This window comes from Megalops cyprinoides, chromosome 16 (genome assembly GCF_013368585.1).
Source record: "Megalops cyprinoides isolate fMegCyp1 chromosome 16, fMegCyp1.pri, whole genome shotgun sequence".
In the NCBI taxonomy this organism is placed as follows: Eukaryota; Metazoa; Chordata; class Actinopteri; order Elopiformes; family Megalopidae; genus Megalops; species Megalops cyprinoides.
In genome coordinates, this window is record NC_050598.1 from 19,166,249 (window position 1) to 19,433,227 (window position 266,979).

At 38.9% G+C, this 266,979-nt stretch overlaps 4 protein-coding genes across 5 annotated transcripts; all 4 read right to left on the reverse strand.

Annotated features, from left to right (window-relative positions):
• Positions 1-77,388: 77,388 nt before the first annotated feature.
• klhl4 (kelch-like family member 4) lies at positions 77,389-179,147 on the reverse strand. Its single transcript, XM_036549135.1, has 13 exons — positions 179,114-179,147; positions 136,553-136,635; positions 131,043-131,476; positions 98,249-98,416; positions 96,841-96,977; positions 94,550-94,746; positions 91,163-91,375; positions 88,384-88,570; positions 85,707-85,931; positions 83,121-83,283; positions 80,655-80,867; positions 78,486-78,657; positions 77,389-78,202 (listed from the first exon to the last, which is right to left on the reverse strand). The coding sequence occupies exons 3-13, from the start codon at positions 131,465-131,467 to the stop codon at positions 78,143-78,145; spliced, it is 2,160 nt and encodes a 719-aa protein (XP_036405028.1). The 5' UTR covers positions 131,468-131,476; positions 136,553-136,635; positions 179,114-179,147; the 3' UTR covers positions 77,389-78,142.
• A 6,302-nt stretch (positions 179,148-185,449) lies between these two features.
• ahnak (AHNAK nucleoprotein) lies at positions 185,450-232,849 on the reverse strand. 2 transcript variants are annotated; one of them, XM_036547799.1, is made up of 7 exons: positions 232,576-232,849; positions 215,079-215,157; positions 205,613-205,681; positions 205,181-205,338; positions 204,726-204,931; positions 199,527-204,413; positions 185,450-198,812 (listed from the first exon to the last, which is right to left on the reverse strand). In XM_036547799.1, the coding sequence occupies exons 4-7, from the start codon at positions 205,335-205,337 to the stop codon at positions 187,062-187,064; spliced, it is 17,001 nt and encodes a 5,666-aa protein (XP_036403692.1). In that variant the 5' UTR covers position 205,338; positions 205,613-205,681; positions 215,079-215,157; positions 232,576-232,849; the 3' UTR covers positions 185,450-187,061. The 2 variants fall into 2 exon arrangements, with proteins under 2 accessions (XP_036403692.1, XP_036403691.1); XM_036547798.1 differs by having other exon boundaries at positions 185,450-204,413.
• Positions 232,850-250,633: 17,784 nt separating this feature from the next.
• On the reverse strand, positions 250,634-258,980 carry eef1g (eukaryotic translation elongation factor 1 gamma). The gene is made up of 10 exons (XM_036548730.1): positions 258,905-258,980; positions 257,086-257,244; positions 256,882-256,945; positions 255,807-255,949; positions 254,411-254,554; positions 253,952-254,081; positions 253,466-253,685; positions 253,035-253,207; positions 252,784-252,908; positions 250,634-250,976 (listed from the first exon to the last, which is right to left on the reverse strand). Exons 1-10 carry the CDS (start codon positions 258,914-258,916, stop codon positions 250,818-250,820), a joined length of 1,329 nt encoding a protein of 442 aa, XP_036404623.1. The 5' UTR covers positions 258,917-258,980; the 3' UTR covers positions 250,634-250,817.
• A 961-nt stretch (positions 258,981-259,941) lies between these two features.
• On the reverse strand, positions 259,942-265,275 carry polr2g (RNA polymerase II subunit G). Its single transcript, XM_036548654.1, has 8 exons — positions 265,149-265,275; positions 263,566-263,675; positions 263,258-263,417; positions 262,971-263,021; positions 262,658-262,723; positions 262,245-262,316; positions 260,996-261,029; positions 259,942-260,654 (listed from the first exon to the last, which is right to left on the reverse strand). Exons 1-8 carry the CDS (start codon positions 265,158-265,160, stop codon positions 260,641-260,643), a joined length of 519 nt encoding a protein of 172 aa, XP_036404547.1. The 5' UTR covers positions 265,161-265,275; the 3' UTR covers positions 259,942-260,640.
• Positions 265,276-266,979: the final 1,704 nt, after the last annotated feature.

The window sequence follows — 266,979 nt, forward strand, 5'->3', positions numbered from 1 at the left end:
CATCAGCCATCAGGGAATCCAAGCGGTAAATAGAAGCATGGAGACAGTTATTCTTGTCAGTTTGCTCAACATGAGGTGAATTGTTTTCATATAAAACATATCTGAAAAAAGTTACTTTAACAATGTGATGGTAACAAGATATTCCAAGAAAAGAATTAAGCTCTGACCTGGAACTACACAGCACAAAAATGTCAATATCCTGTTTATGAATTAAAATGCTAGAAAAAGTCATTAGTTTGTATGGGCTTCTGCTCTAGAAACCCCATTAAATTAATATAGGCGAAGGTAGCCCCCAAGTCAGCAAATATAATTTTTCTCTAAATAAATTCACTGCCAATACAAGTTGACCATGTCAACAAGAAAATGAGGTGTTGTAGGGTCAGGCCTTGAATCCTTGAAAAACAAGTAATGCTACTAGTCCCATAGTACGCAGAAGGTTAATATAGAGGCTAGTCACATTCATAGCAACAACAACATCTTCCTCCACCAACATTAATTCAGATGTGTGATTAATAAAATCAACTGTATTCCAAACACAGGAAGTAGATGGTAGTCATCACTAGAGGTCTGCTGTGAAAATCAGATTTGAAGAGGAGCTCAGTAAAAGAACCATGGCTGGTCACTTTAAACTTGGCTGCCCCACAGCCATCTCTCCCAGTTGCAGGCACATACAATTGCAAAAGTAGCTTTATTAAATTCATAAAGGAAGATGTTGCAGTAGCCTCCAGCTCACCAGTCCCCTTTTAACAGGTGAGTCCTTTCCTTTCCCCAGCCTCAATTCTGCCTGTGTCACACACACACTCACATTCACTGAACATTTCCCTTTACTGTTGAGGACATTTTTCCCAGCACAACATAGTACACTCCTGGCCTGTCTGGCTCCATCGGGCTGTCAAGTCTTTGCTAGCAATTTCCCCCCAAACTCCATCATCAGTTGAGCTTCGACAAGTCTTGATCCTTACCTCCACTCCAGCAACCACAAACAAATCCACAACACAAGGACAAAAACCACAGGACGGGACAGGACAGGCTCTCATCTCACATTTATACTCTTCCTCCGGCTCCTGCCATGTTGGTTACAAATGAGGTGCCCCTGTCTGCAGCCTTGCTATTGTAAAGCCTGCCTGCCCACTGACCATTGCTATAGGTTAGCTAAATTGTTAGCACCTTGCTCATGCAATTTCTTTTTGAGTATGAGTACCTTGTGTTGCTTTTTTAATTTTTTGCCACTTTGGCATCTTTATACAGCTGTAAATTGGATAAAAACAGAAAACATATGTAAAATAAGAACTCATGAAATATCATGTAGATTTATTGGAATAATTATACAGGTTACAAGACTACCTGTGTGAGGATCCTTACAGGATGAGCTATATGAGACATTTAACATTGTATTGCATATATGTCATGAATAAACCAGGCTGCTAAAGTAGAAAGCTTTGGTGGATTTAATTGGTTATAATAATTTCTAAATTTGATAATAAAATGTATATAGTTACATATCTTTAAAAACATTTTCTTAAAACATTTCTTGGTGTGCCTAATAATGTGACAAAAAATAACACAATTCAAGTACAGTCTTTTGGAGAAAATAAGAATAAACAGAATATCAGGTGAGGGATGTTTTGGCAATAAAGAACTTGCACAAAAAGATCAAAGCTTCTTAAATACACTGCCATAAAAGAGGGGTTTGTATGAATCTCCTGAGCACTTTGCTGAATAAATTAATATAAACTGAGCATAGCCTCTTGGTATAGCATTGTGGCAGCATTAAACAGATAATAACAACCATGCAGTTTTGTACTAGCATAAATTATTTATTACAACAGTTTAGTGTAGCACATGAAGATCAAAAGCATCTTGGGATATTGCAAGCAATCTCAATGCAAACGATGCGAGGCCAAGTGGGAGCTTTTTTTTATTCTTAAATGAAGAACATGCCATGCTAAATGTATTTTATTCACATGCATACACTAGTAGGCATATGTAATTACAACAAAGTGCTAAAGGTAAAAATGTTTCACAAATACACACCTCTGTAGTCACTTTGGTTTCCCTCAGGTTATTACATAATAATTGTGTTGTCTCAGCAGTGGTCAAAATAGTGGCATAATAGTGGCATAAAATAATTTCAATTGCTAAAGAAAACAAAACAAATCAAAACCAACCATTGTACAATGTTTCTTACCAGTAATTGTGGCTACAGAAGGTTGTGAGTCACATTTTTTGTTTCTCTTTTTTTTAAAGTCATATATTTCCCTTCAAGGAAAAGACACTAAAAATACAATCAGTCTACAAAATGGTCCATAAATTCCTAAGTATATACTGAACTCTTATTCAATGACTGGACACGGGAGCAATGAACATGATTTAGTTACTTTGAATATGATTTGATGTGTCCATGGATGCCACAATGGCCACAACAATCATATTCCACTGCTAATCTGACTTCCCATAATCTATCAATCTCAAGTATCAATACAGAAGTCCTTACTATTGATGGAGCAAGCCACCTACTACAAAACTGCCGAAGAATTCTCTCTAGCACACATTCCATTTTGGTGGGCTAGAATTTGAATTTACAATGGTATTAGATGACTGCCACAACTGTAGAAAAAAAATGTAAAAGATGAATACACAACTGTGAAATATACACAACAGGAAAAAGGAAGAAATAAATTATTGACAGGACCTGTACATGTTTAGCACTTTGTTAAATTTTGATACTAACAAAATTATCAGAAGTTGAGACTCGTATTTCATGATTGCAAAGTAAAAAAAAAAACAGTTGTTATGTGTAGATCTCAAAGGATTCAATGTTTTTAAATGCATAGTTTCAGTGTGCCATAAACCCTGTTAGAAGAGCCTGCTCTTCTGCATAACAAAATGCTTTGAGTGACACATGCATTATCATAAACACACAATGGGAGAAAACTGCCTACCAACCAATTAAAGCTATAATTATTCAAGAGTACACTCACTGAGTGATTTGTTCCCTGGGCGAGAATGTTAAAAGAGCCAAACCCTCATTGACCTGGGGTGGAGTTTCTCTCATTAAGGCAGTCAGTAAACGAGTAAAAAGCTTAAGTTCAGTGAATATTAGGCACCCACAGCACTCTCCTGAAAGTGCTCTCTGCACATTGTCAGTCAAACACCAGAATGTCACCTTGTTAAAATGAATTTATCAAGATATTTACTCTTCCAGACAACAAGTTATTCTAAACAGCTGCGACTCTGTCTTTTTGTCTCTATAAAGCATAAATCATGTTTTAATGACAGTAGTAATGATAAAAAAAAAACATCAAGTAGGTGGATCACCTGTAGCTAGTTTGAGTAAAGACCCAGCAGTCACCTACAAGAGATACAGGTGAGAAAGACAAATGACAATACAGGATGTCAAATAAAAATGTGTTTACTGTATTTGCAAATTAATAATGTTAACTAGCAAGACAGTAACATTCAGGGAACAGCACAAACTATATAACTAATTAGAAAAATGAATACATAACATAAAGACACAAATAGCTAATTTAGAATTGTCAAAAAAACTTTACCACATTTCAAAATGAGTATCCTTATCCTAGCTAGCCAGCAAGTTACAAATGTAAACCGTTCTAACATGAAAGCAAATGTGACAGACTTTAAAAAGATCAGCTGACAGGAAAACTGAAATCAATTGTATTGTACATATTGTAACAAATAGCAGCTAGCTGAACAGAGACTGGGACAGCAGAGTGCATTATTACCGAGAATTTAATTACAATAGTAATTATCTTGTCAGCCATAGGTACAATAAGGAAGGATAAAAGTAAAGGAAAATAGCTCTTCCGTCAAGAGGTAAATGAGGACTAAATTAAAATAAGATTTTATGCAACTGTTCAACAAAGGGACACACTCAATAATGCAGATTACCACTTGCATTTTCAGTTAAAAGTGAGTGATTCTAGTATCAACAAAGTGTAAAAATAGGAGCATAACTGGAACCCCCACCCCCTTTCAGAAGAGGACAACAGTAGTCATCAAACCTTTTTCATACCTAACCACGGTATACAGGTCAGCTCAAAACCTATCTATTATCTAACAATAACTACAATAACAACTGACAGAAGAAATCGTGAACTAAGTAGAGACAGGGATTGTTACAATATATGACATATATACCAAGGTCACTTTGCGTTTGATTAGCAAACTATATCGAATGAATCTATGTTAAAAGAACCAAACTGCCCTCAACTAGTGTACAACAAATGTGTACCACTGCATTTCCATACAAAAATATAAATGTACAATTTGCATTTGATAGATTACGCTCTACAGAAGTTATATTTATCTTCAGCTTTATTACAAATGTTATGTACCAAACCAATCTGGGAATGAATTATGTATACATTTTCTTCCTGCACTGCATAATATCAAAGATTGCTTCTTTAAAAAAAAAAAATCAATGTCCATTTTTAGAAAAGAAGCTAACAGGAAAATCAGTTGTTTCAAATAATAATGGCTACACAAAGGAGTGTGAAGACCAACATGGTGTCCCTACTGCATGCTACAACACACGCAATGTAACAACGAAAACCAATGAATATATAATGCAATATCTTCTCTTGAAATTATTTCTTCTTAAGAGGACAGAATGACTTGTTTGGAAGTCGCTGAGATTGCATAGGACTTACTTTTATTCATTCACATATTATTTTTCCCCCTTTTAACACATTTGTTGGGAATCAAGTAAGTATTTCTGTATGGAGGTAGTTTGGTTGAGTGCAGCTCTTGAGAGCAAATGGCAGGGATGAAAACCAGGATGAAAGTATGGTTTCATTTCTGTTTTCATGCATGTTTATAGATTCCACCATGTTGTGGACCTCTTGTCCTTTGTCAAAATAGTGGTCCAAAACACATCAGCAATTGTTGGTTCAATAAACACGCATGAACACAGAGACCTCCTGTCCAAAACTGTTTTCTTTTGAAAACTGCAATATTTCATATTAAATTGCAGTCAAATATATGAGACAATACATGCTGTAAAGTCACTAAAATAAAGCTTCATCTCTTCAGCTGCTAAATTTCAATAACCAGTAAAAGGCATATTATTGAAATTTTAATGTTTATAAAATCAATTACCATGGGCCCCTTGTGGGATTGTACTGGGCTAATGATTTTAAGACGACATGAGATAAAATGTGGGGCACTGCGATGACCATGGCATGGACAACACCTCTAAAGAGAAAAAGATAATCCAAAGTGCTATAAGACTCATAACTCTAAATCACATATTCGGAAATCATTTTTTGCACTCCCCTCTTATTTTGTATTAATAATTCAGATTTAATTTCCTTTGTTCAAATGGGCTTCACTGTATAATTAAAACATCCTTACGAAAGTTTCCCGACCAGTGAGGACATTACATTATGGGCTATCAAATAAAACTGGGGAAAAAAAAAACAAATAATACCTCGGACCATTCTGCTGGCTATTAAATTCACTGTTACGTATCATGGCATCCTAAATAATCACAATGCATGATATGGACAGACTGATTTCTTGAAACCACATGACCTCACTGACAGAGACCCTTGGAGTGCTTTAAACACACCAATACAAATAATTCTTTCTCAATCAATTGATATGCAGAAGATGCAGCTCTACCAGATGCTGAGGACATGAGCTGTCTGCAAAACATTCAAGCCCATCAGTTTTGCTTTTTTCATTCTCTTTTTCATGCAGTTCCTCTCACATCCCAAGACAACAGGAATGCATGCAACTGTCAACAAGATATGTTTTACATAAACATCAAGACTACCTCCTCTGTCTGTCAGAAAAACACATGAGACTCAAACATATAGTATTTGCATATCAAGGTTCTAATTATGTCAAGACAATTGCTGTTTGAAAAAAATATTATAATGCCTTTAACTCTCTTCCTGTTGTATTTATTTTTTCTTCTTTACTATAGAGACTGCCTTGATAAAAGGCATGCCTTTACACTTTAAACAAGTACCCAGTTAGACATTATTAGATGCAGTGGAAGATTTGAACAGTACTTGAATGGCATTTTTCAATGTGTAAACAAATGTCTGAAATGTAATACTTTTTGAATCTAGATACAGTATATGCACAAACACATTTCATGTTGTACACATTGTACTATATTCACAACCTTACCCACAAGTCTCTTGCAATATAGCCTGCATAGTATTATTTAGTTTGTTGCTCAATATCTTGAAAAGGTCATTTCATTTCATTCCAAAAACCCAGTGCACCTCAAACTTATTGGTGAACTGACTTCAGTTTCTTCAAAACTGACAACTGGACTTTGTCCGCGACAATAACCTGTTCAAACTTCAGCTTCAACCAAGTCTGACAACATCACCACTCAGCCAGAAACAGCAAGGTGAGAGCAATACAAGACTTTGCCCAAAAAAATCACATCCCAAAGCACCTTGCTGGTTTGAGCCATACAGAAAGGTCCATAAACTTTAAGTAATATTTCAACAGCAAGTACATGAAAAGGGCACCAAGACTACTTTAAAGTTGTCAGATTTTTTTAGGTTCTCCCATTCTCTTCCTCATCCAAGCTGAAAAAGATGAGAGAATGAGCTATATTGGTTTCCCTCTCTGAAATGGCAGACCAAACTTTCCCATATAACCATAACCTGCACAACCATCAATTGAATCAAAACATGTACTCACCTTTATGATGTATCAGAATAGGATGGCAAGATATTGCATTGTGCCATTGTGTTTGCACTGTGTCTGATATGCAAATATCCAATCATGATGTAACCGCAACTGTGTATTTGTGGTACTCAGTGGCGAAAACATTGTCAAGAGTCTATCAACTGTTGTAGTAACACAACATCAATGTAAAAATAATGCATATCAAATTGTTTCATGGTGACAAGCCAAACAAGTACGTTACAGGTTTGAATGTTCTCTTTTCATTCCAAAACAGAAGCAAAAATTTCTCATAACAGCACTGTAAATACTACATATAAAGATTGTTTATGCTGCTGTAAATATGCATTAATCCTCCTAATTTGACAGTGCTCCACAAAAGTAATATAGATATACATCAGTTTCATATTGGTTTTATAATGAAAGTATAATTTACTTATTTCACTTCAATTCTCATTTAACTCTAAGACACTAATTAGGGTGCTGGAAATGGTGTCCTATTCATGATGGGAAAATACATTTATGTTTCAAACCAATTCTAACAGGATTTGAAACGGTGCTAGTGCTGGAAGTACCCTGTTTCCTCGTCCATTCTAGCCAGAATTAAGATAAATTACACAAAGACCAGTATGATGTACATTTGGCAGTCTGCAAGTACATAACTGGGCTGTGATTAGAAAGAAGCAGAAAATTATCAGCAGAAAGAAATATTTTGGCAAGCATCTATGTACTTGGATGTAATATATGTGCAATCAGTTTGGCATCGTTAACTGATCCAAGACCTATAGAATACATGGAGAAAACTGATTTCTCCACTTCCTGCCTCAGACTTACAGTGTAAGATCAGGGCTGATTTAGTTTTAGTCACATCATTGGCAGCCAGGCAAGGGATTTGGCTCTGGGCGAACTGCAAATTAGAAGCATGGTTCTCAATCATCAAGATAATATTTTGTACATATTTAATACATATAATACAACATATCAGATTACACTTTTTTACTTCCTCCTGGAGAGCAGATTAATAATTTGACACATGAACATAAATTAGTCTTATCCTAAATTAGTCCTAACAACCTCACATGGTGATATGTTTGCATTTTCTTAAAACTGACTCATAATTGTAAAGGCCAGAATCAGTATTACCAACATGCATTTATTACTTACAGAAATTAATTAATGAAAGTGTTACATTTCTGCCTTTAATTTCACAACATTAGTTCTGCCATCACTTAAATGTATGAAAAATCAGTTGGAAATTTGTAACACCTGCTTGTGAGTTAAATCTAAATTGACCTTAGCTTGCAGTTAGTAAACAAACAGCAATAATTCTCATAATCACCCAAGAAATGATACTCTTTCTCAAAGCTTCTCCTGCAGTCATACAACATGCATTCAATGTGCTTTTTTCAGGGTTCTTAAATGACACTTTCATTGATGTGGTGCTCCTGATTTTGTTGTTGTTGTTGATTACTTAGCACAGTGATTGTTTGCATGCATCACAGGCACATTTAAGTCTCCTTGTCACCTTTGTTTTTCCATTCAATTCAATCTGTAGACTTAGTCTGAGAGTTACCACATGCCATTAATTAATCTGTGACCAAGGGAGAAAGAGAATATTACTTAGCCAGCGTGTACAACGGTGTTGAATATTTGCCAGATAGAAGATTAATATACCACAGAGTAATGTCTTGATGATACATGGCTAGTCAGCTTTGATTTTGTGCTCTTCATCTGACATTTAGTTATATAGATGGGCTTTTGGGACTGCAGTAAGGAGGGAAAAGAAAAAAAAATAACATAAAAGGCTACTTGATATTCATCTCACAAACATGCGATGATGCCTTCAACACAGGCATGCAATACATGCTGCATCTGAGAGCCTACAACATGTCCATATTCAAAACCACATCCACAGTCACAAAACCACATCTTCAGAAAAATACAGAATGAGCCTCAATATTTTACTGGATTGAGGTTTTAAGGCTTTTGCTGATGTGAAGACAAAGGGAAGGGGGTGTGTAGCTGTATTTAACTTGCCTGTGATAAAAATTAACTTTAAGAGAATCCCCTGTGTAAGCCTGACACTGTTAAACTGTGATCACCAGAGGGACATTTAAGCCTTTGAATCATATCATGTATTCTGCTGAATCATTTCCCGGTTACAGCAGCTTAGTAAGAAAATGTAATGCAGGAAATCCCAATAATATGAATTCCGGGTAAGACAAATTGGTTGAATCCCATTTGCCATGTTAAAAGATATTATATTTACAGCGTTGATGGAATTTCAAAAACACATATCTGCCAGCTAAGACACAGAAACACCTCAGGGGCATTACAGCATGCAAATGTACTGAGCTCATGGAAAGTCAGTGGAAATCTCAAACAGAATGCTGATCAATCTGACATGTGTAGAGTGGTTATCATTTTAACCCTCCCAAAAAGCTTCTAGTTCAGAGACTGGTATTCCTCCATTTTGAAAAAAAAAAGGCAAAAAATAGTAAATGAATAAATATGTGTATATACATGTATATGTATGTATATTATGACTATTGCCTCAATACAGTCACTACTTTAAATGTTATTTCAATAATATTTCATTACAATAAAACAATTAATTTTGACAGCACATGCCTCTTTAGTTGTCATTATTGGAATTTAGAAGATGTTCTTACCCAGAGTGACTTACATCAGTTACAATGTAATCCATTTATACAGCTGGATATTTACTGAGGTAATTGGGGTTAAGTACCTTGCCTAAGCGTACAACAGCAGTGCCCCAGCAAGGAATCAAACCGGCAACCTTATGGTCATGAGTCCTGCTCCTTAACCACTATGCTACACTGCCACCCTCCACTAACTAATTGTCCGCTAACCTACAGAAAAAATGTAAACTATGTCAGAGTTTACAATTGATCAGACTTGTTACATGCATTTAAATGTGCATGCATGTGTCCCTGCATCAACAACAAATGTGTTTCATGCCCATTTTTAGAAGCTTTGGGCTATAATGTTCACCCTTCTGAAATGGAATGGCATATACACAAATCCCTCTATAATTTGCAGGCTAGTTCTTGCTTTTATTCAGCCATATCTGTCAATCTACACACAAATGTATTCAAATGCTGCTGGGGGACAGTGCAAATTTGACAAGTGTCAGTTCAAGGCAATGGTATCTATTAATAATCTTCATTAATAATCAATTGAGGTGTCCAATCTGTTTCTATCATATTAAACTGTCGACATGGTGCCAAAAGCCAAAAGCTCTATTGGTAGGCTCCTAATGTGGACCTAGACTACCTCAGAAACATAATAGTATCAGGTGGGAGTTTCTATTATGACCTTACACACTACTAGTTTTAACAAGGTGGAATTAAAATGTGTTATCAGTGATCCTTAAACTGCATGATGGAAACACTGAAAATAGTGTAACAGATACAAATGCAGTAATACATTAAATATTTCATAGCGTTTCAAAAAATTCAAAATGTTAAAACTGCCTGAAGGAAGAGGGTTTTGATCATTTTTCCATGTAATCATGAAGCCAACATTCGGAGGATGTCCCTGTTTGCATGTCCCAGTAACTGGACAATGAGAGCGGCGAAAAAATTATGATTGGTTCTGTACTTTCACATAAAATGTAAATCATCTGGTTGCATAGCCAGAAGATGGACATTTATTCAGAGTTTTCAGCCCAGGTCCCAATTACATTGTCCACATGACTGAATCCTAGACCACAGCAGACTAACGCAGGGCAAGACCAGTGTTTACATTCAGTCCTTACACTTGCTTTTGTCTGTGTTTTTTAATGGAACACCATGGGCCAAATATTTGTCAGGAATTACAAGCCAAGACTCTTCTAAAATAAATGGAATTTCAATGGTAGTGCACTTCCTTCCTCATCTCAGAGCAAGTGCATAAGTATATACAGTAAACCCTGAGAGAGTATTACAAAAGAGAGGTATGTCAAGGAATCCCTGGCCAATGCCTGACTAATTTCAGTAATGGGAGCAAGGACTAGAGGATGAATCCAGCACATGGTTAATAGGCTGAAAACTTCTGAAATTAAAAATCACAATACTTCCCTGTAACTTCTGAAGCAGCGCTTGTCCTGAGTTACAGAGCCTGTTAATAAAAAAGGTATTCATTATTGGCCCTTTACAGTCCTCACCTCAGCATATCACCACCCATTTGTGAGGTTTCTGAATGGCTTAATTAACATAACAACTAACTGTAAAGATCTTACAAATACTGTACAATAGGATCAGTTTACCTATCCTTGAGATCAAAACAGGTATCTGAAAATTCTGCTTCTCCAATTCCTTTGGATTAAAGCCATCTAAAGTACTGGGAGCTATACAGTATGTCATTGTGTATGGCATGTACAGTATTTATTCTTTAATCTCATGTTAAATCATGTATTAATGGTCAGTTGCATATGCTTTTTTTCAAAACACCCCAGTGCTTCCATTATATGATTTAAGGCCCTAATTTTGTACCAGCATGAGCCAATGCTATTGTAAAGCAAGCTGCTAAATTTCTATGCTGAAAAAATGGCCCTGAGCATTAAATGCCGCGCTTCTAGCAGGTTGGTAATTTTCTTCTCCAAAATCATAGCACTTGCTCTGTGTAGAAGAAGAGGGAGGGGGTCCCTGCCAAAAACAACGGCATGTCCAGATGAAAAGTGGCATTTTTTTTGCCAGCTTGCAGATAAGGACCATTAACCAGAATTACTGTGTGCACATAAAACGTAGTCATTGGGCCATGCCTAGACCCCTCTCACAAGCTATTTGGCCTCCTCTGCTTGTGAATCTAACATGGTAAATTTGATCAAATAGTGCCTTCTCCATGTGGAAAACAGCAAAGGAGAAAATACCAGAGAGAACTGGTCATGTGTCCAGACCTCACCACACCCACAGGTGCATAATCATTTCTTGTGACCCAATCCATTTAGTAATGGCACCAGAATAATGCTAGTACCATCAAATTTCCAGATTTTAGATCCTCTGCCCCCAGCCTGTTTCACATCCACTTGTACCCAACACTTAGTCAGTGCATTAGGTTTGCCAAATTAGGGCCCTTTTATTATATTCTATTATAAGGAGACGGTGTCAGGTGTTCAGCTGAAATTTTGGAATTCTATAGGAGTGTTTCAGGGTTTGACCCTCTGAGAATATTGAGATATCTTTCTGTAGTTTAGATTAATCATCGTTCCAATGTCATGATAGTGTGAAATGTTTCCACATTTACACAGACTTCAACCTGAGCATGCCAGACATTTAAACCAACAACATCTCAACTGACATGTCACGCAATGTCAGCATCTGAGGTGACCTTTTGGCTCATAAAGTACACTCGTGGCCAGGAATAATCTGGTGGAAATGTCAAAAGATTTCACAGGTATGCATGAAAGAGAACAAAGTACATGCATAACGGACTGAATTTCATGATACAGAAAAATGGCGTGCATGTGTTCCTATGACTTTGGTTTCATAGTTCAGAAAATTTTGAGACACTTCTTATCTGCACCATGTGTTTTGTCATATAATACAGATATATATGGCATATAATTTTTATTATTAATGGCATCTATTTATGGTTTTAATATGTATATTCTGTAACACACATACATGATCACATCTCTGACATTCATTTCAATGCTGTCATACTGGAAATACCCCCCAAACTTAAAGGTTGACAAAGAGGTAGCGATTTAGCTAACTGGTTATAGTGATAAAACAGTGACATCTACGGGGCAAGTGATTATTTCCACCTTGCTAGGCGGAACTAGGTTCTACCCTGAGGGGAAGATTTTCATCACTCCTTTACCAGCTTTTAGTGGCTGCTCATAATCTTCTGGATAGAATTCCATTGTCACGGGCCATTTTGGAACCAATGACCCAGCTTCACAGTGGGTTTATGGTTCTGAGAGATAAATTTGAAGACTGAGGAAAGGTTTTGTATGCAGGACCTCAGTAACTGCAGGTGCAACAGGATGGATAGAAGAGGCCAGAAGTTGGAGCACATGGTTGAATTCATGGGCAGGTAGTATAGGTGTATACCTTATGAAGCTCAACTTCCCTTTTGGAGACTCTGTGATTCAGACAAATTATGCAAAGCAAGTTGCATCTAAACCAGTTTATGCAGTGGTGTAGTACTGTTTGCCAAGATGTAAGTAAGCACATACACAAACACAAGGGCAGATGGATTAAAATGATTCATGATGTACCTGATATACATATAAAAATTACAATATTAATTTTTCTCATGACAACAAAATCAGGACACCTGATAAAAGGCCTACACAATAAAAATCAGTACTCAACATTCACACTGAAGACTGGTGTCCAAGAATCCATTAAACTAATCTAACCAAACACAGTTACTTCTCTGTCCAAATTCAACTCCCAGACACTTATTTGTGATGCTACTGATAGGAGAAAATACATAGAAGGGGGTCTGTTTAAAATTCCTGAATCAAACTGAGTATAATTTTTGTAATTAGTTGTCCAATTGTAGGTGTTTTAGTTTTCATCAGTTGACAGGCTTATCCACATTTATACTGCACTACACAAAAAAAAAGGGGGGGGGGGGAGTACAGCACATGCATACAACAAAATATGAAGAAAATGATGGCCTATGGCAGGAAACTAAGGAATACCTTCCTTTCTTAACATATCAACACCTTTCAAACAGATTGACTTGCTTGAAAATTAAGTTGGAATTTATTTTCTGTTTATGCTATAATGAAAATAATGCAGAGGGGTTTCTACACCAAGAACCATTTTCAGTGTATCAGCTTCTCAAACCCCCTTAGAAGTCTCACGTGTGTGTGTGTGCGCGTGTGTGTATAAGTTCTACACAGAGTCATAATTTATCTTCAGGAAAATCAAGCATCTGTTTTTTTTTGGGGTTTTTTTTTCCTGCTTGGTCATTTTAATTTTTGGATGTGAATACATGGTGAAAGCTGAAGTCAAACATTAGTTTAGTTGAAATTAAAGTATTGATCACAGACACTGAAGTCTTGAGATCAATAAAGTGTTTTTGTAATACAGTAGGTAGGCTGGTGCAATTTATATCAATATTCTTCATGATACTAATTCATGGCTGTCAGTACAATTTTGTTGTGGTTTCTCAAGTCGTCATCTGAGTATGAAGACAAGACAAAAACCAAGAAAGCAGTTAATCCCAGTTTATTTATTTATTATTGTTAATATTTAGCTTGCTGATGGAATGCATTTTCAGCAGAAAACATCAATCATTTTTCCTCTGATTGTCAATGGTTATGTATCAGTATGATGTGTGGGTTGAACAACAGCCTACAAATGCATAATTATAAGGTTGCTCACCTCTCATGACCTAATTATAAAAATATGGAAACAACAAAAGTTATATGAAAACTTTGACAAATTCTTTTAGGATGTGAAATGTCAGAGGATTCCCCAAAGAAAAAATGGGCTGGAATTCTTCATAGGCTTGGTCATCAGTCCAGAAGATTAATCCCAAATTGCCTGAGATAGTTTTACTGATTAGAGGTGCACTACGCCCTGTGAAAAATAATCACATCCACTAGAATCATTAGTTATCATTTCCCCAGAGAGCAAACGCTCACGACAATGTGTGCAGTGGAAATTAATTCCTAGAACCAAATCAGAACTACACTTGGAGGAGAGGGTTTATTAAAACTTTGCCATGAAACACACACCTTCATTTCCCTCAATTTGTTTCCAAGGGTGACATTTCCCATGAAACAGACATTTTTTCAGGGAAAAACTAAAAGTAGCTGATAATGCAACTCATAGACAAGAGCAAGTCAGTTAAGCCTTCTACAGAAGTATGTTGTAATGACACAATGTTTTGTATCAGAGATAGAGCTAATAATTGGACACCAAAGTTATGGATGTCATTACATAAATGTTAATTTGCATTGCTCATAGACACATAAGTGAACTTGTGATAACTGCCCTGTAGATAACTCAGTGGGCTGTCTTTTAGTACTGTTTTAAACTAAGCCCTTAACCTCTTTTTTAATTTGTTAATGTTCTCTACTTGCCTGGTTCCCCCCAGTCAAACTAAATACTCCATATGACATTATGTGATATGACACTTGATTTAACATGTACAATACACAAGTAACTACTGTCCAAGCAAGGTAGAATGCGCAATGAGAGGAATGGAGCACTTTTAAAAACCTTGGTCTTGCCTGTACTTGTACAGTTGTCTGCGATAGCAACCAGTAAGGAGGAAGCCTATTGCTTCACATTATTTAACATGGAGACAGTTAGGAAATGATAGCTTGACTGGTGGCTATAGCTTTTTTTTTTTACCATGTTTTTGTATGTGATTAGCAGATACAGCATCAGATAACTGAAGTTATTATTCATTGAAGAAAGAAAGACAACAGACAGAGCAATATATTTTGACATCACATGCTGTTTTTCATTCTGAAAATTCTTAACTGGTTAGATGTTTGCGTTTACATTCACTGGGCCCTAATTAGACAAACTTACCAATTACTAATAGCCTACATTGTTTATTTATGAAACTCTTAGTACCAGGTATACAAGTGGTGGTCGTATTCAATGACGCATGCAAACAACTTATTTGGAATGTGACCAATACCAATACAAGGACCATCACGTGGAATACTGTGTGCACATTAAAGTAGTCACTGTTCTCTTCCCATGACCTCTCTCACGAGCAGTTCCATTTCCTCTGCTGTGAATCTAACATGGTGAATTTAGTCAAAGAGCGCATCATCCACACTGAAAATAACAAAGGGAAAAATACAAGAACTGGCCATCATGATGTCCAGCTCTCACTATACCCATAAGTGCCTAATATATAATTTCATGTGACAAAACCCATTTAGTAATATAACTGGCTTTGAACCAGGATATCACGTAGGGCTAGGATTTTTAAATTCCTTTTCCCCCAAAGTGTTTTACTCACACTAGTGCCTTGTAATTAGGCATTGTGGTAAGTTTGTCTAATTAGGGCCCAGTGAATGTAAACGCAAACATCTAACCAGTTAAGAATTTTCAGAATGAAAAACAGCATGTGATGTCAAAATATATTGCTCTGTCTGTTGTCTTTCTTTCTTCAATGAATAATAACTTCAGTTATCTGATGCTGTATCTGCTAATCACATACAAAAACATGGTAAAAAAAAAAAAAAAAAAAAAAAGCTATAGCCACCAGTCAAGCTATCATTTCCTAACTGTCGCCATGTTAAATGTCAGCAGTGACATGTATTATTGCGTCGTAGGACTACTTTTTTACTACTTTTTACGTTGAGGTTGTCAGCTTTGCTTGTGTTTCTTTTCAGGGGTATTCCCACCTGCCTTGTTTAGTTTGCTTGAAACGAACTCATGTTCGTTTCCCCCCTTGGTGCGGACCTTTTTGGCAGATGTGAATACAAGCAATCGCACTCGGGTGCGGACCAAACAAGCGTACCGAGATCGAGCTGAAGAGGTACGGTTCGTTTGAGGTGTGAAAGTGGCCCGACCTCGATCCGACCCAGTTGCAAAAAGCATAGGCCTTTTTTGGAGTTAACAGGCTCCCGTTGTCGCGCATTATGGGAAATAATTAGCTGCAGAAGCACTCACAGACGTGTTGCTACAAATGAGTCGTGGACAAACGTGGAGCTCTGAGGAGACACACTGCCTCCTTGATGTATGGCCAGACGCGCATATTACACAGCTGTTAGAGAGGACCCACAAAAATGCTGTGGTATTCTGCATGTTTAGCGAAAAAATTAAGGAGAGGGGGTTCGAGCGGTCTCCTGCCCAATGCCGCGTTAAAGTAAAAAAACTACATGAAGGTGCGGGATGCTCTTAACAAGAGCGGTAATTCTGGCGAAGAAAAGGACAAATGTCCATGGTTTGACGAACTCGACGAGATCCTTGGAACAAGACGAACAGGACCCGTGGACCTAGTCGAGACCTATAGCCCTACAGACGAGACCTCATCTAGCCGAATGACTCCATCCCCTTCGAGCAGCTACTCAGAAGTTGAGGTTGATGGAAATGGTGAGTGAATGTGAGATATAACGTTACACACATGTAATCAGTGCATGTAATCATGTATCATTGTATCATTGTATCACATGTAATTCATGTCATCATTGTGGTTGAAAGTGACATAATTATTCCATTACATTTCCCTGGATACCGCTAGGCTTTACTTTCAGTTTCAGTCACTGCCACCATTAGCTTAGCTCAGGGGTGTCCAAACCTCTCCTGGAGGGCCACTTGTCCTGCATGTTTTAGATCTCTCCCTGCTCCAACACAGCTGATTCAAATGATCAGTTTGTTATTCAGTAGCTTCAGGAGTCGTAACGAATTGAGTCATTGTGTTCTTTCTCCCCATATTTTGTCAAAGCGAACAGTTCGGTCTATAATATGAGATGTACAAATAAAATGCGGCTCTAAAGTGCGATGACATAGCTAATCTGTATTGTCTCTATATCCATAAAATTCCAATATCAGTGCTCTAGATGTATGTCTGTATCAAAGTGTTCTGTTAAGCAGGGTGTCCTTTGAAACACCTTAAAATTTCAACCTTCCTTAAACCTGAAAAATGGGGTTGTATTCACATATTTAAACAAACAGTAGCATTAATAGGTTATCATCTCATGTCCATGAGATGAAGTGCCACAGTTCCTTATTAAATAAGGGAAAATGAAAAACTGGCTGAAAATGTGTCAGTAAAGCATGTGAATCAACCTGCAATAATGAATTGCTGTATTGTAAATTTAAAAAATATGTAATTATATATTACTATTATGATGAATCAGAGGTATGAAAGTTTTCCTCCTCAGGTGGAAAATGCATGATCTCTATAATTGGAATGGTCCCTAACAAATATTTAAAATGTGTTCATTGGCTATGAACCCTAAAGAAGAGTAAATGGCAGTTCCATGCACTTCTTTCATTACCTTACCAGTTTTGTTCCTCAAGGAGACCATGTATACAGGATGAATTGTGTCAAAGGACTGAGAAGAAAAACAAAAGCCTTCTTGTCAGGAAAGGAGTAAATTAACTTTTTCTCCTTAGTTAATTAGCCTCGCTGTCCTTTGCAGATTAGCCAGTGAATTCCCTGTGACTTGAATGCTTAATTCAGTGACACAAACAAGAAAAAGGTTATGTATTTTCTCCAACCAAGAAAACCAGTTGTTGTAGTCGGTCGTCTTGGTTCTTGGGCTAATTTCATATATCCCTGTCTATTGGAATTGGGTAAGTTTTTTTTTTTTTTTTGAAAACCACCAGTCAATTGTTTATCATAATTGATTATTTACTTCTCATTCTAAATTAATATCTTTTCAAGTTCAAGCTCATTACTGAAAAGTCTTTGAAGAACCAGACAGAGCAGAAGTGGAAACCCCTGCAGAGACTAATCACCTCAAAAAGTGTTGTGCCACTTTAAATTTGGAAAACCACGTCTAATGAAACATGAATATCTGAGATGCTTTAGGCCATGTGTTCTGGGCAGCTTCTGCTGGCAGAAACTCACAGCAGTAATTTAGCTGGAGACTCAGTGAGAACTCATGAGGTATGAAACGGCATTCAGAGTCATCCAAGCTCCAGGAATTACAATCACAAGAAAGGTATCAGCCACAAATTTCAACTTGGTGCTAGGCTATACAGCACTGTAAACTATACAGATGCAAAGTTGTTTGTAATTTTGAACATGCTCTTATTAATATCTCATTGCTGCCACCGTTTCATAGTTCCAAAATTGATCAAGGAGGGATGAGCAAGGTGTAGTGTTAATGAATGAAGAGTTAGGTTATAACGGAAACAAAAGAACAAAATGAAAAGTGGAATGTAAAACAGACAAAACCTAAATGAATGGAGGCTCCTGAACAGTACATGTACAATAACTGATTTTTAAACACATCTGGCACAGATTCATCTAGGCTAACTCACAATGTGAGAATTGACTAACAGTTGGAGTTGGACCATTGTTGGAACTTTATGGATGTCTCCAAGGAGGGCCGATCCATTGGATCCACAGATTTCACAGCTCATCAACTGCTGTCAGGGAAGGTCACAGGAGGGCACGTACTGTATTGTTTCATGATCTGATAAGTGTGAGGAATCATGCCCCCGAACACACACACACACACACCATTAGCACAAGCACTAGTGTTAGTGTAAGCCATCAGGGTGGGGTGAGTGAAAGTTAAGTACAGTAGTAAAACAATGTTCAAAGATGTCTACTGATTCACTTAGCTAGTGAACAAAATACATCTAAATGCTTACCCCGATACATGTGTTTATAAATAAGATGTCAGCTATCGACACTGATAATGATCTTGTGATGAAAACATTTGACCACATTTAAACACAAGCAACACCTCTGTGAGGCACTTTTTATTTATTTATTTATTTTTATGTGTGAGCTGCCTTTACAAGCATGTTCTCTCCTTGGTACCTAGTAATTATGCAAACATTTCTGACCTGTGTAACTGATGAATATAATTCATTGCATCTGTTTTGAAAAATCATGTTGAAAGTGTATGATGGTAATGTGAGGTCCAACCCACAACGACAGCTCAGGGACTCAAAACAGAGTCAAGTTAGCGTTTGCAGGAAATTTCAAAAATATTGTGCTGTCACACTGTTCAGTTGAACAATCTCATTCATCAGGGGACAGTAGGCGTGCTGGATTGATTTTCTGGCCTGCTGAATGAGGCGAAGAGCATCGTTGTCCTGTGGATGGGAGGTGTGAAGCATAGTTCTTTGCCTCCTCTCCATTTATGTTGGAGAAGTGTTTTAACACGGCAAAATTGATTTATTGATACAGGGCTGACATTTATAGTGCAAAGGTGCTCAGATTAATCAAAAGAGCAGGGACAGTGATTTTATGTCAGGCAAATTAAGATTTGGTTCAGTGGAAAAGACACGTCCTTTATTCCTTTTTGGCAAATGATGGCCATATCCTTCGCAGCTGGAATTTCAGAAATAGTGATAAGCTTCAGAAAACGTCATTTGGTTGATCTGTACTTTGGGCATAAGACCTTTAACATGAGTAATTACACAAGCCCCTTAAGCATCTGCTCCTTATGTCTTATGAGTGTAATATAAACACAGTATAATGCCATGTCACAGGACCCCCATATGACAGCAGTGCGACCACCAGCCCCACTACAGACCACAGACATCATGTTTTGTTGTACTCTAGTTCATAAGTAAGGTAAATTCACATGTTTGTACAACAGTGTAATGCACATTTTTTTTGTTTCTGCCATTCAGAACGCTCCCTACCTTGTGTCTCATTCTGCCTCTGCTGCTCTGCTGGCTAAGTAAGGGGAAGCCAGTAAGCTGTACGCTCTTTGTACCTCAAATCTACTGTCTAACTCACCTCAACGTTTTATCCCTGAAGCTGATTGCCTGTTACTCCCCCACAACCAGTCCCAGGTACACTTGATTATGGTCAGTCATTGCTTGTCCCGCCCCTTGCTGTACTCACTCACCCTCGTCTCCACTCCCTCATTCCCAGCCTATCAACTCCTGACATTAAAAAATTGTGAATGTGTCAAAATGCCTTACAGCATTTGAATACATAATGTATTGTCTGCTTATATCTTTTGTTGTAATCAGAAAAAGGTGGTACCACAGTATTTGCTTGGCATTTCACCACATTTCAGATCTTTTGATGTCTGTCTGAAGTGAAGATCAGTCTGTCTAACCAACTAAAAACTATAGCCTCGATCATTAGTGGTGAATTATCACTGGCCCATTGTCATCAATGCCAATATAACACAGAACATCATGAACTTCGGAGTTATGAGCACCAGTGGAATTGCATTTTCAAAGAACACTGCTTCTTTGACTCAAACCTACTGCTTCCTCAAGGCAAATATAAATATCACCAACTTGCCACAGCTGTCCCACTGTCATGTTATCCTGCTTGAACAGCTACAATTCCTTCTTAGCCAGGCTGTAATAGCATCTCCCTGCAGTCTGACTCACTGTTGCATATATGTGTTGCTCAAGACATCTCCCTTCACTAGTTAACAATGGCAGCCTGCATATGTTGCATCATCCTAATACTGGCACACTGAGCCCTCAACTGCAGCACCCATTTTGCTACTTAGTTTGATTATCCTCTCCATGTATTAATGTCTGTTATCAGAATTGTAGAACTTTATGACTTTATGCATTGAGGCACCAGCCATTTGAGTCTTGAAGGTGCATGTAGGCCTACATGTCATAGATGCATGCATGTGAGCCAACAGAGGAGGTCATTTTGTTTCTTTGGAAGCAGACTACATTTTGTGCCTGCATATACCTCTGGTTGACTATTTTGTTGCTAGCACATCAGAATTTTTGATTCCCCAATTTCCTGTTAAGGCAAACCTCAGGTTCTTTCTTGCTCCTTTGGACATGCCCCCTCCAGTTGTTCTTCATTGAAATCCCTGTAGAAAATAACATAAGCAAAGAAGTCATGAAACACACAATATGATAATATTGTTCCAAAAGCTTAAAGAATATCAAGCCAAATGTTTATCATTTTTGTTTTAACCCCATCATTAAATTGATTATTTCAGAACAAACACATACAAATAATGTACAAGCAGTGTGATCTTTCAGGTGTCTGTCTCTTTATTGTTAAGAATTCAATGTAGAACTATAATCTTTTAGGTTGAGCTGCCGAAAAATATACTTCCACATTGCATTGTCTACTCCCAGGATTCTCCCAGATATGTCAAAGACTCAATAGCCTAAAACCAGATTTAAATAACAAATTTGTCACAACTGCAAATACAGAATTTAGAGAAACCTTTTAGCAGATGCTTGCTGGTACGACTCTTGTGTTCTGCCAATTTCATTCTTGCTTGCTTTCAATAATTGCTGGATTAAAGTTTTGATCTAATTTGGATCAAGATCTGCAGTGGACACTAGTTTGCCTTGCACAACGAAGATGCATCTGTAAATGACAGGGTTTGGTCTTGGGTGAAAGATTCATTGTGATCTCAACAAAGCGCTGTTCATGTATTAAAATATTGACTTCCAGTTTTTGCTGTCTTTTCAATAAGACAATATGGGGGCCATATTGCTGATTTTCCCCCTGTTATTTCATATTAACATTATCATATTTTACATAATATTATTCAGTGTCTAGTTTTATTTTGGAAGAGCTCAGTTGCAATCTATATCATTTTCTCATTTTTAATTGCCCTTACAATCATCAGAATATCAGACTTCACATCTTGATATACATTGTTTAAAACAAAATGAATAGGAACACATGTCTTTTGGTCTTTTTGAAATGGTAATACTGTATGTTTCAATCCTACAGACAATCTGAGTCCAAAGTCCAAAATCCCTGATGCAGTTTTATAAATTAAAAATAAGTAAATAAATCATCTTCACTATCATCATCCTAAAGGTAACAAATGTTTAAAAGTAACAAAATATAAGGAAACATTCTGGTGAACAATTCAATATTGCATTGCAAGGGTCAGCCGTATGACAAATTATACATTTGCAATGAAGTTATTGGAAAAGGTCAGCAAATTACAAAAAGACCAAATTGTACAAACACTCTTTATTTGGTTTGCCATCAAAGAGGTGAATAAAATGTGTTTTGGATTTCATGAAACTCACCAAAGTACATTTTCAACAAATATCATTTACTTTTGAAACCAATGGCTTCGGTCTACAATATGTTCAGGGTTTACTATGAGTCAACATTGATCAAGGCCTTCCAAGCTCGGCTTAAATTGCATTCAGCAGTTGTTTTCTTCAGGAAGTGAAGAAGAATGGTGTTTTCTGGGAGGCTTTTGACTTTCTGTTGGTGCTTCACCACATTTAACCCAGCCCTAAAGCACTTTCACCAAAAACCAGAGGTAATTTGCTTTCTCTGTCCCAGTTTTCCCATGAAAACTGTAACTGATGAATGTTTCAAAATATGCATAGTTAAGTTTGTTACATGTATGAGACTGTCTGTATTTTTGTGTTGCAGATTAATTAAAAATAGTATACTAAAGAATGAATCATATTGGATATTTTTCAAGCTTAAAATGTGTAAATGTCATATTTTAATTTGAAAATTCCATGGAGTATATTTATTTTTTTCACAAAACACAGGTGCAATTCATTAGTAGCATGCATTTTGAAGGTCAAGATCAGAGAGCTCTCCAAAAAATGTAAAAAAATGGTCACTGACCTCAACAAATTGAGGTGATTTTAAAAATTTTAATATAAAGCTTAATCTAACATTTTCTTCTATGGTCTGCATTATTAAGAAATTTTTAAGAAATTGAGAAAAGAACTAACTGCTGGTGATGCAAAAATAGAGGCAAACTTTGTGGTGCTATTACGGAGTCAGGTTTACCTTTGATCTGTACTGAATGACAATGTATCTGAACGCAATAACTTAAAAAACTAAAATGAAAATTGGTTGATAACTGCATGAATGTGGTGATAACGGTAACAAGCAACAAATTTAAAAGGGAATGTGGAAGTAAAACTTGATGAGTGGGAGTTCAGAGACGGAATGTCACAGCTGCAAGTTAAACTACAGGAGGTCAGGAAATGATAACCGTAGTTTTGACATTACCTGACAAAACGTTGACTGGAGTGGGTTTATCCATAAAGTTTGTATAAACCTAACCATCTGTTGGTTAATTAGTCTAAAAACAACTGAAGCATAGTTTAGAAAAAAGATATCAATGTACTATAAATGATGTGGATACACATCTAGTGTCATCACAAGGCTCTCTCACGCTGCCAGTATTGAATAACAATGGCATACTTTATGGATGTCTCTACAGAGGGCCAGTTCATTAGATCTGTAGAGATTGCAGTTCATCACCTGTACTTGGGGTTTCTTTGCTGGTCACACAAGAGAGCTGTGCAATGGAAGTCAGCTCTTCGGGTCAGGAGACAGGAAATATACTTTGAATCTCTCTTGAAACGGAGTGAGGCAAATGGGAAGAAGGGTTGCATCGGTATACAGGAGACAAGTTCGCAAGGAGGTAGCCTAGGGTCAGGTAACAACTCAGGAATTCTCTTGGAATATGTGAGATGAGATCACCAGGAGTTAGGGTACCTGGCAGCATCAGTAGTTTGTGGACTGCTGAGAGCAGTGTTGTCTCGGTCATTAGGTGAGGAGGTCGTAGGTTCAGCTGAAAGCCCACTTTGCAAAGCCATGTCAGGGAATTATGCACAATGTTATCACAATTTTTCAGACAAACATAGAATACATTGATAATTGTTCATTCATAGGTGTTCACACACTTTCAAATAACCCTCCTTTAGACTAATAACTACGAGTGTGAGCTAGGAAGAGCTAACTCCTTTATATCTGAGAGTACTCTCCCTTTATACCTCACATCTGAGAGTTTGTGTCCTAAATATGGAAGCACTAGGCTTCATATTGTCAAAACCATATCTAGTCATAGGTTAGTCTTTCAGACTTTGCCTTCCAGAGGCAGTGGAAGTCAAAGTGGTGAGCACGTCTCTTACGGAGGAAGCATCCCTCATGTCAGAGCCAGTTAAAGTAAAAATGTGATGGTCTTGCTCCTGATTCCGGTGCAGTGTTTTGTTCTTGCCTAGCACAACATCAAAGGTCATGTACTTCACATGGGTCACAATCCTGATCCATTATTGGATATCCTGGGTCCCTTTGACCCTACATTGACCCTACCTAGGTAATACTGAAGGTAGGGTTGTGGTGTGAGTTGTAACAATAATAACAAAAGTTGTAAGTCATAAAACATAAGTAAATATTCTAGTGAAAGGTTCAACATCTTATTATTGCAGGTGCCAGCTGTACAAAAAAAAGATAAACTTACCCCTCCCCTATACAGTCCAGTGTTCCTCTACAGGTAAGATCAGAATTTCTTTTAAGGGTATGGTATACTTTTACTGAAAGGACACAATGTAGAAGAGGATTCAGTTTTTACTTTGTAGAGTAAGTGTACAATGCAATGAAGAGTTAATTCTGAGCATAGAGAATATCCTGAAGATGTAGCTTTACCATAGGTTATCAAACACAATCCTAGAGACAAAGGGACACTGACAGTCAAACCCTCTCTCAAGTCCACGAATGGAATCAGCTGTCTATTGTGAAATGTAATAGATGCAAGGTCACTGTAATAAGGATTTTTAAATGTTTGGTCATGTTATTAAGGTAGATTGTTCAGTGTGTACCAGTTGAGAAAGACTTAGTGAAAGGAAGTGCTTTGTTTAAATTGTGGGCACAGATGGGCACAGTACATTGATTTAAACAGCGATGTGTCCCTTCAACTGGCCTATATGTGGATGCCATTCATTTCACATATTTTCCACATATTTTTTATTTTTTACATTTTTACAAGTAGTTCAGCTCTTTTCTCATGCAATGAAGGGTTAAATGTATTACACCGCTTCTGAGGGTCCTTGTTTCCCTGCGCTAACTGGAGGACAATTCCTCATGTTCTAGATTTCAAAACAGAAACAAGAAACCACATTCAACACTATCTGTCTATTGACAGACAGATATGCATATATTTTGCCTTAAAGGGTTAAAGGCTCTTGAACAAGGTCTAAAAATAAAGCTGTGGATAAAGCAATTACCACATAGAAAAGACATGAAGCAATATTCCTAAATGTAATAGTTGAGATAACCACAGCGTTATTCACTTGGGCAAATCAGTTTATTAAATATTTAAATAAATAACCACAGCAAATGTAAGTCGAGTGGAGTGTATGAATCATGTTCCTCTACAGAAATCCTCAAGTAGACAGAGCAGTGGGTGCAGAGAGCTAAGGATAATTTAATCTCACTGGAATACCGTACCATTGACCAAAGATGATTTTAGCAAGAGTTGTAAGTCATTACCTAAGAATGAAAATTAACCCCAAGGAATGCTGCCCTTAGTCTATTATTCTTTTATTTAAAAGAAGAAGAAATTGTTCTTTTCCAGTGTGAAAGTTTAGTACCTGTGTCAGTGGAAGTCATGATGGACATCTGTCAGCTACTTGAGGATGTGAATATCTTTTGTAGCTCAGGGGTAGGCTTTACATAGAATTTGAAACACAGCTGATTGCTCTGTTATCTGCCTTTGTGTTAATGAAAAGCATGTCCTGAATCTGCCAAGGGAGATTAGGTGAATGTGATTACTGTCCTATTGCAAATGTAGATTTATGCCCACTGGGATTCCTGTGCAACTATCCAGATGTGCATTACTTTTTAATTGACTGGGGGGAAAAATGCAGAAAGGCAGGACTGGTGGTGAGATGTTAAAACAGTAAGGTGTTTTCAGATGCTGCTCTGTGACTGCATTCTAAGGATTGTGGAAAAAATTTGGTAAACAGTAAAGAGCAGTGGGGAGAGACATTAAAATGCAACGCCAGTCAGTGAATATATGTGTAGGGAATATGCTGAATGTACACAGATCCCTTGTCATTTGTTCTGTTTATCTGTAGGACTAGCTGGTTAAATATTTGTTTTTTGTTAATTATTATGGCTCAGATATGCCACTATTTATGTTACTAGGCTTTTACAGTGATGGAAAATCATATTGTTGACATTACTATTGTTCATGCGTTTAGGCGAAGGAGATTGTGCATTGTAGTTTGAGATTAGGTGATGCACTTCATTATTTTGGTGTGAGAGTCTTAGCAGGGATAATTGCCACGATGGGTACAGTGCACCCTGTCCTGTGATAGATCAATCTACAGAAAGTAAAATTAGATGCAAAAAAAATACATAAATATGGGTGTAACGCACAAAACATTGCAGGAGGGAGTTCCGCCTCCATTTTTCCTGTCTTAGCAATGTAACAATTTAAGTGTTTGATTGTTCAACCTCAGTGAGCTAACTATATCATAGCAAGGGCAGTTACCTGTAATTCCATTGAAAATGGGCTAGTGATAGGTATGAAATATCTTGTTTTTCTATTGACAGTGGTCACTTGGTAACCAGGTAAATATCACAGTTCCCAGCTTAGTTTGAGCCTTGAAATCCAGCTGCAACCTTTTCCAAAGTCACTCTGGATCAGAGAATCTAATAAATAAATGTAATGAAAAGTTGTTTGTCATAGTTCAATTCTAGTTGAAATGCACTGGAATCATTCGGTCCAATGTTACTGCTGTTTGTGTCTGTGTGAGACAAACATTCAGATACAGTAAAATTCAATGTCATCTCAGAACCTTCAATTTAAAATATATGCTTCTTCGCTGTGGCTGCAATTGCATGGAGCTCTAGTTAAATTCACAAAAAGAGGTCTGCACAAACGAGCACCTTGGGATCCCCAACAAAAGGGATCCTGGGATGTCACACCAGACATTAAGTGCACAAGCATACATTTGCTCAAAGGGAGCAACCAAAGTTTCTTTTGCAAATTGGGATACCCACAACCATGTGACTTGGCATCATTTTGAGGGGAATTGCAACTGAGCAAACGTGGATTGGGATGCAGCTCAAGAGTGGCGTGATACTCTGTTGGCATCATCTTCTCTCCTCTCCAGTTGGCTGTGAGCATGAGACAGACAGACTGTAAGAGGAATCACACTCATCAGTAGATTGATGTGGCTAATACAGTCAAGCAATGAACACCAATGGTGCTGAGAATAGGATTTGGTGTTCTGAAAAAAATTGAGCCAGGAGCTACTTACCCATGGATGCCAGAAGAGTAAAACTCAAAAATCTGATTATGGTTTAATCTAAGTTATAATATCCTGTGTATAAAAATGACAACTTAAGCCTGAAGCCCTCTGTCCCTTGCCAACAGTTTGTGGGGAAAAGGGTGTTGTGCATGGGCACTTTTTGTCTTTGAAGTTGAATTTCAAAATTTGCTATATCTCTTCAGCTTCCTTTGGTTCTTATCACAGCCTGGGACTACACACATTATATTACTACTCCAAGGGCAGTTTAAGGCCATGTTGATATTTTCCTCAGGTAAATGAGTGAAGGTTGATATTATTTTCAACCTAAAATGTTTACCAAGTCTAACCGTTATTCGAGAACCCTGTAGTAAAATGACTGTACAAACTACTCTAAGCTTAGTCAAGCCACCCCCTATCCTAACATCAACCACTGTGAGCAATGAGAGCAGGCTCTGTTTTTAGAAGTTATATTGAACACGATAAAAGCATGGGCGTTCCTATTTATTCTTCAGAGAAGTCAAGACAAAAAGAGTGACTTTTCCTTCATTACATTGCAAATGCATTGGTGTAAGTGATGCTTGACTTGGTGTTAAGAAGAGACTCATGGGTCTAGGCACTGCAAGGCCAGCATTTTCACCCCCTAACCTTTTCTTCCTTCATAATTTTATATTTTGAATCAATACATAAGTGAAACATATGCACAGAGCTATAACAAATCAATAGGTCACAAGCTATTTTCTATTTGCATGCACATTTGTTAGTGTTCTCCCCCCAGACACTTTGAAATTGCCATTATCCCACCCCCCAAAAAATGAAACTGAATTTGTCTCTCTACATCTTTTTCTCTAGACTCAAAGAAAAAAATATTTGATGTGTATGTTCAATATTAAATGTCTGATGTTCCCCTCAATTTGTGGATACAATACACAAGTTATTCAACACCTTTCAAAAAACCCCAGGAAATTCATGCAAAAATATTCATACAATGAATATTTGCACATTAATGGAAAATATTACATATGCACTACTGCCTTTGAAACTATTACTACAGTAGTTTCACAGTTAGCTATCATTTATTTTGAATGCAAACATCACTGTGCAGTTATGTGAACCATTTATGTATTAAAAATTTGTAGTGTGTTACTATGAAGGTGCTGCAATGGCTTTGTTACAGTATGCAATGTAGTGAAGCTGCCTTTTGCAATGCCTCAGCTTAACCATTTCCTGCTCTGCACTACATCAGGAATTCTCCCTCCATTTTCTCTGAGTCCTCAACAAAGTGTCATAAAACTAGGACCCCTCCTCCTCCTTATACACATCACTCTCTGAAATGTCTCTATTGGTGATTGGTTGACACATGATACATACCACTCTTCTCTGACAACCTATGTCAGACATCCACCGGAGACATAAATAGATGATATGAGGTTTGGAGATCGTTTGAAGATCTCCTCCCCCTTCTACTGGTGTAGTAAGGGACCCAGTCCTCACCACATGCTGTGTGTGTTCCTTTGTCTCTTCAACAAGAAGTGAATCATGAATGAAGTAGTTAGAGTTGAAGTCTTTGTAGCTTGTGAATCATAATGTGACTGTGCTAACCTCAGTTCAGAATTCTAGCTTTAGAGAGAAACTCAAACATACAGTGTTGGTAGGCTTCACCTGAACATAAGTCCATAAAACATAGAAAAATGTGAACATGAGGAACTATCTTCAGCATTGTTTCTGCAAAATCTAAAGTATTTGACATCCCTAAATTGTTATACAATTACGAGGTTTTGTTAAATGAAATTGCTATTGTGTTTATATATGTTTACAAAAATTATGCCTGATTCCAGGTGTTTATTTTTGTTTCATGGTAACTCTGAGAATGTTTCAGTGGGATGCAGATAGACCTTTTCACCTTGCTAGAGACCACTCATTGTCCCCTGTGGTTGTCTGTGCAGGACCTGTCTGAGAGACTGGCCATTGGCCTCCCAGATGCCTCTCTACTCTTTCATTTCATGCCAACTGTGATCACAAAGATCAGAGAGATGAGAAGGAGAGTCTTGTTGGTGGCCATGGATTGGCTATATCGATATTGGATGGACGATCTGACTTGGGGGCTCCCTAATAGTGTGAGAGGGTTCGATTGGTGCCTGCCACTCAAGATCGACTTGCTGTAGGCTGTTTCAGCACAGTTGTTACATTTGTCCACAGGCAATTGTAGGGCCTTATCCTTGAGTGAGTGGTGCATAGCATGCCCTATATGGCTCTTTACACGAGAGCCTTGTATTCTGGAATGCGGGACAGGTTCTGCCATTTGTGTCATATGAAAGAACTGTATCTCGTGTCTTGCAATGTGTTGGGTATCCTCTTGCTCCTCTAGTGGTGAACCAGAGTCAAACCTGATGGGTTACTTGGCACGTATCTCAGAAGTTATGATCCGTCTGACAGCTCATAAGGAGGAGCACACTCTTTCACCAGCCTGTTCCTCTCTCTTGTCCAGAGATGAGTCTCCTCCACATTCTCATTTTTCTCAAAGCTCTCACTAAGTAGCCCTTTGGGCCATGGCCAGGCTGAACTTAAGGTTTTTCCTCTATAAAACTGACCTTGTTTTTCCTATCATACCAGATCTATGAAGTTTGTAAACAAACTTCACACTGTCTCCGTCCACTCTTATTTTTAGGTTTTGGAAAGGCAGCTGCTTGGTTTTCTGTTTCCCTGTCTCAGCTTTAGAGCCAAAGGTTTTATCCTTTATTATGTTTGAGGCCTTTCACCCACCCCCACATGCCTCTGCCGAGGCTGGAAGGTTGAACATGCTGTGCCCAGTCTGCTCTCTGAGGAGTTACATGACTCGCACAAAGGATATCAGAAATACTCAGGGTCACTTTGTATGTTATGGCGATAAGGTATGAGTCTGCGTTTTGTCAGGCGGATTGTGGACACAATTTCACTAGCTTTCAATGGTTACGAAAAGTCCCCTCCTGTGGGATCGGTCGCTCCTTCTGGATACCTGCTGGGTGTTACTCTAGGATGCCCAGAAAGAATATATATGGGGGACAGCCTGTTGGGTGTCCTCTTTGATTTCTTATACAATTCTACTGCTGAAATGTTTGCTGTCATTTTCAGTGGTCTCTTCTGCCTTGAAGCTTTGGTATGGTCCATGTACCTGTATCAGTTATCTTTCCTTGAGGCAAATAAGACTTGATGTCATGTTTCACTTCATTCAACATGCAACACCTGTGAGATTAACTAGGGGTGTGCCAACCTTGCTGTAGTCACAGTTGTGCTGTCTCTATTGTTTGTGTCATCAATTTCACATATGGCTGTATTCAGGTACACAAAATGACCTTGATTTCTAGTTGTAATTGTGAGGGGGCATTCAGCAAAGATTTTTTTCCCCCATTTTTGTTTGTCTCTTTCTTTTTTGCAATGGTTTGCCTAACTAAATTGCTGACAATTGCTTGCTCAAATTTGTTTCAGCTAGACAACCAAATCTACCTGTCATTTAGCTGTTTTATTTACCTTTTTCATTACAATATCAATGTGTCCATAACTTTGGTTATTCTCTCTGGGCTAATGACACGGACAACTGACAGCTGGAGGCATGTAGATTTCTTTCCTCAAGTTCAGTCTCTTTATTTCAGTCAGTTCAAAATGTGGCAAAAGTGCATAACATGAACAATGGGCTGCTGTATATTTTGGCTGTGTTTTTTAGCTGTAAGCCCACATGAGTGGTAGAAAACAAAAAATAATAATGTGTAGGCTACTGTGCTTTCTGTGTTGGAGACGTTATTTGACTCAGTATCCTCATAAATATGTGTGTCATTTTGCATATTGGAATATTAACAATGCTTAACTGTGCAAATATTAATTTAAGGAAGCTAGCAAGAAATAATATTTGCCAGAAATAAAACAAGGTTAGCTAACAATAGCTAAATGAAATGAGCATTTTTAAAACAAATATATTGATTGAAATATTATATTGATTTAATTTGTTTTTAATTTTAGATATGGCAAAAAATGTCAAATAAAATGTGCAGTTGGTAATGATCTTTGGTTTGCTTGACACCAAGGTTAAGAGACAGCTACATGATCAGCGGAATGATGTGTCACTGAATTGTATGTATGCATGCAAATCAATCCTTTTACAGGGCTCGTGTATTGATTGGCAGTAATCATATCCAATTAAAATGGAATTACAAATGGCTGGCTGGATTTAGCGGTTTACTATCCTTTACATCTGTTAAATCCTCAGTGATTTTTTTTCAGATTTCTATAAAAGTAGGCATATATGACAGTCATGGTCTGAAAATTGTCTTAAGTCATAAAATTCATATTTTCCACGCATCCCTACGTAACACTATAGGAAATGAGTGATCAGGGAATAGGCAATGGGTCCCACATGTGACTAAGGGGTACACATAAGCCTGTCTCACTAGATCCAACAGTCCAACCATGTGAGTCTCCCTTATTCTCCTGTACTAACAGGTGTGCAGTGTATCCAGGTACAATCCCCAGCACAACAGAAGAATGTAATCCTGCATTAATGAGTGCAGAGAAATATGGGAAGGATGCCTTTGGTGACATGGTTTCCATGTCCTTTAATCTCAAACAACAAAGAAACAACAAAGGGTAAAACGGTATAAATTGGAGAGCTGCAGTGCACACTCTTGAATGGGAACCACATGTGTAACAACTCAATTGCGGGGGAGGGCAAGCCATATTTGACTGCCACTTTCTGGTGATGGAGGCCCAACTGAAGACTCAGCTGAAGGCAACATTGGTAATATTGGTTGAGTTATACATATAATCAAGACAAGTAAAATCACCTTTTTTAGCTTTACTTACATATTGTAACCAACAATATCTAAGTGATAATCAATCAGTTTTTTCAAAAAAGTATCCTTATTTGACAGTGAAGTACACTGGAATGTTATTGTGAGATTTTATGGCTAGCTGTGTCAGTTAAACCTTAACATTTCCATTTATTATGGGTTGGATAAAGGGTTGGAAAGTTCAGTGACAGATGAACTTATTTATGTTATTAGTCTACAGTTCATGAAAGTTCATGAAAAGATGTTAAACCCTTTGGGGGATTGCTGAAAATATTTTATGTCAGGCTTTTTGAACTAAATCTATGTTTTGCCTTGCTAACCATATATTTAACAAATTCCACAATGAGAAGCAGTTCATGTAAGGTCAGATAATTAAATTGAAATTAAGTTTTGAACAGTTGACACATTTACCCGGTTATTAATGGAAATACTCATCATGCATAAGTGAGAGGACATTGTGGTTTCTTTATTGAACTTTATTGAAGTGAAGCCTGAAGTGGGTTTTAATGGAATGGAAAGATGTATGGATAAATAAATAAATAACTGAAAGGAGTAAGGACCACATTCATGTGCAAAAACGGACTGAATGATCTGCCGGATCAAAGGCTTCCCTAAGATCGATGAACATTGCGTTGATAGTTTATGTTTTATTTACACCAAAATATTTAATCAGGGATACGCACTGAGATGAAACATGCGGCTTAAAAATGGGAGCCAGGTGGAGGCATTTGATGAATAACCTGATAAAATATTCATACAAAACACTCATTAAAGCAATACTCGGTGCATAAAATTAAAGGCATAGGGGGGAAGGGGAAAAGTCAGAGGTGTCCTTTGTTCTATCCAGGCAAAGCACCGTGTTTTCCAAGGCCTTGTTAGTCTTGAGGGTAGCCTGGGAGTGTCTCTGTGATGCACAGTGTTTGGTGGAGAGGGGTAAAGTATGCTTACTTAATTAGGTTCATCTGAATAATTATTAAGCCATAATAGAATCGTGTGATTCATCTCTTCCCCTGGCATCTGCTCGTGTACAAGTGCTTCTCCGGTGCTGATTGCTCTCCCTGGTTCTGTGTCGTGGTAATGGGCTGTTCAAACGCTTGCTATGCCATCTACAGCTGGGCAGAGGAGGGGCAGGGGCAGCTGTAGCTTTGTCTGCCACCTGCTGCCTGTCAAGGAATCCTGCTAACTTCAGAGATGTCATCTAACTCTCTAGCACTATCTTGAAAAGGGAGTGCTCAACCACATCTCAAGGGCAATGTACAGGGACAACAGATGAGAGGGGTGACCTCACTGACAAAGGTCCATACTGAACTGCCAGCAGTGTAACCTTTTTTCTGAAAGACAGCCACTGGGCCATTTTGTTGCCCTGAATAGGAGTATTTGAAATAAATGAAATAGATGTGTGTGCTGTCGTCTTTTATGAAGTGTGTGACATACGGTGAAGTATGTGCACGCTCAGGTATGTTAGCATCAACAAAAAAATTACTCTGCTAACCTTGTGATTTGCGCCAAAGGAATACATACAGCTTAGTTCAAAGAGTGAACACATCAGTTCAGCCATACCACTACCCCAGAACCTGCATTGCACATCTGACCTTCCTAAATGTTGCAGAGAAAATCAATACTCTGAATATTTCAAGATACATTCACAAGGTACTTTTATGTGTAGTACTAATACACATCTATATAAAGACTGTGTGCCCTTTTTTCTTTCAGAATAGACCAGTTTTTCATTTAGTCATTGACAGTATTGTCAAAGTCAGCCCACCAGGCACCATAAAGCATCATGTACAGGCCATTGTTCTTAATGGCTGTTCCGTGAGACCTTTTGGAACATGAAGCAGGGACACAATGGTGTCAGTTTATTGGGCTTCAGAATAATTATGGACGCAGAATATCACCAGGGTGCCGATGCATGGCTTTAGCCTTGTCCATCTTTGACATTATATCTCAAATTTTAAAAATTACATGACGCACGGTTATGGAGGGAAAACAAATTAGCCAGAACCTTATTCTTTTCTCTTAAACTCTGGAAGCGTGCAGTACATTGCTCTCTAATTTCAATTCAGAGTTCCAATTAAAATTGCACGGGGCTTGCACTTCATTACCTGAGCCCCAGGCAATTTGCAGGCCATTAAGCTTCTACCTGTATCCATGGAAACATTTTAAAGGTGAGCATCTGGAGGTTATGAGGCAGAGCTTTGGATGAAATGCCCCTGGTTCTCCTAAGATCCCTATGCCCTGAGAGACCCTGAGGTGCAGAGATGTCACTTTTATGTGTTATGTGGGGATTCATGACAGTCTAACATTAGTGCACTAAAACATTACTGCTCAAATTGCAAAATCTTTAAAATGAGGCTGTAACTTGTGAAAAACAAGAGGTTTAGTGTATACAAGCGCAAGCGTCTGCTGAGGTTTGGATGTCATGTGAGCTTGGTGGGGGGAAAAATAAAATTGTCATCAGAAATATTAAATATGTTGAATGGAGAATGAACCGGTTAACATTTTCATCAGAATAATAATGGAGGCTTAAAAGGAGGTATGAAATACATTCTAAAAGATATTTGCAACTGTAAGAGGCCTTTATATACCCAAAGCATTAAAATGTGCATCCATTTTTATTTTGCATTTGCCATTTTATTACCTTCTAGTCAATGTAAAACTCCAATGGATTGTTTCAGATTTCTGTAAATTCTTATGGTCTAAAGACTTGCAAAATCTTCTGGCAGAAAAGATGTTATTGCTGTATTTATTTGCAAGTATAGCCTGCAGATAGTAGTTACTTTCCTTTAGCATTACTATGTAGAACTGTCTTAACTGATATCCTACTCCTGCACTACACTAGCCAGGAAGTATACCCCTATGAAATAAAATGTATAAGCCCAGACAGTGCAACATATGTTAATGTTATGTGTGAATTCATTCCCTACATCAGACATATTTTATCCAGGTAGCCTTTATGACTAGCTTGTTTAAAAGGCTCCTAGTGACTTGCTCTTTGCATAAAGCAGCAAGGATATTCTCAAAAAGCCTGGCTCAAGGAAGTTTCCCACAATATGATACCATGTCACCTGCAAACTCTTACTCCGCAGATACTACCATACTTTGCATTACAATTACAGGCTATATGACACTGCAGTGAATGTCAGCATAATTTGGAGGTATAGCTCAGATTCACAGAAGACAATACTGGCCAAAGCAAGTCAAAATCAAAACAAAATAATTAAACCCTTAGGCTAATATTTATCATTACAACTGTAAACCCATCAAAATGGGAAAGAAATCAAGGCCTGCAAAACAAATATTGACTGTATATTTCAAATATTGAAGAAATTAAATGTTGATTAAATGCATGAACTGTATAACATGTTAAATATTTTCTAACGTGTAGTATTTATTAACATAAATGTTTGCCACAAACTTTTGAGGCATTATGCTTAGGACAAGTTATTACACATTTTATAAAAAGTAAAAAAAAGTAAAAATAAAACATAATGCATGAAATAAAAATACCATGTTGCTTCTGATATTTGCTACATAATTTTTCAGAACTCACATTATCTGTGCACCATCTGTATATGGTGCAGCTATTAGGAGTAATAAGAATTTGAAATGTAATGTTGTAGTGATGCATTCAGCTACACAAATATTCTGTTAAACTGTTGTTTGTAAGAAGTAGTGGTTAAACAATTTAAATGAACATTCCATTAAGTTTGTAAGGAACTCATTAAGACGGGGTATATGGCTTACCACAGAAAATGCAGATATGCTGCTAGCAAATTACTGTCACTTGGCTTTAACTGGACCCACAAACACCTAGTTCATTTAACTGATTGGAATAGAAGTGCTCTTCAGTTCATGTATAGCAATGTTAAGCCTCTGACAGTGATGTAATTTCATCAGCGAGCAAATGAAAACAATCTAACCAACACCTCTGGAGAGCAGTGGTCTCATAACATTTGGAGCTGCACTTGCGTTATGATTTCTGTCCACAAAAAAAAAAAAAAAAAAACTGTGTGCAGTATTAAAGCAAACACAGCCGGGATCCATTGGAAAATACTCAAAAAGGGCACCAAACTAGATGTGACATTTGGCGAAGTGACATATAGGAAGTCCCCATTTTTCAGACACTCTCTTTTTCTTGCAAACCCCTGCAGTCCAATTTTCTCATAGACACAATGTTATTAGCTGAGGTTATGTTCCTGAACGTGGACTAGGAGTCAAATGTTTCCCAAAAAATTTGATTATGGGATTAAGGGGTGTAACAATCATCTGTCTAAAGTGTTAATTATCAACTGGAGTTTTATCCTTGTTAATTTATGAAATACCACTGTATGGACTTTTTTAAATTAATCTACCAATTACATGGAGAGCTTGATGAAGATAACAAATGGCAAGCAGGTGTGTGCTTCAGGTAGGCACTGCTGTGATCCAACTGCCTTGTTTTAGTCTCTGACAGTGAAATACATAGAAAGGGTTGTTTTTGTTTTGTTCTTTATCCTGGATGTCAAGGTTCACAAAATGTTTTGGAGAAAAAATGGATAACTTCCCTTTTCATGACAGTCCGATTCACAATACTCTACATTTATAATTTCTATAAAAATGTGACCATTTGTTTTACAACAAAAAAGCATTTACATTGAGAACAAGAGCAAAATGAAGCAAATGAAAGTGGTGAAAAGGCTTGAAAAGCAACAAAGATTTCTTCCCATTTTTATGTTGCATTTGTCTTTTTTTCATTCAGTGAACTCGTCAGGAGAGCTGAATATTTATTTAATTGATGTTTTGAGAAAGACAGCTTCCTCAATTGCCCTGTAATAAACACCAAAGTTTGTGCATCTTGCTGTTCTGTGTCATGTTGTTACAGTGTATTTATGCTGTTCTTCACATTTAATTATACCTGACCATATTTAACTATACTTGATCATACAAATGAATATACATATACAAATTAACATTGTATGAATATTTCACTTGTTTATTTAGCCTTTATTTTCGAACAGTTCCATTTCTATCCCATGCTCAGGAATGTAACCCTTGTTTATAACATTGCATCTTGTCTTTAATGATGCAGTTATTTTTAAAAGAACATCAACATCTTGAAGGCAGGGATGTTGAGCATTTCTTTCATGTAACGTAAAGTTTTATCTAAAATACTTGCAGTAGTGGTTTGTGTTGTCAACCTGCTTTCCTTAAGTCTTTTTCTTTGTTCTAAGTGAAAACAAGTTATAAAGATAGCTTTGCACACAGACATTTGGAAGTAAATTATTCCTGCAGGGCTGGGGGGGGGGGGGGGTGTCTGTAAATTAAATGCTGACGAAGAAGAAGCACATTTTTCCAAAGGATCTCCACAGAAGAACCTCCTGATCCCTCTGTCCTCTCATCATCCTGTTGTGCTTTCCTCTCTAGTCCTCCTCAGTGCTGCAGTGTCAGAAGTGTGGTATTTCTCATATTTCACTGGTAGAGAGTCAAGGCACCTGCGCTGCCTGCTGCTCTCTCTGCAATGCCAAAGGTGGAAGGCTTAGACAATACACTTCTGCACTGCAGATGGACCTATGCGGCTGTCGGACAAAAAAACACAGGGGAAAAAAAAAAAGAAGAAATGTAATGGCCCTTGTTTTTCAGAGGCGAGAACTGTGGCGAGAGCTGCATGCATCTGGTAGATTAGATGGTAATGTTTCTAGGGGAGTGAGGGCATATAAGGAAGTGTCTGGCATATTATGCTTTGAGCCATGGAAAAAGCACTCTAATAATAACATTCAGCAGACTCCCGTTATTAGATTTTTCTTTAAGATACTCTTCTGATTTTGGGGGAACCATAGCTTCAAGGGCAACATAAGTGTATTTCACTAATTCATCATTGTTTGAATTATTTAGGCTCTCGTCTATGTTATACAGTTTGTCCCTGTCTGTTGGAAATACCAGGCCTGGCTAAGTGTCAGCCTTAGGCTTACTAAAAGGAGTCTTGCTTAATCAATATTTTTAAAGCAAAGGTCCAAGCTAAATATTTCATGAATTATTAACTTAGCACTTTGAAATATCCCACCAGCACAACTGGCAGCTACAAATGTACAATTAATTAATATTTGATTAAACCTGGTTTTTAAAAACTGTGGTAAGGACTCCTTCGCTGTTCCTTGCTGCTAATGGGCCATTTAGTGCTGAACAACATGGATAAGTGCAATGTGTGTAAACAAATGTTGCTGCACACTCAACTGCTTTCAAAAAGGAGGTTTCCCTTGTAACAGACCTAAAATCTGATCTCTCTCATCTGTTCTACATGTTCTTGCCATTCAGAGACTAACAGCCACACTACTGGTACCCTAGCTTTTAGCCATTTTTGGCCTCTGCATTCCCCTTTCCTCACTTCAAAGCCTGAAATGATGAAGAGTTACTAGAATCCACTGGCTGCACAAAGACACATAACATCCTGTTTGGTACTCAGAACTATTATATCTGTTGCCAAGGAAACTGTTCCCTGGGGCAACGGATAGGACAAACATGAGAAATAGCACAAACTCATTGGCCTTTTCTCTTTATCCTCCACTTTTGAATATTTTATATATGTATTAGCAGTTACTGCTGCAAGCTGGGAGGACTGGTACAGTGGACCTGAATAGAGACTGGCATTGTAGGATGAAGGTGTGACAGAAGAGTCATTGGATTTGTTACAATAGGGCCATGGGTTGAATCCCAGACAGGATGTCGCTGTTTGTTCTAGTTAAGCAAGATGTGCAACCTGAATTCTTTTGGTGTAAATGTACAGCTATCCATGTCAATGGATAAAATACAAGTTGTTAGCTATGGAAGTTGCTCTGGATAAGGCTGTCTGCCTAGCAAACAGATAACGGAATGTTTTCCCTCTGATGATGAGACAGGCAGGTGCATTATGGGATTAGATGTGATGAGTGAAAGGTCAAACCTGGGGGCGATTTCAAAGAAGAGTAACATGAGTGTCTGTGTGTGTTGAATTTATTTATCTTTTCCTCCAACTAATGCGCAAGTCTCTCCATCAATATCAGCATGCCTTCCCCACATCTCCTCCTGGATACTTGCCCACTTGCTCAAGTTTGACCTCACGATGTCAAACGTGCTGCGTATCCCAGCTCAGCCTCCGCTGATCCAGAACACAATCACAGTTTTAAGGTATCAGCACATATTACAAAGTGACCTGCTTCAAGGTGTTGTATTACAAGACTTACCTTTGGTTATCTGTGAGAATAACAAGAATATTGTAAACAGTTTACGAAGTGTAAAAATGTAAAAAAAAAAAAAAAAACACACAAATTGAAGTAAATTCAAATTTCTAATTTGTTTTAAATACCAAAATGCATGTAACATAATATAGTTTCACAACTGCATTGGTGAAAAAATGATTCACATACTCTACTGCACAGTACAAACTCACACCTTAGGTATTGTCCTAATGGCAATACGTTCAGCACCAAAAATGAATGGATGCACCTCTCTTTATGCTTTATGCAGCCCTGTTTTTGGAATTGCCAATTGCATACCGTACTAGGCTCGTCTTGCCGCGACAACCTCTGCACTTGCATCAGGGCACTGAAGCGAGACAAATGCAATCCTCTGATACATTCACACACAGCCAAGGGCTATTTTTCTCACTGCAGGTCACACAGCACTCTAAAGCGGAGTGCGCACTCATTGGATAATAGGCACTACTCCGCTGACTTCATCTAAGCAGGTCCCTAACAAATCAAAAGATGCGTGAGAGCAGTGAAACAAAGAAACTCAGGCCAACTTACCCACCCCTGTCCCCAGTGGAATGAAGCTAATTTGTTCCAGTGCTCTGAACTCCTGGTTATCATTGGCTGATGACATGGTTAAGTTTGAATCTAGAGTTAGATTCCATGGAGGAACCATTGAGTTCATCTTGCAGTCAAGGTGACCGCCTTAACCATTGAGCTACTTGGAAGCCCAGAATGCCCTAGTAAGAGCTTTTTTTAATGCTACACAGTTCTGCTTGGGTGTTTGTGCAGGTCCAGTCTCTACCCATTGGCACATAAATATTTTTGAAAGACTGAAGTGTCAACAGCAGCTTGTGTTTTAATTGGGTATATGTGCACACACTACTGTGAACATGCATGTCCCTTGCATAGTTCAGCCATATTAGAATCAGCCCTCGAGAAAGCACGGCAGTTGCTCGTCATGTGGATAACATCCACAGAGTTCCCCAACTCCAGTGCTGTATCTTTGACCAGCAGACAGAACATTGCTCCCGCAGGACCCAAATGGCCTGGGGCAGTCTTTGTTTTATCACATCTTTAACTAGCTAGAGTGATGCAATATGATGTAATAGTAGACTGCTGGACACAATTAAGACAACCTTTTGTATTTTCAAATTCAATAATGTGCAGAAATGACTCTTTTTTGCTATCTATGGTAGGGACGTGTAATTTAGTGCACCATTAAAATAAAGAATATGTGGTACAAAACTGAGGTGACTTTACAGGGTGCACCGTGTCAGCCGAGAAAATTTCAAGATTACGCATGCCCAATCAGTTGGGAGAAGAAAAAAGGGGAGCTCTAATTCCAAATGCAAAGGGAAGAAAAGGCAACAGATGGGGGCTGTGGTCACCATACCATTTTATGCCGCAACCTGGCAGGCAAACATTGTAGAGTGTACAATTTTTCAAGTTTCAGCTCTCCAAAGCTTCACAACAATTGTCCGCGAGCTTTTCATATCACAGCTTGTCTCTAATTACTTTAATAGCTTATTGTTTACTATCATTGATTGAGGGCCATTAAAGTTGTGTTTGATTTAACTTTGGCAACAATTGATTTCATGTTGTTATGTTTCTTATTTTCATAATCAAAGTGCAATTATTACGATCATCACTGTGCACCAGCAAACTATTTTGGCACTCAGAATGTATTTCTGCCTCTCAAAAACCACTAAATTTATTCGTCTTTTATGATCTAATTATAATCATAAGTTTTATGTGGATATTAAACTGAACAAGCATAACGCTGTCAATATTGCACGCTTAGTTTAATAGTAAGTAAACATTTGTTTCAGACATTCAAGATGAGTCTTAAATACATTTAGAATGTATGTTAACATTTATTTTCTGTTTGAGTATTTATTCGATAAAAAAATTGTATCTTAGTCAATTCCTACTCTTGTTTATTTTTGGTGAATATTGTCTTCCCACAGTAGCAAATGTTAAAAATGTGTGGTTTAACGGGAGCAAAATAGTACCTATATAGAGGTGTCCTTGTATGCACCCACATAGCACTGTTCAAAGTCAAAGCCTTTTTCGGCATCACGCAGGAAAGTTATAAATAAGTAAATGAAAACACAGTGGGTTTTGCTCATAGACAGTGAGATGTGCAATTGTTACATCTGAAATATCAGACATAGATAAAGAAAATTGTGAGACAAAAAAGATCACTTCATTTACTTATCAAAAGTCCTTTATATTGATACTGAAAGCAGTGGGGACCTCAGGTGAGGAGGACAGACAGAGACTACAGGAGATTGACAACAGAGAACAATGTCTCTTGATCAATTCAAGCAGAGACGTCAGACTCAATAAATGCTGAGTCTCTTGTCTTAAATAGGTCATTAATCACATTTGGGCTTTTAAACAATTAGGTGGAAGAAGCAAACAAATAAAAACTTTCCTGTGGAAAAAAAATGAATTGATAAGTGAGAGGGGTTGTATAGTCTGAAATGGTAATCAGATTGCATTATGTTGCAAGTTTGACACCCCAGAATAAATTGGTAAGTAAAGGGACCTGTTTGGAATTGGTGACAAATAATATGAGTGTGAAATGTAATTGCAGGTTTACAGGTTTACAGGATGACAGTGATTATTTGTTATGCTTGTAGATTTTGCAGCAGTAGACTTTGGGCTGAAGCTGCTAATGTAAGCTCAAAATTAGGGAATATTCTTGTTTTGTTCACCAAAAATCTCAGTTGAATCTTGAAGATACTTTAGGACTTGATGTTCAGATTTGAAAAGAGTTTTTACATGTTGAACATCAAAGACTAGAAAAGTAGTAATTATGAGTATAATAAAATCATCCAACAATCCTCATTAGAGAGCACAGCTCCTAGATGGCCAACATGTTTTGGAACTGACATCCAGCAAGACTGAACCAGTGCTTCTTGTAGGTTTTCAAATCAATGGGAAAATGAATGCCCTCTGAAATTAAGAGTTCTCCCACAGAGCTGTGTTGGGCGGCCGCTCAGATGTGTCTGTTAACATATCATCAGGTTCAGCCCGGGGCTCTCACATAGAGGCCTGCTCCATTTTCAGTCATGCTCACACAAACCATGGGTACAGTAGGGCGCCACACGCTTGCCTGCTGCCCCAAAGAGCTTGCTGAACGCCAACAAAACCAACAGCTCTTCTCGGGCGATTACCGCAGTAAAGGTGGTTATTAGCGCAGTCTGGCCCCAAGGCTCTCCCCTGCCATGAATAGGATTGGATGGATTAATGTAAGCCAGCGTGAGGCTTCTTCATTTGAGGCAACTCCCTTGGACTGAGGCTCTCAACATTCACCTGTGTTCTGAGCTTATTCTGGGGAGGTTGTAATTGTTTGAGGACACCTGATTAATCCAGAGCATTCTGAATGTGTAGTTATTCACATGTGAAAGCTGGTTATGTGCACAGGGGTGTATTACATATATATAATATATATACATATATATAATATACACGTGTATAATATAATATAATATAATATACACGCGCACACACAGGCATATAATATACACACTACAATTACAAGGCTGTTCAATATGTTTCTGGCAGCAGACAAACTAATTCCAGCCTGTGGTCACCCCCTCTTGGCTTTGTGCATGGCTGTATAATGGTGAATGCCTTCTCCCTCAGTCTGTTTCGACCTTGACTGATGACAGGAAGCACACTGTGGAGCCTTGGCTGGAAAACGACAGAAATGCAGATTCCTGGCAGGTGGTCAGGGGAAAGAGTCCTGCATGTTGAGGAGGTAGGGACTGTGTTACCCAAGAGTGGCAGAAAAAAAGCAGTTGTTGCGCACTTCTCATTTCTTGCTTTTATTTTGAAGCAATAAAGATTTGTAGAAGCTCCTCCTTTGATGTCACGCGCTGGACTCAATCTCTTAATCAGAATGTTATCTCTGCTGGAGATTTTTGTATTCACAAGAGCAAGTTTTTAGAAGTCATGGCCCCTCTTCCTTTGCAAAATACAGAATATATTTTCAGTAACAGATTAAATTCAGTGATGTGTTAGCTCATTTTGCGCTGTGCGCATCTTTCTTTCCATCAAACACTGGGGCCGTGTGGCCATACATGGTTGAAAGACGGAAACAGTGGTTTGATGTTTGGATGACATGCCATGGTCAAGGTTACAAACAGCCTCTCAGTTTCTTTTTTTCAACAACACAGAATCTCGAGAAAAAGTGAGAGGAGAAACGGAGGGTATCCACCCGAGGGAGTCTGACCGATCAACAAACTGTTTACATCAGAATAGCGTGGGTTCCGTGGGTCAAAGAGGCACATAGGCAATCCAGAAATGTAGTCTCAGGGAGCCTGCAACTGTGCAGCATCTGCTTCACACATCAAACTGCCAAGCTGTCTTTTATCCCAGTCCTTTATACAAATTTGTAAACGTAATTCTAAGGCAGTAATTAATGGCTCAAAAATATTTTTATATCATCACAAGGACCTTAAAGAATTGTCTGACAGGGCAGTCATTTTCTCTGGAGGAATGCTTGCAGTTGGGAATAAACACTGTCATATAGACAGGAAGGAAAACTCAAGACAAAGCATGGAGAACAGAAATCAGTCCAACGTTGCTGCCATTTTAAATATCAATTATTAAATAACACGGGGAGACATTCTCTTTGAAGTAATAGACACATTGTTATATGATTCTAGAGAAACACAATTTAAAGGGATGAAGTCCTGAGACAAGTAAATCAATCTTGCGACAAACACTACATGCTTAGAAAACCAATTACAGTGCTGAAACAGGGGCTTCTGGTTTGCATAAGTCTGAATGTGAATAAAAATGAGCAATGCCTCTACCCTGGCATGTTTCACACTTCACACATATCAGATGCAGTCCTGAAGGTTTTGTTTCTCTCCTGCAGTTCTGTGATCTCCCAGGACAGGACAGACTGAGAGCACAGTAATGTATACAAGCAGGAGTCAAGACTGCAAGATGCAGTGTCTTTAATGAGTCGCTAAATGTAATTTCCAAACTTGAATACATTATGAATAAAGCATGTCACATTTGTTCACAGGTTTTTGAACAAGCTGTTAGCATTAATTAACATTTACCAGTACATTGCTCTAATTGAAGACTATCCACTTGACGGATATTGCAGACTCCGTTCAGAGAAAAGCAATTTCACAATAGAGAAGGGATAAGACACAAATCAACAGCGGTGGGAACTCATAGAGCGATGAAGAGAATACAGTCTAGTTCTCAGTAAATGCATCTATATTTAGTGTTTTTTTTTCTTCCTTGAGATTCATGAATCATTTCATCTCTTCCACTCAAAGAAAGTTCCAGCCTACCTAACCTGTATCCTTCCATAGATTGTTATTAAAGCTTGAATTCCTAAATCAGACGAGGAAAAAAGTAAGAATGCATCACTTCTTTATCCTGCATTTGCTTCTGAAAATGGGGGGGAAAAAAAAATGTCACAAAAATCCGGACAGACCACTGAAAGTTGATTCAATGTTGCCATCTTGTGGTCCTAAGAAAAGCAATACCTGGAAAGCTCCAGACATATCTGTGTGAGATATTGGTGCAGAGCAAAGGCAGCTTTAGTCAAAGCAACTGTGCCCTGTAGCAGCTGTGCAGTATGACAAGAGAGATATCTCTGAATACTTTATTGTCAGTCAAGTATCAAAGGGTAATGGAGTACCTTAAGCACAGGAAGCATGATTTACTGTATCATCTTAGAGGTGTGAAAAGATCACCAGATGCTATTATTTGTTCAATTCAAGGCTACACTGACTGGCCTCCGTTTGATCAACAACAGATAATCAAATGGTCATAATTTTCTACCATTCCAAAGATTGATTTCCAATGTGAAATGGCAATATCAGGCACTTTGTACATATCAGCGATGAATGTATCAGTGTCTGAACCATCCATAAAATTCCCAACAAAGTAATGTGATTTATTTTAACCTGAAGTATAACACACAAAGAAAAACCCCCCTTTATGTGAATCTTCATTTACAATTCCTCAGATCACAGCAAGAGTTCATAAATCATAGCTTTTTTTACTTGAAGAATATCTGGGGCCAGTGAGTGTTATTTGAGTTTCTGTGTTATATCATGTTTCTGTAATGCACATTATTGTTATTTTCCACATTGCAAGTACAATGTAGTCTATTGCCTGAGGATGGGTTTGATGCTTTTTTTACCATCTGTCAACTTTCTGTTGCTCTAATAAGTGGAGAGTTGCCGGGCAGAGCTGCTGTAGAAATTCTGCTATCGTTTTCATGGCTTTTGTGAGCACACTGCATTGGGAGTCTGTAAACCTACTCTCGGTTCTGTTATCATAGTCAAACAGGATTTAGAATCTCGCTGGAGAATTGGGTGGTACATGTTGTATTCTGGATGATATGCAGTAATCAGCCTCTTTGAGCGCCTCCTTCTAAGCTGCCGCATAACTTGATGTGTCTTTATGTTACATCATTCTCCACACGGCGTATTATTAAGCTTTGGGGATCGAGCTGGAAGAAAGCCGCGTCTTCAGATTTGTCATTCCGGAGAGCCGGCGTTGTTACAGGAGTGGATGAATCGCTTGCCTACCACACCAGAGGAAACTGGGAAAATAATTTATGTAGAGTTTTGGAGCACAGAGCACGTTCCTGGCTTTGACACAGCGCACACATCGCTGTGATGGCTACCCTTTGGGTATTTCATTAAAGGCGCTTAAAATGTGTTCTTTGTTTTACACATCAAGGAGAGGGAGTGGGGGAGGGCATGGTTTCCAAACTGAATGAAAGGAAAAGGCTTATTTTTTTCTGATTGCATCTTCTTTGCAAGTCTTACATGATGTCCATCTGAAATTCCAACGAGGTGCAGCGGTGCGGTGATGCTGTCTATCTGCATCAAAGTTCGCGGTCTGCACTGCAGCAGAACACTATTGCTTGATGCGCTGGACTAGAGACTTGCAGTGGAGGCGTTTTATGCCAGTGAATCAGTAATGCCGGCTGCACTTGCTCTGAGAGGTCAGCCCCTGATAAACCTGCTTACCAGACAAACTCTGTGAAGGGCACACTGGGGGAGGGTGTTACATCCTGAAACTCAATGATGGAAAGTTACTTAGGTCATCCAGTCAAATCAGCCCAGTAAAGGTCATGTGATGTTTTGTGAGGCACAGTGGTACAATGGCACTGTATCAAGCTATGGAAAACATGTTAACTACTACATGACACTGAAGAGCAAATTATGGAGAACATTGAGAACTGGCAATGCTAAAACACACTTTTTGTAAATTCTTCCTTGTATATAATTCATTCCAGTTGCTGGTAAATCCCTAATTTGTCTCTTTACATTTGTTTGTTTTACAACAAAAGCTGAATTAAATGACTGAAATTAAAAGTCCCAAAAGTCCCAAAAAGGATATAAGAAAATAATTCCCACTCTTTTAATTTCAATTTATTCATTTTAATCCTTTGCAGAGCTGTTGTGTGGCAATCATTTTAAAGTCATTATAATTACTAGTGTTCACTTCTTGCAGAAAATGTAAAAATTATTTCTATGTGTACAGTAAATGACTTTCAGAGTCACTCCATGGTTTAAAGATATTCTGTAGTCTGCCTTGACTGAATAATTAACACTTTCTGCAATTTAAGAAAACCTGCATTCAGATTGGTTTTGAACAAGCACATTAGATTTAGTTAAAGGCCATCTTTGGTTCTTCCCAGAAATTTTAGCGCTGTAGTTCCTTACAATCACTATGTATGATCTAATTGGTGCTCTTTCCTAAATCTATATGAGAAAATGTTCCCCAAGGAAAGGATTTATTAAGATATTCTAAATTTAAATGCATGGAACATTCATCCAAACACTTATCCTACGTTTCATTTTCATCACATAACTACCCCTTCCCTTTGCAAGCACTATATTGAAATCTAGGATATTTGTTCTTGTTTGTTCATTTTTGTTTGTTAGGCCACAGATTTCAGCCTACTAATTTGGAAGACAGTAAGCACATGCATATTTTGATTTACCTCTGCTTGCATATTGAATGGATTAGGCAGGCATTTTGAAGAGACATTCTTTATTTCAGCGGTGAGCTATTTTTTGTCTTACACTTCATTAAGTAGATATAATTTTTTTGAAATTGTCTCCCTTGTTAATGAAAATGGAAATTTGAAATGAATCTGCTCAAAAAAGCAATGCAAATAAGGAAATAAAGGAAATGGCTGGAGTAAAAAGATGCATTATCAGTTTTCAAAGTGACAGATTAATCCCAGTGTGTGTATATCACAGAGATCCTAGAACAGCAGTAGTAATAGGTAAATTTGACGGCAGCCTTTCATTAATAACATGCATTCTCTCACAGACTGTCAATGATTTAGCCCCACAGCAGGGTCAGGGAAGAATTTCACTAGGAGCATACGTGTTTCTCTCTCGTTCCTGCTCTGTGCATTTTCAGATGCTCAGGATATTGCATCCTTAGGCCCCTGTTTATTCCTTGTCTCAAAAATGGGGTTTGATGGGTTTTCAGAGATGAAGGATTAAATCAGCAAGTGCGAGTCATTACAGGGCGTTCGGCATCTCTTCCCTGAAAACAAAAGCCGTTTCTTGTTGGTGCACCCAAGGTCACTGCTTACTGTCCCCCTCAGAATGACAACGTCATGCTGATTCCCACTTTAAGTGTCGCCCGCAGCCTCTCAAGCAAATTGGCAATTATTTCCATTTACCTGCTGTCCTGGGCCATTTTACAAAATACTCTTCCAGGTCAGTTGGGACAGACTGCATTTGTCACTCTCCAGGCAAATCCTGAGATACATTATTGTAATTTCAGTAGTGATCTCATGTCCTTCATCTTTTTAAATACTGAAAAGATACTTATTTGCACAGGGCCTAATATTACAATGTATCTTAAATAATAAGATCAATGTAAAAATAAAACTGTACAATGTAAAAAATTAACTGTTGTGGATTATTATATATAAATCCATTATATCCTTTATAGTGAATACAACTGGAAAAACATGGAAGAACTGCATCAAAAGCATTTTTACTGTGTAGACAGTCAAGCAGACCCAATGAATTTATAGGCCAATTAAAGACAAAAGCCTTCACTTTTCTGCCCAGTATAGTACTTTCTCTTTATTAGCATATTTAACTCTTGCCAAAAAATATCCTCAGCTGAAATGACCGACAATTGGCTTTTGTTCTTAAATGATCTTGAGCTTGTTAAGGCGAAAAAGGAGCTGCGATGTGAACTGCAAGGCTGCATTTAAGGAGAGAAATGCCAACTGAAGCCAAAGGCAAAGCAAGGCGTCGGCCTCTGCCAGGCAGCCAGGCACTCTTGTAAAATGTAAAGTGAGATCAAATTAAACCTTCAAGTTGTTAGCCGTGGTAGGGCGGCCTGCCAGGATGAGGAAGGTTCAGCCCCTACAGCCATCAGCAGGCCTGCGGGCAGGACGTGCACATGTGTGTGTGTGTGTGTGTGTGTGTACGCACACACACACACATTTATGTGCCCATGAGAATGTGAGGGTATATGTGTGTGCATGTATGTATTTGTGCATGTGTTTAGTTTAGACTCCATCTGTGTGATGTAGTAGCCAGAGTGCAATAGAAAACTTCAATTATTGATAACATCAACCTTGTGCCCCGGTGGGCCATAACAGCTGTTTAAAATCATATCCCTAGACTGGAGCACCACCACCTTTTATAAATGCTCCACCTTTTTATTTTCTTTTAGTTTTGCTGGGACACACTGACAGGCAAAGGTGCAGGAGAATGTACATTGCCTTTATTTGCATAGTAACTCTCAGACCCAGACCTACTGGTCCGACAACCCATCATTAGAACATTTCCCATACGGGAAAAAAATTAGACAGTTACTTATTAACTCAACCATTTGTGTATGTTGTGGATTTTGGACACCTAAAAAATACACCAGTCAATTCATATTCAGGTTGTCTGCTGATCAGACATTATCAGCAGCTGAATTATACATATGGAGAATTTCTTTTCTTGATGCTTTTTCTGCAGCTTTTTTCAATACCTGCATGAGATTTGTGTGGTAAAACTTCCCCAGAAGAAGGAGAAAATAAATGTAATTCAAAAGCCTTTAAATAAACTATGATGACGTGATAAGCGCAAAACTGAGTTACTTGTACAACATTTGCCACAGAAGCATCTTCTTGATCTAAGTAAGAAGATTGTTGTACCAAAAGATGATTATGCATACTCTGTTCTCTTGTTTTTTTTTATTATTATTTAATAGGCCAGGAAAACAAAGGCGATTGGAGCTGGCACTCTAAGGTCAGATCTGAGGAATCCTCACAGGGCAGGGTTGTTGTGACGTTTTGCTCTGTGTGGTATTTACGACAATACAATGAGTCAGACTGACCGCTTCTTCAGGGACCTGTTTTATTGACTGATTTTTACAACACACCGGTGTGCACTGTGTTATTGACTCTGATTTCAAAGTGCTGCATTAGTCCTGACAGTCAGCTGTATTTCATTTAGCTTCGTAAAAACCTTCTTCCTTTTTGATTTGTCTCCATTTCTGCAAACAAATTTGGTACAAATGAAACAACAAACAGTCTGGCTTTATAGGGCTGCACTGTTGTGCATAGTTTGAAGTTGCAGATCTGCTCACGCCTACAGTGTTTCAAGCAGAGAGCACATCTATAGCAAACTTGTGGTTTCTGAAGGGATAACTCAATTTCTTATGGCTCTAGCAATTACAACTAATGCTAAATCCAGTACTGTGCAACCAAAAGAAAAGACTTGTCAGACATAATGCATGCAACTTTTTAATTGTTCCTGACCTCTGGTGGCAGCTCCCCCCGTGAGATATAGCAGTGACGTTTTACATTTGTGCGAGTTTTAATTTCATGCAGAGCCCAAAGACAATTACATGGAAGTACGAGTGCAAATTGAATACTTTATAGGTCAATTGTCCCATTAATGATCCCCTGGGAATCTGCTCACAAAATAAGTATCAAATGCAATTTGCCTAATGATCTTTCTGGTTTGTGCTGATCCAATGTTGTTCTGTATGTTTGCTTGTTTTTTTTTTTATTATTTTAATGTTCTTATTAGGACTTATTTAAACCATTTAAACTGAAAATAAAGAGGATTTCCTCTAAAGCGGCCATTACATTTGGGAGAAAAAAAGCCTCTCCTGGGTAATACCTCACTTTAACATGATACAGACCCTGACTGCAGGTGAAGAACACACTGGAGATAAAGCTTTCTTAAAATCATATCCCATTTATTCACATGTGCACATGTCACACGTTTACTGTATTTAAAGTTCATTTTTCAATATATTCAAATGCTTTGTACTTCGCTGTGAATTAGCGATGTTCATTTAGAAAACCAAAGAGCATATAAATATACTTGCACCTTAGTCCTTATTTATTGGAGGCCCTGCTGTCGAAAACATTCCAGCCAAAAACAGACAGGACTGCTAATGTCGCAAAGACTGTGAACGCAGAAAGAGTTCTCCCTCAGGCAATTTAGCATGGAAAGTAGCCTTCCTTTCAAGGCAAGGGTAATGACCTGGAACTCTAACTGTCACAGGTAGTTCCTCTTTAGTAACAATACCTGTCAAGGCTAACCTCTTCTAACAAAGCCTACCTTTTCTTTCATATAATAGTGATTAAGCTCTCTTGGGGGTGAGGCAGAAAGCACTGCTGTTGTGGAGACCGAAGACAGAAAATGCTTTGATTTAGTTCAGCTAGCTTGTTTTGAAAGGAAGAAAGCACGTTTACAGAAAAACAATATGTGAAAGACACTGTTTACATAGTAAGTGGGGGGAGAGTCTCTAACTTTGGTAATGGTGTGATCAGCCTTTTTCAATCTAACCACAGTGTGCCTTAACGTTAAGTAAGGATTTTAAAAAGCATCATTTTATTATTTGATTCTTACAGTATGGCATTGCACTGAATGCGAAGTTACAAACAATCTGAGCTACATATGACATGTTTTGATTGCGATGATTATTGTACTTTTGTGATATTGACCATTACTACGAGTTGTTATTTTACACACAAACAACTGACTTCCTTCTCACAGAATGTCTGGTTCTAATTCCCCACCACACTGAATGGACAGCCGCAGGACAAAAGGTTAATGTGTACATTGCTAAGGGTTGCAACATACATTGAATTTCAACTTGTCAATTATATAAATTAAGTCTGAATTGGAAAATGTGGAGGTATCCTGCAGGTAGGTCTAAACATAAATGAGAAAATGTGGTTACAGTGAGTCAGTTTACATGTTTTCCTTTAAATAATACAAGTGGAACGGCACAGGTGAACCAGTAGTTTCCTCTACTGGGAAGTCATTAAAAAGTGAAGCCTGACTGAGCGGATGTTTATAATGTATACGGTGATAATACTGATACGCCTGCCTTTTCCTATTTTAAACCAAAACACTTCAAGAAGATGTGGCCTCCAGTGGAAAAAAAACATTTCCCATTAAAAGAAAGTTTACAAATTCCTCCTGCCACTCCAACAGTAGACAACATGGTATTTAGAAATGTTCTCCATTGAATCCCTTCTGACACATTGTTCTCAAATCAAATACTTGAAACTGAATTCTGTTTTACTGTTTAGTATCAGACCCTACTCCTAACTGGAGAAAAACCCTCACACCCTCAAAAACACACAAAAACCATGACATGTCATTAAAATAACAAGCAAATAATTACTCATTTAGTTATTATTGTAATATTATTGTAAATATATTACAATATAATAAAATATAATATAAAAATAAAAGGGATTACAAATGTTAACCCTTGCGTCTCGTCCTCTCTGCAAAAATACCCCCCTAGCAGTTCCAAACTTCATCATCATGTGAGAGTATGCTCATAAAAAACCCTCCAATACTGTATTTGTTTTCCCTGTGTCTTTCATGGGAGATGTAGTCCAGAGGTATAAAAGTAGTCCAGCTTCAAACTGTGCACTTCACCTCCCATCAGTGCCATAAAATATTTCTCAATGTATACATGCCTTTAAAAAAAGCTGCCTCCAAGTGTTCTTGGAATCTCCAGTATGAATTTCTATCAAACCATGGAAAGTCTCATAAACAGCAAATGAATGATGAACAGGCACTTGTATTTAAAAGACAACGTAGAATCAGGTGAGCAAGCATTACAGTAAAAAAAGATAAAATAGGTCTAAACTAATAATAAGTGCATTTGCAGCTTTTTAGATATCAAAATCCCATTTCCCTTCAGCTGGAGACATAACCCCTTCAGCCAGGATAAGGGAGGAAGGAACGGCCTTAACAGACATGCACAACAAAGACAAGGAGTGAGTGATTCTCTCAATAGCTGCAGTCCAAGCTGTGCTTTGACTCAGGAAACTACAAATGCTGTTTGTGCTTGTCATTCATTCTGGGGGTGAGTGCAGCTCCCATGTGTCTGCCTCATTCAATATACACTATATGGCGTAAGTATGTGGACACCCCTCCTAATTATTAAGTTCAGGTGTTTCAGCCACACCGATTGTTAACAGGTGCATAAAATCAAGCACATAGCCATGCAATCTCCAAAGATAAACCTTGGAAGTAGAATGGGTCATACTAGAGAGCTCAGTGACTTTAAATGTGGCACTGTCATAGGATGCCATCTTTGCCACAAGTCAGTTCGGGAAATTTCTGCCCTGCTAGATCTGCCCCGGTCAACTGTAAGTGCTATTATTGTCAAGTGGAAGCGTCTAGGAGCAACAACAGCTCAGCCACAAAGCAGTAGACCACACAAACTTACAGAGCAGGGCCACTGAGTGCTGAAGCGCGTAGCACGTAAAAACTGCCTATCCGCTGTTGAATCTCTCACTACAGAGTTCCAAACTGTCTCTGGCTGCAACATCAGCACAAGAACTGTGCGTGGGGAGCTTCATGAAATGGGTTTCCATGGCCGAGCAGCTGCTAAGTGCTAAGCAATGCTAAGTGACAGCTGGAGCAGTGCAAAGCATGCCGCCACTGGACTCTGGAGCAATGGAAACGTATTCTCTGGAGTGATGAATCACACTTCACTATCTGGCAGTCTGATGGATGAATTTTGGTTTGGCGAATGCCAGGAGAGTGCTACTTTAAAGTTTGGTGGAGGAGGGATTATGGTCTGAGGCTGCTTTTCAGGGTTTGGGCTAGGCCCCTTAGTTCCAGTGAAGGGTGACATTAATGCTACAGCATACAAAGACATTTTAGACAATTGCATGCTTCCAACTTTGTGGCAACAGTTTGGGGAAGGCCCTTTCCTGTTTCAGCATGACTGTGCCCCTGTGCACAAAGCAGCATCCATAAAGACATGGTTTGACGAGTTTGGTGTGGAGGAACTCCAGTGGCCTGCACAGAGCCTGACCTCAACCCCATTGAACACCTTTGGGATGAATTAGAACGCCAGTTGCCAGTTGGGGGGGGGGGGGGGGTCTCCATATTAATGCCCATGGTTTTGGAATGGGATGTCCAATAAGCTCATATAGGTATGATGGTCAGGTGTCCACATACTTTTGGCCATATAGTGTATTTCACCTGGCTTTACATAAAACTTACTTTTTGATACAGTGAATGGGATAAATGCAGCATTGAGAAATGCATATTTCACCTGAAATAGTCCACCCCAACACAGTACATCTGTAATGCACTTCCTGTTTGGTTTAATAACATTTGAGTTGTGGGCTACAGTATGTTGTTGTGTACGTTGATGTAGTTCCTTTTCCCCAAAGGGTTACAAGTTTGGTGTGCACATAATCACTTCATTATGTTACTAATTGTCTCTATAATTTTCTGGTGTTATATAGTTTACCTGAGGGATCTCATATTAAAATATTCAAAAGAAAACAATGGCTGAAAGCATCAGTGAATATTATCAGCAGAGAACCTTGTATTCATAATAGAATGAAACAAATACTATGTAGGTGTAGCTCAGCAGTATCAGGGTTCATAGACAGGTACATGAATGTTATTTGTTCTTTACTAGCTACTTAATTGCTCACTAGGATATTTTTACATAATTTATGGATGAGAAGTTACAGATTATTACTTCTCTTATGACCTATGCTTAACAAATATTTTATTCATGACGTATTTGGGGACATGTATATGTGTACCCATGTAAGGCAATTTTATCTGTTGGACAAATAATAAATACATAGAATTGGCTGGACCAAGAACTAGCACAAATTAGTTTAAAAAATAACTACTCCTTATGTTATCTATATATTTTCGTACATCAAAGATTGTAATTTTAAATGCCACTGCCCCTTCATAAGTTTTATATTGGAAATCATTTTTTTAAAGTCTGCTTTCCTTTTTTTAGCTTCAGGCAGTTATCACAAAGGCTTGACTTATCTTTAAATTGTTGTCATCCAGGAAAATAAAATCCTGATGCAGTTAACTATAGTACAGAGTCTAATTATCAAACTATAAATGTTGGATGAAATATGCAAAGAATCATTAGGCATATCTCCCTGATGCATTCCCTAATTCCTTGAAAAACAGGCAAGGTGCTACTTAGCATAAATTCTACTGGCCAGACTCAAATATGATAGAATTGAGACAAATGATATGTAGTTATCTGTGGCGATACCCCAAGTCAAATTAGCAAGTTCTGAAACAAGCTCCTCTGACCATACCGAGGTCATCAGCATGCTTAGCGTGTGCTCACAACTAATCTAGCTAAAATACTAGTCATGTCTATTCATAAGGTGAACAATAACGGAATTAAGAAAAAATAGGCATAGAAACAAGTTGAAGGGTGCTTATATTTTCATAGTAAATCCTACCAGACAAAAGTGATTTATATTTTCAACAGGCTATGCAGGCACAGTGAAATGGCAAGTGATGACATTGCTGAGGAGTCTGTGTAGAGACTCCCAGTTCAACTTAAAAGATGAATCAGGAGACTCTGGGAGCCCGTACCGTCTCAAGAACCTGGTGGACGTTGATGAACGAACATCTTGGAGACATCTGGCAGACATAATGTGGGGAGGAGAGAGGCTGTGCCTGAAGAAGCCGGGGGTGGCTGAAGGTTTTTGAGATGGAAACCCTAGTGTCTCCTTCACAGATGTCCATTAGTGTTCGTAAGGCTTTGGTTTCTCTGGGACGGAGGCTCAAGGGAACTCCCCTCACCAGTGCAATTATCTCCTTCAGTATGGCAGGCTATTTATTGGTTTTTTTCCAAACACCTGCCTGATAAACAACTTTACCTTTGGGGAATTTCTTTTTTATAACAAGTTTTTGTTTCACTGGCTGAATGGTATTTTGTGAGTTTTATATACATATGCTGACATACACCGCCAACACTCCTCACATTGTACTGTGAAAGACTTGTGGAAAGCACCTGCATAACACAGCAAAAACTATTTACAATTTTTTTTTCCCTCAAATAAAATTGCCAGCTTGATATATTCATGAAGTTACTCTTCTCCTCAAACCCAAACATCAAGCTAAAGGATTATAACTGTGCCAAGACAAATCGACTCAGGGCCAGGGGGCACAGTGTGTCAGTGTGTAAAATTACAGAAGATAAATTCAGGTATCAGAAGAAGCGTTTACATGTACCTCCAACTGCAATTTTCCAACAGAACTGCAAGTTTGGTGGTAAAACCCCTCACTGTCTCCCAACACCCAAGAGCCACTTTTCTGTTGGTTTCCTGAACTTTAATGAATGTGTTACATCAAACCACTGATGTGTGTAACCCACTCTCCCATCCCACACACACACAAACAAGAAGAAATTATTTTGTGCAAAATTATTTACCATTTATTTACTATTTTATCATTCTGATTTTATATTTGTCCCTGTTATCTTTATCATCAAATTCATTTGTACATTCTACATAGGTTCATTTTGAGTTTACTGTACTGTATCATAATTAGTCCTAAATCAGGAAACGGAACAGAATTAATTACCACTTAATTACTGAGTTGAATTTCTAGTTGCTTTACACTAAATGTATACTTTAACGAGCAAAGATTTTACCAGTCATTGTTCTCTGTTCTTTGTCTCTTTACTATTCATCTTAACATAATAACACGTCTTGCATTTTGTCTTTTTATGTGGTGAAAACTAAATAAAATGTTTTGAACATTCAATAGACAGTCAACAGTAGTTGTAAAAAAGTAGAAAAAAAGTTTTTTTTTTTTTTTTTGTAAAGCAGCGTAATACAATACGTGGATGCCAAGCAATTAAATTAAGTTGTGACTGTAAATAGTTTCTTCATGTTGGTCTTTTTTATTATAAAGCCTCTTTGTCAGCTCAGAAAACTGCAGATTGTAAGGCAACCTTGGGCTTGCTTCAGGGGAAAGAATGGGCAAAGGCCTTATAATAAACAAGGTAAAAGCCAAGCACAGAAATTGTAGGTAAGTTCTAGACTTTTCAGTTTAGTTCTGTGTTTCCTTAGAAGCCTTTTAAGCCCTGTTTTGATCCCGCTGAAGGAGCTGCATTAGTGGTAAGCCATTACACAGGAGTAGATCATCCAACACATAGCGTCCTTTATTGATGTTCCCGACAATTCACTTGCGGCATCACATTTGAGGCTCTCACAGCATAGTGATTTTTTTTTTCCCTCCGTCTAAAGAAGCTTGGAATTTTCCATGAAATATGACTGTGATTTATAAAAGAATAACAGCCTTACACAGGTTTGTCAATAGGGTAATTGTGAGTAAAGGATGGTGTGTTCTGCACAGGAGGAATATAATGTAAAATTAGTAATACTAATAAAATCAAATCCTTCCATGTCACCAGAATGGCAACTTAATTTTTATAATTTCTCTGAAATGTGTAAGTATTTCCTTGCAATAGTCTTTGCTTTTGAAGTTTTTGAAAGGCTCCCTAAACGATAGCTAGATATATATTCACTGTCTTCATAAAGGAAGAAAGCTGCTTGGCAACATAATCTACATTATGTAAGTTTATAATAAAAATTGTCTCATGATGTTTTTTCTGCTAGAAATGATTGAAATGAGGAAAAATCTATCCCAGTGTCTGTACTGTGTATCTAATAATTTACAAATTAGCTACTGAAGTAAACTTGTTGGCATGTTTGAACTGACTTCTTAGCTACGGTACCTCTGCATTCACAGTGTTACTGCACTAAGAGGTCTGTTTTGAAGGGCTTCACTGAATTTAAATTCAGCAAGATGCCTTTATCTTCACACGGAATAAGCAACTGCCTTTGAATGGGTAAAATGCCCCCTGTGACGAGTTTCAATCAATCAAAAACGAGTGTGCTTTGAATGTGAAGGGAAAAGCAGATTCCCCATTGAATTGGCCCATTTATATGGCAAAATTCATAAACAAACTGGAATTAAAGTGAAATATCAAATGGGTAATTTCCCTGACTTTTTCAGCACAGTTATTGTAGTGTTATTATGGAATCCATATTCAGTGGTCCACAAAGAATGAGTACCAAGATATTATGGGTAAGCAGCTTGAAACAGAATGGTATTGCAGTAAAGGGTGTTAAGCATTGGCCTTTGCATAATAGATCATAAAACCTGATATTAAAAATTGTCTTTAAATGAACAGAAAGGGAAAACAACACGGGCAGTATGATACAAAGTAGTCAAAATGATAGCAGTTAGCAAGAAGTTGAACACATGAAATTTGACGCCATTGTTTACTTGTATATTATGAACTCTTCATCACAGCTTTATGTAGCATTGTGGCCTCTTTTTGTCCTTTCAAAAATGTGTGAGGAATTGCTACACTTTACTATTATGTCGGCTTGGACTGCAATTAAGACAACAAGAAAGAAGTTTAACATAAGAAATTTAATGATAAGAACTGGCCACTCAGGCTAATCATTTTGCCTATAGTCTCAAGAGTATCTAGTGCCATATCCGATCTGGTCTTGAAAACTCAAACTGTCTGTGCTTCCATCATGAGTCCAAGTAAGCTCTTCCATGCATTAATAATGCTCAGTGTGGAAAAAACACTTTCTGTCAGTTTAAAATTTACCAGCTATTGATTCTGTGGCTACAGACATAGTATAACCTCCTATGTTTTATGCTCAAAACTGTTTTTTGCACCAAACTCTTATGCTGAAGCCAATTTAGAATTCACTTTGATATATGTATATATGTGTGTGTGTGTGTGTGTGTGTGTGTGTGTGTGTGTGTGTGTGTGTGTGTGTGTGTGAGAGTGAGTGTGTGTGTGAATGTGTGCCCACACACAGCCTAGTCCGCGAATTCAATATTTAAAGGTATAACGGTCCAAAAGCAAAACATGACGGATAGTTGAGATACATTTTAAGAAAGTACTACATATCCATTAAGTTTAATGGAATCCGGTGATGACAGACCTGGTGGGTTTGGAGGATGAGTGTCTAGCATATTCAAGAGAATTGAGACACAAAGAAGCTTTTAAGGAGAGAGTGACAGAATTCTGGCCAAGGGTGTGCTGACAGAAGAATAATATTAGCCAGTAAATGACTGAAAAATGGCATATGGTATGAAAATGTGTAACTATATGGGTAAGCTGTGATTGCCTAGGATGTGTCTTGCTCTTTTGATTACTCTTTAATTAACAGACAATTTCATGGGCAGTAGTATGAAGTAGCCTTTAACATCTACATACTGTTTCAGAAAAATGGGTTTTTTCTGTGTCGGGGCTCAAACTTTTTTCTGCGTATCGGTTTATTGAACTATTGTAGGTAATACTGTAAGACATCTAAAGGTTGGTCATGATAGGTAACTAAACTTAAAACGAAGCATAAACATGTCTCTTCTGGAAAGGTGCATTAAATTAACAGAACAGACCTATTCCCTCACATTGTTTAAAACCGGACAGTTCAGTATGAGATACATTAAACATAGAGTATTGGAAGGGATATACAATGCTCCAATGGAAATGTAGGTCTTTATGTTTATGTACAAAGTTCAGCTTTTAGGGATCGAGTCAGACTTCAGATAAGCATGACCAAACCTCACTTAAGTGCTTCCGCATACGGTTGTGTGCTTCTGTTGCTTGCAAGGGCATTTTGCTCAAAATGAGAGTGTGTCTCATTATTTTCTAAGATATGCATATTCTGACTTGACACTTGGGTCTTTTTTCTGTCTGCAATATCCTTCTGCGCAGTATAAAGTCGAACAAGTCGTGCACTGCAGTAGCCATTGTGCATAAAAACAACTAGTAACGAGACAGGCAAAGTCCAGTGAAAATGAACATAAAACTGAGTTTCTATTTTACATGTATTGAATTTTACACTTCAATCAATTCACCACATTTGATAATCCTGCATAAGTAATCTACCAATGAAATGTGGAACGTTTACTTTCTTTAAAGGAGAAATAATATTGTCTCTGAGGGTGGAGTGGAGGCACCAGTCACAAGATGCACTCAATGAATTAATGAATATTTTTTAATTAACTCAACCTGTGTGATACTTTGATTTAGCTATTTAACTTGCTCAGATATGGGTGGCAGAAAAAAAGACCTAGCTCACAGAGGGCGAGAATGAATCCCCAGGTCACCATAACATTTACTATAACTGAAAAAATATATTTTTAGTTAGCTAGCTAGTTAGGCTATATTGAATACCATAGTCTACACACCTCTTAAATGATAACAGGACCATTGTGAAAATATCAATGCAAATGAAAGAAATGCCAGCCGGACGGTGACAGAGCCATGAAACACTGACACAATTCCCAAAGCAGTAGTTAAAGTACGTACACTTTCATATTGTCTATTGCTTTTGGTGTGCTAACCCATCTGCAACCAGGTCCTGAGCAAGGGGGTGTGATTTTCCAGAGCAATATACATTTATTCATAGTGCACTTTGTACTACCCTTTTTAACAGATACACATATGCATTAAGTCTGAAGGCCCAAAACTGAAAATCACATAAGTGAGGAGTGCGAACGAAATGCTCACCACCCTTCAGTCTGAATCAGCCCCCTAGGCAGTAATTTAAAGGTCAGAGGAAGAGAGATGATACGAAAGTAAATGTTTGTAATGAGTTCAGCTTTAAGGTCATTGTGGGTATTGCTAAAGAAACCCCTAAAACGGACCCAAAACATGCTGCTCTAAAGGTATGGGGTATGCTTCACCAACTCATAACTTGGCAGATGGAACACCTGCCATCTTAAATTTGGGAGTACAATTTTATATACAAGTATATTTCCAGCATGATAATAATATGAAGATGGTTTTTTTATAAGCGATAATTAAAGTAGTTAAAATTATACCTGAAATAATGTATAAAATGTTTACACATGAACACATGCCCTGAGACGTGACATTACAGTGTTTTCAGCATTATAGTCAATAGCCGTGGCAGTTATCAGTGTAAAGGAATAGTTGCATGGCCCATGTCAGACTCCTTCCAAGTTGCTCCATGTCTTTTATTATTCTGCAGTGCTGCATTGTATAGCTGGCCATGATAGAGGCTATTTCTCCTTTCAGGTTTTGGAATAAAAGAAAGGAAAAGGGAACAATAATGCAGTAGTGTAACCTGCTCCAATTCCAAACAGAAAAGAAGAGGATTTATCTTCATTAACAGACAAATGGCCTTTTTAATTAAACTCAACATTGATGTATCACAAACTCTGCCTCTCATTAAAATTGCCTTTACGTGAAAAGAAAGATGAATCACTTGCAGTAACATCAATATGGACATGCCCCTCTTCTCTGATTCTCTCTTACTTGTTCTGATATGGGGTTTGTTTGGCAGACAGGGACAGGAGGGAAGTAAGCATGACACAAATGGAAAAAAAAAAAACAAAACATTCAGCACCAATTTACTTATCAAGCTCAAAATAACAGAACTTGAGAACTGGCTACTATAGGTTACTGTAAAACACAAGGAAGATCACCTGGTCCTGAATACCCTCATTATGGTTCACTTCAGTTTTAGTTTTCTAATCTTTCTAAATTTTAGTTTTCTGTATCACATCAGCACCTTCTATCAGAGAAATACCTCCATATTTTGTTCACAGAGTGTGAGTTTGATCATGCTGTGACCACAGTGGGACCAAATATGTTTCACAGCCTTTGCTGTTTACTGATTAGTATCTTATTGCATCTCAAAAGCTTGTTCGTGTTTCAGGTACAGCTGTTCTAGGAAATCCCAGGGACGCACTGAGTATGAAGTTATATTATTTTCCAGAAAGCCTCTTGTGAAACACTGAAGAGCAGTTTATGTGGGTAATTTCACATTAGAAGTAAGGTCTGGGTAAACCAGAAGGCTTAATGACTTGGCTCGTGGGTGCACTTTTAGACATTATGACTTCGCTCTTCGATTAAAAGTTTGCCTGGGTTTACTATCCCAGAAGCAAAGGTAAAAAGAGTCCTGCCTGCTTTCTCAGAGCTAAGTGTGATATTCTATTGACTTTGGGTACATCTGCAGTTTGTTAAAATATTGAGGTGCCCAATATGCAAACACATCTTAACTTGGATAAAATTATGTAGACATCAGGTGATAAAGTTCTGAGTTAAAACAATTATGAAAAATCAATTCAAACTTATTGTATTGTCGACACACCATTATGAATATTGATTGTTCGTGTTCTTAGACTAATTTAATTGTACTATAAAGCTACTTTATGAACAGGGTAGAAAACAAATGAAAACTAATTAGGTAGAAATAATCAATACAACAGTCATAATATGACTCTAGGGGGAAGGTATTTTTTCGGCAAACCATGCCACGGACAAATGATATCAGTCTCTTTATAGCTCTGAATTGGTCATTAAGGACACATTGCGTTTCAGTGTTATACAATTTTCAACCTTAATACTGATAATGGAATGAAGAAGCCTTGGCCTCTTGAGAAATTAAGGCTAATTAACTAAAAACATTAATTCATTTATGGGTCAGCTCTCTTCTCTCTGAAATGTGTTTCCTTCTGCATTCATCAATCTTGCTGTTTATTTTTGCCTTTGGTCCTGCACTCAAATACATATACACAGACAGACACGCACATATACTCTTTTTGTTTTGACTGGAACATTTACAGAGGCCTTTTTGTCAGAAAATGGAGTGTTGATGGGATATATTATAATTTGACTTTGACACATAAAATAGAATGTAAATACTGGCAATGAATTAAGGACTCTCTGAGGGTAGCTTGGCCCATTAAAATGATAGATTGAGCGGCGTCACGGTTTATGCAGAGGGAGATTTCGCACGCACAAAGCAGTCTAATTGTATTCATGCTGGAGACAGGTCCACAAATGTTGCATTTTGGCTCTCAGGCGAGTTGTCAGCTAGCTGCTTGACAGCAGCTGACAGGCTTTGAAGGAATAGAAGGGAAAATATACATTTCGATGACTGAAAAAGCAAGTGTCCAAATCATCTGTCGGTTTGACAGGCCTGCTACGCATCATTTCAAAGGCAGGCAGAGCAAGCAATGGGCAGGCTCCTCTTTGTCCAATGGTCCTTGTTGATCCCCACTTTCATCTCATCATATCTTGTTTAAAATGTTTGGCAATCAGTCTGCAGTTTGAGTCTTTCAGATAATCAGCAGCCTTCAGATATTGTGGCACTTGGATTGTCAGAGGCCTCCAACTGAGACTCTCTGCGTTGCAGGGTCATAAGGTTTCCTTTTTCTTTTCTGAGATAAGTAAATACTGAAAATACTGTTTGCGTTGACAAACTGTATAATCAATGAATGTATGTATTTATTTGTTTATTGGTCTGTATGTGGACCAGTGTACCATCACCAAGTGCTATATATGGAAGATCATAAAAGAGTTATGGTGATAAGCTGAAAACATACATTGAGATTAAGATGTTTGTTGAAAAGGGTACTGTTTCCAGACTGCTCATGTATCATAAATCCTCCCCCTTTGTCAAATTCTAGACAAACCAAATAAGAGTGCACTTCCAAAATCAACCCAGTCAGATCACATATCATTGTATTCAGGAGATGATGTTAATGTCTGGATGTCACAATAAATCTGAATATGGGTGCAGAAATACTTTCATTCAGAAATAGAAAGAAGATGTCTATGTTCTCACTGTTGGCTTCTGTTAGGGGTCTGTGGAACCCTAGGACCCTCGGATGACATGGTTCTTGGGGTCCACAGGTTGGATCTTAGAGCAAGCTGCATCCTATAATCAGTAACTGTCATATTCCACTAGCACAGTCATGCTCAGAAATAGCCAACACTTAAATAACTTAAAGTGAAAACTCAAACGTGTACTATAGAAACACTTATTTACACACTGACTAGAATCAACAGCTTTCCTTCTGTTTTTAATTCCATACTAATGTCTCTCCCTCCACAAACCAAAGGAATGACAACAACACAATTGCACAATCAGTATTGATTAATCTATGAAAAGAAGACTGCAGTTAGAGGGATGACATTATCTGAGAAACTATAGACTCTCTTTTCAGAAGTACATCTTGAGGAAAACAATGACTATTTCATGAAATTCATGCCCACTTGCTCCTTTGAATATCCACAAGGTTTTTCATTGGCAAATGACTTGGGGCTTAGCCTTCAAAGACTGCATATTGCTAAAACAGTGAATAGAAAAAAGATGCCTGAGAGAATAGACAAAAGCAAATTGATCAGTTCCACATCCAGTAAATTACTGATGGCAAAAACACGGTGTTCAAGAACCTGCCTTAGTCATATTTCAGATTTTCCAATATAACTCCACGCAGTTTACCTAATGCACACAATCTTTATTGACTTAATAAAGCTGGCAAATGTAGCCTGTAATGTACGCTGATAAAAAATATCAAATTCCTGTATATTTCCAGAAAGTCAAACCGCATCGAGTCCGTTCCTAATTTTGCAGTCATGAGAAATGTACTGGAGAGTTATCTATCCATATAGTCATGGGCCCACTTTAGTAGATGAGTCCTACTGATCTCCATCAGCAGTGACTTATCTCTTCTATCCTCAGCTGGGATTTGGGGTCACATGCAGGAGTACAGGGGGGTCCATCTGCCATGCAGTCTGGAATCCAGATGTTGCGCATAATACCCCTCTCTCACTTTGATTTCTCTTCTTCACCTTCTTTCCTTGGCATCTTACTTTGATACTTAATCCATCCCCTTATCGTCTGATGCTATCTGTTCACTGTCAGCATCAGCCTGCATGTTTTTTTTTTCCTTTGCCCTGTCAAATAAGTTGAGAAACTCTATAGACTTCTGAAATAGTCACTCATTTCTTTGACCCCACCAGTGTTACAAACAGGGGGACCTAAGGTCATTTACCTGGATTTAAGGCACAAACTTTAAAGTGATATTGCCTGTTCTACAAAATGACTTGAGCTGTTTTTTTTTTTTATGGAATCTGTAGAATTAAACTAGGATAAGATTTATACAGGATAGATGCAGCCCCATAATGTGCAGCTGTTGAGAACACAAGTAAAAGACCCATTTGCTAACATGGTTCTTGTTGTGTCTTGGAGTCATAAATGTGAAGGCAAATCTCTGTGATGTACACCAGGCAATTTGGTCTGTAATGGTGTGTGTTAAAATCCTCTGGAAAAATAACAGTATCTCTTCAAAGCAAGTGTCTTGGTGCTGAACTCCTCTAAGGTGTTGCTGTAAAGATAATTCATTCTTAATCTTCCATGATAGTTTTTAAACACAAGCATCATACATTTTTAGACACTATAGCCAACCTATTTTCAGTTTTCTTATAAAAGCAGGGCATGTTTTATGATTTTCTTTTTCTCATAAGGCATTTTCAGGTCCCTGCAATAGAAATGTCTCAAGCAGAAGCAATGTAGCTTGGGTAAGAAAATGTCTTGTAGTTTGAGTCAATTAAATTATCTTGCTTTAATAATAATGCATGAATATTAGCACAATTAATTGCCCTTGACCTCTAAATGTGGGTTGAGTTTCACAACGAACAAGATGTTCTTCTTTCTAACAGCAATAGTTGGCCATTGTTCTTTTCTAACAACACGTGCTGTGCTTGTCCACAGTATATTCTACAATGCAACAGTACCACCTGCAGGATACATTATTTAATACTTCATAATCCACCGCAAAGACAAAGTTCCAAGTAACTCCATGTTTTTAGAATAAAATGTTTTTAGAATGAAGAATATATGTGACCAAGTCATTAACTGGGCATGATTTGGATTATTTTAGCAAAAACTAAATGATGTGTAAATGTGTAATTGTCAAAGGGGCCATTTGCTGCTCAAGCAGGCATATCATACTGTCGCTTACAGCTACAGAAAGCTCTGCACAATTGAAAGAAAATCATTTTCGTGAAACATAGCTGAATTGTATTGCAAATCAGATGTTGTATCAAAACAAACTTGTACAATTTTTTTGCTTAACTGCCAAAGATTGTCAAGGCAAATGTATATATGACAATATTTTTTGATTGTCTGATTGTGTTGTAATTATTAGTGGGAGGAATCTATCATTTCTTTCTACATATGTAGCAAGGTATAAACAGCTTGTGAAAAAATGGAGTGTATGGTGTCTAAAGAATTTTTATGAATGATTGTGTATGTGTATGTTTGTATTTAATTGAATACAATGATCAGATTTATTTTACCATTTCTTTTCTCTTCACACATTTTATGCATTTATGATAATGATGCTTCAAACTACCAGTAACGCTGTATGTCAGCCAAAGAGACACCGAAGCTAATGTATATAGGGAAGTATTATTTTTTATAACTTAAACAGCTCTTAGTTTTTTCTTGTTTTTCAAATGAAAATGTCAAAATGTAGTTCTGCCTTTGAACGTTGATTGTATTGGATGCTACTCAAATTTCGCAGGTAATTTTACATCTGCTTTGAAAGAAAATCCCTTTTTCTGTTGATTTCTTCAATTACGGCCAATTACAATTGCATCAATACAGACATGGATCACACTGCATATTTATGTTTTATGGGATGTTCCCAAGCTTCCAGAGATTTCAGATAAAGTTTTCAACATTTCATCTCAGTTGCCAATAGTCCACTACATTTAACACCAAAATAGAGCCAAGGTCACAGACAAAAACCGGAGTATTTCAGGTAGTGTGGTAGGCCTATGTTCTACAACAAAAACAGAGTCAAGGGGTGGTTCAGTGTATGCACAGCCCATAATAAAGTCTAGTAGGACTACTTGTAAATTTTCATTAGAAAAGTCATATTCTTTTTTCTAAAAATAATACCTTTGCGTTATGCAGATGTCAATGTTATGCCTTACTGTTGCTATTCTGACTCCTGTTGTATGTATGCAATATATCATGCAATTAGTCATTTATATTGCTATGGATAACAGCATTTACCAGATAGATAGCTAGATTTTTAATATGCAGCTAGGAACATGCATTGAACATGAGAGCATCAAAACACAAAAACAAGATGTGCATTATTCTTTCTATTCACATTTTCAAGAGATTTATCTGGAATTATATGCTTATTTTAACATGTACATCTTATTGCCCTATGTCTTGGGGTTAATTTAGTAGGGGGTAGATAGTGGCCTGAATGAGCAGCTTCTTTCATGTACCTGTGGGGACAAGCTCCTTTGGTGCATATTATTCTGTGAGTATCCATGGTTATCAATCAGCTTCAGAGGTCAGTTATTGAATATTGCTGATGACTGGTAAGAAATAAATTCTCTGCAAAAAGTGTCAGTAAAATGATAATAATATAAAAGAAAATACAATTTTGAAATTTGAAAAGTTTGTTTCCCATAATTGTAACAATTAAAGAACAGCCGAGACCATTAATGATGCATTTGTCTGCTTTTTTTGCAAGTGTCATTCTTCAATCAGTTGACATATACTGTACACTTGTGTCAGTGTATATATTCCAAAGTGATCAGTAGTGTGATATCAGAGATGAAAGAGATTAATTTATTTCCTTTTTAGATGCAGAAATAGTTTTTGTAGGTTGGGGTTTTCAGTCTTTTAAAGATTAATGACATTCGGGTTGCATTTTGATAGAACATTATAGTTTACTTATTCGTTCTGTTATTTTCTTTTCTTATTTGTGTGTGTGTGTGTGTGTGTGTGTGTGTGTGTGTGTGTGTGTGTGTGTGTGTCTCCTAGGAGTGTACACTATTTCCAAAATCATTGCCAAGTTTGCCACGTCACCTTTTGTGTTTGTGTCCTGGTGCATATGGTGAATCATAATCCATAGCTGGTCAGGAATCAGGTGGACATGCAGTATGTAGTATATTCTGAGGTTATTTAGTCGATACAACATAAATATCTTGCCACAGTTTTGAACATGTAACCTAGTTATGTAGCTCCTTAACCACTATGTTTACCTGCCAAACATTCCTGTCTGTTTGTGCCTATGTTGCATACATGTTTTCAGTGTTCAATGATGTGTCAGCCAGCTGTTTGTGGAGGATTTACTGCTTTTCAATAAAAGATGTGGGATGTATGAAAGCCCATGTGAGTTTTGTTCTTTACTCAGTGTAAACAAAGCTAAGCTTTTTGCTCTGACATTCTGATTGCTCTGTCCCTCCACTGTGGGATTGTGTCCAGTGCATCTCCTCCTTGGGATTTCTCAGCAAACAGAAATGGCATTTTTTATTATTAAAAAAGCTTTGTGCCTTTGATATAACCTGATTGTGTTGTATTGATTGGTGGGAGGGTTTTACAATATTATTGTTTTTTTTCTATTTAAGAAGCAAGGTAAAGATTCCTTGTGAAAAAAATGGGCATAAATCAAATGTATGCAATAGTGATGACTACAGATTTATATGAATTTGTGTGCATTTACTTGAATGCAGTAATCAGATTTATTTTACCATTTTCTGTATTTTCTCTTCACAGATTTTATACGTTTGTTAATGATGCTTCTCTGAGGAGACAATATACTGATATACTATGTGTCAGCCAAAGAGACACCAAAGCAGGCATATATAAATTAGTATTATTATCAGAACTTAAACACTTCTTGTTTTTCAAATAAAATGTCAATATGTAGTTCTGCCTTTGATTGCTGATTGTTTTGAGTGTTTTTCAAATTTAGACAATTTCATATCTGCATTGACAGAAAATCGACTTTTTTGCATGTTGATAGTTTCAGTTAAAGCTGATTATATTTATACACATGCGTCATCACAGCTATATAAAGTATGGTTAAGTATCAGCTCAAGATCACACTGCATATCTACTGTATATTATGGGATATTGCCAGGCTTCCAGGAATTTCAAATGAAGTTTTCAGCATTTCATCTCAGTTGCCAAGCTCATACATGAAAACCAGAGTGGTTCAATGCATTTATAGCCCACAATAAAGTGTAGCAGAACAATTCATTTTGTTTTAGAACAATCATACTCTTTTCTTTAAATATCGTTTCTGTGCATTATTCCGATGCCTTTTTCCCTTTTTCATCATAATTTGAATTCAAAAGAGATGCTGTGCAGAGCTAGTCTGACAAATAAACAAAGAAAATGTGTTTTTATCTTCACGGTGAATATCCTTAGGGTTTACTATGCTACGAGAAACAAACACAGAAGAACAGGCATGAAAGAGGGAAAAAGACTATCAAAAGCAGCTCTCTTTGGTTAATATTCTCAACTTCTCTGCATTCGCTGAACACTGTTTACTCTGCGCTTTGTGTGTCTTGGGCGCCTGAGGCCAGACTGGAAGAGATGTCAGGCTCCCAAGTGGGGTTCATTAATTGCACCAAAGTGAAACAGGCATAAATACACATAAAGGTGTCCTCTAACAAGAAAAAGTTAAGAGCGCTCTGAGAAAATTTCAAAGTGTTTTCTTTAGGCAGCTCAACATTGCAGATCAACAAAGAATATCTCTTCACGAAACAGGAAACCGTCCATCTATTATCAGAGAGCGGTAACCATCACGCTTGTGTGTAAAGCAACAACAATGCTGTCATCATAATTCCCACCTTAATATGAGGACTTTTTTTCTATAGGACCTGTGTGTGGTGCATTTCCGAAGTACTGATTAATTATCAATGTAGAAATATACTGTAAAATACTATCTGAGGAAGTATTCCCAAAATATACACAATGCATTGAACAAGACAGGTCAAACATTATTCATATAAATACCCCATCTTGAAAGAGAATGCATTTTTATATTAGGAAAAAAGATTCCCTCTGAAGAATTTTCCAACCACTTGCAATACGTATAGGTTAGAGTTTTATCAGCAGAAATGTACCAAATTAAAATGTATCGGATGCAGGCCTGCTACTTTGGCTTGATTTGGAGTCAACTGGGGAGAAGGTAAACACAAACTTAGGATGGCATTGTGAGGACCCCGGTGAATCTTCTGGGGCTAGTCCTGGCTGGAGGATGAGGTACCCTGTATATAACCTAGGACAGTGGTCATTAAAATGAGATAGAGGTCCCTTAGATGCTGCCTGGGAGACCTTTGTGATGGTTGAGAAGAAACAGAGACAGGGTAGGAGGCGGGGGGTACATGAACAGCTGAGACAACAGAGGAAGGTTAGCAGGTGGTGACATCCTTTTGCTAGTTTGGATTGGTTGGGGACAAGTAGCCATGGAATCATTTGTCCTACTGAACCTCAGATATTGAATTTTTATTTGTGGCATTCTCTCTTTGAACATAGTGGTCACTTTAAAACCTCCAAGCTCATTCCTGAAACACCCAAGGAGAAGAGGGTTTGTGGATGTTATATTGAACATAGCACGCAAGGACCCTAACTATGAGCCATTGTATGTGTCTATGCAGGGCTGACTCTAGGCATAGACAGATTTAGTGGATGGTTAGGGCCCTGCCTTTGGGAAAGGCCCTTCTCACAAGCTCCTCATACTGCTGTTTTCATGGTTGCATCAAGATTGTTTCCAGGTGAGACTGAAGCCTTTGCTGCACATGATCACCTCATGATCTCCTCTAAATAGTTAAATTGCATTGTTCTGATGTCAATATTATGCATGAATCATGAGTGGCTTCTGAACAGGGCCAAGTGAATGTTCTTGTGGCAATACCTGCTGAAACAACTAAGTGGCTGTTCCACAGATATGCATCAAAGGTTTAGCTTACCCAAATTTGTTGTGTTAAGTAACATAGCCTAGGACTAGTTTCAGAATAATGCAAAATCATAGCTGGGCAGACTGCAATCAAAATGCAGCTAATGTAATATCAGAAATGATTGCAAAAGATGTGTTCATAAGATGGAGGTATGCCATCCATCATGCCATTTTTGCTTACAGTTTAGCACAAGTGAATTTTGTATCTCATGTTGGGTCTTTTTTACTCCAGTAATGTATGTGCTGCAAATAATCTCATGATTGTGTACCCTAGCAAGTTGGATTGCTAGCTAGTACTTGATCTCCAGAATCTGTTGTATTTGCTAACATGTCTACTAACAGCTAACAAAATAATAGCAGTAGAAGAGGTTAAAGAGACTTAAAGAGTTAATAAGAGAACACAGATGTTAGCTAGCCAAATTAATTCATACAGTCTGTGATTTCCCAGTTGCACATTCCATTCACAATATTGATACTACCCTTTCCATCAAGTGATTAGCTAACTTTCACACAGCTTTGGAGTAGCATATAAATACTATTGCTATTGAAACAGAAAACTGAAAATTTCCATCCTAGATAAGTAAACACATTAGCCTTCTCTAATGCATCTTAATGGTGCTGTAATTATGCTTAAAACACCATATTCTGACACTGCAATACAGGCAACTAAAAATATTAACAGCACATTATCAAAAGGCCCAAATGTGTAATATTGCAGGTAGACAAATGAGGAAGGTTCTGTGAAGAGAGGTTATTTTTGCTCCTGTCTGCTCTTGCCAAGTCTCAACGGTATAAGATTTCTTTCATTTCTGTTCCTTTGAGTGTGGATAGGGAACCAAATGCCTGAATGCCAGCACCAGCCCAAATGTCATTCAGCTGACTGCTGTTCTGATTAAAATATCTGAGCACCTTTTGTATTGTGGTCATGTTCACCATGAGTAATGAGTCTCCCAGGCCAATGGCAAACATTTTACTCTTTTGTGTGTTTTGTGTTCTCTGGGAATTCTCACTGCTTCAGAATAGTTTTTAAATGCCAAATCTCTGAGGCACCCTTGGCCTGGAAAAATGACTCAAACTGGTGCACTAATTTATGGAATGTGTTCCTATCATGTGACTCCTGAAGGATGTCATTCCATGCCTGAGAAATATCATAGGTGAAAAATAACAGTGAACATTCAACAAAAAGATTTGTTGAATGTATTACTGTGCCCTCTCATGCATTAATAGACCGATTTCTGTTGTTTGCTGGAAACAGTGAATTTCAGAGTGACAGTATTTTCATGCTGGCAGCATTGCAAATATTTGGCATAAGATAAATAAGTGAATAAACAGTATAACAGTAGTACGTGATATTTTGTCAACTGTAAAATGTGTAGTTGAAACAACAGAAGACAAGAACATGAATTTTCAGCTAGTATCACTTCTGTGACATGTGTTTCCAAACCCATACATCAAATGCTGTTTTATCCATTCAGATGTACTCAAATTTGTCACTATATTTTGAAAAGCTGTTAGCAATCCACTATATTTTCTCACTAGTTACTTGCACAGAGGCCAGTTCAGACTTGAGGTGCACATAAACCCCATTTAAGTACTTCCCAGAAGAGTTGCACAGCTGTATTGCCACTATGTGAATTCAGACATGGGAACTTAAGTGGGCCATGTGGGAGATGCACATTTGGGGCTGAGTTTACCCAGAATAAAGGCGTGTCTCATTTATCACCAAGATGCATTCTGACCTGACGCTTGAGTCAGTTTTCTTTCTTTCTACAACCCTCACATATTTACCTCATTGTGTAGTATTGTCGTATTGTAGTATTAGAAACAGTACAATTATACCTCCATTCATTCAAAATCATCATATCAAGACTACTTTAATAACCTATTTGCAATATTTAAGATATCTTGCACGTATATTTGGAATTCCTAAATATCCCAGGGAAGAATGTAAGATTAGGTTGAGTGTAAGGTAAATGTCACCCAGCCCCCATCTGGGGGAACAGCCATCACAGTCCATGTTATGACTCCTGTCTGGGAATAACTTCGTAAATGTTGGACAACCAATCATGAGATCAGCTTTTGCAAGAGCTACAGTACATGTGTATGTTTGGAACTGTAGCAGTCTTAAGTGGTGGGAACATTGGTGTGGGTGTTATCTCTCTTCAAAACACAACAATGATGAATCCTCACCCACACTTTATGAATGTGTATGGTTCAGAGCACCTTGTGTTCTTTCTCTCTAATTCATTTAGTGTCCCCGATTGCCCTGTTAATGTATATTATTGCAGTCAGGTGGAATTACTCCAAAGGCACTGTACATCTATCATTAACTGCATGAACAAATTTATTGCTTCTGTATTTAATTACTGTGAGTCAGACTGTGTTTGATAGCATTCAAACATCGACCCTTGAAGGAGGATGAACAACCTCTCGGGTCTAGATGGGTATCAGGAGAAGAGGAGAGGTTAATACAAAATAGAAGAAATTCTGGATAGCTGCAAGCAACATGTCACTGTAACCAATCAGTATTGATCCTGCAATGATTGAGCGAATCAGAGTACACTCAACCAGCACTCAGCATGAATGATGAAATGCCACAACCCTCTGAAATATTCACTGAAAATCATTTGTTGAGAAGAAAAGAGAAAAGCACTTTGTGTACTTTCCCTGTGTGAATGTGACAATCCTTGTCCTCCCCCCCCACTCCCCCCCCCCCCCCCCAATCTCTCACTTGTGTTGTGAGTAATATCACCTTCATGTCTTGACATTTGGGAAAACCAACGAGTAAGAGTGGGTGAAATTTCAAAAGGTTAGGGTACAACCTGGCAGGCTCAAATATACATGCTCCCTTCTCATGGAGGAGAAAAGAATTTTCCTTTCAAGTAGCTGGAAATGAGGCTGGTTCCCTAAAACTTCACTTCTTACACTGTGTGTTGGGATGAGGGGGTGGGTTGTCTTGGGGTGAGGGGTGGCAGGTATGGGGAGGGGGTTACAGTGTAGAAGGCAGCCCAGCAGGGAGATACATCACACTCTCCTTTGCACACTGTCAATTTATTTCCTTGTGCTATTCATCATCTCAAAATAAATTGGTTGATCAAACATTATAGGACCCCTTCATTAGGTGGCCTGAATTACAAAAGCAAATTACAGACAGAAGCAAGCTCACAGCACCTCACTCCCAAGCCTGGGTTTACAGGCAAGAGGGAAACTGCGATAATAAAAGTGGCAGTAAGTTATCATCTTTATCAGCTTTATTGTTTCCCATTTAGGGCCATCTTTATAATGCCCAATGCCATTATAACACACACACAGTTTGTAACACAATCAGTTTCAATAAAATCCTAATCACAGTGCTGTCAGCAGCGCTAAAACCAACTATAAAAAACAACTGAAAAAAGAAATGAAACAACTGACACAAGTTTGCTAAATAAACACAAGGGCAAATCATCTTAATAAAGGAAACTAATAGGTATGACTGTATTCAAATGTCCATCTTTAGCTGCATTCTTAACTGCCAGGGCATTTCTCTTTGTGGTACTCATGGAAAAAAGACAGAACAATGCTAAAATGGTAACATTAAAAAGTAATGAACAAAAGAGATTACGTAAACAAAGTGTAGTGTACAAAATGTTTCTACAAATTATTGTTCACAAAATAACAACTTGAAAGTGCATTCAAAAATAGTGAAATTGATAAAAAGAGAGCAATCTAAAGCATTGTAGTCATATATTGCATTCAGATGCATATTATGTTCATTTTGGTCAAGAATATTAACTTGATTTACACAAATGGAACTTTCTAAAAAGGCTGATTAGCACAGTACTGCTCTTGCTTTCTATCTTACAGACAGTAGACCTTACAAACACAATGTACAATGTTTTTTTTCTCTCTCTCTTCCACTTAGTGACTGCATTGTGCTGCTTATTTCATTTCTATAGCCCAACTTTAAAAGTAGAAAATGAGGAAAAAAGTGATTTTTCAATGTTCATATGACAACACTGCCCTCAAGTGGATTCTCCATTGTTCAGCACATGTGCATTTTTTTTTTATTCAAGGTGAATCTTACTGTATCTCTCTGTAACGTTAGATATTAGATATGTGAATAATATATACTGTCATAACTGTCTCAGATACACTCCATCTAAAGCCCTCAGATCGTGTTCTACTGGTAAAATCATCTCTCCATTCTTCTGTTGCCAAAACATAATGTAATATGCTCTCTCATCTTTTTTGATCTCCTAGACATACCTCTTAACATTACCCTTATTTTGCTTTTGCTAACAATTTCTTTCTGTATACTTTATTCTGTTCATTTTTTCTCTGTTCTTCTCCACTAAAACATTTAATTTACTTAGCTTCTGTGCCTATCTTAATAAACCATGAAGCTGACTCGAAAATAGTTTTTTGAATTTTAACATTTTTAAAAATATAAATATGTACAATCTGACTAAAATGTGTACATATTTCATAACTCAATTCCATCCTGAACAAGGCTTCTATTAAATTAGATATTATTTTGTTGTTGCTGTTGTTGTCAAGTGTGTTAATTGTGCATTTACAACTTTAAAGTTAAACTAATGTAATGTAATTCCTTGACAAAATTTACCAAGGATTGTTGATTCAGGACAGTCACATGATATATAGATTGCCTCATTGTGGGCCAGCATTATGGATGGCACTATTGTGCTGTTGGCATTGAGCTGACACAGCTAGCATTTCAGACCTCCTTGTACCGCCCACCTGTCATTTGAGTGTGCTTTCGCATAGCAAATTGTGTAGAAGAGAAATCCATACATAACTGGTTTGACATCAGTTTTAGTCACCTTCATACCAAACTGTGCAACCAAGTGGAAGAAGGCCGACTCATGTTTTGCAGAACTAGCACTGTCCTTTTGACAAAGGTACATTTATAGTTATGGACCCCAGTTTGAGGACTATCCAGCATGGCTGTGTAGCGAAGGGCGAGAGCAGTCACCCCACCTGGCCTCGAACCCAGGTCTACGGGGTGCCAAACCTGCAGCTTGACCACAACGCCAAAGAGCCAGGCTCATTGGTACGGCAGTCAGAGCGTATACTCAACCATAGTGACAGCACTCTGTCACAGACTGTTCATATTGATATACACCATAGCAAACAACTGCAAGCATTGACTGGGGTAAGATAACTGTGTGTGAATATTCAATTAATTTCTCAAAGTGTACCTGTTTATGGTGAATCATTTATATGAATCATTTATATAGACAAAAAAAGAAGTACAGTCTTGTATTCTGATTCACATGTGCAATAGAAGTGTGTAATTGCCCTGTTTCTGCCTTGAACAGCAGTTGATGTCTTTCACAGCTTGTGGACATCTCTATAGATATAATAAGAAAACACAGAAATATAGTTCTTGCACTTTTAAACTCCTTTTCACATTGTTGTGCTCCATTCTTTATTTTCTGGGTTATAACGATTTTCAAGCAAAATCATTATTGATGAAAATGGTATCTTTCACTTACCATTTTCATCGATTCTATGCACAATGTGTAAGCATGTGGGCTGGCTAATTATGTATTTCACTCAGTCATAGTAATCAGTGCAGCGGTTGATGTGAAGTTTATTGGTTTCAGCTTCGTCACATTTCTGAATTCACTGTCAAATGAGAACTATATAATGTAAACCCACTTGGACATGCAGTTCTGTGAAAAATGTGTAATTTAGATCAGAGTTGGATGGAAGTAATGTGGCTAGCTAACTTGTGCTGCACATACTATACCAAGATAAAAAAACTTAAATGTGGCAGCAGACAATGGATCTTTAAAAAAAACACTGCTATGTTTATTGTACACCATAATAAACAATACTCTAGATTATGACATGGTTAGGTAAATGTCATTACTTAACAAGCTAGCTGACCAAAAATTGGGTGTGATGTGAGAGCTACAGTGGAGGATGAATGCACTTATCTAGTATTGCTAGTAGAGTACTCAATATTGTATATCATTCACGCTACGTACAAGGAACAATTTAAAGACATACATCTTCTGTTGACTCTTTCTTCTTCTGTATGAAATGAAGTAAGACATTTCCAAGGTATTAAAGCCAATACTGTTTTCAGTAAGTGTTCCGTAGAGCTTACATATATATATTTATATATATATATATATATTTATATATATATATATATATATATAGTGTGTCTATTTAATGATGTGTATATGTGTTTGTTTGTTTTGCATGTCCTTGCATGCAACATGCAATAATGACCACATTGGAGTGTAAGTTGAAGTACTCTCTGTTTTCTTTGCAGAGTGATACTAAAGAAGCACATAAATAGAGAACATTTTTATTTCTAGATCTGCATGCCATATAAAATACTGAAAAACAAAGTCAATGTTTTGCCTGAAGCATTTCAGCATTGCAAGTATAAATACTCTTACCCTCTTAAAAAGCAATTTCTGGTTATATACTGAACGTTCCACTCTGAAGGCTGGCATTATGCCTGAAAAAGCCACACTGCAGTTATGAAATATCTGATATTGTGACCTTAGAATCTTTCCAGATCCATATCCATAGTCTCTGTTCACGGCAGTAGATGAATTGGCACATTTTATGTTTAACACCCAGTGTACGAATACTGTATATAACATTTTTTAAGTGACAAGCAGTATCATTCAGTGAGCGGAACCATTAAAATATAACATACAAGTATAAATAAATGTAAACTCTTGTATCATGCCAAAACAAAGAAAGAAATCTTATATACACCTGTTTAGCAATGGAATTATATACATGACTGCAGTTGTTGGTGAATTTGCAAAAACTTTACAGTTATGTGAAAATATCAATATGATATATTTGTAGATTCACTATTATGTAAACTTTTATTTGCTCTGACAGACAAGACTCTTCTGACACTTACGTGCTAATGACTTTGGCATGATTCAGCTAAAGGCTTTGAAAACAGCTTCTTCTCAAAACTTGATTAAGAAGTGTCCAGTATCACTTTTCTTCTGCTAAAATAGTCTTTTTTAAAGTGTATTTTTTTTCATTTTATTTATTTTCCAGAAACAATAAATATCACATTTTCACAAACAGAAACTGTTTTCAAAAGAGATGTACGTATGTGATTTTTTTACCCATAAGGTTTCTGTAAACCTGCTCTGTGTTTTGCAGAAAGCACATAATAAAGAAAAATATATTCACAGTGTTCTTTGAGAGTGCTTTGCCTAAAAATGAGAAATACATTTTTCACAGAACGCCCATGAATGAAGCAAAAGGGTGCTTTGTTACCTTCATCTGAAATTACATTCTGTTTTCAAGTGGCGAAAAGAAAAGGAATAAAGAGACACCTCAAACACAATATGTGCTGATGTGGGACAAATCCTTTCAATCATAATGTGTTTGTCAAAGAAACCATTTAAAAGAGTCAATATTCTATTGTTTGAGTGGATATTTCATGTATTTTGTATTTATTGTCTATAGGCTGTGCACTGTTCCACTCTTACACAAAATTAATGTATTTTTATTTTTATTTTATGTAAGAGAATAATTTATTTTTGGTCTCCACTCAATTAAAGGCAATATGCTCGCTGCTTACTTTTGATTCCAATTTTTTAGCTTTTAATTTTTTAAGGACAAAGAATAGATTGTGTGATTAGATTGAGTTGAGGCCTTTGTTGGCTCAAAAATGGAAAATATTACACCATTTTTCATCATCATTATCATCACCATCCCCCCATCATCATCATCATCATCATCTAGTCCTCTGAACTAGTCAGGTTTGCTGTATAAGTTTTTTATTCAAGTGAAAAATCTTCTGGGTTGGTCTGGGTATCAGTGCATTGAAACAGCGCCTGTTGTGGAATGTGATTCATATGTTGCTCTTGACAGTGGTGTAATCAGTATATTGTTCTTGGTGGTGACATCAGAGGCCTTAAGCTGGCACAAAGGAAATCCTCTTGTTCATCAGAATGGCATCTTCAAGGCAATTTCACAACTACGACGCAGGCACCAGCTCTGCCGATGTTCAGAGGCACCTCCTATAAAACAATATAATAATATGTAACACATACTATGAAGGCTAATCGACCACGCTCAGCCAAATGCGTTCAACCACTGTATTTGCTCTACAATTTTACAATTTTAGAAACACGTGCTGTGTTTGGCTGCTGGTACTCTAAGATTATTTGGATGAAAGTCTTTGAAATTATTCTTTTTTAGTTAACGTTTTGCTGAATATGAATAAATGCTTTGCTAAGGCTCTTTTGGGAGGCATGTCTACCATGCATTAACTCCCACAGTTTGCAGTTTGCTCCGGGTTACCTCAGTCCACTCATTGTTCTGTGCGTCGTACGATTCCACGCTATTCAGGTAGGACTGGCCGTCGTATCCGCCCACAGCGTACAGTCTGTCTCCCAGGAGGCAGACCCCCACTGCATCCCGAGGGACACTGAGCGAGGACACAGTGGTCCATGTGTCCGTTTTGGGGTCATATCTGCAAGAACATAATAAGATATTAGAGCGCATACAAAAGGCAATGTCAAAGTTCTGTCAAATGTAAAATAAGTCATCATCCCCTCTTTAAGCAACCTTTAAATGGAGAAACTGGTCCTGTTGACTTCTGTACTTTTATTAAAACATGGTACATGATCATTGCTTTCCAGTCAGAGCTGGTATTTATAAAATGCTAAGCACTGAAAGGAACAGTTTGGTATGAATATTTCTTAGGGGAATTAGGAGCAATTTTGTAAGTAATACACTGAAAATAAAGTTGTGAACATTTCTAAAGATTAAGAATCGCTTTTAAGGGCTCCTGAGCAGCTCAGTCGGTAAAAGCACTCGTACTGAGCGCTATGGCCCGGGTTCAAACCCGACTGTGTCACTAGCCGACAGTGACCGGGAGCTCACGGGCGGAACACATTGGCTTCGTTCCGCCGGGGATAGGGGTGGGTACGTCGGTAGGGGCTTCAGTCCCATTAGCAAAAGTGACCCCTGCTGGTCGATCAGGCACCTGTGGTCCACGTGCCAAAGCTGCATGTGAAATGTCTTCCTCTGACTCATCTCTGTGCTAGCTTAGCTTGTGGACCGCAGTGCGAAAAGAAGCAGCGGCTGACATCACGTGTCTCGGAGGAGGGCACGTGCTTGTCCACGCTCTCCCGGATTGACAGTGGGGGTTGTGCAATGGGACTGAACATTGTTGATGACAAAATTGGACATTCCAGAATTCGGGGAATTGGCCATTCCAAATTGGGGAGAAAATGGAAAAAAAGAATCGTTTTTAAGTCAAATGCAGGAAACCCTCAGAATAGATATGCTCCTAGACAACATAATTTGTCACTGCTTACAATGTCAAAATTGGGACCCCTGCCACTAAGTGAATACAGTACCATAATTTCTCCCTGTAATTTAACGCTAAAAGCAATCATTTTTTGAACTGTAGAGCACTTTCTTGTATTAAGAAACATTTTCAGTCTCTTGAAATAAGTGCTATAAAATCATGCAAACCATTTACCATAAAGTGCAGTTTAATTTTCACAGAATTGCAGTAGCTGCTTAATGTCCCTTGTTTCAGTTCATTACCAAAGTAAAAAGTGCAATGTACTGGGCAAACAGCAAGCCACAAATTGCAAGAAAGCTTAGGGAATTCGAGAGATTTCAGGAGAAGTATGCCCCCTGTAGAATTCTTGAGTGAAAGTACCTGAAAAAACTTCCATATGCTTCTTCTGAATTGCAGTAGTACCCATTTAATTGTTCATAATTAGTTTGCTTATTCATTTTAATGAACATATTCATTCTTTTTATAAACATCCTGTGTGGGGGTGAAGAGCTTCACCTCTGCGAATTAAGCCCAAAACAACAATAAGGAATGTGTTGCTGTGTATTTTAATAAAAAAAAAAGGGTGACCTTGAGCCTGAAGACAATTTCTCTTTAATATTTAATATTGAAATTATGTTCCTCTAAAGTAGTACTGTTAAAAACATATCATATATCCACACATCTCAATTTGTTTTTTTTTTTTGATCATTTAAATCCAGTATTTTTCATTTCTGCAAATGGCATAGCTTCTGGGTGTTTCAGAGTTTAGTTCATTCCTTGGAGAAGTCCAACCTATTTATTAATTTATGTGCTGGTTTATATTTGTGACATTGATATTTTCTACAATGCCAGCAGGGGGTGTTTGAAACCAATGAATGATATTTTTTCCCTTTAGTCTAGGTAACTCTACCAGGAGAGGGCAGTCTTGATCATACAATGACTCAGAGAAAAATCATATTGTCTCCTTCAAAAGGAAAAGCCTTTTCATAAAAAACGCTTTTCAATTGATTACAGTTTGCTCATGAAGCAGCAAACAGTTGGTTGAAATGACTTACAGATAGAGTCAAAATGCACACTATAAAGCATTTAAAATATATATTCTTCTGACAGACAAGTATTTGATGGACTCCTGTTTCTATATGCTTGCATTACAGTCTGAAACCTTAAATGTTCACCTCTCCACGCAGTCTGAGAGCCTTGAACAGTGGTTGGAGGCTGGAGCATCATGGCCACCAACTGCATACAGAAAGCTGTTGTACGTAGCCACGCCCACTCCACCCCGCCTCTTGGTCATGGGGGCACACATACTCCACTTGTTGGTGTGTGGGTCAAAGCATTCCATGGACCGCAGACATGAGCTTCCATCTCGACCTCCGACCGCAAACAATCTATGAAAATAACCAGGTTAGAGGTGGCTAGTCTGTTGTTAAAGTAATCTGTATAGCTTATTATATAACTAGGCTCATGCCAGGAGAAAATACAGAGGGGTTCAAATGCAATCCACAGGGGTGCACAAAAAGTCATAAATACTATGTAGACTATAAGGAGAACTGAGGTGCACTGAGGTCCGTGTGGGGGAGCAATACACCCCTAAGCACCGCCAAAGTGCCAGGCCCGTATATAACACACAATATAACACACAATAAGTTTAAAATATATTGCATTTAATTTATAGCGATTAAACCGAGTTGATAAAGCTCTGGGAGTTTCACTGGCATATTGCAAACATATAATAATATTATAAACGATAATATAATACAATGGTATAATATACACTTTTTTACATCTTAATATGCTTTGATTCTAGTCACATGAAAACATTCCAAATAATACACTGTCTAATGTTTATGAATTTTATGACTTATGAATGTAGGCATAATAAAGCAAATTATCAATGTTCAAACATGAGATCAAAACCAAAGAACAAGACAAATGTGACTACATTACTGCAAAACATGGAGACATCGTTTTTTTAATAATGCTTGTTTTCCTACAGATTAAAGGCTATTCTAAAAAAGCACTGTTTTCCAGGCAAAGCAGAATGCTTTGAAATGCAGTCCCAATGGCTTTCAGGGGAAGCGGGCTTGGAGGAAACACCTTGCTCGTGGTCTTTTCTGACCTGGATGCAGAAAGGCTCCCAGGCCTGTCAGTCAGTGGTGATATCTTTCACAGCCCGACACCCCCACTGAAACTAAAAGCTGGGCTCTGTTCTCAGCTCCGAGACAAAACAAACAACCCTCTTCCAAGCAGCCTGTGGAACAACAATGGAGCCGAGCCTTTCAAAGTCATTCTGTGGTGAAAGACACTAGAGACGCACGGGTCTCCTGGCCCATTTCCTTTCCGGACAGGAATCCTGGAGAAAAGCAATGAATGCGGCGCTTAATTCAGAGGCTGATGTGGCGAGGGGCCGTTGGGACACAAACAATAAAGAGCAGGAGTACAGAAAGCCGTTGACTCCCGCTGTCAAAGCAGCTCACTGGCTAGTGGAAAAGACAGCACATCTGAAATGGAAAGTTCTTTCAGCCATTTTGCAGAAATATAAAGGGGTGGCAGTGTAGCATAGTGGTAAGGAGCATGGCTCGTAAATACGAAAGGTTGCTGGTTCATTTCCCTGCAGGGGCACTGCTGCTTTACCCTTGGGCAAGGTACTTAACCCAGAATTGCCTCAGTTAACAGCCAGCTGTATACATGGATAACATATAAAAATTGTAACCTGTATAAGATGCTCTGGATAAGAGTGTCTGCTAAATGCAAAAGTAACGTCAATAATGTAAATGTTGCTTGGCATCCGTTACATAAAGCCTGTGACTTTCTGACTTTTTGAAGTCTGTCAGCCTTTTTACATGTTCAATACTAGCAGTCCATAAACTAATTGCACTAACAGTCTGATTGTTCAGATCATACCATCAACTGAGGTCCAGATTCCCATAGTGCTAATAAAAAAGATCTGACTAAATTCAGTCAGACTCTGATTGGCTGATTAAATCCTTCCCTCTCCACCGCAACTGATGTGCGGAACAATGGCTGCCATGATGTATCATGTAGATGCATGCTCTGCATCAGCAGTGGATTAAGGAAGTAATTCCCTTGCTCTGCACTGCTTTGACATCGTTGGGTGACAGGCGGTTTATAAATGTGAGTTGTGAACAGCTTGGCTGGTGGTGATGAGAAAACCTGAGGACCTGCCATTTTCTGTCGCTGTCTCTCGTTTGATTGAAACAGCTGCGCAAGCTCGTCTTTTGGTATTTGCCTCATGTAATTCTGATCATCCCACAATACCCCATGGTTGAATTCCGCCCATGGAGTACAAGTTGGATTGTGGTTTTCATGACATATCAGTCTTAAATGCCTTCATGGCCTCATCAAAATCAGTTAGTTTGACTGGATGAGACCTGCCATTATCTTTAGTCTAGAAAACCTTGCAATGTAAAGAGATATACAAAAGATTCAACACTGCTGAAATTCAGGACTAGACTTAAGACTACTGTGTGAAGGAATCTGCAATGAACTCATGATGGGTCTCTATGGCAAAATACACATCGTTTGGAATTTACACATACAAATGCATTAGGGAGAAATTAATGCAAATAAACTTGGGGGGCAGAGAGGCCAAGCAAGAGAGAAATAATGCCATCGCTTACTTTCCGTTAAGTGATGTGACACCAACTGTGCTCCGGGGGGTGGACATGCTGGCCACATAATTCCACTGGCGTGCCTGTGGGTCCCACCTCTCCACTGTGTTCAGATAGCTCCATCCATCATGGCCTCCAACAGCATACATGGGTCCCTCCAGCACAGCGATCCCTGCCCAAAATAAAATGCAGAGCACCATGGTTTATGCTGGGTATCTTGGGAACCTGGCAAAATCAGTTCACAAGTCTGTGGAAGTTCAGGGTCAGGCCTGATTTGATTTTGAGGAGTTTTCTCGCATTTCTATCAGAAAGCTGCATTGAGTCATTTGTTTGTCTGTGAAAAAGCAACATTGGAATTCAAAAAGAGCAACTTCACTCCTGGATCCTACTGCAGTAAAACTTGTTTATTTGGAAAGACTCTATACAGAATAACTTACTTGAAGTATTACACATTGAGAAGACTGGCACATATGTGCAGGATACTATTTGTAAGCGAAGAGAGGGATGAATATCCCAACCAAACCATGGCAAACAGTCTGATTAGATTCAATTATGAGGCTTTTCATGAATAATACATCTTCAGAAATATTATTTGAACAGCAAAAATCAAATGTCACCCGATATGTGTTATATAAACACAAGGGCAGACTGTAACAGGATGCATGTGGAAATCAAATGATGCCTCCTGGATGAAGCCGGTCCCTAGGCCCCAAACTCGATTACGGCGAGGACTCCAAGTCGCCCAAGAATGGCCATTAAACATTCATGCTGCGTCCTTCCACCGCTCCTATTCCTGTACTGTGCAGAAGCGATCCCTTCCCTTTCTGTGCAAGCACCATAAATCTTTGGATGATGATACTTTTTGACAGACTTTCCACATTTAAATTGCTGTTTGAGAGGCTTGCGTTTGGACCCGCCCAGCAATGAGATAAAAGCAGAATGCCACCCCAGGATACAACGTGTACATAGAGGTATGCTTTCTAGCCCCGCACCAAATGACTCATCACAATCTAATGATTTTTTTTTTGTATTCTTTCCGAAAATTAATGCATTCTAAGATTGTGTCACTGGAACGAACTCATGAGCATAGAGCATAGATTTTTTTTTTTTTTTTTTTTGAACAACTCAGTTGGTAAGACTGGATTTGTGAAAAATGTTTACAAAAAATGAACGCGATACACAACTAGTGAATGACTCAAGCATATTGATAGTCAGAGTCATACAAATTGACAAGACACACCTAAGATGGACAGCATCCTTAGAGCAGTGCAAGAGTGAATCTACTGAACACTGAATGAACAACAAGAGTTGCTAGGGTTCAGACTTTATGCCCCACAGGGCAGGTTCTGTCAGTACCATCCTGCAGTTGAAAGAACAGAACACCATCCATACATCACCCACTGGCATACAGTCTCCACAGAAACAGGCCTCTTCATCACTAGGAAAACAGCACTGTGCTACACGTGATCTCTTTCACACACATGACTGCTCCATCAGTGATGCAGACCACCTCCGTCATTGCTATCAAACATGAATACACACACATACATACGCTACAAAAATCATCTTGGTAACAAAAGACAGTAAGGCTGGCAGAAACAAATTTAAGTCACATCTTTAGGCACTGTTCATCTAGTTTTAAGTCACCAACAGTGGCTCTTTCTGTAGTGAAACACAGTTACAGTAATACACACATTTTCAGTACATAACAAAAGTAAGCTGTGCTTATCTAAAGTAATTGTCTTGCAGTTGTTTACTTTCTACAATTCCATCATATATAACACCACTCCCACTTCCTCATAATGCACTTTTAATAGAACAGTAATTATTATGGGGACAATAATATTTAGGGAAAGCGCACAATGTATGTTTTGTCATCAGTGATGCCGCACACGCCCTGATTGTTGTTCAGGCACGGTGGAGATGAGTCATTTCTTTGTTATTGCGTAAACACATTCTACAAACAGGAAGACCTGGTAATGTTGTGCTATTATTGGTGCCGGGGGTCACTGTGAGGTGGCTAGTGTGTTTTTTTTCGTCATTGTCCACTCTGCAGTGCAAGCCGCCTCCCGGAGGAGGCTAACTACATATTGCTTCTTTTTTTTTTTTTTTTTCACGAGAGCCAGATTAAATTCAAGGAAAATTTGTCTTCACAGGTCCACAGTTCTCCCATTTCACACAGTTCATGGTGAAATTAATGAAAAAAATCTGACACGATGAAGTGAGTCTTACTGAAGCATATGCAGTGCCTAATCTCCTAGCAGCAGCTCGGCTTCCCTGACAGACATCTTGAGGAAAACAGATACAATGCAACCTGCTACCAAAACTGTTAACACCGCGCTGTCACATGATTCATGCATGCGCTGGTTGAAAGCCATGACTATTTTGAGTAAAGGTGTGAGATTTTTAGACTCACACACTGTGTTGTGAAAACCAGAAAATAACACCACAGTATCTCAGACTAAATACGTTTAATATCTCTAGTATCCTACTATTCAGATGATGCCATACGATGTAAGTTAGTGTGATTATTTTTCTGTGTTTTTCCTTTGTCCCCATTATATAATTCCTTAAAAAAAGCCATAAAAAGCTTACCAAGTCCATGCCTGTGGGTTGACATGGGGGGCATTGTAGACCACACTTTGGTTATTGGGTTGTAGCATTCGACCATGTTGGATGTTTTGAGACCATCCCTGCCCCCCACCACGTAAAGCTTGTTGTCGATCACAGCCACCCCAAACTGTAGCCGCCGTCCATTCATGATGCCAACCTGGATCCACCTGTTCGTGCGGAGGTCATACTTTTCAATCGTAGTAGAACCTGGGAATTAGCCAAGAAAGAGAAGCAATGGGTTTCCTCTAATCACTCTTTCTTGCCATACATTTTTTAGATGTTCATTCTGTGGGCTTACCTGACAAGAAAAAAAAATCAAATATCTTTGATTGACCATACCAATCATTTATAGATCAGTCTTGAAAGGCCCATGTAAGACCCATGTACAGGCCTTTTTCAAGTAAAGGTTAAAATGTTGTTCATAGTATTAGATAGATAGATTAATAGACAGACATACAGATAAACAGATAGAGAGATACACAGATAGATAGAGTAAATAATAGTTGTTGGTAAAATATTGATCATCAGACAGCATAACCTTCAAACACCATGTAAAATCTAAATTATTCTTGCTCACATTTGCAATGATTTTAAATGTGATCATATGATCAAAAGAAAATGTTTTACCATATACTTGATATTATACATTTTATGCTCTAAACTCAGCTCAGAGGACTGACAGCAGAACTCTAAAATGGATCAGCTTATAAGATGGACCCACCATTAAACAAGCCTTATGGATGTGCATGAGATTTCCCCTAAGGTCTCACCTTTTATGTGCCCAGATTCTTTTTCTTTCTCTCAAAGGAGCTGGAGTGGCAAAAGCCAGGAGTCTCTATTATCTCTGTACGCTTGCTCTCTTCACGAGCCGCCTTTAATTATTGTTTTATAGGCCAGGCAGCAGCTCCCGTTCAAGCGTCTGAGAGCAGAAATGTCACCGGTAGCAAGTTTTTCTCTGATTAATTGCTTGGCAAGTTGCACGTTATAATTTCTGCACATCCTAAACCGAGCCGGTAATGCCTCATGTTTCATTAATGCAGTGTTGTTCTGCTACCGGAGCGTGCACAGAGCCGTATGCAGAATAACTCAAGGGGAGGTACAACCAGGGATGGAAAATGCCTCGCCTGCAACATAATTAGCTCATTTGTATGATATTTGGAAGAAAAAGGGGGTCGGAGCTAATTGTTCAATTACGTTTGCTTCCGACCAGATGATACAAAATATTACCAAGGAGGTTGTAACACTAGCTGGCCAATGGGTGGGGCTCAATTAAAGTTTGACCTGATCTGTTAATCACAGATCTCAAAAACCCAGTATAGCAGATATACAGTACAGTATATATAGTAGAATAGTGGTTTCTTGAAAGATTTGCCATAAATCCTGCATCAGGAATGTGCTCAACAAACAGTCCAAATTAAAGCAACTAAAACCATGAGGACAGCTTCACCAAGTTATGACCATGTACTGGTAAAGTACATTAGTGTGCCACCAAGTTAGCTTTTTATTACAACTATCTGACTCATTATCAGGGTGTGAGACTCCTGTATAGTACATTACATTCATTTAGCAGATGCTCTTATCCAGAGTGACTTCCAACACAACAGAACACAGAATGAGTGTATCCATTCAAGTCGAATGAGCAACAGTGTCAGGCCAGGCTAACAACACTCCCAGACCAGTGAATGTGAGCTTAACATTATCCAAGCCCTACCCTAAGTTAACTTGTGCAAAGTGGCTAGACAGGGGAAACTACTAAAAAGAATGGGTGATACACAGGCACCATATTGAACATTCAATGCTACAAGGAAAGGCAAATTTCTTTGCACTTAAACTATCTGATTATACTTTAAGTGATAAATTGCAGGTTCAGCACAACATAACAAGCATCATTTCTCTTACAAAATAATTCTGCAGACTGCACAGCAATGGAGAACCATGATCCTAGCCACACTCCTTGAAACTGAGAAGCTACAGACAGTGGTAATGCTACCAGTTTATTAAGATATCATCAGGGACTAATGATGATGCTTTGAAAGAGGATGAGAAACTGGGGAGTCCATTTTGGATAGCTTCAGGACTTCAATGTTCAATGATATTCACCATTATGAAATATGTAAAAATTGATACAATCCTGTATCTTAAAACTGCTTTTATAAAGGCATACATAATTTTAAAAAAGATGTCACATTTCCACCACAGCACATGAGACACATTTTATGATGATCAGTTCATCTGTGTGGAGCTCTGTGAAGTGTTACTTTGTCCTTCAGGCTGGTTTAACATAACTCACCCTGTGACAAAGAGACAGCCACAGTTATGTCAATCCCTATTATTGAGAGATTGAATCCCCTCTATGGCCACAATAAATCAAAACCCATCTGCCAAAAGGAACAAGCCAAATGCAAATAGATTTATTGCGCCGGCCTTCAAACAGAAAATTTACAGGTGGTGCAAAATTTGTGGGTTGGCTGTTGTCCATTTACTTAGTGTACATCCTTGTCGAGTGTGACTGTCATGGCTTACAGTTGGGTATACAGTATTATGCATACACACAACTGAATGTTCACTGAAGAACACTGCACAGGCTATGGTGCAGTCCCAACACCTTTGCTACACAGATAAGGTTTTCGTGTGACTGGGTCCCTCGAGCTGGGCTCACCTTTGGTTGCATCCATGCCCCCTACTGCATAAAGAGCGCCCACTGTGGACTTGCGGGGTTTGGTTCTGGGGCTCTGGAGCATGGGCCGGCGCTCTGGCAGCAGATGATACTTCATGGCTTCCATGAGGAGCTTCTGACACTCCAGGTCATCAGAAAACATCTTATTATTTTCAAGGTCAGCAAGGAGCTGAAACATGAAATATAAAAAAGGGATTAGACAGCTTTAACCTATAGGATATGTTTGTCTGTGCATTTGAAGGAAAGGACTGCAGATTCTGTTGCAATTAGTCAAATTTTATATGCAATGAGAGCACAACACTGAGATGTTGTAAGAAACAGCTTATGAAAGAATAGAGAAAAGTGAACTGCTCTGGATATGCAGATTCTTGACTAACATGTACACCCATAGGTTTGAGGTTTAAACTAATACAGGCCTAATTTGGAGTGAACATGTATAAATAGCATAGCTCATGCTTATAGAATGCACCAGATATATGAGAGAAATTGATTTCATGTGTTAGAGGCAAGCTTTGATGTCATCCATCAAATGTCTGCATTTCATTAACGCCCACATTCAAGACTAGAATGACAGGGAGGCCTCAGGCAACACAATTACAGTATACTTGCAGCTTACCACAGGGTACTGCCATACACCCACAACTTAGCTACTTATCAAGCTCTTGGATTTCTATGAGTTGCAAGGGGGCTGTATGATAATGTGTCTTTTCAGATGTTTTCACAGACATGCTCAGTGTGAAATGACCCCAGACCAACTAATGGCTAAGATCAGCAGTTGGCTCTCTCCTGCTATTGCTGAATTTCATATAGCATAAATGTGTTTCTGATCGATAACCTCCATTCAATTCTGTGTGAGATGTTGCTCGTCCAACCTCATTACCTGTTAACAAATAATACAAACTGTGTCTGTTGTTATGTCATGGGATTGTTATGATACATTCAAGTGATATTCCAAAGTATTTGCTATTATCAGCACATTTATTCTGCCAACACTCAACAAAAATTGATATTTCCCACATATTCCCTCCAAAAAGGCAATATTTAAAAAGGCATATTAAAATGAATCTCTATTCATATGGTTTTTATTATTAATAGCAGCTTGGGTCTCTCTCTCTAAAAAATCTCTTCCCTGAGGGGTTGGCTTGTATAATGGCCATTGCCAGACTGTACCCTTTAATTAACAAAATATTATTTAAAAAAATAATGGATGATGGATTTTCATTTAAAACTTTAACAATCATCCTCATAGAATATTATTTGATTAAATAAAGGACATTATTCCTATTATTGGATAGAATGACAACATAAAAGAGATCTGAAGATTTCATATTGGCTCTGATCTTCTTGTTTCCTGCCCATTCTTTGGCTGCTCAGTCTTTCTGATTGAATTATGAGGGCGGTATTTGCTCTATAATGGCCAAATGGTATAGACAGTTTGCCCTGAAAAGCCATTTAGATTTGAAGCTGGCCTTTCAGAAAAGCATGAGGAATTTTCCTCCATTAATCCTGTTGTCAGTTTTCATATAAATGACAACTTTTGAGAATAAATGTAAAACATAGTGACAACTTTAGAGAATGTAAGACATATAGAATAAAGACCCAAAGCTGATCAATGATGGAATTGGCACAAGCCTTAAACAAACCGTTTGTGGAATTCACAACTGAGGGGGAAAAGGTTCTACAGTTTACAGATGGAGGATTATAGTTTAATGCCACCTTGCATGCAGTCGCTTTATAGTGAATTAAGGGAGATCAGATGCACTGGTAGAGGAACACAGGAATTGCAGAGAATGTTGCCAGCTCTTGAGTTGGCATTTGTCAGATGGCCCTCCAAAGGTTTCTTCTTGTGGCCAGAAATCAAAATGAGCGGGACTGTAGGTAACGCAGAGGGAGATTTCTTTCTTTCTTACATTGTAGGGCACTTGGGCATGACACACACATAAAGTGCTTTTGTTAGCTTTTGTTTTGCTTTTGGTGTTCTTGCATTTTGTTGTTTGGATTTTATTGTGAGCTCCATTCATAATAATTACTGATGTAATAATCACATGGAAAAACAGGGAGAATGATTCTCCCTAAAAATGGGATAGTCATTCCTACATTAACACTAGCATTGTGTAATTAGTCATAAGTGTAAGAATCAAGCAATCCAGGCTATTTGTGCTCCCTTACAACAAGTAGTATGAATCTCAGCCAAAGGCAACAGCACATACAAGTGAAATTAAATAAATAAATAACTAAACAAAATAAATTAAAATGAAAAACATGTTGAAATATATCTTGTTTAATCCCTGCTGTGGTGCTTTGCCTTGAATTCAATCAGCTGTTTTTCCAAATGGGAAGCCACATTTGCATTTGCCATTATTTTCACTCTGAAAGCATTTGATTTTGCCAACTCATTCTGAAAGTTAAATCTGATACTGAAACTTCAAAAATCATGTTCAGAACTCAATACCTCAGATAAAGGGTACATTTAATAATGTACATCTCAAATTATCTTGCCATTTCCAGAACAGCGGGCTTGTTTATTGTTGTTCATGATATGTTCACGATTTTCGAGAATAGTAACATTTTCAAGGACTTTCAAGGACCTTGGGAACTTTGTAAAAAGGATCATCGTGTCCAGGACAGATGTGATTCTTATATGCAGAGTGCACCATACTAAAAGCTAAGAAAGGGAATATTGTATACACACAAGTCACAATAAATATGACTAGATCACAAAATTGTTAAGATGGCTAGACTGATAGCCCAATCAGCCCACCTGGGGGGGCAGGAGGGGCAGGCGGATGTAGGCGAGGAGGAGGCCAAGGTCCTGCTGCCGGTGCTGGACATCGTGCCGCACCCACATCATTAGCGCCTGGAAAATGGTCTCCTCGTCCGGCACATTGATGTCGTCACTGGCCAGGAGCTTCACGATCTCAGCCGTGGGGAGCAGCAGGAATTCCTGATTCTGGATAACCTCAAGGAAGTGTTCCTACAACAGAGGTAGTGCCCTAGGATCTTAATGGATTATGAAACACCAAACAGGACGCTGTGTCCTGAATGCAGAATTGCATTCCAACTAGAACAGAAAATACATTAAATTTTGCTTCACACTGTTAGCTAATAGTTTTCTAACAGCAAGCAAATCAAGAGCTCATCAACAGACGATCAACAACAAAAAGGATTCACGGCTTAATACAAACTACGAGGCTCATATACATTCAACCCATTTTTGAACAATACGCTTCGTCCTTAAGATTGAGGAATCTTAACAACTTTTCCTTTTTTAAATACTTCATTACTAGCTTGGCAGTCACCAACATGAGAAAAAAACTTGGAATCTATGCCAGTGCCAACTTTAATAATTGAATACCCATTAAAATGTATTTATCTTATGTTTCTGTTCAGCTCCCCGAAATTGAAAGCGTTTGCTTGATTGCCTCTACAGTGATGGTCTTCCATCGAGGAACTGCTCTATAATGCTCTAAATATAGCAGCATGCTGAAGGCAGAGAAAATCCTCTGCTTGGTCCCCTTCACACATGGTTGTTCTGTTATTTATTGCACAGTAGGGATCCTTATGATGCATGCAATGTATCTGTGACCAAATGCTGGAACACAGCACCTTACAAGTAAGAAGGCTAGGCTTAGTATTGATCATTTCAATCTGTTCTAAATCACTTTGCCTCTACCAAATATCTTGGGTGCTCAGGCTTTTAGAGCTTAGCAAGAGACCTTTTAATGAAATGGGCTCCATTCATTGATCTAATAGGGTTTCACTTAATGTAGATCCATGTCCTACAACCACTGTCTGACATTGATACAGAATCATTATTGGCAATTACCATCACATGCATACCAAAGATAGCTAATTGAATTACATTAATTGCACTATGCTACACATTCATTTCAAAGAGTCATTTTGTGAGATAAACAATCTCAGTTACAGCTTACAGAGGGACTTGTTTTTGCCAGAGCTCAGCTTACTATACATATAAGCATTTCTTGGGAAAAAATGAATGTGACAAGAGATATGTATTATAGGTAAACTTTGTCAAAGAAAATCTGGAGAAAAATCCCCTGCTAAACCCATCACTTGCATGACCTATTCACCATCAGCATGTCCTTTTCGGAGAAAAATAAGATGAAAAATAGGAGTGCAAAGCTAAACTGGAAAAATACTGAAAAGGGAATATCAAGACATTGTGTTGCAGCTCACAAGCATCTATTATTAACAACATTTTTATTATTAATTCTGTTGTACATCTGTTGTCTTAACTGTGTTGTTCATCCATAATTTGCAAAGATTAGTTTTGAGTTTTCTGTTCTCTGACTGGACTCTCCATTGGAGACCAAAAACATAAATGGATAAAAATGTAAAACCAATGGGATAATATATACTTGCATTATGGCAATTAAATCGACTTCCTTCATATACCAAAAAAAAATTCTACATCTTAACTGAAGTTTTATTTTGATAGGGACAGGTGGAAATCTTTTGCCAGTTTTGTTATGGCAGGGTTATTAAAAACCTAAAGACTAGGCTTAAAGCAGCGCTGTTTAGGTAATCAGCGTGTCAACGCTTTCACAGAAAGGAACAGGATGTCACGATCACACAGTCGGGGAAAAAGGGCTTTCAAAATAGAACTGTTAATCTGAGCCCAGGAGATAGAGGGACAGGAAGCTGTGCAGCGTGCATGTTCATTATTGAAGTGATCAAACAGGAAGTTGTCCTGTTTGTGTCTTCTGGTTGGATGAACCTCTCCACTCCAGGCCGCCCAATGTAAACAGCTTGCGCAGATGTCCTTTAGGAGATAACAGCCCATCTCCTGAGTCGTTTCCGCTTTTGATCAGGCATTTCATCCGGTGAATGTGTGCTCTGGATCTAGACTGACACCCCCACCCCCACCCCCAGCTCTCCTCTTGCCTTGCTGTTCTCCTGGACATCGCTGACATGAGAACATGATGACCTGTTGGCACGGGTTTGGAAAAACTGTGCTCGTTACAAAAACCTGTCATTTTTCACGCAGGAAAGGGTCACTGTCCTCAAAATACTTCCACAAAGTTGATCAAAGGCGGATGCACAAAGACAGCTGTGACAGTGCTTTTCATTGTAAGGTCTTGAGTTGCTTTCATTCTCTTTTGAACATCGAAAGACGGGAAAGGAAACATTAAAGTGTAAAACTACAAGGAGTCTGGCATTTTTAAGTAGGGAGGCCTTATGTGACCCAACAGATAAAGCCAAGGATTACAACTAGACTTTATTATTCTTTAGTTTGTTTTTTAAAATTACCACAGGAATAAACACTAAAATGTCCCACATACAGGCCACCGCAGTGCAAACTGCATAGCACTTAGGCCTGGTTAAATGTGTGCTTTCTATAATCAATAAGCAGCTGACATACCACTATAATAGGTGGTATATTGTTATATATTTTTGTACTTTAAAACAGTACAGTGTTTACCACATGCTGTCAGAAATCATAATACGCTATAGCTGGCTTGCAATGACTTACCTTTCCCCCTGTACTGATTATGATAAGGTTTTGTGATTCTCTAGGGTGGAATGTCTTACAGGGTCAGAAATGTGAGAGCTGGGTCTTATCAGCAGCCCTGTGTGTCATCCCAGTAATCACAGGCCTAGTCTTGGTGGCTTTGCGAGGACCTGCACTGCCATCACTATGAGCCACTGCACAAACCTTATGACACCTATAACACTGGGGTGGTTCCAGCAGCACATATATCATCAGAACTGACAACCCAAAGCCAGGCCCAGTGGTCTGCAGTGCAGAGTCAGATTAATGCCCACCCTCTGGCATTGGGGGTCTCAGTTTATCATAGGTCGCCATGTAGTGGGCTCCCAACACCCATCCCCCACATAATACCTACATTACCATAATAAAAGGTTTTAAGTTGATGTGTTGTAAATGTAAATGTTGTTCTCCATAATTTACACATAAACCTTTCTTACACTGCCTGGTCCTCATTCTTTCCACAGATTAATTCATAACAGGGGGGATGAATTCACAACAGAGCTGAAAACACTGTACGTCTCTCTTTCATGAGTATTAAGATTCCTGCAGAGAGTGCCTTGCCACAAGAGGCCATCATGTTACTGGCATGTATAATTGTGCATTGTGTGCAGCAGGGAGGTGTGGTGCATTTACCATTGTGTAGCTGTGGGCCACATTGAGGAGATCCATACACCCTTGGGCGTCGGCGAAAGACCGGATTCCTAGGCAGTTTGAAGGGTGGAGCTGCTTCATGAGGAAGTTGCAGCATACCTCAATGACCTGGGAGAGCTGCAGCAGGCAGGCAGCTGCCAGCAGACTCTCAATCGTCTCCTCCTTTAGCTCCAGCACACCTGTCCATCAACCAAAGACACCACAGCTAAACAGCCACATCTCACAGAATTGGTCATAAGCAAACCACCCCCAACACAACAGAACATCTGAGCAACCATTTGCACAACCAAATGCACAGTACACCTAAACAAGGTCAAGAGACAAGAGAACACCTGTGCAGTTACCAAGATAACGTGTAACTATTACATAGACGGATGACAGGTTTCTTGCAAAATCAACCAAATACCTTTTTATTTCAGTGTAGTATTACCATATTACTTGTTAGAACAGCAAATTATGTGATTTTCACTAACCAACCCTGAAATACATATTTCATTAATAATAACTTCAGTGAGCTGTGAGCCAAATTGATTATGTCATATAAAGAAAAAAGAAAAAAAAAAATCAGTTTCCCCATTTGCTGAAAGACACAGTGTTTGTCTTGGACTGAAATACTCTTGGCTTCAATTCTAATGGAAAACAGTTGCTAACAAGACACATTCTGTGAAACAACAGCAAAGATGGGGTTGCTAGGCCTTAAAAGTGATTAATGATTGAGACTCATTTGGATACATCACACTGATGCTCTCTGAATGCAATACAGCACAGCAGCAGGCTGCTGTTGTGTATTCTAGAGATGTAGAGGTATATTCTAAATTCCTGCAACAGCCAGAGAGATTCTGTTAATCTTACAACTCAGTACAGCAGTGTGACAATATGATTATGAAAATGAACTGCAATCAAAAGTTGCAGGTTTGAGTCATGGATGTGACACGGCTGTTGCATCCTTGAGTAAGGAAATTCAAGGAACTGGGTTACTTCAGCAAATATCCAGCTGTAATCACCCTGGATAAGTGCATCACCTAATAACTAATAAATACATTAAGACTGTAGAGAATGTGAAACAACGTGACATGTCTGAGACTACATTGCAGGATCGTATTCTATGATTGCACTGTACAGTTGTTTCAGGTAAGTAGCTGAAGCAATGAATGGGCCCCCTGGCGAGTTTGCCAATGGCGAGGGAGAAGGAGGTGGAGTAATGGGTTTTTAATAACACCGTGCAGCTGCCCAAAAGAACAACTGCAATCGAAATCATTTGGGCTCAGCATGGCTTTGCTAACAAGGCCCATTGATTTGCTCCATTGATACACGGGTGAGACGATTCCCAACAGCGTAATTGAAGGCCTCATAAATCTGAACCTGTGTCATGCATTCCTGGTAGTTTTCCAGAAAAATCGCAGCTAATTGTTTTTAATGTTATTGAGCAACATTGAGATAATTCTGTAATATGTACACAAATATCAATATGCTGTGATAGGGAAAGCTTGTTTCCTCTGCCTCCTGATGAAGTAACTCAAAAGAAATCACTCAGCTATGTCACCAATTAAATTACATTGTGTGTCTCCTTCAATGACAAAACACTGTTCCTGGAACAAGATCCAAAATCTTGTGAATCCAAGATATATTTTAAATCGTATGTATACATATGCATACTCATGCTTTCAAAATGAATTTAATTAATCTCCAATAGCTCCCAATTTATCCCCCTTTAAAAATAAAAAAACAGACTTCTAGAGGTCTTATACCAGATATGACAAATCTGAATTCCCAAAGAATGTTCACAAGGAAAATGAGATTTTCATATTCATGGTCTGCACTGATGGCCTCCTCTGTGCGCCTCACAGCTTCACAGCTTAGCTTTTATGCTAAATGTGAGAGGATTTTATAGGATGCAAAACAAACTGCTCTGTCAATGTATCTTTTCTAACTCACAAAATACACTACAGCAAGCATAAAGAGGGTGGCTTTAAATTAGTATCCTTGCAAGCTCCAAAAAAATGAATTAGTGGATTGCAAGTATGAGCAAGCCAAGCCTGTTAGTGGCTGTTTTTCACAGAGCAGTGATTTAGCGCTCAAACACTCTCCCACATAAATCTGCCTTATTAGCAGTGTGAGGGCAACAAGCCCCCTCTCCACTAATAAAAGCACCAACATGTATAGCTTCTTCTAGCTCCTTAAATTACATTGGCAGATATAAACATTACTTTGCCATATTACTCAGGCTTAACTGTATGGAGGGGGTGGTCGTGTGGTTTACGAGCAGCACTTACCGGTGTACGCATAATGAACCAGCGATCTTAAAGCTTCTGGATCCACACCTTCCATCTTGATCTCCTCTTGCTTGGCCTCCCGCACGTCATTGGTGAACATTGCAGCAAAGTAGTCGGAGACAGCACTCAGCACAAGCCTGCAATCCGCGAGGAAGGCAATGATCAACCACCTCGACACCAGTCCCAAAAGTCCAACAGACGTCAACTGGCCTCATCTGAGTAATGAAGCTGAAAGCCATTCGTCTGGATTCTCAGAATGAGATCAACAGGGGAGCTCACATTTTCCTTGTTCCTTAATGGTGCTGTGTGACTACTTGAACAGGGGACCAAGATTCACAGCTCACTGTTTGTTTGAGGAGTCATTAGCGCTCAGTTTAAGTATTGCTTTTTTTCTTCCCTCTCAGACTGAGGAGACTATGATTAAGAGAGTACAACACCAAAGAGGAGCTCTCACAGAGTGTAGGCAATGGACTAATTAAGAGAGAATGACACTACAGCAGATGCATTCACAAAATCAAGGCCGAAAAATAAGCTATCCTTTACATAGACTGAAATCCTTACCTTAGACAGGCAGTTGCAGAGCAAAAGTGTGTTGTGCTTGTCAAATAGTATGTAAAAAATTATATGCAATTTAGCAGTCCAAAAGTTTCCAAAAAGCTATGATCTTTATTTATTTATTTACTTGCCTTTTTGTAAAATGGCAGAAAGCAGCAGCAGTTTGATGCTTGTGTTTGGCGGGTGTGTAGCAAAATTAGAGGCAGAGGGATCAAAGGCAAACATTGCAGGGGTAGGGAAAAGGTCAGCCATTTCTTTTAAGCGAGTAAGGCCTAGCCACAGGAGACAAGCATAGCACAAAAAAGCTCTGATATTAAATGAATGAATTCGCCTCACTCTGAGCTTTCCCCTCGTTGGGAAGAAAAAACAGAATTTTCTCCTTTCATGAAATTTTTTTTGTTTTTAGTTTTAGATACTTTCCAATAATCTTCTGAGAGGGGCTGCAAATAACTCCTTTGTGAAAGCAGCACAGTAAAGCTCACAGGTCAAATGTTAGCAATAGCCTTTGTCCTTTCACCAGCGGTGGTCAATGGCTTACAAATCGAGGAGGCAGAGAATTTAACTTTTACAATGCCAATGGTTCTGAATCTGTTTTTTGTGATCAATTTTAGCAAGGAGCACACACCCACGATCTGGTTCCTTTTTAATTAATTGCATGGTAACCTTTATGCAATTCAAAATAAACAGTTTTAATTGCTACAAAGATACCAGGTTGCATAAAATAATTCTGATTACTGCAAACTTTGAACTAACTTATTGTCTGTAATTAAAACAATATATGAAATGCAAAAAGAAAGAGGTGAAACACTTAGCTGCAATGAAGTATGTGACTGAACAATGATCCATCATTCACCTGTGAGCAGGGATCTTGTGGTCTCCAGCAATCAGTAGTACATCGCAGAGTTGCTTGTGTTGGAGATAGTTCTCCATCTTGCGGAAGGTCTGCTCTGCATGGTTCATAGCCTGGAAAAACTCATCTGAGCCATGGGAGTTCATCCTAGAGTAGGTAGTTAGAGACAACCTGCAGAAACAGAGATGAAGGAAGACATGAGACAGTGTACAAAAAAGGTTCCTCCATATGAAAGGTCAAATACTGTGGGTAAATGTGACTGCAATGTGTGATTTTGAATTACAGTTCATTTTGAGTTCCATTTACACTTAAAGTATCCACAATGTCATATCAAACAAAGGCGCATTCATCTTGATGCCCTTTGTTGTGAGCGCATATAAATTGTACTTCAGCGCTGATCAGAGGGTTTCAGCCTCAGGACTGAGAGAGCCATACGGTGCTTCAGATAGATCACCGGACCTGTGAATCAGCGAATGATCTGAACAGATAGAATTCATGCCTTTTTCCCAGTGTATCATTTATAGGTAGTCTTGAAGTCAGACATGACAGACATGAATACAGAAACAAAAAAATTCCAATGGGGGAGTAAACAGCGTGGCCAACTCCTGCCATTTAATTAAAATGCCCTGCTTTTCATGGGCATAGACGTTTCATGGGATCTGGCTTCTTCACAGCATCAGTATTGTAGCAGTGCAAATGTTGAGCCCCTCTCCCAGCAGACTGCTAGATTACACACTGTTGTACAGCATCTAAATAATCCTTCAAACTCCTGGCAAACACAGCATGCTGTATGTGTTTATGTCCTTCATGGAGAAAATCCTCTTGCTGGTTTTAAATTTCAGACCATGTAAACAGTCCAAATTGTTTGTTGAAAGTTGAGGACACAACTTACTCTTTTTTAAGATGCAAAGCACTGGGTATTTGTGCATGAAGGATGGCTTTCTTTTTCTTTTCTTTTTTGCCAGTATGCCCCTTAACTTTTTCAGTATTGAAGCAAATGGCAAATAGTATTTGAGGAATGCTGGTAAGAACCTTGTAAAAATGCAAATTTCAAGACAGATGTACAGTGATAGAAGAAAGAAAGGTTTTGAAAACAAAACCTTTCAGGGCAAGATGAGCTGAATTACTAAGAAGGGATGGCATATTAAGGCATGGTATGTTCATATTAAATAGAATTAAATAAAACTTCACCACCAATCAAATAATTGATGGTATGGTTTATTAAAGAATTTAGATAATGAACTCAATAAAACCATGGCAAAAATAAATTAAATTAAATTACTTTTTCAATTCAAGTTATGTTTAAATATGATGGCTTGCAATTCCACATGCCAATGTCAAGTTACTTTTATCAAGTTGCAATTCAATTTGAGCCTTCTTTTATTAATTTGGGTTAATGTGTGCAAATGTGTCAATCAAAAACTGAGCCTCCTGTGCATCAAATAACTCAGTATTCCATTCAGTTTTCTTTGGTCAGTCAATACAATGAGGAGAGTCTGATTTACAATGTCTTAAATACAAGTAGTTTCCACATTTTGAGAATCAGTGCCTCCTGTTCACCTCTGTGGAATTAATGTTGCACGCCACTGCTCTCCAAACAAACCTGGTTTCTCCTGGCGAATTGTCCATCACAATCACATCTGCACATTTAAAATACCTGTTCATTGCATCATTAATAAGACTACACCTCAGGCCATCCCATTCCCAATGCAAATACTTTGAGATGTGACATGTTATTATTGTTGGTATGAGAAACTGTAATCTGGTAGTCATACATTTTCATATTGCAAATATAAATAAAAGATTTGCATTTGCTGTGTTTGCTGCCAGTACACTATCCAGTGCTCCAATATGTAGTTTTATTAGAGGTTTGGTAATATATTATTGAATATTAAAGCAGTCCCCAAGTGCATAGGTGCATAAAAACTGCAATTACGGAACAGTTACACAGAAATTGAGAGTGTAATGACAGCATCATTGCATATGCATAGGCACACCTTAATGAAGTGTGACCATTAAAATGGATGTCAACCCTGCAATCACTATACACACCACCAAGTCGTCAGAGCTAATGGCCATGCAATTTACTGTACATGTTATTGTTGATGGATCTGGATTTTGTTAATGGGGTAACTGCAGGGTAGCAAGGATTATTGGTTGTCATTGTATGTTTGAAGGTCAAGTAAGTAAAATTGCCTGAGAGGCAATAGCGAAGCACCACTATAGGCAGCACTAGAGATGCAAAAACACACAAAAATGTTCAAGTATCTGTTAAGCATTAACAGAGATGTGTTCCCACAAGGATTTGTTTATTTGTAAGACCCCTGCTTCATTGAAAGCTGTATTATCTTTAAAAGGCTCAATTATATTTATCTAACATGTTAAAATGATGCCCTTAACAATGGGTGCCTCCTACCTCTAGTCGGGTGTTCACTGACTGAGTCACCATTGCAGGAGTTCCTTAGGAAAGTTGTAAACACAATCCGCAGGGTAAATTAAAAAGCCTCTAGTTAATTACATGCCCCAGCAATCAAGTTGTTATCGCTGTGTAAATCCAACATGAGAGTTGGGGTGGCAGAATCAATGGTTTCTGACTGTTCTGACACAATCTGGGAAAACAGCGCATGAAATTTCACCTAATGCTCCCAGGGGGTCCAAAGAGCAGACTAACAGGCCAAGCAGACTCTTAGTAATGAGACCTGTTTTCAGCATTCAGTTGAGAGGGTAAGTGAAAAGAAAAAGCAACTCCTTCAGTTTTGGACCAAGAAGTATCCTTGTCTCTGTGATCTCTGTCTTTTTTTTCCGCTGGGTACATCCACATTGCTTCTAAAAAAAGGAAGGCACCGGAATGGCTCTTGTGCATAGATTGTCTGCTTTTTATCCCTCCATCCGGCCCTCTGGGGTGCAGCCATCACATTAATATTTGCAACCTGGGGACAGTTTGCAAGCAGTCGCCTGCTAGCGTATCAAAGATTCGAGGGGGTTGTTCTGATGTGTTGCCATAAAGAGCAGCTCAGTTCTAATCAGCAACTGATTTGATCAAAGACGCACGCTCCATCTCCTCAGACACGAGGCAACCGATCTGATGAAAATGTTATGCTTGCTTGCATCTCCGGCTGCATTATTTTTTCTTCATTTTGCTGTAATTAGAGATGCTATTTCTCTCTTCCAACACACAGGCAAGGGGTGCAGGAGGACAAGAGAGAGTTCAGGGGGTTCACAGCGTCGCTGGGAGATCAGGGCCGGTGCTCAGGCCTCTGTGTGACTGATTCTGTCAGTACAGCCTTGCGCACTTGAGAATGCTTAGATGTGCAAAGCATCACCAGCAGCTTGGCACATCTGTGGCGCAGAGGGCAGCAGGCGGATGATGAGAAGATTGTGCATCCAAGCATATATGGCTGGGGGCAGCTAATGCAGGGCTGAGCATATAATATCAATTCTTTATCTTTATGTAAGTCATGAGTCAGTGTAGAGGACAAATCAATAACTTGATCCACATATGGCTCTCACATTTTAGTGTTGCCATTATGTTTAATATTTGAGAGAGGTCTTGAGTCTCTCCAGAAATCTACCTCCTATAATCTGTCTACATATGGAAGTGGTGGGGATGGGGTTTTTGACATGACATTTTGTTCTTGTGCTTTTACATATGTGTGATGTATCAACAATGACCCTGGCACAAAATAGTAGTCGCCTAACATAACACTACATTTCTGTCATCTTCCTTATTTCATTGGAAATTGACCAGAAACAAACTGTAGTTTGATAGCAATTACAAACTACCTGAAACACTGAGAAATTTATAGTAACTCAAATTGAGCTGAGGAATTTTATGAGAGGCCATAAAAAATGATTAACAAAGTCCCAAACTACTTGTCAACGGCCAATGAATTACATCGATCAGACACAAATCTCATCTGAAACTCATGAAACACTTGCCTCCTTGGCTTTCAATACAGATGGTACAAGCGTCTTAGTTTTTCATGATTAAAAGGATAGCATGAAGTGATGCAGTCCACTGAATTTCAGTGCTTTGATTCCAAACTTCACTGCAACCTTTGCAGGCTTTTGTGGCATGCCAAGAAGTTAACTGTCCCCCTGTCAAAAATTTAATTGCAATGTGATTGGGCTTTGATCTCTAATGGAATTAGACAAGGCTCTCAGCATCTGTGAATGCTATGGTATAGACCCACCTGAGAATCCAGAATTCATTTAGGTTCACGGCTTAGATATTACCTCCAAAGTGCAGTACTGTATTTTTAGTCTGCTCCCTGAATAACACACAGATGCCCAAAAATCAATATTTATGACAGCAGACAAAAGCTGCATCAAGAACTGCTTGTTTAAGAACTATAACAGTCATAATATAAAGTGCTAAAAAGGCACATTATTCATCATGACAGTTTATTATACAGACAAAATGCAGGGATCACTTTGATAAAGCTGCAATACAATAAGTTATAATAAAAAGACTTTTATTGTTGTTAAAACAACAGTTACAATTTTCATAATGGTCTTAAGTTGGGATCATGTATGTTTCACATTGTGATGATAATATATAAAGAACGAACATTGTATCAAATATGGTAGTCGTTGCTGTCTTATTCTGCTGTGTCACATGGGAAATTGCGTTCTACATTAAGTCGGCAGATCTATTTCAATGCTCAACATTTATTGAACCTGCACGGTAGCACCCTATTGACTGAATCAATACCTTGCAGGTGGCTGTTATTGTACTTTGAGTTCATTATGGCATAAGGAATGTGTGCTATGAACTTGTGGTTCTCCTGACATTTTCCCCCATAAACCTACTTAGCCCTGGAGCAGCATTATCCATTTTTATTGTCAATCTGAACAGAACTATGCATGGATGTCTTAGGCTTGATGTTATATATAGTAAGTACTGATTTGTTTTCTTCAATGGCTTGGGGCAAATACAACAGCTTCAGAAATGAAGAAACAAATTGTTTAGGAATTGCATGATTGAAATTCCTAGCATGGATTATAAGCATGATCTAAACAATGCAAGGAGAAGTATAGGAAAGCATTACCAGTAACCTCCCTATGCAACCCCAGTACTTTTACAGATATCATATACCGTGGCTAGACGAGGCTCATCAGCAAAAATGGTTCTCTCTCAGATTAAAGGCTAAGCGTACGTTGATCAACCCCCCTGGTTGTTGTGGGTTAAATTATGTAAGAATTGATATCTTGTCTGGGGTTCATTGTAGATTCAGTTCTATTTATGTTACATCTATCTCCCTGCCCTGTTTGCCCTTACTGAAATAAACATTTGAGGGCCACATTTCAGCTAAATATCCCCTTGTCTTGAGAAAGAATTAAAGGTTCGGAAAGGGGGGGGGGGGGTTTCAGACTAGAATAATGAGCTGCACACTCTCACATCCCCAGATAACTAACAATAAGAAAGCCTGTAATTATTCATGTGAAGCCAGGGCCTGGGTTATTTGTTAAACTGGGACTGAAAGCCCTCATGTTAAAAAAAGATCAAGGAATTAGGTTGTCACTTGCGATTGGATTGGCTCTACGCGTATTACCCCTCAAATCAGGGCCAGCTGCCAGCCAGTGCAGTGCACTCCTCTGGCAGCCAGCTGATAAACTTCTGAATGAGTTTTATCTCCAGTCAATGTTCATCCAGCTGTTTCCTCACTTCAAAGGGGGTCAGAGGCATTGTTTGAAGTGTGGTCCACCGAGTATCCATTAAGCTTGGCACTTTGTTTGTTTTGCTCTTCAGCAACCAAACACTGAGCTGGTACTCGAACGCTAAATATGAAGAGCATACACAACTCAGACTGAATTCTGTTTACCAATATTAACAAACCGGTGTAAACAATCCTAACAATGCTTTGTGGATCATCTCCCAGCACAATAGCAAGCATCGCCCTATCTTAATCTGCAGACACGTCAAACAGGATGACTGCAAGTTTGTCATTATAGGTATGCTTGGCATGATGGAGTTTCCATTCAAATTCATTTAATCAAGGTCCACACTGAATCTGAAAGTGTATATTAACAGGACTGAGTTCACTTTTGTTGCTGTATCTAAAAATCCATGATTGAGAGTGCTTGGTGTTTAGAAAGAGAAACTCGTTTAAACTGATAACTGATTAAACTGCGTTTAATTCCAACATCACCGTTTACGGAAAATAAGCGATAATGAAGCCAATATACATCCAAAAAACAGGAAGAGAAAAACTATTTGTATAGATTGCCACACAGGTGATGCACCTTATAATTTTCACAATTTCATTTCACAAGCCAACTTTGATAGCAGTAGCTGGTGTAGGCAGATCATTATGGGACCTCTCTCCACTGTAGAATTAAGCATTTCAGCAACAGTGGCCAAAATAGGTGAGATCTTTGAAGATGGAAAGGGTTCATGACTATTTTTCAAGGCAAAATGTCACTGCCTTTCAATGTATTGTAAAGCTTTCTTGAGAGGTCTGGGACTGTCAGCAGCATTCAGTGAGTAGGCTGTAGTCCCACCACTGACTGAAAACCAGGTCCCTGAGGGTAGCTCAAAACTGAATTGAGTTTTGGCTTATCTCAATACTCGCATGTGTCTGGGCCCTCAGTTCAGAGTTACTGAATCAAAGATGAATGCATGCATTCTGAACAAGAACATTATAATTAGATTCCTTTCATTTGAATATTATGCATTGTGGCATTTTTATCCCTTCAGATGATGCTGATTTTGTCTTGAAACTTATAAATGAATAGCATTGTTCTGACACATCATCACTGAAATTTAAAAGTTTGTGATTTCTTTACATTGAGGGTTGCCCTATTCCTTTTATATAACAAGTGCGATTCCACGCACCCAGGCAGTTTCTTGGTCCTTGAAGGTGGCCAAAAATAATGCACATATTAGACAGGAAAATGACTTATAATTAAAAACATGTAATCAGTGTGCAATATGCTGTGCTGCCATTTTTTAATTCAAATACTCATTTTTCCCCAGCCTCTCTAGTTTCCATTGCCACATGACTGTTCTCAGTACATTTAGAATTTAGAAATGTGCTTTATGAAGTTGTGTAATGGCTCAATATGCTGAGAAAAAAAAAACGTTTGAAGTTGAAAACCACATCATAATGCTATTTTGTTACATTTTCTTCAGATGACTCCTGACATGTAAAATAAATAATAAATAAATAAAAGTGAAAAATAACCTATACAGTAAGATCCTATCTCCTATTTAGTCTTGTATTCTTGTTTGAAACAGAATACTGAAAGGTGAATTTAGATCAACAACTCATGTGAAAACATTATTATTATTATTATTATTAGTAGTAGTAGTAGTAGTAGTAGTAGTAGCAGTAGTTGTGTTGTTGTTGCAGTTACTACTAATACTAGCCATGGTATTAATGATAACGTTATTATTCATAAACATGACTGGAGAGAAGGGTAATGTTTCAGAAAGGAGAGATTTCTATGAGGACTTGCAGTCGGCACTTTAAACAATCAGTACATTCTAGAACTGCTTTTTATGCAACTGCAGGCATCTTTCCACACACACAAAGGGCCTGTAAATCTATAGGCCTGTATACCTTCAGCAGTGACATTACATTCTGCTTTTTATGCTCTCTGTGTAGCAATAATATATACTTTTAATGGGAATCTAGCAATCCCAGTAGGTTTAGTAAATAGACATCAATCTTCTCACTATTCTTGGCAGGAAAATGGGCCGTGTTGTTCAGTACACCCCAATAGTAAATCAGCTTAGAATTACTTTGTTTAAAACGCATTAATGCAAGTGATTAAATCATTCCTCCGGGGTGTGTTACCGTAGGACAAAAATAACAAAAGTGTTTGAGAATAATTAGCCAGACGTTTGTGTGTATTGTTTGTCGCCTGAAGAAAAACCTCAAATTTAAATACAAGTAATTTACTTTGTTATAAAATGAGTGAAATGAATATATTATGCAAAATTTAAGATCGGGGAGTGGGAATATATAGATGGTATCTACTATATACATTAAGTGAATTGCCACTATAATGCCCAAGACTGAGACCATAAAATGTGTATTTTGTTGGAAAGGAGAGGAAAAGGAAGGAAAGCACAGCTCACATTTTATGCCTGTGTCTTGGCATTATAATATAACAAACACCAAATGAACAAGGTGCACATTCACAACACATGTTCTGATCTATGCTTGAGCAGTAAGGAGATACAGTATTAGTTATAAAAGATGAGTATCCATTGCAAATAAATGTAATTTGCTTTCCATTTCATAATGTGCTCATCAAAAACATTCTAAGGCATGCAGGCATGTGTGTTGATCTATGATCTATTGAAAAAACAGTGTGTATAATGTCCTTTGCAGACAATTTGTAGACTGTCTGTTGTGGATTAGAGGTTTTCAGGACAATGGCTTCCAAAGGACTCTGAGAATTCCAAGCATTGCTATTTATATAAGAACCCTTGACACACAGGCAAAATACACCCATGACAGTTATATTAAAAAAAACACAAAATTTGCACCAAAATACACATGTCCACAATGTATAATTTGTTCATTATTATTGTGTTTCCATAGTAATACTTAAAGACTGATAGCACTGGTAGATACTCTGTCTTCAACCCCATAATGTCTTCCAAATCATTTGATATTAATGCATATCTGACATAGAAAATGCATGGAACCACACACATAATGTTTTTTTTCCAAACAAAACTACAAGATACCATGTACAAAGAGTTCAGAATGCACCTAATTCCATCTCTAGAGCTGAGATGCGCCTTACCTCATATTTGTGCCCCCATATTCAAGAGGCGCATCAGGACAAAATGTGGAGAACTTATCTGGAGAACTAAATCTGTGTCTACAGTGAGATCACAAATGGAATTCTGGGTGCATGCAACAGGGATGTTATCCACTTCTCTATCCGTAGCTTTTACACTGAATTTTGATGTGCCTGACCTATTGAGGTGCAGCCCCAGGCAATTCTCAGCCACCTACCAATATAGCCCTGAGCAATTTTCTTTGGCAATGCCTTATTTTAACTTTGAATAATTATAAATTCACAGACATTTCTCAGCATAGTCTTACATCGGACGCATCTGCAAATTGATAAAGCTCAACTCGCAGCACAAAAGTAACACCGCAGTCATTTAAATTTCTACTGTGGTTGTAAGATAACTTGATTCTTGTCAGTCATTTGAAGCAGAAAAAAAGATATTGACAGTGTGTAAGACAGTGACCAAGAATTCGATCTTCACCTCACCATGGGTTTCATATTTCATGGAAAATGGGAAAAAAAAGACATGAGACAGAGCCACCAAATATAATTTTGTTCCTGTCACTATCAATCTGTCAATCTTAATGTTTACTCTCATCTCACATTTCTGTTCAGTGACTGCTCACTCCAGCTCAATGAGTAAATTCACGTTCATTTATAGTGGATTTAAGTCAACCTGGAACAAGACTGTCAGACAGCAAGACTCTTTGTCCAAGCCCTGTACAGTAAAAAAAGATACATATCTTTCTCTGACTGTAGGTTTGCAATGACAGTCTTACTCATGAACAGTGTGTAGGTACATAAAATGAAATGTCCTTTCAAAGAGCATCTGCTGAATTGACGAATATTATACCTCTGCATTATGATTTTTAACACAATTTAACACAAAATCCACATAGTATATTTTGCTGTTATTCTGGGAGCACAAGAAAATATACAGCATTTATAAAAACAGGTGTATTGGCCTTTCAGAGAACAGTCACTAAGGGACCAATTCAGACTTAAGGTCACTGAGTGTTTGTTTTTTGCATGCCTCGATTATATGGTACAAAGTTGCATGCTGTGAATAAATGTAATCTGTCCTGGAAGCCACATCTTCTCACCCAAGACCTGGTGGCCAATAGATGTTCTTACAGAGCTATTAGTCCTCACTGCAGAATGTAATGTGTGGTTTACATGATTGTATCGTATGTATAAATCTGCCCCTAAATGTCCAGAAACATGAATTCCTGGTCTCCATTCTGACAATCAATGGTAGGTAATGTTTTGCATTGCAATACTATGTGTAAATCTATTTGATTTTAATGCAAAATGTGAAAATACAGGCCTACATCCATGAAAATTAGCTGCCTATATTTATACAGTAAGCGAGGACATTTTAAACTATTATAGAAACATAGGTAGCTAACCACATTGTCAGCTAGACAGTAAGCCTAGTATGGTTTCTGGAACTGCATCAGTTGTTATGCTGAACGTCTGCCACAGTTCTATTTTGCATGTCTTCTACACTTCTATCAAACAACTGAGTCTGTGAGGTATAGGTAATGAAGGCTTTTGACTAAGAGTTCTTTTGTAATTACAATATTACATCACTAGATCTTTTCCTCTATGAATTATACAGCAACAGCACTGTAGTCATGTTTTGTTCTATTTCTTTTTTTTAGTTATTAACATTCATAAATGAAAATGACCCTGAATTGCCTGCCTTTAAAATGAACTTAGAAAACATCTGCAGACATCTCAGACAGCAGATTCTAATTTAAAGCATTAAAAATTCTGTGATGGATTGACTTAACTGTAATTACTTTCCTCATGAATAGTTTTAATTAGTCCACACATTTGTGCACTATTCCAGGACGGTGTAAGCTGTGGAGTCAATTGCCTCATAACTGAGCTCCATAAATAATTCACACCTACGCATCTCTGTTGCTCCATAGCTCAATAAAGTCAGCCTGCATTTCTGAACAGATATTAAACTTTGATTCCTATAGCATTATTATACCAGGTCTTGAGGACAGTCATCAAATGTGCAGGTATCTACACCTAATGACAAATAGAAGAAACGCTGACTCACACTGTATTTGTGGGGGATTCAGGAAAATACAAAAAAAGCTTATTGATACGGATTCATTTATGTATTAATTTATCCTTTATTAAATTATATATTTTCAAAATCAAGTATGTATAATTCCCATTTGGCTTCCATTTGCCTTCACCACATCAGTGACTTGTTTGTGTGTACAGCTACATTTCATCAAACTCCTTCGGAAACTAGTGAAATAAGTTGTATCACTTCTACTATCATCTTATGCTGTATATTTCAAACTATCTTTCTACTCTGTTCTGACAAAAAAGACAAAAGGTGGAGCATAAAGGAAAGGCAGAGGGGAGAAGCTGAACCGGAGCGCACACTCAAGATGGATTACCACAATCTTAGGCTCCAAAGGCAGTTTGTTGGTTAACAATCGTCTTAGACAGACACAGTTAGCTTGCCAAGTCTGCTTATTCCACAAGATCTGTCTGCCTCTGCCCTTAAGATCCAATGTATCGACGACTGAAGGATTCAATCACTTCTTTTCTTTTGGCCTTATCTGTATTCATGCTGGCATTGGGATTTGTGCTGAAAGCACTTTCTGAAACTTCATAGGCTAAGGCAATCAAAGGGATGGTTTGTAAGAGAGATAATGTTTTTTTTTCTATCCTCGATGTACAGAAAGACTGTCCCTAAAGGCATTATTTACTGCTCAATTGTATTAAAATATGTACATGTGCACACAGCCGCCATTCAATATATTTCTAAATGAATGAATAATGGATCAAGTTAAAAGCTTTTCAGGATGATCCAGCTCCCTCCATCTATTTTTTACTGCCACTTCAGGCATTTAAGAATTCCACTGGTATTCATCACAGAGGGGATAAAAACTAAATAAATTTAAATTTCACTTGCTGTATAATTTTGATTTACAAAGATGGACTTGTCTGTCATGTAACCTGCATATAATTCGAAACAGCACAACATTATGCATACTCATTGACTTAGCATTGAACCTTACCCATGAGTGCTGTGGATGGAGCATTCTTCGCTATCATAAAACTCATACAGGCAAAATGAATGTGGCCATTCCAGCAGTTTTCATACAACATTTTTTTATTATCATATAATATAGTTCTCATATTCAGGAAAGCTCCATTACTTTTATTTTGGCCTGTGGTAGTAACAAGGCTGCACTTCCTTCATATTCCAAGGGTTTCTGAATCTGGACTTTACTTAATATTTCCACCTTGAGAGAGAGAGAGACTCTTCCCCCTCATGTCTGCAGACACAAATGATGACTTTAATTTCCCTGATTAGCTCTGGCCCTTTGTGACAGGGCACACAGGAGAAGCGCTACTGCTAATGGAAATGAGCTATGGCCTCATACTGTCTATCCCTCTATTCATGAATCTCGCAGGTCGTAAAGCCAAGTCACATCAGCGTAATTTCAGCTCAGACCGAACTGATAATGGCGAGTACGGCCATTGAGAAATTGATCCATTTTTCGATACTAAAAACTGTCAGGAAGCAAATCCTCATTTGGCACAGAGCTGAAGACTGAACTCACCAAACTACAGATTTCCATGTTCTCACTTAATGGTAACATACTTTAATGTAGTGCCTATACTTTTACCAGCTGAAGACTTTACACTCTCACTTCATTAACAGACTGGTGGTTGCTGAAATTATCAAAAAAAAAAATTTAAGATGGAAAATCCCAGCATTTACCTCAAGTAGTTTCTCAAGGTTAAGACCAACACACAATGCAGACTGATTCTAGGCCCAGGAGTAAATGGGTCCAATACGTATTGTGGTAATCATCGTGACTGATCTCTTGGGTCTCAGAGGTTCTTCATCCCAATTTTAGATCACCCACTGAATGTAATCTGTGCTGGAAATGAGCCACATTGAGCTATAATGTAATGATTTTCATAATTTCCTTTGTTGCTCTGTTCTGCCGTTGGCCATCGTAAGGGCTACACCCCCCCACCTGACCAAGATTTAACATCCTCATTCAGAGATTATAGTGTGCTAGCAGGGGTCTAATGGCGAGGAATTTCTCAAAGGCTGAGTTTCAGGCAAAGATGCTGAGTGTGCAGCTCCTAAAAAGGCACTGCAGTCTGGCTGTTACTGGACAACTGAAACAAGCTACCACAAACGCACACATCCTTATGTTCCCTGCCTTTAAAAAAGAATGCCAGGGGTTGACATTCTAGGGTCTAGACAGCAAGGTAGCCTCCCCTCCCCCAGACTGTTTACGGTAATTCTTCGAATTATTGAAGGCAAGGTCCGGTCTCTTTCAAAGCAGAGTATACTTATTTCAGCTGTATTACAAAGAAAATAGGGTAATCAATCTAGAATTTAGAAATGGCACACAAATATCTACAATGCATAAATAATTTAACATTATAAAAACCCCCTAACCTTTATACATATGACTAGTAAAATTTATTACATTTTTACATAAAACTGAATTGACCCCAGTTTCAAACAACAGCAACGACCATGGAGATTGTGGGTACATTTGTTACCCTGGCACTTGTGGTCATTACAGCAGCCTGCTCCTTCCTCTCCTCTGTGATTATATCCTGTTTTTCAAACAAATGCTGTAGGAAAGTGCACACTTGTACAGCTGGTCAGTTCCACCCGTAATGTGCTTGTAAGCTGGCCAACACCAGAAATTATAGTGAGTTGAGCTGACATAGGTCAGCAAAACAAAATAGACCACCCGATAACTGAATCCAGTGAGCAATCCTATTTGCAGCTCTACAGTGAAAACGGGGGTAGGTAGACACTCCTGCACTCCTCAATACACTGACATATACATATAGCTTAGCGGTTATGATGTTTCCTTTGACTGCAACCTTTATGGCGCTGGCTTGACCCCAGCTGTGTCATTTGCCTACATTGACTGGGAGCCCACAGTGGCAGAACAAACTAATTTTGTCCCACCGGGGATAGGGTTGAGTAGGCCACCCGGGGTTTCCTTGTCTCACCAATCTCAGGCACCTTGAAATTCTTCAGGCACCTGAGTTACTTTGATGATGTCAGCGGAGTAACATCTGTACTCCAATGAGCGCTCACCTGGCTGTAGTGCGCCCTATGACTCATAGTGCAAAAAATAGTCATTGGCTGCTTGAATGTGTATCAAAGGACTGGATTCATCTCCCCTCAGTGTTCCAGAGGGAATGCAGTTGTAGCTGTGAGACAGTTCTAACGGCGATTCCAATATAGGGTTGCATAAAAGGGAAAAGGCAAGTCTGCATGAAGCAGACTGAGCACCACCAATACCTTTTTTTAAGAAATACTTGCTTTCATAATTATAGTGCTTAAAGCACCACACAGACCTTTTAGTTTGAACAGAACAGCTGAAAATGCTACTGACATATTTAGAGTGCCTGTGGCACCAAGAATAATTGATTAAAGTTTGATGAGATGTGGATTTGGGTAGACACAGACTGTGGTGAATGAAGTGATTTGCATATGTGCAAGAGTTCCTCTCTAGTTGTCATCCATCATGGCTCAGGAACTGAAAGTGCAAAGTAAAATACACAGCTTTAGGCCTTGTTCATGAGGACCTGAAATATGAAATGGAGTGCTTACTTCTTGTCACACTAGTCTTTCAAGGGTCTGCAGAGATTGTGTCAGATCTGCAAGTACTCCCTGTTGGCAAAACCACAAAATCTCATTCAGAATTGATGACAGGGGCTCCCAAGTGGCTCAGCCAGCAGGGCACTCATCTTGAGTGCAGGCTAAGCCCTACAGCCCAGGTTCAATCCCGGCTGGGGATAGGGGCGGGTTGGTCAGCCAGGACTTTCTCATCTCAATATTTTCAGGCACCCTGTGATTTGACAAGCCCATACAACCACCTTGGATGACATCAGTAGAGTAGCACTTTTCCTCCAATGAGTGTGCACTGTGGATCTTGGAGTGCAAAAATATAGGATGGCTGTATATGAATATATCAGAGGATTGCATTTGTCTTGTTTCAGCACTCCTGCACAACTGCCAAGATTGTCTTGGTGTGACAAGCCAAATGCACAATTTCAGATTCCAAACAGGGTTGCACAAAGGGGGAAAAAATTTCAGTGTTTTTAATGTACTCACAAGTATGATTGATTTATTTGCTCTATAATTAATACACAAGGAATCAGCCAATGAAATTTTAATTGCACTTGTACTATAGGTTGGTTGTTGTTGTTTGTTATTGTTTGGGGATGTTTGTTTTATTAATTACCCGCCATACCAAACATTCTTACAGTGATAGCAAAAGCTTACAAAGTCTAAACCATTATACAGTATATCAGGAGAAATGGAGATGTGTGCCACTGGTATCTAAGTTAGCCAGCATGAGTACTTCTGGTAAAAGGTAGGACAATGAAAATAGCTCTTAAGAGAGGAGGTCATAAAAAGATTTGAATTTCTTTACCAATTTCAGTACTATGGATGCCTATTTCTATTTGAACATTATGGCTTGAATGTTTACATACCTGATAACAGCATTATTTCAGTCAATGGCTGAAAGAACAGAAAACCACTTTGCAAATAATTTTATTGTTAATGGCATGAATTTTCATCAAACTTGCAGCATTTTCAGGACTTTGGACATTGAAAAGTTTATATGAATATTACAGAAACATGTGGAGGTGGAGTGAGAACAGTTAGTCATTTGTCCTCTGCAAAACTGACCGACAGTAGATATAGATTGATGTACTATTTTTGTAGGTCACACAGTACCTGACTCTGTAACCAAGGTTAGCTACTGTGTGTTTGAAGAGAAAAAAAAATTAAAACACTTTACCCTCACCTACCATAAAAATGCATCACTTCTTGATAAGGTCACTGAGGTTTAATTTCTTTATTTCATAGCAGAGAAATGAAGAAAAGGTCAACCTGTCTACCATGACATTGGCTTTGATTTGCATAATAAATAGAACAATATAACACTGAATGCCCCCTTTAATAATTCAACACAGCAGCTCCGTTCTTCTGTGTTGTGTGTTAGCATTCTTTCATATGCTGTTAGGCCATCCAACAGTCGCATGACAATGACATATTCAGTGAATCTTTGTGGGACCTTCCTATTTCAAGTGCTGCACAACAGGACCTGTCAAAACATAAACCAGTGTGGCAGGGTTCTACCCAGGGAAAAAAAATCCAGTGGTGAGCTACTGCGTTAATCATGGCTTCCTACACCCTCCCTGCTTTTTCACCCATTGCTAATGGCATCTGTTGATTACACCTCTGTGTTTTAGATTAACTGATATCAGGCATGACTGAGTAAAGACTAAAGAAAATCGAAACCCTTCTCAGCTGCTGTGGAATTTTCATATGAATATGACAAATGACAGAGTCTTTTTCAGTAGACTGTGCACATGTTTGTCACAATTTGGAGAGGTTAATGTATGCAACTGAAAGTGCTTTGCAGACTGCACTGTGTCATGGTTAACACATTCTATTCAAAAGCAAATGCTTGCTGATTCCTAGTAAACACTCTCAAAAAGAAGACAGTCTTCAAAGACATCCCAGCCTAAATGTCAGTCTTCCACTCTAAGCATGCAGGGTAATTAGAGAGAAAACTGAAAACATCAGTATGCTTTATCTTTTTAAAACTTTGAGTGGAAAAGGAAAAAAAATGAGTGGATGTTATCAGAGGGATTAGCTCAGAGGGGTGGTAGTTGTGTCTTAGAGCAAGAACTGGACTAGTACCCCTATATATTATATATAGTGTATAGTTTTATAGCAAGCAATGTTGAATTTTGCAGTGTTGTTTGATTTGATTTAAAGATATTTTGTCATCAAAGACTTCCTAGCACCAATTAAATGTATGGAACATGAATCATTTATCTTGTCCTTGGACGTCTAATTCCAGCATTACCCCACAGAAAAATGGCAGAATGCCCTCTAGGGCAAGTGTATTAAACAACACTGTCACCAACAGTCAAACACAGACTGAATGACCTTTGTCTGGGAGAATTCAGGGCCATAAGTATATAGATATATATACATATAAAAGATGAGCCTATGATTCAAAAGATTTGCCTGAGGGAAACCTTTATTTACACTTCCTTGCAACTCAATCAAGAGTTACAATATATGAATGAATATATCTTTTCACATGAACCATAACTGTGCCTCTGTATGAAGAACAACATTCTGCATATAACAGCCTGCATCACTCAAACTGTGCTATCCAATGCATAATCAACAATACAGAGAAATGTCATCTGAATGACAAACCCAGGACTTGAAGACCCAACAAGCCGTCTAAGAAGATTGAGCAATACTTGATAATACCCTGAAGGAACAGAAAGAACGTAAGCATTGAATTGACAGAAGGAGTCACAGAAGGCTCAGCTTTCATTGTCCATCCATAAACAGTATGAAGGTCACTCTTGAAACCAGTACTTAAAGGACAGAATGCTGAAAGAATACCTGTGTTAAGAAAGGACTACAACACTAAAAATATAACGTAACATGTAAGATAACATAAGTATGTTACCTTGGATAAGGAAAAATATCCGAAGCAAATAACATTAATCACAGTAATTTATTCTGAGACTTTCTGTAATATGTTAATCAACTATGTCAAAATATTGAAAAAGCTAAAAATGTCTTTGATAGTTTTATTATGAGTGAAATTAAATATACAAGGACATTATTTTAATATCAGGTTCTAATTCTTATTTGCAAATCTTATAGTGTTACCCACATATGACGTTACAGTGACATTTAAGCAGTCACTACTCTGATGTATCATCACAACTGTACAGCCAAACATACCTCAGTTTTATTCCAGACATCTCCATTTATTTATGTATAAAAGATTCGTCCAGAGATATCTGATATATGTGTCGCAATGCCTATGTGAGCAGGAGGTGAAACTGCTTCACTTGAAGGTTTATTTTCTTTTCAATTGTGTCACGGAACAGGGACAATGACAATCCAGCTGTCGATAGGTCAGGGGCAGCCCGATGGCTTCTTGATAAGATGAGGCTTTAAGAAAACAGCAATTGAGGCGTTGTACTTGGCAGGGCATTTACTCAGACAGTGGCACTCCTTTTTCCAAGGCAATTGAGAGGAAATTGGGGTATCATTCAAAGACTCAGCTGCTGACTCAACCTGTCTGCTGTTCTCTGCTGTGAAAGAGTCAGGAGAAGGGGATAAACACGGACAGTGCTGCCACTCACATTGCGCGTTATCCGTGATATTCACCCAAAATGATGATTTAAAATAAAATTATTTCCAGACTGGTTCCAGGCTGAAGTTTTGAAAACATTAATATTAGTTGACCTTCTTGAATGTATGTTGAATAAATAAATAAATAAAATCAACAGTAATATCAACCTTGCCACGTTATATTTTTAAAGACTTGGAAATCACAGAACCACTGCACACCTGAATAGTTTGCCTGTTTTGCACGTTAGGACGACTGCAGGTACATTACCAAAATACTAAACACAGTTTGTCTCTCAGCCACACAAACACAAAGGTTCACTGAGAGAAAAGAATGATTACTGTTCATCACAAAGTAAAGCCAAGCAGTGAGCCACAAACTGCAGCAATGCCCTTCAACAGCAAAACAGCACAAATCCATCGATTCACTGCTTTTTTGCATCTTTATCTCAGTATGGGCTTTTCTGATAACTCCATTTGCAGGGTGTTTTGTAGCAAATAGAAAAAAAAGATTCATGGACTCTGCTTATGGAGATAAGATAAAAGTCTATCTGATTAGAGGCATCCAGCACCTTCCTGATCTCCCTGTTTTGACGCTAGCCTTTCATTTAAAAAGGACAGTCACACTGTGTTTCCATACGGGAATCAAATAGTGCTCACTGGGTTTGTTGATTGTTGATTGATTCCTATACTGTGTTAGTGTAGAATTCGCAGAGCAGGACGACAAAAATAGCACCAAAATGGGCAACCATGCAGAGGGTAAGAAGTCACATGGCGACAGCCAGGGTGGAGCAGAAGACACCACTGAATACTAAGTACCTTTGACAGAACCATTACCCACACAGAAGAACAAGACCTGCAAGCTGGATTTGGGCCAAGGGTCTCCCCAGAGGTCACCCTACCAAAGCCCATTGAGTTACACCAATTATAATGACTTTACACTAGCCCAGATTCAGTTACACCCACCACATGGTCAGGGTTTTTGTCACCTTTACCCTAGCCTCCAGGTATACCGCATCCCAGGTTGAGTCCAGTCTTTCTCATTTCATATTGTTATGATATGCAATGTGGCCAAGAGTAGTAGGTGTTTTGTGACTTTTGTGGAAGTAGGAAAGAGAATGTTTTGCTTTACACTCCTCTCCCATAGAAAAAAGTGAAAATACATCATTCCATTTTAATTAAGAAAAGCAAGACAAGACTATACTACATTAGGGTTTCCGTTCATAGCTAGTATACAGAACATGTACAATATATGAAATACTGTGCTGAGCTTGCTACCGCAGAAGGCATTCAACACCAACACCAACCATTACTAGTAACTATTATGGCAATCAAACCAGGCAATTAAATGAACAGCATTTATTATGTTGGTGTTTTTGTGCTTGTGTTTGTGGTTTTTTCTTAATTCCCTTGACTTATTATTGGTACCATCTAAAGCAGGATTTCCCAAGGTTTTAGTGGCAGAGGGACTCTGGGAAAGCAGAATTGGATGCATGGCCACAAAATAAGAACAAAAACCACTCATGAAACTAAATTAAGTCCAGAACAATACATTTTTAATTACTATACATTCAGAATGCTTAATCTTATTTAGACAGAAACAAAAGGAAAAGGACACATCTCAAGGTATTATTCTGAAATTGTGAATAAGTCTGAATCCTAACTTTCCCACTTACATAATTAACAAGTGACATAGCTACACAAGCAACATCAAGCAACATCAATAACAAAAGTAGCCCAACAACAAGATCCTTCCCTACATATTAATGCCAGACATGAGAATAGGTGTGTTCCCCTCCCCCCACCACCCAAGCTTTCCTCCACTATTGTTCTTGTCGTTTCACTTGAATATTCTCCATCTGTGCTCCAACAACACAAATACACAAAGACAAACACAAACCAAGTGAGATATAATGCTGCACTTACAGTATTAAAGCCTAAGTGATTGTATATCAAATCATTCAATAAAAAAATGATTAAAAATTCAACACTACCTCAAGACTACATTTTAAAAACAACCTCCCAACATCCATTTTAAATAAGACCTTCCCGAGTTTAACCTTATGCAAAAATTTATGCCTGTTCACTGTGGCTGCATGCTAATTGATGATGTTATTTGCACAGCCCTATTGTATAAACATAACATTGCTGTGTCCACCTGAACATTATCTTCAGTTATCAGTAGCATCTTGGCTAATAGAAAACACACAAAATTGCTGTGCTTACAATTCCAATAAGCTTGGAAATGCTCATTTATTTTTAATTAAGGATAATGGGATCTCACTTTCTAGTGGGCTGAATTTATAGTTAATTATCAGACCATTGGATAGTGATATATTTTTTGTTTGACAGCAGTGCTGGGTGTTTTGTGCTGTGCCATATGCTTCAGTTGCTCTGGACCCAGGGTGTCACTGTAGCCAGCTCACTTCTGCCAGTCAGACGATCCCGCTAAACAAATGATAACGCACGCCACAGACCCTGTTTCCAAGCAAGACGACCCGCGGACACGGGAACGGCGCTGTGGAAAGCTCATTTTCAAGCCAGCTGCAACTCTTTAAAGAGAAATGTGCTGCGTGCGTATACAGCCGGAGTAAGCACTTAATCTCTGCATTGCAATGCAAAATGAAGCGATCTTGAAAATGGGGATTCAATGAGTAATGAGAGATATAACTGTGAAAGGAAATTTGCAACATTTGCCAGAAAACATGCATGAGGAACCACAGCTCAGTATTGGGTTATATAAATTAAAAAATGATGTCAACAGAAATTGACCAACGCACAGGTAGACACACAGAATACTGTCGTCACGTTAGCCTGCAGGACAGGATTTTGAGAGCGCCTGTTTACAGAGACCTACGTTGGGTGTGTGATATTGTGACAAATTAGGCATCCTTGATTTACGATGTGAAACTTAATGGGAACACCCAGCTGGCAGGAAAAATTGGTGAGGAACTCTTTGTCAGGCGCACATCTGCTCGGCAGCCGAGGGACCGCCTTTCCAGAATGCATTGCGGGCCGCCATTTCCCTGTGCAGCGACCGAGCAGAATCATTTACAAGTACAATGAAACCTGGGCTCCATTCCCAAGCATAGCAGGTTCACCCTGACCCTCTCCCCAAACCCTAGATCTCTGACTCCCAGCACTGACTCAGGAACGCACTAAAGGAAATCCACTTTTAAAAAGGGTCACTTTTTAATTGATTAAATCTGGCAAGGAGCAATGATCTGTAACAAGATAACACACCATGAATAAATTCTAGTGTCACATCAAATTGGCTTACTTCAGTCTACTACCAGGATGTGACATATAATCTTATAGATATAATTATTACTTCACATTGTATGTAAATGAGAAATAAATAGCACAAGGACAGGTTTGTATATTCATATGTATTACATAACAAACACTTTATGGTGTCAGGAATATTATAGATGGCTTCAAACCTCCAAAGCAACCCTGGAGGAATAAAAAGGAAGGCCACTCTACCACACAAAAATGTACAGGCAAACAACATGCCTAGTACACCACAAAGAGACACTAGCCCAAGCTCAATAAATGTGACATTGAGAATTCCTGGGAAAAAAAATGTGAAGAAAGCTATATTTAATAAAGTAAGGGCAGGTTTGACAGGAACATTGTCTTTCTTACTCTTAAATGAAAACAGAATTTGATATATCAAAGCCCATGAATATAGGCCTCACAATAAAATATTACTACAAGTTAAAATAAAAATAATAGAGCAATATACAGAAGTCTGAGGGTAAATATTAAAGACTTAACATGTGCGACTCTCAGTTATTTCTGACACCCTTATAAAAATTTATCCCCATGGGTGACTAACTAAAAAAATTGCTAGAACTTATCATTCATAATTCATAACATTGATACGCCACAGCTGTTGTTTCAGTTTTCAAAACAGCGTTGGCAGTTGCAGACATCCAAAACTGTATCAGCAATAAACATTGAACATGTCCAGGCAGACAGAAACATTGTGCCGTGCATGGAAGGCAGGGAGAGATTTCATTTTTGTTTTATTAACACTGGGGTGTTTTATGTGCTCTGGCTAAAAATTAGCTATAAATGCATGAAAATGACAAAATGGTAGATTATCTTTTGTTGAAAATGTGGCCAGGTGAACCACCTGGTTAACTGCTAGTGACTGGTCAGGTATTAGCTTTTTTATCTCACAAGCTGTTTGCCACTGTAACAGATGGAAATCAAAAGGGTTGACTTCTGTTATTCTTTCAGTGTATATAAAATGCATCTCAAAGATAATGTGAAGGGGACACTTTTTTTTACATTACCTACTGGGGTCATGTAGCAAATGTATGTTGTACTGAATGGAAATTAGGTTACATATATCCACTAACATTTGGAATAAATAGAGGATGTTATATGCAAATACCACAGTGCAGTGAAATGTGATTTTTAAATAATATTTTATACATGTTATATGCAGAATTTATTTTATCTTCTTTTTATTGAAAATCATTACAAACATCATCAGTTGCTGCATTCCGGAGACAAACAGCCCCACACATGAACTAATTTCAAACATTCAGGTGGTAAATGAGGTCAAGCCAGAGGCCTGTCACACCGAGCAGTAACCCAGCATCAGGCCTCAATGGTATGGAGTGGTATGGTGTAGGGCTGGTAACCTGATGGTGGCTGGCTCAGTTCTGAGATGGGCCACTGCAGTTGTCGCCTTGGACAATATGATGTCAAACTGTAGCCAAGTTACACTAACCAGTTCAGTGTTTCCATTACTATAGCCTTTAGTGGGTGGTGGTAATGCTTAACAGTGCCTAGTTGTTAGCCATGTTGTTTACACTTCATTTATGATTGTTCCCAACATGCTTTATGTTATTATTTTCACATTTAGTTTTGCATTTAGTTAGGAGTAATTATGTTCATGTGTTTTGTTTATGTGGCTTGCTACCTAATAAACTCATAAACTCAAAAATCATTTTTGCCTCATTTGACAACATAGAAAGTCACATGTTCATTTGTATGTTCAGAGTTATCAACTTCTTTTTCTATGCATACATTTTCTGTCTTACAACCACAATATAAAATGTTGTAGATATATGCTGCTTGCTGCCTGATCCCTCTCATCACCCCTCTGTCAGTATGATCATTCCCCACTCCAGTCAGCCGGGACCCCCACCCACTAACAGAATATTTCTAGAAGAGTCACTGCAGTTAGGGTGACGTTACCTCACACAAACTGCACAAACAGTATTGGAAGCAAACACACCCAATGTGTCCTAAATTCTTTCATTTAAGAATTGCAGTCCTGTCCATCTTACCATTTGCAAGAAATGCCTTTTTTGTATGGTTTTGCATCACTTCAAACACATATAGAAATGTGGCGTGCGTATGTGGTATTGTTGCAATGAAATGACTGTCATTTATAACTACTGTATGTGATATTGTTGAACTGGTAAAGGTTGTAGTGTCATAGTAGGTATAAAGGGATGAGAGCAATCCAATTTATGTCTGTTTTGGAGGGCAATTTTTCAATTATGGCATATAACATTCATAGAAAAGATGTATTGCTCTGTCACAGCTTGGCATATGACACTTTCATGTGAGAGTTTTCAAATATAGTGCACAAAAGGGGTATACATATATAGAGGTATTGCTACAATATAAGTTAAGGTTATTACTGTATAATACAGGACAGTACAGAGTGTACTTTTTCAGGAGCAATAATCTGTAATAATGGAGAAGATGTCTTGTACCCTGAGACTTCTCAGAATTTCAGACTTGAATATAACACGTAAAGACCATGCTATCTTCAGATGGTAAAATGAAAAAAACACAGGACCAAGGTATATAAAAGAAATTAGGGAAAAATTGGGTAGATTTAATTTGGAAAAGTGTTTGTCCAGTTTGTAGGTATAATCACCCAACTTGTTTACTGTAACTTGGCTTTGTTTTGATCAATACTTTAATGGCAGACCCATTTCTGAAAGTCACTGGTTACTTTTGTAAGAAACCCCAAAAAGGTCCCCAGTCTTGGTGCTGGGTATGGGATGGGTATTGAGTATGACCCATCAACCAAAAACTTGGTGGATGGCAAACTTGCCATTCTAATATTGATAAAACCAATGACAAACATCTAAGAGATAGAAGTTTGTAGCTAAGTTTGTTAGGTACACATATATTGTGGTATATTTATTATTCATTAACAAAAAACTACTTCTACATACGGGTTTAATGCTGGTAAAAGCCAAGGACAGGAAATTCATGAAATTACCTCTGTATAGTCCAATCCACTGTACAGTAATTTCATTTCATTCAAAGTGATTTTCAGTCCAGGAGTAGACGTTATTTACAAGAAAGTAACACCACACATAATTGGTCAATTTAACTCCCGCGACAGAAAGTAGCTTCTGCTTCCCTTTTAGATCAGTTGTATTGTTGGTTGCCAGTGCTGGCAGCTACATCTGGTCATTTGCTTGATACTGCAGGACCTCAGGCTGCAAAAATGATAGCATGTTGCTACCCAAACAACATTGAATCCAGTGGGGGAGTGAATTTAACATTTCTTTCATTTCAATAAAACCTACAGCCCCTACAATTATTTAGTCAGGAAAGGGCACCAGTATTGTTCATCATAAAAATTATTTTTAATTTTAAGGGTAAGCTGTTCAGTAAATTATTGGGTATTTGGGAGCAAAATGCGCACTGAAAAAAATGCCAAGTAATTTGTTTACAAAAAACTTCAGACTTTTGCAATCATGGTCATAATTTGTTACTTGTCAAGGTCAGAGTTACAGAACAAAATCACAGTAAAAATGGTGAAATGGCTGAGATATTTGATGCTGAATTTCATCAGACGGAATGCAAAGTGGGTTCAGAGTTAAACACAACACTGTTGCATTATAAGTTATTGCAGAACATTGATATTTGTTGTCTGTGTTTCTGAAATTTATAATTATTTAATAATGAAAAAGTAATCTGAATTTTCCAGTCCTGTAATCTTAGCATTCAGCTTCAGTTTAATGGGACAAAGAAACTGCATATTGACTCGTAAAAAGCAAATACCAGTCTGAAGATTATTTTGCATTTGAATGGATGTAAAGCAAAACAGATAAAAGATGAACGACACCTGAAAAAGGCAACATTTTAAATAATTTCACTGTAGTATGCCAACTAGAGTGCCCACACAGGCAAAATGCATTATATACCAAAATAAGCTGTCTGCCCATTGTGGGTCTACAGATTACCTCCACAGGCACATGGGACACCCAACAGTAAAGCTGACATGTGAGAGCTAAGGACAGATGTGTGTACGGGATTTCATTATCCACTGATTAACCAAAATGAATGCATTTCATTTATTTAAAATTGTAACTGTTATTTCAATCAAATTCTGGCTTGATATCAACTGTTTTACAGTGTATATGAAACAAAAACAACCCTATATAATAGGCCTAATACAATTACTCAGGTAGGGTGTCCATATTATGATATGCCTCATCCCATCATTTCAGCATTACTCCTTCTTACATGGTTTCTGCATTAGGCACCTGTGATGATGGCATTTTTCTAAAAATCCATTTCAGTCTATAGCCATTTGGACCAGGGCACATTGGAAAGCAACAGCATTTTGACATGCCTTTTATGTTGACCTGTGTGAGTCGATGATGTGTTTGGAAAATGGTGGACATCTGCAGGCGAATCAGTGAACACCTGAAGCGTTTAAAACATGAGGTATGTCCTAATACTGACACTACACTTGGGGATGTCATTAAATCAAGTGTCCACTTTTTATAAACATAACTGAACACTTTTGTTTATAAGGGTTGTTCTTTAATTTACTGGAATGAATGGATACATTTCCTTTCTGCCATAACACATTAAATATTGTATTATAAAAATCATGTACTCACACAGTCGTACCTATTTTAACACCACAACCACATCAAATGTCCTTTGATTGTTACTAAGTACCATTTTATTTAATGATATAGCTTCTCCCTTGAGTCAGAATGGTGCATAGGAGCATTTACAGAGAAGAAATTGGGGAGTTCTCCTTTCCAGACTAGGTTTATATCCTTACATTTATTCCAAGCAAAATTGCTAGTATATTCTTCCCTCCTTCAGTATTAACATCTATTAACCACCCCCACCCACAGCCCCACATACACACATTCTCGCAAGAAAGGAAAAATGCTGCTGAAAATGGAAACCTGGATATTTAATCAAATAATACTGCATTATGCATGAGGAGCATGTCTGAGACTGTGCAGTGATACTGTGAGAGATGAGTAGATAGATCCTAAACATAGTACTGGCACCTTTTTTTCTCCCATTGCCATGGCGACAGTGTTATTAGGCTAAATCCAAATTAATTTATTTCCAAAAATATTTTATTCATTACACAGGACAGTCGGCTTTGGCTGCTTTACGGGTTTTTAATGAACTGCCGCCACTGGGAATTCAAATCCAATTGGAAAGTTAGAGCAGGTGATCACAGCTCACACATTATGCCGCCTGCTCCTTAACACAACCCTAAAAATGGAGCGTGCGCTTGTCTAAGCAATGAACCACTCAAACCTGATGATGAATGTGATTTAACAACACTTGCCATATACCCTAGGCCAATATTCACTCTACTAGTCACCTGGAACAATGTTATTTAAATGAACAAGATAAATACAATATTACGTCAGCAGTGCATAAGCCTGTCCTCCTGATTGCTCAATGATTTCTTCCTGTCCGGCACAAAGGACATTGAGGAATGGTAGATGGAACCCTGAACTTCACCAGAAGGTTGTAGGCTTGAATCCTGTGTGAGGTGCGTAACTGCTGGTGAGCCCTCCAAAAAGCTACAGCGGTTCACCAAGATTCTTATAAAACAACTATGTAAATACATAATATATGAGACAGGTGCACAATGTTTATCGACAAGAAGGTCCATTGAGAAAAAGGAGAAGGACAAAGGCTGTAGGCCAGAATGTGATTCATCAAACCAAAACGTAATGTATTGCTTTGTATGTACCCAGTTGGTCACTGAAATACATTTTCAGTACAGCGGACAACAATGTAGTTCTATACATTAGCCAATGCAAAATGCACCATTTTTTATATTTCCTCAGGACAAAAGCAAATTTAAATTCATTGTGGCACTCATTTGCAGACTTCATTCTGATTGAATTTTAGTATAAAAAGGTGTACCTTAGTTATTCTATATACATAACACAACATTTATGCTTCTGTTGCTTATATTCACTTTCCTTGTGACTCCACTTCGTAGAATACAATTATGGTGAAATTAAAAGCCTAACACATAGGTTAGCATCGCAAAGACAAACCTGGCAGCTAATCAAGCTAAGATTCCACCTGCTTCTGTCTGGGAGAGGGCAACAAAGTTATTGTAGGAACAAATCACATTTTAGCATTCTATCTACATTCTACATATCTACATTACAGAATTCTATCTGCTTCAAAAGCAAAATTTAGCGTAGCAAAATCTAATTCATCCTGGATAAGGGACTCTACTATCCAAATAAATAATGCAAAGCAGGCTATCAAAATATTTTGTAATCTGCACAAAGCACTGAGTTTTGTCATAAAATATATTATGCCACTACATATATATTAGTCTGGCCACATCATTTGACATGTCTTTAAATTCTGATTTGTGTGATCCACACATAGGATACTATTTCAAAGCCTTGCTTTCAGCACTACACTCATCTCGTTAAATATTTTACAATATGTTCATTTAGCAAAACATCACCTCTTCTAGTAACCCTGAGCCACCTTCCTCCATGCACATATATCATAAATTTGCTATCAGTTTACGAACTAACCTCGTAAGGCAAGTAAGGAAGTTGAAAAAAGTGTTCCAGTTCAGTACTTAATGAGAGTGTCCATAAATTATTTACGCCCATGGAGGTGAACAATGAATGCCATTAGAAAAAAATAATTCCATTCATTCCATTCTCCATTTTTTGTATTAATATTTTTATGAACAGCTTGAAATTATGCAAAACATCTTGCAGTATTTATAATTTGTAAAGGTTTCATTGCACATGAGCGTAAATGCCAGTAGACATCCCTGCGAGACCCTTCTGAGCACTATTTCACCCTTCTCCTTTATTCAATTCACTGTGTCGTACAGCAGAACTGACTGAGAAAGCATGGATAGGCAGATAGTCGTCCGTGGTGACCATAAATATTTAAAACTACTTATGTAAATGAAATCAGAAAGTTCAGGCTGGACATTTGAGGGCAGTGAAACAAGGTCTTTGTGCAATAAAGCCATTTCGAACATTGGCTACTGCACATTTCACCCCACTTTAATTCATTAGCTATTTTAGTCTTTCCATTTCCTTGTGATGTCTAAACTGTTTCCTTTTTTCTTTGCCTCTGTAACAAACACTTCAGTCGCAGATCTTGTAGAGGGAAGCAAAAAAGAGTATTTCCAGCAATAACATTCATTTCGCTGTGATCATGAAAAAAATAGGTTAACTCAGGCTTCCGTGGTTAAGACTGGCTTTGTTGAGATAACACACGGATTTATCAATGTACTGTGGCTTCTTTCGTCAATTGGCTTTCAGCCTCAAAGGAAAAAAAAATGGCAAGCAGACGCCATAAAATACATTTCACTGTCAGCTTATTTCCTCATACCCCCGAATGGATTTTTTTTCTCTCCCAGATGATAAAACAGTGCATTGTGGGACCTGATGCACATGGTGTGATAAATATATCACACTGTCTGAGGAGAGGTGCAGTCTACAGCTCGACTCAGGAGACGCGTTTAAGTTCCCCGCTAGGGGGGTGATTTCAATTAAATTCTGACTCAGAGACAGCCTCAAACCATAATCTATCAGAGCAAGATTAAAAATCTCTTCAATTTGCAAAAGCCAATTTGAAAGGGGAGAGGAATACATATAAATATATTTTTTGGTCTTTCAAATGAGCCATTCAAAAATAATTCCCAATTTATGTATCTGCATTCAATAGAGACATCAGTAGAAACCAGAAAGCATCTCTTTGAGGCTGTTCCTGGTTTGCTTGCTTGATGTTAGTAATACAGTCTGATGTACTGCATTGTTCCTGACAATGAAATCGTGCAATATGAATTGATAAAATGCTGGAGAAATGTAACAGTTGTTGCTCCTAAAGGGAAAAACATACCCATTATTCAGGCCAAGCACTTTATCATCTTCTATTCCTTATCCAAGAACCCTGCTGTTTCTCTTCATCAAGTTCACAAGGCAATAACAATCAATAATGTTAATGCTGGTGGCACAACACTGACAGAGCATTGAAGCTGCTTTTGCAGATTCAGAAACTACGGTATCACATCTGTAGTCAAGAGAGTGGACTGGAACAGAGCATACTGAGTGCCAGATATGTCAGAGAAGCTTGGGGAAGGAGTCAGAGGATAAACGATGTACATAAAGGGGGATACCAAGAAGGGTTACCACAGGGTTAATGACGCAGAAGGACCTTTGCTTCATACCTACGCTTAGCAGCAGTCATTAGGCATGGGGTGATTTCTTTGCTGTTATGCATTGAATATATGTATATGTATCTGTATATACAGCATCACAAGTCAAAGTGAAACCTATTGATTGGGAAAAGAGTTTAAAAAAAAAAAACCCTGGAGGTTTTAAAGCTGAAGGACAAAGCTTACTGGTTTGCCCATATGACCCCCAACCCCCCCCCCCCCCCCCCCAACAGGACCCGAGAGCTCTGATGGTTCCCCCAGCAGACAGGGGGAACCGCTGTGCCTCAAAGAAAATGCAGGTCAAGATCCCCATGAATTATGAATATCCAGACCTCTCCTGATGGAGGTGGATGACCTTAGCGCCATTTTTACCATTTGGCGACCGAAGGAAACAATTTAATGCGTGGTGCAGATAACGGGAAAGGTCCTGGTATGACAGCACAGCAAATTTTCAAAATTCTGGTTTTAAAACTTATTAATCCACTGAATGTAGCATGGACAAACAGAACCTGACATCCTTGGTGTCTACGCTAATTATACCCTTTTAATTAGACCGAAAGGTTGTACGGTCAACTGGGCTTGACCTTCTACTTCATAACCTCTTAAAAATTACACACTGAATAAAAAGGAAATATGTGTCTTATTTATACACACTGTAGCTGCTTTTGTTGTGATTCAGTAATCAGCAACCACTTCACATATGTTCCTACTTACCACCAGTTTACTATTAATATTTTTATGTTTTGGGATGCAGAAGTAAATATTGTTGAATGGCACAAACATACGGTGCAGAAAAATCATGGCAGCAGCTCTTTGGTTACAGATGTATCTTTCAACTCTCGTGTGCTTTGTGTAGGAGTAGCAGGATGAGCAATCCGGTGGTGTAATGCAGATGGCCTAGACTGAACTCCTACATATGCTCAGAGAAGATTCGTCTTGTCACTGGTATTAGACTGTTTCCAGAATCCTAGGCCTTATGAAACACAGAAGCGAAATAAGAAGCAAAAAGCTGCCATTTTCTTGTTTCGTTGTTTCGATTAACACTTTGGACAGAATTAGTCCTTTCCAAAACAAGCCTTTTGTAAGGAACGGTAAAAGTAAACAAACAAAACCGTAGTCTTATGGAGTTTTACATATGTTGATCAAATTATCATTGCGTTTGGATGAATGGGGCGATGGTAATTTTGCCATCTGTCTGTGATTTGTGCAAGAACAAGCCTTGGCAGAAAGAACAATATAGACAGTTTTCATTCTTAGCTCTTTATGAAGCACTTCTTTAACTAATGTAGATACATTGGCAGTGCAGAAAAAGTATGAACCAATACATAAATATTCTATATCAGATACAGTATCGGCCCTTTTGCTTAAGGTATCCCTGTGATGAACAGTTAACAAGGGTATTTCTATAAGCAAAGAAAACGAAGGAGTGATTGGTTACTAGTAATAAGTACCAAGAATTGTAAGGGCTGTTGATTTGGCGGTTTTGGTTGCTGGGTCGAACTAACACTTTCCCTGGAATTGATTTTGAAATACTTGGCTTGAAAGTTTAATATCAAGCTACTTTGAGATTATTCATATTGTTTTTACAGTTCTGATAATAGCTTTAGGTGCCCTTTAGAAAATGGATTGTCCTTTAGTGCAGTTTAATTGATCCGTTGCGCATTTTGTATCCAGGAAAAGCTATATTGATTAAGTATTGATCAAGGCACAGAGTTATCTACAAGTACGACCATGAAGTAGAATGTAATTCATGGATTTTATGATGGAGTGTCTTTCAATGGTGCCGTTTTGAGTTAGCACATAATGCATCAATTTCTCAAGCTGCTTCATGTTTTTTTTTTTTTTTTTCCAAGTGTGATGTTCATGCTACCCCATGCAAGACCTTTCAATTACAAAATGCATCGAGGAAAAAATGTAATCAAATAGCTTCTTGACAGAAGTCTTATGTACTATGCTTTGGACTCCTATTATAGGTATCAATACGAAAAAATAAGATAAACCCTACACATCTGTTCAAGTATCCTGTCACACAATAAAGTTGAATGGAAGAGCTTCGGTTTCCCTGCACTTCTGCTCAGTTTAACACCCCCTTTGTGAGCAGGAAAGACAAAGAGAGAAAAAAAAAAAAACTGTGTCTTTGCGAGTCTGATGACATCATCTCTTCATACAGGTCTGTCATGGCACTCATCTCGGAGAAGAACTGTTTACTTCCTGCAGAAAATGCTGCATGACATAACCGCAAACAATGGCATACGTTGAAAAATCACAGCCTTTTAACTGCCAACAGTCTGCTATTCTGAGTCCCTTAAGAGAACCTGCTCACTGGGAGGCAAAATTGGAGCCACAATTAACGGACCAGTTTTTAATTAGCCTCATCTAATGAGAGTGGGGGTTGAGCTGGTGCTGACGAACAAATTAACATCCTTTCTTTCGCTGCAACTGTGCTTATAAATGTCAGTCCAGCAATACATAATTCATGTTTCTGACTGCCCTCCTCCATCCTTTTTTAGTGCCTGCACCAAAACTCTTCTATAGCAGTGTTCTTCCTACAACATTTATAAGTCAGTGGAATAATATATTAAGGTGCGCTAAAATCCCCCTCCCGTGAATACAGACTGGGAAATGCAGCTGGGGAAAACTGAACCAAAACGCAGTAATTAAAAGAACAGCGTACATGTCATTGGTGCACCAACACAAAGAGTTGCGTCTGCAAGTGTTTGCTGTTCTATCTGCCTGTGGTTTCAAGGAGTCTGTGGTCAGATTCGCTCACCGAATAATTTCCCTGAGGACCTGTTATGGGTCTGACTCTCTAGACCTTCTGCAGTGTGTGTGTTAAAACCACCCCCAGGTATCCTACACAGTAGTAACAAGATGACTGTAGATAAATCAGACTTAAAAATGATCGCTTCAGCAGTCTTTTAGAAGCTGGGTTAGAATACAGAAAAGATGTGTAAGGTAATTATCATATACTGTTACCCTGTCTGCTTTAATGTTTATTCATAACCAAATGAGCTTAAGTCAAGGAGCACCTTCACAAATCTTCCTGTATAAGACATTTTTTGTAGCCGAAGCCTGAAAATGATACCTGCATACTGCCCTATGTATTTGACAATACTATGATTCAGCCAATCCAAATCTCATTTAATCTACACATTATGCTCTGTCTCTTAACCAAACCACATTACCTAAATATTCAACAGCAGCTTTAAACATTTGCAAAACAGCAAACAGTCTTGTAATTAAACGCAACAGCATCCAATCCCCTTTCAGAAGATTCAAATGCTACAGCTGCAGGCAAGCCGACCTGTTTCCACAGCTTGGCTTACGTTTGCACAAGGGGTTCCCAGGCACTGTACCTTTCTCTCGCTTCCGCTTCTAAAGGGTCCTCTGGGTGGCTCTTCACATCATCCTGGCTGGTCTTGGCATCATCCTTTCTGGCGCTCTCTGGCGAGCCGGTTTTAGGCAGCTCCTCGCTGGACTGCAGGTGTGGGATGATGTTCTGCTGGTGCCATGATTGATGGCCGGGTCTGGCATAGACTGGCGTGGGTCCCGGAGTTGGCGCCAGAATGCTGTGCACGGGGCTGTTGCTCTTGCGGAGCCCGCTCCTGTCCCGCGAATGACTCTTTAACCTGTTCTGGGCCGGGTTGCCCCGGTGATCAAAGCCCTCCTGCTGGATGTAGCTCCCGCTGCCGGCCGAACTCTGGGAGGAGTGACTGAACCAGCGCCAGCGTAGCCTCAGGATCTGCTTCACGTCAAACTCCTTCTTCCCCGACACTGACATCCTCTTCTCCTTTTTTTATGAAGGCAATAAAAAGTGGAATTCCAAAAACAATAAAGAAGGCAATGAGCCTCTCTCTCGCTCTCTCTCACTCTCTCCCTCCCTCTCTAGCCCTTCCTCGTTCCCTCTCTCTGTTGTTTTTTTATGTGAAGGAGAAAAGAACAGTCTCTGCTGCTCTGGCGTGTTCCTAGGCTGCACTCGACACGATTCTCCTGCTTCTCACTCTCTCCGCTGCTCTTGGAGCTCAGTTAATGCACATGCATGATGCACTCTCTCTCTCTCTCTCTCTCACTCGCTCGCTCTCCCCTTCTCTCCTTGCTCTCTCTCTATGTGCTCACACAGGCTAAAAATGAACAGGAAGGAGCAGCGCCTCACAATCCCAGTGCTGTTTCTACTCGCTTCAGATGATGATTTTGGGCTGCTCCCAGCCCAGGAGGTGGAGGACCATACTGACAGGATGATGAGGTCAGACCTTAAACAAGTAAATCAGCTTAGCAAAGGAAGGCAGCAGCCAACAGCACTCTCTCCTCTAGGAAGCTGGGTCTTCTGTACTCTCTCTCTATCTGCCCCTTTCCTCCCTTCTCCCTCCCCTCTCTCCCTCCCCCTCCCTCTCTCTCTCTCTCTCGTTCACACACACACACGCGCTCACACACATATGTCTGCTTACAGTGCCATTCCCATCACCATCCTCACATCAGACAGAACCCCAAGGGAAGCAGAGACTCAACGCTCTCCATGCAGGGAACTATGCAGGAATATGACACCCCTCCATGCCTTAGTGACATCGAGCAAATTAATGAATCTCAAGGGAAGACTGACCACTATGACGACAACTTTTCAGGGGAATCATACTTGATTAAAATCTGCATGAAATACACCATTTATTCACTGTTCACAGGAACCTCGGTGTACTCAGAATTTCTAATTTACAGTTGAACAGAGACATAAAAAAAGAACCAGTAACCACCGATCATGCTCTTCATTTCTAATGTAATTCTGTGGAAGTTTGATCTTTCAATGACGTTCAGTTCAACTTGTTAATGGTGATGTGAAAATTGCCTAGATTACTCAGAGAGAACTGGGACAAAGGTGTCTTTATCGCTACTATTTTAGCGCTCTGGTCTTGAGCCCCACTGAGTTCCAGGGCTGATGACGAGCCTTCAAAAAGATGTTCTCACTCCAGGCGTGGTGTGTAAATGCTTCCCAATGCATCTATATCAAAGAGATTCAGCCGTCAAGCCGGTACTTCAGTCAAACTGACACGTGACACACTGCAAGAGTGGATAAGGCTGTATTGATGGACCATTTTGGTAACGATGTATTTGTGGGATTATGCACTGTGAAAATTACCCACAGCCTTCTTACAGGGCAGCTCCCCCACAGCAAAGCTACATTTCAATCCTCATGTCAGCCTCTTAAGAATGTACTGCCTTGTGACAGGTTTAATGTGAGGTGTTCAGATAATTCCGGGAAAACATATGTATACAAATGTGCAGGCTCATTGATATTCTTCTATGGCAACAGAGATGGCAGCTACTCCTTGGGGACAGTGTCAGATATAGTGATTATTCCGATAAGGCCCAGCCTTTTTTGCAAGGAGCCATTCCTGTGTGGAGATAAAAGTCCTGCAAGACTGTGCGCTGTAGGAAATTGGAATTAGAGGGGAGGGAAGAATCCTGTGTACCTATGGGGGTGGTGCAGAAACCCCGCCAGGTATACAGCAAAAGTCAAATGTGTCAGGAAACTGTATTCAAAACTGTCAAAAAAGCATAAAAATACAAAACACAGGATTTCAGCTTATGGTTCAAAGAAAGCAATGTGCACCACCTACTATGGAGCAGAGCTCCTGGTAGATATGCGGTTTAATGCAGCTTTAACACGTAGGGAGTTCTGCCGGAGATAATTTGATTTCATGCGTGCTGACAATGCTACAATGGCATGTCCATTTTCTTCCCAAGCGCCTGACCAATGCTTTAAGATCATGCAGCTCCATAGGACTTAATCATTCTGCCGTCCTTTGTACAGACTATGAAATATGACTGGTATTTTACAACGAATCATGGGCATTTGCACGTTATGCAGTCGAATGGAGCTGCCTGGGGCTTCAATCCCTGCTCTTTTTCCAGCCTGCGGTGAGCTTCCTACTCCCTCAGTCTACATCACACTGACAAGACAAACGAAAGAGGAGAGAAAGAGGAGAACATGTAAATGCTTAACTTCTCAAGAAGGAAAAAAAAATTCAGGGATCTAATAGATGAATTTAACATTATCAGTCATATTCACTAAAGACAGTGAGCTGTCGACAAAAAAAAAAAAAAATGCATGCTATACAGAGCACCATTATATTTCCATAATGCATTTATGAACATGAACCAGAAATACCACTTTATAAGCAAGCCTGTGATATATTTCATAAAGGAAGCTAAATGCATGGGGAAATCCTGAAAAAATACTGCTGGCCGTCAGTACCATGGTGCAATATCATAACGTTAGCATTCTCTGTCAGCATTGCCAAATTCAGGACCGTGACATAAAATGAATTTGTTATTGCTGCTCAACATTTAGCCAATGTTTATACACTCTGCAGTGATACAATTGCATATTAAACCACAGCTGAGAGGAAATTATTACATTAGACTGTGAAAAAGCACATCTAAATGTGCAATTTTTTCTGTTGTCTTTTGCTATATTTATGGGATTCACAGCTCAGCTACCACTGATACAGCCAATAATTTATTCATGTACTGTGCCCTCTTCTGAGTGCTCAACTGTCAGGCCTGAAAATATGAAACAGTTATACTTTTAAATCAGCCTGCTTTCTGTGTACTGTGGCTGTGGTGTGTGTGCATGGTGGGCTAAAGTATCCTGCCTTCTCTCCCAATTAGAGGGTGTGTGTGTGTGTTTGGGGGGGTGGGATGGGTTGCTGTGACCCACTGGCAAAATTCACTTTGAATTTTAATGCACCGGTAGACTGCAAAAAACTGCCATGACATCAGAAGATTTTTTTCACAGTCTCCCTTTCTTGATTATTTATTAATGATTTGCATTTTAAAAGCTTGTTTGAATTTATATATTCAGACTAATTTAATGTAATGACTTTCAAATCAAATGTTCAACAAAATCTTAAGTTGCAGTAATTTGTCTTTTGTAAAAGCCTTCAGCATCCTTACATTGAACAGAATGGCACTCTTCCCACACCTCTTCTCCTTCAAAGGGGCACTTGATTTTGCTGTAGTTTTTGACCTTTATAAATGTTCAAAACAAGGTTACAACCTTTAGTGAGGAGAACTAAAGCCATACATCCACAGATATTTAACTTTCTTTGTTTCAGTTCCTTTATGTTTAGTGCTAATACCAGCTTCTTGTGTGATTAAACTTGTAAAAATCTATTCACTGCAGTTTCCTCCATGTCTGTTGACTCTTGGCTCAAGCCTCGGTATGGGTATTTCAGTAATTTATGTGATATTTATTGTATATAATTTTAAAAGAATGATCATGTTTAGCTGCCATCAAAAGAAAATGGCAAGAAGTGTTTCACAACAGATAAACAGCTAGTGCCGACTGGAGGCTGTTGGTCATAATTTCCACGGAAAGTGGGACTTTATCTAACAGTCAGTCCTAGCCAGACTTGTGAATGAACAGAGAATAACAATGAACAGTGCACGGAAAACAGTCTATAGTCCCAAAAGAGACAAAACAATTAGGAAACAATGATTTCAAAGCACAACAGAAATCAAGTATCTTTCCACAAAGGATGCCAAAACCAACAACAATGGTTCAAGGGTGATCTGGAAGTCAGGAGCAGGTCATATCCCACCCTTGTAAAACAGCTGCTTATGAAACCTTTTTTAAAAGTTGACCGTGACGTGTCTGGGGTTCGCTGTAGCTCAAACCAAATCTCCCATGATTCAACACTTGGTGTTAATCTGTTCCACCTGCTCTATGGCCTTGTCATCTACATTCTCCAGCTGCTCGCCTTCCTCCAGTCAGTCCTTTGCATCATCAGATACTCTGATCATCATCAGAAAGTGATGAATGTTCTCATCCAAGAATAAAAAAAAACCCACAAAAAATGGAACAGAACCCTATGCTGGCATACCAAAAACAACCCTTTCAAAGCACGTCCACCTCTCTCAGAATGGTGGCCGGCATTAGAAACATGGTGCTTTTTTGTCATATTGCTACTATGAATCAAACCCAGCCAACAACACGGAGTGTAAAGTTTTATACAAACTTTTTTTCATCATCTTGCGCTTGTAGGCCAGCCAACCTACAGTAATATCTCTCTTGCAGGGCAGCCCTGTGATGTGCTGGCATCCAGTCCATGGATAGTTAGTAATCTGCGCCTGCAGCCAGCTCTCAGTATCGGCAGCCCCCCGGTGTGTGGAGGTGGAGGCAGAGAGCGAGGCTCCACACTTGTCTCAGTTCACTCTTTAATCTCAGATTGGAAAAGCCGAGGAGGAAAGCTGTCAGATATATTGTTATTTGAGGGGGAGTAAGAATAAAAGAAGCGTATGTTTGCAGCATGACCAGCTGAAACCAGTGAAACATTAGTTAGTGATAAATGAGACTGTTTCAAGATCCTCAAAAACCACAGAACTTAAAATGGAAATGTATAAATAGTATTCTAGAGAGTCCTGCCCTAATGCAGTTTTACCCATTATCATGATTGATATGGACTCTCAGTAGTACATACTCAGGCCTCTATTCATATGTAAGTGTAACATTATACATTTTACTTTTAGTATTTTGTAATTATTTATTTTGCAGTAACTCTTTTTCTCTAGGTTTACTATTTCTTTTGCAGGCATGGATAAAATGAATGCCAGTACAATTTAAAATAAGGAGCAAACAAGAATCAAACTTGTGTCATCAATTAATTATTTGCTCGTCCCCCAGAGTTCAGTGAATCAATCACATCAATGTAGCTCTGCAATTACAATGCTCCTATAATGTACATACCTGGATTAATACAGTCAAACAATCTTGCAGCTCAAGTGAACCTGAGGTATCACATCAGATGTCTGTTCTCTATACATGGGGATAGAGCTTTACCAACCCCACCCTCATATGAGTTATATGAAATACCTGCTGGTCGTAACAAACACTGCACCACCCTCGACAATAGGTGTCCTTTCGTTGCTCCCCAGTTTTGCCAGCACTGGAGAAATCTGCGAAGAAGTCAAAACATGCTTCTGTTAAACTGGTATCAGGTTTGGGGTTCCATCTAGATACATGTTAGATGTTTCTATAATAAGTGTTTCAGACAAAGCAGAAAAACTACATTACATGAATGGCTATATAAAGAGAAAACAAAAAATCTTAAAAAACTGATTTGCAATTAATGCTTGTCAGGACAAAGCAGAAGGCAGAATTGACAGTTGTTAGGGACATGCCTCCAACATCTGGTGTTATTGTTGAAAACACAATTCCACACAATATTCTGGGAAATTCCGTTCACAGACTTATCACTTCGAAAACCCAAACCCTAGCGAGAAGCACTAGGAACAGGTGAAGTTTGTTATGATGCTATCCATTCCACATAACTCTGAAGTCATTCAGGCCCTGGGGAATAGAACACTATCGAAATGTGGAAATATAGGTTATAAATATGCACTAGGAATGCACTAGGATCATCATCATTATTCTGTTTCACCCTTACTCTTTATTTATTTACTTGCCATTTTGGAGAATAAGTCCATGTCAACTGTTTAGAATTGTACAGGTTATGATGTCATGTCCATGTACAAACATGCAGAGATTTAAATGCAAGATGAATTTTTAAAAAGGATCATAAAGGTCATTCATGCCCCACCCAACCTGTCCAAGCATGTGCATTTTGAATATTCAATGAATTCTCTAAACAATACAACATCACAGATGGTTGAAATCTCTGACTTTCACATGGTTCACGTGAACTGTGCTACCAAGTGAAGCATACTAAAGGCATTGATTATGGAGTTCATACTTGTAAAGAAAGTCCTGCGTAGTCAAATGCAATAAAATGACTGCATTCACCCAAGTTCGTCAAGTTAACAGCTGCCAATTTACTTTATCAAGTGAAGTTTCTTTACCATTTCTTTAAAAGTTACAATCTGACTTTCATGTTGTGCAAAAACATGTTTGTCATAGGTAGCTAGATCCCTTGACCATCCATAGCTTTTTTCCCACCACACTCAACCAAGGTAAAATTTATGCCTGTGTTAAAATTAACTGCCACTGCACCATACAGATGATACAGATACTGTAGTACCTAGTTCTAGCTATTTCACTGGGTAACGTTAGTTACCTAACTACCCCATTTATAAATCTGAGGAAAGCATTGGTTCAAATAAAATCACCAACATGTAATCTGTGCATGGAGAGAGAGAACAATTCACATAATGTTATGGCACTCTCTTTTACTTTATTAAGCTAAAATCTTCATAGTTCCAACAAGCAAACTGCGATTATAATATCAAACATATTTAACCAATGGCGAAAAATATGAGAGCACAAGTTAATGCTACAATACTAAGACAATTTACTTCAGATGAATGAATGCGGGAGCTAGCAAGTCATTTTAACTAGTGAAGCACAGAGCTACAACAATATCTGGATGGTTAAAGTTTATTTGAATTGTGAAATTCTGTCTGATCACCTGCAGTCCCTTAATTTGGAGTTTGTGTCTGTCCTTGCTTACTTAGTTCTTGCTTCCCTGACACAAAAAAGAAAGAAAAGGGACATTCACTGAGTTTGAATTGAACATTGGCTTTAGTTTATACATGGGCTTTGGGTAACCACATTTCAGTAGGAACCAGTCTAACCACTCAGCAATTCATTTTTTGAATTTATATTTAAACCAAATCAAATGGGCAAAAAAAGACAGTTCATCAGGCCAAATGCTTCATAGAAACAAAAAGACAACATTCCCTTGACTGCATAAGGCGAACTTTCTAGGAAACAGTTAGGAGGCATTGTGTTATTCTCTAAGGCACTAGACTAAATTGCCTGGGGGGCAACAAAGCTCCTTTTCTCTTTACTTTCCCTCTTCTCTGTTTATGGTGAAGTTATTCAGTGCAGTTCTGTGAAACAGTGCACACTCTGTGTGTAACACATACTGTATTTTATCCTTTTCCTTTACACACATGCACACAGATCTCTCCATTCTTGAATTGTCTGCAGTGTGTATGGACACATGTATATGTTTAAGATTTTCAAAACGCTATTGTTTTCATCCTCCCAATTCCACCTATACATTTGAAAGAACACTAATATACATTTGGCACAACTGTAATATAAACAATTCAGCTACTCATTGCAGGGTACTGCCATTGCATTCATCCCACACTTTCTTGTCAGTCAAAAAAATTTGAACATCCACTACATACATGCTGACGACAAGAGAATTTAATTTCACGCTACATATTATGTTTACATTCATTTTCAAAATATAATGCCTAGGGGCAAACATAGACATACAGCCATTACATTTAAGCACATTCAATAAAATGCTATTAGTTTTTCAAGAAACAGGCATTTAAAAGAGATACACAAGTCGTTCACAGCATACAGCATTCATCACAGCTAAAGGTTTAAAGATAATTTATCATATAAAGTGGTTTTGTTTCATAGGTAATATTTAAGTAGAGGGTTCAGCTTCAAAATCAGGTTTCTATACAGTAACCTGTTTGGAGTAATAAGTCTGAGTACCAGTACTGTGTTAGCATTTCAACAGCTGACAGAAAAAAATGTGTTCTGTTTATTCATTTATTTTTTTACATGTATACACAATAATCAAATCATATTTCATTTAGTTTAGTAACATTCCCAATGAGATTGCAATAGAACACTCGATAATATTGGCCGTTTTCAAAATAGACTAATTTTTAAAACCTCTAATGTGGCCACAACGCAAAAGAAATCCATAACCACACTGAAGTAAAATGCATTAGTCATGAGGACGTTGATATGAAAACATTGTTTCATGGTCTCCCTCACACAGCACTGCTCGTAATGCCTTCTGTCTTCCTCCTGCTCAGATGAATACTCCACTAATAGGCAGTATTCTTGTGCACTCTGTGTACCGTATTCTTCCCTTGCCCACACTGAGCCATCACTGGATTTTTTTCTTCTTTTATTTTCCAAGAAGCTGAGAGCTGTTCGGTATCATGGGGTAATCGTGAGTTTCAAAACAGGAGGCAGGACTACAGCACAGAGAGCAGCAGAGGTGAAGAATGTGAACGAATTCACTGCAGTCAATCACACATTTTCAGTATTGTTGTCCATATTGTTGTGTGAAATATCCCTCAAAGTATCTATCCAGAAAAATGTAAGTGTGATTATTCACACCATAATATGTTTTACTCTGCATCTGGTAATAGGAATGATCTTATTACATTATTACATTACTACATTAATCGTCAAAAACATTATTGCGCCCTAGGCAAGCAGCAATAATGTAACTCTCTAAAACACAGGCACAGCTCTGGCGAGCTAATACCACAAGGGTGTGTCTGAAACAATTTGGGTATTTAAATACTGCAAACACACCACTTGGCCAGGTTTTTTTTGCATCCATTAAATACAGGCCATTACATAATTTATTTCTTTATTATTCAAAATAATATTTGCCAGATACTACTCTACATGGAAACTTACTTTTCTCATTACATCAATTTTTACAGCTGGATATTTGCTGAAACAATTCAGATGAAGCAATTTGCTCAAGGGTATGATGAAAACGGCCCTCCTGGGATATGACACTGTAACCTTTTGTATCCAAGCCCAGTTCTTGAACCATCAGGCCTCAGTCCTGCATATGGTCATTTCTCCCTTTGTCACAAATACTAAGTTTCTAGCGCGCGTCTCAGTGACTTTGCAGGGAAGTTGCTTTGACCTACTTTCGGTATTTAGAATTTACAGAGAGCACACATCAGTAGTCATACTGCAAGTGTGGGAAGGACATCCTCACTTGTATGAAAATGAAAGGTCTTTGAGGATCATGGTAGCAAATAAATAACCACTGCTCATCCATCAGCAATGTTCTGCCTCCGGTGTATTTGGTGTTGTCACTAGAGTTGTGAGAAACTCAGCAAGCTGGAGTGTCTGACAGGATTGGAGCTTTCTGATGTCACTCACAGAGCAGTGAAAAAAAAGGAGTGGTGAAAGTCTTCTAAATCACAGTCTGCTCTGGCATGAGATAAGAAGTTGCAAGAAAAAACAGCGTTTGTCCCTTGTGATCACTGGAAAGTGGTTGTTGCATGAAGGGAAACTTGGTCTCTGAATAGGCTGACAAAATCCACATTGGTACCCATATTTAGCTATTCCATAAATTCCCTGAGCTGTTTTTACACTTTCTGTGCAGCAATCCTTTTTACGGTATTGGAGTGAGACGTATTCATGATGTCTAATGTGAACACATTACTTGACTCCTAGAAGGGATTACTCATGTCCTGCAAGACTGTGGACAAGTTTTCATGCAAAAAATATTAAGCCAGTTTTGAGTCTGTGTTGGCTTCATTTCTCTGCGATATATATTTTTTCCTGACCTCAGTGCCTGTACAGCATTTAAATAGCTTACTTCACAACCAGCTAACATTGCCATTTACTCCCTGTCCACACTCATTACACAAGTACTATATTTCAACAACCTCAGCCACATCTGGGCGTCACTTTTCAAATGTTATGGCTCTGAAGTGATTGCAAAGCAATAATTTAAGCAATAATAAGGGCCACCACTGTTTGTATGATCTCAGAAAGTGCCTCAGCATTAATTATGGAACTGGAGGCTCCTGTCACGGCTCACTTAAAATTTTTGTTCACTGTATTTAACAACAGTGTTTTATTCTGCCCACCTAAGGGCATTGAGGCTGTACCTGATGTGCTTGGTACGTTTTAGATACATTATACCATTTTTTGTTACCATCTCAGAACTGTCAACTCAATGTTTATTCCTCAGACCATGGAGAAAAAATGTCTTCGCTATTGTATTTCCAAACATTTAAGTGGACTCAAGTATATTGTGATTTCCCTTATTGTGTCTATGATAACATTAATGATTGAGATATAATGGGCTTGATCTTGAAGTAGAGACTACAATGATATTGTGTCTCTTTTGTAAAGCATGGTGGGTTTTTCATGTTGTGTCCCCATATTTAAAGCAGGAACAGCAGCTGAAGACAATAAAGGCAAATGTATTGCAACTCAATTAACATCCAGCATACACTTGGTACATTATATAAGACAACTTCCTATTAAAATAATAAGCTAAATAAAATAATTTTAAAAATTAGTTACAAGAACCAGCAGGCCCTTCTTGTCCTTGATAACTATGAACAACAATCCATCTTTTTGAGAAGTAGAATAAACCAGTAGACTGAACAAAGTCCAGCCAGAATAAAGAAATACTAAAACTGTGGCCTAATCTTAACACAGCCTTATTCTCAGATTTGGATTAGTTTGGGCTTTGTCCCCTCCAGATCCCTATGGATGCTAGATGATTGAAACACTGGTGCCAAGAGCTGATGTGTCCTCTGCTGCTGCAGATGGCTGGTGGTCAATATTGTCCCTGACAGATGTTGTAAAGAGTATTGAAACGAGGGGAGCTCACCAGCATTATCAATGAAGTCACAGCTCACAAGCAGTTCTTCAAAGGCAGCACTGCATTGTTTGGTAAACATATGGTCCTTTCCTCTTATTTTGTGGTGATAGAGATCCACATCTTAGAGAGGTGGTCCCATAAGGCAGCAATTCTGAATTCATATAAGATACACATGTCCAAGAAGATGCAAAAGGCAAGTTCTTTTTTATTAGACCTTTCATCTCCCACACATTGATGACAAGCGTGTAAGTGTCAGACATTTTCATCCCTGTGTTGAAAAACAATCCTTGCCTTGATTTACCCAAGACAGTGAAAAAGCAGGTATAGGAACAGCAGTAGTAGCTGCCATGTTTGTCACCAGTGTAGGCACAGACAAGACAGCACTTCTGGTATACAACAAAATACTTATCCAATACTGTGGTGCACAACAAAACTTTTTTTTTTTTAAATTTATGTTTACAATGCAGCAATTTAGCAATGTCTATACAAAAAGCTTGATTAATCCAAATCAGAATATTATTCATTTATTTCTTGAAGAACAAGATGCTTTAATTTTGGAAACAAAACGTTCATGTGATGATTACAATAGCTGAATGTGTTATTCTCACCCTCCAGACAGAGATGAAAAACATAAACAAATTAACTGTGGACTGCTCCTCAGGACAAAACTGCCTAGCAGATTTTGAAAACTACGCTATTTGTGCTAGACTGAGCTGCAGCTTGGCAGCTGCTAACAGGAGAAGCTGTCACTAAGAATCTTCTTCCATTTGTTTTCATGCATCCTCACCCTAAGCACCACAGTGTAAATCTGGTGGCGATGGCTCCTATTCCTCTGTCAGAGCCGGCAGGGAAAGCCACAAACGAAAAAGCCGTAGGCTTCTAGTTCATTTTCTTTTTCATCGTGCTCCCAGTCACAACATTGCTCCTGACCACTGCCAGCTCTTAGGCAATCAGAAGAAATTGTGCAGGTTAAGCGATCAGTGCTCTACATCGAGATGGTATTAAATGAACACGAAATGTAAAAATGGGAACAGTTCTTGAAAGTAAATGTGGTAAAAACAGGAATAGATATTCTTTAAGTTAAATGTGACTTACTATTCTATTTTGCCCATAGGCTGGTAACAGCTGTTTTTAGGAAAGAAAGGAAAAGTAACCATAACCACAAAGTCCATGGTTTCTGTCTGGTGTTAGTTCCAATAGTAAAACGCTCTTCTGTAGTGACTACCGGTTGGTTCCACAACAGTGTCCTGCATTCAGAGATGTGCAGTAAGTATAACGTGACCAATTACTATTGTGTACCACAGACGGATTTAAAAACCTCACTCTACGCGAATGAAGGCTTTCAGCAGACACACAAGTCTGGCTGATTCTGTTGTTCAGCCTGGCAAAGACTTCAGATACATTTCAGCAAATATTGCTTAAATTTGGGTATTGTGTTTCTACCAAGGTCTCTTGTAATGATAAAATTCAGTTTGGCAAGTGTCCTTTTGAATGTTCACTGTGAGATGACAATTTGATACTGTGAATTATAATCGTTGGGTGTCATTGCTTAGTAATTTAAAGCTCCTTTACATCCACTGTCTAAGTATAAGCACATATTCTCTTCAAAACATCACTACAGTATTAGACTTCAAATTGGGAGGGTGTGTGTGAAGGAAAGCTTTATTGGAACAACAAGAGCCTTAGCATTGTTTGGTGAGGGGAGGTTTTTACGAGGCTTCAGGGGAAAAGAAGAAAGGCCAGTGGAAACAATGGGTTGCAGTTCAGACTGATCAAACTGGGTCTGATCAAAAACAAACCCGTCTCACATCTATAAGGCCCCAGTTCAAAAAGACTTTTGCAATTTGGTAACATCCCAGAGAAAGTGGGAAGTGGCTCTCTGGGACTTGTTCAGTGTTGGCCCTAGGTCATTTGCATGGGCTAGGGCTTTATAAATATTCATCGTCCTCATAACAGCCTGGAACTTATGACAATGACTTCAAATCTAATTGCTCTTGTCTGCTGGTGACAAATAAGTGAAAAAGATGCAGCATCATCAGCACACTTTCAGTGTAGACCTCATTTATCCACATATACTGGCCAAACATGTACGACCAAAATGCACAATGAAATACAAAGTACTCGCACTGTGAGCCCTCCCATGAAGTTCTTACTAGGTTTGGAGGAGACCTGCTGTGGGGCACTTCTGTCGGCTAATAAGCATCCCCTTCCACTCACTGCTAACAGAAAATCCCAGCCACATACATTATGAAGGATCCCGTTGCCTCGGTCTTACATGGTTTGTTGCGCACATACATTGCGTATCTGTCACCTTGTGTTTGCCATGCAAGTCCCCACCAGATGACAAGGGTATCATAACGTCCCGGCTAATCACCCCTGTAATTTGTCTTTGCGTGCGTGCTCTTTAGGTGTGAGCAATATTTGACTGCTGCGCTGCAGAGATAATGCAGTTAAAATGACACTTGGCAGTCTGTGAAATTTCTGATTAGAAGCTGCGTAATGAGTGGCCTGCCTCCAGTCCCTGGGCGCTGTGGAGGTTTCACAGATGTGCCGGACATCCAAGCAGTTCCCGCTAATGCCCTTGCAAAAGATAATTGTGGGTGAGTGGGGTTTGATGGTAATAGGTGTGGATGAGATTGGATTACTGCCCTCTGGTGGTGGAATTCCCCCAAAAGAATTCAAATTGTATACCAAAACAGTTCCAAATTAGTCTGTTTCTTTCATGCTGACCTGGTGGGTCAAATAAATGTACAGTAGCATTAAAAAATATTTCCAAAAGTAGAGTAAGGGTGATTTAAGATGGAATGTGGTGCTGCTGCCATTATTTTCAATGGATGGTAAGCAGCAGCCTTGCTGTTGACCCCAGCTGTGTTGGTGGTGGCTTAGAGTGTACAAAGAGCCATCAAAGTGTAGGGTTGGTCAGGTTCCATGTGTTTTGAATTTTTGCAATTGTCTGCTGTCAGTGACTTAGTAGGGAGTTGCCTTTCCAGAAACAATATGCAGTGCTTGCAACTAATACTCATTCACGGTGTGAATGCCCAGAGTTTTTTCACACAACCTTTGTGTAGTGTACTGTACATGAACATATAACTTAATAAAACTTTTGTGTGACAGAATATGAGCGCCCATGTTGACCTACTCGGTTATTTTAGCTATAGTATATGAAAGTGTGTCTTGTCAAAGCAGTAATGACATTCCTCCATGCATTAATATTAGCTGGGAGACAAGCGAGCTAACAAGTTAGCTAAAGACTCATCAACAGCACTTTCTGTACTCATGAAAGTTTGAAAGTTACAAGTTGATTTTCTTAACAAGAGAAACACAGGTGTATCTGCTATTGTGATAAATGAGATGGCTGAACTAGCCGGATTGCTAGCTGCATCTTGCCTAGAGCATTAAGTTGTAGTAGACAGAATTGGCTGGCTTAATAGCTGAAGAAAGATGAAGTACAAAGATTCCTCCACACTTGCTATACAGAAAAAGGTCACTGCCTTCCAAGACATTGAGATGCCAAAGTTATCAACAGGTAAAATAATTGAGGCTAAAATTATTACTATACTATTACTATTAGCAGTAATAGCAGCATTGTTTTAAATACTTACAATAAATAGACTGCCATAGTTGGGAAGGAGAGGTATGCTGGTAATTGTACTCCTGACACTATCATGTAGTTTTAATGGGATATGGAAATTTTGAAGAACTAGTTGGTGTGTTATGGTTCATAGTCAAGCTAGCTACTGTAGCTAAATTTACCAGCTTGCAATACTTAATACCAGGCCACAGTCCTCCCTGACTGACAGTGCTGCAGAAAGCCATTGATCCAGCCACAGACCATCTTATGCTAATCTTCACCAAAATGGACTGCATGACTACTGATCAGCCATAATGTGTGAGGGCATCTTCAATATCAGACAGTTTGTCATATTTGCACTGAGAAAAACTGACATAGGAGTGATGGCTCAGGTGTAGTCTTGTCTTTCAGAAATCATTTCTCAAATGTTTGAAACTGTGGATATGCTTCCTATGGGAATATACCACTTTCAAAAAGATGAGCTATAATTCTCATGTGTTTTGTTTTTGTTTTGTTTCTAGTTTTTGTTATTATGTTGACTATCATGCAGGTCTTCAGAATCTTTTCCTTGTGAGAATTCGACAGCTGTGCATCGGTTCTCAGATGCTTAATGAAGTTGCTTCCGATGCCTTCTGAAACCACACAGAAAAATCACAGATCACCTACCCCAGTTTCAATTCACTAAAAATATGACACCCAGTTATTTCTGAAACCCCTGATGGGATGAGATGGATGCAAAGTAAGACTAAAACACACACTATGCACAGTTTATGTAATTGACAACAAAAGCATATCTAACAAAAGAAACAATCTTGATGATAAAGCTGGTTGCTACTGTAAAATTTCCCCTAAAACACCAAGGGCCAAGACTTGCCATACTGGCTATGACCATTTATTAGCCTTAGCTTAGCCCTGCCAATCTCTACACCTGCCTGGTGGACACCTCCCCTGGAAAGTACTCTCTCAAATATGTATTTAGTACTATTCACATGAATGGTGTTAGCATTTTCTCATTATTTACTTAATGGTTTTACACGACACCTTGCATTGTATCATACCTTTGTATCAAACAATTTCTTCATCACCTGAAATGGATTTTACTTGACTATTTTCAAAAATGTTTTTGAAAATCTCCAGTACAGATAGTACATTATGATGTCAAAACAAATGTAGATGTATCTTAGTATATTTACACTACCGTAGTACGCATGGTGTGTTGCAAGCACTATTCTGTTAATAAACCTCTAAGCAATGAGGCACAATAATGTAGGCAGATGAGCATGGAAAGCTAATGCATTGGAAATGTAATAAGGAAAATTTACAATATACAATCAGTTGTTAAGTATGAACCCAACTGTCTTAAAATAGTGTAATAAGATATCTAGCCAAAGAAAATGAGATGGAGATGTTATGGAGAAGTTCTTTCTGAATAACTGAAAATGAACCTATTTGCACTATTTTGAGGAATCCAATAAAGAAGCTTGTTCCAGTACTAAATACTCCAATATTAAAATGACTCCAGTTTGGCTTCCCAGCTGAATTACTCGGTGTGAAAAGGTCTAAAGATTCCTGTTGATTTTCTCAGTAGATTTTCATGTAATGATTGTCAGTATTTGTTCTGAAACTTAAATCTTTTTCTTCAATACCTTGGTTCCTAGGAAGCAAATGTACATAATCTGGGTTACAAATACAAAACACCAAAGAGGCCTCAGCTGAACAGAGCACAAGTTCCTGTTTGAATGACATAAACAATGTGGACATTTTTTGTTTTCAATTATCCAAAATTCATTAGGCCTGAGTTGGCAACCTATCAGAGAATGTCGTTTCTTCACAGGGATAACATTTTCAAGACAATGTCTTGATGGTCAACCCACAAAATTTTATTTTGTTTGAACAGATCACACAATAAATACAGCTATTTGGTCTGATTTTTTTCTGTTATTCTGTAAATAATGTATTGACATTTCTACAAAATTTAAGTAAAGTGTTCTCCAACAACTTTCAATCACTGTGATGCTGTACACCTACCATAAAAGTTTTTTTTTTTTTTTTTTTTTTTTTTTTTTTTTTTTTTTTTGGGGGGGGGGGGGGTATCCAAGAGTTCTAACTAGTTTTTTTTTATTTTTTCAAAATTCTCAAAATCCACCTTCATGAAATATTCAATAACTATGCAACCTGAAGATTGAAAAAACAGGAAAGTAAACTCACAGAGGAAGCTAATTTACACCAGCAGTAATTGAAGGGAACCCAGAAAAGAGAGGAACTAAAATTTTAATTACTTTCTGCAAACACCAGACATTGGAATAAAAAGACCCCAATTAACCTTGCTGTGAAATGTTGAGAAGAGGGTCAGCTAGCACCTTTAAATACATTAATTGAAACAGCACTGAATTTTCCCAGAAGAGTGATGACCATATGGGTTTCCCAGAACGGAGACCCAGAAATATCATCCAAATAGCAGTGGCCTGATACTGCTGCCTGCAGTGAGATGAGCTAATACCAGTCTCCCATATAACACAACAGTCTACTTTAAACATCTGTGTTACCAGAATCTTACTACAGCCTGTGTGCATTTAAAAATTTAGGCGTATTACAAAATCTGCCAAGATTTCAACTGACTGAAGCAATCATTTCAAAAACTGCTGCTTGTTGCTCCTATTGTAGTAGTCCTCCATGAGCCAAAGACCAGGGCAATCAAAGTGAGTGCAGGATACCTGAGGGTAAATAATGAACTGTTTCACATGAAAATTGATATAGCAAGCCCAGAACTGTATTTGAGTTTATGATACTGTATCTGAGTTCATGCTTATTTCATGAATATCTTGGTGCCCTGGCATTGATGGAAAATTTCTGCAGTTTAGATAGATAATTTATACTGTGCAATTTATTATTTTGCTGCTGTTATTACATGACTGATGTCACATAATTTCTGTACATATGATCACAGTCTTGGTGTTGTTTTATTTTGCTTCCTTACCATCAGGCTAAGCAGTTCACTCATTAAAATCATATTACATGCATGATGTAATGATTTGGCATATTTTTACACGATTTTCAGGTTATTCAAGCAAGGTTGTTGAACCAGCATAAGGATGTGTTCTTTTTTCCAGTTTCCCTGGTCTCTCTTGCATTGGGTTTTCAATGCTGCATTTTACTGTAGGGCTACTTTATGTTTGACAATATTGATGATATAGCTAGTTATACTTGGAATGATTGTGGGTTTTTCTGTTGTTTTTGGTGTACTTTATTGGTTTGCCATGCAGGGAAATTATGTTAGAGCTAAACTCCAGAGTACAAAGAAGCACCATGCCCAAACAAATAAACACATTTGTAAAGAAAGGATGTGGTAACAATTACATATACAGCATGAATTCTGATTCTCATTGAGCACATACATTTCTCAGTCTTAATGTAAAGGCAAGGCTTGCCTAGGTTTGTAATGCTGCAACCAGTTTAACCATAACTAGCCATAGAGCCTCGTAAATGAATCATGCAAGCCTAGAATGATAAATCTGCCTTTGACATCAGGGAGTCTCTTACCAAATATAAACTGTATTGGAATTGAGTATGTCCTCCAAAGACTTCTTATTCAGCGAATGTCATTTTAAATATATATATATTTAAACATTTAAATATACCTTGACAATACATGACAGAGAATCCTCAAATGCCAGCTCCTGGCAACACTGACCTGATGAAAATAGACAAGCCTACAGTTCCCTACAACATGACAGACAAGATGAGAGGCCAATTAAATCATGATGTAAGACTATGTAACAGATGCTTGTCACACTGTTGCATTACAACTTCCTATGAACTTGCATGCTGTCTAATGAAATACTGATTTAAAGTTATTGTAATATTTTCAATATTTTCATATTACTTACAGTCAGACCAGACTTGTATCCCCCAGGTGAGTCCACATATTCCAGTGAACCCCTAAAATATTATAAACATTAGGATTCATGTTCTAACTATGGTCACTACAATAAGAACAGAGATGATCCCCTCTATGTTTTGAATGTGTAACTGTGTGTCAAGCAGGTTGTAAATATGATAATACATTTTAATCTGATAAAAGATCAGCCGCTAAATTATTGTAAAAACTGTGCTTGGGGTCACATGCAGACCCAACAACCTTTTGGTTCAAATAAATCCAAGTAGTGGTTGATGATTTCATATTTGCCTTATGGGAAATCGATTAATAATGTTTTGATATTATCTTTACCCTAAAGACATGGGAAATTGTGATAAAATACATTCATTCTGAATCTGTTACCATGGACCAGTGGCATTTTTGTTTTTCAGAGAATGCTTGTTCATGGTTACTATTTTTTTCTTAAGAAAGAAGGAACCTTGAAAATATATCTGATATATTGTGTGATCTGACTGAAATTGAGTGTGAAGTTTGCAGTAATGGGCACGACCTCATACCCTGCAATTGGTTTTGTGAGCTCGCCCCTCGGCTCTGCTGAATCAGAGTAGAACCGGCAATAACCTTCTGTCAGCCAGTTTCCATGGTACCTCCAAAAATTATACCTCTGGTCTTTTTCAGTTCACACCAAAGATTTTGCAAAAGAGCATACAGAGGTAAGTAATTTTTCATCAGATTGTATTTTGTGAAAATATACCAATGTGGATCTTTGGTCCTCTTTTTGTCTACAGCTGAATAGGCTTAATGAACAATTTACAGTGTACTGCACATGATTAGTTGGCATCTCTGCACTTTTATGCATTGTCAAAGTCACACGCCCTGTTCAATCAAAGTTAACCCCTCAAGCTGCAGCATTTTAAAAACAGTAAAATTGAAAAAGGAGACCTTGAATTCAAGTCGTGGTGGAAAAGATGCTGGATATGAAAATGTTTCACCTAATGTTTTTATCACGTCATCCAGTTAAACATAAAACACATCTGCTATATATTAAAACAACACGTTTGAAGACACTAAACAGTAAGGCGAAAAATGAGGGATTTTCTGCCTCAAGCTCAACTGATGACATTTCTTTCTTTTCCTCCATTTTCATCTGCTGCATCATTGCCCTTTGCATCAATGTATGATGTCCCTTTTAATGTCATTGTAAAGTTTTTTCTTTTTTCACCTTTAGCATTTAGCAAAGACACTGCTATAAAGAACAGTGAAGATTATCTAAGAATTTGATGCTGAGTGTGTGCCTGCGGCTTTCTGCATGTCTGTTGATATCTTAACTGAAAATAAGAAAATTAAGACAATTACACAAACACCACTCGTTATCTGAATAAATACATACATGCATTTATATCTGTATGTTTCATCTTATATAAATTGCTGAATAGCAACTTACCCTTAATGAATTAAAGTAGATACTTGTTTTATTGATTATTTATTAAAGAGACTCCAATCAACAGAAACAAGATCACCTCACATGTATACTACTGTAAAATCAAAGATATTTCCAACAACTCATATCTGTAACAAAAAAACGTCACAGAATTTTCACAAGCTAGCCGGTGGCAGTAATGTTAGATTAGCTTGCTAAAGAAACTAATGAAGTTCGCTGATTGCTCTCTCCCTGTCTATCACATTGAGTTAGGTAAAAAGGCTAGCTCTGCTGGCTAAAATGTAACCAATTAAACGTTAGCCAACTAGCTAGGTTAGCTCAATCAAGATTGCTATGAAGGTATGTCACCATCCTTTTAACAGAACATCTGATTCTCCAGCATCCAAGTCACATTCAGAAAGTTGGCTGCAAGTGTGAATAGTATTATTGCATTCTGTTATGAACTGGCTGGCTTGGCAGCCACTAACTTGGTTAGTTACTTTGCTAAAGTGATGTTAGTGGAGCTTTATGAAACTTACCTAACCTGGCAAAATGGCAAAATGCACGTTATGTTAATTATGAAGAATTTCATACAGAAAAGCCTAGGCTTTACAGTTGGCATATTCATTATTCTGTGGAGATTCCTTGTTTTGTTAAATAAATGCAATGGTGCTGTTGGAATGGATTTGCAAAAACAAACATTACTTTTTTTAAATAAATGCAGCTTCTTAATAATTAGCCTTCAGTTAGGCTTCTTCTGATGGAACTTGCTGTGACGAAGCATGGTGACAGAGTTTGCATTAACCTGCAAAGTGTGCAAAGAAGTTTTGAAAAAGAAAGTAGGTGAAGCAGGGTATATTGTTTGTTGTTGTTGTACTCTGTTGTTCTTGTTATTTTCTTTTATGTCACGATCTGTGTTGATTAAAGGGATTCGTGCATTTTTTAATCAGGAAAAATTCTATCAAAAGGTAAAAAAAAAAAAAACCTCCCCTTACCGTTACCACATTTCATCCTCCATTAACAACGATTAATCAATAATCTCCCTTATCAGCCATCAACTAATCGATGGTTAGAGGTGTGTCATTTACATCCCTACTAACTAGTTGGTATGCTGAATGAGAGTGAGGGCAATGTCAAGGAGTACAAAACAGCTTGCAGCTTGGGCCCTGCAGTATCAACCAAACTACTGGATATAGCAACTGGGCACAACTAAAATGGAGTGGAAGTTGAAGCTACTTCCTGTTGTAGGAGTTGAAGCAACCAATAGAGTGTACTGCAACTTCTCAACTGCCTATTGACTGTAATGGGGAAACTGATCATTTTCTGCTAAACTAACACATCCACATTAGCATTTACTAACCTGGCTGTATCCACAATAAATATACCAGTACAGCACATGCAGGTGTCTTTTGCCTTGCTCGTATGCTGACTCTGGTTCTTCACATTGATGTCCAATCAACAAGGTATCCAGTCAACTAAGACTGGTAGCTTTGCAAAAGTTAGCTGGCAAACATTTAAATCCGATCTTGGTTATGACAAAGTTTGTTACTTAACATTGTTGGTGATAAGGGACACAAGTTTCCTACGATGAGAGATGGATGACCATCTACTTTAGAGTTTCTTGTCTCTTTGCAATATGGGGTGACCCAGTTCTTTTTTTGACAGTAACATAATGATGCAGGGGGCCCACAAAACTGCACAAAGCCAATGGTTATAAAACAATAGTATCACCATTTGAGAAAGATAATTGTGTGTGTGTTTGGGGGTGGGGGGGGGGGTGTTTAGCCTTACAAGCTTTTACCCTTGCTGGGGTTTCTTTTCATTCTGAACTTAAACAACACGGAAACAAAAATAGTCAGACAGTCTGTACACAATCATATCGACTGTGATTTCAGCATTGACTCCTGCTTCTGTGTTATAGTGATTATTAAGTAGCATATCACAGAACTGTAACTCCGATTACAGATTCATAAACACTCAACACTTACTAAGCATCAAATCCAATTACCGCCATGCTATTGGCCCTTATTTTCATTCCTTCATATCTCAAGGAAGCAAAGACAGCTCCAAGCACATCTCTCCATCATTATTTCTGTTTTACGAGGGACATGAAAATGAAGCGGTAGATCTCTCCCTGGGGAATCTCCTTGTGTTTTTCTCACCATAAAAACACTGCATTTCAATGACATACAATTTCAGACCTCTAATTAACGCATACAATGGCCAAAAAAAAAAAAAAAACATCCATGCTTTGATGAGTTGTTTCGTCATTTGTACGTTCATGCTTTTTGCACATTCATGTCTTTGTGTTTATGCAAAGCATATCAGTTTTTACCTTTCTACCATATTCATCTGGAAGCAGTTTCCCCCTGTAAGTGGGAACATGGTCACCTGACAATACACTTGTACTCTGGGGATGTTTTGTGAACTGCATTGGCACACAACGGCAATAATCTGGATCCCCAATTTAGCATGCAAAGCAAAAGATTTGCCCTTGGTCTTATCCTTTTTGTGTTCAGTTTTCTGTTTGCAAACAAGAGGCTCAAAGTTTAGTCCTCACTGATGCTTTTGTCACTTGCACATGACAGTTTTCAGTTGTATAATTTTGAGCTGCTCTAGTCTCTCTGCCATGACTGTATTAACGGTCTTCACTGAACTGAGCATGTCATTTAGCCATTTATAATCACATATCCAGTACTCACTGTGAGGTGTGATATCCATCCCTTGGTAATCAGGCATTACAAGCACATGGTGTCAATGATAATGTTGTACATTACAAATACTTTTCTTGGAGAATAGATGCTTCAGGAGGTAATTGCAACTCAGATCAGTACTTGCTGTAGCCCAACCCCTCTACATCAAGTAATACATAGGCACAGAGTTATCTTACAATACTTTCAAAGCCAAAGGGTAGGCTACTCATCCCCCCCAAATAAAAACCCATACATACCACTTTCCTATCCAAACACAAGAGACAATGAAGGGATTAATCTGTAAATTAAGGAAATGTGTTCGCAAGAAGTCCTTTTCAATGAGGTATTGAGTGTAATGACCTTTCTTTCTATTGGAAAAGACACAGCTTCACAAAAAATGCCACATCAATATTGTTTCATGTCAGCTTGATGATTAAACCTGAGAGAGCATGGTTACACACAGGGGAATGGGCCAAAGTGGAGGAATGACAAACGAGGAAAAAGGTTGTATAATGCATAATATAGGGTCCCTGAGTGGTAATTTTAAGACGTGTGTGTATTGCCTTCCATAAACCATTTGTTTTAATTTTGCACTTTGACAGGGCTCAAATTGCCTTTTGATTTGCATTGGAATGAGAAGTTTTCTGTAGATTTACGGTCATGCCACTGACTCGACTGAAGGCCCAGCAATAAATTTGTCCCTTCTAAGCTCTTATTAGCTATGTATTCCGGACCGTGGAAGTTGCTTGCAGGTTCACGATTGGGTAGGCCAGTTGCGTCATTCATGGACGGGTGGGCTGGATGCAAAAAAAGGAAAAACCCAACCCACAGAAAACATTAATCTGAAGAGAAGTGAGCCTAAAGGAATGTCAATATAATTAACACCTTGGCTTTTTTTCCACGTTCAGCTGAAGGCTTTTGTTAACATTGTCACATAAAGCAAATTCGAATCGACCTGTTTTGTTGTTGCTTTCTGAGCTGCCCTTCAATCCTGACACTTTAAATGTGGCTGAAGACTCATTACCAAGTGATAGGCAGCCCTGCAATGATAAAAGTGCACACCGTGAAGGATAGCAAATTGGAAAATCTGGTCCACAGCACTCTCTGCGTACCTCAAAAATAAAACCCCATTTGATCAGTCAGACTGCTGGCTGTCTTCGGAGATGTTTGGTTATCTGTGAAGAAGATGATTGTGATTTGCACTAGATTTCTTTGTGAAGGGTTGTGTTATAAAGCATGTCATTCAAGGTGCCTCTCTCAATGTTTGGGTGGTCATTCTTTAACCATAGATGTGTACAGCAGGAGGGAGGTGTCATTCTTTACATTGCAAGCATTCTGATAATTCACATTTTTACCATACACTTCTCAAACCAATATCTATAAAATGCAAATATTCAATCTGAGGTGAAAATTTCCAACAGTCATACATCAAGTATGCAAAAAATACACCTCTCCTGATTTTGCAGTCCAATAAAATGTGTAATTTAATGTTAAACTAGTTCAGAGTTATTTAACACTCTTGTGCATTGTTCTGAATAAGCATGTCAAATAAATGTAAATGTACCACAAAAACTTGATTTTTTACATGTTTATCAGAGTGCCCCATTTAATGTTATCACTGCAGCAGTGTCGGAAGCATTATTTCAACCAAAGCCTTACCTATCAGGATGTGAGAGTAGGAAGTATTGGGGATGATTGCCTGAGTACATTAGGATCGAAAATGGATACAGTCAGGCTTAATGTGGTGCCTGTGTTGGACATCACTCTGCTCCTGATCTCTGCCTGTAATTCGAGTGCATCTGCTGGAATCAACCTACTTTCCCCCAAACAGCTCCAATGCCATTAATCATGAAGGCGCTACATGATTCCTTAATTACTCCATGTGTCTTTTGCATAAGAGGCAGCCGGACGCTAATTGATGGAGCGGGGCTGAAGTATGGAGGGCGAGATTGTCTCACTCCGGGAGATGACGGATAGCACTCTCCTTGCCGGCGTCTGGCATTAAACCTGCGGCGTGATGCATCTGTCTGTGGATTCTACCCTAAATTCAGATCTGACAGGGGCCAAGAAGTGAAAAACAGCCAGCCGTAGGTTGTACATGCTGCGAGAGGGTGAGGGGAGCTCCACAAATATTTCATATTAGGAACACATCACAGAATGTGATGGAGTCCAAAAACACATGAAATAAAGCACTGACATTTCAGTAAGTAAATACTAAAACTACATAATGTCACCTATGCCATTATTTTGCATATTTATTTTTTGGGACCTTTTTGGCATAAAACTGTGCATTGTTGTCTTGACATCACTGTGCCACATGTCTTCAAATTGCAAGAAATATCACAAATGTAATATTGCAAAGCGTGCTTTGCACTAATATTCGCATGCTTTAAAACAGTTAAACAGTTTCAGAAAGCTTGTGGACTTTGAAGACACCCTTCAAACTTCAGTCAGACCAGATCATGCAAAGGTGACTGCAAGTCAGCCACAGCCTGTGCGCCAGGCTCTTCCTCCTTATCCTCCTCTACCTCTACATGAATGTGTATGTGCATCAGTTGAGTCCAGTCTCTGGGATGAGTTGCTTGCCTCCCTTGTTTTGTGCTGTTATTCATTTATTTACATTGCAGGTGTCCTGATTGTGGATGGTGTACATAGTTAAGGTTTTACATACACTAAAGCAATTAAGGTTAAGGACCTTGCCCAAGGATGCAAGTGGTAAGAGTATATTCCAATCTGCAACCCTCTAGTAACCAGTCCTGTTTCATAATTACTTTGTGATAGTGTACATTCCACCACATCTTCACAATTTTTATATCCTAAAAGCTGATCACATTATCAAAAAGTGAGCTGCTGTCCTTCCCTAAAGCACAGGCAACTTTTGTCCCTTTCATCAACTTTTTGTAAAGAATTCAAAGTGCAACATGTGTCTGGACTGAACAAGGCCATTGCCCTAGAGCGGAGGCCTGGTTCACACGAAGGCTGCAGGAGCTACAGAAACACTGCTTATTTGATCAAGTCTCTCTGGGGGAGAAACACAGGCAGAGAGAGAAAGAGATGCCCCAGAAAGTCCCCGTTCATTATCAATGAAATCGGTTTAACTTCAAAGAGACAATGGATTCTTGTGGAGTGTAAACTGCTTAGCTGTCAGGAGGGCTGGTGAGCGGACTAATGTCATTTACCATTATGAATTGTAACAACCTATTGCATTCAATAACCTCTTCTATTCTTGCAGGAGTCAAGGACACCATCTGCCTCAACTCCCCATGAAACATGAGATGTCAGTTCACACCAGCTCTAATCGCATTATCATCCAACATCTGCCTCACCAGGGAGGGGTGTGCATGCCTCACCAGCTGCCTCCTTACCTTGCAGCGATAAAATAACACTTTGCCGATGGCAACAGGGATAAGAAAGGTGATTCTTCCCATGTTGACCACGTGCACCAACTCAGTTCGTATGATGCAAAAATTGAGACACATCAAGAGATTGGAAAGTAAAATATGATATGATTATAAAGGATTTCTGAACTGCATATTGCTGCGTGCCACCCCCAGCTTGCAAACTCGGGCCTTACTGCTTGAGTGAATGTGTCGTACCACAGTATTCTGTTGTCTTTTACCCCTTAGAATATTAAGCACTAACTTTCAGTTTCAAATGCACAGGTTAAAATTGCATTTTTGTTATTCAAAATGCCTTTATTTATCTCTGTCTTTCAGTAACTGGAAACTATCCTAGATAATCCTCATTCCGTGTTGGCTATGCTGTTGTGATAACTATAACTATCATGGCAATAGCTAGCTACTCCTCCTGGTATTGTTGTCTGCTAACCATAGAGGCAATAGCGTTGGCATTTCTATTTTGTAGCCCCAAGATGCTTGTTGAATTATATATCTGTTCCTAGTCATTAGGTTGGAGATCTCCAGTCCATTACAAATTGTCTGATTTCACATATTCCTGCAATCCAGTTATCCAGAGCCCTGCATAACTATACTGTCTACTTTCTGCTTGTGAAATCATTCATCAAAATTATTTCCACACACTGCTGCTAAATTGCCTTAGCGTGCGCTTATATCATAATTTCTGTCTTCAGACAGCTGCAAAGAGATACGCTAAATAAATAACAAGTGTAAATAAACAACCACAGAAATAAAAACAAAGTTCATTTCTAGGAGAAAGACACATACAGTTCTGCATTACCTGTACAATAAATCTGTGCCTCTGATGGCGCATGGAATTTGCATCTGACACGTAGAGGCAAAAAAAAAAAAAAAAACAATCTTCATTGAGACCATAGCTGTATTTTAATTACAACAAAACAAATTAATGAGTTAAAATAGATGAGGTTGTATCAATGCGAGACCTTGTGGCAGACAACCCTCCGTAATTCATGCTGCTAATGAGTGAGTCACATGCTGTTAATGGGACGTCAGGGGAGGTGCAGCTGCTGCTGATGGCCTCTCAGACTGGTCCCAGTACAGTAGAAGGCTTAGGGGTCAAAATATTCCCATCAGCTAAGGAGTATAAATCACCTTAAAAGGCACCTAAGGCTGTCCTCTGAGAACGTTATTAGCGGTGTACATTACAACAGGAACATCTGAATCGACCATGAAATACGCTGTCTGATTTTGGTAAACAGTCAGTTCAGTGGGAGGAAATAACTGAAGGTACTGAAGTGGTTAATGCTTCCCTTATGATAACATCTTTGGCTTGTATTCAGAGGAAGGGGTTGCACCTGGCTGTCACGATAAGGTCACTGACCCCTGATGTAGACATCAGAACAGAAAGTGCGCAGAAGAGGTAGAGATGGGGAAGAGGAGGGATGACAGAAGCAGCATACAATGCTGCTACAACATGTGGGATATTGGCACTTCAGGTTTCAGATTCAGGTTAGGACTATTACACAAGTTACCTTGTGAGTCTTCCTTTAAAATTAAGCATTTAAAGGTGAACTGCAGGGGAGGTGTTTAATTGCACATGCCAATGGCTCGTACAGTGCTGATGCATAAATGCTTGCCGTTTTCCCTGACTTTTATTTTGCCATGGAACCAAACCCAGAGAGGATTTTCTTCTAGTCTTCTAGGTGCCCAGAGACAACATATTGAGTTATTACAGGGTACAGGGTGGCCATTTGTATATGGATTGAATATTACTTATTACCTTGACAAAAAGGATACAGCACATAAAACAAAATTACTTGTTTAATATGCTTGGGTACCCTCGCAATAAAATTGTTTTCCTATGGCAATCACAGTAGGATGCTCCCATATTTTACCTTGCTGAGTGTAATCAGATATTCCTGAAATGTGATGGCAAGAAAATTTTAGAAATATAATATTATTGTCATTGTCCAATTTAAATGCATGAGAATTAGAATCAATCTGCTGATAGTAACTATGCAACAGATTTGCACACAAGCACTCCAGTCCACTTGATGGAACAGATGTTTGTCCAGTGCTGTGGAAAACAAATTGCACAATTTTGAGACATAAATGCAATCCAGCTGCTGACGGCCACCAAATTGAAACAGTACCACATGCTTTTATATAATCTGATGCCTATTTTTCCATTAGTAATTTTTAATTAGCAACAGAATGCTACAGTCAAACACCTGGCATTTAAATGGATGGAGGACAGATTTTTTTTTTTCATTTAAGCCTTGGTGTTCATTGTAATACTGTTAGTCCTTAATTTCAAAGAATTTAATTTCAGATTAACAAATTAACAGATTAACTAATATTTGTTACATTTCTTTATTTCATACACAACAGACTGACTTCAGTGACTGCTGAACTCATAAGGCTGCATAAGAAATTGAAATAACTAACACTTGCCTAAAAGGGAAGTCCATATCTTTAGGTAAGGACAGATAAAACAAATCAGCATGTTTTTCATTACTGAAACTCAAAACAATTTAGTAAAAAAAGACAGTGGAAAAAAATGGTGGGCCATTAACCTAAGGCCATAATTGCAGTTGTGCATATCAGTTAACTTTACCAAGAGTAAATAAACAAAAAAACATGCAGGTTAATTCAACATGTAAACATATCTGTAGATTGTTGTTTGCCTGTTCTTAGCTGATTTAACATGTTTTTGAACATTTCTGTTTTAAATCATATACAGTAAATAACTGACCAAGGACATTTTCAGATATACTGTACTGCTAGATAAACATTCTCTCTGCTCACCCAACTATGATAACATTGTCATGACAGATAATGGTAGGATTCCCATACCTTCTGTGTACCCTATGTTTTCTTGGGTGGGATCAAATGGTCCTATCAGGGGCCACAGTTTCAACGTCTTACAGACAGTAGAGAAGCACCAGCATGGATTGGTGGAGTGTTTAAATTCCACGCAGCCCATTACCCTAATTCCAGATGCAGAACTGACCATGGAAAAGGGGTTACGAAGGGTATATTGAAAGTGTTAGATGGTGTGTCTACCTTAGCGCCATTACTAAGGTATATGACTGTCAGACAATGCAAGGCCTAGACTGTTGTCCCTGACCATGTTATAGAAATACGATGTGGCCTTGGATGTCCGAAATGTCCACTTCCCTCAGATAGTAAACACATTCTCCTGAGGTCAAGGGTTCAAACAAGATATTATGGGAAAATGACTTGTGTATATAATCTGGCTCAGCCAGCTGATGAGGTCTTTTATTGGGGTCAATAGGCTATATTTGGTAATGTTTCAAAGACAGACAAGGAAATTGTACAGTACAATTTATGTAGTTTTATAGACTAGAGGTGTGAAGGGAAGTTCCACATTACAAAACAACTTAAAGATTACAAAAGGCTGCTCTCTTCTTATTTCACTCTACATAGAATAAAGACAGACCAGCACAGTGAAATGAAGGACAGTATTATCAACTCATTTTTCCATAGAAACAAGATAAATCCTTATATCCTTAGAAACAAGATAAATATGTAGATACTACAAGCATAAGATTGTAAATAAACACTGATGACAGAACACAAATTACAAATCATTAGAAAAAGCCAGAGGCTGAATAAATGGTTTCAGACCTCCCTTATTATTCATTGTACATAGCTAGCACAAGCAATTGAGCATCCAGCACTGAGAACACGCCACAATTATCTTCACCTGATCACATCAGGTGTGACAAAATGAATTGTATTGCCCCCAGGCATTTATTAACTATAAGATGAGTAATGCTAAGTCACACCTTGTCTATAACTCTGTCTACAGCAACACCAAATCCAGCCTGTTTCCTTTCAAGTGCCACAGTGTACCCCATTGATGTTATCCAAAAGAAAACATTCATTGGATGGTGCATTGCATGCTGCTTGTATCAAGTCATGCTTAAAAGTATTCAACTCACAATCACCGTGGATGAGCTACAGAGAAATGAAGAGTAGGAGACAGAATGAGGGCTTAATAAGGAAGAGAAAGAAGAGACATTAATGAGGAAGAGACACTAATGAGGAAGAGACACTAATGAGGAAGAGACAGAAGTAAAAACTCATTTTAATTTTGACATGTTTTGCAAACATGGGACTTGAATTAGGATGGCCATTCCAGGTCTGAGAAGCAGGGAAGACTAGTTCTAATTTAACTTCAGTTTTATATGTACGTGTTGTTGCTGGCCTTATGCACAGAGCAGTGTTGCCAATCTGCCGATTTTGTTACCATATCTAGAGACTTTTACCTCACCCTACCGATATTTACACACAGAAATCACTAGATTTTTCTTTTACCATTTAATCAAAAACAAACTTGAATTTATTGTGTTTACAAGATGAGGAAAATATGCAATATTAAACTAAATTTACCTCTGGATGACCTTGAACCCTACCCCTATTGAATGGGAATTTCTTGCTCAGAAGAGTTGGCAGTGCTACAGAAGAGCCATAAAACAAGTTCATTATTTTGTGGCTTCATAACCAATTCCACTGCAGTAAACTTGCCAGGCAGTTGGAGGTAGAGAGAAGGATATAGAAAAAAAGATTATATAGATGGCTTAAACATGGTCCAAGGGTGGGTTATGCATGTGACCGGAGAGTACAGCCTTCTGATAAGAGGAAAAAAATGAGGTAACTGTGCAAATGACAAACATCTTTCAGTGGACTAATTGAGCACTACAGCTTGACATTTTGTCTGTAAAGTACTCTCACATGCACTGGGCTATGGTGCATTAGTCAGAATTAAACCACAGTTGGGAATTTCCCATGACAGCCCACAGTCATACACCCTATTACTCACAACAGACAGCAATATGAAAGATAAAACATGGATAAACTATGCACACATAGCTGAGAAACTGCAACAGAGGGGACTCAGGTTACCAGAACAGAAGTAAAGGAGGCTGATACTTAGTGCATGCCACTGTGGTGCAGGACCTTCAGCACTAAGCTGATGAGAGAGTACTGAGTACACCCAGGAACTGTACACCAGAGCCCTCAACTGACAACGTCTGGATCACAGAACAATGTCATAATATGCAATGCACTTATACTAAAAACATTAGTATCATACCCCATAACATTAGTATCATACCCCAGGTGAGCAGGTACAGTTAATCCTAACTTAAATATCAGCAGATGAGGCTGGGGCATATGGTGAGAAGCGGTGCACTGCTTCAAGACCTTTTCAAATTCAGTCCATTCCTCAACATCAAAGACACAGCTACATGCACAAAAAGTTCAGACATAACTCAGTTTGGGCTTCTTTAAACTACAATGAACAAAGTGAAAAATTAAAAGGTCCTTCCCAGGGAAAGCCAATAAATATTTAAGTGACCTTATGGTGATGATGCTGTTCCCACAACAGAGTGAGCACTTCTGACAGCAACTGGCAATTGGTATGCAAAACCAGTGCAAGCAAGTATGGAGTCTTCTGCTTGGTCAGCTGTCACAGTCATGTCACTGGTAACAGCCTGTCACCAGGACAGACATTTGATGGGTGGTGCCAAAAAGAAAATCTCTCATACAGGAAAAAGAGAACCCTCATAAGGCATACAGGAGAAATGTTCCTGCTTCTTTGTTCATGGTACAACTCAAATTTGAGACTGCAAAATGTGACATCACTGGAGGTAAACCTTGAAATATCAGTGCAGAGCATAAATTTCAACATAATAAATATGTGATCCTAAAAGTTGTGAGGAATTCATCTTCTGATTTAAAGGTACCTACTAGAAGGTAATCCCTATGAATTTTGTTGTGATAAAATGGGATGAGGCATTCTCTCACTATTGTTACAAAAATATTCATTTTCTGTTTCACTGTATTGCATATTTCTAATTGGGAAGGATTTGCATATTTTCCAACACAAAAAGTCACAAGTCTGTGTAGTTTTCACACTTGCACCCACAGGGAACCAAGAAAGGTGTTTTACATGCCATCGTCAAGTATTATTGATGGTCTTCAGTATTATACTTAGGTTACCTAGATTATGAAGCCTTTATTGTCACTTTCTGTTATGGCATACTAGTGTAGATTATTATTCAAATATATATAGTGAGGTATGTCAGGCACAGTATATTTGTAATGTATTGATTAAAAGAGGAGACTGCAACTAGAATACATTTTTGACTTGGAACAACTTTCATATAATGTAGATTTTCAAAAAATGGTATTTAATGTTTTTGGGAGGAGATTTCTGCAACAGTCCTGTATGGCTAGTGTAGACAGGGCCAACCAGATGGTCAGCCCAGAAAGTCCACCCTGTCTGCTACGTGACTTGCTTGAGAACGCACATGATCCAAAGGCAAATTCTTTGCCAAGTAAAATTTTTGTCAACCATCAGCAAAGACCTTTTATCTGCAAAGCCTTTGCTCAACACCGAGACCAAACAGCTTATCAGCTTTCATGTTTTATTTTTTCAAGCACATTGATGTAATTAGACATACTGCAGCTTTACATTTAGCATAGTGTGCAAACACCTGGGTATTTTACTGAAGCATTCCGATGACTGGATAGGAGCCCAGCTCCCTATGCGCCTCTCTACCTTCTCTGCCATAGAATAGAGCAAGACTGCTGAAGAGAAGGGTAACAAGGTTTCTCCGCAAAACGGTGGAAAAAAACCCTTGTGTAGCCTGACATCAGACTACCCTGGGTTTAATGAAAAGCTGAAGTCTGCCCAGTCATATTTTTATTTCTTTGTAAAAGTTAAACAGAGATGTACAGATGCCAGACCTGACTCAGAATGAGACATTTTACATTTACATTTACATTTATTTATTTAGCAGACGCTTTTATCCAAAGCGACGTACAAAAGTGCATACAGTAAGTATAGCGGCAGTACGGGGACAGGATGTGTACAGTTCCACAATGAGAAAGTAGTTCTCAGCTGAGAGCAAGGTCTGTTTGAGGACACAGTACTATCTGATTTGTACAACTACAGCGTATAGGGCAACTAATACGATACACCTTCAAACTTCAGACATGCCATGAGAGGGAGGCAGACCAAATGAAATGAGGAAAACTGTCTATTTTGACATCAAGAAGCATCAAGAAGCATGACAGAGTAAATATACCAGTAGATCCTATTATATTTCTACAGAGAAACATTTCTTTTATTGACTCAGCCGATTTAGTTTATTTAGACATTACACAGTGAGAACATGCCAGACATGCTGTCGCAGACACTACTTTATACCTGAACAAGTATTATAATCATACAACATTTCATAGATGAAAAAAGAATACATTCAGTTTTATTATTTCATGCAAATTAAATCAAATGCAAAAAATATGAAGAGCCTGTTGATTGCATACAGAAGGGCTTTCAAAAAATAATTATAAATGCTTTTCATGGAGGAAAAAAGGCTTCAGTGGGGTCCATAGAACTCTTTGCTCTAAAATGAAATGAACGCAAACGAGAGCTTCAAAGCTTTGCTTTTTGCCAGCTGCCGAAGCACAGCAGGTCAACTGTGGGATGTCGGTACGCATAAAGGCTAAGAAGCCTGCGATGACATTTTAAAAACATTTCTCTTTATGGCGAGGGTTATCTCACAAAAACATTCAAGTAAGCAATGTCAAATAAGCGTATTAGGCCCATTCAGATGTGGAGGCTTCAAACAGGCCATGATCAAATGCATTTGTACTTTACATAGATAATAGTAGAGGATATGTTAGAAGCCTGGTCTGAAATCATGAAAGCAATGCTTAATTAAGTTCTTTTTAGATAAATAGTCTTTTTCTGACATTCTGTAGCAACCTTCACCATGTAATACCATGCTAGTGACATCTCACCACATCATTATCTCTGTGAAGAAAAAATAGATATGCTTTACTCTTTTGTTTTTTTTTTTTCATTTGACCTGTTTATGCCACTAACAAGAACTCTCTCTCTCTTTCTCTCTCCTCCCTCTCTCTCTCCCTCTCCCTCTCCCTCTCCTGTAAATTTGTATATTGTGTATTTAGTTTAACATTACTCATGCACATAAAGGATTACCCTGGAACACTTGGCAAGCTGTGAGTCTAAGTGAGTAATGATTGCTAAAAGTTTTCTCCACATCACAGTATCTCACTATTGCTTGCCCAGAAATTCTGCCAGCCAATTGGGTTGCATTAGCATGCAAGACACCACACCTATTAAATACCACCCTTTTCATAAACTTTGCCACTCAAGTGATTCAAATGTAACCTTTTCCAATTAATTGGTCCCATGGCTTTACAGTGGGGTGTTACGCTATTAGGCATTGCCTGAAGGAAATACATAAACCAAAAAAGAACTCCAGGAGGGAAATATGCTGCTTGGTGCTTTCTTCAGCTACATTTTTAATGAGACATTTAAAGTGAACAGATCTCCTAACCTCTTAAATATTTGATCCTATCCATGTTTGTCCAAAAACTCTTGCTTAAACATGAGTTTAATATTTTGTCACTGTCAAATAAGAGTTAAAATACATCCCCACATGTAATTTTCCATGGGGCAATTAAGGAAGTGTTGATGTGTGCTGTATATTAATGTCACGTAAATTGGCCAACTTGGAACGTAAATTTTACATCAGGGAATTCACCTTCATTTCTAGAGTCTCAGTGGGAAATGGGGGCTCATTCTGCTGTGTTAACAGTCACAGCAACCCTCCCAAGGTCACCATAGTGCACAGCTCAGCGAGGCAGGACATGCTTTCAGTTGTGGCACACAGACAGGACTGGATACAATCTGAATATGCACAACAAAGAAAATCGATCACCTGGAAAAACTGGACATGTGCCCACGAACGGCATAAGCTGTGTTTGATTTATAGAGACTGTACAGCACCCATTTGTTGGAGTGCAATTAGGGTTTAGGCATTACAAGGCATGTCTGACTCTCCAGTTTCCTCTGGCCTTTCCCCAAAACCCATCAAACAGCAGAAAACAGCTCCTACCAAGACAGATGGCAATACTGGGGCTAGCTGGAGCTGTACAAATGCCTGCCCAAAGTGAAAGAGATAAAATATGGCTTTTGCCACAGCAGAAAAAAGGGGAACTAAACTATTTGTTTACAAAACTGAATTAAAGAGACTTTCAAGCCAGGCATATCAATTGGGTTTAAACATCCTTTAATGTATTTTTTCCTGTTTGCTATTTGTTACCTACCTCCTAAACAGCTGGTGAAGCGGAGGCAATGTGATCACCCATTCCTATCTGTCTGCTTGTAAACAGGATAACTGAAATACAGGTGTATATGTTTGGATGAAACTTGGATAAATAATTTTCATTCATAAGTGTGATACTGCCGGCATATGCAGTAAATTCAAAGAATTAGCTGTGAGCCTTGTCTGCTTTGCTGGCTTTAATTCTAATTTTGTTTTAGTTGTTCTTGTTCTAAGTATTATTCCTTCCCAGAGGAGATTTTAGTTTGGAACTGCTGTGTAAAGAGTATCTTTGAGTGATTGACTGATATGCAGATAGCAATTTATTTTACATTCATTATGGAATTCAGTTCCTTCATTTGGTAATAATGTTCATGTTGTAGCAGCTGTATAACAATACAAGCAATAATGCTGTAGATAAAATTACTAATATATACCAAATGCTTGGAACTTCAAGAACTACTTTCATTTAGCAAATGTAACATGTCAAAATTTCTTGAGACATTTTAGGATCACACACCATTTCCTTTTTTGAAGTTTCTAATGCATCACAGAAACACCATGAAAAGATATTTTGTTCAGCTCTGTGAAGGGAGACATTGGCTAAATCTTGGTAATCGGGCCTATATCTAGACATACATTTGGATTCTGTTAGATATTTAATGAGCACTGCTAAAAAAAAAAAGAAAAAAAGGAAAACAACAGGATAATCTCACTCACAGCATTTTTGTGGTGGTATAATTGATAGTATGTACTCATTCATTGTGTGCCTCCTGAGGGTGGGGTTCCAACTCACAGCTGACCATCCACTTCAAGGTTTGACAGATCCACACTTGATTCAATTACTGACAGCTGCCATGCGGAGAGTGCACCTCCTCCAGATCTTATAATTTTATCCTTCCAATTAATCAAACTGACACACTGACTGCAGTGCTTAGTCTCCTCTGTCATGTGATGAAATTCCTCAATAAAAGATGCCACCTTAATTGTTAACAGCTCCCTGTTGCAGTTTTTGGGCCTGATGATTTGGCTTACAGAAACAGTGGTGTAATTGGCAATGAGGAACTGCGGAAAAATGGGCCCTTTTTAAGGGTTTTAAGGCCAGGACAGTCAGGCTGCAGCATAGAATGGACAATCCCAAAGGAAAGAGCATTAAAGTGGTGCATTGCACCAGAAAAACACAGAGCTGCTTCAATGCATATTTTTCTTCTCTTTTGCTAGCAGGAGAGTGGTGATATTGGTGATATTCATCTTTGGTCTATATCTTGAACAGTCACCAGTATGACAACATGATACCATGTACATATTACAGTTTTTCCCAATTGCTAACACACTATAACTGGTTCCCTCAGCCAGAAAACCTATAGCCTTGCCTCATTTACACTTTTCTCACAACTGTAAACACTATTGACATGTTTTCACACGTTTCAATATTCAAAACTCTTTCTGCAAAACCTTACACTAAAGTGGCCAAATAAATCATTCATTGCACTATATGTTCATTCAGCAAACACATGCTCTCAATATACTTAACTCAAGTCATCACAACCTAAACTCAAAGACCACACCTTTCTCCAAGTGCAAACACCAAGCCTCTTAACACACCAATCAGAATTGCAGGGTCAATAAATAGGGCCTAGAGGCATGTGCATGTCCTTTGGAACAATGGATCCTAACAATACTGAAGTTGCAAGACAATAGAGAGGACGAGGACGAGGACGAGGACAAGGACGACAACAACAAAGACAAGTAATCTCAGGTGAAATCCGTGCCACTCTACTTCATGATATGCTTATACATGGGAGGACTATGAGAGAAGCTGGACAGCTAGTGTAACCCAACCTAAGCCTTTACACAGTTGCATCCATTGTCCATACTTTCAGAAGGGAAAACAGGTAATTTGCCTTGTTGTTACTGTGATACATGTAATGTTGTAGTGCATATAGACTGAATCTCCACTTTGTTCTCAGTGTAGTTTTTACTATACCACAGCAATGGATGACCATAGGTCAGTAAATTTCATTTTTGCAGAACTGAGAGGTGGCCATGTATTGGAGGTAGGCGGAGACTTCTCACAGCTGAGCAGGAGGCTGCCCTGGTGAATATGGTGATTGCCAATAATGCCATCCATTTGAGGGAAATTCTGGATAGTCAGTGCTGTGAATTTACAAAGTTCCAAATAATTTCTCTGAAAACCTATTCCAAACATTTTGGTAGCAGTGTTTCAAATTAATCCCTCCAGTGTGTAACAAACTGTCATGTAGTCTGTGTTTTTGACAGCTTGTGTGTGTTGTATGAGGGTATGAGTTTTTAAAATTGTGTGTGTGAAGATTTGAAAAAATGGTGAGTTGTTCCAGGAATTGTGTCTAAGCAATTGAGAAAAACTGTAATAAACTGCAAACAATAAAGAAACAGAAACACAAATGACACAGAAGAGCAAGTTAATAATGACAACCATTCCTAATTAAATTACTTTAATTTTAGAAAAAGAGCTACCATATCTGATATACAAATTGAAAAATTGGAGAATGAGCAAAATTCTTTATTATAAAATAGGTGGGTAACTCAAGACTATAAGTAGTAATGAATTAAAGGGATATTAGCTTCCACAAGAATGTAGTTTCTAATCACTACTCCCAGACACATCACACTGAAAAACTGGCCATTAACTATAAAGGAGTGCATATTTAATTCACCACAGGATGACAACCACATGCAGTGGGGTTGACAGTCAAAACAAATAATTTGGAAGCTCTGGATTTTCCATCAAAATACATCAACAGCAACAGCTAAAAGCAGTCACACACTATCCTCGGAAGTAATGACAAACTAGGAATGGCACTGCAGTGACAGGTCTGGAAAAATGTAGCTTGTTAATGAGATGGCTGGTCAAAATTTATGTAGAGGAAATGTGCATTTTAAATGAGATTTACTCAAAAAAACAAGGGTTAATTATGATCGCCCAGCCACATGGCAAACGGCAAAATATATGTGACACCATTTTTTTCTGTTCTTGCCATTAATATTTTGATGTTGAACAGTAATTTGCACTGATGGTGAGGAAACTGTCTTATAAGCTTAAAATTATGAACGCCACTCAAATTTCAGATTTTTTTCCAAACTCTGGTCTGACAACTGATTTTGCAATGTTTGTTTTATCAATGGGGAAGAGAAATTTGTTTTGACATTATACCTGATTTGAAAGGAAACTGAAATGTAAATTTAGATCATGAAACATCTGTTCTATTCATAATTTAATGCATATAAGTTTCAAAAGATGATGATCAGGTTTATTTAGCTGAAGAAGCTGGGGGTGAATAGGTCCATAATGAAACAAAGCAATGCATTTATGCAGTAGGATCTTTAATTACCTCAGGCTGTCAAGACCTCAGTTTATCTTGTGATCCAAAAGACGGCATCTTGTACAACATAGTGTGCCCATCACTCTAATGGTTCATTGAATTTTCTTTTTTATACTTTATTCAGAAGAGACACTGCTGTAGACCCACACACAACTAGCAGCAAAACGGCCTTTATTTTTTGTTTCTTAGTCCCCAGGAGGTCTCTCATCCTAGTGCCAACAAATCCTAGCCTCACTAAGTTTCAGTAACTCAGTGGTATGGCTTCTAAAGCTTGAAGCACAACCCCCTGGATAGAATGTTAATGACAAGGTCATTACCACGGCAAAGCTCATCTCTCTTAAGCATGTACCAGTGTTTGGCAGACATAGCAGGGGATTAAATCCACAACCTTCTGAGGTCATACATTGTCACTATATAAACTATATAAAATGATTGTATATAAACAAAATGAAATTGTGTTTTTGTATGTTACAGCCATGACATTGTACAATGCAAATACACCAAGCATGCATTGAAGAATGTGCACACAAAATGAAACACAAAAATTGAGGCTATAAATTTAATGTGGTAAACTGTCTTTTTTGAGCTGAAATCTTAATCATCACCATTCACTATTCTGAGGCAGTCACAGCACTGAAAAGAATTGAAAGGTCTGCTTCCTTCCTCCTTTTCTCTGCAGTAGGTGAATTCCAAGTGCAGCAAAACATATTTTCCGAGCGAGGAAGACAGAGGGACTGGCTCTACCGTAACAATGAGTGGAGTAAAAGTCATGGCAGCATGCAAGAATGATTGTACACAAATGTGTTATAAAACCTTATATTTAATATATCTGAAATTTACTTGATAAAGATTTCACTATATACTTGGGGAGATCCCTTTTGCTACTTTTTTAAATTATTTGTGTTTTTGAAGTGTTTTAATCTCCTGTGGTGTTTCTGTAATTTGCTCTTCCAGGCTAGAATGTAAAATTTTATCCCCAGATTCATCAGTTCCAGGGAAATGGTAGAATTTATTATGACCCATATATACTGACTGTGCAAGTTCCGCTCCCTTGGGCCCAATATAGATTTTACCATATTAACAAGTTGTTCTGTAAATATGCTGACACACAGTACTAAAAATGCACATATTAAAGGAACTGCAAGGGTCTTTGCAACACTCTGCAAGGGCCTACAGTTTTTTTTTTTTATTATTCACTTGACCTTCTTGAACACATAAAGGTCTTTTTGCATTTACAAGTAAAAGAGGAAGAATACAAAGAAACAGACCAATAGGTCTTTCATCATATATTTATTAAGGTTACCAAGCAGTTTCTTCTGCACTTATGGATTTCACTGGGCTTTCTCCTAAATTCATTGGGGTGTTGATCAATGGCTTAGACTCAGTAAAAGTCCATTAATGTAAATAAATGTTGTCTTGAAAAATGAAAAATAATACTACATTGTGGCATTTATCCCTTTTTTCCCCAAAGGTCCTGAGGATGTAAGTGGTAGTTTCTCACAAACATATAATGAGCATGTATCCAGAGAGTGGCACTGAATATTTGATGACTCAGGTTAACATATCTCTATATAGCAGGAAGGAATATGGTGAGCTAGTCCAGCCAATCCTGCCAAAAAATACTATGTTTAGTTGTAGCCTCGCAAACCCAAAATGTTAGCCTTCCTTGACATTAATTATATGGAGCTGTTGACTATATGAATCCATGATAACAAGGGACACTATAGATGGTAGAAAAGTGAAATCATTTTTATTGTACGTCTATTCTGTCTCCTCTCTATTGGATGGGCAGAAAGAATGGGCATGCTGTTGGGTTTAAAGTCTTACTAGTAGTTCTTTTTTTGTTTTGTACAGTATTAGCATGTAGCTCTTTTTATTGATGATATCACTGTTTATTTTTACAATGGTAAACATATTGCTTTCAGTACACTTACAGTATATGAATATTTTTCAATGAATTATTTTAAAAGCACCAAAACTATCAAAGACTAAGGTTAAATATACATGCACATTAAAACTCCAGCAAGGTATGTTTTATATAGAACAGCTCTGGGGACTCTCTACATGATGATACAACACGTGGATCACCTGAAAGCTGAAGACTGATGATCTTGAACATCAAATTAATTTTCTGTGAATTTACAACATTTGCATCATCCCTAATCCCCCCCGGATTAAGCAGTAAGAAAGACCTCAGGAGAGGGATGCTGAAGGATTTGTACATTCTTGTGTTTACATCTTTCCACAGATTTTCATACTGTAAGAATGAAAAAAACAATCAGAGAGTGTTTACTCTTGTCACAATATGATTTCATAAGTCTTCCACCTCTGTTCAGTTTGATTCATTTTATACCACTTATTTCAATACCATTTCCATGGTAAGCATTATCCATTTTTACATACCTAAAGAAGCAATTAAGTTTAAGTGACTGCACAGGGGTACAGCTACTGTGGCCCAAACAGAATTGTACCCTACAACTTTAAGGCCAGGGCAGGTTCCAAACTACTACACAGGCTCAGACTACATTCAGGAAATGATACTAATGAAGTAATGCAATGTGAGTGGTTTATGTGCTTATATTCTTGTTGACAGGAAGGCTCAAACAGATATGCTAGTTAGCTGTTTCAGTCTGCAGAGAGGGATTTCAAAGGATCAGTAGCTGTTTCAAGGCAAATCCTCCAGACACTTCTGAGCTTTGGTAATATCAAGAAGTGTCAGGGAAAGCACAGTATTTTGCCCTATTCATGAGTTTTTGCTGCATTAATGTTTCCTTTAATTCAGCTCCTCCAGTGGCAAAGATGTCCTGCACTGATCACAAATCTTTCAGTTATTGCACACAGATAAATCATTTCAAAGGAACCCACTTGTAAGAGGTTTGCTTCAAGATTTCACAGTGAAGAATTAATGTGTAACTCATAAACTGACTGCATCCCTTTATGTTCATTATTTAGCATTTCAGTATGACAAAATTTAAATTAATATGTTTTGATCTGAAATATTAGCAAGCTTCACATTGGATAAGAGTTATGTGGAGGATGGTTAAAAAAAAACACCACATGTATCATTTTTTTCAAGACTTGTATTCAAATTTTAAAATGACTGGAACTTTGGACTAAGATAAACATTTTATTAATTGACAAAACTGCAAATAGAAGTCTGCTTCTAGCATTCATGGCAATCTCAAATTGTAAAATTACATTCCTACACTGAGAACACAATTAGGAAGGACTTCAGGGCTTTAGCCATCTTTGTGGCAATAAGCATGACTGGATATGAATTAACCTTCCCGGCACATACACTTTACAGTAACAACATGTATTATTACACATCTATCTAAAAGCCTCTACGAAATGAAGTAATACAGGTGTATTCATGTCAGTGATCACCGCACAACAATATTGAACAAGAGCACTAAATTTACTACAGTTTCTCAAAAACTATTTGTTATCCATCACACTATAAATACAATACCTATCAAACACCCTCATGTTGTAGCAGAAATGGCCCGGGAGACTTGATTTTTCAACAAAAAGTTTAGTTTGGCGTAAGTGCTGAGTTACATTATTCTTATCTTTAACACGTAATACTGGTACATGGAAAGGTGAGCATGCAGAAAAATGTAATATTCTGAGAAGAATGACTTCGGGCACTACACCCCAGGCACCCCGAGCACACTGTGGCAGTTGCTACTGTCTCCATCTCTAAATAGTGCAACATTTAAGCTGGGGTTTATCCACTCCTGCAATGACAGGAGCGGAATGATATACATTCAGCAAATAGGGCATAAAATTGCAACCAGTTCCATAATTGTGTAGTCCTTAATCTGAGACCTGTCAGTGATGTGCCGCTTACTCTGATGATCAGAGGAGCTGGTAAATACCACATTCCTTCAGGAGTAGTCTCCTTTTGAAGAGCACTGACCCTGTCATCAGTAGCGTTTGTCTTCGTCAAAAAAAAAAAAAAGAATATTCTCCGTCAATGCCAGCTTCTCAGTGGATAATGTGCAAGGCTTTAGAGGCTTCGCAGAAAGACAGGCTCACAGCCTTCTGAAGAGCGGTTATTTTTGTGTCTGAGAAATGGTCTGTGTTGTCAAGATCAAGGTCCTGCCCAAGAAGATTCTTATTTCAAGGGCATATTGCTTGTTTGCTCCAGCGTGTCAAACAGGCAAGAAGTGCAACCTCCTTCTGTAAGCTGTACGCTGGCCACCTTTGTTCACTCTGCTGCAGATGGCAGTACCTTTAGAGTGTTTCCCAGTGAAAAATGACCAACCTTCCTACAACAATGTGAACTGAGACAACGGGTGACAAATCATTAAGTGGTCTTCCACTGACTGAGCAGGGGCTTGTTACAGACCTGCTTCGGTCATCTTGTACTTGAAATCTGAAAGGCACATGTGTGCACTAACACACACACATACACACTCACATACACACACACACACTCACATACACATACACATGCATAAAAACTACCAGAGGACATAATGAATACATGAGGACTTTGTGGATCATTAAAGTTTTAGTCTGGATTTTAAACAGTTACAACCCACTCCTTCAAGTTGTGTCATCACAACTGTACATAGCCTGTGCCAGGAGCGATATGTTTCATTATGACCACACAAAAGTATAATGTTTTAGACAAGCACACTAGCAAGTGTGTTGAAGTTACTTTTATTAATACCTTAGATATTTTCGTAACAGTTATAGCAGCATCTCTTACAAATAATCAACAATACTATACTGGTTTTTTTTTTGGTTTGTTTTTGTCAAAATCAACTAACACGGAAAGACATGGAGAGGAATTTGTCACAGCTTAGGCAGCAATGTAGAGTGATGGTTTAGGGAAGTGAACTTTTAACCAGAAGTTTGCAGTCAACCCGCATTTCAAACATGTCAGCAGTGCATTCTGCACACACATTTGTTTAAGCAACCATTATTTTTAATGACATTGGATATGTTGAGTCAGCAAGAAAGAATGATATATTTAGTTTTATTAAGTCTAAGATGTGCTAAATAAATGGGTGGCAGTGTAGCATAGTGGTTAAGGAGCAGGACTCGTAACCGAAAGGTTCAATCCCCGCTGGGATACTACTGCTGTACCCTTGGGCAAGGTACTTAACCCACAGTTGCCTCAGTAAATATCCAGCTGTATAAATGGATAACATTGTAAAGAATTGTAACCTATGTAAGTCGCTTTGGATAAAAGCGTCTGCCAAATGAATAAATGTAAATGTAATAAATCTTATGTACAGGTGAACATCATGTGCTCCTGGAAAAAAGGGCCTCCAGTATGGTTTTTCACATAAGGAAAACTGAATGCAATGTATGCCATGTGTTTTTTTGGATTTGGAATCTTGGGTGGATCCCAACATGGATATGGATATGGATTGTGGCACTTGATCTTATTTTCCACAATGGTACTGCATTTGACAGATGGCACCAATGATTCAGTATTTGAATGATCCCTTTTAAACGCACCTCTTGTAAGTACTTCTGAATAAGTATAAATATAAACACAATCTTGTCTAGGGCAGTTGTTCTTTACAATGCTGGTAATCTCCCTCCTCACAGTAAATTCTGTACATCTTTATATCTGCTATAGGCAAATGTACACAGTTTCTTTGCTACTCACTGCTCACTGTTTTTCATAACCAGGATAAAGAATACTCCAGAGATCTGTTTATTTTTGCATTACAATTACATATACTACTTAGTATTTATAAAAAGAAATCATTCAAAATCATTCAAACCTGTACTACCCTAGTTTCTGCACAATAATCGTACATATAGTACTTCATTAAAAAGTCACTTCTTGTTTATTGCTTTGGGAATGCAAATATTGCACACATTTCAAGAATAATTTACAGTTTATGGTTTAATTCCAAAAATAAACAATATATTAAACATCTCCCTAATGCAATGAACTACAAGGTCATTTCCTAGAATTACCTAACTCCTCAGTATTGTGAGCTTAAAAAATTGATTACTGTAATACAACTGACTCACATTTTAAATATTCATACAGATATAAGTAACTCTGAATTATTTACAAACTGGTGTGAAAGGAGAAATAGAGTCAATAATTCAAGGCTGAAATCACTCTTGTGAAAATGATGCTGTTTGTAGGCATGTCATAAGGGAGTAATGGAAATGAAATGAGCTGCCACATTTGCTATACTTAAACTAAACTTAAGACTAGTAGTGTGTAATGTCTCCACTAAGATGTTTCTTGTGAAATTAAAAGGGTTCCTCAATTTCAGGATGTGAGCTTTATGCATTTCTAGGACTTTCCAGGTAGAAATAAAAAGTGAGAGATCATTGCATTTGTGGCATTTAGCAGATGCTCTTATTCAGAGTGACTTACATCAGCTGTAGTTTTTTTTTACTGTATAAAAAAGGTTATCATTTATACAGCTGGATATTTACTGAGGCAACTGTCAGTTAAGCACCTTGCCAAAGCAGTACCCCAGCAGGGAACTGAACTGGCAACCTGTTGGTTACAAGTCCTGCTTCTTAACCACTGTACCACACTGCAGCCCTTTATAATACACCGCGTTAGACCACTCAGCCACACTAGTGTCTTATGCTAAAATATTGTCTTAATGGGGTTAAGTGCTGTTATGGGACAGACAACATAAACCATTACCACAAATTTCCAGCCAACAGGTTTGTATCATGACATTTGTATTGCCACAACACATTTACCACTGAGCTTAGGGTTAGGGTTAGGGGTTTTATCATCAGTGTTTAAATCCAGATCCATTTTACTACTAGCTTTTTCACCATGTTAATATGAGAGCACTCAAGAGATTTGAGAGCCCAGGGGTGGTCTGAATAAGTTGCTAATAGTGTGTCTGGACCAGAATATGGACAGTGATTCCTATGTTCTGATAGTTGTGGGGAGCTCATTCCATCACTTAGGGCTAAAGGTAGAGATTGGAAGTGAACAAGATGAATGACTCTACCAGGAAGGGACTACTAGGCAACCAGAGGAATTGAAACAAAGTGGTCTGGCTGGAGTGTAGCGCGTGAATTACACTGTAAGTATGGGAGTGGAGTTTTTGTTACTGCTTGATAGAACCAGAGTTATGAATTTTATATGAGCCATATAAACAGGTACCCAGTTTAGAGAGATGTGGAGATGTGTGTGATGTGACAGTATTTTGGTTGGCTGCAGATCTGTCCTGCAGCTGCACTCTATCAGTTGAAGAGGTCTGATGACATTTATTGGGAGGCCAGCCAGAAAGAAAGTGTAGTAGTCTAGTCTAGACAGCACCATGACTTGAACCAAGAGTTTTGCTGGGTTGTTAGTAAGAAATGGGCAGATTTGGGTTATTATCCAACATGATCCCAGGTTCTTGGTGTACTTGGATGATGACACAGCCACATTGTCAAGGGATGATTTAGCTGGTATGTAGAGAAGTTTGGTTTTGAGGAGATTGAGCTTGATACTGGATCCAACTGGATACATCACTGAGGCAAGTTTTGATGAATGACATGTGAATATGCCTGCCTAACCTAAATGCACAGCAAGCTGACTGAGACTCCACAACATGCATCAGTGAATTACACCTTACCAATAACACAGTAAAACAGTAATATGATACTTTCATCATGAAAACATAATTTAACAGGGTCTCCAAAAATGTGATCCATTTTAGTTTGTGTAAAGATAAAATGTTTGCAAATTTGTACTAAATTATTATATAATAATATGTACATAATTATTATATGTAAAAGAAACCATTTTTTACTGACAAATGATTTCATGAAAGCTAGAACAACAAGAATGAAAAATTGTGGGAAATTGATGCCATTTCAAACTGTTGCCCTTGTTATGACAACTGATGAAGAATAAACAAACAACTGATAATAATATTACATATTATTATGCAATTAATAGTTTAACCGGCATACATTAGATGTTGTCATTTCTTTCATGTGCTCAGGAGATTTAAATTCCTGCAGAGCTGGCCAAACTCAACACCTTCAATATTTCAATGGACCTGAGCATATTCAGGAAACCCATTAAATGGCCACATCTTAAGGAGTATTTAAAAACCCTGTCATTAAGGATTAAACGTAACATTACTCCTCCTGAAGAACTGAAGGATGTCCTGAAGATCTGAAGGATGTTCAGAAAAAGGAAATAAAATGGAATAAAACGCTTGGACTTTCAGGCCTAAGCGTAATTTTTTAGGCTTGGAAAGGCAGGATGAGCTTGGTTAATATTTTAAAAAACTAAAATGTCTATGTTTTCCCCTCATGTCATACTGCATTATTACCATTATTACCATTTTGAGAGAAAAAAAATCTACATTCTCTCCTCAAGGATACATCAATACACTAGCACATCAAAATACAATTTAAAGAAATCCATAGTATGAATTAAACTTTTGAATGAACAGTTTTTTGTTTGTTTCCTAGAAAATGCTTTGTTGGATTCCTGCAGGAAAATCATCTTATGAGACAAATGTGGGCAGTCCATCAGTCAAACACAATATGTCTGACATAAACTTCAAAGGATAAACTCAGCAAACGCTCTATAAATAAGCAATGCAAACTCAAGTGCTCTCTCTGCTTGCCTCCTAAGACTTGCCAAACAGAAAAAAACTCATGCTGAACTGAAAGTTGGGCTGTAATCCTTGAGTTAAAATGCATGAAACCCCATCTACCACATACTGACTCCCTATGAATTTTTCTGCATCACACATTTGAAGAGAATTGATGAATATGCAGACAGAAAAAGCAACAAACAACTCCTGCTGATTTATTTTAATGCAGAATGTTTTCTACACTAACATCTGCACAGGTAATACATATGCATCAATTTCTACATGTCTCCGCACAACTGTATATAAAGTAATATAATACATAGCTGGGTTCCTCAAATTATTCTGCACTAATTTTTTGGCATGGTATTTCCCTACCATGATATCATTATTATATAATGGGATGGCCCAGAAAGCAAATCAATATGGAATGGAGGGATATTAGCTGTGTTAAAACACATGCAGTTTTAGTGGAATGGCCCAGTTAAGAGCTATTACACACCTGCATTAATGTGGAACAGGATTTACTTCTAAAGATGATAATTGTTTGATCAAAGTGTGATTAACACAATTAAATGTGAATTATCATATGTTTTAAATTATTTTAGCATTCAAGGACAAAACAGTTCAGGTGATAATGGTAGCAAACAAATAATTCTACATCATGTTCATTAATCTCAACAAGCAATTCAAACAATAATCCCATATGACAGAAATGCGGCAGTTGTTTGTTACATTGAAAAATCTAACTAAAACTGAAACTAACTAATCTCACATCTGTACTAATAAATAAATTGACATTGTACATTTATATAAAATAAATGTATAAGGATGTAAAGATAAAATAGAAAACAAATATGAAAAATTACTACAGTTCACTCACAGCCATAAAATGAAACAGCAGGAAGAATTGCACCAGCCACTTTTTTTCCTCTAGTCACATGAACAAAAACTCCTATTCCTATCCACATGAAGAAAAACGGTATTCCTTGAAAACCAAGCCTATATTATTGTGGCCTGTGCATCTTAAGAAACTGAAGCTTACCTCCTAAGATGTCTTCTATGTTATAAAAGCTCCGTCTCAATGTTCTGCATCCCTTACACTGAAGAGTTGGTGTGAACAGTGTATATGTATTTAGCCACAGAAAAATCTGTGTTACCTCAATGGACTACAATGGATTTGGCCCATTTCCTTCTTTCTCCCTCTTACCCCTGTTCTGCTGACAAATATTTGCATAGAAAAACACAAAGAAAATTCCACTTTCCTCTCTGAAAGGAAATTCCTGATAAGTGCTTTCCGCTGCACTTCCCTCAACAGCTACACTGAAACAACCAGAAGCTCAGAGATCATTTCCTGTGTTCTTGGCTTTCCACTCTTTTTCACACATGGAAAGAGCTGTTTTTTGGTTCTTACAGTTTCAGCTCCCCAACATATATCTTTTCACTGAGTTTTGGGGGCATTTTGGCAATTCAACCTTGCTTAGAGTTGCAAGAATTGTACCTTGTCCACAAATCTGACATCCAGTTTGGCTTTTATTTTATCTACTAACGGCTCATAAAATGGCTGGTTAATCATATTGTTTGTGGCTCTTGAGCATGCCTTTGAGTGTTTGTATATGTTACTTGACTGACATGCTTAACTCATCTTCAGTGGAAGCGCTCCACTTTTCAAGCAGTTGTTTTGTTTAGATGAATAAGGCTCCTGTGGTTACTGGTTCAAGCAATGCACTACCAAAAAATCTCAAACTTTTCTTACTTACTCTCTTACCAAAGTTTATGCCAGACTTACTTAGATGTTAAAATGACTGCACCCAAAATATTATATATGAAGGTATGAATAAACATAGTAAAATGTATTAGCATAAATTAAACAAACCAAAAGACAAAGAATGCAGTCTTGAGGCCCTATTCAAGCAGTGGTAGCAGAGCTGTAGTGAAAGAGACATGTCAAAACCAGTTGCACATTCAGCACCTATTCCACTTATTTCCATTTTTGTTTAGCGTCATGATTTTTTTTCCCTATTAGTTCAATTTTGATGACAAAGACCTATCCCTCACTTGAAGCTAGGTAGGCCTAGAGTAAGAGAAACTCAGTTAGATGTGATGAATGTATTTTCAAGTAAAAAAGGTACATTCTACACAGAAATAGGTTATTTTAATGCTAACAACACAATGTTATCCCTTTTTCAAAAGCATTGCACAGAACATCTGAACTTTTCTGTACTCCACACATTTCACTTAAATTTAGCTAGCTAGCTAACTGGTGCAGACCATTGCCCACCAGGTCTTTTCTGTTACTGTACTCACTTTTGTTATATTGGCATAACAGTACTAGTTTGGAGCTACATATTGTCCTGTGCTGATCGTCAGCACAGCATTTCACATCAGCACATCTTCTTCATGGAACGTTATACTAAACAAAATACATTTTATAGGCTTATGTACACTCAGGATCACAATAGGAGCTTTAGATTACAAATGAATGCCAGATAGTGCATGGCACAGCTAGAGTTGACAACTGTTTCAGAATAGTTGGAAAATATCTGGGACTACACAGCTGGCTAGCTAGAAAATGGTCCAATCTATTAACCACCTAGTTAGCCAGTAACCAGCACACAATGTTACTAGATGCTCCCCAGAGAGAAATGGTTTCAAGGTTCTCAGCAAGAATGTTGTATGAATACCAAAATTAAATACTTACATCATATACTATATATGTGAATGTAAAAGAAGTGCACTTGTGAAGACAAAATGTGAACAACTGCCTTTTTATACTTTTTCCCATCTAATTGCAACTCTGTTCTGGAACTGCCAATTGTATACTGGGCTTGTTTCACTGCTGCAACCTCTACACTCATGCAGAAGAACTGAGGTGAGACAAATGCGCTTGCACACAGCCAACAGTTATTTTTCACACTGCAAGTTACATGGCACTCTACAGTGGAGCTGGCACTCATTGGCAGATAGGTGTTACTCCGCTGACATCATCCAAGCAACTTGCAGGTGCCTGATGAATTGTAAGGTGCCTGAGAGCAGTGACGAGGAAACACTGGCCGACCTGCCCGCCCCTATCCCCAGCAGAACCAAGTCAATTTGTTCCACTGCCATAGGCTACCAGTCATCATCAGCTGATGAAGTGGATGGGATCGAACCCCAGCAATACAGGTCGGCTTTTACTCAAACCTCTGATGTACTGTGGAGCTTGTTTTACATTTTTCTGTTGGGCCATTCGTTTTTCATACAGGTGACTGTTGCTGTTAGTATATTATATTTCTGTTTAACTTACCCTCAGTGGAAGCACTCCACCTTCAAAGCAGTCATATTACTGGGGTGGTCTTGAGGGTGTGGTTGATTGTCTGATAAGAAGAGAGAACATTGACAGTACTGGAGCATCAGATCTCAAAGTGGAACATGCAATACCAAGCAAGGGCATTAGCTGAAGGTTAGTACAACATACATGCTGCATTTAAAATAATCTACCACTAAACACATGTTGACAGCTAAATTAGTCTTGCATATAAAACATATTTCATAAAATACTAGCTGATATTTTCATAAAACAGCAATTACTTCTTGTATTTTAATGAAGCTGCCAGCTTGATCATTGCTGTTTTGCATTGGCTGTCTTGTTTCCCTTCCATTAGCTGGCATCTTCTTAGCTGTGTCTGTAGTGGGTCCTACTCAATTGCTGAATGCGGCTAGCAGATGGAGCGGTATGAATGTCAGTCCATAGGACAATGCATGTTTCTACAGCATGACTTCTGAGTGCCATACTTTGTTTTGATTAAGGAGATGCAATTGGGCTAGTGGGAAAATTGAGTGTGCCAGTGTGACTTTGGTTGCTTTTGGGTCTCACCCACAAACAGCAGACAACAGTATTAGCATGTCTCACTGATACCTATATGTGTATATATATATATATACACATATAGGTATCTGATTGACCAGATTTTCACTTTTAAGAGCACTTTAATTTCCCCTACTTATGCAGTGAACCCCCTATTTAAAAAGGACATGTGCTCATGTATTCCCACATGGCATTTTCCCCATTTTCTGCCCATCAACTTGAATATCCCCCAATATTGGAGGAAGTTGGAAGAGTGTCTGGCTCTATTCTACTGAGGGAGTCCACCACATCCCCAAGCTGCCCCGAGAGAGACTGGCAGACATATCCTCATCGAAAAGCAGTACACTCAAAGAGAAGTATAATACACCAACAGAGAAACATGAATCATTCAGACCCAAAAACAAACATCCAACAGTGAAATACAATACACTGACTGTGAAATGCTATCACCTGACCAACTGCAAAAAGCACTTAAGCTCTGTATTTGCTTTCATGTACGTATTGTATTTCATATTTATGCATAGTAATCAATTAGGTACAAATAATCTACATTTTATAAAAATGTGCACTGTGGTGGATTATGGAATAGATAATCCTCTATACATTTCAAACTGTGTGGTTACCGACATGTTTAATCCATAGTTGGAATGTGACGATGCAGCTTTGTTCTGGCATCGCGCTTTAGCGCCACATTTTAATTTTATATCTCATATGGTCCGAACTGTTCACTCTCACAAAATGTGGGAGAAAGAATATAAAGGGCCCTGGAGATTTCTGTTGTGCTCCGTTTACAGCACTATTGTACATTCTAGGCGACTGTTGCCGAATGAGTGCGGACATTTCCTATATAGGCCTACCTGTGAAATGCCGGCTTTCGCGCATGATAAGGGGAAGGTGCATGTCCCTTTGCATCGCGTCGGTTTGTGCAATAGTTCGTTAGGAATGTGAATCCCGACTCGGTAATGGCTTTGGCTCTCATGTTTTATGTAGCTGGATTTAGACATTGACAGTGGAAGCAGGTAACTTACCTCGCAGTGTAATCAGTAGCGTATACGGTTACAGGTATTGGTGTGCATTTCGCTAACGAGTCGTTCTTTTCGACCTACTCTTTTCAGTACGCCGTTCGTACCGGTTCACCAGCACAACTGAGTCCTTTTTTATAATTCAGCTGCTCCCAATCAACTGCATGCAATCGGTTGGAAACCTTTGGTATCACTACGCAGCGCGCACAGCCATGGGCTAATAACAATCAACAAAGAGCAAGAAAGTGTGGACTAATGCGCCCAAAATTTAGGCATCTGCAAACCATGTATTTGCTCAGTCCAGCCATGGGAATTCATGTTCATTTTTGATTCATTATCAGGTTATGGAGTGTGCTCTGGACATGCAGCAGAAATCCTTGCTTTTTATCCTCATTGCAATGTTTATAATGCAGTGGAGTGTAGATGTATGACATGAATGAATATGCTAGCATTAAAAAGACAAAAATTTGTCAAGTTCTGACAATGTCTGTCCTTTGCATCCACATATAACACAATTATGTATATTATATATTTAATGCTATAGATGCAGTTCTTCCATTTAAAATAGACTGGGCCATCCTATGCAGCACAAATAACTAAAAAGACATGATCAAAAACATTTTTCTAAGTGGTTTGGAGAAGCATAACAGAATGACAAAAGACCTGTGTGAATATGGCCCAAATTAATTCTTCCATCCACTCAGTGGTGACAGACATTGGAAGAATGACGAACAGACAGAAGATGACTGGATATATCGCTGAGCCATGAGAGTGTGTTGTATAGCTGGTATATAGTAGCACTACATGGAGAATGGTGAGAGGTGAATACAAATTGTGTAGTTAATCCATCCATAGTAAAGACAAGTGAACATCAATGGTAGAGCTGAGACTGGTCTAGCTGCATAATGGTGTCAAGTGGAGCACCAAAGCAAAGTATCATTTAGTGCACACTGCATTTACACAATAAATTGTAGGTGATTTGTCTGTGTACAGTGGAAAACAGCACTGACTTTGCAGTAATGTAGTACTGGAGTACAGTTTTGCCCATTTTGTGCAGAAAGCGCATTAGCCACTAGGTGGCACCCACATCCTTAGCAGGTATTGAGTGAGCCCTCTTCCTGCCTGTTTGTAACCCTTTGTTGTTTTATTTCTTCTCTCTTGATTTAATATGGAATTTTGTCAAGACATCCATACTCAACACATGGCCTGTTTCAAAACGACTAAGTATCTCACTTACAGGTAAGGGCTTCCAGGGGTAAGAACTGAAATGTGGACCCACTGTAATGTCCTTACCCATCAGAGCCCACCACTTTATCTTTATGTTCATATATTTATTAATTTATTTATTCAGTAGGACCTCTCCCACTTCCAATGAAATTCATAAATTATGCCTACCTACCTATCTTCCTGCTTGTCTGCCTGGATACCAGTCCCATTTGGCAATGAAAAGAATTGTAGTAGCATATAGAATGTCCAGGACCATAGAGCAAACACTCATGTAAAAGATGTACTGTACCCAGTTTGTCACCCCCTTGTGGCTATGCTTTGAATAAAAGCCTTCTCAGGTTCATTCACAGAAATACACAACACAGTGTGAAGCCAAGAGCAGGTAATGACAGTTTTATCATGTATGTCTTTTTGAAATTGCCTTTGCCACTTTTGCAGCAAGGCTTTGGCTCAAGGGATTTTTGCAGCTGACGATGACAAAGGCTAGACTTTTTTACATTTAGTTGTCTTTAGACAGTTGAATTCAGAGTGCCTTACATACGTTACAATTTTTACATGTAATCCATTTATACAGCTGGAGGTAATGCAGGTTGAGTACTTTTCATGAATCATTTTATCCATGGAAAATATGTTTGTATATTCAATTCCTAATATTACACTTTACCACTGCTGCTGTCCAAGTTAATCATGGGGAAAACGCTCCTTTCTTGATTGAGTAATGTTCATGTTGGTAGAGTTTAAAATTGTCTTTCAAACAAACAATAGCTTATCACATCGTCATAACAGCGAGTAACTTCGTAAAGGTATGTGTAATCTATTCTATATGACTTAAACTAAAACTGATCTCACTTTTTGACGTGACACTATTTTGGTTATTCAAAATGGCATCATCATTAAAAGCACACTTAAAAAAACACCATGAAATAATCTAAAAACAACAGAATGAAATAATCTATAGTGAAGGGAGAATGTGTGCAAATATAAACAGAGTGGAATTCATGTTGTCATTGAGTTCCATTGTGTGAGAATGGAGAAGTGGTGTAACAACAGATTCACTGTTAATCTTTCAACTGTGTTTGCATAACTTCTTTGGCAAATAATTACCACTATCTTTAATTTAGAGGCCTCAATTAGCATGTACAGTAACTGATCAGCTCCTTTCAAAAAACAGCCTTGACACCAGCAGACTGAGGTTAATTGAACTGTTTATTTGTAGTTTGTTTTGTAGCTGAATCATTTAAACAACACCAACAAAAAAAGAAAACAGACAAGAAAAAAAAAACATTTTCATATCCCAATGTCTCCAAAGCAAACCAATTAGTTGTTAAAAATAAAAATGAGGAAAATAAATTGATGTATACTTCTCTCCAAAAATTTAAGCAGTGACTTGCAGAGAAAATCTCATAAAAGTTATTATACACACAAGTGGAACTGCGGCACGGCTTATTATGATATTCACAATTTTTAGGACAGCTAATGTACTCTGCTATACCCTCATTACCAAACACCACCACAGCTTTTCAATGAGAGAGAGAGGGAGAGAGATTCGCCAGAGGGCAGGTGCAGGCAAGGAAGGAATAGTGGAGTTACAAATTAGTCCTCAAAACAACTGTCTAATTCAAAGTGCTGCTAAGTCCAAGCTAAACAGCTGCATATCATCACATTGTATGATTCCTCAGTAGACATTATAGAGCAAGTCAATTAACATAGTTCAGAGAGACTATGGGAGCTATAATTTGCTGTCTATTCATAAAACCATATTAGAAGTTGTATTCATTTTGTATATGTACTTTTTTTCCTTGCAACACATGATAAAAGACAAAATATGAAAATAATATATAATACAAATGACCATTGGAGCCACCTTGGTGTCACACTAGGACAATGCCATACTCTCTTGTTTTTGGCAGCAGACCTGAAGCATATACCTTTACTATAAATCTTCTGCTCTGTGTATGCTTTCCTTATAAAGCTAAATCATGAAACCATTGTTTTATAAAGCAGCTATCAGTCTTGACTTATGGCAGTATTCTAGTGCAACTTAAGTCCTAACAGCAGTTCATTAGTTTGTACAAACATACAACATTGATTCTCATTGCAATAATGGTCACTACCAGCACTGATACTGATACTCTTAATAGAAAATGTAAAAATGAGCACTACAAAAAGTACTAATTTTGCAGCATGGATTACAATATTTAAGCTCCAAAACAAAGGCAAATAAATCATTTGTTTATATATGACAGCAAGTGATGTTACTCTGCTCATTATGTGTACATGTGTATATAGACACACATTCTTGAAAAGAACAATTTAAACCATGGTATTGCTTTTCTGATACAGACCTCTGTTTGAATATTTCTTTATTACATTTAAAGATACAAAAATAGCAGGCCTAACATTATAAAAAGTATTGAAACAAAATGCAGGAAAACATTTTTACTTCAGACATTTGTACTTAAGGCACTGTGTAGGGAGGGAAGGAGAAGTGAAATTGTGTATGTTCAATAAAATATAATTATGTACAAAAAGAAAAAAGTTTTAAAAATACAAAACCGACTCATATCTTATTTACAGTTTAAGGTTGATTTTCAAAACTACATAATTTACTCCAGTGTGATTAGTCAAGACAAGTATTTGGGGGGAGAATTTAAAGGGGATAGACATGTACTCTGTCAGTTATCTGAGAATTTCTATAACAGTGCATTAGTGTGGTACTGGAGATAAAAGTTTTGAAAATCAGCCTGAAGTTTTTTTTTTTCAATTTGAAATATTAGAGGTGGTAGTGGTGGGTCTTGGGTAATCAAGAAGAGGATAATGGTACAGGTGGAAGGAGTATGTCATTTTTGGGGGGTGGGAAGGGTGTCGTGTGAGTGAGGATAGGATAGGACGTTACATTATTTTTTGGGTGACACAGCAATTTCAACACGTGGGAAACGGAAGCCTCCCTTTGCCCCACTATCACTACTCGAGGATGAAGACATCCTGGACTTTTTAGAGGGGAGAGAAACACCCCCACTTCCCTCTACCCTTTCTTCACCCTCTTCTCCAAGTGTCACTTCATATGAACCCTTGGACTTGGAGCCAAACCCACCAAACGTGCCAAACTTAAGCTTTCCCTTCTTGCCTTTCACCTTGACACCCCCTGCATCCACGGAGATGTCCCCACCCTCTGCTTGTAAGTGACCAGAAGGGGAGGAGGGAGAAGCTAGTCCCCCCTCATCACTCAGTGAGGAGGAGCGATGTCGTGATTTCTTGAACAGATCTAGCGAGGCTGACTTGCTCTTGGGTGACACACTGAGTCCAGCACCTCCTTCAATCTTTCCACTGAGCAGTTCTCCAGAACTCACACTCAGGCCTTTGGAGCTTTTCACACCACCTCCGCTGCCAGACAGTTCAAGCTCTGGCCCCTGAAGGCTCAGATCGACCGCACTGCCACCTTTGGTTTTTGACTTGCCAAAGAATTTAGGCATCTTTACTTTTGCTTTTCCACCACCACTTGTTTTTATCTCTGGGCCGTGTATATCAAGGCTCTGGGAGCTGACATAGCCACCACCTGAAGGGCTTTGTATATTGATCTCCCCTCCTTCAGCTTCCACTCCTGACCCAACATCTACCCCCATCTCAGGACCTTCCAACTGGGGTAAGGCAATGCCAAATTTGGGAACCTTTAACTTGGGGAAGGTGACTTTGCCCTCTGGATATTCCATCCCACCAGACATTTCTGTGTCCACTCCTGCCCCTCCCTTGACATTCAGCCCTGTGACCGTGGGCCCTTTCAGACTCATCTCTGGACCGCTTACTTTCACACCCGAGCCTTTCAGGTCTCCTGAAATTCCACCCTTCAAGTCTCCTTCTACAGAGGGCTTGGAGAGTTTTACATCTGCAGAAGTGTCAAGCTCGCCACTGAGTTTTGGTCCTTTAGCATTAATATCGACATCGGCACCCTCCAGTTTGGAGCTCCCAAAACCAAACTTTGGAAACTTGAATTTTGACTTCTTCCCTTTTAGCTCTGGTGTTTCCAAATCAACATCTGGTAATTTGATATCTATACTTGGGCCTTTTACCTCAGCTTTTGGTTTTGTAATTTGGCCTTCTACTGTTGGACCTGACAAGTCGACTTCTGGACCTTCTACTTTGGGACTTTTAAAACCAAATTTAGGCATTTTTATCTGAGGCATTTTTATTCCACCCTCTGGTCCTTCCATGTCCATTTCTGGCCCTTCAATGTCAACTTTTGGCCCTTTGATGTCAATTTCTGTCTTGGGTATAGACACATCAGCTTCTCCCTTCACTTTTGGTCCTTTCAGATTAAAGTCCACATCTGGTAGTGAGATCTTAGGACCAGATATGGATGGCATGCTGAACTTGGGTCCTTTGACTTTCCCATCGGGTCCTTCAATGTCCAGTTCTGGACCTTTAATGTCAACTTTTGGCCCTTTGATATCAATGTCAGCTTTGGGAAGGTTCACATCCACATCCGAGCCTTCAATTTCAGCACCTTTAAAACCTATCTTTGGCATCTTTATTTTGGGCATTTTTATTCCACCTCCAGATCCCTCAAGTTCAAAGTCTGGACCTTCAATGTTTGCACCTGCCTTTGGGGTCTTAATATCAGGTCCTGTAAGCCCTCCAGAGAGGTCCATGTCTCCCTTGATCTTTGGTCCCTTGAGGTTGAAATCAACATCAGGAACAGAGATCTTTGGTGCTTTTATATCCAGGGAGGGCATTTTGAAACCAGGACCTTTGATCTTTCCATCTGGTCCTTCAATGTCTACTTCTGGCCCCTCAATATCTGCACTGGGACCTTTGATGTTCCCTGAAATGTCAACATCACCTTTAATTTTGGGTCCCTTCAAGCTGAGGTCAGGGGCAGTAATCTTGGGAGCTTTAATGTCAAGAGATGGCATCTTGAATGATGGGCCTCTGATCTCTCCTTCAGGACCCTCAATGTCAACACCACGTCCTTCTAAGTCAACAGTGGGCCCTTTTATGTCACCAGAAACATCCATGTCTCCCTTGATCTTGGGTCCTTTAAGGTTTAGGTCAATATCTGGAACAGTTATCTTGGGTGCTTTAATGTTCAGAGATGGCATCTTTAGTCCTGGCCCTTTCAGCTTACCCTCTGCTCCTTCTAGGTCAACACTAGGGGCTTCTATGTCAACTGTTGGACCCTTGATGTCCCCTGAGAGATCCACATCTCCTTTGATTTTTGGTCCTTTCAAACTGAAGTCAGGGACAGATATTTTAGGTGCTTTAATATCCAGAGAAGGCATCTTGAATCCTGGACCCTTTATATTTCCCTCGGGTCCATGGATGTCTACATCAGGACCTTCTATGTCACACTTTGGTCCCTGTAACTCATAAGAGAGGTCTGTTTCTCCCTTGATTTTAGGTCCCTTCAAATTGAAATCAGGGGCAGAAATGTTTGGTGCTTTGATGTTCAGAGAGGGCATCTTGAAACCTGCCTTTCCATCAGGCCCTTCAATGTCCACATCAGGTCCCTCAAGCTTGAGCTTTCCCTTAACATCTGGACCTTCAATGTCTACACCAGACACATCCATACTAGCGTTCACATCAGGAGCATCAACCTGTGGGCCCTTCAGGTCAATGTCAGGGGTTTTGAGTTTGGGCCCTGAGATATTGAACTTGGGCATTTTGATTTTGGGTTTTTTCATTTTAACATCAGGGCCCTCCACATTCACATCTGGTAAGTCAACATCAGAACCTTTTATATCTGCTTTGAGGCTAGCTGATGGCAGATCCACATCAGGAGTCTTTAATGTACCAGAAAGGGAACCATCACCCTTAACCTTTGGAGACTTAATGTCGAACTCCACATCAGGGAAATGTAGCTTCCCAAACAATGGTTTCTTTACTTTGGGTCCTTTCAGGTGAAGTTCAGGTGCATCAACATCCACATCTACATCAGGTGCCTTAACATCAATGCTGGCATCAGGCTTCTTGACCTTCCCTTTCATTTTAGGCATTTTGAACTTGCCTTTCTTCCCTTTGAGATTTATATCAATGTCAGGGCTTTCAAGATTAACATCAGCTTCAGGTAGTTTGACATCTGCTTTTGGGCTCTTGCCACCAAGGTTGAATTTTGGCTTCTTGAATTTTGGCATTTTAATATTTGCATCAGGCCCCTCTATGCTGATGTCAGGGGTTTTTAAGTCAATGTCAGCACTGGGTGCATTCAGATCAACATCTGGTCCTTTCAGGTCAAGCTGTCCAGATGGAAGCTCCACTTCTGGTCCTTCTACTTTGGGAGATTTGATTCCAAATTTCGGCCCTTTAAATTTGGGGAAATTTATCTCTGGCTTTTCAATGTTAAAACTAGGAGTATCAATGTCAATCTTTGGACCTGATATCTTGGGCATCTTTAGTTTGCCATCACCTTTCACATCAAAATCGGGGCCTTCAATGTTGATATCAGGAACATCTATATCTACATCTGGTCCTTTGATGTCGCCCCCTACTTTCGGTCCTTTCAGATTAATGTCAAAATCAGGCATTTTGATGTTAGGGCCTGATATCTTTGGCATTTTAAACTTGGGTCCTTTAACATTTCCCTCAGGTCCTTCAATATTTACATCAGGGCCCTCAACATTCAGTTCTGGTGCATTTATGTCAACTTTTGGTCCTTTCAAGTCACCTTCTATTTTTGGTCCTTTGAGATTGAAGTCTGGCATTTTGATGTTAGGACCAGAGATGGTTGGCATCTTGAACTTTGGACCTTTGATCTTCCCTTCAGGACCCTCAATATCCACATCTGGCACTTCAATCTCACCCTCAATCTTAGGCCCAGAGATGTCAATGTCTGGGCCCTCAATCTTGGCACCTTTCCCTCCAAACTTTGGCATTTTGAACTTGGGCAACTTAAATCCACCTTCTGGGCCTTCAATGTCTACATCAGGACCTTCAATGTCTACTTTTGGTGCTTTGATTTCGCCTTCAATCTTTGGCACAGAGACATCCACATCTCCCTTTAGCTTTGGCCCTTTCAGATTAAGGTCTACATCAGGCATTGAGATGTTTGGACCAGAAATAGATGGCATCTTGAATTTGGGGCCTTTGATCTTCCCCTCTGGTCCCTCAATGTCAATATCAGGTCCTTCAATATCACCTGAAATATCAACATCAGGGCCTTCAACCTTGGGACCTTTGAAGCCAAATTTTGGCATTTTAATCTTTGGCATCTTGAATCCACCTTCTGGTCCTTCAAGCTCAACATCAGGACCTCCAATGTTGACATCAGGTACTTCAATATCTACATCTGGTCCTTTTACATCCCCTTCCGCTTTAGGTCCTTTCAGGCTAATGTCAAAATCAGGCATTTTGATGTTAGGGCCTGATATCTTTGGCATTTTAAACTTGGGTCCTTTAACATTTCCCTCAGGTCCTTCAATGTTTACATCAGGGCCCTCAACATTCAGTTCTGGTGCATTTATGTCAACTTTTGGTCCTTTCAAGTCACCTTCTATTTTTGGTCCTTTGAGATTGAAGTCTGGCATTTTGATGTTAGGACCAGAGATGGTTGGCATCTTGAACTTTGGACCTTTGATCTTCCCTTCAGGACCCTCAATATCCACATCTGGCACTTCAATCTCACCCTCAATCTTAGGCCCAGAGATGTCAATGTCTGGGCCCTCAATCTTGGCACCTTTCCCTCCAAACTTTGGCATTTTGAACTTGGGCAACTTAAATCCACCTTCTGGGCCTTCAATGTCTACATCAGGACCTTCAATGTCTACTTTTGGTGCTTTGATTTCGCCTTCAATCTTTGGCACAGAGACATCCACATCTCCCTTTAGCTTTGGCCCTTTCAGATTAAGGTCTACATCAGGCATTGAGATGTTTGGACCAGAAATAGATGGCATCTTGAATTTGGGGCCTTTGATCTTCCCCTCTGGTCCCTCAATGTCAACATCAGGTCCCTTAATGTCACCTGAAATGTCAAGATCAGGGCCTTCAGCTTTGGGGCCTTTGAAACCAAATTTTGGCATTTTAATTTTGGGCATTTTGATTCCACCTTCAGGCCCATGAATATCCACATCTGGGCCTTCAATGTCTATTTGAGGGCCTTTTATATCACCCTCTGCTTTAGGCCCTTTGAGTTTAACATCAAAATCAGGCATTTTAATGTTTGGACCAGATATTGTTGGCATCTTGAATTTGGGTCCCTTGATCTTGCCTTCGGGTCCTTCAATATCCACTTCAGGGCCTTCAATATCAACCTTTGGTGCACCAACATCGATATCAGCTTTAGGTAGGTTAATGTCAACATCAGGACCTTCAATCTTTGGCCCTTTGAGACCAAACTTGGGCATTTTGAACTTAGGCATTTTCAGTCCACCTTCAGGACCTTCAATTTCAACATCTGGGCCCTCAACATCAATCTTTGGGGATTTGATTTCACCTTCAACCTTCGGAACAGACACATCCACATCTCCCTTCAACTTTGGTCCTTTCAGATTGAAGTCCACATCAGGCATTGAGATCTTTGGACCAGATAGAGATGGCATCTTGAATTTGGGTCCTTTGATTTTACCATCTGGTCCTTCAACATCTATTTCCGGACCTTCTACATCAACCTTTGGCCCTTTGATATCAAGATCACCTTTAGGTAAGTTAATGTCAACATCAGGGCCCTCCACTTTTGGCCCTTTGAGACCAAACTTGGGCATTTTGAACTTTGGCATTTTCAGTCCACCTTCAGGACCTTCAATTTCAACATCTGGGCCCTCAACATCAACTGCTGGTGCTTTGATTTCACCTTCGACCCTTGGAACAGACACATCCACATCTCCCTTCAACTTCGGTCCTTTCAGATTGAAGTCCACATCTGGCATTGAGATCTTTGGCCCAGATATAGATGGCATCTTGAATTTGGGTCCTTTGATTTTACCATCAGGTCCTTCAACATCAATTTCCGGGCCCTTAACATCAACCCTTGGCCCTTTAACATTGACATCAGCTTTGGGGAGGTTCACATCAATGTCAGGGCCCTCAACTTTAGGCCCTTTGAATCCAAATGATGGCATTTTGATTTTAGGCATCTTGAATCCACCTTCAGGACCTTCAATGTCAACATCTGGACCTTCAACATCAATCTTTGGGGATTTGATTTCACCTTCAATCTTTGGCACTGACACATCAACATCTCCTTTCAGTTTCGGGCCCTTCAAATTGAAGTCTACATCAGGCATTGAGATCTTTGGACCAGATATGGATGGCATCTTGAATTTGGGTCCTTTGATCTTGCCATCAGGTCCTTCAATGTCTACTTCAGGACTGGCAATGTCAACCTCTGGCCCTTTGATATCAATATCAGCTTTAGGTAGGTTGATGTCAACATCAGGGCCCTCCACTTTTGGCCCTTTGAGACCAAACTTGGGCATTTTGAACTTCGGCATTTTGAAGCCACCTTCCAGACCTTCAATGTCAACATCTGGACCTTCAACATCAATCTTTGGGGATTTGATTTCACCTTCAATCTTTGGAACTGACACATCCACATCTCCTTTCAGTTTTGGCCCTTTCAAATTAAAGTCCACATCAGGCATTGAGATCTTTGGACCAGATATAGATGGCATCTTGAATTTGGGTCCTTTGATCTTTCCTTCAGGTCCTTCAATATCAATTTCTGGACCTTCGACATCAACTTTTGGCCCTTTCACATTCACATCAGCTTTGGGGAGGTTCACATCAACATCAGGACCCTCAACTTTAGGCCCTTTGAATCCAAATGATGGCATTTTCATTTTAGGCATCTTGAATCCACCTTCAGGACCTTCAATGTCAACATCTGGGCCTTCAACATCAATCTTTGGGGATTTGATTTCACCTTCAATCTTTGGCACTGACACATCCACATCTCCTTTCAGTTTCGGGCCCTTCAAATTGAAGTCTAAATCAGGCATTGAGATCTTTGGACCAGATATGGATGGCATCTTGAATTTGGGTCCTTTGATCTTGCCATCAGGTCCTTCAATGTCTACTTCAGGACTGGCAATGTCAACCTCTGGCCCTTTGATATCAATATCAGCTTTAGGTAGGTTGATGTCAACATCAGGGCCCTCCACTTTTGGCCCTTTGAGACCAAACTTGGGCATTTTGAACTTTGGCATTTTGAAGCCACCTTCCAGACCTTCAATGTCAACATCTGGACCTTCAACATCAATCTTTGGGGATTTGATTTCACCTTCAATCTTTGGAACTGACACATCCACATCTCCTTTCAGCTTTGGCCCTTTCAGGTTGAAATCAACATCTGGCATTGAGATCTTGGGACCAGATATGGATGGCATCTTAAATTTGGGTCCTTTGATTTTGCCATCAGGTCCTTCAATATCAATTTCTGGAACTTCGACATCAACTTTTGGCCCTTTCACATTGACATCAGCTTTGGGGAGGTTCACATCAACATCAGGACCCTCAACTTTAGGCCCTTTGAACCCAAATGATGGCATTTTCATTTTGGGCATCTTGAATCCACCTTCAGGACCTTCAATGTCAACATCTGGGCCTTCAATGTCTACTTTAGGGGCTTTGATTTCACCTTCAATCTTTGGCACTGACATATCCACATCTCCCTTCAGTTTTGGGGCCTTCAAATTGAAGTCTACATCAGGCATTGAGATCTTTGGACCAGATATGGATGGCATCTTGAATTTGGGTCCTTTGATCTTGCCATCAGGTCCTTCAATGTCTACTTCAGGACTGGCAATGTCAACCTCCGGCCCTTTGATATCAATATTGGCTTTGGGTAGGTTGATGTCAACATCAGGGCCCTCCACCTTTGGCCCTTTGAGACCAAACTTGGGCATTCTGAACTTCGGCATTTTGAAGCCACCTTCCGGGCCTTCAATGTCAACATCTGGACCTTCAACATCAATCTTTGGGGATTTGATTTCTCCTTCAATCTTTGGAACTGACACATCCACATCACCTTTCAGTTTTGGCCCTTTCAAATTGAAGTCCACATCAGGCATTGAGATCTTTGGACCAGATATGGATGGCATCTTGAATTTGGGTCCTTTGATTTTGCCTTCAGGTCCTTCAACATCAAGTTCTGGACCCTCAATGTCAACTTTTGGCCCTTTAACATCAATGTCACCTTTGGGAAGGTTAATATCAACATCAGGACCCTCAATCTTTGGACCTTTGAATCCAAATGATGGCATTTTGATTTTTGGCATCTTTAGTCCACCCTCAGGACCTTCAATGTTAACATCTGGCCCTTCAATGTCAACTTTGGGTGCTTCAATGTCACCTTCAATCTTTGGCACTGACACATCAACATCTCCTTTCAGTTTTGGCCCCTTCAGGTTAAAATCAACATCAGGCATTGAGATCTTGGGAGCAGAAATGGATGGCATCTTGAATTTAGGCCCTTTAATTTTGCCATCCCCACCTTCGATATCAAGATCAGCCCCTTCAATATCAACCTTTGGTCCTTTGATATCAATTTCAGTTTTTGGTACTGAAACATCCAGATCTCCTTTCACCTTTGGCCCCTTTAGATTGAAGTCCACATCAGGAAGTGATATCTTTGGCCCTGAAACATGAGGCATTTTGAGTTTGGGACCCTTTATCTTCCCTTCAGGTGCCTCGATGTCAACTTCAGGACCTTCAATATTAACTTTAGGGGTTTTTATGTCAATGTCAGCTTTTGGTAGATTCACATCAACATCAGGGCTCTCCACTTTGGGACCTTTAAACCCAAACTTGGGCATTTTAAATTTTGGCATTTTGAATCCTCCCTCAGTGCCTTTCACATCAACATCAGGCCCATGGACGTCAACCTTTGGCCCTTTGATATCACCCTCGATCTTTGGCACTGACACATCTACATCTCCTTTCACCCTTGGTCCTTTCAGATTGAGGTCCACATCAGGCATAGAGATCTTCGGACCAGATATGGATGGCATCTTGAATTTGGGTCCCTTGACCTTCCCTTCAGGTCCTTCAATATCCAGCTCAGGACTCTGAATGTCAACCTTTGGCCCTTTGACTTCAATATCAGTTTTGGGGAGATTAACATCAACATCAGGACCTTCAACTTTAGGCCCTTTAAATCCAAACTTAGGCATTTTAAATTTGGGCATCTTGAATCCACCTTCTGGACCTTCAATATCAACATCTGGTCCTTCAACATCCACTGTAGGGCCTTTAACATCAACCTTAGGAACACCGATTTCACCTTCAATTTTTGGAACTGTGACATCACCTTTAATTTTTGGTCCTTTCAGATTAAAGTCCACATCTGGCATTGATATCTTTGGCCCAGATATGTGGGGCATTTTGAATTTAGGACTTTTGATCTTTCCTTCAGGTCCCTGGATATCAATGTCAGGTGCCTCAATTTCTGCCTGGGGAGTTTTTATATCAATGTCAGCTTTTGGTAAATTCACATCAACATCAGGCCCTTCTACTTTAGGACCTTTAAATCCAAATTTGGGCATCTTCATCTTGGGCATTTTAAAACCACCTTCAATTCCTTCAACATCAACCTCTGGACCTTCAATGTCTACTTTTGGGACTTTCACATCTCCTTCAACCTTTCCTACTGAAATGTCACCCTTCAGTTTTGGCCCTTTAAGATTAAAATCCACATCAGGCATGGAGATCTTAGGCCCAGATATGGATGGCATTTTGAATTTGGGACTCTTTACTTTTCCATCAGGCCCTTCAATTTCTAGTTGTGGCCCTTCAATATCAACTTGTGGTGCTTTGACATCAATATCTGCTTTGGGCAGGTTAATGTCAACATCAGGGCCCTCAACTTTTGGCCCTTTGAATCCAAATGATGGCATTTTCATTTTGGGCATCTTGAAGCCACCTTCTGGACCTTCAATGTCAACATCTGGACCCTCAATGTCTACTTTTGGGGATTTGATTTCTCCTTCAATCTTTGGCACTGACACATCCACATCTCCTTTCAGCTTGGGACCTTTCAAATTGAAGTCTACATCAGGCATTGAGATCTTTGGACCAGATATAGATGGCATCTTGAATTTGGGTCCCTTTATTTTGCCTTCAGGACCTTCAATATCAATTTCAGGGCTTTTAACATCAACTTTTGGCCCTTTGACATCAATGTCTGCTTTGGGGAGTTTCACGTCAACATCAGGACCCTCCATTTTGGGACCTTTGAAGCCAAATGATGGCATTTTCATCTTTGGCATCTTGAATCCACCTTCTGGGCCTTCAATATCAATATCTGCACCCTCAATGTCCACTTTTGGAGCTTTGATTTCACCTTCAACCTTTGGAACAGAAACATCCACATCACCCTTCAGTTTTGGCCCTTTCAGGTTGAAGTCAACATCTGGCATTGAGATCTTTGGACCAGATATGGATGGCATCTTAAATTTGGGTCCCTTAACTTTGCCTTCAGGAACCTCTAGATCAAGTTCTGGTCCTTCAATATCTACCTCTGGACCTTTGATATTCACATCTGCTTTTGGGCGATTGATATCAACATCAGGACCCTCAATCTTTGGCCCTTTGAGTCCAAATTTGGGCATTTTAAACTTGGGCATTTTGAATCCGCCTTCAGGACCTTCCATTTCAACATCTGGGGCTTCAATGTCAACTTTTGGAGTTTTGATTTCACCTTCAATCTTTGGCACATGCACATCTCCTTTTATCTTTGGTCCTTTCAGATTGAAGTCCACATCTGGCATTGAGATTTTTGGACCAGATATAGAGGGCATCTTGAATTTTGGTCCTTTAATCTTGCCATCAGGTCCTTCAATATCCACTTCAGGACCTTCAACATCAACCTTTGGTGCTTTGACATCGATATCAGCTTTAGGTAGGTCAACATCGGGACCCTCAATCTTTGGACCTTTAACACCAAACTTGGGCATTTTGAACTTCGGCATTTTGAATCCACCTTCAGGACCTTCAATTTCAACATCTGGACCCTCAATGTCTACTGCTGGTGCTTTGATTTCACCTTCAACCTTTGGCACAGACACATCAACATCTCCCTTCAGCTTCGGCCCCTTCAGGTTGAAATCAACATCAGGCATTGAGATCTTGGGACCTGATATAGATGGCATCTTGAATTTTGGACCCTTGATCTTGCCATCAGGTCCTTCAATATCAATTTCTGGACCTTCAATGTCTGCTTTAGGGGCTTTGATTTCACCTTCTATCTTTGGAACTGACACATCCACATCTCCTTTCAGTTTCGGCCCTTTAAGATTGAAGTCCACATCTGGCATTGAAATCTTTGGACCAGATATGGATGGCATCTTGAATTTGGGTCCCTTGATCTTACCATCAGGTCCTTCAATATCAATTTCTGGACCTTCGACATCAACTTTTGGCCCTTTCACATTAACATCAGCTTTGGGGAGGTTCACATCAACATCAGGACCCTCAACTTTAGGCCCTTTGAATCCAAATGATGGCATTTTCATTTTAGGCATCTTGAATCCACCTTCAGGACCTTCAATGTCAACATCTGGGCCTTCAATGTCTACTTTAGGGGCTTTGACTTCGCCTTCAATCTTTGGCACTGACACATCCACATCTCCCTTCAGTTTCGGGCCCTTCAAATTGAAGTCTAAATCAGGCATTGAGATCTTTGGACCAGATATGGATGGCATCTTGAATTTGGGTCCTTTGATCTTGCCATCAGGTCCTTCGATATCCAATTCAGGACTGGCAATGTCAACCTCTGGCCCTTTGATATCAATATCAGCTTTGGGTAGGTTAATGTCAACATCAGGGCCCTCCACTTTTGGCCCTTTAATACCAAACTTGGGAACTTTTAACTTTGGCATTTTGAAGCCACCTTCTGGGCCTTCAATTTCAACGTCTGGACCCTCAACATCTATGGCTGGTGCTTTGATTTCACCTTCAATCTTTGGAACAGACACACCCACATCTCCTTTCAGCTTTGGTCCTTTCAGATTGAAGTCCACATCAGGCATTGAGATCTTGGGACCAGATATGGATGGCATCTTGAATTTTGGTCCTTTGATCTTGCCATCAGGTCCTTCAACATCTATTTCTGGGCCTTCGATATCAACTTTTGGACCTTTCACATCAAGATCACCTTTGGGTAGGTTGATGTCAACATCAGGGCCCTCCACTTTTGGCCCTTTGAGACCAAACTTTGGCATTTTGAACTTCGGCATTTTGAAGCCACCTTCCAGGCCTTCAATGTCAACATCTGGACCCTCAACATCAACTGCTGGTGCTTTGATTTCACCTTCAATCTTTGGCACTGACGCATCAATGTCACCTTTCAGCTTCGGCCCCTTCAGGTTGAAATCAACATCTGGCATTGAGATCTTGGGGCCAGATATGGATGGCATCTTGAATTTTTGTCCTTTAATCTTGCCATCAGGTCCTTCAACATCTATTTCTGGGCCTTCGATATCAACTTTTGGCCCTTTCACATCAAGATCACCTTTGGGTAGGTTGATGTCAACATCAGGGCCCTCCACTTTTGGCCCTTTGAGACCAAACTTTGGCATTTTGAACTTCGGCATTTTGAAGCCACCTTCCGGGCCTTCAATTTCAACATCTGGACCCTCAACATCTACTGCTGGTGCTTTGATTTCACCTTCAATCTTTGGCACTGACACATCAACATCACCTTTCAGCTTCGGCCCCTTCAGGTTGAAATCAACGTCTGGCATTGAGATCTTGGGACCAGATATGGATGGCATCTTGAATTTTGGTCCCTTCACTTTACCTTCGGGTCCTTCAATATCAATTTCTGGACCTTCAACATCAACTTTGGGCCCTTCAAGATCAATGTCTGCTTTGGGTAGGTTGATATCAACGTCAGGACCCTCAACTTTTGGACCTTTGAATCCAAATGATGGCATTTTGAACTTCGGCATTTTGAGTCCACCTTCTGGACCTTCAATATCGACATCTGGACCTTCAATGTCTACTTTTGGACCTTTGGTTTCACCTTCAATCTTTGGTACTGACACATCCACATCACCTTTTAGCTTGGGTCCTTTCAGATTGAGGTTCACATCAGGCATTGAGATCTTTGGACCAGAGATGGATGGCATCTTGAATTTGGGTCCCTTGATTTTGCCTTCAGGGCCTTCAACATCAAGATCTGGGCCTTCAATTTCAACTTTTGGCCCTTTGATATCAACATCAGGCTTTGAATGGCTCACATCAATATCAGGACCCCCCACTTTTGGACCTTTCACTCCAAATGATGGCATTTTAAATTTTGGCATCTTAAATCCTCCTTCTGGGCCCTCAATGTCAATGTCTGTGCCTTCAATGCCAATTTTTGGTGCTTTGATTTCACCTTCAATCTTTGGCACAGACACATCCACATCTCCCTTCAGCTTTGGCCCTTTCAGATTCACATCCACATCAGGCATTGAGATCTTTGGACCAGATACAGATGGCATCTTGAATTTGGGTCCTTTGATTTTGCCTTCAGGCCCTTCAACATCAAGCTCTGGACCCTCAATGTCAACTTTTGGTGCTTTGATATCAACATCAGGCTTAGAAAGGCTCACATCAACATCAGGACCCTCCATTTTGGGACCTTTGAATCCAAATGATGGCATTTTCATTTTGGGCATCTTGAATCCACCATCAGGACCTTCAACATCAACATTTGGACCTTTAATGTCTATTTTCGGTGCTTTGATTTCACCTTCAATCTTTGGCACTGACACATCCACATCTCCCTTCAGCTTTGGCCCTTTCAGATTCACATCCACATCAGGCATTGAGATCTTTGGACCAGATACAGGTGGCATCTTGAATTTGGGTCCTTTGATTTTGCCTTCAGGTCCTTCAACATCAAGTTCTGGACCTTCGATGTCAACTTTTGGTGCTTTGATATCAATATCAGGCTTAGAAAGACTCACATCAACATCAAGACCCTCCATTTTGGGACCTTTGAATCCAAATGATGGCATTTTCATTTTGGGCATCTTGAATCCACCATCAGGACCTTCAACATCAACATTTGGACCTTTAATGTCTATTTTCGGTGCTTTGATTTCACCTTCAATCTTTGGCACTGACACATCCACATCTCCCTTCAGCTTTGGCCCTTTCAGATTCACATCCACATCAGGCATTGAGATCTTTGGACCAGATACAGGTGGCATCTTGAATTTGGGTCCTTTGATTTTGCCTTCAGGCCCTTCAACATCAAGTTCTGGACCTTCAATGTCAACTTTCGGTGCTTTTATACCAAAATCAGGTTTTGAAAGACTCACATCAACATCAGTGCCCTCCATTTTGGGACCTTTGAATCCAAATGATGGCATTTTAAATTTTGGCATCTTGAATCCACCTTCTGGACCTTCAACATCAACATTTGGACCTTCAATGTCTACTTTCGGTGCTTTGATATCAATGTCAGGCTTTGAAAGGCTCACATCAACATCTCCTTTCAACTTTGGCCCTTTCAGATTCACATCCACATCAGGCATTGAGATCGTTGGACCAGATATAGACGGCATCTTGAATTTGGGTCCTTTGATCTTACCATCAGGTCCTTCAACATCAAGTTCTGGACCTTCAATGTCAACTTTTGGTGCTTTTATATCAATATCAGGTTTTGATAGACTCACATCAACATTAGTGCCCTCCATTTTGGGACCTTTGAACCCAAATGATGGTATTTTCATTTTTGGCATCTTGAATCCACCATCAGGACCTTCAACATCAACATCTGGGCCTTCAATGTCTACTTTAGGGGCTTTGATTTCACCTTCAATCTTTGGAATAGACACATCCACATCTCCTTTCAGCTTGGGCCCTTTCAGATTCACGTCCACATCAGGCATTGAGATCTTTGGACCAGATACAGATGCCATCTTGAATTTGGGTCCTTTGATTTTGCCTTCAGGCCCCTCAACATCAAGTTCTCGACTTTCAATGTCGACTTTCGGTGCTTTGATGTCAATATCAGGCTTTGAAAGATGTACATCAACATCAGGACGCTCCACTTTGGGACCTTTGATTCCAAATGATGGCATTTTGAATTTAGGTAACTTAAATCCACCTGTGGTACTGTCAATTTCAACATCTGGGCCTTCAATGTCTACTTTTGGTGCTTTGATTTCACCTTCAATCTTTGATCCAGACAAATCCACATCTCCTTTCAGCTTTGGCCCTTTCAGATTAATGTCAACATCAGGCATTGAGATCTTTGGGCCAGAGATGGAAGGTCCCTTGAATTCTGGTCCTTTGACTGATCCATCAAGTCCTGGACCTCCAATATCAATTTTTGGCCCTTTCACATTAATGCCAGATTTCTGGAGATTGACATCAACATCAGTGCCCTCCACTTTGGGCCCTTTGATTCCAACTGATGGCATTTTGATTTTTGCTCCTTTGACTCCCTTTCCGTCAATATTAATCTCTGGTTGCTCAATGTCAACTTTTGGCCCCTTGATTTCAATGTCAGTTTTGGAAAGATTGATGTCAACATCAGGGCCTTCGGCTTTTGATCCTTTGATTCCAATTGAGGGCATTTTAATTTTTGGCATTTTGATTCCACCATCAATGCCAATATCTGTACCTTCAATCTCCACATTTGGTGCTTTGACATCGGTTTCTGCCTTCACTTTTGGACCTTTGATGTCAACATCTGGACCCCCCACCTTGACACCTTTTAGTCCAAATGAGGGCAATTTGATGTCTAGTTTTGGTTCCTTAATGTCACTTTCAATTTGTATGTCCTGTTTTCCAACGTCAGGCCTTGTAATGTCCCCTTTCAATTTTGGTGACTTGATGTCAACCTTTGGACCTTTAACAATAACATCAGAACCTTCCACCTTCGTACCCTTGAGCCCAAATGATGGCATTTTCACGTCACCTTTCAGTCCTTTAATGTCAATGCCTGGAGCATCAATAGCCACATCCGGAGTGACAATATCTACTTTTGGGACAGTGATGTCTCCTATTTCTGGCCTCCTGATTTTGATGCCAGTTGTCTCTACTTGAGGACCTTTGACGTCATAAGTAGGTATTTTGACTTCACCTTTTGTTCCTTTGATATCAACATCAGGTGTTTTGATGCTGATGTCAACATTTGCTGATTTGACTTTCTCTCCTGCTTTGGGCGTGGAACCAGATATGGAGAAATCTGGTGTGCCAATCTTTAGTCCTTTCACCGATTCATCTGTGCGTCCTTTTACTGTGGGTGCTTTAATGTCAATTTTTGGCACAGAAATGTCAGCCTTTGTTTCCCCAGCCACTTCTGCCCCTTTGGAAAGACTCGCAATGTCCACATTGGGGGACTTAATTTCTGTTGATACCACAGTAGTGGAAATACCTCCTTTAAAGCTGGGTCCTTTCAATTTAATGTCCACATCAGACATCTTGGGTGAGGAAATGGCTCCCTTAGGCCCAGAAATACTGAAACCCTCAGATGAACTTCCCTTGAGGTCAGCATGCTCAATTGAGACTTTTGGTGCCTTTACATCAGCAGCAGCCTCTTTCAAATCCACACCTGCACCTTTACTACCGATCTTGACCCCTGTAGTACTGATGCTTATGCCAGATACTTTGCTGCTGCCTTTACTGCCAAATGTTTGGTCAGGTAAGTCCATGTTGCCTTCTGACTTTGATGTTTCTACACTCTCTTTCCCTCCAATTCCTATCTTTCCTCTGAAGCCTCCAATGGCTGCACCCTCACTGACATCAATGGATGGAAGATCTCTTCCTGCCACCTTGATACCTGGCACCTGAATACTGCCATCTTCATGATGAGTCCCTCCAGACAGGCTGAACTCACCCTGTGCTTTGCCCCTTGTCATGCCAAATCCAGGGACTTTGAATTTTATTTCTCTGCCATCCCCTTCTACCTCCCTGGTAACAGTGGTAGTCTTCACGCTCCAGTGCTTTTCAGAGGAGCCAGTGACCCGCGGCCCAGTTAAAGTGATGTCAGCCTCTTCTGTACCTCCTCTGCTTCCCAAGATGACATGTGGCCCCCTGATCTGTGTCGAGCTAGCACCAATCTCCCCTGACAGCTCATGACGTGGGACCTTAATCTTGAACTCTGGGCTGGAGAGATCAATCTGTTGCTGGCTGGACTCCCCTGGCACATCCACAGTGTAGGTGGTTATACGGCGAGTGATGGTGGTGATGGTGCTGCCATCGCTGCTGGTGCTGCTGTGGCGCTCTGTGCGAACATCCACTCCCTCTGCCAGGTCCTCTGACTTCAGCCTTGGCTTGATCTTCTTGGTATAGATTCTTTTGTAGTCTTCATCATCTCCACTCTGTAAGAAAGACACAGAGTCAAACAGGGTTAAAACATATACATTCACATGAACTCCATCTGCAAGTAATTTAGAAGCTGTTGTTCTAGTAATGAACTGCAATGAAATTATATAAAGTGAATAACCGGTGTATTATGGCTCATTATGTAAATGTTCAGTAGATCAATCATATTAATGTTAATATATTCATATTAATTCAAAGATTCCTTTATGTGCGAGCCCTTGATGTTCTGTGTCTAACTACAAATATATTCTTTACTCCTCTATCAACACAGACAGGTGGACAGACAAACAGATAGGTGGTAGTCTCACCAGTACAATGTCTGGACTGGAACCTCCAAATCGACCCCTCCCCTCCCAAGTCAGGGTGCCCATAGGGGAGCGGCAAGGCGATTTGTCTCCTGACCGGTTCTGTAGTTTTAGCCCAACTTTGTGGCGATTGAGAGTCTTGAGTAGCTCTGCTGTTTCTTCTGAGCTCATGTTGTCAAAATAGATAGTGGCACCCACAATCTGGTCACCTGAGAAAGAAGAACAGAGAAAGGGGTGATGTAGTGATGCTATAAGGTAAGAACATAAATGAGCATGGTGATGTATTGTGCAATAGCAAATAGGCTCATATTACAATATCTGATATGTTCCATATTAAGATCTTAAAGTACTAATAATAAATGGTAAACAACAAACTTAAGTCTCATTGGTGAGCAGTATGAAGTACATATTTGATAACTGAATATGTAGATTCTTTCTTCTCTATAGAGCGGCTCTACCTTCATGCACTTTCCCAGTGCGTGCAGCGGGGGACTCCGTTTTCACCTCCTTGACGAAGATTTCACCTCCGCCCGTCTGCTCAATGGTTAGACCATGTTTGTCTGGGCCCATCCATTGTGGGAAGAGCACCTCCCTCGTTTCCTCTTCCTCTGCCATCCTAACATACACATAAATGCACCCATACACCCACTCATGCAGTCAGTGTCACACTTCACATATGTGTGTGGTCTAATGTTAACATTCCCCTCCCTCCATGGGTTTATAACAGAACAATCCACCAAGAAAATAAGCACTTAAAATGACAATCTTGAAATGAAAGGGGCTACAAGAAAAATATTAAATAAAATAACGGCATGTATAGAAAACGAAATGGAAAGGAAACCACACCACTCAAATACAAGTATGGAGAATAAGAAATGTTCTGACTTTACCTGAAGTGTTTCTTCTCTTCTTGCTGTTTCTTAGTGTGATGTGTATCAGCCTTCGATCACGTCTTTCCACTGAGAGAAGAATCAAATAGCCATTAGCACCCAGCCTCCCCAATGTGTTTACACTATATACAAACTACCACACAACAACTGGAGATCTGTGTTTGTACAGAGAGTATAACAATGTACAGACACATCAGACACAGATATGACCATGACTTCATAGGATGAATCAATCATGGCACAAAGTTTCTCTCAGTAATATATCTAACTTACACAAAGGTAAGTTTTTTTTTAGATGAAATTAATTAACAATGCTGTGTTGACAACAAAAAAGTAAGACTTCCCTGAATTCTTATTTAAAAGTTAAGGTCAAACCTCTGACTGGAGCCAAAAAAAAAAAAAAAGAACAAACATATAAATAACAAAGATCTTTCACCTATGTTTCTTCATCTAAATAAATCTAAACATTACTCCCTTAGTCATTACAGGCATAGCACATAGTTCCTTATTCCTTCTTTTATATATGCCTTCATTCATGCATTCATCCTTTCTCCTTTCTTTTGTGAAAGTGTAGTTTGGCTCTACACCACCAGGTGGCTGCCAAACACTTTTAAGATCCACTGAGGGGAGGACCCAGCGATCATGTTACCAAGTTCTGTCTTGCCAGCTAGTGTGTTTCCCCTTCCTTCTCCTCTCTCCCTCTCAGTTGTTGTGGAAAGCTAGCTAAAACAAGACCACACCCTGCCCTGAGGCAAACAGCAGAAGCTTGAACCTGTGCCCACACCTCCTCTCCAATGTCAACACCGAAAACAATGATGGCTCCAGCTGCCCTTCACCCACCCACCCCCCCAGCAACCACACCTCACTCTCTCTGCTGTTCACAACTGCAAAACACAGAGCTGCTGCCGCTGCAACATTCTGCACTATTGTAACTCCTGCAGCCAGAGGCGGCTCCTGATGCACCAGAGAATTGCTGAAGTCAGTATACATACACTAGCATCAATGGTATAAGACATACATTTCCTCTATTATTGCCCTTTAAACTATCATGCAGTGGACAGAGAAACTACACCTGATAAACCTGCAAAAAGTTCACCAACACGTAACAGTTTTCCAGGGAATTTAATGTATAATCCTGAAAAACATGAATGAGATTCAGAAAAGTCTTTACTCTAGTGCTGCAATCACACACTGACTTGTTTATCTGCCTTCACTGTACAGGAACTACAAGTTAGCTATTGTCAGTATTTTTTCCATCGTTAGTTATCTTATTCTAGATTATGCTATTACAACCTCCACTGTTTATTATTGTTCCATAGTTTTTTTTTAACCCAGAGCTTATATTAAATCTTAAACATCATCATCATCATCATCATCTCATAATCATCATTATTTTTTAACAATGTGAATCCACAAAGCAGAGAGTTTGAGAGGTAACCACTTACATAGACAGGGCTTGCCTCCATACCTTTCCTTTTCACAAGGTTTCAACACTGCACACCTGCACCCTCTCCCTGCCCGTTAACAGACAGCCCATTGTTTCAGTAATACCACGCCTGTTGCAAACCACCCTGCTATTAAACGAGACTGTCTGAGCCCTGTGTATTACTATGTGAACAATGTGTTTTGTGTTGTTCTTTTGAAGCTGGATTATTCATATCCTGTGGATATCAGAATCAATAGGAATAGCCCAGCTAATAAATGCGAAGCCAAGAGGCAGAGCAAAACTTAATTCTGAACAAAAGCTTAAAAATTCAGCATGTTTCACATGCGTGTGGTGTTCATTTTTCAAATAAACAACATCTAATTGACTGAATCATTCAAATTAAGATATCATCTGATACTACACAACAGAATTTCCCATTTAAAACATTCATTATGTTAGCTTTTTTGCATATGTGCCAGGGCAAAGTCACAGAATTCTCGCCCGCTGAGAAGGGCGTATGCAAGTGTTTCCATGGTACATATCAAATATGGAATGTGGACACATGAGCTTTATAAATCTGTGAGAAAGAACTGACTACCCACAGGATAACACAGAGGCAACAGGATGTGAGTCACAGCATCGGCTGTGTCTGTTTTTATGGAGTTGCCTTAACAACTCCATATCAGGAAGTGAGGTCACAGTGAGTAATAAATTTAAAGCATTTTGCTCCACCTGCTGAAGCCATAGCTTTCAAACTTTTCAAAATTTGTGGAATTTTTTAACACCTCACCTCTTGTCAGAGTGAATGATTTGGCATGCAGACAAGCATTTTGGGTCTAGAATGACATCTGAATCCATCCCTCATGTGACACTAACTTCACTCTGTTGGTGGTGTTGCCTCACATTGTAAGATAACAAAAAAGGCTGAACTGTAATAAATTAAATGAATGGTGTAATTACTGCTGTGCACTGGGCTTCCACCCCCATTTCTCTACACCACAAACTAACTCATGTCCACATCACTTATAGGTTCAAACTCCTGAGCCAAAGAATACTGTACACAACTATTTCATACTCACACCGCCAGCTGTACTCGTGGCATACTACAATAGGGTAGTAGTCTGTCCCTCTGTATGGATTAAAAGGATAACGCATAATGTCTGATTAGGTATGACATGAGTACAAGTGAGTAACTGAGAGGCTAGTAGATTGGACACAGTCTGCTTTAGAAGCAAACCCACGCTGTCAGATTCCTGTGGTGAGCGACTCAGCTTTTTAGATCCAGCTCACTAACTAGCATATCTGTCTCAGGGCTGGGCGGGGCACCCAAGAAATGTTTCAGCCTGTGTCAGTGTGGGGATCTTTCTGTAGGTGTCATCTTTCCCAACACTCCTTTGGACATGCATGTGGTTCTACGATCATGCAGTGCACATTGGGACAGCACTCATCAACAAATCTTACCCCCGAAGTACCTTCACCTTCTGCTAGGACCTCCCTTCCCCTTCTCATTCCTACCGCCCCAAAGTCTGTGGCCAAGCAACTGTCACTGTTCTTGTGTTTGATGCTTCCCAGATACTGACCACACACAACTCTGTTCAGTCAACACATATCAATATAGGAACCAAAACACAATGAGCAAAATGTGTCTCCCAGCTCTAGTCCTCATTATGATTTTACAGGATAAGAAATGCAAGATTAAGCAGATACGGAGTACTTAAGACAACTATGTTTATTTGTGTGTTAACTATTATAAAACTTTGTAACATAAAAGAGGAAACTACAAATCTGAAACAACTAATACAAAGTTGAATTAGAAGAACTTATTCTGAATAAGACACTCTTGGCCTTTATATTTTTCAAGGCTTGGTCCCATATCAATTCACGTGTTTAACCGAGCTGGCTTGTAAAGTAGTCTTATGATCAGAAAATAAAGCACGCTTCTTGGGAGATTCCCCTAGGTGGCTGTGTAACTGTGGGCGAAGAGTGGAGGATTACAGCACTGTTCAGCGTTGTTTCCTTCACACAATTGAGGTTTAGGGTGTTGTCTCTGCAATATTTTCTCAGTTTGTCAGCATGGAAAATCATGCTAGGACATAATCTCCATCCATCTTACCAGTAGGAACTGTACTATTCAAGGAAATACTGTTGAGTACTGTACTGCATTAACCAGAAAAAAAGAAGAGACCCCTTCCAAACAGATAAAGAAAAAAGCTATTTTGTAAATAGCCTACTTTGTAATCTGCAGCCGGCATGCCTCACCACATCCATTTGACTTTGTGTTACTATCAGCTATAATGCTGCCACAGGGAGGTGTGGAAAGACCGTATCAGATTTTTCTTTTGAGACATGGGGGAACTTGGAATGGAATGCCACGGCGAATCTCTCCTCAAAAGCCCTCTCTTTCGGGCAGTGGAATGTTGTTTACCAATCCCGTGCCTTGCACTGCTTTGAGCCCCCAGCATACTTAACATTTCATCTCAAGCCAACGTTAACCACAAAGCCAATTCAATCCCACTGCTATCACATAACCCACTTGTAGTTTCACAAATGGATCGTCTTGCCTTTCTGACCTAATAGCAAACATAGACAGTTTGGGATTCTGAATTACTCTTCAGATGGGGTGCAGCTGAATCCTCGTTTGGACACTGCATATCAACTGTACAAATTAAACTAATTTTAATCCATATATTAAAAAAAATACCATCTGCAGTTACTCAAACCTATTCTCTAGAAGTGAAGTGATTTCACAGACAGGTTCTACTGTCATCAATGTTAATTTTCACTGATTCTTTAATGAACACACCTGACATATCAGAATATTTCATTTACTGTCAATCCTAAATAGTGCACCACATGCTGCCTTCAAATAATATAAGGCAGTGTTGGGGATCTTAAAATGGTTGCATATATCAGGGTGGTCCAAGCTATCTCAGTCATAAACCTAAATCTATTTCTGACTTGTATTTATGTTTGTATACTTACAAATGTAGATAAATTAATGTTATATTGCTACTATTGGCAAATTACACCAGCTCATCATTAATTGCAAAAGACTTTATATTGACTGACATGTAAAATGCCTTGCCACTTATTGACATTTGTTACAAGTGGTAAAGTTATTCTACTGTCTTCTTCATAGCTTAGTGGGGCCACAAGTGAGGCTGATTCTGGGCTTTATACAATCATCCTAGCCTTGCTCATGACCCTGAGTCAGGACCAGGCAGTGTGGTTAAGGGCTGAGCTATCAGACCATGTACTGCCATGTTGTCTATGTTTTTTTAGCATAATCACTCAGCATAATCATCTTTTCTCAGAAGACAGTGAGTTAGCCTGCTGGCAAGTATAGTGTTGAGCCACCATCTGTGACAGCACCTTTCCCTTCATTAACATTTCTTTGAAACGGGGTTAAATAAAATTATCTACTCTATCAGTTCTACTTTATTTATGATAATTGAAACTTTTTGATATCTGCCAACTTGCAAGCAAGCTACTTTTTGATGCTGCTGCTTGCTTATCTACCCAAATGATAGTATCTATGCACAACTATTTATCCTTACCAGCAACCTTAAATATTCTTGCAAGTGTTATGTCCAAACACAAGTGATGTCCATAAATTGTCTTCACAAAGTTTGGTCTTTGCCAGGACAGTTGTGGAGATCCTCAGTTAGCTATCAAGTCATTGTTCATTCATTTTTCAGTCTGGTCATCTGCAAAACTTGAAATGTCACCTTATCTACCAGAAAACAAGATGTAATTCATTGGCTGAAAGCAAATGATGTCATGAACCTTCTGGAGACATGCTGAAGTATTTCAACCATTGCATTCCATTGATGTTATGGATTCTAGGTGATGAATACATTGCATTCATACATCAAACACTAAAAAATAAAAACAAACAGCTAAAACAGCAAGCTCCAGTATTAAACTTCTACTTGGGAGTTATCTAGTGTGACAACGAGGGACAGGTTTTTTATGGTTACAGAAAGACAATGGAAAAATTATGGAGTTTCCATTAAGCACGCTTTTGTTCCTGGCAATTGTTCCTGGTCCTTTGGCCTCAAGTGGAAAAGCAGCCATTTAGTACCTGCAGATACCAGTGTCAGTGGGATACATATTTTAAGGAAGTTTCTGTTGGTAATTTTAGTAATTACTATTATTATATTTTATTTTCTTTGGATGTTTGTGTTCTCTCTTGTTCAAAAAGCATTCTTGCCAGACTGTCACCATGAGCTGCATATTCCAAGAAGTACTGCATATGGCTCTCCCAATCTGGCATGTGTTTTGTTGTGGTTGGTTAGCAGGGTCAGACAAATCAGTAGGGCCAGTGTAAACTGAATTCCAAAGTAAAAACATTTCATCACTGACATGTAAGTAAAGGCTACACAGAGCTGATCACAGCATGCTGAAAATAAATAGAGACATAGAAGCACAAGACAAATGTCTGTCCACATAACCATAAGGATCCCTTTACTATGAGCCGATGGGCTGGAATGCAATGTAAATAGCAATCGGTCTCGCCCGCCCTGGAAAATATCCAAGGACACATAACGAGTCACAGTCCAATTAAAACGCTGCAATTGCAAAAATAAACCTTACCGCCTCATGTGATCGGGAATACTGTGAGAATGAGTGCAATGCCTTTGGGTTATTTGCATCTTGCATCTCCTTTTTTTAAGAGTAGGTTTTTCCAATTGTGGAAAAACAAACCTTCTCATGACCCTGACCTTGAGAAACTACTTCGGGAGGGAAAGGGTAAGACGACAACAAAGATAATAAAGACAACTGTAACGGTAATGCTAAAGATGATGTTACTTCTTTCCAGATTGGGGGACAGGCTGAAACTATTCCCCATACATGACTGGACAGGCAGCATGGGCGTCGGCATGTTGTTGTCTCTCTTTACATTAACATAGGCTATCACTACTAATCCATTAGCTCCCAGCACCTTGAAGATCTGATTCTGATGACTAAATATCAAGCTGCGCCAAGAAAGTTCTGATACATGTTACAATCTTTAATATGGTATGTACTTCAGGTTTTAATGATCATGTTAATGAGCCATGCAACAGGGATACCCAATTGGATTTGGTCTAATGGACTTATTTCACATAGTGTATTGACATAGCATTTTATTGCAGTACACACATCTAAGTGAAGGAATGTCATGCAGGACTATGCTGACCCAAACTGCGCTCTGAGGCCAATACAAACTGCAGTGCAGTGTTGAAGGGAACTTTACCTAATTATCTCCATGAAGGCCAAATTCCGTTCTTGTCAACTGACACTGTGCTGCAATTCAAGAAACTGATACTGGGCCCTTTATGAATTTGGTGTAAATGAACAACTCCCAATCCACCTGTTAATCAGGCATGGAGCTGTACAGTTTCTTGCATCTTCAACAACATGCATTTGTCACTGATTTGCCATAGCTTTCATTGGCTGAGATGTCAAATGTGATGAATCTTGTCCTATCAAGTTATGGGAAAAGCAGTTTGCTCATTTGATCCTCTTGCAAAATTATTGTTTTTTTTTTTCCTGTGTATCCACCTTGCTCTTAGGCTGGTGTGACAAAGCTTTGTATTGGTTCCAGGCTTTCCAGGGTCTCAGCTGAAAGGAAACATGCGGGATGCCAGGGAAGAGAGAAAGCACAGCACTCAAACTTTCAAACAGCCTACATTATTATTGTTGGCCACTCCGGGTATTTACAAAAGCAGACTGCAGCGGTGGGAGTGGAAAACCGACAGCTATATACTCACAACAACTCCCACAACTCCTAGGCAGAGGAGCAATCAATTGTTATTCTTTTCTCCATCTCCTCAATCATGATCAGATGGCAAACGTAGTGCCCCTCATATCTATTTCACCCCACTCTCCGCCGAAGAAAACACCATACTCTGACCTCCCGACTCAACATCACTCTGTTCCTATTCCTGTTCTGCTTGCAAGCTCTCAATTTTTTTATGATCTTGAGAACTGCTTGGGCCGTCCTTGTTCTCACGGCTCTGACAGATTCTTGGCAGGGAATTCTGGGAGGGGCAGAGACAGAGAGAGAACAGGGGGGGAAATGAGAAGGGGAGGGATTCAGCCCTGATCATGGTTCCATAGGAATGTAACTGGGGGGGCAGGCCTCCGCATGAGAGAGAAGGAAAGAAAACAGAGAGAAATGAAAACACAGCGTCATGAACACCCAGTCTGCACCGGCCTGAAACATAAGCAGCAGGCCCAACTCCCTGTGCAAACTAAGCTTCCAAACACTCCATCTGTAAAACACAGAGCCTTTGCTCCTGTGTACTTGTGCACCTTGAAAATGGATTCCAAATTTCAGTGTCCTGAATATTCCAATTTTGTTGGTTTTATCGTAATCACCACACCACACACAGGCTGAAATTGTTGATCAGTTATTATTTGATAGCCAGATAGGCATAGTCAGACACATTTCATCTCTCAAACATAAAAATTTGTTAATGGTACAATCAGGTTCTCAGATTAGCTAAGTGTTCTTCCATCACATAAAATCATTCCAACCAGTCGTCTCCAGACAGAGATGAAGTCTATTTTCAATGTAACTGCATATTAATATTTTACTAAGCTGAAAATACATATTTTTCACCACAGTAAAGCTAACACTAGTCACTACCAGGGCCTCAGTGATAACTCAGCTGTAAAGTATCAGTCTAAGTAACCATCCATAATACAGCAGATTTCCAAATTAACATATAGCCAATTTTCTCACTATATGTCTGATACCACTTAATGTTACTTGGGTGCTTGGTGAATGCTCGACAAGCTGTGATTTGTTAGATTAGTTACCATGTCTATGCAATGCAATGGCCTCCAATCTGTCACATTAAGCAGGACGTCATTTATTACGAGTACGCTGCATACCTCAAATTGAGAAATTTGATTTCAGAAAAAAAAATCAAGAACACATAAGAACAGTAACTCCTTTGAGTCACCCTCTGCCACAGGCAGTCACAGTGAAAAAACAGAGAAGATGGGAAGAGCAGCTGGCTGTCACCCAAAATCATATGATCTGCAATGGTTCAGGAGTAAACAGACACAGAATAAGAGCTCTTGTGTTCATCAGTCTAATTCTCATGTAATCATAAGACAGGCGGTCGCACTCTTGAACAGCAAGCACAAACTACAATCATAAAACTCCCTTTTTGTTCCGTTTGTTAGCCCGTCAGAGAGTAAAAATTCCATGAACGCAAATGCCCAATTAAGTTGTTACACACAACAAAAATGCCTCCAAAAGGGGCAAAAAAGATCAGGGAAGATTCTAGTCTGCTGATCCAAGTGAAAGAGGGAGGATTCGGTCCCATTCATCATCATTAACGTGGATCATGGTGTCAGAGTGGTATGTATTAGAAAGCCTAGGGGGAAGCAATGAGCCCACAAGCACTTGCCTGACAACAGTTCTTCCACACCAGCTTCTGACCACAGCCCATCTCTACAATACATCCATTTTCTTTATGACCACATACTTCTACATGCACTTAAAAAAACATGATCCTGTGAAGTTCAGGGCAAAATCAAAAAGCAATATTCATTAGCTGTTTACAGGGCAGTTAAGTGGTCTTAAAAAAGCGAACAGGGACAGCCTGCTGGTATAATTCATTGCTGCATGGGGGGAGGGGGTGTTGGTGACGCAGCCTTGAACAGGTGGTCAGGCGCTAACAAGGGAGCGAAGGACTTATGCGAGCACGGAGGTGTCATGTTTCCTCTGTGCAGGCTTTTGATGACAGAACAGCAGCATAACCCCCCCTCCCCCGACTCACTAGTAGACTTAATAACAAACATTTCTACAGTGTGCCTTAGTTCTGTTCTGACAATCGCAGTATTGGCATTGCTCTGATTAGAATGATCTGCACTGAAAAACATACACACGCACACGGAACAAAAGTTCCTCAGTACAGCTGTAAAGGTGCGCTTATGAACATATCCACATAAGAAATAGTGACTTCAGGAAGTACATTTTGAGTTTTTTATTTCTGTCACCCTGTCTGTGGAGACTTTGAGAATAAAGAGGAAGCATACCTCCTGGTTGCTCAGCCACTCCTTGGGACTTGTCTTCCCTGCCTCCCGTGTTCTTCCTCCTCTTCTTTTTCTCTGTGTTCTGTAAGAAAGGAGGGGAAAACAGGAGAGGTGTCATCACTGGGAATTAAACAAAATTAATTAATCTTAACATAATCTTACAACCCTTGGCTGCTTTTTAAGACAAAAGAATCCTAATTTCTAGCCATTACAAAGAAAAAGAGACAACAGGTACGATTTTTTTTGGTATCATACCCAATATTAAGCTGTCTGGAAAAAATGTTTCAAAAACTTCAAATACATATTTGAATGATTCTTTATAGTATAAACAATTACAATGCAAATTCAGTGCAAGTCGTTTTTTCAAAATACAACATCACTCTTCCACCTAACCTCATGTTTCTCCCATTCATGTCCAGAGCGACAGAAAAACAAGTCCATCTTTTATATTGCCCATTTTACAAAATATTGACAATTCACCTTTCTTTGACTAAGCTAATTAAGGTTTTGACCTTTGTAGCTGCATAGAAATCAGTGCACAAGAACAGAACAGCAAAGCTAACACAGAAATCTGTTCCTGGAGAACACTAACACATGAATACGTGAGTGTTTGACTTTGAAGGCAATATTTATTTCAGTGAAATTTAAGATTATTTTAGGCATGGTTTCAAAACTTTGCTTTGCTTTACCTCATACATACCTCATTTCACTATAGGTTATCATGATAACTCAAATATTTCTTATGCTTAGTTGCTTTGGTTGCACTACTAGAGCTTAACAAAGTCCATATGGTATAGCTTGACTAACTATATATAAGCCCCCAGTGCCTACCCGACTAACCTATTTTATGTTGACCAATTGATGACTCCAGGCCCTCACAGCCTGGGAGAATTACATCTTAGTCTGATCCCACAGTGGGGCATAACCATCCCCCTGGGGTCATCAGAACTGGCAGTTTAGCTGACCTGGGAGACAGAGGAAAGGGTGCTACCTAGAATTTATGCATGGCACCTACAATGTTCCAATACTGTGTGTGTGTGTGTGTGTATGTGTGTGTGCGATCATAAAAAAACAAAGGTACATGCTGCGTACATAGATTAATACTAATATGCAGTTAGAACATTATTCACTACAACATCAGTCATAGTAATGCAATTATGCAATGGCTGATGGTGATAAAAAACCAGTGCTTTGTAGCCTTTGTTTTATCTACTTGTACAGGTTACTTCAACATTTTTAATTTTCTAGTATTATCCACATGATTTTAATTATTTATACATAGAATGTTCTGTACATACTTTTACTTTAGAAAACAGAGGGACCTTTAACCTGACTGAGATTAGTTCATTCTATTGACATCTGTGGTCTAATATTTAACTTGCTTGCACTACAGTTTCTCGGGCAGCACTTACAGAAAGCATTGCTTCAAAATAAATAGATTTTGCTTCTGTTTGGGCCAAAAGACAATGATTATACTCTTCAGAGATATCAGATTTGCATACTATTTGACAAAATCAAAGATCATTTACTGTACATTCAAATTTGTATTATTACTTTGTTGTGAAATTATTTCAGTTACAATGCAAATGCATTGTTGTAAACATCTTTTTGGAACCATCACCACTAAAGTTTTTTGTTAAGAGGGAACTTTGCCCCTTCTGGACTTCGAGGTATAATCTCCCTAAGATCTCTTGTTCATGAAATACAGCTATAACGTTTTACATTACAGAGAATGTGAGGAGGTCTAGTATATGACACTGTGCAGAACAGTGAAGGAGGTCTGTGACAGGTGTGTATTTCAGTGATGTGAAGTATGTGGAAGCCATTCCTTCACTGTCCTTTGGCAAGTGTGGAATGAGCTCCTTGCCCAGACTGTATGCATGCCATAGTTCACTTCAGTTCTCTGATGCTACATAAGTCAGGTGTCTTTCATTCACTAGTGTTGTGCAAACCTGCACTTAAGTATCATGTATGTTGACAGTTCTAAAAATCTAAGTTCTAAACAATCTAAACCATTCTTTTTAAGCTCATAAGAATCTAGTTTTTGATTGAGCTATATTACGTTTTCCCTGAATTAACTTCTGTAGGTAGAAACATGGAAACTTTTAATTTTGTGACAACAAAATGGTAACCCACTTTGACAACCTTAACTCTTCTGCCCAAATAATAGATTAAAGTTTTCAGATTATCCCACGTTATTATTACTGCCAGGGCTATTATAACAAGATTAGCACATTGTGTATTGTATTTTTCCAGCAAGACAGCAATTCAGGAATTCAGACAAAAATACAAAGGTTTCTTTCTCACAGGAGACATCTACAACTACAGTAAAAAATGAACCAATCAGGCCTCCTGTCAGCAGTGAAACCATCAGGACTTGTGGTGCACTTTTGGGCTGAGGTCAAGTATTTGTTTGGACAGGAGCTCAAAACACAGCAAATACAAAATAGAAACATACTGAACAGCACATACTGCCATAACTAAATCAAGTACTAATAAGAGGAGTTGCAAAGACAAAATGAATTGAGTGTTAAAACATAAAAATAAGCAAACAGGCAGGTTCTTTAGATACTCTGATTACACTACAATCTCCCACACCTAGCTGCTGCCCCACCCACTTACATGATCCTTTAGAAGTCAAATCTCAGCTGTTATCATGGTTTTTAATTGTGTTATTGCTTTGTAGCGAAAGACTGCAAAACTGTCTTATCAGTTTTGTGGCTACGTGCAAAGAGGTGTTTCCCTGTCAGCGGACAAAAGGCTTGCCGGATTTTGTGATACAGAACTCCTGGTGTTACCCTGAGTCTATGTTTGGTGGAGATTTGCCAGGCAACCACCCTCTTAATGTGGCTGATACTCTTTGTGCCCATGTACTAAGTGTATAGACTCAGCTGAATCAGGTCCAAATACAGGTGTAATGTATGAAAAAGTATGCAGAGGACACAGATTTGGGCAGATGCCTGCAAGTGGCAAGGTATGTGATTTACGGCCTTCACTAAGCGCTAAAGCTGTCTTGGGTATGTGTCAAAACCTGACTCCCGTCCCCTCAAGCTTAGAGGCAGTGTGGCACGAAAGTACCGTTTGACATGAGACCCTTGCTCACTTCTGGATGCCGCACATACCAGAAGTGAGTAAGGATGAAGCTTATAAAAACTAGGACATGACAGACATCCACACATATACACATAAATACATTATTTTCCTACAACAGTTTTGCACCGCTGTGCAGGCTTAATTGAATAAACTTCTCTAACTTTATTTAGTATTCTTTTTGAAGTTCTCTTCTTAAGAGAAAAAATAGATTTTTTTTTTTCTGTAATACTTCAAGCTCACTCCTGACACAGGAATTTGATGAACTCAAAACCAGCTTTGTCCAGTCTGCAAAGAACCCATTTCAGGTTAAGAGGTAGGCATCCTCAATAGACATAAACCATCTGTCCATTATTGTCCAACAAGCTTTTTTTAAATGCGGTAAAAACCAACTTTACACATTGGAAAATAACCAAAAATTCTTACTGTTCTTATATTAGTATTCTTTTACTGGTGAAGATAGTTCCTCATTAAATAAAAAAGAACTAAAGAAAACTTTTTGATGAGACAGCTTTCCAGTGTTCAAACTGTGCTTAAAGGCGTCTTCACTTCAGTGCACCAACTAACTCAAACTGACCCCACCCAAGAATGCTTTCACGTCTGCTTTACAGTCTCAACTTGCTAGTCCATCCCTCTTGTTGAGTCATTGTCCCAAATGACACACTTCCCCATTCTGAGGATCGGTACCCTTTTTATGGACCCTTTTTTATGACATGGAACTATGGTCTTTCTCCAAGTACCACTTTTATATCAGTAATTGATACATATTCAAAGATAACAGCATAGTGTTATTTGAGTTAATTAGTATATGCATATCTTTGAGGTATCCTATGAGAAAAATATTGTATAATTTAAGTATGCAAGAGCACAGAATTACTGCAGAAAGAACTGCTCATGTTCAGACGGTACTTTTTGGTCACATACCTAGACTTCCCTTGAGTAAAACAGTTTTCTAATCCCTCAATTTCCCTTAGTAATCCTCTCTTTTATATAAATCACTGTAGGTAAAATGTCTTACATTTCACTGGAAAGCTCTGTGCTTTGCATTAAAACATTGAACTTTCCCAAAATTATATAATTATATTGTCATAAAATAATCATGCAACAAGTGGTGCTCAGACATTTGGAAAAGTATTTGCATCGTTAATAAAACCAAAGGGGATCTGAAGGTTGGAATTCTTCAGGTCAGTACCATTACTTTGGCAGTTTTTACAAGACATATGGTTCACCCCAGGTTTGAATCTTTCAACCTAATATTCAACAAGGGTGTAGTGAAAAGCACACACTTTTGTTTACACAGTAAAGCCAAGGAGAGGCACGCTTGAATGCGCTCAACCTGACGCCTGTGGAAACTGGCTTCAGGGACTCATGACACAGAGTGAAAACTGTTATTAGTTCTCCACAGTTTTGCATGACTGAACCCTCAATTACTCAATAAACATGGTGAAAATCACAATGTTTAAGTCATCAAAGATGAATTAGATAGATACCCTCACAGCTGTGATTTTCCACAAACACAGGACCTCTGCACCACAATATCATAGGTCAGGGGAAAAGGAGTTTGAAGAATTTCTTGTGAAGAAGGTGGAGGTTTTTTTTTCACGGGGTGTGGAGTCTCCATTTAATGTACCATTGGGAACATACATATGTTATTACACAGTGGTAACGCCTATATAACTATTATGCAATTACATCACATAACGTGTATTACATAAAGGCCTGCCCTAGTGTTGGCATTATGGGTGGGGTTATTCAGATAACATACAGATTAAACCTACACAAATGGGTTCCACATTACTGTGTATTAAGACCAAAACATACTATAGCTACACAGTAGCTATAATGTAATTTCATTAAATATTGACAGAATTCTTTTGAAATGTTACTGGGCTTTTTCAAATCCTACACTTACCTCTTTGTCCTTACATGTTAGTGCAGAGAAAACAAACAAGAGTATGAATGTGTATCAGAAGTGGTTGCATTATTGATTTACTCTTGACTGATCAGCACTGTCTATGCCTCATCACAGTTCATCACTACAAATCATTTCAGTCTACTTTGTTTGACTGGTCACTTCAGAGCTGAGTCTGCTACTGAAATAGAGAGAAGCTATTTACAACGAAGTGCAGGCAATGGAGGAGTGTCATAGTGTTTGCAGAGACTAACACAGCAAATGGCAGCTGTGCACACTCTGCACACAAACAGAGACAGATGACAAAGCAATCAGACTTCGCATTGCCCTTTGAGGGCACTGCTTTATTAGTTTTGCCCTCCCAAAAACACTTCAGAAGGGGGCAGCAATACCCAACATGAAGGTAAAGAGTACAGCTGCCAGGTCTCCATATTCTCTCAAAAGCTTTACGCCCTCGGTGAGCATGTTCTTACAGGAAGATCTTGTTAGCCGTGCATTACAACTCACTGACGACTACATTGAGTAACTGACTGGCTTCATTTAAGGTATGAAGACTGGAGCAGCTTTCAACATGTGAGTTCATCTAACCACAGCATTCCCTACAGAAATCTAAGCTTCAGTTTTCGCAATGTTCAAGGAGTGTCCTCTTAGGTCAGATGTGCTCAGATTCCACAAAACCAAAATGCTTGGGTGGTAACCTCAGGTAATGGTCTTGAGGCTACTCTTGGGAAATTGTCTTCACCCACTCTGAATGGAAGTCGGAAAGGGAATTAGACTGACCTTCTCACCCCCCTTGCACTCTGAATAGATGTTGGAAAAGCAGTGAGATCAACCTTGGATGTTCACCATGTAGCAAGAATAACAGCTTGATCAGCATCCTCAAACCAACAACTTGGCACACTTTGTATTACTTTGATGTCATTTTATTACCTTTTGCAATTTATCGAAGGATAACTAGGTTGCCTTGGAGGGTTGTCTGCTAGAAGTAAATCAGGTCTGTGTGCATGTTTCAACAGGAAGATGAAAGAACAATGCTTTACTAAGAGGGATTTCAGCCCAGCTTTCACCCAACCACTTTACTCAAGCTGAACACCAGTGCTGAAAGTTAAACATAGCTTCTCATTAACTAGAACGCTTTGTGCCACGTGTACCACAGCACTCCTGTCCACTCACATTAACATGATGTGAGACGTTCAGATTTCAAATGCCACTAATTCATCCTCCTCAGTCTTGTGACCAGGGGTAGCGGGTGACAGGGCAAAGCTGGCCAATGTTGCTGGCCACCCCTCTTGTTTATGCCGATTTGTGCCAACAGCAGAAGCCCAGAGGCCATTTTGTTTCAGACAAGCTGCTACACTGCTACATTTAATTTGCAGATGTTGATCTCCTTCCCAGGAGGAAAACACATATCATAACAAACATTTCCAGAAGCCTATCCCCACCTGAGACTTTATCCTGATTTTGTTCATAAAAAACTTTTTTGGCCTCTGTGTAAAAAAAAATAATAATAACGTTTTCTTGCATAAAAAATAAGAGAGAAGAACAGATATCCTGGATTGGCATAAACTATGAGCAGAAGCCATAACATTGTGTTTCCTTTATATCCGTTTGTTAATGTCTTTCACTGTATCCTTAAGAGATCACCTTAACATGCTTTCATAACACTTTTCAAAAAGAACAATTGCACAAAATGGTGTGTTCAGAGCAAGAATGTGATAAGAACAGGACGTCAACAACAGATTCCAGCACCTCTACTACATTTCAGCCAATCAACAACAAACATTCCAGGTGGATCCCAGGACACTCCCTCACAGAGGGAAAGACCTGCTCATGAACACACAGTCCTGGAGCTGGAAGGGGAGCTGTGGGCCCCACCCTGGCCTCATGGCAGTCACATGCATTCCTTGATAGAGCCGTCAGGCCAGTTGGAAGGCAGCCCAGCCTCTCCTGCAGTGACTAACAGCACAGCAATGTGCTCTATTCTGCCCAGCCTCTCGGGGCTCTGTGTGTGTGTGAGTGTGTGTGTGTGTGTGTGTGTGTGTGTTTGTGTGTGTGTGTTTGTGTGTGTCAGAACTGGGCTCACAATAACCAGACACTCTTCATTAGGGGGTGCAAACACAAACACAGCTATGTAAGCTAAATTAAAGACTCTCAATTTGTCAATATTCATTTACTGAATCCCGCCATGACAGTCCCTTCAGATGGAGATGAAGGGTATTTGGTATTTACCAATCCTGATGAGGAGACCAGACAGACAGATTCAAACAAGTTGACAAACTCATCTGAGGCCAAATGCACATATACCATGATAGATGCACTGTGTAGTAGACAAGGAAGGCATACATATAAATTTTAGGGCTCTATCCCTGGCTTGCCAAAAAAATCAATTGAAGTGAAAAAATTTAGACGCTAATCATTGTCTGCAAAAGAAGGACCTTCATTCACGTTTGAAGACCAGATTATCTGCCAGTTGTTTTATCTCGCTGCAGCTGCATCCTCTTACGATCACAACGCGTTTGCTGAACTGAGAACTGCAGCTAGACTTTTTTTGTTATAAGATGGCGGTGAAACCGTCCAGGGGAGTGGCACTGATGTCAGAGAAAAGCATAGAACACCGTTTCAGTTATTGAACTTTTTTGAAAAAGACCTGTTTGTGTCTAATTATGTGTCCCAAATCTCTTCTGATAATACACTGAGCTTACTCAGGAGGCATTTGGACAAACGCTTTTCAATTTAGGTAGAATGCACTTCTTATCCACCAAATTAGGCACTGCTGTTTTTATCCCTCTGCATCTGCAAAGAAGCACCTTCAGGTAAACAGAGACTACAGCAGACCGCAGTCCACAATTTTCACACGGACTAATCTGAGTATGTATGTGTTTTACGAGTCTTCTGAGAGGTCAGGTAAAGAGGGTAAATCTAAGATGCATCTATGTCTTTTTCAGCAGCAGAAGTGTGTAATAAAATTGGACACACAACCAGCTATCTGGCATATCAATAACTTATTAGAAATTCAATTTTAGTACTGATTAATTCCTCAGTTATGATATAAAGGTGCAATGTGTAAAAACAATGTATAAAAACAGGAGGAAAAAGAGGAACAAAAGTGTTAAAAGGGTGTGGGGGGGAAAGCAACAATAAAAAAACGATGCTTTAGGATTGAAATTGATATAACCTAGGCAAGAAAGGTGCGGCGGTTCTGAGAAAAGATTTTGCTGCAGGGACCAAATTGGTGAGCAGCAAAAGAGGGAGGAGAATATGAGGGAGGTAAGGAGCTGATATGGAGCCAAGGGGTGAGGGAGATCATAAGAGAAGGTAGGAGGTTCAAACAGGTTTAACTGCCTTGGGTGTGGAGGGAGGGGACCATTTCAGAGCTGTAGATGAGATGTATACAGTAGCACAGGCAAATCCTCTCACAAACAGCCAGAGCACAGACTAGCCATCAGACACACCCAGAATTTGTTGAAACACTGTGAGTGTGGGCACAATGGAGCCTTACAATAAACCATAAATTAATTAGGATGCATTATGTGCATGATGTGCTGAAATGGATCACTGTTTCACCTCCACCCAAATCATGCATGGATCAAAGGAAGTAAATATAGAGCACAGAAATCCATGGTCAAGCAAAAATATTAATAATCATCAGTTTATATAATCAGTTTATACAATTTGTCAATGTCAATTGCAATTGAAAGTAATTTTTAGTCAACAGAACATGTGAAAATACCTTTCAAAAAGTTTGCGATGAAGAATTACTTAAGAGCCTTTGAACTGGAATCTACTGAATCTATTGTCTAAAACAAACATGGTTAATTGAACTTGAATGCAGACCGAACTGACTTCTTAACAAATTATATGGTACTATTAATCATTTTGATCCTTTCCTCAATTTATTTTTGAGGAATAAGAAAAAACTGACAGACAGTTGCTAAAATCAGTAAAAAATTTATACTCACCATCAGCATTCCCCACTTATATCTCTAGGACTGTAAATGTGAATTTCATTTCAGATGTTATTCAGAGTACAGTGCATTCTGCACTTCACGCGCTTGTTCTTTTGTTTCTGTTTTGCAATCCACCAATGCACCGAAAGATAAAGCAACAAGCTTCTTAAACACCATATTTATGTTTGAGCCTTCATAAATAAACATGCTGGTTGGTCATCCATCTTCCGATCTATTTTAAATGTTCTCAACACTATGCATGCATGTTTGCGTGTATGTAAAAAGATATACAATTGTAAGTAACAAACCACATGTGCATTACCTTTCCCCTTCTCACTGTTCCTTTCTGGTATTGCAATTTGTTTTCAACATCTTTCACAACCTCACATGCATTCCTTCCGAGTTAGAACAGCTGTGTCTATTCCAGACAAGCAAAGACAGGTCCATAGTAGTACAGGCAAGTGTCTATAATATCTATTTCAATTCACAAAATGCAAGGACAAAAACAAGTATGTGATATAGTCTTATATTTGACAAGCTGTGTGTACAACAAACATATCTGTGATCTACCTACATTAAAGTCTTTGATTCACAGAATACTTTTGAATTCTTTAATGACACCTAGTTATGTTTCTATGTTTTCATCAGTCTTGCCATGTTATGTAATTAAGAGGCTGCCCGACCATTTATGAAAAAAGCTATTCACTCAAAGATTAGCAATAGACAGAAAGCGGTTCAAAGCAGAACCAGTTGTGACCAGGCATTGTTAAATCTTGAATTATTATGTGCACTGAATCTACAGAGAAGGGAGAGGACTCCCACTGTAATGAAAGAGTTAGTGATACGCATATGCAAGACAGAACCATAAACAACAGCTTAATATCTATGTATCATTATGTAATATAGCATATTACATTGATTTATGATTATTTAAAATACTGAGTATTTTGATTAAGAAAAGGGAACTGCAGCTGAAGTACAAAGGACTGTCAGCTGTCCTCTTTGAATATTTCGGTTTCTTTAGCTGTTGTTAACCTATTATTAGCTATATGGTTATTTTGGAGAAAATCATTTTCAGCAGTGTTGGTATTAAAATGTAATCTAGATGAAGACAAAATATCTGAGAGTTTGGAGAGAAATGATTGTAGCTTAAGGCTTTCTACAACACTGGTCATATTCCCTATGCTACAATAACCTCTACAATGCAAAATACCTTTCTAAATTTACATTTCAAATACTGCTCCCTCTGGCATTTCAAACATTCTCAAAAAGCTTTTTCTAAATGTCGCATGCCATTCTGTCACAACCAAAAAAAAAAACAGTACAAAATTGTAAAGTAACACATGGCATATTGCATGTGAGAGGCCACAGATCCCTCATTTGAACACTGGGAAGTAGACAACGCCCTGGGCCAAACTGAAAGAGAGTCAAAGCCGTTGTAATTATTCTTTCCAATCCTAAATCCGTAAGGGAGCCCAACCAGCCATTACAAAACACGACTGTCTGAAGCAGAAGCTGTCTCAAAAGGGTTCCGCGTTTCTGTGAAACTGAGTGTTCGTTGTCGTTAAAGTAGTTAAAGTACTTTCACAGCTGATGAAAATCGGTTAACAAATGTAATGCATGTATTGCTGACAACTTGTAATTATGGCATCTGTAAATTAGCACTATCTGTGCATAATTCCGAGATGTGAGTCATTGAATAGAGTGATGTATTTGTATTTCATTTTCTTTGAATGATGCTTGTCTTTCATGTATAAACATCACTTAATGTATTACAATACATAATGAGACATTTAAATGGTGATAATGGCGATTTCATAACACATCAAATGTCACATTTTCAGGAATGACAATTAAGTATTTAGTGAGCAGCTATTGTTAAGAGTTTACTTCAGCAAGTATCCATATTTTAACACAAAGATGAAGTAATGGCAATACTTATATGACATGCAACAGAAATAAACACGCAAGACAATTTAGTAGTAGTGTATTTTAAAAAAAGAGTCAAATCAAACAACTTTCAACAATAGGGATTTAGTCTGGTACCTCCATGGTAAAAACATGCTGTTTCATTCACTGAAGTGCAGTTATCTGCATTCCTTTTATGGATTGTTGAGTAGCATAAAATAATTCAAATTATATTTGCGAAGATTTTCTCTGACATAAAACTTCAGATTTTAACAGAAACACAATGTATTGGAGAAATTACAGAAGTATATTCCACACCTACACTTTTTTTAGTTGTAAGATTTCAAACATATTTCATTGCCTACCATGAGGACTGAGGACAACAGTACTTTGTGACCTGCCACAGAATTTGTCTGCCACTCCATCTCTCTGGGAGGGGGCCTGAATTTGAATGCCTCCTGGTTCGCTCAGGTTTCACATTCTAGTATTCATATTCTGAGGATAGATAATCTGAATTTTGATGGTACACCAGAAAGCACTCAAAGATCACAAGGTGAGATTCAGTATGAACTAAAACAATGCTTCTGCATTAATGGTCAAAGGTCTTGCAGTGGATAAAGTTACGGTCCAAGGTAGGGGTCAGGAGGTTGAGTTGCTGCATATGTTTTTTGGGGGTGGTGGTGTTGGGGGGGGGGGGGGTACAGGGGCTCGTAAATAGCTTATCCTATCAGGGAAGCCTTATATAGAGCTTGGGAGAGAGAGAGAGAGAGAACAGACTCTGTATGAACTCTGCCCCTGCTCATCCATTCCCACTCCACGCTCACAGCACTCACTGTCATGCACACAGACAACATACCCATTGAAATTCGACACATACCCTCAGACACACACACATCACAGCCAAGTCCTTCGGTTCAGTTTACCAAGTCAAATTCTGGGCATGCCAACACTTCCTTTCTTCGCTTAGTACTTCACACTTTGCAGGGATATTTGGATGCACACACACACACACACACACAAACACACAAACACACACACACACACACACACACACACACAAACACACACACACACACACACACACACATACAGATGCACACACGAACAGCTCAGCTGCTGAGTAGGGGACTGCAACGTGCCTGCCATTCTGTTCCCGATTCGCGCTCCAGAGGAATGTGAACTGCTAATGATCAGAGCGCTGGGAGTAAACACTGAGCTATTCTCATCACTCAGACACACATCACAGCACTTTCAGCCACCATTTCATCCATAACAACTTCTTACTGTGCAGCCGGCTCCACAGGTCTCACCGCAAAGCAGACGTAGTCACTGCTGATCTGACCATGTCCTTTAAGCAAAAATAGGTGTTTACCAGAAAACATTCCCTTTCATACGTATACGCTGCTGAAGGTATTGTATTGTTTGGAAAACCACATTAGCAAGAGTGACATCACATGTTTTCCTTTTGAATAATCAAGGTATTTTGCAGTTTTTTTTTCTTCCATGATTTTTTAGGAGATGGTATAACAATAAGGAAACTTTCTGAAACTGAAAGTGTCTGACTAATAGGGTGCCCTGCAACACGACCTAACACCCTGAACTTACCCACACAAACACTGTGTACACAGCACCAACACACCAAACTTCACAACAACATAAAAAACATGAATTTAAAAGGGCACAGACATGTTCCAACAACAAACACTGACCCCACAGGTAATCCTTGTATCACACAGAGCACTGTTAAGTCAAGCTAACAGAGGTCATAACTTTACTGGGTTTGAACGACTGCTGTAGAACTATTCACAGGTAGTCCTGGGAGCCAGTACTGTTTTGAACACAGACTTGAGATTACCATAAATTTTATGCCTGCTTTGTGTACATGCAAACCATTACCATATAGTGCAATCAAAACTTAGAGGGAGCTTTTCACATTGGCAAGAAGGAACTGGTTCAACCTTAGTTCTGTGTCCAGGCCACACCCAAAATTTCGAAACAAAAAAAATATTGAATGAGGCATTTAAATAATACTGAAGTTGCATCATGGTAGAACGCTGTGTAAATGCATAGCTATGTGCAAGTTCTTGAATGATATCTCCAGAATCATTCATGTGATAACTAGTATGTTATTATGAGCCATACCTAGAAAGTCAGCTACCTAAAAAGATATAGGCTAAAGGGTCCTTGAACGGGATTTAGACCTTAAGTGGTAATGGTTCTGGCCTACATCAGCTAATGGAACATTTTGCAACAATCTGCTTACCAGCTCAACAGCAGAACCACAAAAGAAGCTGGCAAGATAGCATTAGCTATGTCATCTGTACATCCAAAAAAGGAAAAGCAAATCTTAAGTCATCCTTCAAACTCTAGCTATCACACCACAATGACTCTTCAGTCAAGAAAAGTATATGATTCAGTCACTGCAAAACTCCTTTACCGTGAAAAATTTCCATCACAACCAAACGTACGTAGTGTAAACTTGTTAGCTGGCTAACAACATTGTGTTTAGCAGACTACAATCTTACATCATCAGAGATGAAATCTGAATCAGAACTACGATGACAATGCACAGGACGTTAAGAACCTTTCTTTGCACAACCCAAGCAACAAAGTCAAATCTAGTTAATGATGAAAAGTCCATAAAAGCATCAATCTAATGATTGCTAGCTAAACCATGCAGCCTTGTTTATAACCCTATTACACAGGTATCTATTACTCTGTCTTTCAACTACATGAGGATTCTGCTTCCGACTGTATAAAATCCGCATAGAAACGAATCCAAAAGATTATCGTCACAAACAGGTTGGGAAACAACTAACATCACCATACTTTATATTTCCTGGGTGGAAAGAAAACAAAAAAAACTCCGCCATCAATGACTGGAGCAATCTATTCCAGTAGTCCACACTGAGAACAAACTGTCCCACATGCTGGCACTGATTTACCCTCTAGTTCCCCGCAAAACTGTGAGGTGCGTCCCCACGGCAAGCAACCCAGTCCAACACTGGTGTGATGACAAAGATAGTATTCAATCACAGCAAGCCTTTCCCGACTTCCACTGCTATTAATCTTGACAACCAATTGGGTTTGGACTGATTCCAAATAGGTTCTACATAAAAAAAAAAAAAACAATAAAAGTATAATGTGGCTCATTGGTATTGTGACAGACAGGGACCTCAACCCCTTCCTATACATCAGTTCAGCCTCAACTAAATGACTGACCTCTTCCTGCAAAGGTTATGTTCTATATGTATGCAAAGGTAACCTGATTATGGCAACATCAACTAAAAGGCGCATAACTAGATTATTATTAATCATTTCAGGGGCATTGCATATCAAAGAATATACTCACTGCAGACATAAAACTCAGACATTCTGGGAACTAGTTATATGTATGCATATGGCTTATGGATGAGGCTTGTTTGTTGGTGGTCTCTACTATATAGATCTAAAACAATAAGCATCTATTTCATGACATTACAAGACATGTTTCAGACAGGTTCAGACATTACAAAATTCTATGAGGATTAAGAAATAGAGGGGGGAAATGCAACATGCATTTATCTTAGCCCTAAGTTTGTTCACATTCCACTTTAAGAAACATTTCAAAAGTATACTATTAGAATATTTAAAGTTACTTCTATAAACATGGACACATAACACAGATGTAAATTTAATCAGTCTATTAGAACTGCAAAAGAAAAGTGGCAATCCAGAGCTGGCAAACTACTCTTGCTAAACAACTAATGGAAAAGGATGTACTTGACTAAATGAGATATCGCTTTCTGAGAGTCCTAAGAGAGTAATTAATTAGTTATGTCTCATACAAAGGAAAACAATCCAAAAGTGAGAACAAGAAACAAACACAAAAAGCAGCACTCGCATTTGTTGGAAAGCCAAAAGCCACCACTCCCCTTTTTTGTCCATTTGGTTTATATACGCCCCCCCCCCCCCCCCCCCACCTCCCCTGACAGCCCACTGAGGAAATGAGAGAGGAAGTGTGTGAGAGTCCTGGCTCTTTCCGTTTCACACTGGCACTGTGAGTCTCCACGCCTCATGCACACCACCCCCCCCCTATCAGGCTGGGGCAGGGGAATGCCATGCTGTCTCTACAGAATATATCTACTGCATAGACACGAAATTCTGTTCCTGAAGAAATACTGCAAGTATTTTTTTTTTTTTGGTTGAAGTAAATGTGTCAGAAGACCACAAGACAAAAGGATGGCATGACATTCAAGATAAGACAAGAGAGCAGTGGATTATACACAGTCCTCGTTTGTCACCAGCAGGACACCAACGTCAACTATATGCACAAGAAACCTCAGTTTTCCCCACTGTCAATTTGACTCCAGCTTACAAGCCTAAGTCTTCAATACAGAATTCTCTGAACATTGAGCAGATGCCTCAAAAGCCTAATTTGTACTAAATACTAAATCCAAAACATGAATGGGTCACTCAATATCTGAAGATTCTGCATTTTTAGTTTGCTCAATAACAAAACAACAAGCATGAGAAACACCGCCATAAATGTGAGATGTTAGATGGTCTGGGATAACACTCCCTCCCCTTAACTCTCACACACTCAGTGGTCTTTATTTTGGCTGTTTAATTTGTTTAATTTTTATTTTATACCTCTCCATTTCATTCTTAAATATGTTTCAGAAAAGTGCTTCTCTTTCAACGTCTTCAACGTCTACTGTATGCATTATCGATGTCCACGCCAGCCTGTTTTATAGGTTGTATGACCTGTTTTGGATGCTACATTTTTACTGAAGCAATTGTGACCATCAACATTACTAAAAAGATCAAGAGTCCTGCAACGAACTACATCCGTTGCAATTTCAAAATACCTGAATACCAACTGTTTCAAAACACCAAGTTATAAACTACAATAAACTTGTATAAAGAAAAATATAAATATATACAACTAAGGCACTGATGACAGGGTACAGCCAATACTGGCTTATGTCACAATCCTTTTGAAGCAAAGAGTTAGGGTGTGGCAGGCGAAGGCAGGATGTGAAGACTTCACAATTTTTATTCTGCATGTTGTTTCTCTTAGTAACACAAGTGTCACATTCAACAAACAACGGATTCATTTGTTTTAGTTTTGTTTTGTTTTCCTACTTGAAGTTGGAGAATCAGCCTGCCACATCTACATTTAAAACCTTGTGCTTTCAGAAAGGCTCGCACCACTGCATCAGAGCTGACATGGATATTCGGCCGTTTTATTCGTCAGAAACTCCTAAAAGTGCAACAAGTGATAAAAAAAGTTCCTTCAGGTGGCGTTTTAGTCTTGCTGTGCTGCATGTGGACAAAACATATCGTTCTTTACTTGGTGAAAAGTCTTGCTTCTCTCTCCGCCTCAAAACCTGGTTTCAATTAGTAAGTCTTTCCAAACCACTACATTCCATTACTCTCTACCCCTCCCCACCCCTCTGCCTCAGTCCCTCCCTCCCTGCCTCTCCCCCTCCCTCTCCACACCCTGGCGAGGATCCCAGGTTAAGAAAATTGAGGCAAATTTGAGGAGAGAAAGTCCCCCAAACTCCACCCATTTGGGTAGGTTCAGTAAAGTTTTACTTAAATAGACGCAGAGAGGAAAACCTTTCGCAGATTTCAAGGCGGACTAAAAGAAATGCGTTCGTCTTTAAAGAAACCTGAGCTTCGTTAATGTATCTCAAAACAGAAAATCTTCAGACATTTTGAAAACTGTAAAAAATATTTCAGCTGACAACATTTTATAAATAGTTGCATTAGCTATTATATCCCACATACAGCAAGCTGGTAAAGGTAGCTATGAATGCAGGGTTTAAACTGGTGGCTTTGAGAAACTTGGGTGTGCTTCCCTCCATGCAGAGAGGGAGGGTGAGGGCGTGTAGGATTACGCACGCCCTTTCTCGACGGCAAAACAGTGAAGATGACGAGTTGATTAAAAAGCATATTCATATTTGAAGGGAAAGCTTCATTCTCACAGATACTTTTGAAATCACATTGATTGCATGAATAACTTTTAGTGAGTACGCACTTTCTCCTATGGAGCATGCCGCACCGTTTACCACGTTGCAGATCCGTAGAAAAGTTATGTTCGATCAGACGACTGCGAACTGAGGACTTTTACCCACTTTGAATTGTGTTTACATTAAACAAATTTTATTGCGATCTTGCTTGTCCTGCGTCCACTTCTTTCTAGGGGCGTGTGCCACACCTTTCAGGCACCAAAATAAAGTAGCCAATGTAATAGGAACATATGCGGTATAAATGGCTTACAAATGGCCATCAAACAACAAGATAAAAGTTCGTTATTTATTTAAAATTTAAAGACAATGCGCAACCAGAAGACAACTCCCTTGAGTAGACACACACCCACTTTCCGTCTTCTTCCAAGTTATAAAACTTGGGGGGAAAAAAGAACTTAGACAAGCTCATCCAAGTCACGCACACTCTCCCCCATATGGATGTAGTCATTGTATTGGCATACATATGAGTTGCATATAAGAGGAAAAAAGTTATATATTTTTGACACAATGCCCTTGGAATAACACGACTATAATACCATCGCCAATACACCATTATTAGTAATCTCCCAAGATAAGACCTCAAATCCAGACGTTATAGATGTCTGTTTTATTCAATTCAAGCTTACCTATAAGCAGTCCCTGCTGCCAAAAGTTTCAGCACATCTGCCTGCGCATCTTTCGCTCCTCTCAGCTCCTCCTTGTTTTGAGTCTTGCCTCGCAAAATAATACGTAAAGCAATGTCTAATAAGTTACTCTTGCTGTCTACTTGTTCTCTTCAAACTTCTCTCGAAAGCTTAGTTTCCTCTCTCTCTCTCTTTCTCTCTCTCTCTCTCCCTCTCTCTTTTTTCGGATCTGCGTGGCTGATACTCCGAGCTGTGGAGAATGATTGCGCGTGCAGCAGGGTAGGGCTCTTGACTTGAGAGGAGGGGGGGAGGTAATATACGGTGAACTAGGGCGTGGTCCTCTGCCTTTTTGCCCACCCAGTTCCACATACACGCACGCAGTCACACTGCGCCCTGATTCACCGAGCGAGCACAGGACAGTGCAAATCACCGACATTTTTCCAGTACTACTCACAAAACTCTAAAAAAAACTTTTACATTGCAAATACCATCTCTGTGCTGCGAGAACATGAGATGATAAAAGAAGACCTGAATTTTGCATTTTAAAGTTTTTCTACATTCCACAGTATTCCATCAATCTTAATTACAATTGCATGCCTGTCCTAAAAATGATGAGTAGGATGACTGACATTTGAGACAGAACGGGAGAAGTAGGCCTTAACCCCTTGCAAGCTGAAAGACACAGCATGTCGTTTTTCTCTTCGCACACAATGCGCTCTCATCTCTTACTGGCCCGACACATGGTATGTTTAGACCAATCAGAGCAGAGGTGGATTTTTGCTTGCAATGCCAGAAGCAACTATCTTTGCTGTAGAGCTAATTTAAAGGGGATAGTACATGTTGCAAGTATTCCCAACCATGGCTGCCAAGTTTTGTAAAAAAGCACCCACTGACAAACACACTAAAAATTCAAAACCCTTCCCACAGGCTTATCAGTCATTTATTTTGCTTTATTGTTGTTTTTTCCCCCGAACCTCACAAAACCAAACTCAACATAGAGAGTATAAAAGTGTGGTTCAGCCAACCAAGAGGTAAGACTTTTATAACATTTCTGTCACAATGCTCCATGCTCATAATCACGAGTCACTCCCATGTTTAATCGAGTGCATTAGTAGAAAAAAAGGATGAATTAAGCAAACAGAGGGTGAGTCATTGTGGTCCATGTCTTTGTGGAGTGGAACAGGGAGTGGCACAGCACTGTTACTGAAGCCAAGAGAGGTCTGTTACTGGCAAAGAGCACATAAGATAGAGACAAGTCCAGCCCATTCAGCTGAAGGAACCCATTCACACGTGGACTGTACACAACAAAAATAACAGTGGAGAAAAGGAAGATAAAAAAGGAATGAGAGGACAGAACTGTCTTCCACTGTGGCACAAATGCAGAAAGATGTCATACCGCTGATTGCAGCTGGGTGTCTCATTTCTTGAACCAGAGTATGATTTGTATTTTCTTCTTCAGTTAAACATCCTTTAGCATGCAGGCAAACCACAGAAATGTCAAATATTTTTGGCACTTTTTTACAGACCGTGAAACTGAGAGCTTGATGGATCTCATTTTAAAGGTAACTGACATTTGTGGAGACCCGTTAATATTATGCAGTTTATGATAATAAATATTAAATACTTCCTGGCTGAATCAAAATCACACCTTTGCTTTAGGGCATTATCTGTGTTTTGGAGTTGGAAGTGGTGATGTTGACTTTAGTGGGCATGAAAAAGTTTTCATGTGAACAATGCAGTTGCAAGATTAAGCAATGATGCATATAGATATTTTGCAACTCTACATGGGTATGTTTGTTTTGTTCTTTGTTTTTTTTTAGTGACTTCATTTATTCATTTCACGTACAGTATATTCAGAGGTAGGGGTGTGTCTCTACTTGTTTCTGCTGTTGTGAATGTCTGTCTCAGATTTCTCTGATTGGGATTTAAGTTTGTACCTGTGAACCTAGGTGAACGTCTCTGCATTTCAGCTCAAGGGCCTGTTGGAGCAGGTGAGTGCCGTGATGAATATAGGTGTGTCCGTCTGTGTATCAATGTGAACATTGTGTGTGGGTGAGAGTTAGCCTGTGTCAGTGAGTCAGAGCACATGACCACAGAGCAATCATTGCACGCTCATGCAGAGAGGGAGAGAGGAGGAAAGACAGCGGGAGGGAGAGATGGGAGGGGTGAGTTGGTGGGTGTGTGCCGAGATCTATCTCAGAGGATATCAGAGTGGATGCCTTTTTTTTTTGGTAAGTCAAAGCAGATGAGGGTAGGAGGGAGAAAACACACTTTTTAATGTATTCTTTACAGATTTTTTTTCAAAAATATGAAAAAGAAGGGTGAATAATTTCTAGCTATGGCTCTAAAAACCTACAACTTTTCTGGTTCACACCAACTTCAATAACCTTGACATACATGCATACATTCCCATAGTAAAACATTGTTACCCAGCTGTAGATGATGACAGAGATACCTCAAATTCCACTTACTGCTTTAACAATACAGGCAGTGTACTTAAAGGAAGGCAGCTGTCTTCTGTGTTTTAAGACAGAGACCAGTTGACAGATCAAGGAACAGAATATGATTTACGCCCCACTCTGCTCTGCCTCATGACAGTATAACCATACTCCTTTGTGCTTGTTTGGTCTTGAAGGCACACTTGGGGAACAATTCAATCAGCTCTGGAGAGCTGAATCAAACAAATACCATATTTAGGCATTTTGAGAGGAAAGTATACATATTGTCTCAAAATGGGTTGTCTGTGAATGAATAGATGCTTTGTGATGTATTACATATACCCGCTTATGTTTTTTACAGCATGTGTTTCTACATTTATTGTTTGCAATAAAGTTATGTTTATGTTTATGCATATAAAGTAATATGAGCATAAAACAGGTTATTTATTATTAATTCTGCATAGGTCTCAGCGAAATGTGCTGCTGGACTATAATGCAACATGGTTCCTGACTATTGCACTGGTTCCAGTGCTATCTGTGACACCTCAACATAACATCTCATACACCACTGAAAGGCTGAAAGTATACCTATTAGGTCTGACAAGCAGTAGCTTGTCTTTCTTAGAAAAAGTACCTCCCTATTAACATCACAATACAAAGCATCAAAACCAATACACTGGGTACATTGTGCATGTACAAGCACAAAATAGAGATGCAGAACCACAGGAAACTCCATTCATACAATCAACATTTCAGGTGAGATAACCACCTGAAGAAGTCTGCCCTTAAAGACAAGAGTTACCAGCCTGTAAAGTGATAACTATGTTTCAAAAACTGTTTTGGTTTCAGTCAACACAACACAACACAACACAAACTTCAACATTGTTATATGGCAGTCAACACACACAAGAATTAACTTACTGTACAGGTTTTCCATCAAACTTTCCAGCTCACACTGCACTGAAAGCAAAGAGGAGAAAGCAGAAAGACTTATACACAGTCACTTGGTGGATAAGAATTGGAGGTATAAGTCTGGCTGCTGGATTACAGGAGTTGGATCATGGCACAGTTTAAATGGGTGTGGCAGGCTTTCAAACACATTTACAAAAGGTGAGGAGGTCTCATAATTCAAAAGTGAACTTGCCTTCCGCAGGCATTAATTCTCAGCCACCTGTCATTATTGTACACTGTTTCCGGAACCAGGGGCAAATCAGGATACCATAGTCATTATGTGAATCATTTTGGGTGTGACCAGCACAAACTGCAAACACACAGCTAGTTGGTCAATGCCAAAGTAACACTTTTAAGACAGCCCTTAATTCTTACAGTGTAGGTGACGTATTTCTGTATGAGAAAATTTTTGAAATCCAAGACAGGACCCGGGTTTGCCAAGAAACTAATACTCTGCCTGGTATAATTAGTGACTTCATAAACTTACTTTTGAGGAAGACAGGATTTGGGTAATCAAGGGACCAGGACTGCATATAACTACTTCATCTTATAGTAATTATGGCTCTACGCCTCTCTGTTCTTTTTTTAGCTTACGGTACAGCTAGGCCTAGTCACAGCCATATATATATTCAACTTCACTGCATTGATTTTGTAAAACACTTAAGCTTCCAGGTTGTATACCTTAAACTTGAATTGAACAATGATTACTTCCTCATCTTTGAATTCTGTTGCATATTTTATCATATGTAAACATCAAATACAAGTTTGTCATGGAGGGAATTAGAAAGTTGTTTGATGATCTCGCCTCAAAAGGTGAGTTTTTATTTTGATGCAAGGTTCTGTATTCTGGGTTGGAAGTGCCTACACTCCTTCTTCTCAAGTTGGTAGTGGCGATATTCTGACTCCTGTCACATATAAGTCAAAGCTAGGGTCAATGAGAGAGAGGCTTTATTTATACCATGGTTGTTCTCAAATAAAATGAATCGTTTCAAAGATACATATGTATAAAAACAGAACAGAACGATATCATTGACACACTTTGACAAGAGCCAATGTGTTTTTACATTTACATAGGTCTTGTTAGGGTTCTCTCACTCTCTCACTAAAGCACTCTAGTGCAGCTTCTTTTGCTGAAATGGTTGTGCATGAACACAGTATGCTCCACAGACAGACCTAAAGGCAGCACTGGTGAGCAGTCTAGTTATGTCTCAAATTTTAACAGGAAGTACTACTGCCTAAGTGAGCGGGTGGTACGGTGCTGTTATCACTATAACAACAGAAACAACAGCGACAACATGAAGAGGATGTGTGTATTTTGGTGCTTGCTGTATTAAAGTATTTGATAAGCAAAATAGCCATACTATCACAGTGACTTGCATAGCTGAAGAAACAGACATTTTCATCTTAGGCAGCTAACAACAGACAACCGAAATTGGGTCTAAGCACTAACTTTGGCTCCAGTCTCCTTTCTAATATGAACCTTTCAGGGATGTTCAACCAAAGTTTCTGGCTCTTGGGGCAACTTGGGGAATTAATGCAACAGAAACACAAAGCACCCCCTGAAGTATAAGGAAACCTTGTCCTGCATGACACTGACCACAATCATGATTAATGGTGATGAACAAAAAAACAACAATGAAAGAAATGATCACCTTGGTGCTATCTTCAGAATCCAAAGGCAAAAACAAAGGTTCATGTGAATATCCTTTTTGTAAGCACACTGAAGGCACCATCTACATACAGTGAGCACCTTCTATTCCCCTGGCAGTTGTAATAAGAGCTCAGAATTTTACCTCAGTTTCGCATACACATAAAAACACACAAACACATTGCTTTCATAAGAAAGTTATCCAGCAGTATTGTCTTCCACACCATGAACTAAATGCAAACGTTGATTGCTGATTCAACAAACGCAAACAGTGTGCCAAATACATAATGGAAGTTTCTAAACTTAAAAAGTTAACACCATCTTGTTTTTTTATGACACAGGACGGTTTTGTGTTTTTAGAATACAACCCTGTTCCTGTGAAAAGCAACGCGGAGCTGACATGCTGTTCTGACAAAAGGAATTTGCGTTCATAGTATTTTTTTTTTCGGTTGTCCATAGCGACCACACTGTAAACCACGCTAGCCTCGCTTGCACCGGGAATTTACAAACGAGGAAACGTGCGTCACGGGTCCTGGCAACGAAATGTGAGTATACAAAATAATAGCCCTCTCATTGTAATTCTTATGCGGTATTTATATTATATAACGGATAGAATGAACAACTGATGTGAACTTTTTAAATTTATCTGTGGTTGTTTATTTTAATAGAATGGACTTCTTTAAAATAAAGACCGCGTGTTTGCTAAGAACATGCAGTAGCATGGTGTTTTTCAGCCCCCGGGAAAGAAATTACGTTCCTTTTATCGGTACATGGTTAGTCAGCGTCTGCAGAGCAGTGGATTTCTTCTGCTCTTTTTGCTGGCGTATAGGAAAAAAATATATGCCGAGCAAACGTATGAGCAATTGTCATCTGAATCAATGCAAAATGATTTTGTAAAGAAAAGAGACGCAGGCGAACACACGCACACGCGAAATTATTTAATCTACAGGATGGCTAGTTACCTCTCTGAGTTCCTCACTGCCTCCCTCGCTCACTACTTCTGCTCTTAAAGTAATTGTAGTAAACACCACAGAGACAGTCACTCCTGATAATGTTCTGAGATAGCTAGGCTTTGGAATTATAGGATTTTGGAAGAAGACTTAACATTCCATTCTCCATTACTTCCTGGTGTCTAGGGTGAGCAGGGTGGATTGACCCATGCAAAGATGTACTTTCGGATAAATTATATATTTAAAAGTTATAATAGTGAATCCTCTGGTGAACATAAATATCACCCAACAACACAACATTGACTTTAATAACTGACCCCTCAGGTCTTCGCCTAAATTCTAATAGTTTGTCAAAAGATGCATCTGCTACTTTACTGTTTGTGCAGGAGTTCTCATCTGGAGATAAAAAAGGATCATTTATTATGAAATACTGTGACTGAGCAACACATAAAAAGTAATATTGTGACTAGATAAAAAGCTACAGCAAATGATGAGGAATTTCTTTAAATATGCACCAGCTTTGGTGCCATGATAAGGAAATACTAGAAGGAGTGAGTTAATGAGTTTGTTAATTTGTGTTCATCACTTTAAAAATTGTGTTGGATAAATTGATATGAAATTTATGGAGCATTGGTGACTTGGAGGTGTAGTTATTCTGGTTTGGGGCTTCCACATTTGGGTAATGCCACCCAAATAAAGAGCTACAAAAATCTGCATGCTACTTCCAACGCACTCATGAAGAACCTCTGTTATTTCTATATATTTTAAGAGCCCAAATTTTCTGAGTCATGTCCAACTGCGAAAAGATAAAACTAGACAGACCAAGCTGCAGTTGCCATGGAGACGTCTTTGGTAAGATTTTTATTTTGAGGATCCCCCTCCTGGTGATTCATGAAGGCATTCCCTCACTTCCAGTTAAAAAAAAAAGAAGAAGAAGAAGAAGAAATAGGAATGTGACTGTTCACATTGTGGTTTCCCCTAGAGGCTATGAGTCACAAACACGAGGGAGGGACGGAGAATATAAAAAAGCGTATTCTGGGATGGCTGCCATAGCAACATAATAAGCAAGGGGGGCAGTTTATTGTAAGAATGTTTCCTTAGTGATGGCTTGTGTGTATCTAGATACAAAGTGCCAAAAAGCTGTTTGAAAAGCAGTAGTACACAGGACAGACTATTTGCTGTCAAAGGCATCAGTTGCTGTAATAACATAATCACATTCATAATAACAGTAAGTGCAATAATTTTCTTCTTCACAATGACAGTATTTGTGTTGAGTTTTTGTAAACTAGCTAAAACGTTGTCATTGCAGAGTGGATGCACGGCTAGCAACTGCAGTATGACCAGAGCTTACAATGTTGCATCTCACATTTTCCTTCTTGTTTATAACAACTCAAGAGTTTAAACTGAAGCAAAGTAGTAAATCAAGGAAGAGTAGCAGTGCCCCACCTAGAACAGTACTGTCAGTGCCAGAGTCCATTCCCCCTCCTGAATTACTATTATTTAAATCTGCACAGTACTGTCAACGTGTCCTCTCTCAAGGAGTTAGATTAAATAAAGGCTTTGTCAGAATAGCAGAACATACAAACCTACATGTTTTTGTGGGTCATTTTCAGTTCACGATTAACACTCAAATGTACTTACAGTATCAGGGTTTTAAGTAGTAACTTATAAGAGAGTAAAAATTGTATTTTATTCTGTCCTAACTTTGAATCAACTTACTTCACTGAACATTTTGCTAAACAATAATTACAGTAAGACTTAAAATCTGCCTGAGGCAATTCTTGCATTTGGTGACTCATAAAATTCAGTTTACTTTATATGTTTATTCTTTTTTTATGATTCTGAGGCACTCATTCGGTCTACCCGGAATGTTTTTTCTCTTTAGCTTTGAGTAAAAAATGTAATCAAGTTTTACTTCTCTTGATACTTACGCAGCATTGTGTGTTTTCCATCCAAAAGTAACAGACAAAATGTTGCCAAAGGTTTTGTAATGAGGAAAACAGCACTTATGCATCATTCAAAAGTAAGGAAAAACCCTTTTCCTGTCCAAGTGAGTGAGGCCCTAAGTCACCAGCAAAAATGACATCCTCTTTTTTGTTAAATGTTAAAGTGCTCCAGTGGATATTGTTTTATCTGTTTTTTTTTTTTTTTCAGAGGCAGCTACCTTCCTGTGAGCATTACATTCTTCTCATACTTTACAGTGTCTCGGCTATCTGTCCCTTTCTTAGTGGAATTTAGTTTTCACTCTTTGGCAAGCTAATGCATGTGTGGTAATCAATGTCTTACTTAAGGTTGTGGAGCAATTTAGCCATTTAAGCATAACATTAAAACAGCCTTTGTAAGATCAAGGAGAGGTTTCAGATTTGTTTCCATGGTAACATTATTTTTTACTTATCAGAAATACTATCAGAAAGTACTATCAGAAATATTTTATATCTGTTGAAGTAAACAGTAGTTGCTACTATAAACATTTCTGGTGTATGTAATCAGATTTGCATTGCAAAAAAAAAAAAAAATGAACAGCAATATCCGACTCAAACTCACAACCCTTGGGTCTCAAATCTACATCCCAAATTAATGCAGGCCTTCCCAGGAAACTTTACCTTGAGTTCCTTAGAGTCACAGTTTACCAAGGACTCTTTTTTTCATTTTTGGAGTAAATCATTTTTGGAATAAATATTTTATAACTTGAATTATTTCTGAGGTCCACTCGTCATAATGATCAAACAAGTCTTGTGTGACTTCAAACCAGCTATAATGAGTAAAGTCGGCAAATAGCGAGAAATTCTGGAATCTTCCAAAGTTTGCAAAGCAGATGCTGTTTTTGTAACTATATATCCCTTACATTGTTGACCAATGGACTTTTGAGGATCACAGACAGTGCTCCTACCTGGATGCTAATTGGAACCAGTTAATAGATAAAAAAGTAGTTGCTTAATTATTTTACTTTTGTTACATTATCAAGAGAACTGTAAATGAGACAGAGAATCAATTAATCACTCAGTTAGTATAGATAACACCCTTTTGACCAAACCACCCCATAGTTATTGAATACATGTCAGCCTACAAGTTAGGAACTGTGTGTGTGTGTGTGTGTGTGTGTATTTTGTAGGTATGTATATTTTTTAGGTTTGTATATTGTAAGGTGTGTGCACAGTAAATGAAGGCCTCTTTGGCTGAGATCCCAGTGCAGTCACCTGTACCTTGACTGTGACAGGAGGACAGGTGGATGAAGAATAGATTCAGCTCATACAGGAGGAAAGACTAAGACCTCTGCATAATCACAATATAGGAAATAATTAAGAGTTAAACAGTAATTGCAGAATTATATATCAGATTATTCAAATTATTATAGAAATTATTATAGAATTACTATATCCTCCTAATAAAATGTAATGTCTTTTTTGTCTGCACTGATTGGAGAGGCTCATACTGCGACTGTGAATACTTGTGATAAACAGGGGGCTGGATGAAGAATGTGGAGAGTGAGGTCTGTCAAAAGACATGTAAAGTGGGTGGAGGTCTCTCTTGGAACCAGGCGGAGAGTAGAGATGAAGACTAAGAGTGGCTAATGGGTTCAGATATCTGTTGTATATATCGGGGAAGAACGCTGAATACATGAAAGAAAGTAGCTCTGAAGTTATCATGGGTTAAATTATAAACGTACTGCCCTGATACAAAGCAGAGGCTGTTTAAGCAGACCTGTCCTTACCTTACCCCTCACTGTGTCATAATCCTTATACCTCAGGAGCAGCCGCACATTCATTCAGTTTAACCATGATAAAACAGATAAAATGGATGCTTTCATATATTTTCTTTACTTCTAGTCATTTGTAATAGTTGCCATACCTAACATTGTGTTAGATTAAGCATTGCTAAGGAGGTGATTCAATCAAAGCACAAAGGGGTTTGGACTTAAAATCTAAAAACAAAGGTAGGATTGCTTTACTTTATCAGCTGAGTAGAAATCTATGATGTTGTTGATCGATGATTCACACTCAGTAAAAGCCGAAGGGTCAGACTTAGATAGGAGTAGCTCCCAAAACATATCACTGATTCCTCCAATCAAACTAACCTCATTGCTCTTCACATTCACATATCACATTTGGATAGTTCTTCACATTCAGAAATAGACTCAATCTGTTGTTCCTTTTTTCTGTACTTACACAACATCATGAGATCAGTTGTTACTGAATAAAAAAAAACATGAAAAAGGTGTGACACTCGCTGTAACCATTTAGTTAGGACTGAGGAGTGGACAACAAAAGTTGTACTGCAGTTTGACTGAATAGAGAAGTAAGTGTTAGAAACTGCCACTCCTCTCCCTCAGGCTGCTCTAGTTTGCAAGCAGACTCCCAAGCTGTCCCAAGCTGTCAGTATCTGCCCAGTTCTCTCTCCACCCTTTTTTCAACAACAGAAGTATTCCATCTGCATCTAGACTGTTCCCTCTCAAGGTCTTATCCTTTTCTTTTAAACTGCCAGTAAAAAAGGAGTATCACACATCTGGTTCTTACTCAACCTCCACCCACTCCAACACACTCACATGTATGCACGTGCACATGCACACATATTCACACGCATACAAACACACATATACACACACACAAACACATGCACATGCACACACACGTACAACTATACACACACTCACAGGCATGTCCACTACTTGCTTCATTTGAATGTCTTATGAATTCATCATATTCATATACATGGATACACCTAGATGAGTATGCCATTCTACATATTGCCAAATTTCTTTCTTTTAGATGATTGTACCTTAAAATCATGCTTGCAGAGCTTTTCAGATAGATTTGCTGCACATTTGTTGTAAATGGCTGACATAAATGATCGAGTGACAAAGCTGAAACGCACAGTCTTTAAACATCACAGTTGTGCTTCAGAAGACAACATACAATTTTTCTGCCCCCACTGCATTTGTAATCTGAGACAGCAGAACTATGGGGTGTCCTTGCCCAGAACGCAGGGGCTGTCTGTTTTCTCTCTCAATCCCTCCCACTCCCTCTCCCTCCTACCCTGTGTGTCTCACAGTTGGGGAACATTTAAAATTATTCTCCTCGTTTCCGTTCTTTTGCTCTTACACTGAAAGCAGGGCACCTTATACTGATGGTCCGCAGTATTTGAAAACAAGATGTCTCGTGAAGGAAAGAGGGATACATCTGTAAAATATTACATGAAAGTTAACTTTCCATATTGCTACGTTAACTGCCACGCCTGGGCTGTGATCTCCAACCCCACCCAAACCACTACCCCACCCCCTGCCCTGACCTCTGGCCTCTTGCATTCCAAAGCAAAATTGCCTCTGAGCTTTTCTCAACCAGGGATGTGCAAGCATTCAATCAGTCATGTCAACACACAGACAGACACTCAGAGACTCACATGTTCACAGACGCACAAGGCCACAGGTGGACCACAAGCCCTCTGTTCTGTCAGTAGCAGGTTAACCTGTAAGTTTGAATGTAGCTTTTCCTCAGTGAAAACCAAGAATTGTTCCGTAGTTTCCAATTTAAGCACGGAATATGATTAGTTTGAGAAAGTTGTTGAGTATTTCTAATATGGCAGGAATGTGTGAAATGCTAGAGCCTTTAAAAAAAATGAGATGCTCAGCTGACTTCACAAAAAATGGCCATCTAGAGGCTTCCATGGTGTTTTCCAACTGTGCCATATGCAGTTTTCCATATATGTAACTTAAGGCGGGATGGACGTGCACTGATCAGGTTACAATGCACATGGAGACATGACTATTTTCAATGAAAAAAATGTATAAGGCCTCTAAGATATCGCTTCAAGATATTATCTTTATTTTAATGCATCACTTCATCATTTCTGTCTTGTTACTGACATTTAATATAATTTTATACATTAAGATACTTACTACATTAATGCCTTAAATCTCTCTATAAATCTTCTTTACTCAGAAGTCACTAGCTTGCAGTGATGAGAATCTTAAAATTATTTTGATCTTCACTTTCATTTAAAACTGGGCATAAAAGTGTGTGTTCACACCTATAAAGTGACCTATAGAACTGCACCTACTTGGCTCAATTCTGCCAAGCCAAATAACCGAGACATACATTAATCAACATTACGCTCTTGGCACAACTGAATTAGCATGTTTTGGATCATGTAAACAAATTAAGAGTACTATAGAGAGAGAGCATAGAGCAGAGTTGTTGAAGCGGAAGAAAACAAAGTATGCTATAAACTGTCTATCCAAGAAACATCACTATCATTGTGCAATCATTTTCCCTGCAGTACTTTTTGCTCTAACACATTTTATTGCATTCTGCACTACCTCAACTGAACTTGTATTGTATTCAGAGCTTAACTGCAGGCCCTTGGTTTCCTATTGTGCTGTACACGACAGTTTATTGGAATTTCCTTCTAGGGTGGGGTGGGGGTGGGGGGGGGGGGGGGGGGGGGGGCATGGCGTGAAAGCTTACCAAAGAGAGATCCATATGTGGAGAGAATATGTAAGGGAAGGAGAGTATGAGGAAGAGGAACTAAGGAAAGATGGAGAGAAACAGAAAAATGAAATCAAATTGTTATGTTTTGAAAACTGAAGGGGCCCACAATTCTCAATGTGTGACAATAATTAAAAGTACTATTAATCAGATAGACAGTGACACAGCAGTAAGGCAGAAGGTCAAATATTAATCTGCTCTGTTCCACTGCCATCTCTGTAACCCCCCCCCCCCCCCCCCCCCCCCCGCCCACTTACATATACACACCCACCCCAACCGTACCCTCATGCTTTCCAAGTATGTGGACCAGATGCCCAGCACGTGTGTCCCATGCCTGAGTTCTCTCATGGGACACAGAGAATGAACGCCTAGTTGAGGATTGTGCATCACACAGCGCAACCCAATAAAACACAACACAGAGAAATGTGGAGCAAGGAATAGAGGAGGGGAAAAAGTGACTGCGAGAGCCAAGAGTGAGCCAATGGGGAAGCAGGGAGGCAGGGCCGTGGTAGTGTTTTGCTGTTGGCATTAAACTGTGTATTGTTCATACTGCTGGTTTGATTTCACTAGGTTAACCCTAGAACTACTGGACTCACTGCAGAGGAAGTCAAGCCCCAGGCTTGTTTTGGCTGCCAGTTGGATCTAGGTCTGTTGCATGGGTAACCATGCCAAAGCTTCTTCTGAAAGTAGGTGGTATACACTCATGCCCTCCCTTCTTTCCTTTGCTTAAATGCCTTCTTCTTACTCATGTCCTGCTGTTTCTCATTCCTTTCACTTTGTAATGGTCAGTATGATAATAAGTTTATGTTTGCACTTAGCATTTGTAAAATTTTAATACTTGTAAGTCTGCATTTATCTGTATTTAACTGGCAAAGATTTAATGGCAATATGGTTTTGTGGTTAAGGGATTAGGTTTATAATTCAGAGCAATTCAGAGTCTGTCCCTAGATGAGATACTGTTGTTCTACCATTGGGCACTTAAGTATCTGAATTTAATTGCTTTATAAAGGTCTGACTGTATGCATATACAGTATATATATATATATATATATATATATATATATATATATATATATATATATATATATATATATATATATATATATATAAGTCATTATGGATAAGGATATTTGGATAGTTTTATTATTATCTATGTTAGAAAATTCTTCTTCTTTTTCTTCTTCTTCTTCTTCTTATTATTATTTCTGCCAATTTAAAATACATCACATATTTATTTTATGACTGAATAGAAGTTACTTAGAACATGGATATACAGAAAGACCTACCATAAATAAAACTGTTTATTGCCTTGTCTCCACTGAAGAGCATTTCCTATTCAGACTGGCTTGGATTTAAACTGCAGTATTCTGGCTACTGCTAGGAGACAGCAGCTTAAATGAAGAAAAACTTGTGGTTCTCTACAGCTTGTTAATGAGCAATGAATAATCAGTTCTGGGTTGTAGCTGTGTTTGTAGAACTGTGCCCTCTGATCATTGCAATTAACTGGTCTGTCTGACATGACTCTGAGTTATCTTTGTACAAGCATTTGCAATGGCAAGATCGTATTAATATGTTAACAAAGAACAGTACGTCCCATAATGTTGCTGCAGAACAGAATATGTTAGATGTACAATCAGTGTACAGACACAAGACGTAAGATAAGTGACACAAATGACTGGGAAATGAGTCAGAAGAGCTGCCATATATGATTGGGTAGTTACATTTACTACAATAAATTGCACTTGGAAGTTAAAACAAAGTTTGCAGGAAATGTGAATATGACAATGCTCAATTGCCATCCAGTCCAATAAAAACCTAAGTGAGTATGTATGTATAAATAAATAAATGAAAAAGTGTCTGGAGTCATTCATCTGAAAGCAGAAAGAGCCACACTGAGGGAAATTTAAAGGGAGGGAAATTTAAGAGGAAGAAGTGTATGAAAGTGAGACAGAGGCAGCAATCTGCAAATACTCAGTTAATTTGTAAAGGTCAATCAAGGTCCAGTGTTTCTTTAAATTTATGTTATCAATGCCTAGCATCAGCCGCAAGAGATATATGTATTAAAATTATATACTCATAACATTCTAGAATTCCATTGATACAGCCACTTACATTACAGCTCCATTACCGATGCTGTCAGCCTTTACATCCTCCAGACTCGCAGGGTGACTGGAATAATTTTGTTTCTTAAAGGCTCTGACTCCATTCTAAATGCTCCCACATGACGTGACTCATTTCTTAATAACAAGTCTTTGGCGGTGGCGTCACTTTATGTGGTAGTGTGTTACAGCTTTCCTATAGAGGTCAAAATAGTTTTGTTTAGCAGTCAGAACATTCTGTCTGGAATGTGCAAGGAATATGCAAGGAATCACACCACACATTCATATAAAGACACGAGAGTCTCCGAATCTAGCCTTGTAAAACTGGGCTAAAGTTTTCTGACTTCACAGTTAAACCAGGGAGGTTTCAGAGGTTTCATTTCAGTTGATGAAAAGGAATCCCCCAGCAAAATACAAAACAGTAGATCAAAAACAAAAAATTCTATTTATTGTTGCTAAATAACTATAGTGAGAATGAAGTTCAATGTGAAAGTGGAATCATGCAAAGACACCATACAGCTTATTTCTCAAAATTCCATACAGTGTAGATTATGAAATATGTTCCATAACTCCCAACATTTTGGCAGAAAACCTTCGTCAAGGAACCTCACAACTTTGTGTTGAAAGCCTCTTCTCATGAGTTACACTTCATTTGAAAGCAAAGGCATAAAGGCCTGTTGCCTGTGGCATTTTAGCACATGCTCTCTTCTGACATTTTTTCCTTTTTAACCTTGAGCAAACTGTCAGTAGTCCAAATAAAGGCCAATAGCAAGTATAGTAGATAGATGGATAGGTAGATATGAATGTTTCTTCTAAAAGTTTTTTTCTTAAGACTTCATGTATTAAAAGCTCTACACTTTACTCATTGGGGGCATGGGTACTGCGCTTAGGTGGGCACCATGGACTGAAATGCTAACCACTGAAACAAGCCAGGTAACATAAGAAAATCAGAACATAGAAATATGAACAGTGTACTTACACATCACGTTTTCCTCCAGTTGAATACCGTGCTAGATGTCATTTACAACAGATTTAAATTTACTGCCCACTGCCCTCTAGAGGGCACTGACACATGGGACCACCACTGAAAGTGTACCACCAAAATTACACAGCAGCAGTCGGTTTTGAGTTAAGTGGGAGCTATCCTCCCTGTGGTCTGGAGAGGTTTGACGTGGGGTGTTAGCTGATTTACATGTTGACAAGATGTGACTTACAGACTGAGGACAAAGTGTGTACTCACATACGTAAAGCTTGTTTCACAGGTCCAGATTAGCACTTATCTGCAACCTGGAATTTCTGATCATGTGGGTGACCTGACCATCCCCCTTCCATTGCATCGTGCTCATAAGGTTTCCTCCATTACAAATGCAACTGTGGCTTATCTGTCTTACCCATACTTTCTCTGGGAAGCATGGTGCTGTACATTGTTTATGAAAAGTTAAATCTATTCCACGTGGACTTATTGATCAATGAAGGGTTGATTTTACTCTAACACATTCCTCTTCACTCAGTAATATGGCTCATTCTTCAAAGTTTCTTCCAACATTGGACTGCGCTTTTGCTTATAGAGGAAGGCTTCCTGGTCCAATTTGCATGAGGAGCAATCGTAGCTGTTGGAATGGATCCTAACACACAACCTTTTAACTATCCAGTCGGAACGGAAACGATGGATAGTTTGCCAGCCAGGCCAGCTATCATTTTCATGTGTACTTTTTACTTGCAAATCATCACCCTAAATTACAAACAAAAATGGAAATTACTGTATGCATTAACACTGTCGTGCTATGACCCAGCAATGTTGTTTAAAAGAACTGAGAACAACCTCTAACCAAGTGCTTTCAATTACACCAGGATCATTCAAGTATGGACCTAGGGTGCAAAGAGAGAATTAAGATCCTATAAAAAATTTTAAAAATGCTAAATGTACATCAAAAATTAGGATGACATGAAACTAGCATTATGCATGATACGACTGACTAGTGAGTAAATATACTCACACATTTTGCTTTAATATGTGCTGTTATTTAGCTTTGTTTGGTTTCTTAATTATTGACAATCAATGCGAAATTATTTTTCATAACTGTTTGTTGAATGACCAAAAATACCCCACACAGAACACATACTGAATGCAGTGTTGCCTTACTATGAAGGTGCTAGCGAGCTATGCGTATCATCCTCTACCTGAACTTGTGTATGCACATATACATACTATATATACACATTACTTTATCAGATGAAAGTGGACAATGTTTGGCCACTGTACACATTGGTTAGATAATAATGCAGTTGAAGAGCCCTGAGGTACAGTAGTTCTCTGCAGCCATTTAGGAGACTGACTACAAAACATCCATTTTGAATTGAATGTGTTCATCCAGCAGTGTATTGGCAATCTTTCTTGCAAGCATTGGTCTCACCATTTTGAGCAGCCTTGCAGTAGTATGCCAAGCTGATTTTAAGCATCAGCACACCCTCTAGTGGACAAGGAAGCACACTACTTTTCCCAATTTACAAAACCAAGTTCCTCAGTGAGTCACCACAGCAGCCATTTTGTTGCTTCACAGTACATGTTGCAATCAGTCCCCAAATTAAATCAAGCAGGCAAAGATTTGTTTACTAGCGACATTGTTATAGGAGTACCCTTTCTGGAAAAATCGCCCATGTATCAGTTGTCATGGCTGGCCTGGAAACTCAAAACTCAAAACGTTTGTTACAACTGGAAACGTAAAATGAGCATATAGCAAATGAGCATATATCAGACCAATTAAAACTGCAGAAACAGAGGTTTATTTGTTGTAGTCACCTGAAAATGTGATGAAAATAACATCCCTATTGTATACACTTGTGATGCAGGCTAACCGGCCAACTGTGAATAAATTCTTTTGACAACTTCTTCCCTAAAGCTTAATTTGTCAAAGCTTGGCACAGAAGCAGTGTGGAGGAAATCATTTGTTTCACACAACTGCATTTAATAATGTCAATTTATTTTCTATGCATAATTCACGGACAAGGTATGCATGTTCTACTGGGCATTTAAATAACTTATACCAGCAAATTTACTTTCCCTGTCTTTTATAATGCAGATTGTAGAAGATTAAAGGTACATCCTATAGTTTAGCTTTGGCCTAGATTCCACCTAACTGCCATGCAATTCATTCTTAGCTTTAAAGTAACGGAATTAAAAAATTTTGTCACTTGTTTAAAAAAAAAAGTTCAGCTGTTGCCCAAAGTTTTTTGTGCAAGTAACAATTGTAATACTGACTTAAGTTGGTGAGTCAAAGCTTAAGATGTGTACAGCAGTTAGACTGAATGTGGCCCTTTGTCTTCAGTATTGAAGGCTTTGAAGCTGGGTAGGCGTGGGTGTGCAACTGAAGGCACAAAAAAATCCCACCAAGACCGAAAACAAATGCCATGCCCCAAAGGCTGAGCTACATTTAGACATAATATACCCTACCACAAACTTGCAAAACAAAAACAAATTCAAAAAAATATGGGGTTTTGGAAAAGTTTTTTTTTATTTCATATCTCAAACATCCTTCCCTCCTGTGGCTCCACACAGCTGTCTCCAAAACTGGTCGATTCCCCCCTTCCCTCGTTGCCATGGGCTATTATACGGTTGCACGTCTTTCGATGGAGGTATTGATAGATACAGGGAAAGGAGTAAGACAGATGCAATCCCCTCACTTGAAGATTTTGCCCTGATTGAAAGGCTTGCCCACGTGCTTAAACTCCCCCTCCCATGCAAAGTATTCCTTCACCATGGTCTTGCACTCCTCACTGTCCACATCTAGCTTGCGCCAGTTGTAGGACTCGTAGTCGATTTGCCAGTCTTCGCAAAGCTGAGGAAAAAGGGTTAACAGGTATAATTAGAGAGAACAGGGCAAGGCATCTCACTATCAGAACAGCCATACATAGTGTGTTACATGCAAACCATGTATATTATATGAGTAACTGAATTGCTAGAGACTGCGTATTTTGTAAGTAAATCGATTCTAATTGGATTGACTCAAACTCATAGCCATGGATACAATTTAGCTGTCTGAGCTCAAGTACACTGCTGCAGCATACGAAAGAGGGGCATTTCATATACTCACTACACATCCATGAGTAAGGAATTTGGACAATTACCTTGATTCTTACACCTCACTACCACTACTGAATTTAAGACGCAGCAAAAATAAATAAATAAATAAATAAAAATAATAATAATAACAATAACGTAACAAATAATGTAATAAATGTAACAATTAATAGCAAATGCCACAACGGATACATACATTGAGATCATAGATAAAAATGTTTCTTCAGTCCTATACTAAATCACTTAAGTGATTAACATTACATCACATTACATCATTTAACAGACACTCTTACACAGAGCAACTCAGTGCATCACTATGCTAAGAGTAGGCCGGCAAGGACTGACCTTAGAAATTGCTTGCTTTTTCAAATCAGAGGAATAGTCAGCTCCATTTAATAGGAATACTAAGAAATTCTCACAAACTATTTGTGTAAAAGTGCAAGCTAATATGCACAAATTCTTGCAAGCTAACAGTATACAGGCTTCTACTGTCCTGACTAGCATTAAATTTGGGTGCTCATTAAACCTGGATAGGCATGCGCTCTTTGCCAAACAATAGGGACTTCTGTGACTATGGGTTAAACCTTTCATTATTTATAAAAATTCATATACAGGTAGTACTCATGGCTGTCTTTATATCCAATGTTCTCAATGAATATTTAAACTGAAAACACTAAACTATAATCAATAACGACCATGATATTTACAGGTGTTCCAAATGCAGCTTGCTACTATATCCTGAACACATTAGGTCTCCTCTTGGATTGATAATGCAATCCCATCTTTTCCTCTTTTTGTATCATAACGTAATGTACTCCTTCCAGCAACTATTTCTGCAAATCATTTCTGAAGCTGTACTTTTATGACGCATACCATGCAATAATTTCATCATTCTGAACTGTCTGGCTTTCATTTTCTTCCATTAAGGTCATTGTGACCACAAAGTCAGAAGTCATTTTTTTGGTTTTGTTTTTTAAAGAAAGGCCTTTCCCTGTCAAGGCATTTAGCCTCATTAGCATTGTCTGTTTACCCGAGTACATCATTGCAGCATCCCTTGTCTTTTTGTGACACTAACCCAGTTTGATTAATCCCTTCAGAACGTTCTGAACAAACTCTTATAACCAGCCAATACATGAAGTGTATAGTGTAAAATGAGTGCTGCATCAGTAGTTAACATGTACTGCTGATGGCCATTTAATGTACACAATTCATGCACCCCATCCCCTTATACAGATAATACCACTCTGCTCTGACATAAGGAATTCGAAGGCTTCCAGTAAACATGACTTTGTTGTGAAAACACAGAACCACAGATTGGAAAAGCCTTCTTAATTACAGCTTCTGGTCTGTCGATGTTTAATACTGTTTGGAATTGAATAATGTTTTAATTTTTACATTTGCTTAGAAATGTGAAACCATGGTTTAGAACAAAATCAATGAAACCATTTTTTCTGACTTTAAGGTGAAAGTGTAATTATTTCAGGCAGCATGCAGACTGCCCTCTAAGAACTGCTGCATGGAATTACCAAATGAGAAATTATATGACAGACAAAATGGAGACTTACAGTGAAGGCTAGGTCCTGGCCTCTGAAGACCCAGATGCCAGAGATGCTGCTGTCGTTGTTTGAGCCAAAGAGGATGACGCTAGCAAAGGCATTCTTACGAAGTTTGTCCAGCCTCTGGAACATTCCTGAAGTGAAGGGATGGGGGTTGAGATAGGCGAGTTACGAACAGTGCCGTAACAGACAAAGGTGTTCCTTCAGGTGTCGTGGCTTCCAGAGTGTCAGACATGAAGTGGGTGCATTATTTTTCTCACCTGTGATCAGGTTGCAGCTCATGAAGGTCATGGTCAGCTCATCGGGGAAACGGTACTCCCCATACCAGATGGAGAAACCCTCACGGTCAAAGTGCTCCCAAAAGTGGGGTAGGGCCACAGTCAGAGTGTCCTCATTGGAGTACTTCCTCTTGAACTCGTCCAACACAAATGTACTGTGTTCAAGGCAGGGACACAAGGGCAACAACTCAGATCTGGTCACATGGCTTCATCATACTGGACACTACATTTTCTGAAAAATTTTCTAGCCTAAGTGGACGGCTGTAATTCGTACAGGTTAAAGTGTACAACCAGTCGACTTCAGTCAAAGATAACTTATGCAAACGCAGTTTGCTTAGGAGTAACATGCTGAGAGAATTCCCTTTGCCCTATCTGAACAGCTGTGGTTACAGTGTGCATGCCCTGCTGCTTACCTCTTGGGCAGGTGTGCAAAAGGGTCCTTGGTTTTAGGCTCTGCAGCAAGTGCCACCTCACACTCATCCATCTCCTCCTCGGGGGCTGGAGCAGAGGCTTTCTTGTCTTCCTTCTTCTCTTTCTTTTCCTTCTTCTCCTGCTGTTTGCCTCCCTCCTTGCTGCCCTTCTCCTTCTTTGGTGGTGCGTCCTTCTTAGGCTGCATTTCGGCAAACTTCTTGGCTGGTTAGAGAACGTGATTTCACAAATTAATTTTATTTCATCTTAGTCATTAAACACCTCCACTGAATCTGGCAGTTGTCCCCTCCACACTATGACATGAACACCCTCGCATCCATAACATCTTAACATCTGAAATTGTCAAATGTTGATGCATACCTATATCTTCTCTCTTCTGGGTTACAGTGCAACAATATGATCTGGTACTTAATTTTTACAGATGGGGGTATTCAACCTAAGAGACAACCGTTCCCCCTCCTGAAACGTACCGTCAAACTGCGCCATTTTGTCACAGAGCTTGACTTCTCCCAACACGGCCTTGAACTGTGGCTGATTGATGCAGGTCACAAACCAGCGTGTCACGTTGGGGAAGGGCTCACGGAAGGCAGGCTCCAGGACCTGATGGGGTAGGGAGTGTGCCTACAGTTAAACTACAGCACTAAAGACTGCCAGATATAATAGTCAGAATCTGCTGTACTGCTTACATGAATAAAGTCTGTCCTCAGGAATATCACCTCTAGTGTAGCTTCCAATCATTTCATAAACACATTTAATCAGATGTTGTCATTTCAAATTTTCTACAAACACTCTGAAAAATGCTCGGTCCCTACGACAGCCTTAAAAAGCTTACTTACAAATGTATGGAAAGTGACGTCCAACTGCTTTCATGGAATTAGTTTTCCCTCAGCCACCCTGGTTGCCTTGTGATGCCACCCGAAGAGTCTCACCTGTTTGTAGAGCCAGAGCAGGGAGCAGACAACAGTGATGTCAGCCAGGCTGACCCTCTCCCCCACCAGGAAGGTGCGGGTGTTCAAGTGCTGGTTCAGGACTGCAAGCACCCGCTTCACCTCCTCCTTGGCCTGCTCTGTGGCCTGTAGCAACGTCCAGCGAGCCGCAGAAATGAGAGAAGAACAGAGCAGTATTAATAGGTAGCTAAATTTTCAAAATGTAGCCAAACAATAGAGTGTGTATGTATAATTATGTATATATATATATACACACACACACACACACATATATATAATATATATACACATACACACACACACATATACATGTATATATGTGTGTGTGTGTGTTTCAGAAGCCAACACATCAGGTAGCTTGATCAGTTGTTACAGCTGTCAGCTGGCTGTTCTTTGCTTGTGGTCTTTAATACAACAGGTTTGCAACTGCCAGCAAGGGCACAAATACACAAGAATAAAAAGCGTAAATGTATATTTAAGAGCAAAGAAGGGTCTTTATCGTCAGTGATTGTAACTGTACATGACACTACCCAATTATTTAAAATCAGGTCCATAAAAGCAAATGGCATTTTTCCACTAGTTTCCCCTATTCAGCTACAATTCTCTTTTGGCTATGGTCAAATCTAGAGAGCCTAGAATTACAGACCTCAATGTGACTGTAGCTTATAACAAAATGACCATGTAACATAACCCGAGTTATGCAATTTAGACTGGAAAATTTGGTTATATCAATCCATCTGAACTAACTGCTTTGATATCTATGGTTTACACCGAAGAAAGCAAGGTAAGGCCAGGCTCGAGAGTCACTGTGTGTACTGGATTCTTTTAAGCCTTCCGCTTTTTTCGCAAATAGTTTCACAGAGTTGATTACATAGACAAGTCCAGATAATAGCTGGCCATGCTTTCCAGCTGTGTGGCCAGCCTTAAAATATGTCTAGTGACAATTATGACAGACAAGAGGGTAACAAGCAATGTTAATCCCTGCATTCTGTGGATACTTAATTCAGTCGGGCTCATGGTTTATGTGCGATTTATGTAAGCCTGACTGTGCAAGACAGGCCTGACATAACTGATAAGACAGACTAGGAGAGATTCAGCTCTCAACTAAAAGATAACTCTCCAAGACTGCTCTGAAAAAATATCAGCCGTCAGAGTCCCAGTGTCAAATAATGTAATGGGAAGCCATCTGTTGCAAAAACACACTTGATGTAACAACCGAGTTGAACAAGGAACCTGAAATGCACAATTCACACCTGCCTCCATGAGTTCTCATCTTAGATTTGAGGTTTCAAGACCTTCTGGAAGCTTCCACTGTTGAACTGCTGTCGGCAGCTGAGGGCAAGGTGAAGAGAATGGAGGACAGGAGCAGAGCACAGACCTGTTTGTTGTACTGCATGATTCCCAGGGTGGGGAAGACCCAGGCACTGGCTGGAGGGATGATCTCCGAGTCCGCAAAGCTCACCCACTGCAATACCTGTGCGCTGGCCTGGGGAGTGCTGCCGCGCAGGGCATCGTTGCTCACTGTAGGGGCAGAGAGGACAAAGAGGAAACACCATCAATGCAGTTCTACGGCACAGATCATCATTTCAGCACCTGCCCCACTTTAGAGACACTAATTAGTATGTGCTTTATCACCATTCAGCCTGTAGCCTGTACATGACTCCAATGAGTACAGCTTTAAACACACACTTCCAATGTTTACACTAATCTGGATTCAGCTATATCAATGTGGGAGGGAGTTCATTGGATTTATATACACTTCAGGCAAAATTCAACCTGGACAGCAACCAGTCTCTCTTGGCTTAAAGTAATATACCAGATGTAACTAATTATAACAAGTAATGAAACAAGATATTTTCCATTTTTCACCCTAAAAAGCACAGCATTTCTCGCTGCCATACTGTGTGAAACAGTGAAAAAGATAAATGGCAAGTTTGTGTTCTTGTCTGCCTCAAAGAGGAGCATATTCCCACAAATTCCAGCAGCAAGCATGAAGGTCGCAATCAAGTCACACTCCAACATATTAACAAGGTCCCTTAAACTGCCACCCAAGTTCAGAAAGCATAATCAAATGCCTCATTAAGGAGACATCAATGCAGTCCCTCCCTCTGAAATTGTGTGTACTATAATTTCATAATTATCAGAGGACATCTTACAGTAGGCTAATGTGACAGTGTATGGACAACTAATTAAATGCTGACATATTTCACTGGCAATGTTTGTGTTTTACGGAACTTGAAAATAATTCACTCAATTGTCTTGACAGCTGTTTAACAAGATGAACACATGGTTTAGCATTAGTAATGTGTTCAATGTGTGCCCATAAAGTGTCTGATGACATTGGACACATGCAGCCCTAGGCCTGTAATCCCGCACCAGTGCATTAGAATCTGAAGCATGTGGCATCGAGACTTGGCTAGGGGACAGAACAAACAAATGAAAGTGGCTCTTACGGTAGTGAGCAATGGCGTTGCTCTCAAACAGACAAAATCCATCATCACCCTGGAAAGCTGGAACCTGCAGAGAAAGGTTTGAAAGTACAAAAATTCTTGATTAAGGGAAAGATCAGAACTTTTCTTCACAACATATTAAAACAAACAATTTAAATAACTAAGATATTCAACTATTTTTTACACACATAACACTGATGACCATACCTTGCCCAAGGGAAAATTGCTGATGAAGGCAGGGGTGCGGTTTGTCTGTCCAAAGGTGAAGGCAGGGGGCGTGCTGGCCACTTTAAGCTGGGCTCCGCTGTACTGGGCAGCAATCTGAGCCTTGAAGGCTCTCCAGTTCTCTGGGTAGGTGTAGAGAGTCTGTAAGGGATAGGATGTTTAGGGTATAGCAGGACTGTAGACAAGACAAGACACAGGAAGCGGACAGCACTGGAAGTAATGAGGTGGCTGACTGGTGGGTTTCAGGATCGTGTTCCTGGGACTCATGCTGCACTGGCTCACTGATCTTTATGTCATCTGGATAATCCCTCCCATTTAATGTGCCAACCAAACCAGCAAATACACACTTTATTAAGATCAGTAAATTTGCACAATCGTTGTTTCTAGCATCATGCCCTAAAAATAACACTATGATAAACACCAGCTGGGAACCTAGTACAAATCCTTTCATTAATATAACATTTGTAGGGATGGACCTCTACAATCATATTCCACAGCTTCATATCTAGACTGATCACGCATCTTTCACTTCACAAGAATGATTTAATGGAGGATAGACACGGACACAAACATTCCAAATATTTTTCCATTATGTCCCTCGTTGGATATGCTATTTTAAGGCATCCGGGACTGGGGGGAAAAAAACTACGCAGCAATGAAAAACTATGCAGTGATGCAGCAATTTCAAGTAGGAGACACGAAGGGACTAACGCGAACTTATGGACTGCCCTGCATCGTGTTTCTATCGTTTCGCAACTCTAATTACACAGTGAGACGTGAATACGTATAAATAGCATCTCTCAATAAGTAATGCTGGCCACCTAAAAAAATACATTGTCACCGATGACCTAACGTTATCAACACTGGTCCAACTCGTCAAGTCAGTGGCCAAATGTTACCCTGCAACACGGCCAGCGGCGATGAACACGGTAAGCTATCTGGCTGATTAAATAATATTCAGCTTGGGGGTTCATAACTTAGCAAGATGGCAAATTTCCAGTGATTGGCCAACTTCGACATCTAGCGTGGTAGAGCCGGCGTGCAACTTCGCTACAATTGCAAACATGCGATTTAAAAAAAAAAAAAAAATAGCTAGATATCAAGTTAGCCACCGTTAGCTCTTTGTTCATCCAATTCACCAATAATTTTAACTTGAACTTGCTGCCACGCCATCTAGCCAACTACCCAACTACCGGCAAGCTAGGTCAGGTCGAGCAGACCTGCAGTTCTTTGACTTGAAGTATCCTGCCAGATTGGTAACGTCAGCTACCTACAGCCATCGATAACAGGTCCCAGGCTTCTTGGCCATGGAAAATTTGACTAACGTTAGCTAACCAGCCCCGGTTTGCATCCCCATTCTATATTCGAGGCCCCGGAATAGCTAACACTCATGTTAGCTTGCCATCTACAAAATAAGCGCTGCTAGCTTGTTTGTTCTAAAATCTCCTAGTATGCTCCAGCTAAATAAGTCATACTGCTACCAAGTAAAATAGTTAAGTGTAACACCGCACATTTAGCTTGACAGGCACTCTGTCACCACCTCCACACTGTATTGTAACACTAAACGTGGCATATGTGAATGCGTTAAAACACGTTCTTTTTTCCAAAAGCTGCCAAGACTTATTTCAGCAAAAGTGCAATCCGGCACATAAATAACGACTTTAATAACATCGTCACAGACTCGGTAAGTTAACCATGGTCCAAGCTTAAGGAATAGAGGACGGATGAGACAGATTTAAATCGGATGATCATCGCTAACGTTCATAATTTGCCATTGATTCAATATTACTATTTCACTCACCCCTGCCGCCATCTTCAGGTCGAGAGAAAGGAAGAAAGGTTGCGCGCAGCTCTGACGTATAGGACACCGGGCACGCGCAACGTCGGAACAGGGCGTGGATGTATTTCTCGAAAGTACTTCAGAATGCATTCATTGGGTACTGATAATGAAGTGATTGATTCTCAATTATTTAGACAAAATTATAAATATAATTTAAACCTATGCCATTTGCTCATTACATTAACACACATTAGCACTACATAAAATTTTAGGTAGTGTTAAAGCAGTGTAAAATTTCGATTGTGAATTAAGAAACACATCAAATGAACCCCACTCAATACACATACGACATTCATTTATTGTCGTTATTAAAGAGAGAATATTTGTCAAACATCTAGTAGTGGTATATTAAAAATATTTCTAAACATTTTGTCATTTCTGTTTTCCATTACATACCTTATTGACATAGGATTTCAAATAAACCTAACCTAAAAACTCTTGCTTGCTTTGATAACATACCTGACAACAGTATTCTGTGATAAAATGTCAAATATATAACAATTACTAACTGATAAATATTAAAATGACCCTTACAATTTATTTTGTACCAGTTGAAGGCAGTAGTTTTATCTTACCATTCTCTTTTACACTTAAACACAAAGACTCTGTATACAAGCATCCAATCTTAGATGCTTAGCAACTTCTGGTTTGTAGGACCAATTTCTTAATAGTACACTGACAGTGTGTGTAAAGGAGGTATGTCTTCATTTTGTTTTTTTTTGGATCTAATAAGAATGCTCATATGTTGAAGTCACCCCATCACTCTCTGTTCACTTATCGTGCATTAATTATGCATTTGGCATGGACCCCACAGTATGTTTCTTAGCATAGGGCACTCTGTAAGAACCAGGTCATCTTTTTCCACCAAAGGGATACCCAAATTCCTCCTGTGACAGTAAAGGCAGTGACATTTATGAAAAGAATGAAAAGAGATTGTCTTCAGAATATAGAAAACATTTATTGAAGTTCAAAGTTCTGACACCGACAGAAATCCGTATCATTGTGGGCAGCAGGACATCCAGACATTTTGAAAACAAGTAAAATGATCACAGTAATTGTTGAAGAAACTTTAAATTACTTTTTAAAAGGGCTTTTGGGAAACAGCATGGGTTTTGACTACTAGACTGCTATTTGGGCCCAAGTTTTACTCCAGCTGGTGGTCACATAGGCCTACGAAGTGAAGACTAACTGAAGCGCCAGCTGTGCCCACAGAGACTGGTGTCTTCTCTGTCCAACTTAAAAGGATCTGTTTTCTTCTTCAATGCAGATATTTCCAGCCCAGGTGCCGGAGGGATGCTGCACAGAAGCTTTTCATTCCACTCAAATACTAATAAGTAACTGATCCCAAATTATCATCTTGTTTGAGTCTTTCATGAATTCCCACTTCTGGCCACATGTTGGAATATTGCTTGAGTGTTTGACAGTATTTGTCTCTGTCCATTTGTGTGGCATCCACATTAACTTGAAGAAAAACTAATAATAGTTCGTTATTTTCAAAGGGGTTGAATACACCATAGGCCACAAAATGGCCACCAGTCTAAGAAAAAAAAACTGAAGATTAAAAAACACAAAAAGTTCCTGTACAGTACATGCATTTCATGGCTGAGACTAAACACATACAAACCTGCGTTCATTTTCAGCACATAGGTTAAGCGGCTTACAAAAATATACATCTCTCAGGACCTTCATCAAACAGATCAGCTGACCAGACCTGTAGAGAAAGGAAAGCACATCTATTATTCTTTCATGACCAGAATATTTGACTGTAAACTTCCTGTCCCTGCTATAATAAGTATCCCAATAACTGACTTTTGACACAACCAAGTCAAACTCAGATTTGACTATTAGTTTAAAATGGATGAAAAGGATTTTATAACAGGTATACTCATAGAGATTACTCAATAATTCAAAATGTCAAAGAGAAGCTGGAGCACCAGCTTGTGGTATGCTAATGTCACAGTGCACACACCAACTCCAACATATGCAGCATTGCTATCCTTTCAAAATAATTATTCTTATTTGTTACTTGTGACTAACTGAAAACTGACTTACCCAGGTAATCATCCATTAGGGACCCAATAGCAAACTGTAATGAGAAAACAGAAGCTGGGGTCATAAAAAGAAAGATCAGCACCCTAATACCTTGTTCACACTCACAAATTGAACACAAAATTATGTTAGGACACAGCACACAATTGTGGCCATGAAAGCAAAGGTAATTAGCATATGATAAGCTCTATGACAAGCTGACTGCTTTACAACTTGTGAATATGACCATTGAGACTTTAACTTATAATTTACTTTCTTTTTTTTGACTGTTTTAGGTTTCTACCTTCAAGCTTCCTAACTCAGCTGGAAGTGACAGGCAGCTAATGTGATTAATTGGCTACAAGAAAAGACACTGTAAAATCTGAAAAATAAAAAACTAGATACATTACAAACCAAAAAAGTTACATAAATCATCAAGATGTCCTGTGACCTGATCCAAATTTCACTTTTCATTGTTTTTTAAAGCAACATTGACCTTTCCTAATTTTAGGCTATTTAAAGCTCGCTGACCTTTCCTAATTTTAGGCACTTTTGAATGGATGTTTTCAGAAGTATTTTGGATTGACTCCCTGCTCGCAGCTACCAAGAAATTACCAGCAGTGTTACTGCTAACGCTTTCTGGACTGCTGCATTTTTTCAGTATCCTCAAGAGAGATGAAAGAGAGACTTCATTCCCTTGTGTTAAAAAGTATATTACAGAGAGGCTGGGTGGATTCTCAGCTAGAATGCTGTGCATTCATCCCAGTCAACTCTAATTTGATCAAGCAAGAAAACATCTTAAAATTACAGGTCTCACAAGAAGCAACATCTACTGTCTACACTAAACTGATCAATCTACTCACCTCACCACCAATTAGAACCCAGGAGAATTTACAATGGATGTAACAATTACAGCAAACATACCACTGTAGTGTTTGAAATGGTTTTATATTATATTTTGATACTGTATTTCCCTTTTAAAGTAGTTGAGGCAAACAGACTACTCATTCACACAAACAAAAAATACTTGACTGAAAAGGAGCAAGTCCTCTCAGTATCTAACTAGATCATACACTACCCATGTGCCTGCATGTTAGTCTTGTCAGGCATGAAAGTGAAAAACATAACTTCAGAAGCCACATTTGTTTTACAACTTTTAATAGTGTGGCAGGGGTCAAAGAACTCTACTACCCTAAGTATGTTAAACAGTAATCACAAAGATTAAAAAGTTCAATACAGCCTCATCTTTGGTTTTGTTCAAGAATGCACTCACTATATCATTCTTGTCCACCCTGGTTCCCACGATCTTCAAACGAATTTCATCATCCTGTTGTATTACGATGTCCTACAGGGAGGAAGAACAATTTCTTTCAAACAATTGTCACACCACCAGCTGCTCAACAGGAGGTAATCAGAGAGACGTTGTACTCAAGATATGTATGATATAGACTCAATTAGAAAATATGAGGCCAAAAAGGCTTTAAAATGGCTGTGCTACTAACACTTTCCATGAAGCCCTGTTATTTTATTATAAAACTCTACTGCTTCACTGTTCAAAAGCCCCTTTGCTATTAAGTTTGTCATAAGTCACTCTTTCTTTACCAGTCATCTCCATGCAATCAAAAATGGTTACCACTGTACCCACTCAGTATCCCTGGCCTTTCAAGCAAGTAATTTCTGTCTTACCTCATCGACTGTCTTATAGCAAGGGGGATTAGAGTTTGGGTCAAACTCCATCTCTGAAGGAATTGACTGCAAGAAACGAATATGACTGTCAGTCAGACACAGAAAAATGATGTGATACAACACATTCAAAAATGGCATACCTAATGTTCAATTAATTTGCCGTACATCAGCAAATGTATGGGTTACTGCACTTTTTAATGGGATCATTTCATTTCTATTACTTCGAAAACTCTTTTCTCCTTTTAGATGAATGTATAAGCTTTCTGAAGAGCAGCTGCTCGTGTACTATTTTTAAGCAGGGAGGAAAACTTACATGACGGGAAATGAAACAGGACATGGGGCCGATTTCTGTGAACAGTCCAACCTGCAAGGGAGGGAACAGACAACATTTTTTGAAACCCCTCTGGGTAAAATGTGACCTAATCTTACAAAGATTATATTCATGACTGCTAATTCAATTTAATGAATAAACAAATAAAAAGTACACAAAGCAAAATTATCAGTTACTGTGTGCTCACTGGTCACAAATGAATATTTTAGTGTTTGGCATTCATATCCTGGTACATGGGGAAGCAGTATTGAGTCAGACTTCATATTTACCTTATTGACTTGAGTGACCACCGCATCCACCACTTCTCCTTTGAATGGGCGGAAGACAATAGCCTTATACTTCACTGGGTACAGGACAAACCCTCTGCCAGGCTGGATGACTCCTGCCCCTATATTGTCAATGGTAGTCACAGCAATGACAAAACCATACCTGAAACAGACAAAGGGAAATATGTGTAGTCCATGTTGATGCATCAACAAATGGCTTTTTACCACTATCCTCCAACACTATTTTCCTCTTCCTTTGCAGGCTATTCCTTTGCCTCCCACTTTTCCTCACTCCTCACCCACTCACTCACTTTCCTGTACATGTGCCCTCCACCTCCGTGAAAAGCTTCTGTTTGACAGTGTTCAGGAGATTTGGGCCAAAGTAGCGAGGATGGAGAAGGATTTCATGTTCTAGAGAAATCTGTGAATCAAAGAAAGACAAACACTCAAACACATTGAGATATCAGGACACTTTTCTGCTCCCACATCCAAATGGACATGAATGCTCAGAGATCAACAAATTAGTGTGAAAATGAGTGTAATTTAGTCTATCAGATACTAAAGATACAATAATCATTTGTGATATTTACATATTGAATTATGACATCAATTTATTAATAGTTTGTAGAGACTATCACCCTCAATCCAGATCAGTGTTTGGATTATGATTATTTTAGTCTGTGGCTTCGTGTAATACAGAATAACTAAATCGCATATTATTTTGAGTATGGATGATGATGATTCGTGAATGTATCATGAGATCCAGGTTGCCAAGATACCATTTTTTTACATTTATCCCCACAATGAAGCATCTCTAATTTATTCATTTTTAATGGTAATAATGTTATTGTTTGAACTGTGATTGTGTTGAAAAAAGTGTATTTTCCCCAGCAGCGACTTTTCTGCCTTCGTTATAACTGAATTATTAGTTTACTTTTTTAATCTGACCAGTATACATTTAGATGACAATAAACCATCAAAAGGCTTGAATGCTAAAACGAATTTTCATAATCCTGCAAAGATCAGCCGATGTTTGAAAACGCTAACACTCTGGATACCAAGATATTCCATGAAATTTACATGAATTCACAGAATGATAGATTACCTTCCCTTAACTTAGATTCAGATAATGCTAGTCTAGAAACCTCGAAATAACTAATGTTACTAACTAGCAAATAATTTTAGAACAGCTACTCTATCGCACGTCTGACTGAAGAACAATGTAATGTAAAATATTAAGCCTCAACTGTGCGTACTACTGAATTCTAGAAGTTGTACATTGTAGCCAATTAGCTGACAACTGTAATATGCAATTGACGTTGTTAAAGTGTTCAAGCAGTTTTAATTTACTGCAATATGATGTATCACTGCAATATAGATAACTTACTACATAATTATTATGAAAGGCTAATGTGGTCTCATCTGCACACCGGTGTGTTGACAAACTTCGAAATTCAACTACCGTATTAGACAAGATAACACTACATTCCCCTTTACTGCAAACTAATAGCTCGCTCGTGCAAGCTAGCTACCTCCGTAATGTTTGTAAGCTTCGCTACTATCGACGTTGATAAAACGTCGCAACCTTGCTAGGCGATAATATAGTTGCTTATCGTATAACGTTAGCTACTAAACAACCTACTACGACTAGTGAGCCAGCAACGTACTAGCGATCACACGGCTAGAGCAGCCACACTTAGGCTAGCGAACAAGACTTACCTAGTTAATACGTCTGACACAAACGTACGAATCAACTGTTCTCATAAGCTAATAGCTGCTAGCTAACTTGACCGCACACGTGTCAGGTTTATGGTTTATTTAGCGAATAATATATATAAGAGCATCGTTGCTACATCGGTGCTGTCTGTAGAAATGAACGTTGGAGATAACTTACATGATAAAACATGCTTGTTTCCACAGCTTAAACAAAGACGAAGCAATAGGAATGACCCGCTGACCACGAGATGATGTGATGCTAACTCCGCCTACAATGGAGCGGCGGTTGGAGAGTTCCGGAGGGAGCGCTCGCTGTCTGGGCTGAGTTTCTATTGGCTTGGAAGGTTGGTGGGAGGACCTTGGAACCGAGGAAGTAAGAGGTGGCAGCCTACACTGCGCATGTCCATTTGAGCCGAAGGAAGCGGAGTGCGCACAAAGGTGACGGACGAAACTTGCGTTATACGTATTAACGTATCAGTAGAAGTAACGTATGTGTGTGTACTCTACAAGGATATAATCACTGCGAGGTTGAAGTGCTGACTTGTTGAGTTGTACATAATGTTCATTTGTCCAAATACTTGTGCTCTAAAACGGGGGAAGTGTGTATAAAACATGCTGTACTTTCTAATCGGTTCATCCGATTTGGATATAAATAGAGCTGACAGTGCACTGCAACACCGCAATAAACGTCTTATTTCAAATCAAAATTGGTGGCATAGAAGGAAAATTACAAAAAACATGTCACTGTCCAAATACTTTTAGAATTCACTGTACAAATGTGTTGTAGACAAGCAGACAAATAATAATAGAAAAACATAATGGAAAAAGAACTAAGTAAGTAAGTGCAGTAACTAAATAAAAAGTGTTTACACACGTGTTTCATATTAATGTCAATACTAATTATCATTTTAAATCTGCTATAAAAACGTATTAAAATAAGCACTTTAATATGTGATATTCAAAAGCAGCTTGAGATAACCAACATATTTTGCAAGGGGTCAAATAGTTGGTGCCTGAATTGCAGGTGTCACACAGAAATGACAAAATTATTTGATGTGTCAAGGTGAACAGTGTCTTACTGTTAAATGTAATGGTAAATGTCTTGCGGCATCAGCAGCCATTTCATCGGAGTCGTTGGGTCCGATTATTGCTCTGCATGGCAGAATTACTGCCAAGAAATTTTAAGCCATTGTAGACAAAAATTGTTTCCTCAAAATGTTACCATATTTGGTTGATATTGCCCACCTACACACTGCTAAACACATTCAAGCAGTTTCATTAACCCCTTAATGAAGTTAACACCTTCCGTGGCTTCCCCAATCACCAGATATGAACAGCAATGAATCTTTATGGGATTCTCTGGAATGTGAAGTGCAGAACAGATTTCCACCTCATTCATCTCTTAAAGAACATGTGGGCTTCCTTAATGAAAATGGTCCAATATCCCACTAGAAACAGTACAAAACTTGTATAACAGCATTCGAAGAAGGACTAAAGCTGTTCTGAAGAGTGGCTCAACTCTTCATTAGTTAATAAATATTCATACATTGTTTTTGAATATTTTGTTTGTGTATATATGTAACATATTACAGTCAAGAACCGAAGTGAAGTGTGAACAAGTGTAATTTTTGTCAGCATCGGAAGATGGTAGGCCTAAGTGGCTCTGCAGTTGTAGATAAGTCATTCCAACACAGGCCGGAATGGGTAAGTTAATCAATGCAGTCTCATGAACATGAAATGTTAAGATTTGTTTATTTCACAAATTTTTGATTCAGTAAATTCAAAGAAATATTTTTTTTTCATTAGCAAGCTATTTAGCTTCATTGCCTATAGTGCTAATGTACTAGCCACTCATCTGAGGTTGAGATGGAGGGATTATTTTGCCAATCAAATTGGGGAACTAAAACCAGTTTATACAACAGATGTCATCACCAACAGCAGTGTTCCTCTCAATGCTCTGAGGCATGAATCTTCCTACTGGGCAATCAACACCACTTCCCAGGTCTCCC

Bases quoted from the DNA above. Each gene is read 5' to 3' on its own strand.
- eef1g (XM_036548730.1), bottom strand. The intron at 254,555-255,806 runs GTCTGTGCTCTG...ACGTTGCTACAG, and splicing joins TCATGCAGTACAACAAACAG to GCCACAGAGCAGGCCAAGGA. The intron at 250,977-252,783 runs GTAAGTCTCCAT...CTTTTTCCTCAG, and splicing joins GCCAGGACCTAGCCTTCACT to CTTTGCGAAGACTGGCAAAT.
- klhl4 (XM_036549135.1), bottom strand. From the start codon at position 131,467: ATGTCAGTGTCGGGGAAGAAGGAGTTTGACGTGAAGCAGATCCTGAGG. The intron at 83,284-85,706 runs GTAAGCTTTTTA...TATTTTGGGCAG, and splicing joins AACCCACAGGCATGGACTTG to GGATCGCTGTGCTGGAGGGA. The intron at 78,203-78,485 runs GTAACCCGGAGC...ATTGTTTTATAG, and splicing joins AGAACAATGAGTGGACTGAG to GAGGTGCCTCTGAACATCGG.
- polr2g (XM_036548654.1), bottom strand. The intron at 262,317-262,657 runs GTAAGACAGAAA...TCCTCCCTGTAG, and splicing joins GCTATAAGACAGTCGATGAG to GACATCGTAATACAACAGGA. The intron at 261,030-262,244 runs GTGAGTGCATTC...TTCTCATTACAG, and splicing joins GGGTGGACAAGAATGATATA to TTTGCTATTGGGTCCCTAAT.
- ahnak (XM_036547798.1), bottom strand. From the start codon at position 205,337: ATGGCAGAGGAAGAGGAAACGAGGGAGGTGCTCTTCCCACAATGGATG. The intron at 204,932-205,180 runs GTAGAGCCGCTC...CTTCTTTCTCAG, and splicing joins CACTGGGAAAGTGCATGAAG to GTGACCAGATTGTGGGTGCC. The intron at 204,414-204,725 runs GTGAGACTACCA...TCTTTCTTACAG, and splicing joins CCAGTCCAGACATTGTACTG to AGTGGAGATGATGAAGACTA.